Genomic DNA, 243,793 nt, shown 5'->3' with positions numbered 1-243,793 from the left:
CAGGGCGCAAGGCAGGAAACAAACCCCGGGCTGGGCACCAGCCACCGCAGAGAGAAATACAACAAATTAAAAATAAATAAATATGTTGTAACATCCCAGCCAGGTTGAAGGCCTTTTGGAGTGACTGGTGGGTCAGATTGAGGGAGGGCGGAGTTAAGGGTGGAGGACTGACAGTGGGGGGTATGATTGACGGGGAAATGGGGGGTACCTGGGACAGGAGGAGGGTTCAAAGTCTCATTGGAGAAGGGGCTAGAAGGTTCTGTTGTGGGGTTACATAGTCAGCATTTTTCTTTTACTGTTTTTGCTTTTCTTTAATGGCGTCTCTCAGGACCACAAATGTAAGAGAAATATAAGAGATTGTAAATAGTTCAAAGTCAAAGATGTTCACTTTTTTCCCTGTTACAACCCTGTGGCTTTTTTTTTTCCTTCTTTACTGTTCAAGTAAACAATTTTAAGAGCTTTACTTCGTCCGTCTGTTTTTTTTCTTCTTCTTTTTGAACCTGACGTGGATGTCGCTACAATATGAATGAATAAATGAAATACTAAAAATGAGTAATGGTGTCCTGAAGATGCAAAGTGGCAAAGAGAGCATGGCCCCCCTACATGGTTAAGTTCGGTCCTGTTGGCCTTGACACTCTGCTAGCAACAATGAGTGTGTGTGTAGTTCCCAATGGCTCAGCTCAGGCGTGTTTAGCCCCCATTCCCCAATGCTCTCCTCCTGGAGGGGTGTAACGATTACCTTAGGCTCAAAGAGGGCAATGCTACATTAACAATAAATTTGTCAGCTTTTATTAACACATGGGACCTGGCTGTTCTGTCACTTCTCTCCTCAAAGCTTAGTATTAAGCAAAGACAAAAACAAAAGGAAACAGTAGTGGAACAACACAACAGAAAATTTTACATACATACTGGATATTTAAACTAACCATTTATACACTTTTACTCACTACAACAGCAAAATCAAAATAAAGTCCCCTTTAACTGTTTCTTAAACAAATACTCATCCCATAACATAGACACTGCCTTAAACACACCAAATTCCCCCTTTTCATTAGAAAGGATGACCAGTCCCGAAAAATCTCATGTATATATACATAAATACACACAAAAACTCTCAATGTGACTTGAAGAAACAAAAGACGCCCCTGTTCAGGAGAAGCTCATATATATCTTTATATATAATGCCCTACCGTGGCTGTCCATTTGTCTGTCCAAGATTTTAAATCACCTCTAGCTTGCAAATCTTTTAAATTATTGACATGAATTTTGTTACACATATACTATGACTTGACATCCAAGGTTATTCCTCCTTTTATTAAGGAATGAGCCTGCCAAATTTCAGCCTTCTACCTACACGGGAAGTTGGAGAATTAGTGATGAGTGAGTGAGTCAGTCAGTGAGTCAGTGAGTCAGTCAGTCAGTGAGGGCTTTGCCTTTTATTAGTATAGATATACACATACATATATACATACATAATTACACGTATATATATATACATACAGTATACAGTATATCCATATATATATACATATATATAGATCCATATATACACATATATACGTCAATGCCACCCAACACACGTTTAATAGGCAGACTGTACAGTGCAACAGGCCCCATAGTCCTGGCCACAACACAGTGTCTTTTCCTTCAGGCCGCCTCCTTGTCTCTCCTCCAGACCTTGTCCTCTCTTCTCTCCCGACTCTAGCCATTTTATGAAGGGAGGCGGCCCCTTTTATGGTTTCCCGGATGTGCTCCAGGTGTGTCCCGGCAATCTTCCACCGACACACCCCAGTGTGGGGGAAGTGCCGGCTGCATCCCTAGAAGCACTCCGGGTGTCCCTGCTCCTCTTCCCCCCAGATCTTCCGGGTGTGGCAGAAGTGCTGAGGTCCAGGCCTCTGTAGGCATTGGGGCACCCCCTGGTGGTGACCACAGGCCCCTACAGGGTTGAGCTTCAAAACTCTGTACCCGTGGCCCCCAACGGTACCAGGGTGGCCGCCCCCACATAGTGTGGGGAAGGCGCAAGCCCTCCTCCGGTCCTCCTAGCAGGGTTGCCACCCCAGCCACCTCCGACTATATATATATATATATATATATATATATATATATATATATATACAGTATATATATATATATATATATATATATATATATATATATATATATATATATATATATATATATATATAATATGTGAATTCAGTCAAAAGGGTTATTGTCCATGAAGAAATGAGAACCATGCAATGACGGCAATTAGATTGGGAAGAATCAAGGAAAGATGGTTGACAGTGCTATCCTGAAAGTACAAAAAAAAGGTCACCGAGCTCACCCTCCGAAATCGTCAATCCAAAGCCTAGGGACAGTCCAAAGAAAGAAAGAAAAAAGGCATGCAGGTGACCGTCTCATTATCCTTATCCCAGTGTTTGGGGCGAGACGTTTCTATTTTTGCTTCCCTCAGTGTCGATAGTGTTCATCTTATCTCCCTTGCAATGCAAAGCAACTATTCCTTCTCCCGATCACTTACTTCTTGTCGATTTTAATTTTGGTGCTCCGTCCCTTCATTGGCTGTCCAACCGGAATAGTGTTTTTGTCAGGCCTTCAAGATTCGTCAATCACTGCCTCGCAAATCCTGACCTTGAACTGAGAAAGGCTCCACCACCTGAATCTGAGTGGAAGCCCCGAGCAATGACAAAAAGCACACAAAGGACAAACAAGACTCAATACGACACACAGGTAAATCTTCTTATGCTACAGGGGGAAGGAGTTTCATAAATTTTAGTTGTCCCTTCCATTCCAGCCTATGCCAGCCTGTTACTGGCCTTTCATCTCAGCCCACCTGTATCCCCCCAGGCTAGCTAACCAATCAGTTTCTGAAATGTTATCCTTACTAATTTTAAGCAGCAGTAAGTACAATTGGTATCTAAAATGTTTTTCTTAAGTGCATGTTTTTATGATCATTTTATTACACCATTCTCATAACACCATAAAGATGTACAGGTTACATTAACTGGTGACTCTAAATATGTCCCAAGTGATGGCGGGCATTAGTGTGCTCTGTAATGGATGGTTGCTCCATCCAGGGTTGGTTTCTGTCTGGCACAAAGTCCTCCTAGGGTAAGCTTTGGCTGTCTGTGACCCTGAATTGGATTAAGAAGAGGTGGATTGACGAATAAGAACAAGAGGGTACAACGTTCATAATAACATAACGTTCAGATTTGCTTATTCTAAATCAGAAAGGGTTCAAATCAGGAAGCAGGCCTGGATAGCGCGCTAGTCCATCACATGACCCACTTCCCTATACAGAGGGCCAGTTTAGAGACACCACTTAACCTAACTTGCACCTCTTTGAGGACGAGGAAGAAAAGAACAGAATGTTGGGAGGAAAATCCCACCAGACAGGAGAATGTGGAGACTCCACACAGACAACAAGCATGCTCCAGACTTAAACCCTGGAGACTGGACCTATGAGGCACTCTAAAAAAAGTCTACCCTTCAATGTTATTTATTGTAAGAATGAAAGTTTTACCACATGTTAAGTTTTTAAAAAAGTAAAACTATTTTTATGTACCAATGGAAAAAACGGGATGTTTAAATCTCACAGCAGGTGATGCCTTTAGTACATTCTTCCTCTTCCAATAAAGATGGCAATAACTGCATCAAAAATGTTATGAGATCGTGTACACCCATCCTGAATGTACAGCAGCACCTGTAATAACACATTCCACACGTTACAGTAACTGTTTACTCAAAATTGTGTCCTGAAAAGCTCTCTTCTTTCCGAAAGTCTGGCCATTCTGATGCTGGGAAGAGCAGGCTGCCCTCCAGATGGGATTCCAGTGGTTTTGATGGAATTTGACTGCAGGAAGAATCGGAGGTTTCTCTGCCATTCTGTAAGGTAAGCACCTTGTTACAGTTTCCATTCGCACTGCTGTTAGGCCTCTAATGTCTGCCTGAGCCTGCATTATTAAAGGTAAACTTAAAAAAAAAAACAAAATAAAATGCACAATTACATTGCTCCAGAAGTACAGCTTTTCTAGTGTGTATTTATTGAAAGGTGTAGAGGGTGTTTGTATGTGCCCGTGTTTTTCCTCAGGCTGTTATATGGAGTCACAAACATGATGAATGTGGGGTTGAGACCTCCAAACGCAGCCACAAAGCATGCCAGGGCCTTTACTGGCCGGTTCAGAAGAGGCTCATCTAATCCATTTCACTCCCGACTATTAATAGTAAGCTATGGCCTGACCTGGCCCAGCTGGTTTTTAAAGTTCAAAATGCTCTTTATGTTCCAAAATAAACCAAAATACAGTAGCTTACTGTACCTGATAAGAGAGCAAAAACATTAAACCTATGGCTTGTGTAGATAATCCGAGCTTCAAGTGTCCAAGTACCAGAAGGCTACCATGCCACATGTGCTTGATGGGCAGCAGATGTCAAAGCTGTCATTCTTCTTCCTATCACCTCATCGGCTTCTGCAATTTGCATTGCACTCAGCAGATGGTGCTGCTCTTCCTTTTTTTCTGCCATGTCACCTTCTCAAAAGAGATGGGTCTAATTGCAGCCTACAATACCTATGATGTAGGTCAGTTAAGGCCCACGTCGTCAGTCACAAAACACCCTTTGAGTCAGATAACCCTCCCACAACCCTAATCTTAACCATACTGTAACAGGACCCTAATCTTAACCATAGTGTAATGCAACAGGCGTTTCATGACTGACATTGAGGACATTTCATGATCTTGGAGCGTTACATGACTGACCTCATTGGTACTGCGGTCTGTAGTTACACTCCCTTGTCTCTCTCAGTTTCTCTATACATTTTGCCATAGAAAAACCCAGATGAATTTGTAGACATGCACGTAAGCCATATTTTTTTGCTTCTTCAGTGTGTTTCACACCATGAGCTTTCAATTAAGACCAAGATCATTGTTATAACCCCAGTGGTTATGATAGACAGACACAACCCTTAGCTATATATATATATATATATATATATATATATATATGCAGCAGGAGATCCACAAAGGAAGAAAATGAATCACGTATTATAAAGTAGTTTTTTATTCCTGAGCTTTCAACCCCTGCCAGTCTAATGCTTAGACTTAACAAGAATCAAAGGCAATATACAGCAAAAAATTACGTGTTTGATATATGCAAACTTAAGAAGAACATATTCATAATAAATAAAACTTTACAACCAATACCCCCCCTTCCTGATCACACTGACTTAGCCACCTCCCTGCCCCCCCATGTAATTTTTTGCTATATATTGCCTTTGATTCTTGTAAGTCTAAGCATTATCCTCTGATGAAGACCCCTGGCAGAGGTTGAAAGCTCAGGAATAAAAACTACTTTATGATACGCGATTCATTTTCTTCCTTTGTGGATCTCCAGCTGCAAATATGCAAATCGTATCACAGACCTTCTCTTCCATATATATATATATATATATATATATATAGTCACAATAACGAGACATACTCTGATAAAGGTTTGGGGCAGCCACCTGTATATTCTGGTATCCCGGCTGCAAAGTCGTTTTTACCAAAATAAACAGCACTGATGTGCATACAAATGAGTCCAAAACAAGACTGAAGACTTAGGGAAAAGGGACAGGCTTTTAAAGGGGAAGACAGGAAGTGAGGTCATAAGGATCAGGCCCATGTTCTTTAGCCATTGGTTGGAGCCCGGACGTGACATCACAGGGGCCAGAGCCGGTAAGGTCTCCTTCCATTGGCTCGGTCCCGGAAGTGACGTCAAGAGAGCCAGATGGAATCTCCCATGAATGGTCAACAGGAAAGGGAGAAAAAGAGTCAGTGCACTCTGCCACATCCCGGCATGCCTCAGAACTGCCGTCACTCAAGCCCTTTAGCTGCCTCCCATGTGCACGTTTGTGACTATATATATATATATATATATATATATATATATATATGAAACAAAAGAATAACAAAAGGTGCTCAAAACAGCATAAATGATTTGCCTGAAAGTCAATTCATACCAGACAATCCCAATACACATTTTGATATTTGAAATCCAGAACACAGAGCAAATAATCAAAACAACCAGAAATAAAACAAGAACAGTAATACTCACATAGTCCTGGTACTGAGGTCTCCTCCCAGGTAGAATATACAGCCAGGTGGAGAGAATCAGAAGCAGTGGCATCAGAGTGGCCCCAAATGTTGGGAAAGCACCCACAAAACACAACGGACATGAGATATGATTAAGCTTTTTCTCACTTTTACTGAAAATATAAACAAATATAAAATAGAACACACATTTAACAAAAACACAATCTAAACCTAAGCCAGGGAATAAATCTGGGTCTAAATAAAACACAGGCACAGCAGTTCGTGTTCTTGCCTCATAACTCCTGGGATCTGGATTCAGTTCCTGGTCCCGGTATCCTATTCTTCCCTTGTGTTTTTGTGAGTTTTTCTTGCACATCTCATTGATATGAATGTTAAGCCAATTTGTGACTCGCAATTGGACCAAATTGAGTCAGCATGTGAGTGGACCCTCTGCAATGGACTGGTGTTCCTGTCTTGTGGCTTCAGGAAATGGATGAGTGCTTCTCCTGCCTTTTATCTGACTAGCTGCTTCTTTCCATTCCTTCCAGGTCCTCAGACAAAGGCCGACTCACACTTTTATCAGAGCTCCCTACTTGGTTCCTTCTTGTCCTTGACATCACCGCTGCTATAAGCACTGCTAACCACCACAGTCTCCAGGACTTACCTTTCACTCTTCAGTGTCACTTCTCTGGAACTTAATGGAAGGGAAAAGCAATTATGTAAGCATACAGCATGTGAGACTGAATTGACTAAACTAAAATTATCTACCGATTATTATTGTAAGAACTGACACCTTCATGTAGATAGATAGATAGATAGATAGATAGATAGATAGATAGATAGATAGATAGATAGATAGATAGATAGATAGATAATTTTATGGTATTTGAAGACATTTTGGTCCCACGTGTAGAAATGACAACACTTATTCTACATGGTCCCTCCATTTCAGGGCACCGTAATGTTTGGGACACAGCAATGTCATATTCAGTTCTTTGTCGCATATCCCTTGCATGCGATGACTGCTTGAACTCTGATTCATAGACATCACCAGGTTCTGAGGATCTTCTATGGTGATGCTCTGCCAAGCCTCTAATGCAGCCATCTTCAGCTCTTGTTTTAGGGGCTTACATTTTCTCTTCAGCATATGGAACTTCTGAGTTTTAGTATTTAGTTCTGAATATTGTTAATAATGTTAGGAAAATTAACAGGGTTTACATCCCAGGTGCTTCCTGCATTGAGTTTTCATGTTTTCCCCATGCTAGTGTGGGTCTTCCCACAGTCCAAACACATGCAGGTTAGGTGGACCAGTGATGCTCAGTTGAACTCTGATACTTTTGTGTGCGTATTCACTCTGTGATTGCAGGAATGGATTCCTTCTTTGCTGAACCCCTGCCCTAGCTGAGTGGGTGAAGAAATGGATGGATGGATATACGGAGTACAGGCTGAGATGGGATAAGCACACCACTGTCAGATGACCCATCAGCCCCAGAGTACTCTGTCCCTTAACCAATTACACATGAGCTTTAGGGTGAGTGGGCGGAGCAATGAAAGGCCTCGAGTGTGCTGGTTATTGCTGAATGAGGCTTTCATCAAGCTGGGGATGGGAATGTGAAAAGTATGGAAGCCTGTTTCCATCAGAAGGTAATACATTTGAAAAATAATTTTTTTTGCCTTCATTCTATATGGGGTAAGTGGCAGCTCTGAGGCTTGGGAGCTGCACTGGCAATGAGAAGGTTGCTGGTTCGAATCCCATAAATGCCAAAAGTGATTCTACTTTGTTGGGTCCTTGACCAAGGCCCTTAACCTGCAATTGCTCCGTCCTGGGTATGACATTAATCTGCATCCATCCCTGCATGTAGGACCTCCAACCTGAGGATCCGTTCCACAAAATATGAAGAGCGATGTAAGATGGCGCAGGTCTAGCTGTTCTTTTCCCCTTTCCCCCTGTACACCAGTTTCTGTAACTTTGACCGAAGGTTAGTATTAAAGCAGACCTTCTCAACCTGCCTTTCCTTTCCTCAAGTCCTCCCACGCGCCACTTCACTCAGCTGACTTTTGATGTTGCATTTAATTTTCCAGGATCTCCTGCTGCCCAGTCAGCTCTGATTTGGCTTGCCAGGCCTTTCTGGAGGGGTCAGTCAGTGATGTCAGCGTCTGAGGATTCACTTACTGTACTGTGCTCCACCGCACCCCATCAGCTCTGTTTATGTTCCTCCCTTGCTAAAGGTTCCTTTTGATGTTGCCTTCATTTTCCTGGTGCCTATTCTGCCAGGTCTCCCAATCCAACCCCCCCTTTTTCTTGTCCATTTTCTCTGTAAGGGTCAGTGATGTCATGGTCTCAGCATTGTGACATCTTGGGCTGGTCTCTATCCACCACCAAACAAGGGGGATTCATTTCACAACTTACATGAAGGTTTTGCAAACCCTGGGCTTCATAGTTTCCATGGAAATGCAGGCTGAGGAGACCTGAGTAGGATGTAATTGTGCGGAGAATCTCGGGCTGTTACCGGGGAACACTAGGAGAAGGGCCGTTACTATGGAAACCGAGATGCTGTTCAAAGCCGGCAGATTTTACTAGAGGCGCGCGGCGGGAGACGAGCACAAAAGAAGATGAAGGTTCAAAGTCGAAAGGGAAGTGTGCGCTCACCGTCCTGAAAACAGGAACGTGAAAAAAAAGAAATATGAGTAAATGATTTTTAAAAAGCGCCCCGCCAAGCCCGCAGCGGAGGGAGGGGAGTGGATGGGTGGGTGACAGGGTAGAAAATTATGTAATTAGAGAAGTCCAGGAAGAAAACAGGAAAGAAGCGCCGTCCATCCACCCCATCAGGTGGCCGCTCGCCCACAATTTGAGTATAAATTCTCCCTGAATTCCAAACCACCCGTGTTCGCTCGACTTTCTTTGAGTCACTTAGCATTGAAGCCATTTACTGCAGTTGCTGGCATCGGTAAATAACAATGCAGTCCTTAGCGGAACCTTAAATCTAACGGGCGAAAGAAATAAAAGACCACATTAAGCTTTAGCCCTGCCTGCATATTTATAATTTTTGGAGGTGGGAGTCTAGATGGCGTTTTGCAGAAGTCACCTCTCCTGTCTAACCGTCCTGGGGACAGCCTGCCTGGCGCTCCTGCTTGTCTGGATGGCACCTGGGACAGAAGCGGCAGTTTACCACCATGCAGGTAAGCCGGTAGATCTCCCCGATGTAGAGACTGTAGGTATATTTGAAGAAACACCTCAGTGGGGTTTAAAGGACCTTTACAAGTCTATCTGTGCGCTCAGGAGGGCAGCGTGGCGGCACAGTGAGCTTTGGTGTCTTACAGTTAGGGGCGGGGCATAGTGGAAAGAATGGGGGCGCCTGTCTGCGCCCATCTAAAGGAAAAAAAAAAAAAACATTAAAAATAACGTTTGTACCTTATTTATTGCATTCAAATGTCTACGTCGGGTGACTTTATAGTAGAGCCACTACACCCAGCTCAACAGTCCGCTGTTTCAGTCATGGTGGGGCACCGGCGCTATGAGTTTCCTTCCACATCTTAAATATAAACGTTAAATTAAATGGTAACGGCGGTGTGCCTGCCGGTAACTCTTTCGGGTCTGTTTCTTCTGCCTTGCGACAAACGCTTTTAGAACAGGCTTGTGGCCCCGGCGATGCAGGTTTTATAAATGAGCAAGTGACAGCTTTTCAAGGCTATGGAAGTCACGCACCCGAATAACATCTTGTATCGAGTGCTTATGCAAAAAGCGGCTTTTAGAGGCGCCCTCTTGTGTACAGATGTAACGGTGCAGCTGAGAAGCAAAATTTATGAACTCCGATACCTGTACACCCAGAATATAAATATAATTTAATGTATACCGTATTTTGTGTTCATACGAATCACTTACTAACGCTTTTACTTTCAAATCACATTTTTTGTCCGCCGCCTCCTGACTCATCGGTACAAGAAACACCCCTCACGTGATGTACCGTTTGACTCATTTTGATGTCTAGTTACTCAAGATTGTTAGCCTTTTTTGGGGGTTCTCTCATTTTTGACCCTCATTTTTAGGCAATTTTGGATCATATTTTGTGTAAGGAATTACACTCTTATGATAAACAAATACGAGTCTTCAGCAAAAATGATCAGAAGGACTTGAGGTACTGCAGGGCAAATCAGCCAAACCCAGGGCTAATGCAATGGGTCAAAGTTACTCCTTTTCACTAAACTTCAAAAAAAAAGTGGGGATTGGTACTATAGACATGTGGAGTGTTATTTTATGCTATTTTGAAGTTGGTATAGGCTCATATTTGTGATATTTGATTCTTTATCGACGGCCACAGCTCTCAAGAGCCGCTCCCAGAAAGCCACAAATAACAGATTTCATAGATAAACGTGGGGTATCGTTTTAGACTATTTCAAGGTCAGTGGTTACAAATATGAGGTTATTTTCGATCCTCTACTATGGATTGTGCGCTCAACGGGTGAAAATGACAAATGTCTATTTTAATAGAGATTATTTAGTCTTTAAAAATGTAAATGGCACATATTTCAATATTTAAAATATTTGCCACAGCTCTTCTTGTTTATTATGTACTTTTTTTCCCATGATTGAATTCCCCAAATTAAGACAGCATACGTTAATTCGGACTTTTTATTAAAGGCAAGGGGCTGCAAATATAAAAGGAAAAAAAGTGATTATTATATTTAATAAAACCCTTTGCCTAATAGTGTAGCTAATATTTCGTATTTCTGAAAATCCAAGAAGGCCCAGCGCAGCCCTCACCACAGGCTCCCCCAAACACCCAGAGTAAGTCCCCTTATTCGGTCAGTGCTCCACTTACACAGGTGCAGAAACATTGGCACCATTGGTGGCTTTTCCCTCTGAATGCTCAGCTTATCCATCCACGTGCCAGACGTATGTGTGTGTAAATTTAACTGGCGAGTCTAAGTAACTGCGATGGGTTGGCGCTCTGCCCGGGGTTTGTTTCCTGCCTTGCGCCCTATGTTGGCTGGGATTGGCTCCGGCAGACCCCCGTGACCCTGTAATTAGGATATAGCGGGTTGGATAATGGATGGAGTCTAAGTAAGCCATTCGAGGGTCTCGTACCCTCCCCTGGGTTGGTTCCCGTTTTTCAGCAAATGCTGCTAGAAGGAGTGAATAAGCAGGTCAGGAAATGAATGAATTTCTCTTTGGATCTCACCGGGTAAAGAAGTTCAGTTATTACCGATTTCACTTCAGCCACAGAGCGCTGGAGCCTCCGAAGAGGAAAGTAAAAACGGGATTTTCTTTTAAGCATTCACTTAGTCATCAAGTTGCGCAACAACGCCCTCTGATGGGAGTGTCCTGTTACTGTTTATGACAAATGCGCTTCTTCTTTTCTTTTCTTTGTTAATCTCTTTAATGAAAACGGTCGCTCTGCTTAATTGACTTAACTATTAGAAGCAGAACAGCTACTTTTAGATACCTGCATTTTTTTTTTCTTCCAATTGAGAAATACATTTGAAACCTCTTGGATTTGACAGACAAATGTGTATAAAATTGAATCTAGATTTCTGGTAAACTGACTGAGATCATAGGGCACACACCCTGATGAACTCCAGAGCCGTTTTAATCTGCCATTGTCATTTCTTCTACTCAGTGCTGGGCGTTTTCCTGGAGCTCAACTGCCACACTGGGAGAGGCTCAGCTGAAGCTGCTGATAAGATTTGGCTTCTCTTCTTTATACTCATTAGGGTAACTTTAAGAAAAAGAGAGAATAACTCCAGTCTTGAAAATTGTTTTCAGGGAAATGCAAGCACAAGGAGAAGCTGTTCAAGCCAGGAGAGTCCTTCACAAGAGGCTGTGATAAATGCTACTGCCACAAGATGGGATTCACCTGCGTCACGTAAGCAAACCACTAAAGGCACCCACGGTCACCACACAGCAGGCTCAGCTGGACTGGGCATTGGGAGGGGGCAGCACAGAAACGGATCAGCCCTGAAACAGAGCTTTGTTTTCTTAATGTCGTAGAGCAGGGCTGTCAAACTCAGATCATGGCGGGGCTGCAGGGGCTTTTTTCATTCCAGCCAGTTTCTTAAAGTAACACTTCACCCAAAATGATATTTTTGTATATGTTACTTACCCCACATAGTTTGTAGTAAATGTATAATAATCTCATGTTTTCATACAAAATGAGGAGAAAATTTTCCTGAAATAATAGAACCCCTTAGTGACCAATGCTGCACAACAGCAAACATTGTGAAACAAAGTCCATGCAAATAAGAATTAAGGAAAAAAAAAATAAAAAAAATCTCACGTGACTGGCTTTGCCAACCGCATGCTAAAATTGTGCAAAATGCATGCTTTTTTTTTTTTTTGCTAACATATGGTTAAGCAATTTCTTCCAGAATAATCTGTGAACATAATAATTGGTAAACTGAAGTCTCACAGGAGTCACTTTATGGTTTGAAGACAGGGCTCTTGACCAATGAATGAGGGGGAGAGGCGGGCCTTCCAATTCAAAACTTCATTCCCATGAGGCTTTTCTTTACTGTTTATGATGTTTACCCTGAAGTAGCTATTCAACAATTTTTTTTTTCAAGAAGCCATGCATGCGTTTTACACATTTTTAGGAAATGGCTGGCTAACTGACATGTGGATTACGCAACACAAGTAACTTGAGATTTTCATTTTCTTTTCTGTTCTCATATTGTTTGCCATCGTACAACATGGGTCGCTATTGGCTTGTATTCTATCATAAACATTCTTCTTTCCATTCTGCATGGAAATATGAGATTACATTTTTTTTCTCGGCCACTACTATAAGGTACATGTGTTAAGTTACATATAAAAAAATATAATTTTGGGGTGGAGTATTACCTTATCTAGTAACCAACTACTGCTACCACAATGACAGCTAACTTGCTCTTATTTGTGTCCATTAGATAATATTTGTTTTAATTAAATTATTTAAAAAGAAAATCACATAGGTCTAAGACAGGGGTCGCCAACCCTGGTCTTGGAGGGTCCCAGTGGCTGCAGGTTTTCATTCCAACCCTTTTCTTAATTAGCAACGTGTTTTTGAATTGTTTCTTTTTCCTTAATTAGAAGCCAAACAATAATGAGATAGAAAATGAGCCAAGACAACTGGTGTCCATCATACAATATCTGAAAATAAAGAAAGATGAAGGTCTCAGGAATGCTGATCTGCTCAGGTCCCTAAAACATTGCAACAGAGCCCTTAGAAAAGAGAAGATCAACAATTTCGGAAATGTCTGCTAATGTACCATGAGAGCAGCAACAAGCCATAGAATTAAAGAACGGGTTTAATTAACGACAAGACTCAGCACCTCATTAAGCTTCTGATTGGAGTGAAATTGGTTGGAGTTTGAGGGCCTGACTTAGTTGGTCTTCTGTTGGCTCGCTCAATTCACATTTCATTTCTGTTTAAAGAAGAAATGAAGCAATTCAGAGGAGCGATGAAGAAATTCATGGGAGCAAATTTTAAACACACAATTTAATTAATATGAATTCAAAATAAATTAATTAGCAGCATAAACAGGGCATTCATTAAAAAAAAGGGTTAGAATGAAAACCTGCCGCCAAGGTGGTCCTCCAGGACCGGAGTTGGCGATCCCTGGTCTAGGATACATTGACCTGTGGTAGAATGAGAGCACCACAAGCCATTGAATTAACAAACGAGACTCATTAGCAGAGAGAACGGCCTTCTAATTAAAAAAATGAATTAGAGCAATAATGGTGCAGGGTGGCAAGGTGGCGCAGTGGTAGCACCCAGGTCCTCCTCTCTGCGTGTCCACGTAGATTATTTGGATTGGTGACACTAAACTGGTCCTAATGTGCGTGTGTGTTTATCTTGTAATGGCCTTTGAACCCTGAGTTTGCTGGGATAGGGTCCAGCTGCCCCGCGACCCTGCCCTGGATTAGCAGGTTAGGAAACCGGATGGCTGGAATAATGGTGGTCCTGCAGGAAGCGATTGCGAGTCCCCTGAGTTAGCTGGTTATCTGTGGGCTCACTTAGCATCTTGTTATACTTGCTTCATTGCTGATTAATCAAAAAGAAACAATTAAGGGTTGTGAATCTTAAAAAGCAGCAGTAATCCAGCAGTAGGCTGGAATGAAAACCTTCTGCCACAGCTGCCCTTCAGGATCCGAGTTTGTCACATCTGTCTTAGATGGATAAATAACAAATGTAAGTGGGTTCAGCTTTCTTTTGATACCGTGAGGGTTGCACATTGGTTAACGCTGCCACCTCACAGGTCAGGTGCCCTGTGTTTATATCCCAGCTGGGCACTGTCAGTGTACAGTCTGCATGTTCTCTCTGTGTGTTTGTACCTCACACCCTAAATGGATTGAGGGTATGTGGCCTGCCTTGGTGTGGTACTTTGACTCTTGGTTTCTGCCCTATTAGTGGTGGTGGTGCTGCCAGGGCCCCATGACACTGAGCTTTAAAAATGATGTGTAGTTATAAATATTTATGCAATATAACTGAGGGGAATATAACTCAGGGGTCTCCAGCTCCAGTCCTGGAGAGCTACTGTTGCTGCAGGTTTTCATTCTAACCCTTTTCTTAATTAGTGACCAGATTTGGTGCTAATTAATTCTTTAACTTAATTTTAATTGATGCACAGCTTAAGACTAAGGCCCCTTAATTATTATTTTTCCCTCAATTAGCAACCAAACAATATTAAGACGCAAAATGTGCCAACGCATAAGCAACAACCTGTGTCCATCACACAATAACTGAAAATAAAGAAAAGGTGAAAGCCTCCTCAGTAATATTAATCTGCTCAGGTCCACAAAACATTTTGACAGCGCTCTTAAAAAAGAAAATCAACAGTTTTGGAAATGTCTGCCATGGCAGAATGAGCGCCGAGTTTAATTAGCAACCAGAATTGGCTTCAGATTAAGAAACAGAATGAAGTGAAGATGGTTGGAGTTTGAGGCCCTAATTTAGTTTCTCATCTGTTGGCTCACATCACATCACATTCATGTTTAGGTACCTTTTAAGGAAAAAAGAATCAATTCAGCAGTCAGCGTCTCAAGAAAAGTCAATTAAAATAAAAGTTAATAGTTAATTAGCAGCAAAAACTGGTCAATAATTAATAAAAGAGAATGAAGACTTGCAGCCACAGTAACTCTCCAGGACTGGAGTTGGAGACCCCTGCCCTAGATAAAGAGAGCTGTTGCTTGATTCCTCGCTTGCTGGTAAGATGACTCAGATGAACATGATGTATACTGGAAAGACTTGGAGACCCAAATAGCCTTGGAAGGGCTGAAGAAACATGTCTGATCAGTAGAGGGTCAGCCATCACCCACAGAGGAGCCACTGAAAGGCATAATGGGGGCGGCAAATGAAGGCAGGGGTGACCAAAAGGTGGTCAGTGGCCATCACAGCGGCAACCTAATAGGTGGACACTAGTGCTTCACTATCCAAATAAATGCAGTTTCACTTCCTGCTAAAACCATTCCATTGACATAAGAAGAAAGGCGGTTAGTGCCAGTCACCCAACTGTCATTTAGTGCTCTATTAAAGACCGCTAGTGGAAAGAAAAAGAAAGAAAATAAAAAAAAAAAAAAAAATCAGACTCATTTTCTGTCACGTGAAGAGATGTTGTGGAGCCATCAGATGTGTTCTGGTAGCACAATCCACACTTTGCAATTGTTGTCGTAATTGACAATCCTAAAGACGCATCAGGGACAGAAAAGCAACTGGTAGCTCCACAGCACCCAGAGCATGCTTATCCTCAGCCTCATTTACACAAATGAAGAAACGGGACAAGGACAGATGCTGGCTAATGGCGGGAGGGGTGAAAGGGCTTCCATAAATAATAATAAAATAATAAAACATTTTATTTGTATACAGTGATCCCTTGCTATATCGTGCTTCGACTTTCACGGCTTCACTCCATCGCGGATTTTAAATGTAAGCATTATCTAAATATATATCGCGGATTTTTCGCTGGTTCACGGATTTCTGCGGACAATGGGTCTTTTAATTTATGGTACATGCTTCCTCAGTTGGTTTGCCCAGTTGATTTCAAACAAGGGACGCTACTGGCGGATGGCTAAGAAGCTACTCAATCAGAGCACGTATTACGTATTAAATAAAACTCCACAATGATATACGATATGCTTCCCATACTTAAAAGCTCTAACAGCACCTATTGGTTTTTGATTGTTTGCTTTTCTCTGTCTCTCTCACTCTCTCGGACATTCTTTGCTCCTGACGGAGGGGGTGTTTACACAGAGGCTGTTGGCCTAGAGGATACGGACGCTCCTCTAAAAAATGCTGAAATACTACCTTCACATTGCTCCCTTCCTTGCTGCCGCTTTATCGCGGTGCTTCGCATACTTAAAAGCCCAACAGCACGTATAGATTTTTGATTGTTTGCTTTCCTCTCTCTCTGACATTCTCTGCTCCTGACACGCATTCTTTGAAGAGGAAGATATGTTTTCATTCCTTTAATTGTGAAAAGGAACTGTCATCTCCGTCTTGTCATGGAGCACAGTTTAAACGTTTGACTAAAGGGTGTTATTTCATGTCTAGAGGGCTCTAATAATGTTAAAAAACGTATTTAGAAGGTCATAAACAGGTTTTCTATGCTCTAACTGTGAAAATATTAGATTTATAAAGAATCCTACTTCGCGGAAATTCATTTATCGCGGTAGAGTCTGGTACGGATTAACTGCGATAAACAAGGGTTTACTGTAGTGTCTTTCCCAAAGAAAGGACAAAAGGGCATATACAACATTGGATAGAAATAATATCTGCATAAAACACTAAATAAAGAAAAATACAACATATACAAAGAGTTAAAGTAAAAAAGGAGTAAATACACCAGAATAAGATACAAAAATACAAACACTACCAGAAAAACCCAAACAAATAACGTAATTTGAGGTACAAATGCAAATCAGCCTGAGCATCTGGACAGGGAGGGTAAACTGAAGAAATGTCAGAATGCCAGGGTAAGTTAAATGCCATCCCGAACAAATGAGTTTTAAGTCAGCTGATCTAATTAATTCTGGGATGTCTCTATATAGCTGAAGGTCTAGTCACCTACAGAGCGCAGGTTAGTTTGGGGCACAACAAATAGGCAGAGAGGAGCATCACAAGTCACAAACATCTTGTCTAAAATACACGCAGGGTGACTGTCATCAAGTGCCTTCATTACTAGCTCATATGTTTAGGGAATGGCCAACAATTAAGCCATCTTGGGTCAAACATTTTTGCCTTTCTCTCCAAAAAATCCTTGGTTTAGTCACACCTAGCCCAACAATATTAGGCCTAATAATGAATGAGATACAAGTCTACTATACTCTGAAAAATCCTGTTGGAAAACCACACTAGCAGCATGGACAATTATTTCGCTCACTTGGCCAGGCCACCCTATCTAATTCAATGAGAAAGCGGTGCTCTAGAATATTCAAAACTTGAAAAAAATCAAATATGAAGATCTGCTTAGAACTTCTTCAGACCTTGGCAAGGGCTCATTAATGCAATCCCAAAGTACATGTGCCAAGACTGGACTCCCCTTTTTAGTTTAAGGCGCTGTCACATCCCACAACATCTAGTTATTGGATACATCAGACCTGCCAACCACAGCTGACGATCTCATCGGCAGAACATCTCAACTTACATGACTGAAAATCACTGGGCGTGTCACATTTACTAAACACTTGGTAGCTTTCCACACACAGTCGTGCTCGCTCATTTTTATGACAGCCAATAACGTGCTGATGCTGTACAAAGTTTTAACAGATATGGCGAATCTCGGCCCTTTCTTTTTCATTTTTCCATTCTATCGTGGTACATAAAACACAGACAGACGAGTTTCTCTCTTGTTTGTGAGCTCACAAACACGTGGTCCTTATACCTCGTCTCTGTGTTCTATGCATTGTACTTCCATTCTTTGACTGTCAGGTCTTACGCTCTAAGAGTCTTCCCCTATGACTAAAGATAAAAATAGGATTTTATCATAGCAAGTTACCGGACATGTCACATTATGCGACTGCCTACATGGGAGCACAGCACTGACAGCGATAATCACTGGAAAAGTGTTGTACATAATTGTAATATTACAAACAGTATGACTCCACAATGAGACAGCCTGAGACTTATTATTAAAAATGTAGTTTCTACATTGTAAAAGTGAATTCTACACACTTGAATGTATACTGTTTACACATAAATATGGCATTAGTGGCATTGTCAATGTATTTACCGTATATACTTTTGTTTAAGTTCTCCCGCGTTTAAGTCTTGGTTTGATTTTACTGTATAATTTCCGTATTTTATAATGTTGGTTGAATGCAGAAAACTCACGCTATTGGTCCAAGAGATTATGATATGCTAACGTTAGCCCACCTGAGAGAGTAACCACGGAGCACACTGCCCTTTATTTTCTATATATTGTGCCTACGTGACCACACGGCGATACCCAAACTATTCTGAAGCGATGTTTGCACTGTTGTGATTTTTTTGTATCTCACACCCTCATACACCTTTATCATAAGAGCATCACTTATCTGCGATGGAGCATTCGATCAGAAGAAAATATGATGCTGGTTTTAAATTAAAAGTCATTGAAGTGGCCAAAGTAACTGGTAACTGTGCTGCTGCAACAAAATTTGATGTGTCTGAGAAACTGCTGCGTGATTGGAGGAGACAAGAAGATGTAAAAAAAAAAAAAAAATTAAGTGTTGCATTTTTGAATGGGTGTATAATTCGGGTCTGATTTTATGATCGATTTTTTGGGGTTTAAGACCCGACTTATACATGAGTACATACAGAAATGTAATTTGTTTGTGTGGAGCTGACACCTATTCTGGCAGCACTGGGCACAAGGCTGGAAACAACCTGGTTATGGTCAGATCACCGCAGGGCAACACACAAACACGCACCCTCCCTTCCTCACTTACTCACGGGCTAATTTAAAGCAGCCATTTATTATCTTTGTGGAAAAGTGGACAATCACTAGAGTGGATTCATAAAGTTTTCCAAAATCTTCACTTTCTGCACAATTCATTGTGTTACAGATTTCATTTTAAATGGATAAATGTGACATTTTTGCCCATCAGTCTACACTACAGACAAAGTGAAAAACACTTGGAAATGTCTGTAATCTGCCATCTGCAGGTCTCTCCACAGATGTTCTATGGGGGTTTAAGTCTGGACTTAAGCTGGGCTACTCCAGGATAGTCACAGACTTGTTCCAAAGCCACTCCACACATCAGGTCATTGCCATGCTGAAAGGTGAACCGTTGCCCCAGTCTGAGGCTGTGGGCACCTTGGTGCAGGTTTTCTTCAAGGACCACTCTATTTGGCTGCATTCATCCTTCCCTCAATTCTGACAGGTCTTCTTGTCCCTGCCACTCTACCATAAAGGTCTGATCGATGGAGTGCTGCTGAGATTGTTGTCCTTCCCACAGGTTTTCCCCAACTCCGTGGCAGACTTCTGAAGCTCTCTTGGCGTGACCAATGGGCCTGACCAAGATCTTTCTGTCCTGGTTAATCAGTTTGGTTGGATGGTCAACTCTAGAAAAAAAATCTCAGTGGTTCTAAACTTCTTCCATTTCCCAATTATTGAGGTCCTGGGAACACACAAAGCTTTAGAAATGATTTTATCGACTTGATCTGTGCCTCACCATAGTTGTATCACAGGTCTTCAGAGAGTTCCTCGGACTCCATTGCTTTTTTTTTTTGGGTCCTGACATGCAGTGTGCATTGAAATCCTTATATATGCCGGCATGTGTGTTTCTAAATGGTGTCCAGTCAGTTGTATTTGCCAAGATTTTGGACACATCTCAAGGAGAATTAGAGAAAACAAGAAGCACCAGACCACAATCTGTAGTACCACAGCAAAGGGGTCTTTGATTTTTTAATACATTTTCTGACATGTTTTCATTTTGTCGTTATGGGTTACTGAGTGTAGATTGATGAACAAAAATGACATACTGTATATATCCATTCAAAGTTAAATCTACAGAAGTGAAGAGTCTGAATACATTGTGATGCCACTGTGAACGTCACCCAGATGAGCAATGTCTCTTAGGAGTAGATGATACCCTCTCCTCTGGGTTTAAACCAACTTCATCGTTTGCTAAGCTGCTTATCCAGTTCAGGACCATGAAAGCCATTGCCTGTCCCTACACCTCAGGGTGAGCCAAGCAGGAATCAGTGGATGGGGCATCAATCCAAGGCAGGGAATGTCTGCTCATACTGGGCTACAGAAGAGGCAGTTTGACTGCAGAAATGATAAATAAATGGGACAGACTTGGCAGTACTCCACCTGCTGAAGCTGATTTTCATGCCATTTGTATAAACCAGGGGTGCACAGCTCCGATCCTGGATGGCCCCTGTGGCTACAGTTTATTAATTCTAACCATTTTCTTAATCAGTGACCAGTTTTTGTTGCCATTAACTTCCTTTAATTAATTTGCTATTGAAGACTAAAACCCTTTAAATCAGGGCTGAGCACCGTCAGTCTTGAGGGGCTGCAATGGCTTCAGGTTTTTACTCCGACCCAATGGCTTCTTGACAAATTATCCATTACTGATGAAGCACTTATTGCTCAGGTGACATTTTTGTGCTGCATTTTAGTCGTCTCGCTTGTTAAGATTTTGAACATTTAATTGCTTATTTTAGTCTTAAACAGCTGCATTCCTTGTTTTAATTTCTCCTTATTAGCAATAAGATGCAAATTACAAAGGAGCCAGCAGTTCACTATATAGCTCATATCCATTTCCACCCACGTGTATTACAATTTATCTTTGTATAGCCCAAAAATCACACAAAAAGTGCCACAATGGGTTTATTCATCATTCACTATTTTATTTAATAAAATCCTCAGGAGGAAACTAAAGAGTAAATGAAGAATGGAAAATTACTTGTCAGCTTAAATCATTTGGATGATACAGGTATCATTAGAGAGGAAAATAAAATCTATGATTTAAGAATGAATTGACATGGTATAGGTGCCCTGCGGTGGGCTGGCACCCTGCCGCCTGGGGTTTGTTCCTGCCTTACGCCCTGCATTGGCTGGGATTGGCTCCAGCAGAACCCGTGAACCTGTGTTAGGATATAGTGGGTTGGATAATGAATGGATGGATGGTAGAGTTAAAACACGAACAAGCCATGAAATTCAATCAGATCTATGGGGATTGGCTTCTAACTGAGCAACTGGGTTGGAAGAAAAACCTGCAGCCACTGCGGCCCCCCCAGGATCAGAGCTGGCCGCCTCTTCAGTTACGTACCCTTTAAGCTATCCTGTCCTATAAAACAACATGTCTGTAGTGTTTGAGATTATGAAAAAGAAGGTAAGAAAGTCAAGTCTTGGCACCGCATCCCATATCACCTTTGTTTTTTCTACCTGCAGACCCACAAAGCCAACATCTTGGCCAGAATCTTGCAAGCCCATCTTTTCCCGGTGTGAATATCGCATCGTGTCCCGGGACGACCCAGACAGACAATGCCGTGCCTATAGCTGGATTGGATGAAGTACGGTTGCCCACTTGCAAGTGTGGCTTTTTCTTGCGCCATCAGTTTGGTGATGCCCTTTCGGCCACAGAGACCAACACAATTCTCAAGCAAACGGGGTGGTGATTTTAAAATGGGGGCCGAGATGGGCACACTGTAAAACAAATGCCAAATTATGCAAGGTGCATACATTTTATTTATTCTTCTATAAATACGGATTTGAAGATCTTTGATGACAATGGATTATAATCTATGCAACCAATGTCAATAGTACAAATGTTACTTTTTTTCATATTATTGAAGGAAAACGTGGAAGACAGAAGAACAAACTATAGAAACTTAAAAACCAGCCTGGTCCTCATGACAGGATGGCCGCGACAACGTATTTGTCCCACAAGAACTTGTTTCTTGTCATTAGAACTGTCGTTAACTGCAAATCAACCAACAGCATCTGAAGACACCATCTTGCTTTGAGGCGCTGATCTCCAGTCACATTTCCACGATGGAAGTCACCAAAGCAGCACACAAGCCAACACTGCAGAGGAGACGGGCCATTCTGCCTTTAGAGGAAAGCAGGCTACACATTGGATCTGCACAGAAATAAAATGTTATGATGAACAAAACATATTCATCTTCCCTGCAGCGGGTTTCTGGCTTTCATTATTTATACAAAGCCACCTAAGGTGGTACATCTAGCCTGAATAAAAGAAAGCTATGACATATTTACTAATGGCTAAAAACGCAGAAGAACATAAAAAGCATGTTCTTCCTGAACTACTTAATGGTTGTGTTGAGGCAAAAATGCTTTCCGTTATGGAAGAAGAATTACATTTTGAGTAGCTAGCATGCAGTTTAATGTAGAAAAGCATAAAGTGCTACATGCAGGCAACAAGAACGTCAGTTATAAATGCAAGATGGGAGACAGTGACCTCTGAAAAAGATTTAGAGCTCTTTGTTGATAAAATGTTTTCATTGTCTAAGCAAGATTTCAACGTTGCTTTATTTAGTCCTACTTACACAAGAAAACATGAAATTGACCTTCTCAGTTGCATACAATAACAAGACAGAAAGAAAACAAACAGAGACAAGACAGGTAAGGCAGTTTCATAACGCATATTTACACAAAAATGGTTACAGGATACATACTCTATGAAACTTTAAAATCAATTTCTACGATATTGCTTATTAAAAATTTTTATGGCACTAATAATAAGTTCAATTTATAGAGCACCTTTCACAAACTCAAGGTTGCTTTACATACAGAGGAAAAAAAAATTACACAGAAGACAAAAGTTTGTTGAAGAGAAAAATTTTGAGTTAAGATTTAAAGGTGGAGAAAGAGGAGCAACCTCGAAGACGAGAGTTCCAGAGTTGAACACTGAAGGACCTGCCTCCTCCCAGGGTGGAGAGTCTGGTGTGTGGAACAGTAGGGAGATTACTGCTTGAGGACCTGAGTGAGGTAGAGGGGCAAGGTTATGTAGGGCTTTGAAGGTGAGAAACAGAATGTTGAATTTACAGTAATCCTTGATGGAACTGGTAGCCAGTGAAGTTGTGACAGAACAGGAGAGATGTGAACAGAACGCTTTGTGTGGCTGTGGATTTCTGAATGTACTGTAGCTTCTGTATAGACTTTGCAGGGAGGCTGAAGAAGAGGGAATTACAGTAATCGATGAGACATTAGGAAACAATGAACCAAAGTTCACTAGGAAGGCACCCTCCTAGTTCACTAGGAACTTCTGGGGCGATTTGTGTGGATTTTCAAAGCGACTCTCCTTCCTGATTTACTGAAGTTCTACATGGAATGGACGTCTGGTGTCAGTTTCTTTAGTGTTGTCATCTGACACACACACTTGCCAGATCATCTCCATCAGTCCCAATAACTTTAGCTGCCTGCTTAGTAATCTGCTGGAGCTTTCTTAAATTCTGGTTTGTTAGACCACTAAACCAGGCAAGGAAACTGAAAGTGATAAAAGACTGGATCAGACTGTGACAAAAGGATAACATGAGGTCCTTGCCTATTTTAAATACTTGGAGTTTACAGAGGAGAAAGAAACGCTGATTGCATTTAGAGAATATTGTGCAGAAACTACCAAAAAAGGTGAATAAAATGTTAGGTTATATCACAAAGACTGATGAATAAACATCGGGGGACATTAGGGGCTCACCTCTGGTCACCACGCTTCATGAAAGACACAGCAGCACTTGAAGCTGTGCATTAATGTCATAAGGATGAACTGTTGGCTTCTCGGGTACGTCCCACTGGGCAGAGATCCCTGGAGAACACCCACATCACGCTTGAGGGTCTTGACTGGCTTGGGAATGTCTGAGAATTCCTCAGGAAAAACTACAACCAAGTGCCTCCCCACAGCTTAAGGCCATGTTGGACTGTGACAGACTCGGAGAATGAAATCTGTTTAGTCTCAAGCAGAGGAGACTGCGTGGGGACCTAAGCATGGGTCTTAAAGCTTAATGATTGTTTTATTGTGCAAGGTCCACTGGTGACCCTGTTTTCCCCTCTGATATACTTTATTGTGTAGACCTTAATAAAAATGTCTAAACTTCCACCATTTTAATCAGGCACTTTAGCACTATCTCCCAACCACTTTCCCTTCTACATCTGTAATCTCAGGCAATTACACAGAATAAAGGAACAGGCGGGAGTTAAGTTATACATTTAATTGTGTATTACTGATAAAAATGGCCAAAAATATTAAGGAAGCAGAATGCTATGTGAATATTATTGACCAACCGCACCCTTACAGCCTATGTAGCAGTGCATCTTGAGGCTCTCGGCTCATCTTCAGCTTGCTTTGCTACAACATGGCTCTCAATACGACTGCTGAGACACTGTTGTCTTCATCATGGTCTTCTCTTTATTACTAGATGGCGAGAGGGAGACAGAGGTAAAGTCAAGGTAATCATCTTTATACCATTCTTACCACAAAACACAAACCAATGGCGCAACCTAGTATAGACTAGCCTCCGATTCTAAACCAATCATAAACAGCCATACTTTCGACCAATAGAATTCATTTTCCAGTCCCTTCCTGACCAGTTACCAGTGAAAGCGCTCAGGTAAAACTCATCCCCCTGTTGCTTTGTTTTAGTCAGTTTACGGACGTCTTTCGGTGGATGGCTCACAGGCTCCAAGTCGAAACATGGTCACCCTTGCCAAGTTGGTCTGAGGCTTCAAACGGGTCACCATAAATTTCACACCCTGGGGTTTAGGTAAACATCAAAGCACTGCTGTTTTTCATCAATGAAGTATAACAGGCCTCCTGAAGCACTATCTAATATTACATTTGCTTTCTCTAGCTTACAAATAATGACATACAAAATATTTATCAACTTATATGTAGTCCACCATAGTGATGAAATACAGCTTTCAAATTAGTGGTGACTCACATACTCGAGGATATTAGTGGAAATTAAGAGGAACTGAATTTAGGGCTGAAGCCAGGAAGCACTTAATTATGCAACGAATTGTGGGAATCTGAAACAAACTACCGAGACATGGAGTTGAAGCAGTAACCTGACAAACTTTAAGAGGAATTCTGAGGAGATACTGGGACAGATTAGCTATGTGCTAACCAAACGGGCTCCATGGACTGAGTTCTTATACTTTTTGTTATAAAAGTTAACAAGCAAGCTTAACCAAAGTCCACCCTTTTACATTTACAGAAGGCACCATGTGTGCTGAATAAAATGTCCCACTACTGTCACAGTCCTTTAGCATGAAAACTGTCAGAGAGTGAAACAGAACCACATTACAAAATCGGTGGGAAAGGTAGTTAAACAGAGCAGTAAATGTTAGAAAATATAAATGAGCATAATCAAATATGGGCAACACAGTGAAATAAAGATATAACAGAGAACAGTACCTCTTTAACAGGCCACCAGATGTCACATCCTAGGAATACACAAACCCATTTTCTTTCTTCCCTTCCCCTCCATCACAGTCTTCATCCTTCTTCTCAGCCTCGTCCCTTTCTTCTTCATGACTGCACCTGTTTAATCAATCAGTCGCTGTTTTTGAAGTAGCTCAGCCTGTTTGTCCTTTCACACCAGAGCTAACCCTTAAATCTCCATGCAAGTCTGATCTCGGTATCACTTCAACAGCCATGTTTCACTCTTGCATATGAATTGCTTCACAAACATGGCATGAGCAGTTGGTTTAGTGACAGATACAGATAAGCAAACTGCGGAAATAAAAGTGAAATGGATGACATAATAAAATTATTTGCATCAATTCCAAATATACAGACTGAATGATCTCCAAAGTTGGTGCAGAGACAGATGCCTGAGGATTCAGTCCGTGTTCTGCAAATATTTATCAACACAATTGAAATTGTAAAGTGCAGGACAGCAAGTTGATAACTAACAATCTCTCACACAACTATCGGCGACAAAACATTTGTTGGGTTTTCACAAGTCGAGACTCTGTTTATTCCAGTTCCTCTTTCTCACCAAGCAGAAACGAAGCTTTGAAAGAATTAGGTTTTTAATTACAGTCATGTGAAAAAGTAAGTGCACTTCATGGGATTTTTTTTTTTTTTTTTTTTAACATGTGTAAACATATTTGGATTCAACCTTCAGTTAAACAGTATCTCTCGATAAAGCTGATATAACAAACATCTTGCCATATTTACATTTTTGTATACCACAGTATAATTCAAATAAACCAAAATGCAAATTTAGCTCCAGAACCCATGCAATGTGTAGAGGTGGCACCAACAATTGGGCGTTTTTGCCACCACGGGAACTTTGGATCCTGAGCCACTCGCTTGTGTTGTGTCCCCACTGTACAACAGCAACTGTAACCCTTGCATGTCACATTTTTGCATAAAGAAGAGTAATATAGTGCAAAGTGAGGGGTGGGAGTTCACGGGGAACCCTTCACCAAGGCTGTCTTAACATATGCTTACTGGCTAGGGGCCCATGATGTTTCTGACGCCTATGTACGTTTCTGCTTTGCTATCAAAACAGGAGGCCCAAGCACACTACTTTGCCCGAGGGCCTATGATGCTGTTGAGAAAGCCCTGTCCTCCACCTAATTGCTTGAGGGGAAATTACTGGTTCGGTGCAGCGCATGGGGCAGTGCACCACAGAGGAGGCTATGAAGAGTAATGCGGTGTGAAGTGTAGTGTGACCAGCAGCCCCCAATCACCTTATTGCTTTGTAGAGGTGATTGCTTCAGTGTGGTGCACAGTGCAGTGCACCAGGGAGGGAGGTGACTATGAAGAGTAATGCAGTGTAAACTGTGGCACTCCATCTTCACTGATAACTCTCCAAAGTCCAAACTACTGACAGATTTATAAGATGGCACCCAAGACTTCTGGTCAACCAATCAGTAGAATTCATTTCTCAAGCCCCATGCATGATAGTTCATGGTTGAACAAAAAGTATGTATCCTGGAGTAGGAGCTAAAGGTACTACCTACCAGGATCTACAAATGGCTAGAGTTCCTGCTATGTGAATGCTACAAACGTTTTGGAGCTTTCAAAAAATCTCTAGTTCCACAAGAAATATCCTGTGGTGGGAATGTACCTTTTATCTAGTTGGTACGTTTCCACCTTCCCCATCACAGATATACAATATTCCAAGTTTTCAAAGCCAAAGCACAGCGTGGCATGGATCTGGAACCAAATGGTTTCATCAGGGGTGGTCCCTCTTCTACTTTTGAGTCCCCATGTTTTTTAAAGACCATGGGCAGGTGTGGAGATACTCAAAAGCCCCTGTTTGAGGGATGTGCAGTTGGAGTTCTCTCCTGTGGACATAAGGGAGTTGCCTCAATGCGGCTACAAGTCACGAGGAGGAAAACTCTCAACTGTTGTTTGTGTGAATGCACCAAGCAGTTGTTCCGAGTATTCCGCCTTTTTAGAGAAGGTGAGTGAGGTGCTTGGCTTTAATGGTCACACTGGGAATGGAGGAGATATCTAGAGGGGTGTGATCAGGAGCAACGGCCTGCTAGATCCAAACCATGGTGAGTTGTTGTTGGATAGGTCAATGGTATGTCCACAACAAACATCATGATCGAATGCAAGGAGGCTCACACATGTTCTTGGTACTGGAGCACCTTGGGCCAAAGGTCAATGATAGATTTTGTAGTTGTGTCATCTGACCTGAGACCATATGTCTTGGATGCTCAGGTGAAGGGAGAGGCAGAGCTGTCAAACTGATCACCACTTGGTCATTGAATTGGATTGGGAGTGAGGGACGTAGGCTCGACAGACTAGGGAAGCCTAAACAAGCAGTTATGGCTTCTTGGGAAAATCTGGCTCTGGCTCCCATTTTTGATGAGTTCAACTCCGAAAGAACCTCTTCCATATGCAGAGAGAGGTAGGGGACATTGAGTCCAAAAGGACCCTGTTCCAAAACCTCAGGTGTGGAAATGGTTTCTAAAAGCAATGGGTACATCTCATGGCAGCAACACTAGGTAGACAATCATGGACAGCAGAGGCGGAGGAAGCTTTCCGACTAGAAGAAGGTGGCAGCCAAGGAAATTCTTTCTTTGGAATCTCCTTACTTACATGTGACATACCATCAGGCTAAGATGACTGCTGCAAAAGACTGTGGAGGCAAAAGCTCAAGCATGGGAGGAGTTTTGGGAGGCCACAGAGAAAGACTACTGAATGACTTCAAGGTTGTTCTGGCAAACTGCTGGACAGCTCAGGAGGAGAGTGTGATCCTGCCCAGCATGGATGAAATGCCTATTCAATGTTGCATGGAAGGTGTGTAAAGCACCCTTGGAATGGCAGACTGGTGTGACAATAAGAATGTAATAAAAATGCCCAACCCCTCAGCAGCACACCAAGGACACAGTTGACAGTTTATAGGCATTGGTTGGCTTGGGAATATCTGGGAATTCCTCACAAAGAACTATAATCTGCAACTGGGGAAGGGAGGTCTGATCTGCTGGGCCTGGTGCCACCACGAATGTCACCAAGTGGCTGGGAAGATGAGATAATAAGAGACGAGGTAAATTTAAATTTCGCATTTGGAAAAAAGCAATTCTACCCCTACATGTATTACAACCTAAAATTAGAATCGGGAGCAAATAATTAAAACATCATTAGAGAGGATCTTGTCTGAACTGGTCTTATTTTAATCTCGGACATACAGTTGGAGGTTTGTAGTATTTACCATGTCAAGAAGAAATTAACTTTCGGAAAAAGGTTACAAATGCCTATGAGTCTAGGAAAGAATTTAAAAAGATCCCCATACAATTGGAAATCAGCCATGGTTGATGAAATACTTATGCAACCTATATAATTGTTTTTTTCCTTTCAAGATTTTGTTACATTAAAATGCAGTGTAGTAGTTGTTCAATAAAATCATAGAACAGCTCAAAGTCTGAATACTTTTGTAAGGCTATTTAACTGTTCATCTCAACACTGGTGTTACTGACATGATGAAAGGATGATCCAGAAGGCACTGCTTCTTTCTAAAAACATATCCCATCTTACAACTCTGTAAAAGGAGCTTGATGTGGCCACTGCTTTCAAAGAGATGAAAGTAGCCTTGAGCATGTTATAAACCAACTAAAACACTCACGCTACTGGTTAATATTTGCAGGTTTCAAAATTTCACAGTGGTAAACTGAAATATCTTCTATCTACAAACAATAATAACCATTCATTTAATGATTTTACAAGTGTAAAGAATTTACAAAATAAACTATGAATAAATATATTTCAGAAATATGCTTAACTCTGTAACTGAGAACAATGTTCAACAAAATACCAGTCAAAAATCCCACAAACAATATAGCCTAGTCTGATTGTGCAAGTGAAATGCACACAACTTTAAAATATTCAGGACACAGGAAATTAGCACCTTTGTTTATAATTTGATTATCAACATGTGTTTTATTATCAAAAATTATTACATCTCTTTTCTTTTTTTTCTTTTCTTTTTTCATTTTTTTTTTTGAAAAGTCCTAATTGTTACAATTAAGTGGGGAGCACAATGTCTGGCTTAAAGATATGGTATCCCCCTCTTAACATGTAGCTGCCATGGTTATGGAACTGTCAATAAAGGTTTCAATTAGAGAATAACTGTTTAGAATCTAGACCAAAGTTAACATTAACATAGATAAAGTGCCAGTGTGGGGTATGTATATTTCTGGAAATTCTCTAAAAGAATGAAAATTGCATAGGCTGCAAAGTCATATGTGAAACTCTCAAATCTAAAGAAAACCTTACAACTAACTTTAAAAAGTTGTATGAACTTTCTGAACACAGGTTATGACTTATTCATCTTTTAAACGGTTAACACATGGACAAGCCAAAAAAGGGGGAGCACAATCTTTATAACCAATCTCAAACCTCTTCTTTTCTACCAGATCTTTTATAAGATTGTAGAGGGACAGAAGGCAACCATGTTTTGCTTTACAAACAGCATAAAATCCTTCAAATTTTGTTTTTTGCAGAGTAGGATTACTCTGAACATTTAGACCAAACTCCTATTTTGCCCACCTCCTCTACCATACAAACAGGTCAAAGTTCGTAACAGTCAATAAAAAAAAATAATAATAAAAAAAAAATAAAAAACCTTTTTTTTTTTTAAACTCCAATTTTTAAACATCAAGATAGAGGGACTCACAGCATGAAAGTGTGTAAAATATAAAATTTTCACCGCAGCACCGTGGATTATTATGTCTGTACGAGTCAGGTACATTATAGCTAGCCTAGAATGGTTATAAATGTACTTAAAATTAGATAAATAAAAAGTCTAAATCCAGAATATTACAGTATACGTGTGAATGAGAGAGAAAGGGGGGAAAAAAAACTGTCAATCATATGGAATGCTCTATATGAGTTATTTTCACCCCATTGCATCCTCATGTAAATTTATACCTGATGCTACAAATATAATTTTTTATACAATTTTGTTACTTTATATATAAAAAATGTCTTTACTGCACAACAGACTATTGTTTTGGTTATAAACCAAATAAGGATGCCTAAACAAAAATGCTTGAGTTTTTTCTTTGCTTTTTATATGTACCTAACAACAGGTACATGTATTCTTTTTGCTTTCTATTTTTTTCCCCAATTACTTTGTACAATAACTGTACAATTCAGTTAAAATTGAAAGCAGGGGGAGGTGGTATAATTCTAGGAGCCTTACAAGCCCATTCCTGCCCTCCTTCCCCCCTTCCAAAAATCAAGGCCAAAGTTATTTATTATACCTGTTTAAAGGAATAATAATGCTGAGTCTGTACAAGTCCTCGTGTAAAATCCCTCCAAAAGGACTGATTGAGGCCTCAAGTTACATTTATTACGCACCACACATGGAAGGTCCAAAAATTCTAGTAAGTTCCTGACTGTGTCCGTACACCAGATCCATGTATTTGTGGGTGCTGATACTGGTTTATGGCAGTTCCTCGCTGTTGATAGTGCTGAGAGTTTGCTGCTGCCAACAGTTTGGTTCCAGACTGAAGTACTGTTTGTCCAGGGCTGGCAGGACTTAAAGTTCGTAATCCAGATTGCATTAATCTGGAGTTTACAGACAATGAGGTTGAATTAACAGAAGCAGCATTAGATGTTGAGGCAGCCATTAAGGAATCTGTCATTCCAGTCTTACAGTTGCTTTGGGTTGCAGAACAAGCCACACTCGTCATAGTCTGGCTACCCAGCACATTGGACTTTGCAAGGCTGCCACTGTGCAAAAGTATGTTGCTCCCAGAATGCAACAAACTATTATTATAGTGCCCAGAGCTCCCAGCTATAGGCACTACAGGGGAGTCCAATGAGGAAGAAGAACAAGAGGAAGAAGAATGAACTGGACTTGAATAAGTTGTATGCTGAAGTGAATGTTCTGTTTGGTTCTGAGATGTCCCAAGACTAAGTATATGAGAAGTTGACCGATACCCATGTCCTGGAGATGGTGCAGATTGACAATACGTACTGCTGTGTCCACGAAATGGTGACATACTTTGCTGAAGCAAGTTGTGAGTGTCCACTTGTTGCCCTTCTGAAAATAAAGTCTGAAGCTATATAGAGGGAAAAAAATAAATAAATTCAGCAATATTTCAAAGTCAATTTAAAATTTTGAATAGCACATAAAATGTGTATTTTACTTTTACCACTTCATGGAGTATAAATTAATTAAATCAAAAACTGATCATTTTTATTACTAACTACAGACCAAGAAAGTGCTATCTTAGCAGAAAATATTTTACCTGCTGGTTATAGCGAGAAGGACTGTGCACAGGAGAACCCCGGGAACGTAATACAGCCTGAATTTCTACATTCTCTCCATCTGTGGAGTCTACAAACAAACAGTTATATAAAAAAAAGAAAAAGAAAAGATGTTTCATTATCTTTAGCATCCAAATCCATCCTAAATTGTCCATGTGTGAATGTAGTAGTATAGGATTGTGCATGAGTACGGCTGTTTTGAGTAAAGGCTCTGGTCTGCTAAGACCCTGACTTGTATTAAATGAGCTTAGTGAATGTGTGTTATATTATGTAATACTAAATACAATAATTTGCCCTGATATTGGTAAAACAAAGCAGAGATTCAAATCTTAAATTATCAAGTCATTTTGACTACTTAGCACAGATGTACCATGGATAACATTACTAAAATTGTATTAGTCTAAGCAAGAGTCATACATGTACCAAAATGAATCCTACCTATGACTTCTGAATTAACCAATTAAAAACAATCTCTTGAAAATATACATTAAATAATTGCACTTTTAATTTTTATATAGAACTGTAGTAATTTCCATTGTCAACTATTAGGCCAAAAACACTGAAGAACACATAAGTATTATTATTATTATTATTTTTTAACAGTCTGATTATAAGGAGAAAGTGAAATGAATTTAATGAAGGGCTCTGCCAATATGTATCTGCAGGGGGAAAAAAAAGTTATTTCCAGACCAAAAACAAAAGAAAGTAAGAGACACAATGTTTTTAAGTAGGTATGCTATACAGTCAAAACAGCGTGTCTTTCGTTCTTTCCTTTTCAGAACTGAAATAACCATTAAGCTCTTTTTTTCCCCCCCTACAGTTGAGATGAAATTAAAACCTTCATCCAATACATTTATGTTATGATGTAATTATATCCAATGGAGTTCACACATTAAAATTATATGAGGAGGAGTGGAGCGTAAACCATTCAAGCTTTAGTCAGGATGTCAAATTATTTTCTCAAAATTCTGACTTGCCTGTGTTCTCCCCAATATAAATTATTGATATTAAAATGTTAAGTATTAACTACATTCATTGGTGTTTAAATATGCCAACTTCTATTAACAAAAATATAACTGTAAAATTACTAATTTTAATATGAAAGATTTAGGCAGAATAAATCAAATCTTATTGATCTTCACCTTTTTCCCTGCTCTCTCCAGAACTGGATTCAACTCTTTTCAAAACTCTTTCCACCTTCATTCCACCACGAAGTACTCGTTCCAAAACGCCATGACCCTCTCGCAATCTCTCCACAGACGTTGGCACCATCCTGTGAATGTGAAAAATAAACATTACAAAAATGTTAACACTGGAAAATAACGCTTTATTATTAGATATTAGTTTACTTGATTTCTTACAAAGCCACAATTAGACATTATTTGGATGTGCTGTCACTGTTCTCTGTTCAATCTGTCCACTTTAGATTATGAGTGGAATTAAGGACAGTATTTTGGGTTTAGGGAAAATGCTAGCTGAATTACCCAGTGTTTCTGTGCGAGAAGATGAAAAAATAAATTACAGACTGTGTATTTTCAGATTGTATTACCCTTAAACCTGACCAAAGGTTATATGTAAAAAAATCTGACTTATAGCAAGACTCACATACGTGCCAAATTTGGAGTCTGTTACTTTAAAAACTGATCAGTCAAAAAACAACAGAGATTGAGGTTTATAGATACTGAAAACAGATATGCAAGCGATTTTCACTTGAAAGCCTTTAATTTCACATCATTCTAGTTTTTTTTCTCTCCTTTTGTGTGGTTTAGTGGTACATGTGCTCTGTGATATGGCACTGTACTTGGTAACTTTATGAGATGCTAAGGGGCATCTTCCTCACTAACTGAATAGCTCAACAATATAAACCAAAATATGTGCTTGTATGTTTTCTCACCAGCGACTACTGATGGCATCCTGAGGTTTGCTGTGGGAACTGGCTAAAGTGACAGCAGATTGCTTGCTGCAGTCTGGCGGACTGACTTCTTCAATCTGAGGAATGGAAGAATGGATAGGAGAGGAAAAGCCACTTTCAGGATGGACAGGGACATGAAGTGTTGACCGGTTACAACGTGGAGAGTCTGCAGTCCCACTGCAAGTTCTTGTTGGTGTTCCCATAGATTTTACTGTTTCACAGGGAAAGCTTTCTTTTGCCTCTTGCTTCCGCTTTCTGTATTCCAGCAAAGAAACCTATAAAAAGTACAGTTAAGAAAAGATTTATTATCAAGTCTGAACAACTAACACACAATGTCAAATTAAAATCAAGTGTTGTGCAAGCTCTATTCTGAGAATTAGGTGATGGCAGTTTTTCTTTTTAATCAACTCTATAACAACAAATCATTTAATTTCTTGTTTAGTTAGCCAACTTAATTTCTACTCAAATTTTTTCACTCAAAGGATACTGATACTGCAAGGAATGGCTGATTCAAAGTAGAAGTTTAAAGTAGTAAATATTTGGAATGAAAATCTGCATCAACTGAGCTAGTACAGGAAAACCGTTACCGCAACAAAGCTAATAATCAACAGTTGCGTGATAATAGTTACAGTAAATACTGACATCTAACACTAAAACAAATTTCAAAATTATTTAAAAACTGCACACCAAGATGTAAAAAGTAGCCAAAAAGTATTTACTTTTTATTTTTAATAATACAAAAATTGAATTTAATATTAGTGAATAAGAGAAACAAACCAAAAAAACCCCCACAAAACTGAAAATCTTCAAAATTAAATGATTGATTCAGCAGTTCCTAAAATACACGTAGCCTGATAATATCTTGTCCACTATCAGCTTTTGCACAAAAAGCAACATTTACTTTGACTCATTTTAGTGTTGTTTGGAGTACGCATGGTGTGTGAAACCATTAAAAAACAAAGCAATGCTTCTCAGAGAAAATGTTCTGTGCAAACACTGTAGCACAAAACCACTACTGTGATATAATCTACCGCTAACAAGCAATAAATAGCACAAAAAAAAAAAAACATTTAAAATCTCTTATTCATACGGGGGGAAAAAATGAATTTCATCAGTTAATCAGCCAAAAAACAAACACTTGCCTTCTTTTTCTGAGGTGGGTTTTGATGTGGAGGGGTTCCACTTTCAGAGAAGCTGTACTGCCGGTCTCCTAATGGTGACATTGCACCTTGCGCAGATTCATTCATCAGTCCTTGACTTTGCCTACCAAAAAAAGCGTCCACAGGAGAAAATTCTCCTTCTGACTGAGATGCTCTCCTGTCACAGGAAACAGTAGAACCCCGGCCTGTTCCCTCATTGCGGTTCCCAGAAGCCAGCAGATTAGCATTCAATGGGGAGCAAGCGTAGATCAGATTAAACTCTGTCCTGAATGCCTGATCTTTTGCTTGAATTTCTACATTCTTCCCATTTACAGAGTCACCAGTACAAAGTGACCCTCCAGTAATAAAGGATGACTGTACAGGTGGAAATTCATCTGTAGCCGTAAGTCCAGAATGGATAGGGCTCTCCGTGCTGGAGGGTAAAGAAAGATCTTGATAACAAGTTCGAGACTGGTCAAAATCTGAACGAAGGCAAGGCTGCAAAATATGAAAGAGAAAGGTGAAAACATTTTGAACAACAAGAACACTTTCAAGTCTGAATCAAGACAGCTGTAGTCAGCTGGGTGATTTTCAATTTAATGTAAAGTAAGCACACTCAACATTGAAGTACAAAGAAGTTTTTAGTCAAAGTTCAGTAGGAAAAACTAAGACTAATCATTTGTAAATTAACTTTAATGTGGATTTCTTTTACATTTGACAAAGCTATGCAATCAGAAACTATCTTGGTTACATTAATTAAATTTAACTATGAGAAAAGTTTTGTGTATTTCCTCGGGTTCAGTAGTTGTTGTTTTTAACTGATATCCATCCAACTTTAAATTTTCACAACCCACTTTGCCCAAAACAGCATCATACATCATTTTGTGTAGGAGTGAAAAAGAAAAAAAAAAAAAACAACAACCACCCTGGATGTGACCTAGAGCAGAGACCATGCAAATACAGTTATCAGTCTAATCTAAATGGCATTTTGATGAGTGATGTAAACTATATTACCTGGTTTGTTTATGCCCACAGGGAATAAAGGCAAAAATTAATGTTTTGCATCCTAGAGACGTAGAAGCGGAATACTGTACATTCATCCATATTACCGTTTTCAATATAATTCTATATCATATTCCTATTTCTTAGTAAAACCTTTCTTCTGTGATCTTAAAAACTACAATACACTCATATTTTATGCCAGTCGCTTCCTGGTCATAACTGCAGGATGTCAGTGGCTATACCAACATCAAACAGGCAGGAAAGGGCCCTGTCAACTGCAGGGCTAGCATATGGATCCTCTACGTGAAATTAGAATTGGCTACCAATTTAGCAGCATGCCTTTGAACAACAGGAGGAAACCGAAGACCTAAAATTACAGAGCTCACATGGAACTGGCCTTAGGACTAAGCATCTTTTAATCTAAATCGCTTAAATTGTTGTGTCCACTTTGTGTTTAAATATTTAATTGTTTCTGTAAAAAGAAAAACATACAAAAAAACTGGTGTGTGAGTCTCAAAGCTCTAGGAATATGGGTTCGAATTCGGGTTCAGTCAATGTGTACACATTTTCCCACTGCTTGCATTTCTTTCTTTCTCTTATTGTGACAGAAATATACATAGTTTAACTTCCTTTGACTTTACAAAGAGAAACATATCAAACAGAACCGTAACCACATTTCACTATTCAATGCAATTAAACATCCAATCCAACTACCATAATGGGAATTAAAAAAAATAAATTATTTGGCTGGGAATGGTTCTGGCTGCTGCCACAACTCTGAACTGGTTTAGGCAGATATGGAAATATTATGTGTATGTTAAACTAATCATTCTCATTTTAACCTGTTTGCCAGAAATTCAAAATTCAACATCAATACAATACTAATTGGCAAAAGGTTTTTTAAAATTTAAATAAAACCAAGATGTGGAACAAAGGACTAATTCATTACTTATGCACAAGTATTTGACTTACAAAACTAGAATAATGAGGCTTTAAAAGTTGTATAATAAGTAAGAGTATGTCTGAACTTGACCTACAAGTTTAGTTTTCTTACTGAAATGACCAAATACAACTTTTGACTTCAGAATCAATATACAATAATTTCATACACTAACATATACTCATTCACTCAACAAATATATACATAAACACAATCACATTATATAATATACATATAGACAAATATGCAGAATATATTCATACATACACAGATTTACAATGTATATACACATCTAGATACTGCTAGTAAAGTATACCTTTCACATTTTTGAACTCTTTCTAATTATCTTAAGAGGTGAAAAAAATATTTAAAAATACAATATTTTTAGGAACAATTAAACAAGATGAAAAAACAAAAGTCTACAGAACAAAGACAAGTTAGGCACCTCTTAAGTAAACAGTTAAATGTTTTGCTTAACTGAATGAAAAAATGATATAGTGTTAACATAACAATATTGAGATTATGCAGCTATTTGACACATTTGTATTTACGTTGTACCCATACATCTTCTGGTATGGGGTTGGGTGGAAGGAGGATATAAAACTGCACCCATTTCATCCCTTATAAACATCATATCCAGATGATCATCTACCTGCTGAATCATTTAAGGAGATAACCACCTGAATATAAAGTTCTTGAGAGCAGATACAATTAACAATGTGTATAATTTATCACACCCCATGCAAGTGACCATTTTGTCACTTACAAATGCCACAAAAACCCAACGCTGCATCCCATCCAATCATTTACAAATAAATTATCAATCATTCATAACCTGATAAAATAATCATGTATAACAAATTGTGTTGTTTGCAACACAGCCAAAAACAATGATTAGCAAATCCCTGTAGTGCAATGAAGTACAAATGTGGCTGGAGTCCGATATATGCACTACCACCTTTTATGCATTTAAAGCACACTTTCAGGCCTATGTCTTAACTCTTTCCCATTCTGTGACTCAATACATGGTCTAAGAGTCAATCTGCAGCATGAAGAGATTTTTTACCATGCACCCTTTTAATGTTGCGTCATATTTTTAAAACATTTTTTTAAACTTTACAGACTGTTTTTACAAATGGATCATAACATACAGTTAACAAAATATTTTATAGCGTCAAGAGATTTCCTTGGATAATAAACCGCACACTAGCAGATTCATTTTAAAATAAGAATATAGCACCTATCCACTGTTAAAGCTAAAAGTCCTATGTAGGCACTTTACTCCATTCAGAACAGTGACAAGTGTACGAAACAAAAAGCCAGCATCTACAAATGTATAAATCGCTCTAATATTTGCATTGTTGGTTGGCAGAAGTCAGGAATGTGGCATATTGTAGGTGACAGAAGAAACAAGCTTGTTTTCTGACATTACGCAGAAAGTTGAACAATCACAATAAACACATTTAAATTAGTTAACATTACAGTATAAACAACCATGAGGGAGAGCAGTGGGGGCAACTTGCAGAAGACAGTAACAAAGTGAAGGTATGTGGTGGACGAATTCATTTCTTATATGTTTTGAAAATAATTTGAAGAGCCCTTCTTTAAATTGAAGTGGAACTTAAATATTGGAAAGAACTGCTCTAAAATAGCAGAAAAAGGTTGGTATGGCTTGCTGTGAAATTACTACATACCTCTACTGCTCTCCACTCATTTAGCATTTGATTTTAGTTTTACCGGCACACAACAAATTGAACACTCCACTTCCCACAACCAATTTTTGAGCTAAATACAAAATATTTGTCTTGAATTTCCCACCCTTCGCTTTTATTTTTTATTCTACTGTTATTAGGGTATGTGAAATAATCATGCACAGATTACTTATTGTCTATAGAATAACAGTAAAGAAACAACATGCAATTTTAAATGATAACCTCGAACCCCAGAATGCCCACCCCATCCTATCCTCATGTTTTATTCAGCTATTCTAAGTGAGACACTGTGATAACTACCTCTGGTGACAGGGACTCGGGCCTATGCGCAGGGGAACTCTCAGGGGAAGATATGTTCTAGAGAAGGGAAAAGCATCTTGTTATTTTTCTACTTGTAGTAAGGTAGCAAAAAACAAAATAAGGAAAAAAAAAATAAGGAAAACAAGCAGAGAGGACTGCCACAGCTTTAAAAGTAGAAAGTAAAATGATTTGGTTAGAAACCATTGAGAATAAGGAGAACATGCATCCTGGTGACCAAAACTTCATTAATATAATAATAATAAAACAACAGTATAAAACTGTTTTGGTTAAAACATTCAAGCATTTATTATAGTGCTTGAAACAACCACCTTAAACCTGAAGAGATTTCTTTAATCTGATAATTAACTCAATTGTGTAACATTAAAATAGTTGAATACTTTAAGAAGCAAGAAACATGGAACCTTCAGATGCACATTGAAGTATAAAAATAATTACACACCACTTTGAAATTTGCAAAATATATTATCTGCAGCTGCTTGAAGGACTTTTTTCTCAGGATCTTAATTGAAAATGAAAATCAAGTTTGCAAACCAAATCATAGAAAGCTGTGGCATAAATGTTAGGCAAAATATAAACAAAATAATGCAAAACTAAAAACAGCTTATATTTTTTCAGTTTATGAAGCAGCAGCATAAGACAGTATTAAGATATAAACCCTCATTAGAATCTGCTGTGGGAAAAATATAAACAAAAACATTACGGTAAAATGATGTATCAAAATTGTATCTTACATCACTCAGATTTCACACAGAAACATTGTTTGTACTATATTTGTTTATAAATACAAACGGTTACCAGTTTGATACTAATAGTAACGTTTTCTGAACATTTCATTCAACATGTATTGTTAATGCTGAAAGTCATTATTTAATATGCTGCACACACCTACATACAAGTATGTACACTCCATAAAGTGACTAACAGCACAAAAGATTTTAATTTATAAATAATAAAAAAAACAAAAAACCTGCACACAAATACTGTGTTTTCTTGTACAACATGGAAAATTAAATAGATTTACAGAGCAAAAACTCTTTGGGGCAGACCCTTCCATAACACGGACACAACCCCCAACATGACCCAAACACAGAGCCCACCAATTTTAACAAAAATTGCCTCATTTTACTCCCATCAAATCACCAACTCAAATCACACACACACATCACGTTAAGACTACACAAGACAAAGAATGGGGGGATTTCAGCACACTGTTAACAAGGAATCGCATGATCATAAACTACTACTTCTATTATTTTACCATGTGCATGTACCAAATCTATTCACTGTTTAGTAACCTAAAAAAAATCCATGCTAAAAAATATTAATTCAACTATTACAATAATGTTTTCCAGATAATTTTGCAAACCTCAAGATTATTCAGGAAATTTTCATTTACACAAAAACTTCAAATATGCTTCTGCAACAATATATTTCTCAAATGACATTTGCTGTTGTGAGATTTATGCTCACAGTATACTGAGCACAGATTCACTTGATAACACTACTTACTGAAACACAATATTTAATGGACAAGTCCAATTAAATCAAATTTCAAATATCACAAACTCCTGATGCTTTACTGTTCTACACTTCCCACTTATTTTTTATCTCAATTTGTTCCTCTTTTGTGGCTAGTTCTAAGAAATCATATTTAGCAACAGAAAATTAGTCAATTATTTTAGAAGCCTTGTAAAACATTATTTGTTGTGTTGCTTACAAGGTACTGCACATAACTGATACGGCTTTGATACTGCTTAGCCTGTGTCCAAAACCAGAATTAACCACTGATTAAGCACTGATCATACCTCCACGAAATAATCCAAACTGGAGACATTGTCTCATTCTCTACCACACTAACTAGATACTTTAGTCACCATTTAGTTGTTAGTAATACTAACAAACATAACTTTGGCTTCAATAACAAACAATGCAAAATTAGTGCTTGCCAAATGAGCATGCTGCTTTAACAGTTCAGTTAAATACATGTCTCAGCAATTACAATCACAAATGCATTAACGGAAGTGTGTATTATTATGGTGTTCAGCCTCATGATTAAAAGCATTACTGAGTGATGAACTACATGAACATCTGGCCAATGTATATGTAGATGTTCCAACTCACAAAGTAAATTTTATTTTGGAACAAAAATATGAAGCAGCTCATTTTCTCACTATTGTAGAATAATCACAAGTACAGACAACCAGTTAGAAAATATTGGAAAGGACAAGAGCAGCCATGTCCATTATAAATTCAGATTAATACAAAGCCTCCATTCTTTTATTGGAGCTACATATGATGCTACTGCACTAAATGGCAACTGATTTTGCTACAATTTTTAACTCACTCAATCAGATCTGCAACAGAACTTAAAGTGATTGATTGCTCACAAACTCATATCATAGCCCACTCAAATGCAGATATGATCCATGCAATCCTGCACCAAAATTCAAGTGCTGCAGAATCAAAACAACAAACCTTAAAGAATTATTTAAGTTCACATGTATATCTTGTGTCATGCTAACCGAAATTGACCATCTGCTCATTTTAAAATCATTGCACATGCCTGATTAATTAATAGATGTATATACATACACATACATACATACATATATATATATATATACATACACATACATACATACATATATATATATATACATACACATACATACATATATATATACATACACATACATACATATATATATACATACACATACATACATATATATATATATACACATACATATATATATATATATATACATACACATACATATATATATATATATACATACACATACATATATATATATATATACATACACATACATATATATATATATATATATATACATACATATATAATATATATATATACATACACATACATATACACATATATATATATATATACATACATATATACATATATATATACACATACATACATATATATACATACACATACATACATATATATATACATACACATACATACATATATATATATATATATATATATATATATACACATACACACACACACATATATATATACAAACCGGATTCCAAAAAGTTGGGACACTAAACAAATTGTGAATAAAAACTGAATGCAATGATGTGGAGATGGCAAATGTCAATATTTTATTTGTAATAGAACGTAGACAACAGATCAAATGTTTAATCCGAGTAAATGTATCATTTTAAAGGAAAAATATGTTGATTCAAAATTTCACGGTGTCAACAAATCCCAAAAAAGTTGGGACAAGTAGCAATAAGAGGCTGGAAAAAGTAAATTTGAGCATAACGAAGAGCTGGAAGACCAATTAACACTAATTAGGTAAATTGGCAAAATGATTGGGTATAAAAAGAGCTTCTCAGAGTGGCAGTGTCTCTCAGAAGCCAAGATGGGTAGAGGATCACCAATTCCCACAATGTTGCGCAGAAAGATAGTGGAGCAATATCAGAAAGGTGTTACCCAGCAAAAATTGCAAAGACTTTGCATCTATCATCATCAACTGTGCATAACATCATCCAAAGATTCAGAGAATCTGGAACAATCTCTGTGCGTAAGGTCAAGGCCGTAAAACCATACTGGATGCCCGTGATCTTCAGGCCCTTAAACGACACTGCACCACAACCAGGAATGCTACTGTAAAGGAAATCACAGAATGGGCTCAGGAATACTTCCAGAAAACATTGTCAGGGAACACAATCCACCATGCCATCCGCCGTTGCCAGCTGTGCAATATGTGTATATATATATATATATATATATATATATATATATATATATATATACTAGCAAAATACCCGCGCTTCGCAGCGGCGAAGTACTGCCTTAAAATGTTTATTAAGAAGAAAATTAAACCTTTTTAAACTGAGGGAAAATATACCAATAATTATTTAAGGATCTCTTTGTATACCACATTGTGAGTTCGGCCCTCCGGTTGTAATATGACCAAACTGTGCGCTGAGCTTACTCTTGAGCATGCAACGTACAGTTGGCCATGTGAACAGTAATCTTGTTTCAAATCTCACAGCTTGGATTGCTGCTGTCATAATCGTTCATGTTTCATGGTTTGTTTCAATTACAGCAGTATTTGTAGGACTTGTGTTGAAGAGACATTCGGCATCTGTCAAGCGTTGTAAGTATACAACCGGTTTCATCGATAACTTTACATCCAGCTTTTGAGAGTTTAAACATTCATAAACATCAAAGTGTCCATTACTGAAATCGTCACCTGTCAATCTAAGATGTTTAAGAGGCATTGCCGGTCGTCAAAAGGTGTAAAATATTTGGCCATTTCGGTACACTTGAAAGCGACAACCGAACAATTCACCGGCAGCCATCAACTCGCATGCAGATGCATAGGTGAAAGGCTTAAGCATTTCACTCTTCTAGTGCTCCTGTGTAGAATAATTATCTCCTGTACCGTCATCAGTCCACACCTGGAACCTGTCACAGTCATTCAATACATAAGACACAATGTTCCTCCGGATATCAAAAGTGAGTCTGATATGGCCATGCAATATCTAACAAAGAGAATGGAAAAGGTAGGTGCCATCTCCAGGCATGGAAACCACTCGGTAAGTGACAGTTCTTTGATCGATGGCGATCACCTCGATAGACATGTTAATGAAGGTACAGTTGGAATGATCAAGGAAATGGGTACCTGAACAATGTAAAGTAAGTCTAAAATACCTACATAATAACTATAATCGTAATAAATGTGCAATAAAACAGCGGAGAAGCCGTGGATTAAATAAAAAGGCTGTAGTTATCAGCAGGGAGATGTGAATCCCGTGGCAAAGCAAGGAAGGGAATGTAGAGACTGGCGCGACGGACGACCTTATATAGGCAGGCAGCCAACAACGGGGACCCAACGCCGCCTCACACGGTGACCGAGCTGCAGGCTATGGACGTATATATGTATGTAAGTAGGATTCAGTTAGCGTTGAGAACCCGCGTACCAAATATCTTGAGGATGGGCCCATAAGTAACAAAGACCGTTGAAAAGTTCAATATGGTGGCCGACAGTGGCATCATACCACCGAAATAAGTACCAAATTTCAGCCTTTCACCTACACGGGAAGTTGGAGAATTAGTGACGTTGGAAAAGTTCAATATGGCGGCTGACAGTGGTGTAATACCACCGAAATAAGTACGTACATTGGTTTCGGTTAGCGCAGGGAAGCCGCCTACCAAATTTCGTGAAGATGGGGCCATGAATAAGAAAGTTCAACATGGCGGACGTTGTTGACCGATATGACCGCTACGTGCAGAATTTCAAAATGAAACCTGCTTAACTTTTGTAAGTAAGCTGTAAGGAATAAGCCTGCCAAATTTCAGCTTTCTACCTACACGGGAAGTTGGAGAATTAGTGAGGAGTCACATATATACATACATACACATATACATATACATATATATATACACACACACATATACAGTGGGGTAAAATAAGTATTTGATCCCCTGCTGAATTTGTAAGTTTGCTCACTTACAAAGAAATGAACAGTCTCTAATGTTTATTGCAATTTCATTTTAATGGAGAGACACAGAATGTCAAGCAAAAATCCAGAAAAAAAACACATTACATAAAAGTTATACACTGATTTGCATATCACTGCGAGAAATAGGTATTTGAAGCCCTACAACCCAGTCAGAATTCTGGCTCCCACAGATTGGCTTAAGTTACCGTGTTAAGTTTGCTAATGAACATCCGGGCTTATACATGCACCTTCTTGAGCAGGGGGACTTTGTAGGCGCAGCAAGATTTCAACCCATTATGTCATAATGTGTTACCAACGGTGTTCTTGGTGATTGCGGTCCCAACTGCGTTCAGATCATTAACAAAGCTCTTCCCAATGTAGTTTTGGGCTGATCCCTTACCTTTCTCATGATCATCCTTACCCCTTGAGGCAAGATCTTGCATTGAGCTCCAGGCCGAGGGAGACTGATGGTCATTTTATATTTCTTCCATTTCCAAATAATTTCACCAACAGTTGTCACTTTCTCACTAAGCTTCTTGCTGATGGTCTTGTAGCCCATTCCAGCCGTGTGCAGGTCTACAATCTTGTCCCTGACGTCCTCTTTGGTCTTGCCCATGGTGGTGGAGAGGTTGGAATGGAAGAAATTGATTCTGGACAGGTATACTTTATACACATAATGATTTGAGATCAGGAGTATCTGTAATTGATTGACTGACTGACTGGCTGATTGTAATCTGTGGGCCACATGGGCAGATAGCCAATCTGTTGAGAGCCAAAAGTCTGGCTAGGTTGTACGGCAGGGGTGTCGAACTCCGTGCCCGGTGGGCCACAAGGTTTTCATTCTATCCCTTTTCCTAACCGGTGACCAGTTTTCACTGCTAATTAACTTCTTTTCCCTTCATTTTAATAGCCCTGTCTTTAAGGATTCAGTGCTTTGAATTGATTCTTTTCTTCATTAAATGACATCCAAACAGAAATGAGATGTGAAACAAGCCAACAGATTACAAGCTAAATTGGGTCTTCAAACTGCAACCAATTTCACTCCAACCAGTTTCTTAATGAGAAGCTTCTTCTTCCTGGTAATTAAACCCTGTTATTTAATTCCATGGCCTGTTGCTGCTCTCATTTTGCCAAAGCAGCCATTTCCAGAATTGTTGACTTTGTTTTTTTCTATGAACACTGTCAAAATGTTTTGGCGACCTGAGAGATCAACTTTACTGAGACCATCGCCTTTCTTTATTTTCAGCTATTGTGTGATGGGCAAAGGTGAGCTGGTCATGTGGTGGCTTGTTTTGTGTCTCATTATTGTTGCTAATAAAGGAAAAAGAAACAACTAAGGGTCCTGAGTCAAGTTAATTAAAATTAAGGCAAAAGATAAATCAGCAGCATAAACTGGTCACTAATTAAGAAGAAGGTTAGAACAAAAACCTGTAGCCACTGCGGCCCTCCAGGACTGGAGTTTGACAACTGTGTTTGTAGGGGATCAAATACTATTTTCTCTCAATGACATTCAAATCAATTTATAACTTTTATGTAATGTGTTTTTTCAGAATTTTTGGTAGATATTCTTCCCTCTCCATTAAAATGAAACTACCATAAAAATTTAGAGACTGTCCATTTCTTTGTAAGTGAGCAGAGCAAACTTACATATTCAGCAGGGTATCAAATACTTATTTCCCCCACACACAGCATAAGCATGTGTTCAAAAGAAGGTTGAAGACACAATTAAGGCTCTACATAAGCCTTCATCAGATATACAGATACCCAAGTCTCTAAACTTTGGAAAAGGGGGGACAAACAGTATGGGAATAATGTGAATTTTTCCTTTTGCAGAACCAAGCTTGCAGAGCTCTTCACAAACTCTATTATCCATGCACACATACAGGCAAACCTCATTTCTTTAATACACACCATGGGTTTAATCAACAGTGTAAGAAACCATTGACCACTGTTTTAATTTTTGATGCTGTGTTAAGCTTAGTTGGAATAATTTGCAAGTATAGGCTTAAACAATCAACTTTAGATATGAGCACTAACCACAATACAACTAAATTAAGTGATATCTAAGGAACAAAAATAGTAATATTAAGAACCTGAAGATAGGTGTGATCTGTACACTAAATTACATTAGCAGAAATTATTATGGCAATTAAAGATCAACCAAATATTTTTAATGCGCACATATGAGTTGCCTTTTATAATATCTACAAATTGCGGGGAGGGAGGGCGTGTTTTGGTGCCAGTCAATGGAGCTTAAATGAAGCTTACTGCTGGAAATAACATTTTGTGTACTAAACCCAATTTGTTACCGTCCTTATTGGAATTTTAGAAATGTTACTAAGAAAACGTTATAGAAATCCTTAGAACAAGTTCAACACATAAAAAAACCCACACAGCAGATTGAGGGGGCTAATGATTTTCTAGTAGTATATATCTGTAAAATAATTTTATCATGGAAAAAGTTAACTTGCAATGAATGTTAAACATTTAGTGTAGAACAGCAAACTCAGTGGGAAAAGTATAATGCTAAAATAAAATACACAAAATGAGAAAAAAGTATTGAGAAGTATTCTTTAAGGATTAATGAAGGAAAATGAACAGGAAAATGTTCTTTAGGCCATTTTTTTCTAATTATGTTTTTATGTTTCTTTCAGTTGTTTTAAATCCTGCCACTGTTGCATGCACCATATTCTTAAAAGATAGGGATTCCTTCTATAAAATGTAAATTCTCTGAATTATTTAGCAGGAAACACTGTATCGTAACTATAGGCCTGTCTAACAGGAATTAGGGGTTTACGCATGCTGCCTCTTCAATCCCAAAATCCCAAATACCATTCCCTTCTTTTAAAGAACTTATTTCATGGGTATTAGTTTAACATTTTAAGGTCAGATTTCTAACTAGTAATTCTTTTAGTCTTTATGACAAACAATAAAAATAATCTATTTCTACCTACTGTCACTAGCATAGTATCATACAGTATATATAATATTCAATGCTCAGAAAACAAAACCATTAATTTCTCCATTACCAAGTTAAATATTTTTGTTTTCTGAGCACAGCAAACCAGATGACAATTCTGCTGCTAAACAGACACACAATTTTACAGTAACGATTATGAAATACATTCTATTTATAAATAGTAAGGACCACAATTCTCAAATCTCACAGTTTTGAATTAAACACTAGCTTGCCTTTAATATATTTATAAATTTGTTACTGCATACATTGATATAATTAACATAGTTTAACTAAATAGAATAAATGAAATAAAATCAATCATATGTATTTTTTTCTTCCTTATTAGTGACTGTCTTTACTAAAAGTAACTCCTTCAAGTGAAGAGTATGATACTGAAATTATAAAGATGAACTGCATTAGCCCACTAAAGGGTGAATTTAAAAAAAATAATTAAATATTTTATCTTGAGGGGTACCTCTAACTGTACATTTTCCATTTTCACAGAAAGATACTGTACATATTTTTGCATGAAGTTACCGGAGAAGTGTGTGATGTTTTGTAATAAATAAAACACAAAAATACAATGTGAACACACAAAGTATTGCCGTGCAACTAGACTCAATATACATTTACCTCAAACTGTAAAGGGGTGTTGCACCGGCTAGTGGTAAGTGAATTGAGGGGAGAATATATGAGGTTATATCCATTACGTTTCTCCTCCTCTCCTAGAACGAGGGTACATGAAGCTGCCAACAGAGGGCTTACAGTATCAGTAGAGATGGGTGGTGGGGTGATAGGAGAAAGTGGCCGTAACAACTCTGAAGTGCTCTGTTCTGAAAAATACTTAAATTTTCTTTTCTTCAATGGTGCTGATGACTCTGAAAAAGACAAAAGCAGCTCAGATGAATAAAAACGGCATTGGATTCAGTTGAAGGTTGCACTCAGCTGAAGGCTGCTGGGAGCTTGACTAGCAACACTGGCCGAATGGCTAGAACTAAACTTAAAGGGGCCCCTATTAATCAAAGGGCATAATAACAGATACACCCACACGCATTTTAAATGAAGAAACTTATATTCATCATTTACCTTATCTGCGCAAATAGTAAAGTATGAATTCACAAAGACTACAAATATATATATATATATATATATATATATATATATATATTAGGCCCGGCCGGGCTGGAGCCCGGCCGGGACGCCCAGGAGGACGTGAGGAGGGCTTGTGCCTCCTCCAGACCGCGAGGGGGCGCCCGCCCTGGTTCTGTTGGGGGCCACGGGTTGAGGGCATGGAAGCCCTTCCCTGTAGGCCCGTGGTCACCGCCAGGCGGCGCCTAATGCCGGTTTATCCCGGCGGTTGCCGGTCGGGCAGGAGCCCGCCGGGGCTTGAGGACCGGAGGAGGGCGAGTGCCTCCTCCAGACAGAGTGGGGCGTCCGTCCTGGTTAGGCAGGGGCCTCGGTACAGGGCTTTGAAGCCCAGCCCTGTAGGGACCCGTGGCCATCACCAGGCGGCGCCCCGGTGCCTAATTATCCCGGGAGCCCGGGCACTTCCGCCACACCAGGAAGTGCCGGGGGGAAGACTTTGTGTGGCACCCGGAGAGCTGCCAGGAAGACGGCCGATACTTCCGCCACGCTTGGCGTGGCTAGAGACGGAAACACCTGGGGCTCATCCGGGCATTATTTAGGGCCGCCTCCAGTCATTGGTGGAAGTCGGGAGGAAGTAGACGGAACTGGAGAGAGAGGACGGGAGGCGGCCAGGAAGGCACAAGAGACTGTGGGCCCTGGACTTTGGGGAATCGGTGCAAGAAGGCCCTGGGGTGCAGTGAGCGAACTTGTAAATAGTGTAAATAAAAGTGTGTTGGGTGCAAACATGCTGTCCGTCTGTCTGTGTCCGGGCCAGGTTTCACAGTGGCGTAGTCGGCAGGATACTCCGCCTGGTTCAAGGCGGGGACCTGTGTTGTTAAAACAAAATATTTCTGTGAACGCCCGCGCAGCAGCGACCCACACACTGGCCGCTGGAGCGCCCGCACACCGCTGGAGCGTTCGCCCAGAAACCGCCGGACAGCGGAATGGCTTTCCCCGAGTGCGGAGGAGAACCCGACATCGCCGGAGCGCAGCGGGCTCCAGTCGCGCTGTCGAGACAGACAGCCAGGCCGGCGTGGCAGCACAGAAGGCCACACCGGCGGGGCCTCGCATGACGGGATCCGGAGGTAAGTGCCCTGCCCTGCAATCATCGGCCCTTCGGGTCGGTCTTACCTCTATTCTTACAGGGAGGGACGAACCGATCCGCGTCCGCGGCAGGAGCACGCGCCACGGGCTGTCGGCAGCGCGCGACGGCGGCAGCAAAGAAGGCTGCGGAAACGGAGCCGCTGCGGCTCGAGGAATCGCCGCAGCCACAACGCGCGAAGAGGCACGCCTCCGCTCTCGAGCAGGGAAGGCAAGATGGCGCGGGCCGGATGTCCCGCCCGCTGACAGGCACGGGATTGGCCGGTGTGTCTTGCGTGCCCGCCGATGATTGGATAGAGGCGGGCCCAAGGAATGCCAGTCTCGTGCCAAACCGAGACCCGATTGGGCCAGAGGGAGTGGCCCAGAGGAGGCAGGCGTCGCGTGGAGCTGATGGACAGGTAAGCCCACCGACGTCTGTCTCTCTCTCTCCACCAGCGGCTCGGCGTGTGTCGGAGGAGTCCCTTCGGCCCGCCAAGCCGTCCTTAGAGGAGCTGCTATTGTTCGCCGCTCAGTGTGAGCAGCTGATGGAGATGGCGGTCGCGTCGAGAAAGACACCGAGTGAGACGGAGGATCGGGCGCGGCGCTGGAACCGAGGCAGGCAGAACACGGCGGGAGTGGTGAGTGTTGCCGCTCCGTAGAGCAAGGGGGTTCGCGAACATGGCCGTGACCGATTCGGGACGACCGGCCCGAGTAGGCAACCTCCCAACAGCGGATGCGGCGGTGCAGACAGCTAGCGAGGCGAGGAGCTCGAACACGCAAGGGCTGGTAGGATCGGGCTGCTGAGTGCCCTGGGTCCTAGCGCCCTGCGCTTCAAGCCTGCAGCTGTCTCCTGTCGCTCTGCCTGGACGCAGACGGGGCTGGATTTGAGCTTTTGCTGTGCTCAGACCCAGACCGTCAGCGCGTCCAAGAAAAGAAGGAGGAACCAAAGGGTGAATGCCGGTTCCTCCGATAGGAGAGGACGCGGCGCTGGGTGCGCGCGTCCGGAGAAGGGCCGTCCTCTGGATGGACAGAGGAGATCCCCTGGGCGGCTGGGCGAGCTGCCTGCGAGAGCGGTGCCGAGGCCGACGAGCGGACGGGCATGGAACCTGCGGCGGAGGACTTCAGCAGGCAAGTTGGGGGCTGTCGGAGGGGGGCAGGAGCACGGTCGATACGGAGACCGACGGGCGCTGGGTGAGTGTCCTGGCTGTGCTTCTGGCCCTCTGTTCCTTTATTTTACAGGCCCAAGCCCGGCGAGCGCTGAGGCCGACGCCAACGGGACCTGCCCGCTTGAACGGAAGGCCCGCTGGAGTGCTCCACGCCGGGAGGTTTACAGTGACTTCGCTGGGGAACAGCGGGGCGAGCGCGCAGACCACAGGGGACGCTTTGCCGGGCGAGGGTGCGAAGACAGATGTCCCAGGGTGCCGTGTTGGACCCTGGGGACATAGTAGGACTCTCGCTGGGGACGTGCTGCCCTTCGGTTGTGCCGCTCGACCCACGTGTCCTCGCTAGCGGTGGGGCACTGTGGCCCCGGCCGGGCTGGAGCCCGCCGGGGCGCCAGGAGGACGTGAGGAGGGCTTGTGCCTCCTCCAGACCGCGAGGGGCGCCCGCCCTGGTTCTGTTGGGGCCACGGGTTGAGGGCATGGAAGCCCTTCCCTGTAGGGGCCCGTGGTCACCGCCAGGCGGCGCCCCGATGCCGGTTTATCCCGTGCGGTTGCCGGTCGGGCAGGAGCCCGCCGGGGCGCTTGAGGACCGGAGGAGGGCGAGTGCCTCCTCCAGACAGAGTGGGGCGTCCGTCCTGGTTAGGCAGGGGCCTCGGGTACAGGGCTTTGAAGCCCAGCCCTGTAGGGACCCGTGGCCATCACCAGGCGGCGCCCCGGTGCCTAATTATCCCGGGAGCCCGGCACTTCCGCCACAAGCTGCCAGGAAGACGGCCGATACTTCCGCCACGCTTGGGCTAGAGACGGAAACACCTGGGGCTCATCCGGGGCATTATTTAAGGGGCCGCCTCCCTCCAGTCATTGGTGGAAGTCGGGAGGAAGTAGACGGAACTGGAGAGGGAGGACGGGAGGCGGCCAGGAAGGCACAAGAGACTGTGGGCCCTGGACTTTGGGGGAATCGGTGCAAGAAGGCACTGGGGGTGCACGTGAGCGAACTTGTAAATAGTGTAAATAAAAGTGTGTTGGGTGCAAACATGCTGTCCGTCTGTCTGTGTCCGGGCCAGGTTTCACAATATATATATATCATTTTAAATGAAGAAACTTATATTCATCATTTACCTTATCTGCGCAAATAGTAAAGTATGAATTCACAAAGACTACAAATATATATATATATATATATATATATTTTTTATTATTTTCAATTTACTATCTAGCAACAAACTATCTAACCTAAATGCTAAGTGTTAGTCTAAAACTGGAGCAAGGTTAAAAGAAAAACATAGCTCACCACTGTTACAAGGGCTTGGATTTGAAGTGTTGCCTCCACTGCTGCTTTGGTGCTGAGATTCAAGCAGTGCTCTTTCTCCTTTAACTGCAAGAATATCTTCCTCCATTGCTTGTTTAATCCAGCGCTTTGAAACAAAAGGACAAATTCACAAAATAAATGTTTTCTAACCTGTGTACTATGTATTTGGAAATTAATGAAACCCAGCTACCAAAACATAAATTAACTAGTTCAGAACTTACATACATTATACATTACAGTAAATCAATGCAATAATACGAAAGCAACAGAGGAATACATATTCAAATTCAAACACAAATAGTCTTTTCTCCTATGGCTATAATTCAATAAAATGTATGCCTTACTTCTAAAACTACAACATTCCAATGAGATGCCACATGTCCATAAACAACATGCACATCTGCTAATCTAAATGACAAGGTGACATTTTTAGCAGAATGTTTTTAACTTCTATTAAAAGAGAGTAAAGGCAAGCTATGCCTTATCCAATTAAAGTTCCTTCCTAGTAGTTACAAAATTGACTCTATGTGTTAACTGATTGAAATTACACCATCAGAGCATATCATTTGGTATCATCTCAAGATATATTTATGGCGAGTTGAAAATATTATCACCATACAAACAAACATCTTCAGATATTAATTACACAGTTTTATCACCTTTTTAAATGAGCCATAGGAGCCATCAAAACTGACAATGCGCCTGCGCCTTTCAGGAGTAAAAGGAGATCCAAAGCGAATGTAGTGTTTTGGAGTGGTGCAGATAAGTGGAGAATGGCTGAGACCAGGCAGCATGTTCAAGGTAGTGGCCAGCACTGTTGGGTCTGTGGTGATTCTCAGTGGTCGATCAATAGGGCATTCTGGTTTATCAACTATTTTATCATTTAACCACTCTGTAACAAGATACTGAACATGGACAGAAAGGCAAATAATATAATTAATGGGCATTTTAAACATTAAAAAAAAAAAAAAAACACATCAACTTTTGCATAACATGCCTTTTTAGTCTTGGGGTATTTGAGATTAACTCGATTGCTAATGTTTCCATGGGCTGGCCCAGCAGCTCCTTCTGCATCAGCTGGCTGTCCAATGGATAATCCCACCTCAGTGTTGCCAGACTCTAATCCACATGGCCCTTGGGTCCCTTCTTCTGCCACACCCTGCGCATAATCAGATGCTTGCTGGGCAAAGGCTTGTTTCTGCCGCCGAGCTCTTTGAGAGCAACTGGATCGATGCCGAGATATTCGGCTCTTTGGCCGTGGCTTGGATGATTTTGTTGCAGTGGGCTTTGCAGGAGTCTTTTCAACAATGGGCAGTTCCTAATATAGAAAATACAAATATATAAAAACTCTGTAATGTCAAGCATTGTGTGCAATGAAGAGGAAAAAATCAAACAAAAACCAAAACGACCTTATGACTCTTACTAACCATGCTCTGCGTGGAACGGCGAGTGCTTACACCAGACCCTGTGCTCTGAGTAGCTTGCTCACTTCCTATTAAATGGTTAGGATCCTCACTCTCTAGGTTCTCTAGTTTAGGATCCTCTGCAAACTGTGTAGCTGGACTAGTTGCTGTTCCCGATATACTGTAGCTCTTGTCCTGGCTCTGAAAATTTCTCCTCTTCCTTTTTGCCAGATTCTCAAACATATGCATAATGGCTTCAGCCTTTCGATCTTCTCGTGACTATACAATGAAAACAAGTTGTTTTAAGTTGTTTGACTTTAATTCTAGAAATCAAATGCTAAACATACTAATTTATTGAAGTGTTTGCACATACTTAGAAACCTACAGGGTTTGTACAGCTGAGGCAACACTGAAAAAACAGGATATTTTGTCACTGATTTAAAAATGTGTGACAGTAACAATCTAACCTATACTGCTATTCCTTCCATACACTAAAAATAAGCTTCAATTAATTTTCTGAAAATGCACAGTAAAAGATATCTGATGATGATTTCAGGGGAAAAAGGCCATCAACCACCAGTTTAATATTAAATCTCTAATATATATGTATGTTCCCAATGCATTTAGGAATTTCCAATTATATCATTATGATAACACTGATAATATGTACCCATGTAGGGAAAGTCTGAAATTTCAATATTAGATAGCAGCTATACTACTGAAACAATTTCACGGTGATTTAAAAAAACAATGATTTATGGCATGACCCACATTTTAAATATTGACAAATTCTATCATTTTCAAGTAAAATATATTTCAGCTTGGAAATTCATACTCTCAAAGAGTATTTTTAATAATTAAATATATATTTCAAATTATCTCCAATTGTACAGTTCAATAGTTTAATAATTTGTACAAGAATAACAATATTGAACATGCTACAAACCAGCGACACAGATGCTGGCAATGTCCTACCTAGATCAAATTAGTCTTCACCCTGACAGTGGTATCCATGTTTGACCTTGACAGATAACATACATGTAATTTCAAAGGTTTAGAAGGGAATTATTTTCACATGATGTGCAATACTAAGCCTTCCATGTCTGTATTAATAATAGCCAAAGTGTCCCAAATGACTATACCCATAATGCCAAGAACCTTACTTTGCATAATGGAACTCTAAGTAGTTTGGTATAATATATTTTATTGCCATAACAACATCAGTTGTGTGATACAGTACTTTATTAAAATAATACTCTGCCCAAAAAATTATATGTTTATGTTGTTTTACCCATGTAATTTTTATTGGTTACGAGAAAAATTTTTAATCTCATGTTGTCAAAGAGAAAAGACAAAGCGAGGATTCAGCATGAATGGGACCAAATGGTGACCAACTCTTCTCAATGGCAAATGATGTGAAAAATATCCATGGAAAAAAAAATGAACATTGTATTTCTTAATCAATGAATGAGGAGGATGTTCAATTCAAATGCACAGCATTGTAAGAATGTGCCTTTCTTTTATATGGCGAAAAAAATGTAATATATTTTGCAAGTTCTAAAAACATGAACGGAAGAATAACGGACATGGGGGATTATGTAACTAGTTACCCAAGAATGATTTTGCTTTTTCATTGGATGCTTTTCCATGAAACTGAAATACCATGAGATTATTTTTTTACTCGGCCAACACTACAAACTACACTTGGTAAATAACAGATAAAAAAATCATTTTTGGGTAGAAATTTCCTTTAAGGATGGATGGCACTGTGGTGCAGAAGTTAGTGCAGATACTTCACTTATCCTGCATCCTGTCTTATATATTCATTTAGATGCACTTTTGTAAGCTACTGTTGTTGTTCTTATATGAACATTAAGTTTTACATCTAACACGCTGTACATATGTATATTATTACATCATGAAATTACATACATCTTTCACACCAACAGCTTGCACCAAAGACACAATGCAAGATGGTCGAAGATTTACATTTTTCTTGTCTGTATGTTGTGGCACACTATAAGATTTGTTAGGCCAGATGACATTTTTTCAATTTCTAGTCATACACCTTTGGTAATCATGCACAATGTGGCCTTTATATTCTAGTACCTAGTTGACAGAAATGGAAACCTATGCGGGGTCTTGTGCCACTGCTGATGCCCTTGTTCTTCAAAGTTAGGAATACAGGGTGTTCAGAGATGCCCACTTGCACACCACTGCTGATTGAATATCGATGACCTTTCTGTTGGTCTGAACAAGTCTGGCCATTTTTCTGTGACATCTCATTATCAAGGTGCTTTCACTCAGAAATTTTCAGCTGACTGGGAGATTTGTTTTGGGTATCACTCTATAAATTGTAGAGACTACGCAGGAGTCTCCAACTTCAGTACTGGAGGGCTACTGTGGCTATAGGTTTTCATTCTAACTCTTTTCTTGATTAGTGACCAGTTTGACCTGCTAATTAACTTCTTTTGCCTTAAATTTTAATTGGCATACTATTTAAGACTCAGACCCCTTAATTAGTAGACAAACAGTAATGAGATACAAAACAAGCCAACACATGACCAGCTAACCTATGTCCATCATGCAATAGCTGAAAATGAAGAAAGGTGAAGGTCTCAGTAATGTTGATCTGCTGAGGTCTGCAAAACATTTGATGACACTTTTAGAAAAAAGTAATGTTAATAACCAGTTTAATTAACAAGAATTGGCTTCTTTTTAAGAAACTGGTTGGAATGAAATTAGTTGGAGTTTGAGATCCCGAATTAGTTGGTCATCTTTTGGCTCACTTCACATCTCATCTTGTTTAGGTGCCATTTATGGAAAAAAATAAGCAATTCGGAGGACTGAAACCTAAAAAAAAAAAGTCAATTAAAACAAAGAGAAAATAATTAACAGCAAAAACTGGTCACTAATAAGGAAGAGGGTGAGAATGAAAACCTGCAGCCACAGCAGCCCTCCAGAACTGGAGTTGGTTATCCTTGGACTACACTATGTGAAAAATCCAGAAGGGTAGCAGTTTCAGATGCTGGAATTGGTACTTGTTTCAGTAACAATCGTACCACATTTAGTTACTTAGATCACGAGTTTTGTTTAATTCAAAAATTAGTCAATCATCTGTCAATCTGATTATGTATGCAAGTTGGAATTTGAACTAAAAATGTTAATGGAAAAATTGGCTAAATGGTATATTTGCAAAGTGGACTACAGTATTCAATGATCATTACAAACTTAAAAGTTACATTATCATATTTTGTTTACCTCCAAAGAAAACGCAATAAACATCACTAAAACAGTCAAGTTTTTCATATTTTTGTCTTTGTTTAAAGGCTTGTCATTTACATACTATGAATTTAACTAAGCTTGGTTGTGCTGACTAAAACATTTATTACAATTATATAAACAGCACAAATAGTAAAAAAATTCACACTTCCTTTATCCACTCTAATTTCTTAAGCAGCAAAAGATAGCATTGCAAAAAAGCACCTGTTTATTCTGTGCAAGGGATCCAGTGTCATTACTTTCAGCACCTTCATTTCCTTCAAGCTTTAATTCATAATTTGAAACCTCCTGGGGGTGGATAAAAAAAAAAAAAAAAGATAATCAAGTCAAACAAGTGTGAACAAATAATGAATATTTCAAATACAAAATCAAGGAGTATATCAATAAATAGTACTTATATACATATAAATATACACACACACATATATATGTATATACACATATACTATGGCATATACTGTATATGTGTAATAATATTATTACCACTCATTTGATAAGTTGCCACCTGTTTAGTCATTATTCTTTTATTAGAGTGGATTATAATTCACGGCAAAAAATGTTTACCTGCATTTAATAATGAAAAGGAAAAAACATAAGGCAAAGTAAAACAAACTACAGATTATACCTCAGAATCGCTGATTGCAGATCCCTGGAAATCCTTAGAATCATTCAGCCTTTCTGTCTGCAAGTTTGGATTTTCATCTGATATGTTGCCCTGGTTCACCAACTCTTGTTCCTTCCGCTTGGCTTTTCGACGCCTAGTCTCTGCCCCAATTTGAGGAGGAGCAGAAGGGGGTGGCAACAGGTCAAAGGGACTCTGGTTATGCTTCTGCACTGGACAGTTCTGGTTCCCTTTATGGCAGGCACAATCAACTTTGTAATTGCTTAAATAAAAATACAGATAGATAAATAAATACTAAACATGACAGATCTTCTGACTGTACACATACTTGATTCATTAACCACACAAATTAAGGTTACTTTAAAAATTACTGAAGTTTCACAACTTAATGCTATCAAAGTAGAATACTACAGTCACATTTCCAGAACTGTGCAAGTTAGAACTTCTTCTACTTAAATGTTACCATAAATTAAAAGAAATAATTACCAAATATGAATTTTTTTAAATCTGTAATTTATTTTACATTTGGAATGACTTACCAATTGCTATATTCATAATCAAAACCAATGGTCACTTCAGAATCTTTAGTAATGTGAGCTATGGCATAGATACACAAATGGATCATTCCATCTGCAATCATGTGCCGCACCTAAAAATATAAAAAGCAAAATTTTCACAGGACCATGTTTAAAATTAATATATAGCAATGACTTAAACAAAAAAGTGCAAGCTGAAATTTATAGTGTGGTAGATGTTTTCATGCTAAAAAGAAGCACAATTTACCTGTTCTCAAAATGTATTTACATCTATGTGGCAGACATTTCTTTATAATGAGAACGTCCAATGCCATATACACAGAAAAAAAAAAGTGACTGGAATTTTCAGTTTCTAAAGCATCGAAAAGCCTCATCACCATCATGCTAGAGTATAGTAGATTGTACTAATGCAATTTCTTAAGAGGCTATACGGTACTGGGAAATATGCCTGACACCACTATGTCACTTCGACAACTGTCTATGATAAGGAAGTAAACAATGATAAGTGCCTAAAATGATGGAATGAACCATCACCAGCAATACCTGAAACAGCAAATATCTGTCAGCTTTTTCTTTTTTGAGAGGGGAGGATGGGGAGGTAGAGGGCCAACTGTAAAAATGTCTAAAGCAAGAAAGTTACTGAATACACTCTAAACAGTAAGATTATTAATTGGAAACAAATCTTAGGATATGGGAGAAGTGCAATATTGGCATAAGAGACATATTTGTGGAAGTGTAGCCCATGAATAAATGTGGACTTTAAAGTACAATGAAAGTAAAATTTAACTTCGGAACCAACCTCTGCATTTGGTGTACAGGACCGCCTGATGAATCTAGCATCATTTCCAAATGTTCTTGCATCCACACACATATCCACTTCATTGAATTTTGAATAAAACAACACAAATGGATAGGGTCTGTCGAACAATCAAATACAACATCACTAACACACAATAATAATACTTACACCTTTTGTTACCCAAGAAAGCATGGTTACTATAAAACGTAGCTCAATATTTTAATGTGTATCTTCTTCAAGCTAAGAAAACAGTTACTTTACAATTCACTGTATTTTAGAATAGTAGTCTCCAAGTTCAAATCTGGGGGACCTTTGTAACTATAGGTTTCAGGGTCACCTAGGTATGCATTTATCTGCATCAACTAAAATAGAAAGACAGAATCAAAGCAATATATTCCTAGAAAAACCCATAATGATACAATCACATTTTAACTGCTTCTAGCAGTATAATCTTGCGATAATCCAGATCTGAAGAGCAACACATTATACATATCTGTGGATTATGAAAGTAAACACATTTTATATAGACAAATGTACAATTGCTTACATGTAGATTTTGAAACAGTTGGAGCACTGGTTATCAAGGATCAATGAAAGTAATTAAACCAGTGATCTAACTGTTTACACTTTAATGCCTTAGCCACTAGGCCAAATTTTCTGCTGACAAGAAGCTAAGCCCATCAATGAACCAATACAAATTATCAATAAGTACACCAACAGTTTAAGTAGGGTATATTTTTAATTAACTCTAATTCTTTATGTTACTAGGCACTGCTTTGCAAAATATTAATATCTTACTTTTTAAAAAAGTGCCCATTGACTTCAAACTGCTGCCTCAACATCACCTTTCCTCTATACTCAATAATCAGGGTGTCAACTACCAAATCCCTTGCTGCTCTGAGAATTTTCCTGTGTTTCTGCACCCTTGTCACCCTTCCAAGTTGGAGCTGCAAAGTAAAAAGCAAACAGAATTTTAATTTAAATCAATTTTCTATATTATTTATTCAAATACCCTATTAATCATCAAAAATTCATTCTTCTAACCTGCATCTGTGAGCCAATGACAGTGTTGTTACAAGCAAGCTCAGTTTTATTGATGGTATCCATAAATGCTGCCTTTCCCACAGAATCTTTGTTGGCAATACGATGCAGCTGTAGCAAATTCTGGATATCAGCACTATACTGGTTAGAAAAAGCTTCTTCATATTGATCTGTCCAGAATCTTATTCGGTTTTCCCAGCCTTCTTCTGTATTCTCATCCAAAATACTTGCCTCAGTTGTTGAATTCTAAGAGATTAAATTTTGATATTTTAAATAGAGAGCTAATATTTTAAAAGCAAAGTCACTTACACGAACTCTCAACACCAAAACCCATAGAACTGAGATTTTTAGATACTGTATGGAATTTAGAAATCGACCAACATGTTAGCATTTAAAGGTTGTAGCTATAATGGGAAAGCACTAACAATGTTTAACTATAATAAGAATGCACTTTTGTCAACCTTTAGATGTTTAAAAAAGTGCTACATAAATTAGTCTTAACTAAAAGTAGAAAGTATACGTTCTTAAGGTAGCTGCTAGCATATGGTAAAATATACAAATTACACCTTTTCATCTCACTCTAATAAGACCTTTAAATATAAATGAACTGAGATGATGAAATCAAATAATATGTACATTTAAAATCAAGAATTAACTTCAAAGTGCAGCTCAGTGGGTATGATTATTACTGTTGCTGAATATTGGATCCTGGCTTCGGGATTTGGAACTTGGAGTATGCCTGTTGGGCATTTTTACTAATTTTAATATTTTCCTCTAGGTAAACCAGTTAATTTTACATCCCAAATCCTTGCATGTTAGGTTACCATGCATTTGATGTGTGCAAGTATGCCCACATTCCACAGGGAAGACCCCTGGTTCTTAGCAACCTTATAATGAAGTAAGCAGGTTGAGAAGAAATAAGAAAGACTGGGATATGCTTTTTCTTTATCTGTACTGCTTTAAATTATACAACTATTTTCTTACAATAACCAAACATCCTATACATAAACAGTACAACACAAACAATGCTGTATACCAAAATCAAGGTCCTCAGACAGTATGCTCTACCCTGTAGAACTAATTTTCTACCTTTTATCCTATATAGCAAAAAAACTTAAAGATTATCAAATAAGTTCCAAAATTTTTAAATGAAATCCTTTTACCTACCTTCATTCTCAAAGACTTCCTAGAACCTTCACGGAAAGCCTGTAAAGAGAAGAACGGTTATTTCACTGAAATACTTCTATATAATTATCCTTCTTTCCACTGATTTGTGATGCAAAAATACAATTCTGTAGTAGAAAGCTCCAAATTAATTACTTCATAGATTGCAGCAAATTATATGGTTAACAGGTCTTTTAAGCATTAGGAATAGCTTAACATGTATTGTTAAAGCTTAAGTACATGTTCAAGTTAACAACTATAACTAATTCTTTTAAGCCTAATACATCATCCACTAACCATGACTAAGATAAGATACTGTATCATAACAACAATGCTTCCTTAAGGGCAAGTATATTTAAAGATTGGGAGTACAACAAATACAGTAACTAATACAACTGTGCAGAAATCACCTTGATTTTTTTGGTCTTAGGGGCACCTCTAGCCTTTTCCGTGCTCTTTTTTCTTTTTTTGGGCTTGTTTCTTTTGATGCGATTAACAGTGAGGGTAATGCTGGTTGGAGTATGCTGAGTGGCTGTATAGGACACTGTTGCCGGAGAGACTTCTTCATCCCCACTTTCTGTTGCACTGCTCTCTCCCCCTACAATCAGACAAATAATTTTTAAATTATCTAATGAAATATACTTTATATGTAGCGCACTGCCTTAACTGATAATTAAAGTGTATTGCTTATTATTATTAAGTTTATGTCAACAACCCAAAGAAAAATAAAGTTTACCAAATTAATTTTCACATTGTAAACATTCTTTAAACACATTCTCAAACAAACACATGTAAGAATGTATCCGGATTGCCAACATAGTGTCATCTTTTAGAGAGTAATAACGGATAAAAAATAAAATAATGATAACAGCTTATTATTCTTTAATTAATTTCTCAAAAAGCAGGTAAAATAAAACATTCAAGAGGACTAATTGATTAAAAATATTTAAAACTAATGAAAAAAATATAATAAAGTTCAGACAGCAATAAAATAAAGTGCATTTCCAGCAGGTGGTGCAGTTGCTACATCAATAATGCCTAAAAAGACAATCCCTAAACCTAAATATTTAAATTCTTGTTTTTTTTACCTGACACATTTTCTTGTTTTCTACATTGGACTGAAACACCTTTCCGTCTATCCAGGCCTCTGGGAGAGTAAAAAATACAAAGCATTAAGCCTTGACTGCAGTTGCATGTTTATGTACACAACTGAACATGTGTAACCAAATAAAAATAAATAAGCATAATAATACAGCATACTAAGTATGCTTTCTTTAAGATTGGTGTTTTCATCTAAATTGTGTAAAAGAAGCCCAAGTTAACATTTTTAAGTCCTTAAAATGTTATATTTATTTAAAATGAAAAGGAAGTTTTATATGAATTTAGTGTCAAGAAGAAAAGCATGATCTCAAAGCTAGAATAGTTTAACATAAAAAATGTAAGTAACTCGTACCGACAGTTTTCACATTTAATGACAAAGCCATCCTGCGTCAGGCTGCAGTGACACCAACTAGAGGCATTCTCTTCTGAGGAGCTTTCACTATCTGCAGAGTTGTCCTTGTAGCGGGAGCGCAATCCGTTCAGTTCAACCCTTGGGATAATGGTCTGTGTGGGAGGGGATGCAGGTGGTGTGGGAGGCGGGGGAGCACCATAATTGTGATCCTCAAAACAGAGAAATAATAATTACAAGGCTGCAATGAGCTTTTTATTACTTTTTAATTTAACTGATAAGGAATAATTCTGGTTACATTTGTCCCTGTTCTTTACTGGGCTTCAAATAGAATTTAGTGCATTAAAATAAAAAAATCATTTTCCTCCTTGTTTTAATGTTACTGCTTTTAAAAATCCTATTCTATACAATCAAATGCTTCATGAATTATATTCATTAAAGATTATTATTGAAAGAAGATCTGTTTTACCTTTTTAAAGTAATCTAAGGATGAATTTAAAAATATATTTACTTACTGCATAAGGGAGTCCTCGATAACCATGATTCTGAGCATTTCCACAATTGTGACTGGAATAGTTATTCTTCTCACTGACAGCAGGGCTTGCTTCTACTGACTCCGGGCTGCAAATAAAACCATGAATCTAATCATAAATTAGTGTACTAAAAACTTTAAGGCTAAATATTACAGGAAATTAAAAACAATGCAAATGCCAGTCATTTTTATTTGAGGCTGTTTGCAATCCTAATACATTAGTTCAAACTATTGCATAACATGTAGCACTAAAATATTCCACTAGATGGCAAAAATGGTCAACCTGAAAAGTTGATCAGTAATACTGTATATTGTTTTTTGGAACCCTCCAAGTTTGTAGCATAATAAACAAGACAATTAAAAAATTAGTTGCAATTAATTACTTTAATGTTAAATTTGATGAGGTCTGTAGACAACCTAATTAAATGCTTTAAGCTGCCAAGTATATGTAGAATCCTAAGACTATTAAAATATTCAAATCAGTACCATTACATTTTCAAAATAAAAATATTTGATTTTTAAAAAACACACATTAACAGAGTAAATAAACTTTTTAAAAAACTTGCAATGAGTAAATTAAATATGACTAAAGTATACAAACACTAAATTTTATTTAGAAACGATCTTATCCATCCAGAAAGCAAATAGCAGTCTTAATTTGAATCACTAGAGAAAGGGGGGGGAAAAAATAAAAAAAAACAAAAAAAAAAAACAGTTGTCCAAAAGGGATGAAAGGGTTCAGCACTGAAAGTTATTGAGGACAACATTAGTAAATACTGTTCAGATTCTAATGAAAGTTTGTACTATTGCGCAAAGTGAATTCAATTTTTTCTAATTTAAAATAAAATGTTCTTTCCCACATTATGCAACAATAAGTGGGTCTGGATACTCCCAAACAAGTAAGGTAAAAGAACAGCAGAGTAAATTATCACAGTAAACTGTTCATTAATTAATAATGTTCCATTTGGTAATTCCCAAACTGCGCTATAAACAGTTTTAGGAACTATTCCATCACTGACATCGTCTCACAAATAAGGAAAGATTTTGTTTTAATAAGGCCTCAGCAGGACACATTCACAAAGCTTGACTAAGTAATAGCTTTTTTTTAGCAATAAGATCTGGACCTAGGTACAGTTAAGTCTATAAGTATAATATTGATGCAATCTTTGTAATTTTCTTTCTTAATACCACTACAATGGATTTGAAATTAAGCAATCAAGATGTAATGTAAGCACAGACCTTCAGCTTTAATTTATGGGGTTTAACAAAGGTATTGTATTAAGCTTTCAGAAATTACAGCCATTTTTCACAGAGTGCCTCCATGTTCAGATGCTCAAAAGTAACTGGACATATGACTGAAAAGCAGTTTCATGGCCACGTGTTGCCCTTGTTATTCCATGACAAATCGAGTGCATAAAAGGTCTGGATTTGATTCAAAGCACTGAATTTGTATTTGGTAGCTTTTTACTGGAACTCAATATGAGCTCCAAAGAGGTGTTGATGCAAGTGAGGCCATTATTACGCTAACAAGAACAAAATAAACCTATTGGAGAGATGGCTAAAGCTTTAGGAGTTCCCAAATCAACAATTTGGTACATTAACCAGTAAGCTCAGCAACCAACTAAAGTGGATGATTGCAAAATTCTTTCTATGGTGAAGAAAACCCCCTTTCACAACATCTAGCCAGTTCAGGAACTCTCTTGAGGAGGTACGCATATCACTGTCTATGTCTACAATCAAGAGATACCTTCTTGAATCTAAATACAAAGGGTTTACCTCTATATGCAAACCACTGGTAACACTGAAGAACAGAAGGACAGATTAGACTTTGCCAGAAAACATATTAAAAGCTTGCCCAGTTCTGGAATAAGGTTTTCTGGACAGATTAAACCAAGATCACCTTCTACTAGAATGATGTGAAGAGAAAAGTATGGAGAAAGAAAGGGACAGCTCATGATTCGAAGCAAAAATGCTAGAAGCAGTGTTATGGCATAGGCATCTGGCTGCCAATGAAACTACATCACTGGTGTTAATTGATAATGTGACTACTGACAGAGTAGCAGGATGAATACTGAAGTGTATATGGTTATACTCTTTGCTCAGATTCAGCCAAATGCTGCAAAACTGACTGGAAGGTGCTTTATATGGATAATGACCCAAAACTTAGTGTTAAAGCAACCAAAGACTTTCTCAAGGTAAAGAAATAATGGCCAAGTCAGTCACCTGATCTCAACCCAATAGAATATGCTTTTCAATTACTGAAGACAAAACTGAAGGCAGAAAGACCAACAAACAAGCAACAACTGAAGGCGGCAGCAGTAAACACCTGGAAGAGCATCTCAAGGAAGTAAACTCGGCATAAGGTGTTGTCCATGGTTTCCAGACTTCAGGCAGTTATTGACTGCAAAGGATTTTCATACAAATATTAAAACAATACATACTGATTTCCTTACCAGATCAGTGGAAACCTGGCCTACCAATGGCCACCAACAGGGTGCTGGAGGAAATTGGAATACTGTTGGCTGAAGGAGAAGAAGAGGGAGATGAGGAAGGTTAGGGGAGTGGAAGTGAGTGTAGGAACTTTGAAGGCTGGCAGTATGACTGGTAAAGGGGCAGAGTTAGTTGATACGATGGAGTACAAGATGATGTGGGTACAAGAGACCACATGGAAGTGGAATATGTCAGGTGAATCAGAAGTGGGTTCAAATTGTTCTACCATGGTTTGGATGGGAGGAGAAATGGACCAGGGGTTATCCTAAAATAACAGTATGTCAAGATTGCTTTGGAGGTGAAAAGAGGGTCAGACAGAGTGATGATTATGAAGCTGGAAATTGAAGATATGATGATGAATGTTATTAGTGCATATGCCCCACAAGCTGGGTATGCAAAATGATTAGAAATAATATTTCTGGATTGAGTTGGATGAAGTGGTGGAGAGTGTACCCAAGTGAGAAAGAGTGGTGATTGGAGTGGATTTCAATGGACATGTTGATGAAGGGAACAGAGGGGATGAGGAGGTGATGGGTAGATATGGTGTCAAGGAGAGAAATGCAGAAGGTCATATGGTCGTGGATTTTGCAAAAAAAAAAAAAAAAAAAGATGGACATGGCTGTGGTGAATAAATATTTTAAGAAGAGGGAGGAACACAGGGTGGTATACAAGAGTGGAGGAAGATGCACATAGGCAGATTATATCCTATGAAGGAGGGTTAGTCTGAAGGAGTTTGGAAACTGCAAAATGGAGGGAGAGGAAAGTGTAGGATGACACTGGAGAGCAAGAAGAGGAGAACAGTGAGGGCAAAACAAAGGATCAAATAGTGGAAATTGAAAAAGAAGACTGAAAGGTGAAGATCAGGGATGAGGTAAGACAGACACTAAGTGGCAATTAAGAGTTAAGTTACCAGATAGCTGGGCAACTACAGCAGAAGTGGTAAGGAAGACAGCTAGAAGGGTGCTTGGTGGGACATGTGGCTAAAGATAAGGTGTATGATGAGTTGTATGAGAGGCTGGACACTAAAGAGAGAAAAGGACCTGTATCAATTGGCTAGATAGAGGGACTGAACTGGGAAAGATGGGCAGCAGGTTTGGGTGATAAAGAATAATGGTGGAAACATACTCAGAAGTAAGTAAGTAAGATGGAAAGAGTACTTTGATAGGCTGATCAATGAAGAGAATAAGAGAGAGAGAGAGAGAGAGAGAAGACAGGATAATGTGGAGATAGTGAACCAGGAAGTGCAATGGATTAGCAAAGAGGAAGTAAGGACAGCTATGAAGAGAATACAGAATGACAAGGCTGTTGGTCCAGATGACACACATGTGGAAGCATGGAGGTGTTTAGGAGAGATGGCAGCGGAGTTTTTAAAAAGATTGTTTAATGCAATCTTTGAAAGTGAGAAGATTCCTGAGGAGTGGAGAAGAAGTGTACTGGTACAGATTTTTAAGAATAAGGGTGATGTGCGGAATTGTTGTAACTACAGAGGGATAAAATTGATCAGCAATTGTGTGAAGTAACGGAAAATAGTAATGGAAGCTAAGTCAGGAGTGGCAGAGAAGTATGTAAGAGTGGTAAAGGATATGTACATAGAAAGTGAGACAGTGGGGAGGTCTGTGATAGGATTGACAGATACATTTAAGGTTGAGGTGGGACTACATCAGGGATTGGCTCTGAGCCCTTTCTTTGTTGCAATGGTGATGGACAGGCTGATAGAGGAGATTAGACAGGAGTGCCTGTGGAATATGATGTTTTAATGACTTTGTGATCTGTAGCGAGAGCAGAGAGAAGGTTGAGAATACCCTAGAAAGGTTGAAATGTACTTTAGAGGAAAGGAATAAGGGGTCAGTAGGACCAAGACAGAATACATGTGTGTGAATGAGGGAGAGGTCAGAGGAATGGTGAGGATGAATGCGTTTACATACTTGGGATCAACAGTACAGAGTAATGACAATTGTGGAAGAGAGCTGAAGAAGAGAGTGCAAGCAGAATGGAGTGGTTGGAGAAGAGTGTCAGGAGTGATTTGTGACAGACGGGTATCAGCAAGAATGAAATGGAAGGTCTAAAAGGTAGCAGTGAGAACAGCTAAGTTATATGGGTTGGAGATGGTGGCACTGAAAAAAAGGCAGAAGACAGAGTTACAGATGTTAAGACTTGCATTGGTTATGACAAGGATGGACATGATTAGGAACAAGTACATTAGAGGGTCACTCAGGTTGCATGGTTTGGAGACAAAGCTAGAGAGGCGAGATTTTGTTTGTTTGGACATTTGCAGAGGAGAGATGCTGTGTATATTGGGAAAAGATGCTAGGGATGGAGCGAACAAGCAAGATGAAAAGAGTGAAAGGCCTAAGAGGAGGTTTACAGATGTAATGAGAGAGGATATGCAAATGGTGGGTGTGATTGAGTAAGAGGCAGAGGACAGGGAGATGTGGAAAAAGATGATACGCTGTGGTAACCCTTAACAGAAGCAGCCGAAAGAAGATTAACACATACTATATATTTACTTTGTACAATTACTTTTTAGCCTCTGAAAATGGAGGTACTCTGTGAAAAATGGCTGTAATTTCTGAAAGCTTAATGCAATACCTTTGTTAAACCTTATAAATTAAATCTAAACTTCCATCATATCTTGCTTGCTTATTTTCAAATTTATTGTGGTAGTATACAAAGAGAAAGTTACAAAAATTGCATCAATGTCCAATGCCCAAATACTTATGGACCTAAACTGTAAAATGTGGGTCCCTAAATGTGCACGATGTATATTTGCTTTTCATAATCTCATTATTAATATATCTGAAGCCCAAATATAAGTTAAATGCCATACCAGCTCTATGCTAGTTTCATGAAGAATGAATGCTTTATGTATAGCCTATTTGTATTTTAAATTAATTAAGTTAAAATTGCATCCAGAATTAAACAGTATTTGTTAATGGATATACTTGAATACACCGGAAAGATAAGTTATGCGGAGATGTTCATTGTAGCAATGTTGATACAAGATAATCAGGACCATCAACTCCAGTTTTACAACTAAGATCAAACTACAAAAAATAAATCTAGATATGAATTTGAATAGTTCTTATGTAAATACATGAACTATTGTGAGATATTTAAAGTAAATGGAAATGCAACTCTACTCTTAGGAAATATTATACTCATTAAAATTAATCTTTTTTAAATATCCTTAATTATATTTATTACAAAAGAAAGTAATGGGAAAAGGTCAGTAATATTAAGCACTATGTCATCTCAACAGAGAAAAGTTTAAAACTTTTTTTTTTGTCATGACTCAATGTTGCCATTTTTTACTGTCTTTGAGATGATTGAAGCAAAATTCTTTAACGACTGCCACAGCATCCCCTTGGAGAACTGCAGCTAATCATTAAAATGGGTTAGGGCAATTTACCCTAGTTTAATCGCCTCAGATCATCAAAGTTGGGGAATGGCTCAAGGAAGATCGAAAGAGCCATGTTGTTTGATTAATTAAACCACCGGTACCCCTTACTGGCAAGAGGAGAATTATGGCAAATAAAACTTGAAAAATGGTAATGCCATCCAATTTCATGCTCTAAAGCATAATATACAAAGAGTTTATGTTACGAGAATTAAAGCTTCTTGACAAGAGTAAATAAGCCAAATCCATATTGAGTTCAAACCCAAATGTCCACAATGCAGCAAACAAATAGCACCATTTGACTCTGTTAAAAGCTTTTTCTACATCCAAAGATAACAGGACATCTGGGAGACCTACTGCTGCAAAGATATGCACCCATTCAAAAATAAGATTGGAAGGTTTTGGACTACTTATAGCAAACCCAGTTCTCTTACATCATACTGCTTCATTCTGTCTGCAAGGTTTTTGGCCAGGATCTTCACATCACACATCAATATGAAAACTGGCCCATAGCTAGCACATTTTAAAAAGTTATTACATTTTTCTTTATTAAAAGAGAATTTAATTGAGTACTGCTTTCAGTAAGACATTCTCTTCTCTGTCTTTCATAAATATACTAAGTATTATCATTAAAAGAGAGTTTAACTTTTAATGTAAAATTCTCATGGTTAATTAACCACAACTACGATTTTTTCTTCTTTTTAACATGAACCAAAACATCTGATCATTGTAGCACAGTGGAATTAATCTAACACATGAAGACAGGTGCTATTGCCTTTCTATTTAATGCAAACAAATTCTAATAAAGTATATAACTACAGTAGTATTTATGCATTCCAGTACTTTAGTATAATATAATATAGATCCAGGTGTAAGAACATGTAGATATACTGCAACAATTTCGGAGTGAGAGGTGGTGAAATGGATTACCACTTCAGACAACGGTGGGAGGAGGTGGTTTTTAAAACCACTGTTAATTCAGCGGCCAAAATTATTGTCTCCCTCCTAAATTTCCCTACAACACTGCTGCTACCACTCCAATCCCCTAAACCATGTTCCATACAGTTACAGTGGTGTGAAAAACTATTTGCCCCCTTCCTGATTTCTTATTCTTTTGCATGTTTGTCACACAAAATGTTTCTGATCATCAAACACATTTAACCATTAGTCAAGTATAACACAACTAAACACAAAATGCAGTTTTTAAATGATGGTTTTTATTATTTAGGGAGAAAAAAAAATCCAAACCTACATGGCCCTGTGTGAAAAAGTAATTTCCCCCTGAACCTAATAACTGGTTGGGCCACCCTTAGGAGCATGAACTGCAATCAAGCGTTTGTGATAACTTGCAATGAGTCTTTTACAGCGCTCTGGAGGAATTTTGGCCCACTCATCTTTGCAGAATTGTTGTAATTCAGCTTTATTTGAGGGTTTTCTAGCATGAACCGCCTTTTTAAGGTCATGCCATAGCATCTCAATTGGATTCAGGTCAGGACTTTGACTAGGCCACTCCAAAGTCTTCATTTTGTTTTTCTTCAGCCATTCAGAGGTGGATTTGCTGGTGTGTTTTGGGTCATTGTCCTGTTGCAGCACCCAAGATCGCTTCAGCTTGAGTTGACGAACAGATGGCCGGACATTCTCCTTCAGGATTTTTTGGTAGACAGTAGAATTCATGGTTCCATCTATCACAGCAAGCCTTTCAGGTCCTGAAGCACAAAACAACCCCAGACCATCACACTACCACCACCATATTTTACTGTTGGTATGATGTTCTTTTTCTGAAATGCTGTGTTCCTTTTACGCCAGATACAATGGGACATTTGCCTTCCAAAAAGTTTAACTTTTGTCTCATCAGTCCACAAGGTATTTTTCCAAAAGTCTTGGCAATCCTTGTGATGTTTCTTAGCAAAACTGAGACGAGCCCTAATGTTCTTTTTGCTTAACAGTGGTTTGCGTCTTGGAAATCTGCCATGCAGGCGGTTTTGCCCAGTCTCTTTCTTATGGTGGAGTCATGAACACTGACCTTAATTGAGGCAAGTGAGGCCTGCAGTTCTTTAGACTTTGTCCTGGGGTCTTTTGTGACCTCTCGGATGAGTCGTCTTTGCGCTCTTGGGGTAATTTTGGTCAGCCGGCCACTCCTGGGAAGGTTCACCATGTTTTTGCCATTTGTGGATAATGGCTCTCACTGTGGTTCGCTGGAGTCCCAAAACTTTAGAAATGGCTTTATAACCTTTACCAGACTGATAGATCTCAATTACTTCTGTTCTCATTTGTTCCTGAATTTCTTTGGATCTTGGCATGATGTCTAGCTTTTGAGGTGCTTTTGGTCTACTTCTCTGTGTCAGGCAGCTCCTATTTAAGTGATTTCTTGATTGAAACAGGTGTGGCACTAATCAGGCCTAGGGGTGGCTACGGAAGTTGAACTCAGGTGTGATACACCACAGTTAGGTTATTTTTTAACAAGGGGGCAATTACTTTTTCACACAGGGCCATGTAGGTTTGGATTTTTTTCTCCCTAAATAATAAAAACCATCATTTAAAAACTGCATTTTGTGTTTACTTGTGTTATATTTGACTAATGGTTAAATGTGTTTGATGATCAGAAACATTTTGTGTGACAAACATGCAAAAGAATAAGAAATCAGGAAGGGGGCAAATAGTTTTTCACACCACTGTATATGTGCTCTCATCTGCCTTTTTCACTGCCTGCATATTTATATCACCAGCTCCACCTCCACTCATGTGATGTCAGAGACAAAATCGCCTGCTTCATTTTCAGCAACTCCATGAACTGGCTGAAGTCAGGATCCTTAAGGAGACTTGTCTGGTGCCACACACACACACACACACACCAGCCCATGGATTTCAGCGGAGAAGTGCCTCCTGTTTGGTAGCATGTTTCAATTAAACTGCTTGCTCACAGCAGAAATGTGAAATGTGAGAGATCTTTATTGTCTTAACAACCTCACTCGTCTTATTTTCTAAGTAAAAAGACATCAAGACACACTAACCATGGAGATAATAGAATTGTAGCTTTTGAATTATAGATTTTCATTACTGGAACAGTAACAACGTTGAACAAAATATAGAAAATATATAGCAGCAAATATATAACCAGTAAAGAAAATGAAAAGACCCCTATAAGAATTACGACGTCAGTGTGGCCAAGAAGCTTGTGAGCCCTAGCTATGTGCTTCTTACAACTGGTCTAAGGTGAGTGGACAGACACATAAACCATCTACTGGCGAAACGCCTGGAGGCTGGTATTTATCAGCATGTGTGCATGCTGGATGTGCCAGGTAGCCATAACTCAGTCTCCCCACAAATTGTGTGGAATCACACTGCCTGCTCCAAACAATATTTAAAGCATGGGTAGGAGTCAGGTACCCAAGCACCTTTGGGAGAAGTTCAATGAATCTGTCTTGTTTCACCAGTGGCCATATGTCGTGAACACTCAGGTAAACAGAGGTACTCAGGCTGTCAAATGTTCACCATCTACAGATGACCAATATCAGATATACATGTTTCTTCTAGGCAGACCTGAAATGCCCACATTGGTAAGTGAGGGGGTAAGGCAGTCTGGATGGATGCTATTAGAATCCCCTGTAGTCGACCCAACTACAACGAGATGTGGCCTGTGGCATAGAGCTAACATGGCAGCAATTTTAAGACCCATTAACTGACTCCAGTACTACTGCAAACTGTCATAAAGAAATAGGCTTCTTTGTGCTGTAGAATTTCTAGGTTTGACTAAAAGGCAAATGAAGGCGAAAAAGGCAAAATATTAAGTGCAAGATTAGGGGTTGTGTGAACTGCAAAAAATTGTGCACTTGACCATTTAAAGAAAGGTGAAAGCATAACATACAGTACAAAAACATCGATAGTAGTACTGCATATTTAAATAATAAACTGAAAGTAGATGCAGCTTTCTATTCACAGGTGGTAAAACAATTATACAGTACTGCAAAAATCAGTACTAAAAATAACCCAAGCAACAATCAAAATCAACAGTATAAATTTACTAATCAAAAGGCTGAAAGACTAGAATGACCAAATCATACTCACTCTGATCCTGCAGCCATGTCTGAGTATGACGTATCTGGTGTAGTGACTCCCAGAGGGATTACTATACTCATGACTTCCAGCACCACAGGAAAGGGGGAAGGGGGGGAGGGGAGGGGGAAGGGGTAGGGATCAAGGGGTCCAAATCGCAGCAACTGTCCACTCCAGGGGTGGAGAGCCGCAGTGCTGCGACCAGCACCTTATGGACATGAGGAAACCTGCCAAGAAAATACAATTAATAAAAATCAAAATACTTCAGATATAACATAATTCAAATCATATTTTGCACATTGTTTATCATACATATACACTTGCCATGTCTACTCAATCACCTAAGTCCTATGATAAAAATGTGTGTATATCTTTCAATTGCTTAACTTAAGACTTGGCTGAACTTTTTACCAAGATAATCAGAGAAGCTACTAACTGCCCTTAAGCTGCAAAACTAAAAAGTATCAAGATGACTTGGAATAAGAAAATCATTGAAACAGCAAACTACAATCAACATATGACTGCATTAGCTGGATTTATCTAATACCAAAGACACTTTTTTGAAATAAATAGCATGAAAAGATGACTATTACTGTCTTTCACTACTATGAATGAAGAAGTGATAGAGATGCAATCATTTTCAAGACAGGTGTAACTGGTATATTATATCTTAGTACCTATATTTGGAAGTAGTAAATGACATAAAGCTTATAACGTTGAAAGTGAAATTTAAAAAGTGTAGCATCATGTCTTTTTAAATCATGTTTGCTTACTACAACCCCAAATCAAAAAAAGTTGGGATGGTATGGAAAACGCAAAAAACACATGCAGTGATTCTTACATTTACTTTGGCTTATATTTAATGGCAAACAGTATGAACCTAAAATATTTCACGCTTTATCTGTCGAGATACGTTTTATTTGTTAATATCATCCATTCCTACATTTCAGGCCTGCAAAACATTCCAAAAAAGCTGGGAGGGGGATAAATCACGGTCAGCAATTCAAGGAATCTTAAGGAATTTCAGTGTATAAAGGGCAAGGATGCCTGCTTAAGCTGAATATTCATGATCTCAGATCCCTCAGATTGCACTGCATCAAGGACCGTCACTCATCAACAGCTGAAAAATCCACATGGGTAAGGGATTACTTTAGTAAACCTTTGTCAAGCACTACAATACGAAGTTACAGACACAAATGCCACTTAAAATCATGCCTTTCGTTAACCATGCTGTAGAAGAAGAAGGCATGGGTACTGGACTGGTCTGCCTGCAGTCCTGACCTGTCCCCAGTAGGGAATGAGTAGAGAATTTTGAAACAAAAAATGTGTCAACCATGACCAGGAGACTGGGACAAAAATAAAACCTGAAACACTTCATCACTTGGTATCCTCAGTGCCAAAACATCTTGTAAGAGTTGTGAGAAGGAATGGTGACATTACAAAGTGGTAAATACTTCACAGTCCCAACTTTTCTTGGAATGTGTTGCAGGTCTGGAATGCAGGAATGGGTGTATATTAACAAATGAAATGACAAAATCTAAAATACCTTGGGTTCATACTGCCTGCAAAGAAATAAAAGTCAAAATAAATTTAAGAATCACTGCTTTTTCTTTTTTTATTTGCATTGTCCATATCATCCCAACGTTTTCTGATTTGGGGTTGCATATGTCAGATAATTTTGTGGTTTTGCAATCAGAGCCCTACTCCAGTTCCAGTGATTATGCTCACTTTCCCTTAAAACACCTAAATCAATAAATAAATAGATTAAAAGTGTCATTGTCAGGATGGACCATTGGCAGCTTAGCTGCCATTCTGTTTAGTTCATTCCACTAGCGGCTACTATAGCAGTACAAACCATCTGACTGGAAATTGTTTATTAAAATGTTCAAATCTGCAAAAAACTATATATCATCTTTCAAGCAAGCAGAGAGAATCAATTTGCCACAATAAAAACGTTTTTGTAAAATAGCTGATTTCTTCTTAACTACAAGAAATATTGAAGAATTCAGAAGACATCTTTCAAATATCATCAAATACAATACAAACTGAAATAGAAATAATCAAATAAGATTAATTAAGAACAAGCACACTCATCAAAATGTAATCTAAGCTAGTGTCTCAAATAAATTACTTCTAATTTTATGAAAAACTACAGATTCATAAAAAGAAAATTACAAAATTGAATGCATACTTATGCCTTGCATTATTCCATTTATATAGTATATGTATACAAAACATACAGAAAGTGTATATACATTGATAAATTATTCTGCTATATGTGGCAATAGTTTTAATTCTAACTTAACATTTATAAAATTCAACACTTGAAGGATTAGGACTTTAAATGCTTTATAGTGATATAATTTGGATTCTTCAGGCAACAAATCAATATTTGCCAAATATCAGAGAAACTGCAATATGATATGATACAAGATGAAATATGGTAGCCTGTGATCGACATGTGATACAGGACAATATTATTTTCTTCCATGTCTAGACTTGCAACTAACAGAAAAGCATTCTGTAAAGCATTAGGTGTAATTTCATTTAATATTTTTTATCCTACAATCTGGATCCATAACAGAGAAAGGGAGGAATGGGAGACAAGGCAGGCCACCGTTTACTGATACACTTTTTTTTCTATTCACAAAACTGATGGGGCATCCTCCTACCACAACAAATAAATGTAAATTTGCGCAGTTCTCTAATAAGGGTGGAGTGGTGGCTCTGAGGCCAGGGATCTGCGCTAGCAATCGGAAGATTGCCAGATCAAATCCCGCAAATGCCAGAAATTACTCTACTCCATTGGGTCCTTCAAGCAAGGCCCTTAATCTGCCCATGCTCCCAACTTCTAACAAGAAGAATAAAAAGCAACAGCTCTAGCATAAAATGTTATTACTGTGAGCTGGGCAAGAATATAACTAGATCTACAACCTAAAACACTGTGCTCTTTAGAATTTCTACACTACAGATTTACAGTTTATGTAAGAAGAAACTGAATTTCATTCATGTGTGACTGCAAAGCTCACTTACTGCTTTTCCTTGCACAAGACTGTAAAGCAAATATGCTGCTTATGTAGGACTGTTGTCAATCTTTATTTTCTAATCAATAAAATATTCATGGTGATGACGTACAGGTCTTTTTTCCCCCCCATCCTTGTTTTCAATCTGGTTCAATTTTTGAACCCGGAGTCGACTGTGATATATCGATGCCTTTTAAATGAATGGATTGACCCACATCAATGGACTGTTACAGCTCCATAAACGGACAAAGTAGTAATGTATTTTATTATGTGTTACAAATAATGAATTATACAAACTTACTCCATAGCCAAAGAATATAGAGCAAGAGAAGTGGATGATATACAGGTTTTATATCTGCATGAAATAGATCAGAAAATGCAATTTCTAACTGTTTTCTCGTATGTGTGAGCACTACAAATAAAAATAATCATACAAAGCAGACATTAATAAATCTTTCCATATTTTTTTTAGTTTTTTGTTGCTCATGGTGGCACTTGATTGACCTTGGAATGGATAAATTGTCACATATCTTTAATTGACCGGTTTTTGGATGCCTTCTATGCAAAACAAAATTCTCCCCATTTGCCTAAGGAAAAATCATTTTCAAAACACAGCCAACATAGAACACTTGGAATTTTGATGTAATTTCATATTGTACAAATCTATACTTGTGTATATGCTGAATAAAGTTGCTCTCTCAACATTGTTTATGATGGTATTTATGTCATTTTATTTCTAGATTTTATATAGTGCAATGATCCATTTATATTGTAAGTGGACAAGCTCTTAATAAAAATAAAACAAGTTGTTCTGACAGAAAATAAATGCAGTGTCATAAATCTTTCTCAAGTTCAAAAAAGCAACATTTTTACATCTGCAAAGCAATTATTGCAATTAAAATTGGACTTCAGCAATAAATTTGGCATTAAATTTACAAAAACATAATGATACCAGCTTTTTTTTTTTAATACAGTATTGGTAATACTGAGAAATGTGGGTACTCCATTAACGTATGACTGCAAGTAGACAAATGTCTCTGGAAGGCACAATAATACATGTAAAAACCCATACACAGGTCAAGTTATTGGCACTTTTATCCCATTATGGAATGAATTCAGAAGCAGATTTATGCATGCATTGTGAGGAAAATGACACCGGTGTTCAAATTATATATATTCGTTTAACTTGTATAATCATGCATAAGAGGAAATAAAATATAACAAGATTAACCACTTTTAATAGTGTCCTACACTGCCCCAATAAATAAATGGAGGCTTTGCATTCATTCCCTGATCGTAACAAGCACTTCTACAGATGTCCTTCAGTCCAAGCATTTATTCATTTTCTAAACAGTGCATATAGTTTAGAATCACGTTGGGGTGCAACTAGGGACCAGTTGACTCATGTGTGGCAAGAAAAAGTCTACCATTTTGATGTTTGTCACACTACACATGGTGCTCATGTTGAGTGCATGCAACCTTAATTTGAACTTTCCTCTATACAGTGATGTGAGAAATGTGTTTCTGTCTTATACAGTTGGTTTGAAATACATTTTTGAAATCTGCTCTTTCATTTTGAATAGCCGTGTATATGTAATTTGTTTATTCAAATTACGTTTTACCTTTGTGCTGGTAAAAATGAGTTTTAACCAAAGTAATTGTATTTTAAGGTTAGTTTCTTATATTGTTTCTATTTTGTTACTGACCTTGACATTTGACTTTTTTTAGTCATGTGTTAGTATTGTAGTAAGTTTAAAATGAGTACGTTTTAAATAACATACAAATATAATTATAACCATTTTTAATGTTAACTGGTCCCTAGTTACTGAATTCAGAGCTTCCACAATTCGATCTTGAAGATCAGTGAGCATAGATGGAACAAAACACTCTTTTTTAAATATGTCCCCAAGTTTGACGACTATGCAAGGATTTTCATACCTCCAAATTGTAACATTGTGGCGATTAACCTTATCAGAGAGATTCAAAGTTGATTCATTCAAAAAAATTAGTTGTTTGGAGAAACTGTCCTCTTCCATATCCTCCAGAACTGCAGTGCAATATTCAAACCTTTTTTCATGGTAGGCAGGATGTAATGCCTACACTAATTGCAACTTATAAGGCTTCATATGCAGATGCTGTCTAAGAACACGCCATACCGTTGTTTGAGGAATTCCAAGTTCAATGCTAGTCCATGATGTGGATTTCCTAGGGCTGTGTTTGAACACATCTCGGATATGTTCGACAGTTTCATCTGACGTGCGTGGACGACCAGTGCTTTTACGTTTGCATATGCAACCTATGAATTTTTATGCCACTCGTAAATTAGATTATGACAAGCCGATGTTTGTTGAACCGTCAGAGGAATTCATGTTGCACTTGAACAATGGACTCACACTTTGCAAACTGCAGCACGCAAAGTGATTTCTCTTGTGGTTTTGTCACCATTTTACTATAAACGAGTAACAGTGCTCAGTGGCATTCACTGGTAGTTTTAGGTGTGCTTTTAAACTTTGAACTTTCCTCTATCCAGAGATGTGCAGAATATGTTTGTCTTATACAGTTTGTTTGAAATACATTTTTGAAATCTGCTCTTTCATTTTGAATAGCCCGGTATATATTTTTCAGTCTTTTATTGTTCAGTGTTGTTTGTCCAGGTGTCTGCTCTGCTTGTTTTTAATTGACATTATTAAGATACAATGGAGGGAGCAAACTCCATAGAAAAAGGGTACAATAATGGGAAATCAACAAAAGACAGTTAAGCATTTAAAGATACATCAAAAATAGATTTTTAAATGTCTTATAAATGTAAAAATCATTCTACTGTGATTTTCTGATGCAGAATAAGAGGACAAAAGAAAAAAAAAAATTCCTTATTTACTATCAATTTTTATCCCTGATTATGAATCGGGTTGGAGTAAAAATATACCACCACAATGGATTCCCTAGGACTGAGTTTGGGAACCACTTCTTTATATAATAATGTTAGGTTAAGATTAGGGATGCACGATAATATCAGATTTATATCTGTATCAGCAGATAATGGGTTAAAATAATTTTATCGGCATCGGACCGATGACTAAATTGGACCGATAATTCGAACTGATATTGATGTCGCATTCACTGTGCTCTGGATGTGCCAGACCTTTAGGTGACGCTGGGTTACTGTGCGAAAATGTCTGCAGTGTGGAAGTTGTTCAAAGTGAGTGAGAGGGACATAAAATATGCCATTTGCAACACTTGTTCGACTAATGTTTTGCGCGGAGGGGCCAAAGTGCGAAATTTCAATACCACCAACTTAATTATACACTTGAAGACACTCCATCCTGACAAATATACAGAATTCTTCAGCGCAAAAGAGGAGGATCCTGTGCCACTGAACACAAAATCAAAAACTGCAGTAGCTCAAAGTGTTGATCAGATACTTGAAAAATCAAAGAAATCTGATAAAGATAACCCTAAAGCTCAAACAACTACTGCAAAGGTGATGGAATTTATTGCCCTGGACGATCAGCCACTTTCCGTTGTAGAAGATACGGGATTTCGAAGACTTCTTGAGCATCTTGAGCCCCGTTACCAGATACCCAGTCGGCGTTATTTTTCTCACATAGCGCTTCCAGAGTTACATAAGATTGTGGAAAGTCATGTGCATAAACTCCTTGTTGAAGATGTCACAGCCATAAGCTTTACCACTGATATATGGACATCTGATATGAGTGCTATTAGTATGCTTAGTTTAACTGCTCAGTGGATCGACCGCAAGTTTGAATTGCAGAAAGCAATCTTGCACACCCAAGAATGCTCTGGATCACACACGGGTGCTGCACTCTCTGTTGCGTTTAAAAGAATGTTTGAAACATGGAAAATATCCAAAGAGAATGTTCATGTAGTATTACGAGACAATGCACGCAACGTTGCAAAGGCTATGGAGGAATGCGGGATCCCAAGTTTGCCATGTATGGCTCATACTTTACAGCTTGCCGTGAACGATGGCGTACTATCCCAGTGCAGCATCTCGGATACAATAGCAATCGGCAGAAAAATAGTTGGTCACTTTAAGCATTCACAATTAGCCAACTCACGTCTCAAAACTGCACAAACTGAACTTGGTATGCAGCCGAAAATGCTTCAACAAGACGTTTCGACTATATGGAACAGCACATTCTATATGCTGCAAAGCTTGCTGGAGCAGAAAAGAGCCCTTTAAGCTTATGCCTCCGATTTTGAGTTACCTGCAACTCAAACGCCTAATCAGTGGGGTTTGATCGAGAACATAATCACACTCCTTGCTCCATTTGAACAACTGACTAAAGAAATTTGCCAGTCTGAAGCCTTGGCTTCTAACATTATTCCCTCAGTTAATGCTTTAAAATGACTGTTGACTAAAAGCACTCATACTGACTTTGGAGTCAAAACCAGTAAAAGCGCTCTCTTGGAGGCTGTAAACAATCGTTTTATTGAGATTTACACAGAATCCATGTATTGTGTTGCCACTGTCGTAGACCCGAGATACAAAGACCGCTATTTCGATGCAGATGTAAAATCACTGGCACTCGAAATGTTGCAAGCCCAGATGGAATTTCCATCGAACAAAATGCAAAAGAGTGAATCACAGATAGATGGTCCATGACAGAAAAGGGCCAAGAAAAATGACGAGGTGGCATGCACACTTTTCGAAATGTACAACGAAATTCTTGAAGAGAACACATTGATGCCTCAGGAAAACAACCTGATGACAACAGAGGGAAGTTTAAAAAAAAAAAAAAAAAAAAAAAAAAGCTCTGTGGAGATCTTTACAACATTGTTTTAAGTAAATAACTAGGGCTGTCGGATCGAATATCACTATTATAACATAATTCGAATGTATAAATAATAAATGTTGGAAGGCAAGAAAGAAAAACAGCAATCGAATGGAAAAAGAGCGGTTGTTGGTTTTACCTCGCACTAACTTTGGCATCATGTTACTTAAGATGTGCTGGACACTATTGTGGGATTTTACAGATCAGTTTTTGCATGTAACTTTTTAGGATCAGCCTATATGTGTTTCTAAATTGTTAACCCAAATTGGTATTAGTCATTAGTTAAACGGTCGGCATCTTCTGTGTTAAACACACCCATTTTAAAGATCACTAGTTTTCATTAAGCGACTGAGCCAACGCCTATACCTCTTAGCTTCATATTTTTGTTCGGTGCGGGTTAACTAAATACAGTAGTTTCATAAATAAACACAAACTCGTTTTACATTTTTTTGTTGCTTTGAAAAATGCTGTCTGCTAATAATTGATTATAATACACAAAATACTTAAAACACCTCAACAAAGTAACATTTAATATACTTGTTTCGTTTGTAAAACACTTAAAGGGTCACAATGCTTCAGTTTATTTACTGTAAAAGATAGACACATGGATATAAGGTCATCTGGCCTCTAGGAAAAAAAGAAAAAAATGACTGCATTTACTTTGAGCAATCACTGGCAATTTTGTTTGTTTTTCTTTTGAACACTGTCATTAGAAAGTGCCAGTGCAGTGTGTGTCATATTTCTCTTTGCGTTGCTTTTTGTGGGAGAGCCAATCACATTCATGGAAGCCACTGTTTTCTTTCTTTTTTTTTTTTAAATTTTTTATTAATTTTATTACAATCCATACACAGCAATCAAGTTTTTACAAAAAGAAAAATTGGGTTAAGAACAGATCGATCCCCACCCCTGAGAGAGAGAGCAAGCCAAGCAGCGTTACATTTTAAGGCTTGTAAACATACCTAAATTAATAAATTCTCTGTGCTTTATGAACTTATTTTAAAATATTACTGATTAGATCCTGCCATGTTTTGAAAAAAGTCTGTACGGATTCTCTAACTGAGTCTTTGATTTTTTCCAATTTCAAATAATATAACACATCGGTTTCCCACTGACTTAAAAGAGAGTTTGGGTTCTTCCAGTTTATCAGAATGAGTCTGCATGCCACTTTTTTCACCCAAGTCTCTTAAACAATAATAATCAACTTGTAAGCAGATCATGATCTACAGTGAAAAGTAAAAATATTTAATGTTTCCAAAAACAGCAAATACAATACAGACATGCATTCAATTCAAATGCCATATACTTATTTTTATTGTAAGGATTCTAATCTTAATCTGACAGCCCTGGTAAAAGCCAAAATGCAGATCTATCTTTTAGATATGAAAGATGACGCAGAATATAATACTGTATATGTAGGCATGCTGCTTGGCAGGTGCAGGGATTTCATTCTGAAGCACCAATCCCGAGGAATGAAAATCCACTGAAATACTGGAACAACAACTGGAGTAAGTTTCCTACCTTTGCCAAAGTAGCTACCAATGCCAAAGTAGCATGCAAGTTCCTTTCAGCCCCATGTACTAGCATGGACAGCAAGAGATTATTCAATTTGGCTTCTAATGTGATCAACGAAAAGAGAAACAGAATTTCCTGCGACAAGGCAGAAATGCTCTTGTTCATTAAGAAAAACCTCCCCCCCATCATACTTAAAAAATAGAAAAGAATAATAAGCCTCCAGAAAAAAAGTTATTTAATTATTTACTGTTGTATACTTTTCTGTTTTTTTAAATTATAGATTGGTTAGATTTATTCCATTAAAAAGAAAGAAAAATAAAGTTATGTGGTATTTAATACTGCAAACTGTAAAACAAAGCATCAGATAGCCAGCCAAATGTGGTTGAGCAGAACCCATTTTAATGATTGTAAGTATTCTGCAAAAGTTGTCATTCTTAAGTGGTATTGCTTATTTCATTGTTATTGTACATTTTTTCAGTTTTCAATTTTTCGATTATTGTTGAATTTGTTGTATTTATTCCATCAAAAAGAAAGAGAAAAGTGTTATTTAAAGCAACAACCTGCAAAACTGTTTCTCATATAATCAACAGGTAGCCAGCCAAATGTGGCAGATATCATTTGTTTTTAATGATTGAATGTGGTGTGCAAAATTTTTATACAAATAAATGTTCACTTTGTAATTCTTGTCCAGACAGATGAAGTCTCATTTTTCTCTGTATCTTATAAATATGTATATCGGCATCGGCAGATAAGTACATAGACATTATAGGATATCGGCATCGGCCTAAAATTCCCATATCGGCGCATCTCTAGTTAAGATGTAATTTATACTCTGTATACACTTCCACATCTATAAAGAAAATTTTCTCATCAAAACTTTGTCTCACTAACTTAGCACATTTTATTTTGATCTGACAAATAAAAAGACTGAGGGAAAGATGAGGGGCTATGGCCAATTGTCCAGCTCAAGTAGTTGGTAGTGCTGACTTTTTTTCAACTGTTATCAAATGCTAAACGAGCACTATATCTATGTCTTCCTTACTTGTTGACCGGTTCAGGTAATTCTACTCTATCAGCCAGAAGGAATCTACATTTTTTATCCATGAATCATCATTATGTAAACACAAACTAAAAAAGTACATATAAAAGGCAAATGCTACACAGCAACTAATGAATATTAAGACAGTTAAAAAATGTATGAATTATATGGAATGAATTATAGTTATACGGTCATTGTCTATGGAGGAATATTTCGGACAAAATGAAATAAATAAATAAATGCGTAAATAAATAAAAGTACTGTGAAATGTGAGAATAAATAAATAAATGTGTCATGAAATGAGAGCCTTAATAAATAAATATGTCATGAAATGAGAGCATAAATAAATAAATCACGAAATATGTTTTTCGTTGCTTATTTATTTATTTCATTTTGTCTGTAACATTCCTGTAAACCGTCATGAAATACGACTTGAAATAAAACTGTCACTTTCACTCGTCAAAGTTGAGAGGGTGGGCTCTAACACGCCCTCTAGTTACTGATTGGTGAATCGATAGCACAAGAATTAATTAGAAAAATGCTTACTACTGCCGATGAAATGGATTCTGCTGAAGATATTACTTATTTCAGAGAGAAAATCGAAGATTTATGGGAAGAAATTACAATGTTGGCGGCCCTTTTAGACTCCGATATAGATGAAACTGTTTTTGAAATTATCGAAGAACAGGTGGAACGGACTCTACTACACTCCAGTTCAGGTGATGCAGTACCCTGCTCTGGACGTCCATCCTTTGACATTCCAGCTGAGTCAATAGAACACCTTCTGCTATGCGGTTTAAAAGTACGATAGATTGCAGATCTATATGGTGTATCGGAGAAGACGATCACAAGGCGAATGAGCCAGTTTGATATACGGTAAGCTGCAACGGCTGTACTGTATTAGGTTAGGTAATTTGACATGGAATGCCCAAAGCAGCTCCAACTAATATTTTGAACTGAACAACTTTGCCACTGATCAGAGCTGTACAGTTGTTTGAAAAAGTAGCTGCGAATATGCAACTGACTTCATACTCGTAAAACAAGGGTCAAATACTCGGTTCTAAAAGGGCTGCCAACATTGTAATTTATTCCGATAAATCTTCAATTCTCTCTCTGAAATATGTAATATCTTCGGCAGAATCCATTTCATCGGCAGTAGTAAGCATTTTTCTAATTAATTCTTGTGCTATCGATTCACCAATCAGTAACTAGAGGGCATGTTAGAGCCCACCCTCTCAACTTTGACGAGTGAAAGTGACAGTTTTATTTCAAGCCGTATTTCATGACGGTTTGCAGGAATTTTACGGACAAAATGAAATAAATAAATAAGCAACGAAAAACATTTCGTGACACATTTATTTATTTATGCTCTCATTTCATGACACATTTATTTATTTATGCTCACATTTCACAGTACTTTTATTTATTTACTCATTTATTTATTTATTTCATTTTGTCTGAAATATTCCTCCATAATTGTCATCATGTGTACAGTGAAGTTCTTACTTGCGTGTGCTAATCAGCATACAAAATACCACCACTCTCGTTAAGTATTTGAATTAAAAAAGAGACAGCAGTAAAACTCCTATGTAATGAAATATAAATACTTAGATTTTATTGCGCTAAAAAAACTCTTTTAATAAATCATTTCGACTTTTATCATGTATAAGCTCTACAAAAATGTACAAAATCTTTCTTTGAGAGCAAATCCAGGCAGTTCCCGGGTTACGTACAAGATAGGGACTGTAGGTTTGTACTTAAGTTTAATTTGTATGTAAGTCGGAACAGGTACATTATTTTAATAAATGCTATTGTTGACCGACTGTAACCAAGAGCTCTGCCAATGAATGATGGAGTTTCACCTCTCTATGACCTTATTATTATTTTTACTTTATGTTCAATGGTGATGGTTATTCTCTTCTTTACTTTATCACCAGCACTTGCCTCAGATTTGTGTTTCAGAGACATTCTTGAAGGGTGAAGACAAAAGGTTAAGACGAGCTCTTCTGCACAGAACTGTACACGCTATCAGAGCAGGAAGGCACCCTTCGTCAACATGTCTGATGTACTGACAAGAGACAACTTCCTGCTATGTGTGTAACAGTACAAGCAGGCTTGGTATTGAGAATGAATGGGGGTGGCAAGGGGCGGTTCATCACCCACCCACCACACAGTCACCTCCACTACAGATGCTGCCTGCAGCGTCCGCCCACCGAGAACGTAAGGCGGGTAGTGAATCGCCCACCACCGCTCCCATTCAACATGCAGCTACCCGATGTACACTACAATGCTATCCCCGCCACCCCATTCACCATCACTGGCCTCCGTTCAGCCACAACCGGGTCACCACTTGCAACATTATCAGCTGCCCACCGAGAACGAACGGGGAAGCCGTGTGTGGTGGGTGAGCAGTGAAACGCCCCTCTCCGCTCCATCCAGCCTGCGTCCAGTCAGGAGCAGTTGCTGCGGCGGCATAGTGGGCAGGCAGCGAACTGCCTCATCAAGCCTCCGTCCTGCACACAAGCGATAGCTGTGACCCCGATGACTATGGACCACGGGTCACCGCTTGCCGCCAGGAGCCGCTCGAGGGACACTGCACTGCGCAAACAGCGAAATGGTCCTCCTCCAGCATCCGTCCAGCCACTGCTTGCAGCATCCCCAGGCCAAAGATGACGGAGCAGCAGTTACTGAGGCACATGCATCGCAGCTGTGGCCCCGTTCGAAAGTTGTAGGTCGAATGTCCGTAACCTGGGGACTACCTGTATAGGAAAATACCTATGACAGATAAAGCTTTACTGCAAGGTCTACTATATGTTTCAAACTGCGTGTTTGTGCACTGAATAATGTTTACAAAGCATAAACATATTTCCTTATTAATTTAAAACACCACTCTGTGCTGACACTGTTTTATCAGTAATGTGAAAAGAAGCAATGCATATAAAAATGTCATAGACCAGAATTTAAATAATAATGAATTGTAACACTATTGACTTAAAATCTCTTGAAAATGACCATACAGTAGTTTCATAGTATAAATCTTCTCAATTATTTTAAACATTTTACATATAACTAATTTTAAGCAACAAGATAGAATTAAATATCCCAAAAGTACTTAATACTGCCAGAGTGTGATGCCGTTTTCCATGTTAATACAATTTTTTCAGGAAAGTCAGTTCTGCTGCTGTTTAAGGGAATCAAACACAATAATTATTTTAAAAATAAATAAAATCATTCCCCAAAAGAAACAGCAGTTCTTTGTGATTACTCTCTATTAACTTCTTTTCTAAAGTGCAGGTAAAATCAGTGGCAACATTTTAAAAAACAAAGCAATCAAGTCTGAACAGAGCAGCAAATGCAGTGAAGATGTAATACATTGAGGAGAAAAAAAACACACTGCTGGACACATTTGTTTTAGATTTTTTAATCCATCTGTAGTTATTTTTTTGAAGTTTTCGGATAGAAATAATTTCCACCAAGCCTCCAAAACAAATGCATAACATTATACTGTAATTAAACTATATAGCTTAAAAATTGCACCAAAAAATCCAAAATTACATAAAAAATAGTGTTAAGAGTTTTACCTAAAATTTAAAAAGGGCACAAAATGCAGGCTTAGCAACCTAGCTGTTATGACTGGTACAGTCACATGGTTGACACACGAGAGGCACATGTTTGCTCTACTGTAACCTCATTTTCAGGAAGTAAATTGGTATGAATGGGATAAATATATTAACTTAGTGAAGACTTTTTTGTTTTAAATCAGTGTTGTCCATCCATTATCCAACCCGTTATATCCTAACTACAGGGACACGGGGATCTGCTGGTTGTGAACAGCATAAAAGTTAACACTATGCCTAGATCACTTTTCATAAATTTTGTAATTTCTTATTAAACAGTAGGGCCTACTTTGAACAGAAAACATGTAATCTGGCATAAAGTACAAACACCATAAAGACTGTGACCAAGCTTGGAACTAAACTCAAACATACACACAACAAATGCTACTGCTACTACAAAAACATTTTGGGAGAGTAGAGTTACATAAAGAACTTGTTTTAGAGTGAGATAATTAAAGAAAATCTCTTTTAAACAAAGAGCACATTTTAGAGCATATTTTTCTTCTCCCATTACTTAAAATACACACACAAAAAAGTGCACAAAAAAGGTTACATCTTTGTGTACAGCAATTTACAGCTCAGACACGGTGGGTCACTTCCCTTAGAAGAAACAGATAGATAGATAGATACTTTATTAATCCCAAAGGGAAATTCACATAAGGCCTGAGCACAATCTTAAATTATCTGTTAATTATTACAGTGCTATAGGTTTCCTCTCCTCTACTGTAATACGCATATGACTTCAATAAATACAAAAGTCAGGAAACACACTTGCCCAGTATGAAATAAGTACAAGAAAACAAAAATTTCTCTAAATACTTGGGAGTGAAATATGTAGAGTTGGAAAACATAACTATTTACAATAAATTAATTAGAAATAAATAAATTAGAAAATGTAATTTATTTGAAAGTGAACCATTTCGGAATATACCAAACTCATTTAATGCAGTGCTAACAAAATTACACAAATTCTACACTATTTGATTTTAATCCTGGTTATGTTTATAATATTACTTATCATGCAGAGGTACCCTATACGGTAATGCTCATTTAAACTCACCGAACATGGGGCATATTATAGTTGCATCTGTCCAGTCTGTGGAAAATATTTTTGATTAATCGATCATTTGATGTTTAGAATATCCCTTGATTAAAAAGGTTTTAGGTTTGCAATTAGTTTACTTTTCGAAAAAGATAAAGCAAAAAATACTTTACAGCCACTCTCCAATATCTTGAGCATTGCTCCATCAGAATAGAGTTACATTCAGACCCATTTTCTTGGTTAATTCAGAATTTGTTTTGCTGTCAGAAGCGGAGAGTTTACAGAATAATTTCAGAATTGAGAACATAACTAGTACGTATCAAACCAGATGAATATATTGATTACTAAAGATAGGCAATGTCCACTAGCATATGCAGTACTTGGAAGTTGTATTTTTGGCACAAATGGAACTGTTTTTCCCCCTACATCCTTACTTATTACTGAGATGAAATTTTTGCTTTCACCCTTCCACACCATAATAATAATACATTAAATAATAATACATTTATATAGCGCATTTCCCATGCTCAAGGCACTTACAGAATATAAGAAAAAACGTCAGGGTATACAGTATATAGCATTGTACAAACCAATTAAATAAATAAAAAAGATTAAGGCAGTAAATTCAGAGAAAGTCTAACAGACAACATAATTGATGGTTTAGCACACACACACACACACACAGGTTACATGAGCATCTTGACAGAGAGGTAAACTGGGAGAAGGGTAATAAAGTCAAGTACAGCTAAAAGCCTTCCTGAACAGATGAGTTTTGAGTTGTTTTTTAAAAGAATTCATGGAGTCAGCTGACCGGATTAATTTCGGTTGGTCATTCCAGAGTCTGGGCGCTATACAGCTGAAGGCCCTGTCACCCATGGAGTGTAGATTAGTGTGGGGTACAACAACATTGCCAGAATCAGAGGTCCTTAGTGGGTGGGCAGGCACATAGTGATGGAGAAGGTCACTGATATAGTTTGGCGTGAGGTTATTTAAGGATTTGTAGGTTATTAGTAGGATTTTATATTTGATTCTATAAGACACAGGGAGCCAGTGAAGACGGAGCAGGATGGGTGTGATGTGCTCGCCGCTGCTGGTTCGAGTAAGGACTCTTGCAGCTGAGTTTTGAATAAGCTGGAGCTGTGATATAAGATTAGAAGGGGCAACTGCAAGCAGCGAGTTACAATAATCAATGCAGGATATGATAAAAGCAAGGACAAGTTTCTCAGCATTGGAAAAGGAGAGAAAGGAATAAACATGGGATATGTTACAGAGGTGAAAGTAAGAAAGTTTCTTAATGTGATTTATGAGGGTGGAATAAGAGAGGGAGGAATCAAAAATGACACCAAGATTCTTTGCAGTAGAGCAAGTCTGATGAGATCACCTCCAAGATGGACTGGGAAAGAGCTCATTTTATTAAGTTGCATTTTAGCCCCAATTTGCAGGAATTCGGTAACCTATCATCTATGGGGAAGGAGTAAATGCTTTACATTCGTCAAAAAGTTCGATCTCTGGATCTCAACGTTTTAGAGTCTCCTGATACTAAAATCATCGATATATTGGTGATGGGTGTGTGTCTGTCTGTGTGTCACAGTTTCTTGAGGATGGTCTAGAGCTAAAATGGCTGGATGGAAAAATACCAAACTCGAAAGTTAAACCTGCTATGAGATGAAGATATGCTGATTAGTTTTTGAACCAAATCGTGCAAGAGAAAGAGGCACTCTACAGGAAACCTCAAATACCATAATTCTATAATTAATTATGAATTCTTCTCATCAACTGCTGTCATAATTACCTATTTTATTATCAGGAAGATCAGCACCAGAGCAGTAAATAATTACTGAAATGTTATAGAACACTACAGGTAACTTGGTTCCTAGGGTGCAAAGCCTACTGAGGCTCACATCCAAATTTTTTTTAAGTTTTAAATTGTAAATGTAAGTACATCACAAAAAAGTATCTCAACACTTTTATAGTTCCCAAAGCCACAATTTTCAAATTTACCAATAGGTTTTAAAAGCTTAAATACTGTAACTGGAAAGGACTTGCTTCTTCCTTTTGGACTATTCAACTGTTCTTTCACACTTGATGAATAAATTTTTCCCTTTGACCAAAGGCACTATGGTTATAGTGGTTAAAGTAATGGCCTTTAAACCACTGGTTGGTTTAGTTTCTGCCTTGATGTGCGACTTTGAGCAAGCCACCTGATGTACTAAATTTGCTAAACATATAGTTAATAACAACCTTAAACTTAGGGCATAACTGTTGAAATGTGTTGAGTAATAAGTACTGTAATTGTTTGTAATGACACTCCAATTAACCAGCTGCTGATTAAGATTGGGCCAATGTTCACACCAAATAATTCGATTGGTAATCAGTAAATTAGCAGATCTCAAAACCTTTCTAAGCTTTATGGCAATTTAGTTGTAGTGCTAATTTACACTAGGTGTTAAGAGTAGTTATGGATTCATATTAAAGCAGCCTTTATGAGAGGATGAAGGCAAGGATATTGCCTCTTACTTTAAAGAAAGTGGAGTAATAAACCAAGAAAAGGTATTCTGAGGAGTTATCTTATACATAGGGAGGAACAGCAGGGTATAAGAAAAAAAGGGGTGTGCATGCTTGATAGAAATTAAAACAAAGCCGAGTAAAAATGGGACACCTATATCTGAGTGAAGACAATGAGCAAGCTTGTGCTTAGAGCAAAAGCTCACAATTTTAATCTAAAAAAAAAAAAAAAGATGAATTTGTCCTTCTGCTTATTAACAATAGTGTTTGTAGCTTAAGAGCCAAACTGTGCATTTTACTTGTAAATTTGATAAGCATATTAGCATTGTTTCTTCTTGATAATTATGAGCATTTGATTACACTTGTGGTTTATGATGAGATTTTTTTCTTTTATTGCTTGTGCATTACGTAAAAATATTTCTGCATGTTTAAATAGTTTAGAATTTATTTTAGTATGCTTTGCGGTTACTGAAGAATAAACGAACAGAATTTAATTTTATTAAAAAAAATGAACAGGTAACACTTGTGATCTGCAGTTTAATTATAGAAAAAACTTGTTAATATAGAACATAATATTTCTACAAGGCTAGTTATAAAGTAAAGCAATGTTTTAAAAAAATTGTATAAAGAAAACAAATCAGAATCGTTACCGGAATCAACAAATTGTTGTAACATAAAAGCAGTGATTGGTATTAGCCATAAAAAGAAGATCAGAGGATCCTTAAATGTTTGTGTTAGTAATTCAAGCAGATTGTGTTCGTCATCTTATTGTGACTTGGTAGAAAAATCACATTTTATGAAATTCAAGTAACTCCAAAGGGTTTACACATACCACCCCACCACAACTGTAGAATAGTAATAATAATAACAAAAACCTCTGAAATTAGGCTAAATGGAAACTAGATTTTCAGCATTAATTTCTCTTATGTTAATCTTTTCTGTTAGTGCAGTACAGCCTCCAGTCAAAAGTGTTGTATCTCTAACTTTCTTTGCCTTTTTTGTGTGCAAATTATGTTACCAATTTTTCCTTGTACTTTAGAATGTAATACATGGCAATGTAGACACTTAATACCAAATACACACACGCAGTCCAATGGCCAGGAACTTGACTTTTACCATTAAATGAAGAACTGCATTAAGACAGACATACTTTTCAGCACACAATATATTTTAGGAAGGTTACATGCATGAGTTTATTGCATCTTAAACATTCTTCTTTTGTTACAAAAGAGTGCAAGTAATCATCATCTTTAATATTCAGACCTTGTGGAGTTAACTTTTGGCACTCTGTCTGGATGAGAACAGATATGTAGAAAAAGGACAGTTGAAGATATGTGCAAACTTGTTCTGTATAAACAGTATTTCTTTAAAAGACAGCTGCATTAGTTAATACCTGAGAAGGGCAGAGAAGAGTAGTATTGACAATATACTTGAACTATTCCTGTTTTACTGGTATAATAGATAATTGATACTGGGTAAAATTGTAACTTTATTTCTTACTTCTCAATAAAGTGCACTTCTGATTTACAGTGTACTGTGTATTACTTCATGTGTGTTAACTGGCCAAATCTGCTCTTTGCAAAGTGCAAATCTAAATAAGCTTAACAACTAAATATTTTTTTTTCAAATGTCATTATGAGTCCAATAATATTACAAAATATTTCATTTCAATATAACACTTTTGCCCTACTCACTTAATCCATACCAGCCTAATTCAGAGACTATTTAAACAAGCCTTTCAATTACAACCTCAGTTAATTCCTAAACATAACAACATTTTAGGTAAGGGTTATATTAAAAAAAAAAAGAGCCTGATTATGTCAATGCACTGTAAAATAATCCTAAGACAAAATTCACTAATTAAAATATCCAATATATATTTCAGCAATTCAGAGAAAAGAGTGAATTAGACACAGTAAACTAAAGGACAGGGGACAGGGTCAGTGCCATGCCCTACCCAGACAACACGTTATCTGAAAAAAGGATTTCCTGAATGAGGTCATCACTGAAACCTACACTTTACTCTCAACCTGCCCTACACCTCCCCCAGACAGCATTCCATTCAAACAGCCTTGAACATGATCGAATAGCTTTGTTGTAATGCAGTATTAAATTTCAGACAATAATTTAATCTCTCAGGCACAATACCAGGAACATAAAGATTGTAATATAAATTGACTTTAGCTTGCCTTGTTGACCGGAAGCTATATATATATATATATATATATATATATATATATATATATATATATATATATATATATATATATATATATATATATATATATATATATATATATATATATATATATATATATATATATATATATATATATATATATATATATATATATATATATATATATATATATATATATACTGCTCAAAAGAATTAAAAGGAACACTTTTTAATCAGAGTATAGCATAAAGTCAATGACACTTATGGGATATTAATCTGGTCAGTTAAGTAGCAGAGGGGGTTGTTAATCAGTTTCAGCTGCTGTGGTGTTAATGAAATTAACAACAGATGCACTAGAGGGGCAACAATGAGATGACCCCCAAAACAGGAATGGTTTAACAGGTGGAGGCCACTGACATTTTTCCCTCCTCATCTTTTCTGACTGTTTCTTCACTAGTTTTGCATTTGGCTACAGTCAGTGTCACTACTGGTAGCATGAGGCGATACCTGGACCCTACAGAGGTTGCACAGGTAGTCCAACTTCTCCAGGATGGCACATCAATACGCGTCATTGTCAGAAGGTTTGCTGTGTCTCCCTGCACAGTCTCAAGGGCATGGAGGAGATTCTAGGAGACAAGCAGTTACTCTAGGAGAACTGGAGAGGGCCATAGAAGGTCCATAACCCATCAGCAGGACCAGTATCTGCTCCTTTGGGCAAGGAGGAACAGGATGAGCACTACCAGAGCCCTACAAAATGACCTCCAGCAGGCCACTGGTGTGAATGTCTCTGACCAAACAACCAGAAAGACTTCATGAGGGTGACCCAAGGGCCCCATGTCCTCTAATGGGCTCTGAGCTCACTGCCCAGCAGCATGCAGCTCGATTGGCATTCGCCATAGAATACCAGAATTGGCAGATGCACCACTGGTGCCCTGTGCTTTTTACAGATGAGAGCAGGTTCACCCTGAGCACGTGACAGAAGTGAAAGGGTCTGGAGAAGCCATGGAGAACATTATGCTGCCTGGTGGGTTAATGATTGTCTGGGGAGGCATATCCATGGAGGGTCACACAGACCGCTAGAGGCTTGACAAAGGTACCTTGGCTGCCATTAGGTATCAGGATAAAATCCTTGGACCCATTGTCAGACCCTATGCTGGTACAGTGGCTCCTGGTGCACGACAATTCCTGGCCTCATGTGGTGAGAGTATGCAGGCAGTTCCTGGAGGATGAAGGAATTGATACCATTGACTGGCCACCACACTTTCCTGACCTAAATCCAATAGAACACCTCTGGGACATTATGTTTTGGTCCATCCAATGCCACCAGGTTGCACCTCAGACTGTCCAGGAGCTCAATGATGCCCTGGTCCAGATCTGGGAGGAGGAGATTCCCCCACAACACCATCTGTCATCTCATTAGAAGCATGCACCGATGTTGTCAGGCATGTATACAAGAACACAGGGGCCATACAAAGTGCTGCGTACAATTTTGAGTTGCTGCAATTAAATTTTGGCAAAATGGACTAGCCTGCCACATAATTTTTTCACTCTGATTTTTGGGGCGTCTTTGAATTCAGGGCTCTGTAGGTTGATCATTTTCATTTCCATCAAACCATGTGGCATCCTTTCGTTCCTAACACATTACCCAGTCTATATCAGTATAGATATCCAGGAGGATTTCTTTTTCCCATTGAGATCTGATGTGTTTTCTAAGTGTTCCTTTAATTTTTTGAGCAGTTTATATATATATATATATATATATATATACATTTTTTATTTATTTTGCCTCAAATGTAAACACCAATTATCATTACTGAGACCTAAACTATAGCACTGTACTCTTCATGGTTTCTAAAAGATATATAATCACACTGTTGAACTTATAAACATAAAATCTACAATATCCCCCAAAAAGAGGGAGATGGGTGACTGCTACAAGAATGACTGTTTTTATAAATTAGCTATTAAAAAAATTAGTAAATTCCCAATACTCTGAAAGAATAACCTAATTGCATGTGAGGATAAAATAGAGACATGAAATTCACTTTTCCAGGTTTGCCTAAACAAGGGATGCTCTGATGCATTTTTTTTTTCTTTTTTAGCACCAATACTGATCACCAATTTCATATTACTGACCTGGCTGATACAGATTTTTGTAATCCATTTAAAAACCTTTTGACACTAAGTTTCTTATAACCAGTCACATGGAAGCCTTATGTTCTACATTGAAGTATTAACTTTGCTATATATTTTATGACTAAACTATAGACCACAACAGGTGTTACTTGTTCATTTTTTACTGACAAATTTAAAATATGTGGGCCTATTGTTCACTGACCATAAAAATACTAAAACAAAACTACTAGTGATGCGCCGATTTCCACTGCAGAAGACTTATCAGTAAATTCACTGGTCACAAAAAATATTTTTTTTCAGCATCTGCTTTTCTAAGCCTTGTGGTAACTTAGTTGTAATGCTGCTTTGCACAAGGTATTACAGTAACTGAACTAGCACACATCTCTTTTTTGCTGGGAATGTACTACAAACAGAGAGCAAGCAGTAAAGCAGACTTTACTGTGCAATTAGACAAACAACAAGAAAACACTGTAATGAAGAGAGAAAGAGATGACGAGTTAGAAATTGCTATGAGAATATACATTTTGTTTATTAGACTAAAAAAAAAACTTGCTGGTAAGCTAACAAGCCTATTATTTACAAGGAAGCAATTTCAAATTCTTTTGGCTGTTTCACTTTTCAAAAACTGAAAATGTGAGCTACTATACTAAACACTAGCTTGCTCACCATCCAAACTCAAAGTGTCAGTTTTAATTAAAGGATAAAATACAAAAGTTCTGAATTCATCAAAGCAGCTTTTCTTGACATTTGTCTAATAACACAGGATGACTTCCACGATTTCTTCTGCACAGTTTATTTCTCCACTTTCTTTAAATGTACAGAATGCTATTTCTGCATTTTTCTCTCTCTCTAATAAAATCTGCTTTACTCCGCAACAAAATAAAAAAAAAAGATGCACGACAACTAAATTACCACAAAGCTTGCACACTGTTCTTGTGATTGTCCAATTTATCTGACTGAGTCCTTTGTAGTGAAAATTGTTAGATTGTTAGAGTTAGATTGGCTGCCAATTGATCAAATCATGACTAGCCAGACCCTGTTGCAGACCTGTTCAAACAGTAAAACAGAACATGCCTTTTAATCTCAAACATACTGAATTTAACCCAAAATGCCACAGTTCCCTAAGAGTGCATTTTTGTTGAAATCTGTAAACTACAATTTTGTTTTCCATTCCTCTGTTACCCATGTGCCTTAAATCTTGGCTTTAGCGTCCATCAATTATTTTATAATTCCATATGTGTACATTGCTATTATCTGGAGTCTTTAAGAGCCAAAAGACTCAAAAACATTAAAACACAAAATATACTGTATTTACTGTATGTACATGCATATACAAAAACATGCACACACACAAACATATTTAAGGCTGTGGGTGAGTGTAAACACATACCTATGGTACGTTTGTGATTTGCTATTCATCTCATTTAATCTTCTGTCTTTTTTAGGAATGGCTTTAGTAACGGAATGACTTGGTCAGAGGAGACTTGGTTAATATCAATAATATTCTACATCAACTACTGGGAACTTCCCAGGCACTTCAAGGTTACCAGAGAGACAAACCTGCCAGCAGGGTCCTGGGTCTCTTTATGCTCGTCTGTCATTTGTCAGATTCCCACACTAATGTTAAATAGCTCCAATTGATCAGGAGCAGTAGTTTAATTGTGTGTTGTTGATTGTGCAGCTGTTCATCATGTGTTTCAGAAATGAGCCATGCACAGAGAGTTTCCTTACAGTCTTTTGTACCAATTAACTTTCTCTACTAGTCACTATGTAAAGTCTGTTAGCAGCGGTACACAATGACTGGCAAATCAAAAGCATTGGTTTACATCTTCACTCCCTCTTTAACACCATCCAGTACAACACCTGCAACAGGGCTTCTACACCCAGTTCTCAATCTTATGATCACTTTTGTACTTGCATATGAACAAAATACTTGAATTTCTCCATTTTAGGTTATTACACTCTTTTCATGCAGAGAGAAAGCAACAGAACAATGACCACAAATCTGCCAATTCTCGTTTCAGCAATGTAACACTCTGCTACAAATGACTTGGGTGCAAACCAAAGATGGGTAATATGAAGCCATGAATACTCTATTCAGTCAGGGCAGGTTTATACAGGCAATGATGTCCAGAAATTAGCTGCACCTTGTTAAATTGCTCATTAAAGTCATAGACAGGAGACATACTTGGCAAAGTTCGATACCTTCTTGAAACTGATGCAACTTTAATCCATGTACATGCAAGAATAAAGAACAGAGAGTTCAAGTAGTGTAATTCCTTAGTAACTGGAACAGGCCCTCGTCTTCCTTTTTGAAAATTACAACTATGATCCCTTATTGACCATCCTCTTTAATAAAACCCCTGTGTGCGTCCAGGTGTCCGTGTGTGTGTCTTCTGGTGAAGCGCATGCGCGGGGCCACGGCACGTGTTCAGTCTCTTCCTGTGCATTCCGTGTGTGCAGAGAGAGACAGACACAGACACAGACACACACACACAGGCGCGCACGAGACAGACACACACACGCACGCAAGACAGACACACACACGCAGGCGCACGCAAGACAGACACAAACGCAGGCAAGACACACACACAGACACAGAGGTGCGCGCTTAAGAGAGAGACACACACAGGTTCACGCGTGCATTGTTGCAATGTTACTTTTCTTGGTTGTTTATTAAATTATGGATTTTTCATATGTTAATTTTTTTCCACCGTGCTTAAAACTCATTAAAAAAAAAAGTGTTTTTAGCGAGCAGGTCGTAAGGCTATAGCGCAAACTCTTGCAGTGTTAGTTTTCTCTGTTGTTCAAGGTTTTCTTAGTGTTATTCGATGTTTTTACATTTAGTTTACTATTACGTTGTGCATTTAATGGTATTAACAACTATATTTGTGCTTAAAAAAATATATATTTACATACAGTTCATACGGTCTGGAATGGATTAATTGTATTTACATACAATCCTATGGGGGAAATTACTTCGGTAATAGGTTCCACTGTATTACTGTCAGACAAAATTACAGGCATTTTACGGAAATACAAACCAGTATTACTGAGAGGGAAAATTAAAGGCACACAATACAGTGAAGCATATTACAGCCACATACAAGGTCCCTTGCCATTTAATATAGACTGCTCCTACTAAGGTTTATGCACTACTGTTCTAGCGCCCGTTATTGTAACGGGCTTAATGTCTAGTATCAAGATAAAAGCTATGCTTTCCATTCAACATTGGAAAGACGCCATAAGCAAAGCAACCTTACAATATATAATTGCCAAGAAGCCTTTCAAGCTATATAGTTAACTCAGAGACAGAAACACAGCAAATTCCACAGAAAGTTAGCTGTACTACCTCACAATTGTTTAAATATTCTTAGGATATGCTTTTAAAATATATTTTACCTATTTTTATTGTAATTAACAAGGAAACAAAAGTGTTAGCAAATGCGGTGTGTGTGTAGGGTTGCTGCTAACAATTACTTTATCAACTATTTTATTGATTAATCTAACAATTCAAAATACAAATTTTAACATTAATAAAACAACAGTAGCTGGTGCCCTACTGCCATCTGATTTTGCTGCTCCTGATAATTAGCATAGCATAATTCAACATTTGAAACAAACACACTGTCAGTTTTAGGACAGGTAGACTATATGCTTCTTAATTACATGCATATATTCAAATTCAGCTATAACAAGTTAAAGCCTATGTGATCCGAGTATCTTATTTTCTTAAGCAGCACTTCATTTTGTGATTTTGTGGATAGGCAAGTCTCAACCACTGTATCGGTCTTCATTCTACCATAATACGTTGTGTTAGAAGGACAAGTAAAGGCAGTTTCCAGATATGTTTAACCACAGTAAAAGTAAAATACAAAAATTTGCACTGGTTGACAAAAACACCCAAGTGAAGATGTTGACACCTGGAGGTCAGTACAAAGCCTTTCTTCAAGTACAAAAGATAGAGAGAACTTTGTGTCCCCAGGGAGAATTTTGGCTTTTTTCAACAGGCAGACAAGTAAGTAAATAAATATACACTCGCACTTTGGTCTCATAAAGCCAGTGCCTCAGCCATATTTAAGTTAACGTATGTCACGCCCCCAAACAAACAAACAAAAAAAAAAAACAAACTGAGCGTGTGTTTAGGAGATCTTGTCAGATAAATAAACAAATAATGAATGCAGTATCATAATATGGGGTCTTACTATATTGTAATTGATGCGGCTTTAATTTAAGATGGGAAAAAGATAAGGCCTAAAGAAACCTTCTCTTTACTCCAGACAACAGTGTCTACCAATTTATCACACATTTTTTACTTCATTGTTTTGATCCCTCATTTCAGTCCGTATGTTCTGAATGATAGGATTTAACACACAGCATGGATATGATTTACTTTTAAATGTAAGACTATTTTAAGAGTATTTTTTTGTCATTTATACTTAAAATTTTTTATTAAATTCACATTTAGGCAGTCTAACATTACACCGTAGACAACTATATTGGCAGAGATGAAAGTATCATCAGGATTAAAGTTCTCTACAATGCTGGACATCAATTCCAGATCAAAAAAATATTAAATTGTAAACAGTGCACTTTACATTTACATTCAGAGATGTTACTTCAACACACACAGATACTATGTGTGTGTGTATATATATATATATATATATATATTCAAAAATGTATTTCAAACAAACAGAAGATAGAAACACATTCTGCACATCACTGGATAGAGGAAAGTTCAAAGTTGGGTCTTATGATCCTTGATGTTGCATGCACTCCACATGAGCACCATGTGTAGCACGACAAAATCACCTTAGTTTGCTTCTCCTCAGAATAAAACGTATCGCCTTCTTCTCCAAGTCTTCCTGTTAACTCAACATTCAACTTTTTCTCACTTTGTGACACTCCCCATATCCATCTGAGAATTCTCATCTGTACTTTCCAACTTTGCTTAATGTTCTGCTTTCATAACTTTGATATAGCATATACTGAAGGGAAAATAAGTAATGAACGCATCAACGTTTTTCTCAGGAAATAGATTTCTGATGGGGCTATTGACATGAAATTTTCACCAGATGTTGGTAAGAGCCCAAGTAATCCACACATACAAAGAAATCAGAACAAATAAGTCAATAAATTAAGGTATGTGTAATAAAGTGGAATGACACAGGTAATAAGTATTGAACACATGAAGAAAAGGAGGTGCAAAAAGGCATGGAAAGCCAGGAAATCAGCTGAAGTCTGTCAGTATTTAGAAAGCAGTTCTGCCCCATATCTGTGCAAATTAATATCTGCTGGTTCAGTCCTAATTTATGACCTATAAAAAGGTTTCTCATTACCAAGGTGTCACACAAGAAGCATTTCATGATGGGTAAAAGCAAAGAGCTCTCTCAAGACCTTCGTAACCTTACTGTTGCAAAAACATGCTTATGGCATTGGTTACAGATGTATTTCTAAACCTCTGAATGTTCCAGTGAGCACTGTTGGGGCCATAATGCAAAAGAGGAAAGATCATCATTTCACCATAAAACGGCCATAACCAGGTGCTCCTTGCAAAATTTCTGACAGAGGAGTCCAAAGAATACTCAGAAGAGTTGTCCAAAAGCCAAAGACCATTCACAGAGAGCTTCAGGAACAGCTGGAATTAGCAGGTACAGTTGTTTCAAAGAAAACAATATGTAATGCACTCAACCACCATAGCCTCCTTGCATGCTCACCATGCAAGACTCCACTGCTGAAGAAAAAACATGTTGAAGCTCGTTTAAAGTTTGCTGCACAACGTTTGGACAAGCTAATGAAATACTGGGAGAATATAGTCTGGTCAGATGAGATCAAAATTGAACTCTTTGGATGTCACTGCACATCACCCCAAAAACACCATACCAACAGTATTTGGAGGAGGTAACATCATGGTGTGGGGCTGCTTTTCAGCATATGGTACTGGCAGACTCCATATAATTGAAGGAAGGATTAATGGAGAAGTGTACCAGGACATTCTTTATAAGAATCTGCTGCCATCTACCAGGATGCTGAAGGTGAGACAAGGGTGGACATTTCAGCAAGACAATGATCCCAAATGCACAGCCAAGGAAACCCTCAAATGGAAAAAACTGAAGATTAGAGATTATAGAAGACAACCACGGAACCTTCAAGATTTGAAGAAAGTTTTTGTGAAAAAATGGGCCAAAATCACACATGAGCAATGTATGTGACTAATTTCTCCATACTCATGACATCTTGAAGCTGTCATTACCAACAAAGGATTTTCTACCAAGTACTAAATAAATTTCAGTAAGCGTGCGTGTTCAATACGTATTCCTTGTCATTACACTTTATTACACAGAACTTAATTTATGGACTTATTTGTTTTGATTTCTTTGTATGTGTGGATTACTTTGGTGGTTACCAACATCTGGTGGAAATTTCTTGTCAATAGCCCCATTAGGAATATATTTACCGAGAAAAACATTAACATGCTCAATACTTATTTTCCCTATTGTATAAACTTTCCCTTAAATGTCAAAGAGGATCCCTTAGAAGTCATAATAGGAACAAGCTCCTTGAATTTCTGTTCACCACCATTCACCCTGGCAATCACTGCTGTGCTTGCACCTCTATCTGTACTGAACATGTCACTTAAGCAAAGTTTCCCAGATTTCTCTAAAAGAACTCCATTGTTGATACTACTCTTCACATCAGTATATCTTTTACTAGCAAAATACTCGCAAGTACTGCCTTAAAATTTTTATTAAGAAGAAAATTAAAACTTTTTAAACTGAGGGAAAATATAACAATAATTATTTGTTAAGGATCTCTTTGTATACCACATTGTCAGTTCGGCCCTCCGGTTGTAATATGACCAAGCTGTGCGCTGAGCTTACTCTTGAGCATGCAAGGTACAGTTGGCCATGTGAAAAGTAATTTTGTCTCAATTCTCACAGCTTGGATTGCTGCTGTCATAATCGGTTTGAGATTCATGATTTGTTTCAATTACGACAGTATTTGTAGGACTTGTGTTGAAGAGACATTCGGCATCTGTCAAGCGTTGTAAGTATACAACCGGTTTCATCGATAACTTCACATCCAGCTTTTGAGAGTTTAAACATTCATAAACATCAAAGAGTCCACTACTCAAATCGTCACCTGTGAATCTAAGATGTTTAAGAGGCATTGGTGGTCGTCAAAAGGTGTAAAATATTTGCCCATTTCGGTACACTTGAAAGCGACAACCGAACAATTCAGCGGCAGCCATCAACTCACATGCAGATCCATAGGCGAAAGGCTTAAGCATTTCACTCTTATAGTGCTCCTGTGTAGTATAATTATCTCCTGTACCGTCATCAGTCCACACCTTGAACCTGTCACAGTCATTCAATACATAAGACACAATGTTCCTCCGGATATCAAGAGTGAGCCTAAAATGGCCGTGCAATATGTAACAAAGAGAATGGAAAAGGTAGGTGCCATCTCCGATGCATGGAAACAACTCGGTAAATGACAGTTCTTTAATCGATGGTGATCACCTCGATAGACATGTTAATGGGGGTACAGTTGGAATGATAAAGGAAATGGGTACCTGAACAATGTAAAGAAAGTCCAAAATACCTACACAATAACTATAAACGTAATAAATGAACAATAAAAGCGTAGAAGCAATGGATTAAATGAAAAGGCTGTAGTTATCAGCAGGGAGACGTGAATTCCGTGGCGTAGCAAGGAAGGGAATGTAAAGACTGGAGCGACGGACGGCCTTATATAGGCAGGCAGCCAACAACGTGGAAGGCGTTGGGATGGGGGACCCAACGCTGCCTCACACGGTGACCGAGCTGCAGTATATGGACGTATATATGTACGTAAGTAGGATTCAGTTAGCGTTGGGAACCCGCATGCCAAATTTCTTGAAGATGGGCCCATAAGTAACAAAAACCGTTGAAAAGTTCAATATGGCGGCCGACAGTGGCATCATACCACCGAAATAAGTAAGTACATTGGTTTCGGTTAGCGCAGGGAAGCCGCCTACCAAATTTCGTGAAGATGGGGCCATAAATAAGAAAGTTCAACATGGCGGACGTTGTCGACCGTTACGCGTAGAATTTCGAAATGAAACCTGCTTAACTTTTTTAAGTAAGCTGTAAGGAATGAGCCGGCCAAATTTCAACCTTCTACCTACATGGGAAGTTGGAGAATTAGTGATGAGTGAGTGAGTGAGAGCTTTGCCTTTTATTAGTATAGATACACTCACTTCCAACAACTGGTGCATTGGATTGAGTTTGTCACAAAATATTTAAAAATACATACTACTCAGCCATGCATCTACATCTTCTGTATGTCCTGCCTCTATACCTACTATATATATTCAAGAGAAAGACTTTAAGGTAAATGCTGGAGAAACTATGGTGATAGTAGCGGGTATATATACTGTATATACCATCTACTATCACCATAGTTTCTCCAGCATTTACCTTCAAGTCTTTCTCTTCCAAACTAGCTTTCCATTTCTTTATCTTCTGCTTCACAGTACAAGAGCTCAAGTGGTAATCCTTCATACAACTCTTTGGTTACCACCTCCATCACTATCACATAAAAAACAGTGGACTCATAACAGATCACTATTTCAGACCCACCTTATTCATCACACATGCACACATAAGCCAACCATGAATACGATTTATGCAAAAAAAAATTTGCAGCTATAGTACAATTGAAATACTAACTGGATACTGTATTTGTTTATGTGTTCTATATTTTACTATGAATTATTAAAATATTCCTGAAATATATAAAGGGACAACATTGTTTACATAACTTATGTTACACAGGACAGTTGTATATCCATATCAATATTTTGTATCTTTGTAAAAAAAACTTTAGCTCATTACATTCTAACTGGTACAACAGGAGGGTTTGATGCACTTTACAATTACATATTTTTTGTACATTTTTAATTACTATAAGTTAAATCACAGAAAACCTCAAAGACAAATCACTGCTTTATGCAGCATGCCTAAAAACCACAAAGAAGAAAAACAACAAGCAATGTTCAAAAAGTTTAAGGTCATATGCAGAGCTGTACTGAATGTACCATGTCTATAATCACTACATACAGAGTTAAGAAAGTTTTTATATTCAAAACCTTAATATGGCTTCTATTAACAGCACTGCCTTTTGAGTGAAAACAGCCTTGTAAAACTATGTAAAAGCATTATGAGTCCGTTGTAATTAAGCTGCTTCAGAACTGTGAATTTACAAGAACATTTATTAACTAACTGGCATGAAACAATCACATCTGAACATCTAATAAATTCAAAAGTGTATTGCTTTCTACTAAAAATTGAATAAATATTCTCATATCTATCCATTCAGCTTAGTGTTACTACAGATTATGCTTTGTAATACCAATGGACAATCAAGTTGCCATCTAACTTGGCCATATCCACAGATCACCTCTGGGAGCAATCCATTCACATTTCTGGTGGGATAGTTTCTTTTGTTCCCAGGAAAAAAGACCATTCTGTCAGATGAGGAAAAAAAAACAATACTTTCCTTTCCAAATGCAAGATACTCTATTTAGCTTCACTACAGTTTGGTTCCACTCTCTTCAATATCCAGAAGAGCAAGATGGCACTGCAAGTGCATTTTAAACTTCTAACAAATTTGGCTGATCTGGATAAATCCCAACAAAAACATCTATAAGCGGAAAGCATTCAAAGTTCATTCACTGCTGCTTGTAAGGCACATGTGAACACTGCAATCCTGTCAAATAACTAAAGCAATGAAAAGCAGCATAGCTCTCAGGTGCGCACTGTTTATTACACTAAGTTTTAGTAAATTGGCTGCTTCTTTTGCAGAAACAGGCAAAGACTGACATTGCCTCAGTTTATCAAAGGATATTTTGAAAATGACATCACAGTACAGAAAAAGTGGAATGTTATCGACTAATTACTAGCAATATTGTTTAGATGTCCACATGACTAGTGAATTCTGGCCATCCACAAACAAGTTATGAAACTTACTCTGCACAAAATCTGCCTAGTCTGTGCGTGTGATTTTCCAAAGAGACCCTTCTGAAATTCAAGACGTGTGTGTTTATTTGTGCATCATTAGTTTGAGAGAGTGCCACCTTTGTAAAACATCAATTAGGCTTAATCGTGCAATAAGTATGGTGGCACTTTGGCCACATTGAAGAACAAAATAAATAAAATGTTTCTAAAGAAATAAAATGGAAAGAAACATGCAACATCAACAACAACGTAGTGTAGTGCAGGAGGCATTAAAAGTACCAATGTACCGCGATTTCCCATTTCATATTAGACAATAGCATCATCCAAATATCATCACCCTCATCATAATAGATGCCCACGCCAACTGCATGATCATCAAGAAATCTCTGTCAGCAGTGAGAATTAAACTGAATTCAACAAATTGTGCAATACCTTAACCGAATAAATGTAAGAACAATTCCACATTATTGGTCACCTTAATAGTAAGGAGATCATGGGTTCACATCCCAGAGCCTCCCTGTGTGGAGTGTGCTTCGAGTACTGAGAAAGGCCCTATATAAATGTAAAGTATTATTAATTATAGAACAAAAAGTAATGTCTGAAGAACCACAGACACAAGAAATGAATTACCAAGTTGTGTAGCGGACAGTCAAAATTTCAGGACCTTGCCTGTTTACATCTTGCCTGAAGAAGGGGCCTGAGTTGCCTCGAAAGCTTGCATATTGTAATCTTTTTAGTTAGCCGATAAAAAGTGTCATTTTACTTGACTTCTCACTATATTCACAATGGCTAACACGGTACAACACCCTAGTACATAAAATAAATACTAAAGCCAGTACAATAGTTGCAAAATAAATACATCATTCGCTCAAATATGTAATTCTACACTTCCAAAAACAAAACACATCTTCACTTAAAACATGCATTTTAATAAAGCAACAAAACATTCCATCACAACATCTATTATATTCTCATAATGTTTACTATTTTACTGAAAGAGGAGACTTTCTGAAAAGTGATGAGGTTTGCGAATGTATAATAAATGCATTTCACAACTGAATACTGTCTAAGCAAGACTAGACTTGATGATCACAGCATATCTAAAGTTAAAAATGTGCATTTAACAAAGGCACATTTCTAACATTTTATGAAGTACAAAAAAGCAAAACAAAAAAAGACAAAAAGTAAACCAAAAATCCTCAGAAAAAGGTGGAAATCCATACTGTTAAAACACAAAATAAAAACAGTAAAATATTCTGTAAATAAAACACATTTGGTTCCATACAATTACTACTAATCCCTCCAATAAAATCAAAATGATATATTTACCTTGGTTTTCTTTTGCTCTGATCTGCTGTTGTCTTTCTAAATGCACTGCTGCTATGACAAATTTGAATGATCCAGCCAAGTGGCATGGAAAAGTGAACTTTTCTTCAGGATGTTCATTTTTTTAAACTGGCATACAATGCATTTGTTTAATCCTTGGAAGACTAAGGCCTGTCACAATGTTCCAGTTTTGTTTGACAGAAAAAAGACACAACAATACAGCCCAAATCCTATGGAAGATTGCAGGGCCGCATCTATTGTTTCAATGGTGAGAAAGGTGACACATTCTTCTACCAGTGCTTGTCCCATTGGTGAAGGTCAGTCCATATGCATAAGTAGTATGTCAGGGTCTGAAGGAGTAGATTTAAAAAAAACACAAAGAAAAAAATTGGTAACATTTGCAAGGGGAACGAACAAAAATTTCGAATGTCAATTAAACAACTAAAGTCTACTGAACATTATTAAATCCAATGCCACAGAAGAAAATGTATAAATATAAATTTAAAAAGTACACTATGATCAGTGCAAACTAGGATATAACAGTAATCTATAAACATTCAATTATCTCTTATATCAATGAAGAATAATGAGAATATAATATAATGCAGTAAAGGGCTTTCACAGATAAAGTGCTTCCAACATTGGCTAAAGCAGTGGCACCAAAAGTGGTAATATCTTCCTTTTCACCACATCATAACTAATTATTTATTTACACAATCCACAGAGTAAAAATAGTATTAAAAGATTGACCTGGGGATTTCTCTTAGACAAAGACAGCTGTATCTTTTTAGGTTGACTGAACAATGATTAAATTGTTAATGTATGTTAAGCATTAAATTATAATTATGATTAACAAATGTAAAATACAATGCTTCAGAGAGTGCACACCACAAGTCCCAAATAAGACACTCTACTCAATACTAGAGAAAAGCTTTTGCTGCCAAGAATTTTCATGCACAAAGAACCAAAGGACGACAAGTGAAACAAAAACTGGTAGTTTATGTGACACAGTGAATTGCACACATTGTAGATCTCTCATCTCATTTTCAAACCTACTTATGAACAAAACAAAAAAAGTATAAGCTTCTACAAAAGTTATTAAAGACAATGCTTAACCAAACAAACAAGTACATTAAATGATTAAACTAAATTTGGTCTTATTGCTTGTGTTTGTGACAATAAATGGGACACAGGCCTGGTTATTATTCTCCAAACTCAGCTCAAAGTACAATATGGGGCTCGCATTACTTCCTACATTTTATCTTGTATGGATACTTTAGTTTACTACAGGCTGTCATCGCTAAGTTTTCTCTACTGTTTCAGTACACTGTCTTAGTAAATTCAATTACACATACACACTGTGAACTGTACATCATTCAGGAGCTGGTAAAACAAATGAGCAAATTCCCTTGATCTGGACCTCACATTCTTCTAATACAAAAACAAGAAATGATACTTCACGTAGCACCTTGCCCACTGCTGGTCTGTCTAAAGTAGGAGAAACCTGCGTAAATTTTCATAATTTTATCCACAGTTGCTAGGATAAATGACCTAATTCTTATTTTCAGCAGTTACAAAATCAATTTTAATATCCGTTTATTCACTCCAAAACCACCATGCTAATCATCAATCTTGTTTTGCAATATAGCAAATGTCAAGCTCTGCACATTGGGGCACCATCAAGAGGTTAAATGCAACAGTTTCCAAGTCAAATAAATATGTAGAAGGATCACAGCTATGTAATTTGATAAACCAAAAAAGGTTCAGGAAGCTGCACCAAAAATAAGTAAAATGTTCTTAAGTAAGGATTCCTTCTTAAAAGAATACTTCACCAGTAATGTATATTGTCTTATATGTTGCTTCCCCCATGTCAATTCTAATAATAGCTGAAAATGTTTTTTTTATCTCTTGTTTTCATGGAAAAAGGTGATATAAAGCTTGTTATAGAACGGACTTCTATGGCAAAAAAAGCTCTGGACAACAGCAAACAAAATTTAAAATATCCACAAAAACAAACAAACACAAAATTACATGTGTTGTATAATCCACAAGTCAAGTTAAACACTCATATGCTCAAAACATTCAAAACACATGCAATGTTTGCTATATTATTGTTAAATACTTCTTGAAAATCAGATCAGTGCAAAAAAACAGGACACATGTTCAAACTGAACTGTGCTATTCCTGAAATTTTTATTCAACAATATTTTAGCAAAAATGTATGTGCTTTACACATTGTGAGCATACAACTGGATGACTTAATATGTGGGCATGAGTAATGCAAGATTTCTTAATATGTGGGCATGAGTAATGCAAGATTTCTGTCATGGACAGTTCTGGGTTTATTTCCTAATATGTGAAGATTTTGCACAAGCTTTTTTAGGAGTTTACTCGGGGCATTTGTTTTTCACACACCATTCAAAAGACATGGTTACCAAATTTTTATTAACTAAAAATTGGCCCGGTTTCTGCAAATTTGACTGTGATTGTGCAATTGTACCTCGGGATTGATAACACGGACATTTGGAAGAAAGAATCCAGAAGGCATGCTGCTCAAGATAAAAGGTCCCCATCAGTGTCCAAGGCACACAGTCAGTAATATTACTCCACTGTCCAGAGCATGTGACCCATTAGTTACCAAAAGGCAACCACCAATGTCCATAATGCAGACTTTCCAGAGCAAACACCACTTGACTTACATAAGCACCACAAGGAACCTGAAAATAAGCAAGAGATTCTTGCTTCAGCAGACCTTCAGGTCTCCACATGTAGAGCTTAAGTCAAATTTGATTGACTGTTATCCTGCCCCTCGATCTGCCCAAATGTCTCTAGTCTGCAGTAATCCTTCCCGAGCTCCACTCTGCTGCAAGAGTGTGAAAAATGTTGAGCAAATCAAGCGACTAAAAATGTGCTATCCAAATGACTGTCCGGCTGAAGTCCTAAATCATGACTTTTAGGTTAAGGCCAGGAGAAATAAATGTTTTGCTTTGTTTAAAAAAAATACTTTGTTGTAATGACTTGAGTTTTACAGATAAAGTAGGCATTTTTATTAATGGTATTGTCTCTAATGTAATTTGACTTGTAAATAATTTTTGATGGCTATTTTGCAGATTATCTTATGAAATGTCTGAGGTCCTAGTTCAAATGTTAAAAGGGCTGAGCAAGAGACAATTGTTGCTCATGAGGCGCAATTGTAGTTAGCAGTCATATCAGCCACCAACCATCAATACAAAGCAGTAGATAAGACTGCTATTGAATTCAGAAGCACAAGTTCAATCCCATCTACAGACACAGTCAGAGTCAGGACATGTGGCTCTGGTTTATGCTTCCAGAGAAAATTCAGGAGCACAGACACTCATATTAGTCCAACTAACCGAAATATATTATTAAAGGATTTTGAGATTATTTCGGGTGCAAGGGCAAAAGTTTACATTGGCCCCATCTTGACAGATCTTCTGCCACAATTATAAAGCATGATGTGCCCCATTCAATTTATTCCCTGCTCAAACTTATTTCAAACCTAATTAATTTTGTTTGCGTTACTCCTCATGCTTTCTATAGAGTACCCTCACTATAACATTCAATCTAGCCCAGATTATATTACTGTTTCTCAATTGTGGATTTAAAAACTCTGATTCATGCCTGGACACAGCCTCCTTCAAAAAAAGACAAAAAAACAGTATGCAGTAAATCTGTGATTGTGTACTGGACAAATGGTAGTTTCTGAACAGCTTGCATGAAACCATACACCATTACAAAGTTTAAGTTGTGTCGCTATCCAAACATGAAACTAAGATGTACTTTAAATGTCTGCAACAATTCAATACAAAAGTAAAAAAAAAAAAAAAGCTGATAGCCTTTACTGAACGTATATATATTGTCACACATTTGCACATGGGAGGCGGCTAAAAGGCTCGAAAGATGGTAATTCCTGGTCAGATCAGTGGGTAGCAAAGTGCACTGATCTTTTACATTTTTTCCCAGCAGACCAAATGCGGGAAATTCCACCTGGGCCTTTGAATGTCACTTCCAGATCCACACCTGAAGATGTCACTTACTCCCTCCATTTATAAAACCCACCATGTCTGTACCAAACCTCTGTTCTGTTTTGGACTCTTGTCTGTAAAGACCATTTTATTGTAGCCTTTTTGATTTTGCAGCCATTTTTTTTTTAAGTATACGCGAGGCTGCCCCAAACCTCTTTGTGTGTCAAGACTCAATTATTTATCACAAACTATTATACATACATACACATGCTGTGGTTACTCTATTACTACATACGTAGCCACAACCCTGTAACAGGTAAAGCCGTTTTGAAAAATACTATGAGATGTGAGAAGTATGAAGGTTGTGTACAAATATTTCAGTATTCCCTTGTTGTCCAAAAGACATTCACAATATTTAAATCATGTTCTTTGAGGGTCTACACAATAATGAACAAATCGTGTGACTGCTTGATCAGTACAGGAGAATCAAGAGGAAATCTGGCTATGAAATCATACAATGGCCAAGACAATATACAAATGAAAAAAATACTTAAAAAGCATATCGTATTAAATTTAAGTGGACCCTTGAACACCCAATGTAGGCAATTAGTATTACCTTTGAAATTCAGCTATACAAAAGCTCAAACAAATGAGTTAAATAAGAAATAGCCTTCTCCGCATGCAATTGTAAGTTGGTAACAGCAGCAGCGTTGGAATATTTTGTTTCTTTATAATATTGGCTTCTTGTGTCTTCAAATAAAAATTGAAGGCAAGAAAGAACAATGCTGTATCAGTTTAATGTACTCCACAAAGCAATAATAGTAATATACACCATAGATTCTGCGTTCTGCAAAGTTTTAAATGCTGGAACACTAATCTCACAAATTTCTACACATCCCTAGTTTATCATAAAACTATTTTTTTAATCAGCATTTTCTCTGTTTAACAAAATGATTTTATCTTTGTTAGTTTTGCATTTTGAATACAATTACTATTACTGCACAGAACACTGAGGGGAAAATATATTTTTCTTATAAGCTATTTGAGTAAGATGGTATTTTTTCCAAACAAACCCACAGCCCAGAATAGAGCAATAAATGACATTCAGAGCAGGAGTGATTTTATGTATCATAATAGAAAATAAAATGATTTTCTGAAAAATATGTTGCAACTTGCAGTACCAACACTTCTAGATAAACCAAAAAATAAACTTGCTTACCATTTTGTTGGCAATTTTTTTTTTTTTTTTATATAAACCAAAGTGAACAGAAGGAAGAGTAAGCACAAAGGCATTGTTTCATGTTAACTGGTTTCTGGTAATGCACAAGATGTATCTACTAATGTAACAAAAGATCACAGTCTCCATCACTCCTTTATTCAGGAAATCTTACAAACAGAGAAGAGATAAACACATCCACTAACAATATCTCTTTCACTGCTTCAGCCATGACAAGAAGGAAAGCATCATTCCCAAAAAAATAAGGAGAAACCTACTATTTCGATAATTATGTTCTCTGTACTGTGACAAACCCATGAATATGACCAACATTCTCCAGCATATTGCGCTTGCTTATGTAAGACTTAAAGATGCAACTATAAAGCAGAAATGTTCACTCTAACCTCTAAAAAGGGAGCGACCACATTATAAATATACCAGAATAGAATGCCTTTTATCATCATTTCACAGATGTACAACACATTTTTTTAGTGTGTCCCCTAAACAGCACATATAACATGATAAAAACAGAAAGCATCAACAGATTCAACATGTACTCATGCATTTTAAACACCACAATTGCATTAATAGCTTAAATATTGCACTACCGTGGCTGTCCATTAGTCATTCCAGGATTTTAAATCAACTCAAGCTTGCAAATCGTTCGAATTATTGACCTGAAATTTGGTACACTTATACTATGTAATGTCTACTATCCGCTTTCATGGTGATGATTGACATCCAAGGTTATTCCTCTTTTTATTTTATTGTAGAATCAACTCTCAGCAGCGGCCAGTGGAACGGCTGTGCGGCGCATGTGTATGGACGCCATTCTCATCTCTACCACCTTCACCATCACTTACACTACCTCTTCATACCTTAAATTATTCTTGAGGCAGATTGAAGACTTAAGTGCTAGCTTAAGTGAAAAGTTAAAGAAAATGTGCTAAGTAATTGCAACACAAACACTGACTTAATAAGTTTTAACGCAAAAAGAAGTCGATGAAAGAAGTGAAGAAGCAGGCCGCTAGAGTGGCGAAAAGAAGAGCTGCTCAGGAAGCATCAAGTGCATCAACCTCTGAGCAAACACATGCTAAAACGTACAGAGAAAGAGTATGAAAACTTTAAATGCTCAAGTCAAGTGTATTCACTGCACGTTATCGTGCAGTGTGCCGTTACTGGTAAACCAATAAAACAATAAAACCAAAAAAACATTGAAAGTGAGAAAATGTAAATAGTGGAGTAGTTTCATTTTACAGTGATTGAAATGAATCTCCCAGATATTGCATATTTGTTCCATTGATGCCCACTGTAAAAGTGAAAGACATAAGATCAAAAGCAATTAGAAGCAGTAAACAGTTAATTAACAAAATGTAGTTCTCTGATGGTGCTTAGGTAGAAGCTTTTCCGTAGTCTGGAAGCGTGCGCCTTAATAGAACTATAACACCTTCCAGAAGTTAGCAGAGTGAAAAGGTGGTGGCATGGGTCACTAATGATTTTTTTTTTGGTCTCTCATAAACTTTTAAGTTCTATATACATCTTCCAGTAAAGGTAACTGCATGTTGGTAAATTTTTGTGCTGATTGGATGACTCTCTGATCACCTTGCTTATTTGCCAGCATACCATACCAGGAGTGCCACATTTAAGCATGCTTTCCCCAGAGCAGTGATCGGAGGACACAAACAGCTGCTTGGACAGGTTAACCTTCCTTGGCATCCAAGCAGAGCCAGTTTTGTGCCTTCTTCACTAGAGAAGCAATGTTAACAGACCATGTGAGGTCCTGGGAGATGTGTGTCAAGGAATTTAAAAGCTAGGCACTCTCTCCATTACGTCTCCTTTGAAGAATTGAGGAGCAAGTTCCTAGCCCTGCTTCCTGAAGCTGATAATCAGCTCTTTTGTTTTGGAGGTGTTGAGTGGCAAGTTTTTAATGAAGCACCAGTCAGACAGCTTGCTAACCACATCCCTATAGGCAAACTTACCATGGCTATGTATCAGTCCTACCATAGTGGTGTCATCTGGAAACTTGATTATTCTATTTGTGCTATGTATTGGTGTACATTTGTGGGCATATAAGGAATAAAGAAGGTGACTCCAAACGCAGCACAGTGGTGCTCCAATGCCAAGTGTCAAAAAAGCAATCTGTATTAACGTCATCTTTTGCTGACCTGTTGGCTCTGTAGGCAAATCGGTGCTGGTTAAAGGTGGGTGAAAGTGAAGATTTGATGTGCCTCGGGACTAGCTTCTCAAAGCATTTCATTATACTGTGGTTGAGAGCAGGTCTCTAGTCATTACAGCTGTGTATTACAGACTTCATTGGAACAGGCACAATGATGGCAGACTTAAAGTATATAACAAAGGAGGAGAAAAAGCACTGAAGTTCACAAAACTCAATGAAACAGCCATCAGTAATGCATAGTCATCAAGCCTCATCAGAATAACTGACAATTCCCTTGTTTACGCTTGTGTCTACAGAAAGTGTTAATCCCGAAAACAGTTTTTCCACAATTGGCTTATTGCAAACATGCTTAACGCAAGACATCTTCAGTACAACGAATTCATTACTGAACAAGTTTAACACTAGAATTACCAGAGCCAACAAAAAAACTTGTAATTCCTTCCCACCTTAAATCCCTTCGCACCTTTCCGTCAGCGTCTTTTGTCTTCTAAATGTGTTGATAAGCAGCAAGCAGCCTGCTATACCATCCCCCTACCGCCCTCAGAACAGGCAAGAAGTTCTCCCTGTTACTGCCTTGATTGATTATCTGGGAGTGAGCTACCCAGAATTGTAAGGGGAAATAATTTGATGTGTGTTTTGTGTTTAGATAGATAGATAGAGTTTACAACAATCTATGTAAACACATCATTAAAACAAACATTTTTCATGTTTAAGTAATAAATAACAAAATGTAGACATGAAATGTATAATGTATGAAAGCTGATGACGAAATATCAAACAATTTCACAAAAGGTGCAAGTATGATACGACATCTTCTGTTGTGCTGTGTTAGAACTGCCAACTTATGATCTGGAGGTCATGAGTTCGAAACCAGCTCCCAGGCAAATTTACCATTTAGACTGGTGAACTGCTCTTATTGTTAATATTATACAATAAGAACATAAATTTGATTTGTGTCTGTAGCAGCCGCTGTAAATGTATAGTACTTGTAAAAAATAGCATTTTTTTTTTCACTTTTACTCTCTCAGTCACGATCACGATACACCATACCAACCCCCTCCACCCCAGATCTGACGCAGTTACTTTTTATCTAAAACTGGGAATAACTGTAGATGTGAGGGGTGTTTTGAGACAATGGAACTGGAAATTCTCTGATCTGGAGAGATAAAAGCTGACACACAAATGCTGGTGAATCTGCCTTCTTTGTATCTCACCATCACTTGATTTTTTTTTTTATTATTCAGTTTTATTGAGTGTCCCTGCTCAAGCTGAATTAATATGTGCCTTATGGTCCATGATGTCAAAGCTGCGCTAAAAAAACAGACATGGGTATATATGGAATATCTCATTTTATGACATGTATAGCACATTTCGGAAAACATTGTGGCACCGATGCAACATTACTCATATTATTTGTATTCATTCACATAATATCTTGCACTTGCAATCAGTGATCGCGTTGTTTTTTTTTTCTATCTTGCCAGTGTCCACTTTTGGGTGTATGGGGTTGTTTCTTTTGTACTCTAGGACATGCAGAGGAAAGAAAAGTACAGAGAGGTCAGTTCCGCACTATAGGCAATCATCAGATTCAAATGTTAACAGTTCACATACAACCAAGGGCCGTCCTTTCTACATTTAGAACAACCCTATGCACCGAAAAGTGGACACTGGCAAGACTGGAAAAAAAAAAAACACAATGCGTTCACTGATTACAAGAGCAAAATGTTATGCAAATGAATACGAATAATATGAATAATGTTGCATCAGTGCCACAATGTTTTCCGAAATGTACTATACATGTCATAAAATTAGTTATTCCAAATATCATATATACCTATGTCTCTGTTTTTTGTCAGTGTGGCTTTGACATCATGGACCATAAGGCGCATACTAATTCAGCGTGAGCAGGTACACTCAATAAAACTGAATAAAAAAAAAACAAATCAAGTGATGGTGAGATACGAAGGCGGCAGATTCATCAGCATTTGTGTGTCAGCTTTTATCCCTCCAGATCAGAGAATTTTCAGTTCCATTGTCTCAAAACACCACTCACATCTACAGTTATTCCCAGTTTTAGATAAAAAGTAACCACATCAGATCTGGGGCAAGGGGGTTAGGGTGAGGGAGGTTTTGCAGTATCATAAATTTACACTGGCTGTTACAGACACAAATCAAATGTATGTTTTAATTGTATAATATTAACAATAAGAATAGCTCACTAGTCTAAATGGTAAATTTGCCCAGAAGCTGGTCTCGAACTCACGACCTCCAGATTATAAGTCAACAGTTCTAACCACAGCACCACGGAAGCTGTCGTATCATACTTGCACCTTTTGTGAAAGTGTTTATTTGATACAAGGCCATCAGCCTTCAAATATTATACAGTTCATGTCTACATTTTGTTATTTATTACTAAAACATGAAAAACATTTCTGTTTTAACAAAATGTTTACATAGATTGTTGTAGACACAAAACATACATCAAATTATTTCCTCTTACAATTCTGGGTAGCTCACTCTCAGATAATCAGTCAAGGCAAGACCTAGGAGAAGTTCTTACCCGTTTCGAGGTGGGGAGGGGGCAGGGGGATGGGGGTTGGTTGGGTGGCATAGCAGGCTGCTTGCTGCTTATCGACACATTTAAAGACAAAAGAACAAAAGACGCTGACGGGGAGGTGCGAAGGGATTTAAGGTGGGGTGGAATTACAAGTTTTTTTCGTTGGCTCTGGTAAGTGTTTAGTGTTAAGCCACTAAACTTTGAAGTAATTGTAAATGTTTATTAATAGTGGTTTAAGCTGTGGAAATATGGCTAAAATTATGTTTGCTGCTTTAAAGACTTATAGGATGATAAAAAAAATGAGCAGTACAGCATTGTTATATTTATGTGCCTCCATCCCAATGAAAGCACTACCTTTTTGTGCAGTGTGCCTCTTTCTAGAGGTAGGGCATTAACGAAGTTTAACTCTACATAAAACTCATATCTTCCACAGTAACATGAAAAATGACATTTGCAAAGGCACTGAAAGAAGTGTGCTCTGACATGTGAGTTCACTATAGAAGCATTTTTTGTACGTTTTTCTATTCTTACAGCTATGCATGATGAAAACGAATAATTTGAAATGCAGGCCTTTCCACACTTTCAAATTTACTAAACCTCAGACAGAAGGCAAGGATTTTTACTTGATTTAAAAAAAGAATAATTTTACCAACACAACTCAAAAAAAAGGCAGAGTAGAGTGGTGGATCTGAGGCTAGAGATCTACACCAGCAATCGAAGGTTGCCAGTTCGAATCCTGTAAATGCCATAAGTGATTCCACTCCACTGGGCCCTTGAGCAAGGCCCTTAACCTGCAATTGTTCCGTTTTGAGTATGATGTTAACCTGCACCTAGCCCTACAAGTAGGTCATCCAACTTGCAGGAAAAACTCAGAGGTTGGTGGCAGGATTGGCATTTCAACCACTGTAAAAAAAAACCTCACACTTATCGATTCCATTTGAAGTAGTGCAGTGCTGTGGTGTCACCCATTGCATGGCTGCGCTCGGGTTCTAATTTGGGATCCTGAGGTGGTGCATTGTGTGGTGGGTGCAGCAACGTGCCGTTACCAAACTGTCTCTCCTTAAGTTAAAATGATGAAATCAAGCTTATAGTGAAGCCACAAAATATTTTTTAAAAAGAAGACAAATCAAAAAATAAATAAATATGGTACAAGTGTTATTTTATTTTATTTAATACCTTTGTTTAGCCTGATCCTGATAAACTATATGTGGTTGGCCACAGAACACTTGTATACCTTTCAGGTTCCAGACCACAAGGCTTTTATGCATGAACATTAGTGCCCTAGGAACACAGGTATGCATGAAGATAACAATCCCAGTAAAGTCCTAGATATATATATCTCCATGGAATTTACCTGGTTGTATATGATTGGGGTATATATACTTTATACTCATTCTTTGTTCACATCAAGACATTCCTCTCTTCTGTTTGTGCAGTGCAAAACACATACATCCCCTGTTTACCTACAGATGTTTTGCTTGTATTGTATTTCAGGGTGAGCTCACCCCTTCAACTTAAGACAATATCAAACCTATTTGACTTTGCCGGAGTGAGGTGCAGACTAGCCAGACTGAGCTGCTTGGGATGTCAAACCACATGACTGGAGTCGGCATAACACCCCACAGATGAAGTTTCCTGAGCTGCCTCGAAAGCTTGCACATTGTAATCTTTTTAGTTAGCCAATAAAATATTGTCATTTTACTCGACTTCTCGCTACATCCATAATGGCAAACACTGTACAACACCCTAATACTCCTTCCTGTTAAGCATGTTAGTCTTGGATCTTCTTCATAAACAACTTAAACACTTCATACTTCTGCAGCTTTTTAAAAATATGTATTGTAGTTATCATTTGTTGTTGAATGTCATAGTGCATACATTTTGGTAAGAAACAAGTACTACATAATTTAAATGGTAATCCATATTTATAATAACACCTTAGGAATTATGAATGTCTAGCTGATACACTGGGAAAAAAACCTCTATAAATATAGTAAATGTATGTTTTAACAGCAAAGAAAGCTGTAGTGCAATTAATGATCTAAATTTATTAAAACCTTACATTTAAGCAGTGTTTAATTGCCAATATCAATTTATTGATTTGTAACATTATACATTAGGCCAGATAAAGTTTAACTGTTAATTTCTGCAATTAATGAAGCCTGTTTTGATGCATCCATGGCCAACCATGAGGCAAATGCCTCGAGCAATGCTTTGGTCCGGGTACATTTTGATGGGTTCCCACTCCCCCCCACATTACTAAACAATACAATACTATAATGATCAGGCTGGAAATGCAAAGTGTGGTGTGGCTGGACACTGTACTGAGCACTGTGCTTTCAGAAGGCACAGGGCATTATACAAATGAAACATCTGATTGAGAGGAAGAAGAAAAAATGGCAAAAGGAATGCAAGAGACGGGTTCGAGTATGGAAGGTGCTTGTGCACTTTTGCTTGGTATTGGTGACGCAGCACAGGAGTCACACGGAGCAGCTGTGGCACGGGCAAGGATGAGGAGCAGCACAGTATGTACAAACAGCACAGAGTGAACAACTGAAGAGTGGGGAGCAACAGTGAAACAGCAGCGTGCTTCTGGGCTGGAACACTGAAGCGAAAGACAATACAGAGGGGTTAGACGAGTCTGAGTACAATCAAAGCTAAGGTGATTACAAAGCTGCTTTTATGTTGGCTTCTCCAGGTAGTCCTATCCTTCTCAGACAGGTTTCGACCACCTGTGAAGCGCGTCTCTCTCAGGGAAAGACCCAGGCGCATTACACTGTTTTTTCCATGGTGCACCAGTTAAAAAACATGTGTAGAGTATAAGATCAAGCAATTATGTAATACTCATGACAGGTCTATAACAAAGCATGATTATTCACACAGATGTAACTATCACAGTAAAATGCAACAATCAACAGCACAGCTCCTTTCTCATATTCTAACTTGTTAGAATAAGACCACCAGAAAACTTCAATTTTTAAAAAAGTATGAGAATTGCAGGAAAGAATTTGCTTTGAGGGCAAGGGAAGATCATGTTATTGCCTAAAGGCAGTGTCAGTTGTCTCTCTTGAAACAACTCATAGCAAGTTTCACATGGAAAGCATATGAGATTAAAGTACTGCAGCTGCTAAAATCTTATCACTTCTCTGTGGCTGGAGCTCTCACTTTAAGTGAATTGCAGTGCTTAACTAATTACAAGATTGCTTCAATTTTCCCACTGATTCCAAGACACATATTACAACACACATGCAGGCTAAGATAAGGAACAATTTCGCAGCCAATCAATGTAAAAGAACTCTTGAATAAGAATAGGAGCTCTACACAAAAGTAAATAAACACATATCATAGACAACTTGGATGCAGTGTACCCTCTTTGACAAATCAGTGATTCAATACATTAATTACATTCACTTCAAGATTCGATGCAACAATCCATTAAAACTGGGACCATATACCCCAAACTCTCTTTAGATAAATATTGTCAGACTCATTAAATCCAATTCAGGGTTACATTATGTTTCTGAAGAAAACAGAAATCATTCAAAACAAATTTCCTCATGTATCTGGGATCACTGCAGAGCAGGACATTTCTTACAATGAGCATGCTATTTTTGAGTAGAGTATTAAATCTTTAACAAAAATTACAACCTAAAATGATACTATTTTAATTAAATGATCCATTTATACTTTGATAATAACAAACATGGAAAGTCAATTAAATAATTAAAATGGGTAAATTTTATAGGGTGTCACCCATTGCATGGCTACACTCGGGTCCTAATCTGGGATCCCGAGTTGGTTTATTGTGTGGTGGGTGCAGCAATGCACGTTCTCCTAACCTAACCAAAGTAATATTTCAACTGGCCTATGGCCCAGGACTGTATAAGGTAGGATAACACTGAAGGTGAGGAATCACACATTGTAGGACTCATGATCCTTACACATCATAATTTAAAATACAAACTTTTTCTTCAGTTGCTGTGGTTTTATTAAAGGGCAGTGTGTGCAAAGCAATGTGTATAAACATGTCCATGAATCTGAAATTTTACTAAACACTCCGAAATCCCTAGTAGGAGATGGCAATCTTAAGAAGCCTCTAAATCCACGTCAATGTAGCCACGGAAAAGAAAACTACATCCCCAACATTATGAAGTCATGGAAATAGGTAACAATTTTGTGTAAGGTTTCCCAAGAATACTTAAAGTCATGTTACTAAACATATTTGGCCAAAAGAAAAAAGACATCTCATTGGAAGACAGGGGCAGTTTCTGTGAGGGTAAAATAGTGAAGAAGCCAAATGCCATAGTTCGAGATAATGCTAACTCTCTATGAGGCAAAACACCTCTAAAATGCAATTCTTTGTGGAAAAGAAACTGGATTTTCAGTATATATCACTTTATTATAACAATATAAATATTATAAAATCAATTTATTAGATATACATATATTATGTGTGTGCTGAAAAGTGGGTGCTAGATGACGTTTTAAAATGAACCATTGCTCCATCATTACTGTCTCTGTTTAAGCCAAGCTAAAATCCACACTGTTCTGCATTCTAATGGAAATGTGCCAACTTACAGCTCCTTAGATTCAAATGAATCTCTTTACAAAACATTTCAGGTCCAAAGATTCTTGCGGCTGATATTTTTTAAACTACAGTATGTGCATCTTTTTCCTTACTAAATGTTAATTTACAATATAAGCAAAGTTCACAAAATAAATAGAACAGCATGCTTACATATATTTCCGACATATTTTACTATTAATAATTTCCAAGTAAGGCAAAATGGTTTAATTTGTAGAAAAAACAGCAAATAAAATGTACATTTTGCTAACAATAAAACAAATAATTAAGAATTATTAGTACAAAGAATCTACAAATTGAACACTATCAAAAACAAGTATGAAATCATTAGAGTATCTTACATTTCCTCTATACCATAAAGCAAACTACAGCAGGAAATAAGACTACGAAGCCATTTTCAGGCTTGACTGTTTGTTTAGTTAAGCCAGTCATCTATGCAATTCTCCTGAACAAGAGGCTAGATTATGCAGACTGCAAGCAGCTAATGCCATAAACAGCCACAGAAACTGCATACCAAATATTTTTCCTCTTTCTTTGCCCAAAGCAAACTAGAAGGAGATTAAAATGAAAGTCTTTAAATATTTAAAAGTATTCTTAAACTAACAAAAATAGTTGCAACATATATTACTACTTTTAAAGCTCCAGACACAGCAGGTAACAACCCTAAATTACAACCAAAAACTCAACTGGTAAAACTGTGCACATTTCCTCACTATCGCCCAGTCTGAAAGCACACTATATAGATTTAGAACACTATCCAAAAATAATAAGTGACTATGTAAACTGAAATGAATTAATTTAATTTGAAATAGAGCTCCTAAAAGCAAATTCTGAAATCTACAAACTTACTAAATAAGTCAATGGAGAATGCATATTTCCTGCAGTTAAAAAGCAAATTAAATGTATATGCAACTTCCTACATCCTATCAATAAAGTAATACTTCACGAAAAATATTACAAATCAACACAAATTCTGTGGTATTCACACAAATCTTTCCAACAGAACAGATGTAAAGGTCTTACCTATGCAGACGTAATACTACAAATAAACATTTACACCCTCATCAGCAACACTCAGATACAGGGAAAAAAACCGGACGTTCCCTGTATATCACACTATGGGCGCCACTTTGAAATATAGGAACATGGTGTCAACAAGCACGAAACACAGTAAGAATAAATTACTTGTAAGAAATGCACAGAACTGGTTACTCCAACCTTTAAGAAACCAAAAAACTCAAAATTTGAAAACACACCTTTACTGCTAAGATTAGGATTATGAAATTTTAAGAAAATGACAATTTGCCTATGAAAAAAGTAACATTGGTCATTTAAGTCTCAGCCAATAGAAATATTTTTTATAACTATGCATATTATTCATTTATTTTCCAAACCCACTTATTTTAATACATTATTCATGGAGAAGGGTTTATGGCACTGACTTATCATAATAGCCAGTTCTAAAGTGAGTACCAGTCTATTACACGGCACATCAAGACAGCCAATTAATCTAAAATGAACATTTTTAAGAAATAGGAGGAAACTCATACCGACATCAGGAGAACACATAGACTCCATATAGTATTTGAACCCAGCACTAAGCAGAGCTAGAAGGTAGCAATACTAATAAAGTATCACCTTGTTGTTCTAATTCTAAGTCCCCCATGCTTATTACAACCTAATGCAATTATAGTACTGCTCTTAATACAACTAGATTTAAAACAGCCTCTGCGTATTACAAGAACAGCAAGCAATATCCCATTTGCTCAAAAGCACAACAATAATCAACGAATATTAATCAAAATCTTAACTACAGACTACTACTTTGAAAAAGAAAACACTACTTTGAAAAGAAAACTATTGAAAATCATTTGATCAATACTTTGGAATCTAACATTAATAAAATAATGCAGGCTGAAGACCTAGTTATATAAAGGGAAAATCCTCAGATGAAAGCATACATTATGCAGAGTAATAAAATTATTTCATAAAACTGCAAATACTATAAATACCTGGCAGACTAACAACGGATTATGTAGGCAATAGCCCTTTTCAATAATAAAATAACATACTCATAATATTTTGTTGTCAAATTACATTTCAGTAGCAAGGTAATTTACCATATTATGTGAAGTATGCTAGAACCTTTGGATTAAAAGGCAGATCTGCTGCTTAAAACATCATCCATCTTAAAGAGATGTAATTCTAAGACTCAAATATTCACTGTTCAGATAGCTATTTCATCACTGTAGTAGTAACACCATGCATTACATACATCTCCAAAAATAAATTTCTGCCACGACATTTAAACATGAGGACAAATACAAGAAATGAGGACTGACATTGTATTTAGCTGCACTTCTCCAGAGCTCCTACAGTGTACAATATATCTGCTTAAAATCTTTTTCAGATTTCCTGGATATTTACCACTGATCATTCAAATCTGAACCAAATTGTTATCATTATGTAAAATCTAATACTGATACAGATTTTGCAGTAACTGAAACAAACTACTGCTGCATGCATGATTCTGATATATTCATAAACAAGCTGTGCATATTCCAAAAGCTTATATATGTAAACTGTGAAAAATCTAGATCTACAATGCAGATTACCCATAAGCTGTTTCTCTTTTTGTGCTTGTCTTTTAAACAGTCAAGCCTGAACTCCTTGTATGGTTTTTTCTATTTTTTTGTTAACTTTCACAAACAGCCCTCTTCCAAGACAGTCATATCCAAAGGGATGGGGGAGGGGGTGTACATTCCATACAAGCAGAGATTTGGCTGAAATGGTATTCCTTACCAAATGTACAACACTAGAAATGAGATGCATTACATTCTAAATGCAACTCTTTCAAAATGTAAGAGATAAGAGGCAATAATGGAGACCGAGACTCATCATAGGTCTGCAGCTTGCTCAGATTAGTAGGTCAGTCTCCAATTTCAAGCACCATATTCTGATAATGCCTATAAAAAGAGGCATTGTGTTTACTAAAGACGTTCAGTGTAACAAAGCTCTCAATTCTGTTGCAATATACCTTACTGCCAGATAATGTAATATTACAGACATCAAAGAAACTTATGTCCAGCATTTATTTTATTCAAGTTATAAAAAGCAGAGGTGCAAAAGTACTGGATTGTAAACTGCCTTGGAAGGGATAATTTAAAGAAAGAAACAAGCTGCAGGAATAAAGGTGTACATGAATTACTCAAATTACACACACTGGACAAGAAAAAACTATTTGAAATGCAATTTAATTAGCAGCCTAAATTACTGCATTATTCTGTTTAAAACAAATTAGCACAAGCAAGAAGGGGTTCCACTAATAAGAACACCAGCAGGACTGAGGATCAAACATATAGAATTTACAATCTAACATTACAAAAATGGTTATGTAATGGCATAAATGGGGGTCTTTAAGATACCAAAACTTATATTCAGTGAAGCTGTGGAAATGCACCTTGCCAAAAGATACATAAACATCAACCCCACAAAAAAAGTGCTACAGGGATGAGGCGAAATGTATCGGTCGTTTTAGAGGAGTTATTCTCCCGTATGAACATGTTTTTTTGTGAACCGCTCATGTCTTCGTTTTTTTTTTTTTAATTGTTTGATTTTTTTTTTTACTAGATGCTTAAGGTTAATAGGAAAGGAAAAAGGACCCGCCTGCCCCTCTCCAATGCAGGCTAATTAGCATATGACCGTTACCTTGATTACGAATGGCTGGTCTGTCTTGGTTTACTTGTTAATTTTGGGGCAAAATACAGCCTCAGTAATGATAAATGTAAAAGCTCTGCCCAAAGACGCAAATGCAATAATGGCTCAGCGGAAGTGTGGAGAGGCATACAATGCATACAATTTACATGGCCGCCCATACCATCCCCATCCCCCACCCCAATCAGAGCCGCAGATGAGAAATAAAATAAACTTCCTCTTCATCTCTTCGACTGCCCAGCCCCCACCATCATCAGTTACTTCTTGTAATAAAATGCTGTACACGTTTACAATAAGAGGTTTTCAAATGGGTGGGTCTGGGGGCTGGGGTGGTTCGAAACTCCTTTCCTATCCTTTATTGAGAGTAAACGTCGCCGCACTCGACTCCTATGCATTTGTTTACATCCTGCGGTTAAGGAGCAGAGAAAGCAAAAGGCGAATCAAGCGATTTCCAACAAATGATCACATTGAATTGCAATATTCTGGGAGGGCTTTTGACAGATTGAGGAGAATTACTGGGGGGAAAAAACAGATCTGTATTTAAAGGCAGTATACATGGCTGACGTTACATAAACGATCGTTCAAACAACCTACTGAGCAAACATGTATATTATAATCATAAAATGGTCTAGACCTAAAACACTCACAAATGAGAAACATTAATGCTACAATAACCAATAATGCAACTAACGCACACGGAATCTGTTTGGCACATGTAATTTGAGGAATTCCTACAGCAGGTAAGAAACTGATTCCACGTTGTAAGAGGCGGCCAGGTTTTGTGAAACGTGCCCTATAAAATTTAGAATTGTGGAGACACGTCTAGATCCAGTTGGCTCTGCAGTGCTGCCACAGGCCTGACCTCCACCTCCACCTCCACACAGCACCCCCCATCTCACTTGTTGTTGAAATAAAAATGGAGGCTAAAAAAGGAAACAGGAGCTCCGACAAATGCCACCCAGTCTCCCTGGTGTTACCTTTTGTGCTATTCCTCTTTTTGTGTGTGTGTGTGTTACATGCAAGCTTTTAATGTGCACGAACACAACGATTCCATCACAGCTCAAAACTAAACCCCCTCCCCGTTTTTTTTTTTTTTTTTAAGTTTCTTCGTCGGCTTCTGCGAATTCTTTACTTTTGTATAATTGCTCTTTTCCCCATTATGTCCCCAGACTGTAGAACTGATAATCTTTTTGATGCAAAGCTCTTAACAACACATATTGGGTGAGGCACGGTTTGGTATTAATTAAGTGTACAGAGAAAGGGGGAAACCGTGGGGGCCACATAAAGTCCAAATGATCGTAAAATTAAAAGTTATACCAGTTATTATTGAATATGCTATAGTGCAAGCTACGATGACATAAGAGTTGGGGTTTTTGGACCCATTAGAACAGAACAGCATGTGCATGACACTTTATGACATACTAGAATCCCACTTTTTTTAAGGTAAAACGGATTTTAATTTTTAACTGATAAAAACTAGTTTTACATAGTTCATAATACACTGGAGAGGGAATTAAACAAATATGAGGCTGCTTACAGTGCCATTCCTTCTTATCAAACTCATAACTTACAGATAATTCCAAAAAGCTAACAAAATATCCGACACTTCCAATATAGATACATTTTGGCGATTTTTGACGGGGATGGTTGTTGTTATTATCGCTCCCCTCCCCCTCTCCCAGTGAATCTATATCTTTAAAACATAAGTAATACAATTCATATTTTGTAGCAACTCACCTGTTCTGCACTCTTGTCCCAATTACCCGTTTAATTCCATTTTTTCAGACTGTACTCTTCCTTGCCCAAATGCAAACAAAACCTTCAAAGTTGGTCGCAGAGTGTAGGCCTTTCTCAGCCGCCACGGTGTTTCCTGAACACAATAAGGGGAAGAGCGAACCCTTCGCGTCCCGTGCAGTTGGACTCCCCCTTTTATGAAATTTCCCTCAAAGCGGGAGGCATGAAAAAGTTTTCTTTACAGTCCTACTGTGGAAAAAGCATCCAGACGCCACTTTAGCTTGAGCCAGCGATGTTTATGTCCATTTATAATGGTGTTAATATGATTTATAACCGATGTTTATAGGGGAAGACGTACTGGTCTATGTGGAGTTACAGACTCTGATTCTCTGTGAAGCTCCTCCAAGATTCGCAATGCAGCCCATCCCCCCCTCCTAACCGGCACAGACCGCGGGACCCAGCAATCCTGACACACAACCAATGCGCGGGTTCTCCCGGGCGTGCTAGCACGGGCAGTCAGAGAGGCGGGTTCGGGACCCGACACATCCGCCCCTTGGCGGATTAGGATTGGCATAATTTACACGTCTATCAAACACCGAAGGCGGCTTGTCCTTTGGCGGTGAAGGTGTGCAGGTGTGAAAATAAATAGAAAGTCAAAGGCATGGCATGGCACTGGCTCGGGGGTGGGAAGAGGGGGACGAAAAGAAGCTCGATCAACATCAAAGTTATCACCGTGGATCGCCGGGTTGGCGCAACAGTCAAAACCAGGTTTAATACTGCCCAGTCGAGGCCGTCATTGAGCATTTGCGATGTGTCAACCGAAAATGGGATTATTGCTTAGACGTTACAAGTATACAATACACGATGAAGGCGAATCCAACACGCTCTCCCATTTGGTTGCTAATTGTGATATAACTCCCGCCCACGACGGGTTTTCCACATCATCGAAGCAGGAGCCATTTCCCAGTCCCCAATTATAATTTGCCTCGCCCCCTCCTGTCATTGTGATTGGAGAAAAAGATTGTCGATCATGGTAAGTGTGTCAACGTGATTGGTAAAGCGTAACAGTTAGGCCTTAAGGGTTGTCTCACGGTGGAGTGATAATTAACTCGGTTTAGCAAGAATCGTTCATTTAACAAAAAGAATGGCGAGGATGAACGACGGTTTGCTTTGGCTTTAACAATATGGAAAAGGAATGGCGTGGGGGTTCATATAATTAAAATTTTGAGTTGAAATGCTACGGGTGCGTGAAACGATTAAACTGGATTTTGTTTTTATCTTGGGGATTGTGTGATTCCAGTATTTTTTTATTTTATCGTTTCTACTTTATAGCTGGGGGGGAAAAAATGGCGTCGCGAAAAATCTTTAAACTGCGGAGTTAAGAAATGGGTTAGTGAAAAGGAAAGGCGGTGATTTGAAAACTCTAAATCGTGATTGGCTGAGGAGCCCCCTTCTAGCGTAAGCAGCTGGAGCTTAGCAATTGGATGACCTGTGGCACGTCAGTTGTTGGGTTGCACAAGCTGTGGGGGCAGATTGAGATTCGAGTTGTAACCTTTATTTATATTTATCCTGTCTGTTGTGTGGTTGGTGGTGATGTAGTGTGCAAAAACTGAACGGTAGACTTCCGAATTCACAGCATAATCTGCATTCTCATTTCAAATGTTGCATTTAGACAAGATATGATTTTACCATTTAATATGCGCGTGTATGTAGATCGGTTAGAAAGTTTTGAGGGGGGTTGTATTGTTTTAGACGCGGAAATGTTCCGATCTGGATACAGACAAAGGAGATACTAAAGGTAACATGCATTTTTTTTTTTTTTTTTTTTTGCGAAACAGCAGTTTATTTTTTTTTATTTGTTAACGTCATAACAAAAGATAATGGGCAAGAGTGCGAGTAAGTTAAAAAAAAAAAATGATTGAATAGACCTTGATTTGTTTATTATGCGATTTTTATAAATTGGTGGACGCGTTTTTGTTACAATAGAATCCTTCTTTGTCTTGTAACTGTTTAGCGCGCCGGATTTTATGCGATTTTGCACTTTTCTACATATGGTGATCGTGGACATATTTTAGTTAAATACCTGACTCCTTTTTATGCCACATCAGATCCCCAGATTTAACAATTTTATTTATTTATTTTAATTGCGACTTGCAGTTGTTTATAAAGTATTTTCGATTGTTTCGGTTCAGTTGAAAACGTCCTGAGCGATGTTTGTTAAAGGTATACTTGTTGGTTTGAAAACGTCATTTTATTATACACTGCTCACAAAAATTAAAGGAACATTTTTTTTATTGGGCCTGGCATGAAATCAATTAAACCTGTCTGATAATTTTCTGGTTGGTTAAGCAGCTGAGGTCATTGTTAATCACTTTCAGCTGTATTGGTGTTCATGGACTTAACGACAGGTGCACTAAAGTGGCAACAATTAGAAAACCCTCAAAACAGGACTGGTTTTACATGTGGAGGTCATTTCAAGTTTCTCCCTCTTGATCTTTTTTGACTGGTTTTCCACTCGTGCTAGTTTTGGCTTGAGTAATCATCTCTACTGGCAGTATGAGGCGATTCCTTAACCCTACAGAAGTTGCACAGGTTGTCCAACTTCTCCAGGATGGCACATCCACACGTGCTGCAGCAAGAAGGTTTAATGTGTCTCCCAGCACAATCTCCAGAACATGGAGGAGATTTCAGGAGACTGGCTGTTATTCTCGGAGAGCTGGACAGGGCCGTAGAAGGTCCTCAACCCATCAGCAGGACCGATACCTGCTCCTTTGTGCAAGGCGGAACAGGCTGAGCACTGCTCGTGCCCTACAGAATGACCTCCAGAGGGCCACTGGTGTGAATGTCTCTACCCAAACAATCAGGAACAGACTTCATGAAGATGGCCTGAGGGCCCGGCGTCCTGTAGTGGGCCCTGTGCTCACTGCCCAGCACCGTGGAGCTCGACTGGCATTTGCTCAAGAACACCAGAATTGGCAAGTCCGCCACTGGCGCCCTGTACTTTTTACAGACGAGAGCAGGTTCACCCTGAGCAGCTGTGATAGACGTAAAAGAGTCTGGAGAAGACAAGGAGAACGATATGCTGCCTGCAATGTCATTCAATATGACAGGTTTGGTGGTGGGTCAGTGATGGTCTGGGGAGGCATATCCATGGAGGGACGCACAGACATCTACTGCGTAGAAAATGGTGCTCTGACTGCCATAAGGTATCGAGATGAAATCCTTGAACCCATTGTCAGACCCTACGCTGGTGCAGTAGGTCCTGGTTTCCTCCTAATGCACGAAATGCCCGGCCTCATGTGGCAAGAGTATGCAGGCAGTACCTGGAGGATGAAGGAATTGAAACAATTGAATGGCCTTCACGATCCCCTGACTTAAACCCAATAGAACATCTGTGGGACATTATGTTTTGGTCCATTAGGCGCCGCCAGGTTGCTCCTCAGACTGTACAACAGCTCAGGGATGCCCTCATACAGATCTGGGAGGAAATGCCACAAGACACCATCCGTCGTCTCATTAGGAGCAAGCTCGTGGGGGCCACACAAGATACTGAAAAGCATTTTGAGTAGCAGAAATTAAGTTTTTGAAAAAATGGACTAGCCTGCCACATCTTCATTTCACTCTGATTTTAGGGTGTCTACACAATTGAGCCCTCTGTAGGCAGAAAACTTTTATTTCCATTAAAAGACTTAGCATCCTTTTGTTCCTAAGACATTGCCCTGTCGTTATTTGTATAGATATCCAACTTCATATTGAGATCTGATGTATCTAATGTGTTTCTTTAAAGTGTTCCTTTAATTTTTGTGAGCAGTGTACATTGGATAGCTAAGAACTACTTCAAAAATATACTTTTCGAGTTTTATATGTAATCGTCGACAAACTTGTTTCTACGTTGCTAGTAATTTCATTCGTTTATGTTTACTTTAGTACTGCATGCAGAAATGCGTTCTAAATACGCCCGAATGACTATAAAAGTCATTTAGTCTAATGCTTATTTGTGTGTTTGTATGTATAGAGAACGATTATGTTTATTGGGTTACTTTAAATCTAATTTTTACATTTCTCAATTAATTGAGACAAAGTGCTTAACAGACTCAAAATTATAATTGCAGTATGCTGTCATATATGAACGCGTACATTTGTATAGGTACAGTCCGATAGGACAGTATCATCTGATACTCGAGATGACACAGCAAGATTTGTGGGATATAATAAGCTGTTATCAAGTTTTTTGTATTTTTTTTTTTACGTGGTGTAAACGATTAATCGATCGGATAGGTCTTAAATGTCTCGAATAAACGAAGTTTTGTTTAAAGGAAATCTTCAATGGAAGGAAGTAAAACGGTAACGCTGGCTACTTCGCTCACAGCTTGCGGCTACACGAGACTGAATATGGGCACGCCCCATCTCCTCCATTGGCGGATCTACGTGTTTTGTTCAGTTGTCAGGGGCTCGATCCCTGCGGGGCAAGTTTGAGGGATCCAGCGTGGCAGGAAAACATGCAGCAAATCACGTATGGCTGCGCATTTAGCTCACATACCGAGCAGTCTTCCACCCATAACGCTACAAGATTTGACTTGCACAAAGCTGAACCGAGAAGAGGAAATACGCCGTTTTTGGTTGCAGTATCTAGGAGGCGTGAAAGCTCATTTTGTCGAACAGCTAAGTGGATTGTGTTTTGGACGTGTGAATAAGCAGTTTAGACGCAGAGGATCGCGGTTGAAGTATGAGCTCACGAGTTCTCACGCCCTCCGCAAACAACTGTGCCCTCCCATCTTCTCTCCGTCTGCGTGGCAGACCTCGCCCTGCAGCCAGCAGCACTGCATTTTAAAAGAGAGAGGCGATGCCCGTTTGAACGACAGACACCCAAACTGCTACATGTGGATTAGTTTTGGGTTTTTTTTTCTCGTTTGTATATATTTCTTTGGTTATAGAACAAAACATTGTATGAACCTTTTAAAAATGGGAACGGAACAATAACTTTTGGTCATGTCATTGTTTCAAGGATACCAAGTAGATTTTTGGGTGAACTGCATCATCTTTCTCTATCTCTTTGCAGAAAGTGTAAAATACCAGTATCCAATAATCACTCCATAAGTATTCACTAAAGGCGCCTTATTATACGGCACTACAGATTTTAAGAAATGTAATATTAAAAGTATATCTCACGAAAACAAAAAAAAATCCTGATCCAGTGTAAACCAAGTGCCTGCTGCTTGGCCACCGAAAATGAGTGGGAAGTGGTTATGGTTTTGGACATAAACCCCTTGGTTGTGGGTTCAAAATTTCCCCGATATTAACACGGTGTGTCCGTCAGCAAGTCACTTAACCTTCTTGTGCTCCACCTGGAAAAATAAATGAAATGTATGCAATTCCATCCCAGATGTAAGTTACCACACATCATCTAATTGAATAAATGGCCCAAGAGGAAAGAGAGGCACACGGGGAGGCAATGTACCTTTTGTGCTATCCTACATTAAGTTCTCAAAGCAAGCAAACACGTCCCACCACCTCCGTAAACGTTCACTTATCATGCTCCTAAATAAATGATGTGTAGAAATCTGCTAAAAACTGGGCAAGTTAAGTACAAGCCTGGTTGCCCCGAGTCAAACATAAGAAGTAAAGTGTACTGGATAGGCACCCTGATCAGTGGGGGATCGCGTTCGTATTAGTTTATCGAAGATTTATGTGCAATCATTGCATTACTGACCAAACTGGCAATGTCCATACATTTAAAGTAGAGTATTATTGAGAATGGTGTCTGCGTACGAGCAGCTGGGCTGAAACGTGCACGTGACGTCGTAAACCCACCCCACCCTGCCGTCAGAATTCCTGAAAGACCCCTCGAAGTAACATTGGCAATGGATGTTTGCTTTTTTACACCACCGCAGATACAGCGAAGCGACCTTTAGGGGCAGAGATTGCGCCTCGGAGCGGAAAGGTGTTGATGGCAATGAAGCGGGGTCACCTTGGAATTTGTATATGCGTAACCATTAGAACGTGCGTCCACGTTTAATCCGTGATTTCTTAAATGTGCTATATACTTTTAATATATTTCAAGGCGAAATATGCATTTATATATAAAAGGCAAGCGTTGGAAGTTTGTGTTATATATATGTATATAGCAGAAGCAAGAATTGCGGAGGTGGGGGATTGCAATTCGAAAAGAATAAAACAGTGAACTCTTTTGCCCATTAAAGCTGCACGAAGCTCGGTGTGTGGTTTTAGTACAAATACACGAATTTCGTCCGTTTTCGTACCTCGGTTAACAATTTTTCTCATAAATGACCAAATATTCCTTCCAACAGTTAAATGTCTTGGGTGACTGCGCAAGGACTACCTGCTCACCCGGTTTGCGCCGGAATATTCCAGAAGCAGAAGCGCGCTCTGAAGAGGATGACCTTTGTTCCACAGACATGGTGGAACGCATGAGTAATCTCTGCCCTGAATGGACCTTTTCCGCGTTTCCTTGGCAACAGCACCAGAGCGAGGCTGCAGTCACAATAAACTTATTGTGCTGCTGCGCGGAGAGACTGCAACACGCAAGTAGGTACATGGCAGTCTGCTGAGAGATTTGGAAAGAAGTCAAAGTGATGATATATAAATATAAAACGATGCCGGAGCTGCACAGTGGCAGATGGAATGTACATGTGCGCCTTTTCCGGCTTGTGGTTTGCAGTGAAAGGGCAAATTGATATTCTTAATGTTTTTAACTACGTGTTTTCCACATCGACCCCAGTTAATGTACATTTTGTATAGCAACACCTAAACGGAGCACTCAAAGCAATTTCAAGTATCAAAATTAAAAGTGATTTAGGAAAACTTGAATAGAAGTACCGGAACTGCCCACAGATATGGAATACTTCACTCGAGAACGTTCCTCTTCCTAATTTCTCAATTTACTTTAAAATATATAGGGAGGTATACTGATCGTCATATTTATTATAGATATATTTTGAATAACTGTGTTAACCGTTTCCCAAATATGGTTCGCGGTGTTCGTCAGCCCGCCATTGGCTGTTGTCACAATAGGTGGTCATGCAGCAGTGGCTGAAGCGGAGGGAGCAGCCTTGAGGATCTCCGTGCGGTAAAGACTGCGTGCATGAGGCTTTGTTAACTTATCTTTGATTCCTATTTATGAGGTGCGGTGACCAGTAGCAGAAATTCCCGAGATCCACAGCTTATTTTTCAAGGTCAGCTTTGAAGGCAGACATGTAATATAAAATGTTGAACCTGTCAAGTTCAAAGTAGGCAGACAAAAACCCGGCCTCGTCCAATGAGCACCTCATATGCAAACGGAAGGGAGTTTAGGGGGCTTCCCATGTAATCTAGTGCAGCCCCTTCTGAGCACTGAAGCCCCTGCACGACAACCGTTAGCGTGAACTTCTCAGGCTGCGCAAGCGCTGAGATATTCGTGAAGCACATCGAACGGGAGGGGTCGATCACGTCCGTTAATGGAAGGGCTGATGATCTGCAAAGGTGTTACGGTTTTACTGATCTTAAAGATTCTGCACATATGTGGGAGTGAATGCTTCATTGGTGTTTTTAGTATGTTTTCACATCACGGAGTCAAATTTGAATTTTCTGTACCGTTTAATATCATCAGAATGAAATACTGCCGTTCTTTTTGTTAGGTCTGATCCCAACATTGTTATTAATGCTGGATTTTTGATTAGGTTGTAATTGGATTTAACACACATCATTTATTCAGAAGCATAGTGGACCTTAAAACCTTGAGGTCACTGGTGTTTAGTTCCTGCATTAGACTGGCAGTGTGACCTTCAGCAAGTCCCATAATCTCGAGCTTACCCTGTGGGTTGTGTTTGGCTCCCAATACCACAGTGCAGTGACACTGGAGAAGGTCTGAACCAATGGGCTGGACCAAACACGTGATGACAGTGGGTTATGAGTGGACACGACCCATGTTTACCTATGCCCCATTCCACAGGCTATAGCGTGTATACACGGTGACACTGTACTGAAACAATTGGCGCTGTCCTTTAGATGAGATGTAAAGCCGAGGTTCTGACTCTCTTGTAAAAGATCCCTGGGCATCTTTTGGACAGAGGAGGGTTTACCCCACTGTCCTGGCTAAATTTCCCAACATAGCATGGTCATTTTGGATCATTGTTCTTTCTGAATCAAATTGGTTAATTATCTCTCAACATCAGTCTATTTACATGCACACACATAACCAGGATAAATTAATCCCCTGGGGTTTGCATTTGGCAAAACATCCAATGCCATTAAATTGCATTAAAACCCTGGTTATTTGGCCATGTAAACCCTTGACCAGGTTACAGTTAAGGATTTTGTAGTCTGTGAATGTCTTTGCTTTCAGCAGCCACTGGTGGAAATCCACAATGTTTTATTTCCTGAGACAAATGCTTGGGCTGTCCTGCTTTACCTTCTTCTTGTTAAAATAACCTGTCTCTATATTTAAGAAATCTCTACATTTGCTCAACAGCACAATCTCGAAGAAGCATTAGGGTAACACAATAAATGGAACGTGTTTTAAGTAGTCTGATTACTTTTTAAAGTAATGAGTTACCTAACGCAATACTTATTTTATTGAAGTAAAAATACACATATTATTATTGCTGTCACAGGGTTCAGTCACACAGGCGGGAAGAAAATAGCGTGTAGCATAATGTCGGTTTAGCTTTAACGCAGCTATTTGCTTTAGATATGCTGAAACCGTGTGATCAGGTGACACAGTGGCCAGCCTCCATACACCGAATCATCGGGGCTCAGGTTCAGGATGTTATTTACTTCACAGCACATGAAGGAGTTAACTTACTTACAAAACACAAGAAAATGATCACAGGCTTCATGCTCATTTTCAGATTCACGGCAGCGTTGTTGAGGTAACTCTTTTTTACACACTCTTTAATGAAGTCGGAGCGTCTAGAAGGATAGTTGCCCGTGTCAGTGGAGGTTTTTAAGAAACAAGGTTTCTGCCTTAACCAGGTTACTCGCCTTATCCTGGTTATGTGTGTGCATGTAAACACACTGTGTGGCAAATGTGTGGTGAGTGTACCGAGTGCGGACCGAGGTCCAAATGGAGCCCTAGGCACCCCCCTCCTTGGTTTCCAAAGTGTGCATTCCTTGAATTGTCCATAACATAGTGTGCATTGAGTATTATTAGACTACGAGGACACCCTCGGTGCCCAGAGCATGTGCCCCTTAAGTTACCAGAATAAAGCTCCTCACTTTCCATTGCATTGATTATAATTCAGAAGTGCTGGTACGCCTAGATGGCTGCCTGCATCGCCTATTAGACTGACCAGCTCTGAGTGGAGGCTGCTGGCCCAAAGTCCAAATTGATGCTACACATTGATGGTGGTTAAAATGGCTCCCCTACTTGGGCTTTCAAGGGTTGCGGCTTTTTGGGCTACTTTTTAAAAAAAACAACACAGTATTTTGGGCTACTGTTTGACCCCCCTCTGTTTACCATGTTTTTCATCCATCTGGTACCCCTTGCCCTGCTATTCGCACTTGTATTATGTACTTTACCATTCTAAAATCTCCCCCAGCCCCCTGTTGTGTAATGGTATATACCCATTCTACCACCCTGTGATATCTCCAAGGGACAACTCAGACTAACCTTCTCCCCAAACCCCAATGCTTTCCAGCCTGGGGTATTTTGGGGGCAAATTCGCTATTTTGAAGCAGTCATTGGGCTACACATTTTTTAGGGACCTGCCGTTAATGCATTAGTGTGGGCGGAGCCTGAGATCAGGGGGTAATTGTCCAGCAGCCCCCCCCCCACTGTCTGTGCGAATGTCCCTTTAAAACCATCTTTAGAAAAGCTTTACATAAATTACAACAATTATTATTATATTTCAATGGAAATTAGCTATATAAATGTGCCACCTTAATTTCCAATATGATCAAATTCCACTGGAACTTATACATATTTTGGGACCAATGCCAAAGCAGAAAGTCTCTGGTGTAGTACTTATTTAAAGCTCTTTGAGAATCCAGTACAGTGCCATATAAATGTAAGTGTAGGCGGCACTGTGTCAGTGCCCCCAGCTCCATTCCTCCAGTGGGGACCGTGTGAGTGAAGGGCACCGTCAAAGCCAAACCCCTCAATGAGCTCCGGCTCGGCAAGGAGTATGAATTATTGACTAAATGAATAACTCGACATTTCAGAGCAGGCGCAGTAAGGGACCTGATCCTGAATGAAGGGCTGGCCCGTCGCCTGGCACATTTAAGGAAGTGGGCCGAATACCCGGATAAGACTGCGATCGCCTCAAAAATGGCGACCGAGCCCCTGAGCTAGAGTACCATACCTGGCTTGGCTAGAGCTGCGAAGCCTCGGTGGTGACCACTGTGTCATCTATAAGAAGAAAGAGGACAAGGGCTGGACTCATTGAAGGGCACAAATTCCAAATGGATGTGTCCGGCGTCAAGCTCTACGTTGTATATCCGATTGCCCCCTCCCGCTGATTTGTTTTTCACACGGCAGGCTGAGGAGGAGGAGGAGGAGAAGGTTGCGGTCGTCTCTGTTGGTGCAGTCGGGGGCGCCCGCGCCAGCTTACAGTAGCAGAGAAACCCGCGAGCAGGCGCGTTTGAAGTCTGCTGACAAAGCCATTAGCACCCCCGCCTAGCAGGAAGCAGCAGCCCGGTGGGGAGGTGGCCGAGATCGATACCACCATTATCCAAATTCACGTGCCTTCCTCGATGAAGCCCGGAAACCAAACGTCCTATGACTTTTGTAAGTCGGGGAAATGTTACGGATAGGAAGTCAGCCGATAGGAAATGACAGTAAAAAACTGAAACGAAAAACCTTTACCATCTGCACTCTCTTCTAATACTGGCTAATGATTTATTATTAAGGATGGCTTATAAACGTACATATTTATACCAGCTAATAATCTACAAAAACTAACATAATGGAAAAGCGCACGGGGTTCTACAAACACGTTTAAAATGGTTACCTTTTAACCCAGACAGCGTCTGCACGAAACGGCTCCGCGGGGAGTTTAAAAATGGGGTTGAGTTACCAACGAAGTGGCGTCACCTAGCGGCCGTGCACTTTACTGCGCTCTGATTGAAGTTCGCTTAGATGAGGTGTCGCACAATCGACGTTTATCTTCCGAGAAGTGCGAAACTCTGTTGTCTGCGGTTTCCTATTTCAGGAACTGTCTTTGATGCGCCTTGTGAAACGACATGGAACCGCAACTTCCGGACGCGAATGAATGCCCACCATTTGAACTTTTTGACTTTTGGCACGCCGGAATAATGACGTAAGCGTGAGATGCTTACAAGGTGAGGTCATTTGGCTGTGACGTTTCGCTATTGTGACCTATTAGTTCATCACAACTTGTGAGGGTTTTAAAAAAAAGTGTGCATCGGACACATTTAGGCGTCGCGATTTATAAATTACAGCAGCAGAGTTCTGTTGCTTCCTTCTGTCTACAATTGGCACACGATCAGGTAGGCAGGTAGGTAGAACTTTTATATGGCTTTTTCCACAGGAGCGCAATGAATAAGCAAGAATGGCTAAATAGAAAGAAGACTTCTGACTTTGCAGTTACATTCTCATAGCAATTCTTTCTGCACCAAGAAACAAAGGTCTCCACCTGACACCAATCCTCTGTCTCATCCTTTTGTCAATACATCCATTAATGCAGAATCTCCTTAAAAGTGTCTGTAAGAGACATGACTAGGTGTTATATTTACAGACAGAGGTGTACAGAGTGAAGAGAAATGGAGACAGGACTGTTTGTCCATCCAGTTGCTCTGTTTCAGTTATCATAAACATTAGTATTGCTTTTACCAATCCCATATCAAATGGCCTAAAACAGGGACATAGCAGCTGCAAACCAACCAACAAAGAGTAAACTGTTGGATGGAAAGAAAGCAAGTTTCCATATTAATAAAAGGACATGTGTCTGTATGTCCATCCAATTGTTATGTCTCTATTATATGCCGTTTGGTATGGGGTTTATAAAAGCACTACTAATGTTTGTGATGTGCCACCTGTCAGAATAACAAATGCAATTCATTTTATTACAAATGTTTGTAATGCACCATCTGTTGGAATGACATGCATTTTGTTACTACATGAACTACAAAATACATTCTAATAGATGGTGCACTGCCTGAAACCATTCATGCTGGATATGGTGAAGTCTACATTGATTACTTAGGTTTCAACCAGTGTTAGACGGGTAGTACAGCTAGGTATTATTTTATTATAACAAACAACAAACCCTGATATACACTAGAATATGTTACTTTTGTTTGCAGCAGGAAAGTAAAAATCAGAAGACATTGCTACACAGGTACAAGGAAATGTGCAAAGACACAACACCTGAAAACCTGTGTTGTAATAAGTACACACACTCAAGATTAGTACGAGAAAGAATGATTACCTTTAACAGCACACAATAATAATTCAGAATTCAGCAGCATCCCTATTAGGAACAGAATTCAGAATGCTTATAGTTCTGGGAATAAGAGTTTTTAAATCTGTTACTCTTTACCCACAGGAAGTTAAAACTACTGCATGGTGGCAACAGCTGAAATTTAGGAAAAAGAAGATGACTGCTGTCTGATAGAAAAAGTCAAGCATCTAACCTGGCAGTCACAGGGATGCATTATGCTGGCATATTGCCACTGACACACATCAGCATAATTTGTTGGTTGAAAGTCCTCAGTGTTTGTGTGTCAGAGAGGATGTGCTGCATTGTTCATAATTGCACTCAGTTTTGTTTTAATTCCCTCTTTTGCTGCGACCTCCAGGGGTTCCAGAGTGAGTCCCATAACAGCCCGCCTTTTTAATTAGCCTGTTGATTTGGTGGGCCTCTCTTGAAGTGATGTTACTGATCCAGCACATCATAGTGCAGAAAAACACACTGACCATCACAGAGTTACAGAGGATGTGAAGGATGACACTTCCCACGTTAAAGGAACACAGTCTCCTAAAAAGAAAGCGTCTGCTCTGCTCCATCTTATATAGTTCCTCTTTATTAGAAGATCAGTTCCAGCCTGTCACTGAAGCAGATCCCCAAGTACCTGTAGGAATGGACCACCAAATATCCAGTCCCTGAACAGTGACTGGGTGTAGAAAGTCTTTGGTGCGGCAAAAGCTAATAACCAGTTCCTTTGTCTTGCCGGTTGAAATGATGCCTTAGACCACTAGGCCAGGGGCTCTCAAACTCCCTTCTGGCAGCCCCATGTGGCTGCAAGTTTTTGCACCAATAAACTTCAGTTTTGAATTGGACTCCTAGCCTATTACTTATTATCATTACTTGGTTGACACATTTATCCAAGGCAACTTTGTGACACTGGAGATGCAATTGGTTACATTTCAACGTTTTTCCAATTGCAGCAGAGGCAGGTGAAGTGACTTGCTCGTGGTCACAGTGTCAAGGGCAGGATTTGAACCCTCGACCTTAACCACACTGCAATCCTAAGTAGTATTCTGACATTTTCAGCCTAAATTCTTGAACAATCCCTGGACCGGGTACCTGTCCATCACAGGGTGAATTCACAAACACCATCAATCCACTTATCCCTTGAAGGGAACCAGAACATCCAGCGCAAACCCAAGAGGACACCAGCAGAACATGTCAACTGCATGCGGGGAGAGCCTCTGTCTGCTACCACTGCACCACCCACAAATGAACAAGTTGGTATTTCCCAGTTTCTATATTTTGGGGTCAGCATAGAAATTATGAAATTAAGTTTAGTAAATGGTCGTTAGAATGTACCAAACATTATGTTACTGTTTACATCTGTTTTTTAGCTTGGTTTTTAAAATTTACTTAACCATCATGATTTTAATTCTGCTTTATTATTTAGTCCATGATTTACTAAGAAGCAGGTTAGTGGGTCTTATCAAATCAACACCACCTTTCAGTATTCAGTGCCATCTGCTCTGCTCATCGTTGTCATTATTTTGGATCAATTAAGGGAGCAAACTACATGGAAAAAGACAAATTATCAGGAAAAGAACAAAAGAGAATTATGTATTTAAAGGTATAGCAAAAATACAAATATTTGTAAAAGTCTTGTAACTAAAAACCACACTGTTGTACTTAAGGTATATGAATGCAGAATAAGAAAAGACCACCAACTACTCATTATAAGATCAGCTAGAGGCGAAATGACCGACTGTGAAACAAAAACCTCCCGCCACATGCGGGTCCTGAGGACTGAGTTTGAGAACCATTAAACTTAACGTGTAGTAAATTAAAAAAAAAACAAGTGCTCAGTACTTTCACGGTCTTGAATTCACAGTTAGTTCATCAGATTTTGAATTAAAGAAAAAAAATCAAACAGCAGACCACCGTTCTTAGGAACAAAAAAAAAAAAATCACATTTGAGACAAAATATGGGCCTGCTAAGTAACCAATAAACATATTTCAAGACTGTTCAATATTTTAAGTCAACACATGAAATAAAAATAAGTTTATGGCATAAAAAATCTCACACTGTTCAATTCCATCTGAACTAATGTGGTGCCAAGGTGTCTCCCATTGCATGGCTGCCCTTGGGACCCAATCTAGGATCCTGAGGTGAGGTGTTAACACCCTGTATCAGCTCATGCTCCTAACCACCACCACGTGTGACAGTAAATGAAGAAATGCAATATATATATATATATATATATATATATATATATATATATATATATATATATATATATATATATATATATATATATATATATATATATATATACATATACGTGTGTGTGTGTGTGTATCATTTACTTGGAGAATCAGCTGTGTAACCAAATAGACCTTGTGTCCAACACACTTCCACTAAATTCCAATCCTAACAAGGACATTAAGTGACTCTCGGGTCAAGTATGCATCTGATAAAATAACACTAAACAACACACAAATTAATTTAAAGTTTCAACAGGAAACTTACTAAATGAAAGAAAATCGCAAGGCATCAGCCTAACTTGACTTTGCACATTTGTCCTCCCATATCTCCAGAAGATGTTGTCCACGTGAAGTTAGTTGTGAGTGGGCTATGGCAGTCTGGTGTACTGTCCACATTTGATTCCTGTTTGGTATTCTCTAGACCCCCCACAGCCCTGGACTTGATTACACAGACTTGGGAAGGCATTTGTTGACTAACACAAACAGGAGGATTCTCATGAACTGAATGTCTGTTTGTGAGAAAATGTAGCGAGTGAGCATACACAGGAGTCTCCATACCCTACAGATGACTGCATCAAAGGCACATCATGTCAAAGATTTCCTTACACATCATATTTCTCAATTACTGAACACGAGAAAGCAACTTTTTAAATAATAAAGTAAAAAAGAAAACAAGGGCACAATTTTTTTTCCAAGTATTTAATACTACTTTGCAAATATTTAAGCCAAATGTTGTAAATCTATATACAATATGCCTTAATCTGTTGTTTATTGTAAATGAAGAATTTAATTCATGGCAGTCATGTTTAAATATTCTTGATTTTACGGTCAGTGTTCTTGATTTTTTCAGTATTCTACACCAGCATAATTCACTTTTTAATGACCTGTAAAAGTATTTACAGCTGCCTCAATAATTCTACCTCAAACGCTGATGACCTTTCCAGAGAATGACATTGCAGGTTTAATCTGAAACACTAACCATTTAGATGAAAAAAAAGTCAACTTACACATTATTAAGCATACATTTCTTTATAACAGTACACTGTGCCACATTATTGGCACAGAAATATTTTTTGATGTGTTTCATATTTCACTTGGCTATAATTGATACCTGTATCTACAAGAATACATCAATATGCTATTACATGCTTTCACTGCAATAGCTATAAAGAATACCAGTATCATTTATAGCTAGTGAACTTTCCACAAAAGAACACTTTAATCTGCCCCTATGTTTTAATTGTTTTTTCATGGCACATGGAACAATTTAAACTATGGATCTGCATTAATAGATTTATGAGACAGTATATCAGTTTTAGAGAAATGCCAGTAGACAACATCTAAAATCTGCCAAAAAGCAAAGATCAAATGTGCCATATTTAATATTATAATCGGCCTTATCTTTATTTCCTTGGGTTTAATTCATACTGTACAAATATCTGTCATTCAGTAATATCCCATAATGCTATATGACATTAAGTTAATATCTATTACATAAGACTTTTCTTTGTATTTGTTGCATGTACAGTAGGATCTTTGAACAAGTTTACAAAAATATGAATATACAGTAATTTTTAGATGTTCCTTAAAACAAAGTAGTTGCACAAAAAAAACTTGATTCCAAGGGGAAAAAAACACTGCAAAATGCAAATATGTCCATTGTTTATGTGCTATGACTTAAAACTTTATAAAACCTGGGACTGTGCTGAACTGGCTCCTTCATACGGTTGATAAAAATGACTTATTTTCACAAATCAAAAAAAAAAGCATAATTATTTAATAGTAACATCAAGTAAAATACTAACTAAATTGTACTAATATTCATTATGAGGGGTCTTTTTCACAGAGCTAAACAAAACTACTATGAAGGGCAACTTTACAAATTGAAATTTGAGATGAACGCATTTTATCCATTACCATTTTGCAAACAGAGAATACATGCTGGAAATACGTTTACTAGTCTATTTTGAGCAATTACTAATGCGGTCATATTTAATATGTACCATTAAACATGAATGGAAACAAGTTGTTTGAAATGAAATATTCAAAACAAAAACATGAAGAGTTATCTCTTATGTGTTGCATAACACACATACACACTTGACATTTAACAAATGCAAAATTATTGGGTTTATAGTCCTTCAATTGGATAAAACTAACCATTCAGGAATACCTCTATTATGTAAAATGTCCCCTTTTATTTTTGTTAATATCCTTCTGATTGACTAGTACTATAGGACTTTTGATGACATGAGGGAAATTGGAAAGGAATGAAAACACAAATCATAATATAGTATTCCTTTATCATATATATCTTTATGTTCTTTTGCTATGCTATATAAGGCTTAGACGTTTTGAGGAACAATAATTACTAATCACTGCATAATTGAGTATTCTGGATAGGGGGGTGAGGTTGGAACTAGTTTCTGCTAGTGTTTAATTTCTTCTTAAAATCTAAAGTATGCTTTTATCCACAAATTCTTAACTTTCTTCGCTGCAGATTCTCATTAAAACATTCTGTCTGAAACCAGCCTGCTCAGGAACTTCATAGCATCCTCAAAAATAACTGAGAAAAATGGCTGTATGTTCATTTGTCCCACATGCCAGGGAACTCCAGCTGCAGCTCAATACGGATCTTGTTCCACTCTGCCTGAAGTGGCATATTCTCTACACAGACCAGCTCTTTCTTTAAAGCAATTTCAGACTTCCTGTGACATTGTTTACCATTTCTTCCTCACCCATAACTGCCAAAACGGTGTGGGACCCCGCTTCAACCTATTGCAAATAAAAATATACAAAAAAGATTAAAAATAAAAAATAATAACACCACAAGTTCTTTAAGCAAAATCAAAAACAGTAAAATGCATATTACCTTTACAAGTGAATATCATCACAACTTGAATACACAGCATGTATTTAATTACCTGTGCCTGTGATCAATTATACATTGTCCATGTACTTGGAGATATCAGGCACTGGCAGCTGGGTATTCTATAATCTTTCACTTGTTTGTTTTAATTACTCCAGGAAAACATTGCAGACTGGGCCATCCAGCTAGACGGACTGACCATCTTCCGAGACGCCTCTTTGTCCAGTAAGACCTGTGGTTTGGGGGACTGTGTGTTTATGTGAACAGAGAGTGGTGTACGAACACTGCTGCAGTTGCGCGACACTGTTCCCCACTGATTGAGGGTTTTATCGGTAAGGTGCCAGCCTTTCTACCTGCCAAGGGAGTACAGCTGCATGCTGGTGGTTGCCGTCTACCTCCCGCCAAGCACAAATGCTAACCAGGCACTAGCAGAACTCTACGAGATCATCAGCAAATTGCAAACAACGCACACCAAGGCATTTTTCATTATTGCTGGAGACTTCAATCATGCCAACTTGAAGTTAGTTCTCCCAAATTTCTTCCAGAATGTGAACTTTGCTACTAGAGAGGGGTAAGCTGTCTGGACAATGTTTACATGAGCACTCCTGACACCTACAAGGCCATACCCTGCCCCCCACCTCGGCTATACAGACCATATCGGCAAGTTTCCTGCATACAAGTCCCTGCTGAAGGGCACTAAAACAGCCCGCAATAACATCAGAGTGTGGCAGGTTGGTGCTGTTTCAGCTCTCCAAGACTGCTTCGAATTGACCGACTGGGACATTTTCAGGGAGGCTGCTATGGACTGTGACACAATCAATCTGGAGGAGTAGACAGACTCTGTGACTGGCTACATCTCCAAATGCATAGAGGATGTTACGGTTACCAATGATGTTACCACAAGAGCCAACCAAAAGCCCTGGATGACGAGAGAAGTGCACAAGCTGCTCAAGATCAGAAATGCAGCCTTCAGATCTGGAGACAACGCCGCCCTCAGGGTGGTCAGAGCCAACCTGTCTTGTGCTATAAGGAGAGCTAAGTGGGCGTACACGCAGAAGATTAACAAACAATTCAGCAGCACCAGAGACACACATCGTATGTGGCAGGGCGTTCAGACAATTACAAACTACAAACCCAACCCACACAGCAGTGATGATGATACCTCCCTACCAGATGAGCTGAACAACTTCTTCGCATGGTTTAAGGCGCAGAACAAAGAGCCTGCGAGAAAAGCAACACCTCCCTCCACTGACCAGGTACTCTGTCTCTCCATAACTGACTTGAAGAGCACTCTATCCATAGTCAATACATGCAAGGCTGCAGGACCTGACAATATACCTGGTCATGTGCTCAAAGAATGTGACAGTCATCAGTCCCAGCATGCTTCAAGTCAAACACCATCATGCCAGTGCCGAAGAAGTTATCAGTGACATGCTTGAATGACTACCGACCAGTTGCACTCATGCCAATCATCATGAAGTGCTTCGAAAGGTTAGTCATGTCACACATAAAGACTAATCTCCACCATCCTCTGCAATTGGATCCTGGACTTCTTGACAGAGGCCCCAGTCAGTTCAGATGGGCTGCAACACTTCCAGCATCATCACACTGAGCACTGGAGCGCCGTAGGGCTGTATGCTTAGTCCACTGCTCTTCACCCTGCTGACTCACGACTGCACAGCCATGCACAACACCAACCACATCACTCAGCATCAACGGTTTAGATGTGGAGACTGTTAGGAGTGCCAAGTTCCTCGGTGTGCACATAACTCAGGAACTTACGTGGACGCATAACACCTCATCACTAATCAAGAAAGCCCAGCAGAGACTACACTTCCTGAGGGGGCTGAAGCGAGCACGTCTTCCCCTTCCATCCTCACCATGTTCTACAGAGGCACCATTGAGAGTGTTCTGACTAGCTGCATCATGGTCTGGTATGGCAACTGCAACGTATCCGACCGCAAGCGCCTGCAAAGGATAGTGAAGACAGCAGAGAACATTATTAGGGTGCCTCTCCCTTCACTACAGGCCATATTTTACAAACACAGTGTTCATAAGGCCTGCAGCATTGTGCAGGACCCCTTACACCCCTCACATGGACTTTTCACACTTTTGCCATCCAAGAGAAGATACTGCAGCATCACAGCCAGATCTGCCAGGCTGCAGGAGAGTTTTTACCCCCAAGCTGTCAGACTCCTTAACACTATGGTGCCCCCTGGGATCTTCCACACAGCCTCAACCACCTCTAAAAACAAAACTTTTATACATGCAAGCCACTTTCCTGCAAAGACGAGTGTGCATGTAGAGAAGAACTGAAAATCTCCTACTGACCTTTAAGTATGTTGACATTCTTGATATCCTTCTGCTGTGAAACATTCTGACCTGTCATTGTTTACACACGTCTTAACCAACTATTATCATACACTGATAATTTCTGTATTATCTATGGCTGTTATTTATTTATTTTATTACATATCTATTGACTATATTTATGTTTCTAGATTGCAAATACCATACATTGCATCAATGTTCATATTGCTAACTACACATCAATATTGCTGCTACTACTTTGTCTTGTCTTTGCACAATGTCTTGTTTGTGTTTTAATTTTAATTCTACTTTTAATTTATTATTTGCACTTCATGTTGTTATACTGAGGACCCTGAGCTTCGCAATTTCGTCTATCTGCATACTTGTATATGGTTGAGATGGCGGTAAAGTTCGCTTTGACTTTTGACTTAATTTAGACACTTAAAAAGCAGAGATCATTAGTTTAAAATTATAAAAAAACATACCACAGAACATGCTTGATTCAAAAATAAACTGGACTCATTTTGGCATGACAAGATTGTACAGCATAAAAAAAAACTTCTAAATTAAAGTAATAATTTTTTAAAGGAACAGTCGTAACACTAAAGTACAAGGGGACATTTTGATCACAGTATTCAATACACTTAAGGAAATTTTGCCAAAAACCAACGGTTGTGTTAAAATTAAATGGTTTGTACAATTTTTTGTATGAATATTTATCTGAAAGTATGTGTCAAGTCTACTTTAACATTGTATTTAAAAATTATAATTATACATTTTCTTCCAAAAGACATACAAGCTTCCGTGGTGAAAAACACTGACTCCCCAACTCACCTCAGTACGTCCTGCATCTTGCACCAGATAGGTAGGCAGGTTAAGGCTCATTGCCAAGGCCTGAAGTTCTAGGAGATGGGCTGTGTTTGTGCCTTGCAGCACTACCTTCTTAGCTCTGTAAGCAGAAAAAGTAAAAAACTGAGACGATTGAACACTGAAGCACTTAAAGACACTTAAAAAACACAGACCAATAATTACCTTGACATTACAAGAAAAAATACCACAGAACTTACTTGGTTTAAAAATAAACTGGACTCATTTTGGTATGACAATATTGTGTAACATAAAATACTCAAAATATACCAGCACAGCAAAGAATTTTTTTTAAGAAAGAGTCACACTAAGTACAAGTATTAACTGTTATTAATACACAATGTCCCATAATCAGGAATTTGGCTGTGATAGTACTATTTATTACATGCTTCATTTCTAAAGCCAAAAGGACAGCTACAGAATATCAACACTTAAAACAAACCTGACAGAATACTCATGGTGTCAACCTACCCAGCCTGATCCCATTTCCATGCCATCTCCCGCCAACTATTTTTCTCCTGTAAGGCTTGGTACAGTCCTACAGCGGCATGTCCAACCTGTGCTGCAACCTGAACAAACAAAGCAATTTAAAAATTGTTGAAGGCTAGCAATCACCTGTGTCATTACAGTGGCGTGGAATTATACATTTTTACTTTTAAAGGCAAATGATAACTATGGATATTCTGATTTATAACACGTATCAACTGCAAATAATCTCACCCAATACAATGTGCTTAAATACAGGAGAAACACGGTTTAAGTCAATTTTTGTGGAGATAAAATTCTAGACTGTAATCTACTGAATTTATTTAATACAAAAACAGACACTCACTTTTCCAACACCCATTGATAGCTCCATGTTGACAACAAATACCATTTTGAACCAGAGATCTTCATCACTTTCCTCCTGTAAAATGAAGCAACAGAGTATGTTTAATCAATAATCACGGCATGTCACGGATCTCTATATGAGTAACAAAACTTTAGAAGTATACGTCTCTTAAGGCTTGCATAGGGTCCTCCAAGTAGGCAATCCTGAAACTTAAATCTACTGTATAATGCTGTACAAAAGATCTTAATTTTATTACCTTGCCTGCACTGTGTCAGCCCCAAGACAGCACCAACATTCACAAAATATTTTAAAACCAAAAATACATAAATGACTAAGTTTGTTTTATTGTATTGTTTTCATTACTAATATTCAAAGCTGATTAGTGATGTATTTAAAGTAATTCATAAATGTAAAGAAATCACAGCAAAACATTACAATATCAAGATTAAAGTGTGACACCACTGGTGCATTTCTTATATGTCTGAACTGTTGTGTGTTACTTTAATGGAAAGATGGGGTTACACCAAGTCTGCAATTTAAAAGTCACTCAGGTATTAAGATGTGGTCCCATACCTGGGGATTGAACCAAAAGATACAATGAGTCAAAGAGCTTTTCCCTTCGATCAAATCCAAATATAAAAAATAATCCATTCAGGTTATTTACTCATTAAGATCTAATTGGAATTTGAAGGATAACAGCACTCTCCTTAGCAGTAAATAATTATTTATGTTCATATATTTTCAGAAATTTCAACCAGTAAGCTCAGTTCAGACCTCAACTGACATATGACTTACACAGCACTTTTCTGTGCAAGCCTCATCATGCAGAGTAATAAAAGTTAAGTTTAAGAGAGACACAAAAAGTGAGTATCACGATTTTATGTTTAAAATGCAAACCATCTTGTCAGTGTAATATGCAAATGTGGCCATCCTCTCAAATTGGGTGTCAGATAGAACGCAGCAGCACCATTTATAATCACTTTACAAAACAGACATAATTAAGGCAAGCAATCTATTAGAACTTATATGAATTGCTAAAAGAAAAACACTACCTCATTCTCCAATCTGTTAAAGTAATACATGGCTGCCTCCTCAGCTGATACATTCCTTGTACGCAAAAGAGCCTAAAATATAAACAGAACAAGAAAGTCTTCAAAAAGTTTTTTGCTGTTACATTTGCCAGATTTGTATATTTATGACAATTCAATGGTGCAGTTTAACTGGAGGATAGATTTAAAACAATGATATTAGTCACCTGTGAAATTTGCAAGTTTTTTTTTTAGTAAATAACCTGACGTTCTGCACCCAGATCCAATATTAGTTCACTTAAGTGCCATGCACATGTTTCTGTACTGAAATCACACATTATGCCAAGTGTTACTTTGATGTCTTAATCAAACATGACAAATTCCATTGAGCAATTACATGTTGCTAAATTACTGAAGTAAAATACTCCTACACATTTCTTGACTCCTTTCTAAATTGTGCATTATTTTGTGATGACCAATATCCATCATCATACTTGGTTTATTCACACAAAGGCTGTTTATTGTAAACACAACATAATGCACCGCATCACAGAGGAATAACACATTTAAAAATCCTGCAACTGAACAAGCATCATAACTTCACTTTGAAAAGCCACTGTGGTTCTTGGTGGATGTAAGGAACAGACCTTGAAATATTAAATTACAGCAGTCTTTCATCAGTAATATTAAAAATATTCAAAAGCAAAATGATAATTGTAGGCCATTAACAAAAAAAATATGAGAATTTTTATACTGAGTTTTAAGCAATTCCAAAAGTTGTGCACAACAGCTACAGGGGATGTTTTGGTGGAGGTCAGTGCTGCTGAAGGAAGTTTGATGTGTTAGTTCAAATATTTTTTCCAGCCTTGATCCTCTGACTGCTTAAGTAATACATTAAGTTTAGACAACAGGGTGTACACTTGTTTGTGTATTAGTAGTTTAAGCAAATTGTGTTTGCTTAGCTTGAAACCAGACCATTTGTTCATGAACCTAATGCAGAAATCCAGGCAATTCCAAAGGGACCATAAGCTTTTTCTTCTGGAGTCCAATTTTCCTCGTATGACAAGCCATTTGAAATAATCCAATATCATTTCAACACAAGTTCACATAAGAAGATGCAAACGGAAGGTAAAGGCTTAGTGGTCAAAAAAGGCATAACATTTAATAGTTTATCTAGATTTAGGACAACAAATCTGGTTGCTAGTCCATCATAGCACATTGCCATATCAGAAAATTCCAAACTGTAACATCATCATTATTATGAAGATCCTAGAAATTCTATTAGGATTGGACGGACAACTGGTAGGCGACAACCTTCTGCAACCAGTAAAACATGTAAAATAACCACCATCTTCTTAAAATCTGCTATGTGGATTTATCCACTTTAGCCAGTTACCTTACTCTAATTTCTCTGGTCCTCAAAAGGTGAGACCAATCCTTCTCAGGTCATGTACCACCACTTCCATCCATACCCTTTCTTCCTGACCAGCCACCTGCTTAACAGCACTTCTCTTAACCTATCAGTTTTCCATTTTTCACTGTAAAGACCCACAATACTTCAGTCAATTGTTCCTTACACCAGCATTTATTGCCTCCGCACAAGTCCCTTTTCTCAGCTTTTCAGTTATCTTCCTCAGTGACATTCACCTGGTCATTCATATTTCAGTTAGTTCTCAGTTTTCTTTGTATTCCATCTTCATTGAACTCATTTCATATCCCATACACCTCTTCATAACTTTTCTCTTCAACACCACAGCAGCCTGTTTAGAAGAGACAGAGTGGAGTATATCTCCCGTTGCATCATCCAGATGGATGGTACAGATTAGTGGTAGCTGAAGTGGCTCTCCACTCACTATAAAAATCTCTATATAAATGCAAAGAATTATTATTATTTCTTCCAAGTGCATTTCACCTCTGTTAACATTCCCTAGTCTGCAATACAAACAACATTTAAGATACCATGGTGGTGTCAATGTCCAAGATTACGCCTGCTATATCAGCAATCATTGCACTTTCATAACAAAGACTAACACTGCATGACAGCACAAAATAAGCATGACATTACTAGTCCTCCAGCAGACTAGGTCAACAGTTTGCCGACACTGTCCACAGGCAATAAAGTGTAAACCCATCAGTTCATTTAATATCTCTATACAACCGAGTTGGGCAATTTGGTTGCATACTGAATCAGAAAAGGCAACAGCTGCAGTCACTGAATATTCTGTTGCACAGTTAATATTTGATCTAGTAATTAGGATTCAAAGTGAAAGCTATATCTTTTTGATTTTTCAAAATCATATCATAAACAATTTACAAAATTCCATTATGCAATTGACATGGACATATTTCTCCAAAATGGTTTCCAACTAGTTCAGAACACATGCACATTTCATAGACAGCCACCATCATTCAAATATTACCTTGTGTAGTATATCATAAATGTCTGGACTTAAAAATTTTTAAAAATATATATATATTTTTTTTAATCTGCCAAAATACGAAAATATCAACGGAAGATTTAAGCTTCCTTTACACAGAACCCTATTCAAAAGTAACACAGAGAGATTAATAATGAAAAAAAGCTTCTACTGAAATAAAAATTTACTGTGAAAGTTATAAAGCCGAGTTACAGGATTCCTTTACCTGCTTAGCAGCTTCTTCTGGAATGTCTAATTCTCTGAGCTGCTGGAAGAACACTGGATTCACTTCCTCTGGGCCTGATTCAGGGGCTGATTCTTCTGACTGCTCCATGATCTAAATATCCAAAACTAAGAGAACAAAGCAGTATTGCTTAAAGTTTCACTTCCATTCGAAGCTAAGTTATTAACAAAAAATATGAAATTAATATGTTCAAAGTAATTAACCCACAAACAATATATGAACCTTCAATTGACAAGTATTATTTCAGAATATCAAGTCAACCTTAACAAATAACTAAAAATGTATGCACTTCCTTTATATTCATTAAATAGCATGCTAACAATACTATTATATATATATATATATATATGAGAATGAGTTGTGTAAGCCCGTGCTGTAAAAAGCCAGGGGTCCTGGAAACTATTGAAATCGTCAGAAAAACACTGAAACGTAGAGATGTCAGGTAATTGAAAGGAACTACTCTCTGGGCATCTCTCTCCTAGGAGGATTTGTTTTGCTGACGTGCTCACCTCTCTTGTGCATTAGCAGCAGAAGGAAAAGTAAAAGGGATACCATTTGGCTAAGTGACTTTGCCTTTCTTCTGAGGTTTAGTTTTGCTGACGTGCTGACCTCGCTTGTGTTATTAGTGGCTAAGCGAATTTTCTGTTTCCCCTTACCCCTACTCCACCTCTCACTTCCAGGCCGGACAGACACACACTCTTCCACGCATAGATGTTTATGTTTGTTTGTTTCTTGCTGTACAACAGCAGCCCAAGAATAGACATGCCGGATAATTCTTCAAGGTGGCCAATGCCAAAACAAAAAGGGATTCAGTGTTCAAGTGAAAAATTCTTCTCTCCGTCCTTTAATGGCCCGTTCATGTTATATCCACTTAGTGTTTTGTTTTGCTCCTTCTCCGGTTCTTTTTCGAACTCCTCATTTTAACTGAAGGTTGGCGTCTATCACCAAAATGCTTGTTTCATTCTTTCCAAAAATAGATACGCTAGGGAAGTGAGAGTTCTCATTTAGGAAAATACAAACAGTGAAACAGAAGACAAATCAGTCTAATGCAAATTGTATTTTTTTGCAAAAGAATAACGCTCACTATTATATTAAATTACAGCAGATAGAATGGATGACACAGTGGTATACAAGGTCGGCATTAATCCTCACCGCTTCAGAGTTCTAGGATCAAATTTTGACCCATTTCAAGTTTGCATATTTTCTCTATATCTAAGTGGGGTCTCTTCTGGATACCTGTAACTTTCCTATATCTGAAATATATGCAAGTTAAGTTGATTGGCGACTCTAAATTTGCCCATTGTGAGTGACTCTGGATGTGTGCCATTACTATTGAAAAAGGCTCTGGACACACAAGTTTGTAATGTAATAGGAGAATGTTAGGAAAAACGATGAATGATAGTTCCAGTGTGAACACATTAACATCTTGTTCACCCAACACACACATAGACCTTTGGTGGATTATGGAAAATCAGAGACTATGTTATAACGACATTTCCAACACCAAATGCCCACATTAATAACAGTTTTAATTCCATGCTCCAATCTTCTGTTTTACACAAGTCTAATTTGGTTGTCTTGAGCTCTCATTACTAAAATTCAATGACAGTAATTTACCTTCATTATTTTGTACTTTCAATTCTGCTGACAGCACCACCCACTGCCCCACAGGCATACACTCACTTTTATCCACTTTTCAAACCTGAACTAATTCTTATTTTAAACAGGACAACATCATTTTGAAACGGTTTACAAAATCATAATATTCAGTTTATTTCACATCATCCAGTTTATAGTAAACAAGACCAAATATTGCTTTATAATAGCAGAACAGTCCTAATCTGGGATCCTGAGTTGGTTTGTCATGTGGGTGCTGTATCAGCGCAGGCTGCTAACCTCATCCTCATCATTACTGCTGTCATAAATGTTAAGCACAAGAAAGGTAGTGAGGTAGCGGCAGCAGAATAAGTGTTACATCTGTTGTATCAAGTCCAACTCTTTACTTATTAGGCTACATTAACCAAAAAAAAAAAAAGATCTACTAAATTATCTGAATTAGCAGCTCTTAAAAAGTAATGAAATATCTATAAAACCTAACATGAAAAAACAAAATGTCCAAATATGAAGCAATTGTGGGAAATTTAGACTATGCATAAAAGACAACTAGTATCTATATATCTGTGCAATGTCTGTTCACCACTGCGGCCATGCTTTGAAAGTGCTGGCTCACTCTGCCTTAGCCATTCATCCTTAAACCTCAACAGCCACATAGTGATACAACAGTAATGTCTCCCATTTTCCTGCGTGTTATGAATATGAAGTCTATTGTTCTTGTTTACTAAGCACATCAAATGAAGCACCACGCAATTCCACTGATTTTCTGTATGGAACATTGAGCTTATTTCAAATACTTTTTTTTAAAAAAAAAAAAACACTAAACAGCAAACATAACAACTTTCTATCCATTACCTCACTTTTGAAAAAAAAAATCTCATCAATTTTTGCCTTTATTTTTGGTGTGGATGGAAAAGCATATTCTAATGTGCAATGCATTACTCTTTTTTTAATTCCATGGTGAAAGAGTTGGTTGAAAAGAGAGGTGCATTCATAATAATTTGGATCTTAACACCCAAAAAACTCAAACAATGATTACAGATTTCAGGAATCAGCCAGCCGTTTACCAATCACTTGCTATAAACAGCTGGGAGAGCAGAGTCATTCAAGTTTCTGTTCAGTCACAAAACATCAAGTGAGACAAAAACATCACATGTGTTATCAGGAAAGCCCATCAGAGAATGTTCTTTTTGCAGCAGCGGAGGAAATTCAATCTGCAATATTGGTTCAGTACAGCAAAGCCCTTATCGAGACCATTCTAACCTCAGTGTAACTGGCTAGTTTAGAGCTGCCTCTGCTCAGGCTATGGCCAACTTGCAGTGCATCATTGGAGCGAAAAGATCAAAGGCATAAGTCTTGTATGAGTCCAGGCTAAGGAATCGTGCTGCAAAGATCATTGCTGATCCAACACACCCAGGGCACCGCCTAATCCAAAGACTTCCCTCTGACAAACGCCTTTGTGCGGTGAATACTGAAACAGTACGTCACCAAAACAGTTTGCTTTCCGTGTAGTTATTCTGACAAACCAGGTCTCAGTTTCTACTCACTATCTGTGTATACCCGCACACTGGACAACGTGAACTTTTTTGCATATTTAATTGTATTCACCTCTTAATATTTTTGTTGGCCTTATATTTGCATCAATACTACCAAGACGAATTTGCAATGCACAACAGTACCAGGGCAATAAAGTGAATTCTGATTCTAATAAGAAGTAAAAATGAAAGCATATATGAAATACAATGTCCAAAGCATATGCATATATTATATATACGTGTTGTATTCTGATTGAACTTCTTTGCAACCTACAGCGGCCCAACGCGATGAAACCAACCGAAATTCCGGTTAAAACGCCGCAGTGCTGAAGAATCACTGGTGCGCCGTGTCTGCCTGCAAATCTGACGCGAATACCCGAAGAGCAAATGCCAACGGCAATTTCAGACGAGAATCGTTGTTGGTCGCGAAGGTAATGTAAGCATTGTTGCAGTCTAATGCGATTTAACTCTATCGAGTGCCCGGGAACTCACGCCGCCCAATGCAGCAGATGTGAGGGTGTGCCAGATGTACCGCTACTTTGACTAGTATTTTAACACATTCACCTTAATTGGGCTAGGAAAATACACATGCAGCTCAACAAAGAAGTCATTTTTTATTCCAAATCTATTCACGTAAAAAGGACACGATGAAATGTAACCGTTTACAATGCCCAGTACCGTACTCTGAATAAGCAAGAGCCAAGTTTACCGGTGAATTTGACAAGCTTACGTGCGCTCTGCCGGGAAAAATTCACATGCATTCAAAACGTAATTCATCTTTTAAATTACTGCTCTGGTGTAATATCAGAAATCAATGTACGGTGATTTTATAGCCTGTCGAATAACCCGCTAACTTCAACCTTTCGAAAACGCATATAGTACAGGGCAGGACAGGACCACTCCCACTAACCTCGTATTTTTGTTGTTTTTCCCGTTTTTGAAGATTCAAACACAGAAACGGGCAGTGAATTAAAAATCACCCTCTCCGGCCAAAGTTACCAAATCCTATAGCGTGGTGATTTTTCCTTAACAGTTTCGTATTTAAACGGAATCTCTTTCTTCAGTCCTTCCTGGTTCTTCCTCTTCAGCACTTCACCCGGCGGATATCATCATCGATGTCTCGCTGAGCGCTAACTCGCGTGGTTATTCCAGATCTGCCGCTTGAGATGCTTCCGGTTCGGTGAAAAACAACGTCCGGGCAAAGAAAAATCTGTCGGCGAATAGGTTCCGCATGTTTGTCGAGAACGTGCATTGATTTCGCGAAGGAGCTGAGGGCCGTCTTCAAGTTAAGAGTTGTTTTATGGATTTTCTTAACAAAGGCAATTCTTGGACCATTAGGATGTGTTCTGCAGTAGAAATAGTGTGATAAATAAGCTATTACATTTAAAGCAGATCTAAAGTGCCAGAATTTTAAATTATTATTATTGTTATTGTTATTATTATTATTATTATTTATTTAGCAGATGCTAATGTACAAGGCAACGTACAAAACAAGTTATAATGCATGCAGAAATGATTAGGTGCAAGCAGTAAAAGCAACAAAGAATGAGAAGAAAACTGAGCAAGAGGAATTAGTACTACTGTAACAAGGTTTTCTCTTTCAGGATGGATGGAATCCTTTTTGGGAACTAAAAGAACTGGATGGAGGCAGATTTCTGTTCCAAATACAAGCTGTATTCTCTGCAGCTGCTAGCACAAGGTCAGGCAAAAACAAATCAATAACAATCTTACTTCCTCTCATATATCCTCCCAGATATTGAATGCTTAACTTTATAAACACTACTTTCTAACACATTACAACTTAACAGAGAAATTAACATTACAGTTGTAAATGTAGGTATATTCCTATTCTCATTCTAATATAATGAACATTTACTTCTCTAATTTAATGCTTAAGTGACAACTTGGGATTAATAAAGTATCTATCTATCTATCTATCTATCTATCTATCTATCTATCTATCTATCTATCTATCTATCTATCTATCTATCTATCAACATAAATTTACACTACAATTGCTATATAATTGTACCTGTAGCTAGACTAGGGCAAAAATCAGTATCATAAAAACTAAAATCAGAAAAGGAGTGTTTTCAAAGGATGGCTAAACATGAGCAAATTAGATGCAGTTTCGAAGAGCGAAAGGGAGGTTGTTCCACAACTTTGGTGGAAGAATGGAGAAGCATTGTCCAGTCTTGGCATGCCTGGCAACAGGTCAACAGAATGGCAGAGGGATAATGGAGAAGGATATATGGAGAGGCCACAGAATGGAGATGGTGAGGAGCAGAAACATTCAGAGAGAAATAGAGGAGAAGTGGACAGGAACAGAGAAACCAGTTGAGGAGATAACATGTGGAGGAGCTGGAAATTTTGGATAATGGTTAAAGAAAGCCCCGCCAGGAGGGAGTTGTAATAGTTCAGCAGAACCATTGCTTGAACAAGGAGTAGCACGGCAGAATTAGTGGGGAAGATTTGAAACCTCTGAATACTATGAAGAATGAAACAACATGATTGGGACATTGAAGAAATATATTCAAAGAATGAAAATGAGGAGTCCAGAGTCACACTGAGATTCCTGACCATAACTAATGGTGAAAGGTTAATATCTTCAAGAGCAATTCTTAAAGACAAATCTGGGGAAGGTGAGTCAGAAGGCAAGTAGAGATTCTCAGACTTTGTAAGGTCAAGTTTAAAGTGGTGGTGATCGTTCATCCAGAATGGCAAAGAGACAACTGGTGATTTGGGCTGAAACCTGTAGGTTGTAGAAATGACAGGAAGATCTGTGCATCATCAACACAGAAATGTTAGGAGAAGGCATGAGAAGAAATAACATTGCCTAAGGAGTGAATGTAGAGAGAAAAAAGAAGCTAATAATAATAATTAATAATAATGCTTTACATGTATATAGTGCTTTTCTCACTACACAAGGTTCCAAAACTGATTCTTGAGGCACACCTGTGGAGAGTTTCATGAAACTTCTTGAAATCAGTTTATTTATAATCAATCCTGTTGTGCAATTTATGTAGAAGAATGACAGAAAACTTCTCAGACCTGTTTAATTTAATTCAGAGAGATGGTTGCTAGAGCCTATCCAAGCAGCACTGAGCGCAAGGCAGGAAACAGACCAGGGCAAAGTACTATTCCATCATTGGGGCAACTAATGCAAAAATAAATGTATAAATAAATAAAACAGGAGAACTGGACTGGATTTTTTTTTTACTTTCTCCATATTTCATATATGTCAGTTAACAAAATAGCGTGTACTGGAGTTTTCTCTGTTTTTTCTTCCACAGGTTTCATAAAATGGGCCCATAACAGAACACGTGCTATGAAAACAGGGGACTGGAGTACACCAGGTAAGCGAGATTGTGTTTTCTATCAAATGAAATCAAGTTATGTATTTAATAAATTCTTGTTTATCATGGTGCCAGAGAGGGGAATGTGTTGCATGCTGGTGAGATGTTCACTGTTGTCTGTACTTGTATCAATCCCACTACATTATCCCTGCTGTCAAACATGGTGGTGGGAATGTCCTTGTATGGGGCTGTTTTTATTACTCTGTGCCTTGGTTGTTTGACATCATTAAGGAAATTACAATTTCTTAGAAATATGCACATATGCAGCCACTTGGAATACGTTACCAAGTAGTGTAGTAGACATTAGTACTTTGGGAACCTTCAAAACTCAAGCTGATGTTATTTAGGAGAAAACTGTGTGAGGAACAGCCCGCACACAGACAGGTAGACATGTTATTATAGCACCACACACGTTTATTTACACTAATATTTACAACAGTGACACACACAACCCAATACCACAGCACCAATCACCCCAAAGTCCATGCCCTTACACAATGCCTCTTCTCTCTTCTGGTCCACCTCCACTCCCCTCCTCTGAGCTCTGTCCTCTTCCACCCGACTCCAGCCATTGAATGGAGGGAGGCGGCCCCTTTTATAATCACCCGGATGTGCTCCTGGTGCCTCCCGGCAGTCTTCCACCGGCACTCCCCAGTGTGGCGGAAGTACCGGCTCTGCATCCGGAAGCATTCCAAGTGTCCCTGATCCTCTTCCCCCCAGCACTTTCGTGTTTTGCGGAAGTGCTGAGGTCCAGGGCTCCGTAGGCATCGGGGTGCCCCCTGGCGGTGACCACGGGCCCCTACAGGGTCCCCAAAGCCACCAGGGTGGTCACCCCCTCGTGGTCTAGAGGAGGCGCAAGCCCTCCTGGGCATCCCGGCTGGGTACCAACCCCAGCCATGTGCCACAACTGATAAAAAGGATTGATGAGCTTTGTAGGCCTTAATGACCTGTTCTCATCAAAATTGTTCTAATGTTCTAATCCTTGAGAAGAATGCCAATGAATCAGTTTGAAAACTCAGACTAGGTACAAAGTGGATGTGTCACCAAAACAACGATCCTAAATGTTAAAAGTAAGTCAACAAAAGAAAGGCTTAGGAGGAGGAGGAGGTTCTTTGTCCTAGAATGGCCAAGCCAAAGCTCTGACTTGAATCCTTCTGAAATGCTGAGACAGGACCCGTAGTAAATACCAAGTATCAGAGCAAATATGCGATACTAGTGTAAAATTAATATAATCTGATCTCAGACTCTCTCTCTGCTGGTTTAATGGCCAGTTTTTAGAGATACTAATATAAATCTAGTATAGAGTACTGTTTTTAAGCCTCATACAGCTGATGGTGATGGGCAATAACTGGAAAGATGCCAGAGACTGACAATTGGTTATATGAGAGGACTGCGTGAATTTATTTGCTGCTAATGGAGATGCCATAACTTATTCCCTGAGAAGGGTTTGTTTCGCTTTGCACACAACAGTTGTGTGATTTGTTTAGTCTCACAGTTTAATAATGTGAGGGTATGTCAATAATCATCTGCACTTTTGTGATAATTTTGTTTGAATGAAAGTTGTACCGCTTTCCCCACACATGTGTGGAAACATGGCTTGTTTGTGTAAATTGTGTCCTTGATTTGTCAGTTTCTGTTGTTATTATTTTTAAAGCAAACGTGGCTTCTCTGTCCTTCATTTCCACCAAAGAAGATCAGCGTGCAGTGATTTGCTTTTAATGGGCTTGAAGGTATACCAACCAGCAGATGAAATCCTTGTCAGTTCATCAGAATCACGGTATGGACTTCTTCAGTGTTGTCTGTCCATATTTGAACGCTCCATCATGTTAAAAACACTGTCTCCACATTGTGCAGAAAGACTTCTGTGAGTTTTCGGCCCCAGGTAAATCTTCAGCCCATAAAAAGCGTTCACTGCTCACTGATCTTCTTTGGTGTGAGAAGTCTATAGTAAGTAAGAGTGGACATGGCCACACAGTAAGGCTCTTAATTTACAGTTAGAAGTCTGGTCCCAAAAGGACAACAACAACAACATTTATTTATATAGCACATTTTTATACACACAGTATGTGCTTTACATAATAAAGAATAGAAAAATAAAAGACACAATAAGAAAACAAAATAAATCAACATTAATTAACATCGAATAAGAGTAAGGTCCAATGGCCAGGGGGGACAGAAAAAACAAAAAACTCCAGACGGCTGGAGAAAAAATAAAATCTGTAGGGATTCCAGACCATGAGACCGCCCAGTCCCCTCTGGGCATTCTACCTAACATAAATGAAACGTCCTCTTTGGATTTAGGGTTTTTATGGATGGGCTTGATAATGATGGTCACGTAGACTTCTGCCTTTTAATCCATCCATCATTGTTGGAGCATCATGAAGCTTTGAGTAGGTGGTGGTGGCGCAGGCCACCACCACAAAGAAACCAGAAAAAGAAACAGAAGAGAGAGTAGGGGTCAGTACAGATTTTAGAACCACCATGAATAGATATTATGATGAATTGAACATACAGAGTATCAGGATTAAGTTAAAGTGAAGTTATAAAAAGGCCATGTTAAAGTAATGTGTTTTCAGCAGTGTTTTAAAGTGCTCTACTGTATCAGCCTGGAGAATTCCTATTGGCAGGCTATTCCAGATTTTAGGTGCATAACAGCAGAAGGCCGCCTCACCACTTCTTTTAAGTTTAGCTTTTGGAATTCTAAGGAGACACTCATTTGAGGATCTGAGGTTACGATTTGGAATATAAGGTGTCAGACATTCCGATATATAAGATGGAGCGAGATTATTTAAGGCTTTATAAACCATAAGCAGAATTTTAAAGTCAATCCTGAATGACACAGGTAACCAGTGTAGTGACATCAAAACTGGAGAAATGTGTTCGGATTTTCTTTTCCTAGTTAGGATTCTAGCAGCTACATTTTGCACTCGTTGCAAACGATTTATGTCTTTTTTGGGTAGTCCTGAGAGGAGTGCGTTACAGTAATCTAGTCGACTGAAAACAAACGCGTGAATTAATTTCTCAGCATCTTTCAGTGATATAAGAGGTCTAACTTTTGTTATGTTTCTTATGTTTCTTAGGTGAAAAAATGCTGTCCTAATGATCTGATGAATATGCGATTTAAAATTCAGATTACAGTCAACGGTTACCCCTAAATTTTTTACCTCCGTCTTGACTTTCAATCCTAATGCATCAAGTTTATTTCTAATAGCCTCATTGTATCCATTACTGCCAATCACTAAAATTTAAATTTTCTCTTTATTTAGTTTGAGAAAATTACTATTCATCCACTCAGAAATACCAGTAAGACATTGTGTTAGTGAATCGAGAGAGTCGGAGTCATCAGGTGCTATTGATAAGTACAGCAGTGTGTCATCAGCATAGCTGTGGTAGCTCACCTTGTAAAATGAGATAATCTGACCTAACGGAAGCATGTAAATCAAAAAGAGTAGCGGACTCAGGATAGAGCCTTGTGGAACACCATATCGGATATCATGTGTCTTCGAGTTGTAATTCCCACAACTAACAAAGAATTTTCTCCCTGCCAGGTAGGATTCAAACCAATTTAAGACACTGCCAGAGAGGCCCACCCATTGACTAAGGCGATTTCTAAGAATATTATGATCAATGGTGTCAAATGCAGCACTCAGATCGAGGAGGATGAGAACAGATAAATGGCCACTGTCTGCATTCACTCGCAAATCATTTACTACTTTAACGAGTGCAGTTTCTGTGCTGTGATTTGTTCTGAAACCCGACTGAAATTTATCAAGAATATCATGTTTATTGAGATGGTCATTTAACTGCATAATGGCTGCTTTCTCCAGAACTTTACTTAAGAAAGGCAGGTTAGAGATGGGTCTAAAATGTTCAAGAGCCGAGGGGTCAAGATTATGTTTCTTAAGAAGGGGTTTAACTACAGCAGTCTTAAGACAGTCTGGGAAGACCCCCGTATCTAAGTCAGCCACCATCATCCCTGTTCCCAAGAAATCAGCCCCCTGCAGTCTCAATGACTATCGCCCAATCCCACTTACATCTCTTGTCATGAAGTGCTTCGAGAGGTTGGTTTCACACTATATCAAAGCCTGTCTCCCTCCCAATTTTGAAACACACCAGTTTCCATACAGACCAAACCGGTCCACTGAGGACGCCATAGCCACAGCTCTCCACACTGTGCTGAGCCACTTGGAACACCCGAGGAGCTGTGTGAAAATGCCTTTTATTGACAAAAGCACACCATTTAATACTGTTATTCCGGATATTCTAGTTAGTAAACTAGACTAGATTACTGTAACACACTCCTCTCAGGACCACCCAAAAAAGACATCAATCATTTGCAACAAGTGTAGAATGAAGCTGCCAGAATCTTCACTAGGAAAAGAAAATCTGAGCACATCTCTCCAGTTTTGATGTCACTACATTGGTTACCTGTGTGATTTAGAATTGACTTTAAAATCCTGCTTATGGCTCACAAAGCCTTAAATAATTTCACTCCGTCTTACATCTTGGAATGCCTTTCACCTTTCACACTCCAAATCGTAACCTTAGATCTTCAGATGAGTGTCTGCTTATAATTCTAAGAGCTAAACTTGAAAGAGGTGGTGAGGCGGCCTTCTGCTGTTATGCACCTCAAATCTGGTGAAGCACTTTAAAAAACTGCTAAAAACTCATTACTTTAACATGGCTTTCTGATAACTTAATTTTACTGTAACCCTGATATTCTGTATATCATTTTTATTATATCTCCTCAATCTATACTAACCCCTACTTTCTCTGCTGTTCTTTTTTCGTTTTTTGTGGTGGCGACCTGCGGCATCACCGCCTGATCAAAGCACCGTGCTGTCCCTACATTGATGGATGGAGAGCCAGATGTCCACATGACCGTCATCGTCTAATGTTTCCATGTAAAGCCTGAAAACCATGAGGACTGTTTGAGGTCTGTAATGTCAGGTAGAATGCCTAGTGTGGGTTGGGTGGTCTCGGAGCCCTTGCAGATTTTGTTTTTTTTTTTTTCTCCAGCATTCTGGAGTTTTTGTTTTTTTGTATTTTTTTCTGTTCTCCTGGCTATTGGACCTTACTTTATTCTTTATTACTTAGTATTGCCTAATCTTATTTTTATATTTTTTTCTTTTTTCTTTCTTCATCTTGTAAAGCATTTTGAGCTACATCATTTGTATGAAAATGTGCTATAGAAATAAATGCTGTTGTTGTTGTAACCTAGGATTCCTCCCACTCTTTTGCACCAGGATTAACGATTTTCTCATCAATCACCCTCAGACAGTGAAACTCGGCCCCCACTATTCCTCAACTCGCTCACTCAGCTCTGGCTCCCCACAAGGCTGCGTACTAAGTCCATTACATTTGCCCATTACACCCATGATTGCAGTCCAGCCCACCATAATAACATCATCATCAAATCTGCTGATGACACTACAGGGATTGGACTCATCTCAGAGGGGAACGAGTCTTCCTACAGAGAGGAGATCTGAAATTGTCAGCATGGAGCTCAACAAATAACCTGACATTGAACACCATTAATAAATAAGGGAAATCATCTTTGACCTCAGGAAAAACAGCGCAGACCTTGATCCCCATTACATCAATGGTGATTGTGTGGAGAGGATCCAAACCTTCAAATTCTTGGGTACCTTCGTCTCTACTGACCAGTCTTGGTCTGAAAATACCAAAGCCGTCATTAAAAAGGAACAGCGGCGACTTCACTCCCTGAGACTGCTTAGGAAGAAGCTGACAGGAGGGGGCTTCAGCATGTCATCAATGCAACTCAGAAGCTCTGCCATCTCTGCAAGACTTGTATACTTCCCGCAGCCTCGAAAGGGCAAAAAACATTTTGAAGGACCCTTCACATCCTGGTTTGACCTGTTGCCCTCTGACAGGCGATACAGGTCAATCAAATCAAGGACAAACAGACTAAGGGACAGTTTCTTTTCTGGAGCCATAACTACACTGAATCACAGCATGCACTGACCTTCTTTCTCTGTGCCTCTGTCCGTCTCTTCCTTCTCTCCCCCCACATCCCCTGCTCACCTTTTCTGGGATGTGCAATAATCCTCTGTGAAATAATCACAGTCCAGTGCAATATTTGCTTTATCTGTCCAATGTGCAATACCTACTGTATGTTATTATTTTCTTTGTGTAATATTTCATATCATTGGTAATTCATCGTGCAATAATCACAGCCTAGTGCATTATTGTTCTACCAGTAATGGTGCACTGCATGAAAACGTGCAGTAAATACGCTTGACTTGAACATTCATAGTTTTCATCCTCTTTCTCTGTAAGTTTAGTGTTTGTTTGCTCAGAGGTTGATGTGCTTGCTGCTTCCTGATCAGATCCTCTTTTCTCCACTCTAGCAGCCTGCTTCTTCTTTTCTTACGACAGCATCTTTTCACATTAAAACTGATTAAGTCAGTGTTTGTGTTGCAATTACTTAGTACGTTTTCTTTTTTCACTTAAGACGGCACTTAAGTCTTCAATCTGGCTCAAGAATGATTTAAGGTATGAAGAGGTAGGGGAAGTGACGTTGAAGGTGGTAGGGAATGGGATGAGAACGGCGCCTTTAAGCATGCGCTGCATGGTTGCCCTGCTGATCACTGCCAAGAGTTGATTCTACAATAAAATTAAAAAAGAGGAATAACCTTGGAGGTCAATCATCACCCCGAAAGCGGATAGTAGACGTCACGTAGTATATGTGTACCAAATTTCAGGTCAATTGGTCAAACGGTTTGCGAGCTACAGGTGATTTAAAATCCTGACCAGACAAACGGACAGCCATAGTGTATTTACGCGTGTAACATGCGCACTTTTTTTTCCCGAAAATTAGCATTAGAAAATCAGGTGCACGTCATACACGAGGAGATGTAATTCTGTAATGTTTACTTCTTCTGCTTGGGCTCGCTCACGCTCTCTCTCAGTTGCTCGCACACTCGCGCTCTCTCTTTAAACGCTTCCTATACAATCACAATGCGCGTCGTACATGGGGCAAAACGATTTTCCCGATTTTCTTTGTAAAAATTAGGGTGCGCGTTTTACACGAGGGCGCGTGGTACACGAGTAAATACGGTATATATAAAGATATTTGTCCTATGTGCAATATCTTACATTATTACTATTCTTTGTGTAATATTCATCCATGCGTCCATTATCCAACCCGCTATATCCTAACTCCAGGGTCATGGGAGTCTGCTGGAGCCAATTCCAACCAGCAGAGGGCACAAGGCAGGAAACAAACCCCGGGCAGGGCGCACACACACACACACACTCACCAAGCACACACTAGGGACAATTTAGGATCGCCAATGCACCTAACCTGCATGTCTTTGGACTGTGGGAGGAAACCGGAGTCTCCTAACTGCAAGGCGGCAGCGCTACCCACTGCGCCACTGTGCCGCCCTGTAATATTCATATCATTGGTAATTCAATTGTTGTACCTGCATGATCAGTAATAGTCTTGTTTTGTAATTCCACATTTGTTCCTCAGGAATTAGCACCTATTCTTTATATTCTTTTTATTTAGCAGCTTTTATATGTAATACTTTGCTGTTACTTGTATAATTATTCGATTTTTTTTTTTGTTGCATTGGAAAGGAGTAGCTGCTCTGTAATTTCATTATACATGGTATAATACCAATAAAGGCTTCTGAATTTGATATTCTTTATTTAGGATATTTATTCCATAAATTCATTAAGAGTTAAGGTTCATATAATATCCCTGTAATACAGTATGTAAGATAATGATTACGTCAAAGTGTTCACAAATTTGCAAGTATGACCGATGCGTGCAATTGATGTGAATACTTCCTTGAATAAATGATCATAGGAGTGCCAGATTCCCATGTGCAGGCCATCTTAATCAAGAATTTCCAACCCTAGACAATGGGACATGTCCTACTCTGATAGGCTAAACCTGTTTATTCTTGAGCAGAAAAGTTTATGTAGGGCAGTGGTTCTCAACCTGTGGGGCGGGCCCCCCTAGGGGGGCGCAAAGATGTGAAAAAAAGAAAACAAGAATCAAAAATATGAAAAAAACATCTGTTGAAACCAAAACAAATTAACTTAAACTAGATAGATAGATAGATAGATAGATTTGTTAAGAAGGCAGGCTCCATTGTAGGATTAAAGTTGGACAGTTTAACATCTGTGGCAGAGCGACGGGCACTAAGCAAACTCCTGTCAATCAAAAATATGAAAAAAAAATCTGTTGAAACCAAAACAAATTAACTTAAACTACATTCTGATACTAGAACAATAAATATAGAGTTAGATAAATGTCAATAAAAGTTAAGTAGGTATAAAAAAATATGCATCTACATTTCAAAAAAATGTTAGGGGGGGGCGCGATTAAAACTGTTATGAAAACTCGGGTCGCAAATACTTAAAGGTTGAGAAACACTGGTGTAGGGACCTAATGCAGGCCTTCAGAATACTGTAAATGGTACCGATAAAGTGGTTCCAGAAGAATTCTTTCAGTTAAAAGAGTGAATGATATACCTGAAGATACCAGTGAGACATAAATTAAGGAGTAGCCCTTTTTCACGAAAAGTTTGTGGGAGTCTGGAACAAACGTCTGAGTCATGATGTTGGCCAGAAACCTTACCAACTTTTAATAAGGATCAGGATGAGATATTGGGCTATTTCAGTTATTAGCTATTGTAGCAGGGTGAATGAGTGACACAGTAAAAGCCAAATGCTTGGGTTGCCAACCGGGCAAAATTCTGTTTAATTAGATCAAAAAAGGTAAGAAAATTAGCGAAAAATATGAGCTTCAGTGCACCGTTTGGAAGGTACAGTCTTTCTCTTTGAAAGGACTTGGCAACAGGCTCTGGATTAGATCTGAACAAAATCGAGGTGAGCGTCAAAATGAGACACCACCTTCAAAATTAGATGCTTCTCTACCGGGCAGACTTCTGCTCCCACATACATTTAGAATGAGTACGTCATTGCTCACTTTCTGGTGCTGCCCAATCTGTTTGATGAATATGTGAACACTTTACAACGTGTTAGGCTTTCAATACGCCTGCGCGCACGAATCGGGCAGACATGCAGATCAGGTAATGACAGTGCGCTCAAGAGGCAGCTTCTCGAGGCTGAGGGGGAAAAAAAAAGAGATTAGACTATTAGTGGCAGCGCCTTCTCTCGTCCTGGGGTGGCACTACTTACTTTGGGTGAACATGGAAGGTGACCCTCTGGTGCGTATGTGCGACACTATCTCAATTAGTTTGGTGGACTAAAGGTCTTCTCTCATTTGTCAATTTTCCAAAAGCAGTTCAGTATAAAGTGAAATAACAAATGGACAACATCAGAAGAGCACTGCTTGTCTCAACATTTCAGACAGGACTCTTTGATCCCAAGTGGTTGTCTGAAGTGAGAGGCAAAAGACAAAGTGAAAGCTAGGATGGTGTTACCAATGGGATCATAAGCAATATTGCAGAAACCTGAAGTCAGTAAAGAGCCACCATTTCAGCATGTCAGTCATGTCAAATCCATTATATAAGGTGAACGGAAACAGCAGGCATTCTTTTGACAGTAAACCAAGGAATTCTTCACCGGCTAGACACACCAGGAATGGCTGAACGTATCTGGGAACTGAGCTCACGTCAAAGTAGCACGCCTGAAGCACGTGCTTATCATGTATTATTACCAGAGTAGTTCAAAATGGTTTGATTTTTCAAGCAGCTGTTCTTTAGTTCTGTAAATATCAAATCATAGAAAATGCAAGAACCGTAGAATTATTAGAGAAACTACTTTTAAAATACTTTTTACCAACCTTAAAAACTGCAATCCTTTGACAAATACAACCAAGATAACATTTCCAAAAGAGAGATACAAATTATAGGCAACACTTAAGTCTCTTTAAGGCCATAATGCTATTGTCAACACTTTACGACAACTTAATTTTTCTTTGATTACAGGTCTGGTAAACTGTTGAAAGAGATGTGATTGATGTAAGCTAATTCAATGACAGTGGCATTATGTTCAAATGGCCACCCACTAAGACTCACGATTTACAGGAGAGTAAAAGGATGAGTGGTTAGTCCCGTTTCTAATGATTGAATTCATTCACTTTCTGAACCTGCTTAAATCAAATCCAGGGTTACAGGGACTGAAGGCAGCATCGGGCTCAAGGCAGGAACAATCCTGCACACAGCCGCACAAGATCAGTTTATAGGTTTATAGGGTATGGTCACCAGGGGACGCTGTAGCCCCCCAAACACCCAACACAAAGGCTCTGACACAAGTTCGTCGCAAACAGAAGGTTTTACCCACGGAAACTCTTACTTCAGCAAGCGTTTCCCACACCACACCAACATTACAGTTTAAACCACAGCAACACTTTGTCTGTTTCTCTGTCATCGTCTTCTCTCTCTCTATCTGCCTCATCCGCACCTCCAGCAAGTTTCATCCTCCTCCTCCCGACTCTGGCTCCTGGAGTTGAGGCAGGAGGCTTCTTTAATGTGAAACACGGGAGTACTCCCGGTGTCCCATAATCATTGCCTGGGAGTACTTAGGTTGGAGCTGGACAAAACAGGGCTCACAACTTCTTTCTGTACCTCGAAGCTGTACCCACGGGACCCAATAGAGCTAAGCCAAAGAACTCCAGTTCACATGATGCCTTGAGGCAATATGGGACACTGCCACAACCCAGGGGGGCTACCATATAGTGATGTGGGGGAGACGATGCCCTGCACACCTTGCCTCCCACTGTCCTTTGAGGCTGAGGGCATCTCGACCAGGTAAGGTTCCTAAGAAGTGTACCTCACAAGGGTCCAGTATTTTACCATCGCCAACTGATCTAACCTGCATGACTTTACAATGTGTGTGGAAAGCCATAATAACCAGAGGAAAACCCCACAAAAACACGAGGAGGACACGTAAAACACCATACAGTATTTCACACTCACTCAGTAACCTGCACTCCATGCAATGAATGGTTGAATTAGAAGATAACCATTCAAATTAACAAAAAATAAATAAAATAATGCACATTAACACACAGCAAAGCTACAAGCAATGATTTTTATTTTACCTGCATTCCTGAAAAATGGATGGTTTAAAGACATATTGTCTGTTAGCATCATTGAGTTGATCGTGCCATTGAATGCCATTGAGAAAAATGAGACTGTAGCTGCGTTTTTCCAAAGTTACCAAAGTTCAGCAGCTCTAACTCAAATGGTATTCAACAAACTCCTGATGCACAGAAATGATTCCACAGACAAAATATCTTCGTTTTTAAAAGTTTAGTTAAGTTCCATAGTAAAACAGTTCACACAAAAAAGAAAATGAAAATAGCAAAAAGGGAAAAAATTGATGTTAAGAAAAGTTCAATTCAGTTTAATCTTGTTACATCTCAAATCGTTACTATTTACTTATCATTTCTGAACCATTTCAAAACGGTCAGAAAACTGTATGCTTATCCCATCTCGGAATAGAAAATGGGTCTTTCAAGTCCCTCTTTACTGGGACCTGTTCTAAACACAACTGAGCTTATTATCACACTTCTTCTCAGTTACAGTAAGAAGGTTCTGTCTCTTACTAACTTATAGGGGGAGAAGACTATACCATAAGTTATGACTATGAAAGAAATTTATATTCTATTCAAATTAAGCAAACAATAATATGAGTCTAACTCAAAACTTTAACTTTCTAAGATTGGCTCTTACAGAGACAATGATTCATTTTTTCTGTACTGGCTGGTTACTATTAGCTAAATTGCAAACATCATAGGAAATAAATGCAGTTGCCAACAGTTGGCTCCTTGGTACACCGGAAGTCCACCACCAGCTCTTTTGTCTTGCCAGGACCATGAGACGAAGTCCTCCACAATCTTCCTGTAGTCAGACTTGTCTCCATTATTAGTCAGTCAGTCATCATCCAACCCACTATATCCTAACTACAGGGTCATGGGGGTCTGCTGGAGCCAATCCCAGCCAGTACAGGGCGCAAGGCAGGAACAAACCCTGAGCAGGGTGCCAACCCACCGCACGGCACACACACACACACACACACACACACTAGGGACAATTTAGAATCGCCAATGCACCTAACGTGTATGTCTTTGGACTGTGGGAGGAAGCCCACGCAGGCACGGGGAGAATATGCAAACTCCACGCAGGGAGGACCCGGGAAGTGAACCCGGGTCTCCTAACTGCGAGGCAGCAGCACTACCCACTGTGCCACCCAAATCAATTTATATTAATAAAAAATACAAATTGCACATCATAATGTTCATCCATCCATTATCTAGCCTGCTATATCCTGACTACAGGGTCACGGGGGTCTGCTGGAGCCAATCCCAACCAACACAGGGTGCAAGGCAGGAAACACACCCCGAGCAGGGCACCAGCACACCGCAGTGCGCGCACACACACACCCCATACACCAAGCACACACTAGGGACAATTTAGGATCACCAATCCTGTGGGACTGTGGGAGGAAACCCACGCAGACACGGGGAGAACATGCAAACTCCACACAGGGAGGACCCTCTCCATTATTAATGCAGTATATTTCTAAGTAAAAAGGAGTCTAGATAAAAACACATGGGCAAACCTGTCTTTAAGAAATACAGTATGGCTAAACACATCCCATCATGAGACAAAAAGATGCACCGTTAGACAACAGCTGGCAATAAAATTATCTAAATCAGTTGAGAAGAAAACGCTGTACCTTTGGTGTTAGATGAGATCCCACTTTTTGCCAGAATGAAACTTAGTGGGCACTGGTGATGGTGTCCTCCCATTAGTCCCAGCACACTTTTACTACCTGATAGAAACTGAAGTCCCCGTGTTGGCACTGGTTTTTGGTTTGCCCCGTTCCATTGCAACCCCACCCCACTTCCCGAAATGGGGGAATATATTTTAGATAGGAGCAACAGCAATGTATGTGAAAAAGTTCATGAAAATCTGTTTTGGACATTTTTATTTGCTTGGAGAACAAACACACAGATTATGATTTTATTTCTATAGGTAAAGGTTCTGGTCCCCAGCAACCCTGCAGTGGAGAGCCTGGATTCAGAAAATGGATGAATTGCTGGAAGATGGCTGTTGTTCTAGTACTTACCATGGCTCCATTTCAGGCTCCAATTGTTCAGCCTACAGTATTCACCTCCTGGCTTTTTGTATCTCGCACACTTGTGCTGGATGTCAGGTTTGCCTTTTTGTGTTTCCCACTCCCATCTGCTTCTAGTCAAAGATTTTCTCTGAGAAGTCATTGTTAGCTCCTGTTACAGGCTTCTTTGGGAAAAAAACACTCTGATCACGCTCACATTTCTGAAACACCGCACAAAACAATGCCGGTGTAATCCCTAAGGTGCCGTCTGACTACGCATTGAAAAACAGTCTGAAATTTCAGACATGCAGATTAGATGAATTCTTACTGTGGAAGGTACAGAGAAATGAATTCATGCAGTTGTACTGACCCTTGTAATACTTTGCTCTCTAGCTCCTCTGGTCATTAGCTGGCTAATTCATAGTGAAATGGGAAGTCCTAAAAGTAGATAAAGAGAAACCAGTTAAACAAATGAGACAAAAATATTATACTTGGTCATTTATTTATTAAGGAAAATGATCGAATACTTCATATTTGTGAGTGGCAAAAGTATGTGAACCTTTACTTTCAGTATCTGGTGTGACCCTCCTTTGCAGCAATAACTGCAACTAAACGTTTCCGGTAACTTTTGATCATCCTGCACACCAGCTTGGAGGAATTTTAGCCCATTCCTCCATACAGAACAGCTTCAACCCTGTGATGTTGGTGGGTTTCCTCACATGAACTGCTCGCTTCAGGTCCTTCCACAACATTTCGATTGGATTAAGGTCAGGACTTTGACTTGGCCATTCCAAAACATTCACTTTATTCTTTTTTAACCATTCTTTGGTAGAACGACTTGTGTGTTTAGGGTCGCTGTCTTGCTGCATGACCCACCTTCTCTTGAGATTCAGTTCATGGACAGATGTCCTGACATTTCCTTTAGAATTCTCTGATATAATTCAGAATTCAATGTTCCATCAGTGAAAGCAAGCCATCCTGGCCCAGATGCAGCAAAACAGGCCCAAACCATGATACTACCACCACCATGTTTCACAGATGGGTTAAGGTTCTTATGTTGGAATGCAGTGTTTTCCTTTCTCCAAACATTACGCTTTTCATTTAAACCAAAAAGTTCTATTTTGGTCTCATCCGTCCACAAAACATTCTTCCAATAGCCTTCTGGTTTGTCCACGTGATCTTTAGCAAACTGTAGACGAACAGCAATGTTTTTTTTGGAGAGCAGTAGCTTTCTCCTTGCAAGCCTGCCATGCACACCATTGTTGTTCAGTGTTCTCCTGATGGTGGACTCATAAACATTAGCCAATGTGAGAGAGGCCTTCAGGTGCTTAGAAGTTACCCTGGGGTCCTTTGTGACCTCGCCAACTATTACACGCCTTGCTCTTGGAGTGATCTTTGTTGGTCGACCACTCCTGGGAAGGGTAACAATGGTCTTGAATTTCTTCCATTTGTACACAACCTGTCTGACTGTGGATTGGTGGAGTCCAAACTCTTTAGAGATGGTTTTGTAGGCTCTTCCAGCCTGATGAGCATCAACAACTCTTTTTGTGAGGTCCTCAGAAATCTCCTTTGTTTGTGCCATGATACACTTCCACAAACATGTGCTGTGAAGAGCAGACTTTGATAGAACCTGTTCTTTAAATAACACAGGGTGCCCACTCACAGCTGATTGTCATCCCATTGATTGAAAACACCTGACTCTAATTTCACCTTCAAACTAACTGCTAATCCTAGAGGTTCACATACTTTTGCCACTCACAAATATGGAATATTCGATAATTTTCCTCAATAAATAAATGGCCAAGTATAATATTTTTGTCTCATTTGTTTAACTGGTTTCTCTTTATCTGCATCTGGGCCAGGATGGCTTGTCTTCACTGATGGAACATTGAATTGTGAATTATATCAGAGAATTCTAAAGGAAAATGTCAGGACATCTGTCCATGAACTGAATCTCAAGAGAAGGTGGGTCATACAGCAAGACAACGACCCTAAACACACAAGTCGTTCTACCAAAGAAACGGTTAAAGAAGAATAAAGTGAATGTTTTGGAATGGCCAAGTCAAAGTCCTGACCTTAATCCAATTGAAATGTTGTGGAAGGACCTGAAGCGAGCAGTTAATGTGAGAAAACCCACCAACATCCCAGAGTTGAAGCTGTTCTGTACGGAGAAATGGGCTAAAATTCCTCCAAGCCGGCGTGCAGGATGATCAAAAGTTACCAGAAACGTTTAGTTGCAGTTATTGCTGCAAAGGGGGGTCACACCAGATACTGAAAGCAAAGGTTCACATACTGTACTTTGCCACTCACAAATATGTAACATTTGATCATTTTCCTTAATAAATAAATGACCAAGTATAATATTTTTGTCTCATTTGTTTAACTGGTTTCTCTATATCTACTTTTAGGACTTGAGTGAAAATCTGATGATGTTTTAGGTCATATTTATGCAGAAATACAGAAAATTCTAAAGGGTTCACAAACTTTCAAGCACAACTGTATGACTTTACAACTCTTTCTGGGTTATCACTTAAGTTTTGTGGTGATTTTATAATCATCCTCCTAAATGGTGGCTCCCTTTTACTTTTCTTATATTTCTGTAGACGGTCTGTGACCACACGGCCATCTTATAATAGCCAGAATCAATAAAAGTAGGTAGGGAGCAGAACTTCAAAGAAACATGAAATGATCTACCAGCATATGTGAGGAGGGACCCTCTAGTCTCACCGTCTCAGCTTTCATGGCCCCTCCAGGGTCCAGCAGTCCACAATCACAAGACTCTTCTTCACCCAAGCGTTTCACTTGTGAAGTGAAACCCACACCATCTAGTTCAGGTCAATTCAATGTATTCTTATCAAACACAATTCCACTTATGCAGTCCAGGGCTATAAAATATTTACAGATATAACATGAAATGCAACGTCTAACCATCTGTTTTCCAAACCTGCTATTAAAACTAGTACATGACTCTTTTCTTCACTTGATTTGTAATCTCCTGTCTGTGAAGGAACTTTCAGCCACATGATATTACAAAATGGCAGTGAAATTTGAATGCCGTTTAATGCAGGCAAAAATAAAGTGCATAAAGAGTCGCACTTTGGCGCTACAAAACAAAGAACTGGCAACCGCCTTGCTATTCACCTCCTTAGGGCCCCTAAATCAATGGGTCTGGCTTCTGGAAGGGCTCCGAACCCTTGGCTGCTTAGATCCAAAATGTGACGTCTGGTTTTATACTGTCCCGACTGGAAGGGGTGGGGCTTCTCTGGCTCCGTTGCCCTCATTGGGCATCTTCTCAGTACTGTGGAAGTAGAAAGGGACAATACCATTGATGACTGCGCACCCTCTCATCTCAGAATGGTATTGCATAACTTATTATTACAGCTAAGACTTACTATTACAAAAATATACTCATGTGAAAAAGAAAGTGCACCCCATGAATTGTTTTTCTTCTTCAACATATATGGACATATCAAGATTTTATCTTCATTTACAAGTATCTATAGACAAAGGTGACATAATATAGCAAACATCAGGCCACATTTCATCCATCCATCCATTTTCTAACCCGCTGAATCCGAATAGGGTCACGGGGGTCTGCTGGAGCCAATCCCAGCCAACACAGGGCACAAGGCAGGAACCAATCCTGGGCAGGGTGCCAACCCACCGCAGGACACACACAAACACACCCACACACCAAGCACACACTAGGGCCAATTTAGAATCGCCAATCCACCTAACCTGCATGTCTTTGGATTGTGGGAGGAAACCGAGCTCCCGGAGGAAACCCACGCAGACACGGGGAGAACATGCAAACTCCACGCAGGGAGGACCCGGGAAGTGAACCTGGGTCTCCTAACTGCGAGGCAGCAGCGCTACCACTGCGCCACCGTGCCGCCCCAGGCCACATTTACGTTTTATAATCCACAAATGAAAAAATTAAATATTTGAAATGAACTATGCATGCAAAACACCCCTCAAACATCACACATCGCATTTGGAGGTGTGCAGAAAATATTCTCCCTGCCAATGTCACAAAGGAAATGCCTACTTCAGGGGTCGACACCTGCTATTAGAGCCAAGTGTGGACTTTTTTTTTCCCACAGATTGAAATTGCATATCTGTTCATTTTATTTTGGAGAAACAGTTGCATTGTCTATTGTAGGAGTAAAGTTGGACAGTTTGACATTCGTGGTGGAGTGACGGGCGCTGAGCAGGCTCCTGTCAATCATGAAGAATCCACTGCATCCACTGAACAGTATCATCTCCAGACAGAGGAGCAGCTTCAGTGACAGACTGCTGTCACCGTCCTGCTTCACTGACAGACTGAGGAGATCGTTCCTCCCTCACACTATGCAACTCTTCAATTCCACCCGGGGGAGTAAATGCTAACATTACTCAAAGTTGTTGTCTGCTTTTACATGCATTTTTTATTACTCTTTAATTTAATATTGTTTTTTGTATCAGTATGCTGTTGCTGGATTATGTGAATTTCCCCTTGGGATTAATAAAGTATCTATCTATCTATCTATCTATCTATCTATCTATCTATCTATCTATCTATCTATCTATCTATCTATCTATCTACCTTTGTCTATAAATAATGTTCAAATAAAGATTAAATCTTGATATGCTCACATTTATTTAAAAAGGAAAAACATTTCATGGGGTGTACTTACTTTTTCACATGAGTGTATTTTATAAACAGAATTATGATAAGAGACTCTTTGACAAAGTGACTAGAAACTTTTAAACCAGCTCAGCCAGCCTCCAAACACATTTGAATGTTACACCGTGTATACATTCCTCTCTCCCTCATTTAATGTAGGACTGCATTTTCACTTATCTATTTGGCTGCCATCTTTATCCAAAGCGATTTACAAACTTTTGAGGTACAATTGGTGGTATTTCTTTTTTTCCTCGTTTTTTTCCAGTTGGAGCACAGGTGAGTGAAGTGACTTGCTCAGGGTCACACAGTGTCAGTGGCAGGATTTGAACCCACACCCTCAGAGTTTGAGGTCCAAAGCTTTAACCACTGCACCACACCATCTAAGGTAGCGGTTCTCAAACTTTCGTATTTTGCACCCCTCCTTTTCTACCTGAAATAATCCTGCGCCCCCTGCATAATATAAGATAGATGAGAATAACCCCTGATACAACTAACAAAGGTATGATACTCGTACGGCGGTGTCGCGGTATCCTATCATTTTTACTTCCATAAGATTTGCATGTGTTCGGCTAACTTCGATGAAAGTGCTTTAATAACTTTTAAAATGCCTTGTGTGGTTTTTGGTAGTAATTCTAATCCCAAAAACAAAGAATAAATTATGTATTATTATTTAATTATTTTTTTATGTAAAGAAACGATTAAATATGTTTTAATTTTTTAAAATCTCGTAAACGAGGACACCAATGAAGTCAGTCTGCGCGAGACAAACGTATTTTTGTCCGACAAATATTATACCGCTGTTAGTTGTATCATGAAAATAACCCAATACGCAGTAAATTATTGAACTCAGTTTGGAAATATTGGCTACGCTGCCAATGTGGGGCCGCATTATCACCTGATCTACTGTTACCTGAATGTTCGCGACAGATTCCGATACGTCTCGAACTTTCTGGATTGAAAATACTATATGCTTGCAAATTTAAATATGAAATAAAATTGTAAAAAAATTATTTTGATGTCTTGTTTTATACAATGCCCCCCTTGTACAGCTTCAGCGCCCCCCCCAGGGGGCATGCCCCACAGTCTGAGAACCACTGGTCTAAGGTGAGTTGAAATCTAAGTGATCAAAGTAGTTAATGTTTGCAGTGAACCATGTAATGCATATGCCTCTGTTATACACGATTTGGTAAGGGATTTGTAAAAGTAGTGTTAACCTTTGTGATGCACCATCTGTTGGAATGACAAGTACAATGCATTTTATTTCATCGAATGCAATGTTTGTGATGCGGCATCATTTGGAATGACAGAGACATAGCAACCAGACGGACACACAGACACAGATGGAACTATAAATGCACAGCTATATTTTTAAATTATTGATTCAATTGTTTGTGCTTCCCACATTTGAAAGACATGAGTGGTGAGCTAATTGGGTGTCAAGTGCTAGACTGGTGCACCATCAGGGGTCAGTTCTTAATCCATGCTAGCGGGGTAAACCTTGCTGGATTCAGCTGGTTTTTAAAAGGGTGGAGTGAGGTCAGCGATGGCTTTTCAGTCTCTTAACTTGGCCCGGTTTTGCTGCATTCTTGTCCACTCGGGTATCCATGCAGATTTCTGGCAAGGTGAGGTGACTTTTCCTGACTCTAGGACACACGCTCACAGCGCATGACAGAGGAGGTGTTATTATGGTCTGGTCGTGCTCAGTCATCGGCTCAGTACTGGTGGGTTATCAGTTTCTCAGTAGCCATCTGTCAGACATCCTTTTTATGTATGAACTGAGGACCCCTGCGGATTTTGTTTTTCACCAATCTTTATTTCTGATTTAACTTTTATGTGCTCTTAAGTTGTTCCTTTTTTCATTTTCTGTGTCAGTGTGTGCCATATTTTGGTGCGTTTGTTTGCCTCATTGATTTAAAGTTGTTGTATGTGGTGGTCTGTTCAGCAATGTGAGTTTTGCAATCCTGTGAACAGAGCTACATTAAAAATAAAACAATTGAACTTTTGTTATTATTGGCATGACTATTCTTTTTTTTTTATTTCTCAGCTTTATTTAAGGCAACTTACAAAAATAAATCAGTATTGTGGGCACCCAAGGGAATGACAACTCGTGACAAGAGATAAATGTTGGGACACCGACCCAGTTGTCTCTATTTACTGTACTTTCAGTTCTGTACATAAAAACAAACACATGATGGTGTGACATCAACAAAGTCAGATCAGGAAGGAGCTCTGTCTCGTCAACTGCTCGATCAACGCGTGACGCCTCCTTCCAGGTGGTCGCCATTTTATAGTCCAGGGACCACAAGGGGTGGAGTTTTGATAACACCATGATGATACCAAGATAGGTGGATTAGCAGATAATTTGGATTCCGTTATACCATTACAGAAGGACTTGGATAGCATGCAGGTTTGGGCAGATTCAATTTAATGTCAGTAAATGTAAAGTATTACACATAGGAAGTAAAAATGTTAGGTTTGAATACACAATGGGCGGTCAGAAAATCGAGAGTACACCTTATGAGAAGGATTTAGGAGTCATAGTGGACTCCAAGCTATCAACTTCCAGACAGTGTTCAGAAGCCATTAAGAAGGCTAACAGAATGTTAGGTTATATAGCACGATCTGTGGAGTACAAGTCCAAGGAGGTTATGCTCAACCTTTATAATGCACTGGTGAGGCCTCATCTGGAGTACTGTGTGCAGTTTTAGTCTTCAGGCTACAAAAAGGACATAGCAGCGCTAGAAAAGGTCCAGAGAAGAGCGACTAGGCTGATTCCAGGTCTACAGGGGTTGAATTATGAGGAAAGATTAAAAGAGCTGAGCCTTTACAGTTTAAATAAAAGAAGATTAAGAGGTGACATGATTGAAGTTTTTAAAATTATGAAGGGAATTAGTACAGTGGATCGAGACTTGTATTTTAAAATGAGCTCATCAAGAACACGGGGACACAGTTGGAAACTTGTTAAGGGTAAATTTCACACAAACATTAGGAAGTTTTTCTTTACATAAAGAACGATAGACACTTGGAATAAGCTACCAAGTAATGTGGTAGACAGTAAGACGTTAGGGACTTTCAAAACTCGACTTGATGTTATTTTGGAAGAAATAAGTGGATAGGACTGGCGAGCTTTGTTGGGCTGAATGGCCTGTTCTCGTGTAGAGTGTTCTAATGTTCTAATGCTGTTAAGGAAGAGGAAGACAGCACAGTTGGTAGCAGCGTCTCCTCCCGGTCCGTGGTGGAGTTACATGACTGGTTGGAACCGCGTGGCTGAACCACTGACTCACATGCGTGATGGTACAGATCAACTACATTCGAGTGATCAAAAGTCAAAAGTTAGTGAGCGACAGAGAATACAATTTCAAGTGGACTGCAAGATGTATAATATGAGCAGTCCTTAGCTAAGATGAAAATGGACACTCACAAAAAACTGAAGCTGCTTGTTGGTTAGACTGGTCAGCACAGCTGCACACATCCAGAAGGGACACCAAGCGTAAGCAATCACAAGGTGCTCTGCAAAGGTTCACGAAGCCATTCAGAAGATCAGCCTCCAGTCAAATGAGAGACATCATCAGTTTTTAAATTGATACCAACCCATCCAACGATTAAAAATATCTACAATCCACACGTTTACTGATCCAGCCATAAGAATAAGTTTGGACATTTTTTTTTTCAAACTCTCATCATTCTATCTCTTCTGGTGTGCAATTGATCACAACTGTAAGCTGCTGGGGGAGACTCTTTTTTTGTAAATTAGAAATAATGCTTCACTTAAGAATACGTTAGGGCAAATGAATGTGTGTTAAGAGTGTAACAAAATCGTTTTAATCTTGAAAATGCCACATGTATCCTGTAACTGAGTTTGTTTGGACATGGGCTACCAGAGCCTATCACGGCAGCAGAGGGTGTTTAGCAAGACACAGCTCAGGATGAGATGCCAGGCCATGGCAAAGCACACCCACGTACTGGGGGCTAAATATGCAATTCTAAGAACATCCTGTTAGAAGAATGCTATATGTTAAATGGTGTGTCCTGACACATAGGGAGGTCACACACAGCAATGTCTGGAAGGTACCAGTCCTCCACAATTGATCATCATCATCAACATCACCACCACCTTCTTCTTCTTTCGGCTGCTCCCGTTCGGGGTTGTCACAGCGGATCATCTTGTTCCATATCTTCCTGTCCTCTTGCTCAGTTACACCCACTACCTTCATGTCATCTCTCACCTCATCTATAAACCTTCTCTTAGGCCTTCTTGTGGGTTTATTATAAAAAAAGGAGCTTTTAACTTTGAAATGTTAAAACGTTTCATTTTAATATTTTAAACTACTTTATACTAAAGCAACCATCCTCATCTGTTGACTACGAGACACAAGGAGCAGCTTGTTTTAGTTTCACGTGATGGCACTGAAGAAGCTGTAAGCCATGTCGGGCACCAAAGGTCAGGACTAGGCCCACACCATGGCTGAATCTGTTTAAAGTGAACTGATAAACGTGATTCCTCCTTGATTCAGCAACAACTAACCCTAACCCTAACTTATGTGTATAAATATAGTACTTTCAGAAAATATTCCAAACTCTTCACATTCTGTACACTTACTTGTGTTGGAGATTTTGTTAAAAATGGAGAAATGTACCATTTTTGCCCATCAATCTACACTTCAGAACCCATAACAAAGTGAAAACATGTTTTCAGACTCTGAGTGCATGATGAAAAAGATTCTCTGGTCTGATGAGACAAAAATTGAAGTCTCAGACCACTACTCATTTCTTGCCTAATACCATCACTATGGTGAAGCATGGTGGAGGCAGCATCCTGCTATGAGGGTACATCTCAGCAGCAGGGACAGGGAGTATGGCCAGAATTAAGGGAAGTGTAAATGCAGCCAAATACTGAGAGGTCTTTGTAGGAAACATTCTCCAGAATGCACGTTACCCTTCAGCACGACCATGACCCAAAGCGCACAGCTAAGGCAACGCTGGAGTGTCTTCAGGAGAAGACTATGATTGTCCTTGAGTGGCCCAGCCAAAGCACCAGACTTAAACCCCATAGAACATCTGTGGAGAGACCTGAAGATTGCAGTTTATGGACGCTTCCTATCCAATCTAATGGAGCTTGAGGAGATCTGCAAGGAAAACTGGGATAAACTGCTTAAATCCGGATGTGTAAGACCTGTAGAGACTTAACCACAAAGAATCAAAGCTTTCATTGCTGCCAAAATAGGCTTCTATAAAGTACTGAAGTTTTTCATTTTTAAAAAATTACAACTTATTCTGAAAATATCATTTAATTTTGTCCTTATGGGTTATTGAGAGCAGATTGCTGGTAAAAATGGCAAATTTATCTATTTAAAATTAAATTAACAATGCAATCAAGTGTAAAGAATTTAAATACTTTTTGAATGCTCTGTAAAAAAGCAGCTTAGCTGAAACTGTTAGCATACTGACATCCATCCATTTTCCAACCCGCTGAATCTGAACACAGGGTCAATGTCTGCTGGAGCCAATCCCAGCCAACACAGGGCACAAGGCACGAACCAGTCCCGGGCAGGGTGCCAACCCACCGCAGGACACACAAAACACAACCACACACCAAGGCCAATTTAGAATGGCCAATGCACGTAACCTGCATGTCTTTGGACTGTGGGAGGAAACTCACGCAAACACAGAGAGAACATGCAAACTCCACGCAGGGAGGACCCGGGAAGCGAACCCAGGTCTCCTAACTGCAAGGCAGCAGCGCCACCATGCCGCCTGCATACTGATAGAAGAAAGTTAACAAACAAGTTAACATTAATAATCACAATGGAATTAACCATTAACCAGGGCGCTGGTGCCCTGCCCGGGGTTTGTTTCCTGCTTTGCACCCTGTACTGGCTGGGATTGGCTCCAGCAGACCCCCGTGACCCTGTAGTTAGGATATAGCAGGTTGGATAATGGATGGATGGATGGATGGAATACTTCCAAGAAAAAAATCATAGGCTTTGTCCGCTTTGAGTGGTTTCCAACAATACTTCTTTGGAGGTGAAAGTAAAAAAGTGAAATAAAAAGTGACACCAAACTAACAGGATGTGTCACGTCAATGCGTCACTTCCAAATCTGGTGAAAATGGCGAATCGCTTATTCTCGGAAGCCAAATGAGCATCAGTTGAGGAAGTGGAATGATGGGAAGACTCAGAAGAGAGAAAATGTCAGGTGACGTGATGGTCTCAAGAGGTGAGAAAAAGTGGAAGCCACAAGTCCTAGAAGTTAGGATGACAGCCTGCACGTGTAGAGCCAGTAGGTCCGGAGGACTTTGTTTTCTTTTGTCTTCACTTTGATTCTTTGTATTTTTGGTTAACACATCAACATTCCATGTTGCTAAATCTTTGGTTTTCTTGGCATGTTTGTGTTTTGAAGTCAGTGGAGATCAATGGTGGTGCTGCTGCCTTGCAGTAAGGAGATCATGGGTTTGCGTCCTGAGTTCTCCATGCATGGAGTTTGCAAAACATTTTGAGTAGTGAGAAAAGCATATATAACTGTAAAGAATTATTATTATTATTATTATTATTATTATTATTATTATTATTATTATGACTGTTTCATTTATGTTAGGTAGAATGCCCAGAGGGGACTGGGCGGTCTCATGGTCTGGAATCCCTACAGATTTTATTTTTTCTCCAGCCGTCTGGAGTTTTTGTTTTTCTGTCCCCCCTGGCCATTGAACCTTACTCTTATTCGATGTTAATGTTGATTTATTTTGTTTTATAATTATGTCTTTCATTTTTCTATTCTTTAATATGTAAAGCACTTTGAGCTACTGTTTGTATGAAAATGTGCTATATAAATAAATGTTGTTGTTGTTGTTGTTGTTGTTATTATTCTGTGGTGGGTTGGCACCCTGCCCAGGATTGGTTCCTGCCTTGTGCCCTGTGTTGGCTGGGATTGGCTCCAGCAGACCCCCGTGACCCTGTATCTGGATTCAGCGGGTTAGAAAATGGATGGATTATTATTATTATTATTATTAAACACACTTTGTTCCATATTTCTACATCTGGGACCACTGACAAGTTCAGTTATTTGCTCCATTTCACTGGTGGGAGCTGGAGGACACTCTTATGTTTTAAAGTTCAAACCTTTAACCATTCTGCCATGATCCTCGCAAATACATCATCCACTTACCTGCTGGTTTCATTACATTGTAGCCTACCCTGCGGACATTGGGCACAGGTTAGGAACCAACCATGCATGGAAAGATGGTGCTTCGCAGAGCATTCTCCACACAATATGAACCTATACTCAGTCACATGGGGTCAATTTAGGATGCCAGTTATCCTAAAATTCAAACATTTGTGAGGGAAACAGAGTACAGGAGATATGAAAGGCGGACATGTCAATTCCATACAGACCTTACCCAAGCTGGTATATACATCCATGTCTTTGGAGCTCTGAGACATCTTCAGAAACCACACCCACTCCAACAGGCCTTCAGTAATGTTAACTTCATACCACCAGCTTGAAAAAACAAAACTATGGCACCTTAAATTACACACCTTTATTTATTCTTCTACACTCTCAGTTTCTTTTCAGACAATTTTCCCATCATTCTTGTAGTCTAAACTACAGAACCAACTGACGACCTGACATACATCTTGCTGGAATGCTTCTTGCCCTTGTAGTGTCGGCCTTGTGTCTGGTTCTTTATGATTACAAAAAGATTGTAATTGGAGGGTTCCGGATTGGGACTGTGAGGAGAGTGGAGGAGAACTTCGCATCCCATTCTCAGTTTCTTCCAAGGTCGAACGAGCGAGGTGGGGCCGGGCTTTGTCGTGATCTTCTTTCATGGGTGTTTATCCACACCTGCATTTCTCAACCTTTACGTATTTGCGACCCGAGTTTTCATAACAGTTTTAATCGCGCCCCCCTAACGTTTTTTGAAAGGAGCCCACTAATACCTATTTGTTCTTTTTTAATTAATGATATATCATAGATGCATATTTTATTATACCTACTTAACTTCTACCGACATTTACTTAACTCTATATTTATTTTTCTAGTATCAGAATGTAGTTTAAGTTAATTCTCTTTGGTTTCATATTTTCGATTCTTGTTTTCTTTTTTCACATCTTCGCAGCCCCCTTTATGTTACTTCCCGCCCCACAGTTTGAGAACCACTGATCCACACAGTGCAGGATGTAGCTTCTTTGGTGTTTGGACATAATATGCACCCCTCTGTATCACAAAAGACGACACACATTTTTACTTTCTCGTATACATTGTATAGAGAAAGTGCAGGCATCGTGAAAAAATTGGATGTCGAGATTTTGATGAATCTAGACATTTTAGAACTTCCTGAGTCTGAAAATGTCATTTTTTAAATTATGTCTATCTCTATGTGTGTAAACTCGAAAACGCTTTGCCCTCGGTCAATGAGATTTTGTACGCCTGCTTTATATCAAAAATAAAGAATTTCTATCACGTTTTGGGCCACTTCCGGGTACTTTAACTGAATATTCTTGCTAATTTTCAAGTAAACTATGGTTATATTTACAAATTTTATATAGATATTTATAATGATAAACAGCAAACAGATATGAAATTTGAGAAAAATTACTCAACCTGAAGTAGTATTTTATTCAAACAACCATCCAAGTTTTTTGTATCATGGAAATACAAATGTGCACACAATATTTAAAACTGTATTCAATATAACATATATTCTTTCAATAACTATTCTTAATTTTATTTTAATTTATACATTATCAGTTTAGCAATAACATATAAACATTGAACCTGCCATGTAAATATAAAGATGTAATGGGAACAATAAGCTGCTATGTCCCCGCCGTGTTCCTGGTAATACATTTCATTTTATAATATATATATATTTTTATTTCCGCCATCATTATCATAATTAGCTAAATGCAGTTTTACCTATAACAATTTATTTCAACAAATATTATATAATACTAACACGTTTTCTATGTTTTTAGGTGACTATGACTCTTTTTACTTTGCACGTAATCTAAGTAATGCATATGTAATCATGAAAAAATGCCACCACCGTTTTTCGACCACAAGTGCGAAAATATCATTTTAATATAAAGTTTGATTATAAATAGAGATAAATGATCATGTATCGATATCATCAATTAGTTATGATGAGAAACAAAGACAAGTGATATTTGAGAAATATTGTGCAACTGGTAGTGGTTCTGATGACTTTTTCCTCCATGTCAGTATACAAGAAAGTCGAGGGCAGTGCACTCCCGACTTTTTCTTTTGGAATTTAGATGTTGCCATTCCTTGCTCTGACGTTTTGTCCCAGGTTCAACATGTTACAAATCAATTTTCACCCCTTGTCATAATACTGAGCAGAAACTCTCATCTTTCATTTTGATATTGCTCAAGCAGTTGTGAAGAGATGTTTTGCTGTTTAATCTTCAGAAAATGTTGGGCACAGTGGGCACACGTTTTCTAATGTCCCAAACTTTCAGTCATCTCTGAAACTGCATCGTGTCCCATTCCTAACTGTGCTGATGTATCTGTCATCTTTAATGAGCGCATGAACCCATTCCTTGGTGTGCTCAATGAGGCCTGCTCAGTGGCAACCATTACAAGGTGTCACGCATGCACATGTGTGGATCATCCTCAGGGCTCCTCTAAGGTTTGTGGTACCACCCCAGGTCGAGAGGGGGCACTGTTGCTAACCATGTCTTTTCCTATTCCTCCAACAGCTCTGAGATGACTCACCTGACTCTGCCCCCTCCAGTTTACCAGTTATACATCACGAGGCTGGCAGAAGGAGGCGTCACTCTGCAAGCAGAGCTCGACAGAGCTTCAGTGACAACACCTTAATTAATACGAGCCCCAATGCGGCTATTTTATTTGTTTCATTTTTATTATCTTTGCACCTGTGGGTGCCTGTAGTTTTGTTAAAACAACCTATGAGTAAGCGGAGATGACTGATTTGGCTCACCAATTGCCTTGCCTGGGGCTTCACTCAGACTAATCTCAGATGTCAGTGTCACCATCTTTAAAGTGCTTCACCCACCTTCTCAAAATACTGGCAGTGCGTTCACATGCACAATCAGGTTAAGCTGAATAACCCAAAGGAGCCAGTATCCCAATTTCTCACCTATCCACATTTTCATGCTTTTATGATTATCCATGGAGAGATCGGCCTCTGATGATCAGGAGGCTTAAAACCTGATTTCTCTATTCGGCATTTAGAAATCAGATTTCTGTAAATAATGGGATTATTGAAACACATGTAAACACACAAAGTGTACATCAGCAGTGGGAATTTCCTCTTTTAATTTGAAATTCAATCACAGCACACTGGCAGAAAGATACACCATCGTCAGCCATTTTGTCCAATGTCTGTGTGGTTGTGTGATTTAAGTTAATGACATCATTAGCAACTCAAAGCCATGAACAGAGATGGCAATACCTGTCAGACAACATTCATTCTGGTATTGTTAAATGTACATGCATAATATTAGTTTGCTTATTCATTTCGGTGCAACCTTTACAAAGGGTCCTTTTACACTAAAGATGACTAAAAAGTGAACCAAGTCAGTTTAATGCACAACATTAAGGAACACTCTGGCTGTCGTGTCACTGCAAAGTAGCCGGCTAATGTCAGCTTAGCAGGACCTCAAATTAATCCTTGAAGAAAATGGACTGAGCTGTACACCTGTGTTAAATGCAACTTTAGGCATTACGACCATCCATCCATCCAGCTATATCCTAACTGCAGGATCACGGGGGTCTGCTGGAGCCAATCCCACCCAACACAGGGCGCAAAGCAGGAAACAAACCAGGTGCCAGTCTATCGCAGGGCACACACAAGGGACAATTGAGGATCGCCAATGCACCTCACCTGCATGTCTTTGGACTGTGGGAGGAAACTCACGCAGACACGGGGAGAACATGCAAACTCCACGCAGGGAGGAACCAGGAAACAAACCTGGGTCTCCTAACTGCGAGGAAGCAGTGCTACCCACTGTGCCACCGTGCTGCCCATTATGAGCCATTATAAGTTAAATATTCTTTAATGCTTTAGTAAATCTAATGCACTTGCAAACTGCTGATTTCTCTGTGGACCCTTTGAGCTTCCTTGGTGCCATCCAGAGTCTCTTTTTAAACAGGGCCAGCTCCATGTCACTTATATTTATATTTTCCTTCATCTGATATCTAAAAATCTAAATTCCTCTGATACCAAATTTCCCCTCTTCGGACAAATAAAGTATCTATCTATCTATCTATCTATCTATCTATCTATCTATCTATCTATCTATCTATCTATCTATCTATCTATCTATCTATCTATCTATCTATCTATCTATCATATAGTATAATCTATCTATCTATCTATCTATCTATCTATCTATCTATCTATCTATCTATCTATCATATAGTGCCTTTCATATCTATCTATCTATCTATCTATCTATCTATCTATCTATCTATCTATCTATCTATCTGTCCTTTACTAGCCACAACAGTAACTTCTCTTGGACTACATCACTATTACACAAGCAAGGTGTCTGCACAAGTTGCCCTCTGGCAGCCATGGCACACCTCAGTAATGCAGGTACGGGCATGCAATGAAGTCCAAAGAATTTGTTTACCAAGGCATGTGTCTCAAAGCCAGCTCTACAAGTGGAGATACAGAGTAAGGAGAGAAGGGCTCTGACTGCGCTAAACTGAACAGGACCGATACCTCTGTCTGTCAGGTCTGCCACTCTGCCTACCTCGTCACTAGAAGACCGGGTTCTGTTTCTTTCTGTTTATTTTTTCATCCCACCCTTTTTTTAAACTTAAACGTTTGCCCTCAGTCACTTCTCAGCAGAAACCCCCTCTTTAGTCAGCACTGCTGAAGTTCCCACTTTGGGATCAATTGGTTATTCGCATGCAGGGTACCTGATGCCCCCTAGTGGCCCTCGCCATCATTACACACTAATCAGCAGCCCTACTTTAAATTGAATGCACAATTCCTGCAGCCCACATACTGTACTCCCTGAGCTGCTTATTGCCAAGTAGGGGCTGCCATGTCAATCTCTTATTAGCTTTATTTCACCTCTCATATAAATAATACACCCTTCAGCTGTCATACTGTGCAAACTAAAAGACCTTTTCTGGTTGACTCTAAACTTACCTCTGAGTTTATAAAAGTAAAGAACAGTCCATTCACAATAGGTTTATTTTATTTAATTCCCCTCTGATTGTCAGATTAGCTGATGTCAATTCTGGAGAGTCACAGCCAATCAGAAGCTACTCTGAGCCTGTAATGGACTCTCCTCCTAAGTTACTCCAGTGCAGGGGTCGCCAACTCCAGTCCTGGAGGACCACCGTGGCTGCAGGTTTTCATTCTGACCCTTTTCTTTAATGAATGCCCTGTTTGTACTGCTAATTAACTTCTTGTAATGGATTTTCTTCCTAAGGAACACTACTGTATTTAAAAGAATTAATTTTGTCTTTCCTCAAGATATTACAACACATTTATATTGTTTTTAAGATAACAGAACCATAATTCTTTTACTTGGCTTTAGCCAGATCACTTATTCCCTAAAATGTTGTTCACTACATTCTGAATGATGGTTACCAATAATTCTTCATTATACACACCACTGGCTACTCATTACAATTTCATTTATTGCCCTAAAGGCCCCGTCACTTTGCACAACGTTTCATTCCATTTTAGCAGGCCAGAGGCAATTGCAGCGGACTCCCATGACCAGCAGTCGAGCAGATTGACATCCCCAGTTACTCAGTCCGACCAGTCCATAACAGCATTGATTTTGTATTAAATTGTTGGGTCGAGAGCTGACGACCAATGAGCACTTACTAGTAAATACACGGCTTACAATGATAGTCCATTCACAATAGATTTATTTAGTTTTTTATTTTCAGTTTTACAGGGTATGTAAGAAAACATTTTGTACAGATGTAAGATCTTTTCTATTCAAATACACGACTTTGATCTAAGCTATGAAACAAATAGAGTAAAAGTAATGTTTTAGATTTAATAGCACCGGTTTATATTTAGTATAACAAAGTGAAAGTGCCTTTCAGAGGTGATGTGTTAGAGCAGGGGTGTCCAACTCTGAGTCTGGAGGGCCGCAGTGGCCGCAGGTTTTCATTCTAACCACTTGGTTAATTAGTGACCAGCTTTTGCTGCTAATTAACTTCTTTTTAGTTTATTTTAGTTTTAATTGGCTTGCTTTTTAAGACTCAGACCCCTTAATTGTTTCTTTTTTCTGTAATTAGCAGTGAAATAATAACGAGATACAAAACGAGCCAACACATGTCCTGCAGACCTGTGTCCATCATACAATATCTGAAAATAAAGAAAGATGAAGTTCTTGATCTGCTCAGGTCCCCAAAACATTTTAACGGGTTTGTTAGACAAATGAAAATTTTAAGTTTTGGAAACGTCTGCTGTGGCAGAATGAGAGCAACAGTAAGCCATAGAATTAAATAACTGGCTTATTTAACAGCAAGCGTTGGCTTCTCATTAAGAAAGTGATTGGAGTGAAATTGTCTGTAGTTTAAGGGATCGACTTAACTGGTGATCTGTTCTTTCACTTCCGTGACGTTTAAGAGTAGAAAAGAAGCAATTCAGAGGAAGCAGTCTTTAAAATAAGGCAGTTGAAATGAAGAATCAGTCAGTCAGTCATCATCCATCCCATCCTAACTACAGGGTCATGGGGGCCTGCTGGTGCCAATCCCAGCCAGCACAGGGCCCAAGGCAGGAACATGCCCCAGGCCGGGTGCCAGCCCACCGCAGGACACACACTAGGGACAATTTAGGATCGCCAATCCACCTAACCTGCATGTCTTTGGACTGTTGTCTCCCCATGTCTACATGGGTTTCCTCCCACCATCCAAAGACAAACAGGTTAGGTGCATTGGTGATCCTAAATTGTCCCTGTCGTGTGCTTGGTGTGTGCGCACCCTGCGGTGGGTTTGCACCCTGCCCGGGGTTTGTTTCCTGCCTTGCGCCCCGTGTTGGCTGGGATTGGCTCCAGCAGACCCTCATGACCCTGTAGTTAGGATGTAGCTGGTTGGATAATGGATGGATGGATGGATAAATTTGTCATTTTTGCCCATCAATCTATAGTTAATAACCCATAATGACAAAGTGAAAACATGTTATCAGAAAGGTTGGACAGTTTATTACAATTAAAAAACCTGAACTCTCTCGTTTCTGTAAGTATTCAGATGTCTTCATCTGTTTGCCACACGGATACCAGGAGAACATCCAAACCTATCATGACAGACATGGGGCCTAAAGCCAGAAGAGTGCAGCAGTGCTGCCCTGATCAATCTGTACTGGGGAGAATGGTACCAGTTTAACTGGGATACCTGGAGGATGGAAGGACTGGGAGAGGAACGATACCTCCTGCGGGACATGAGAGGGCAGCCGTCCTGGTTTACATCGGGGCCACGGGATCGAAGTTTAGAAGCTCAACCTTGATGGGGCCCATGGCCACCACCAGGGGGCGCCCAGATTGTTATGGAGCCATGGACTGCAGCACTTTTGCCACATCAGGAAGGACATCAGAGAGCACGTGGAGCACATCCGGGTGAACTATAAAAGGGGCCGCCTCACTCCATTCAGGGAGCCGGAGTCGGGAGGTAGAGGACAGCGCTTGTGGGAGAGGAGTGGAGGCGGCAGAGAAGATTAGAAAAGGAAAAGAGCATTGTTGGGGATTTGTGCATTGTGTGGTGCTGTAAAAACCATCCATCCATCCAACCCGCTATATCCTAACTACAGGGTCAAGTGGGTCTGCTGGAGCCATCCATCCATCCATCCATTTTCTAACCCGCTGAATCCGAATACAGGGTCACGGGGGTCTGCTGGAGCCAATCCCAGCTAAAATAGGGCACAAGGCAGGAAACAAACCTTGGGCAGGGTGCCAGCCCACCATAGGGCACACACACACACCATGCACAATTTAGGATCACCAATGCACCTAACCTGCATGTCTTTGGACTGTGGGAGGAAACCCACGCAGACACGGGGAGAACGTGCAAACTCCACGCAGGGAGGACCCGGGAAGCAAACCCAGGTCTCCTAACTGCGAGGCAGCAGCGGTACCCACTGCACCACTTGCTGTGAAAACCAAAGAAGAAAATGAAACGCGTGTGTTTTTGGGACTTCTGTGTGTCTTGTGTCTGCCTGTAGTCGGGCTGTTCACCACACTACATTGTAATTTACAGCTAGCTGTTCAACTGGCTACAACTTAGGTTAAACATAAACAGTTAAGAAGATGAAATTCTTAAGTACAAAAAACGGACTTGACTCCGGCGTGGTTCTGCATATGCATCTGATCATTGTCAGCTCTGTTCTTTCTGGCTTTCTCTCCATCCCATTTACTCCTCACATAGCTTTCATAAACGTTTCCCTTCATTAGAAATCAGAACAAGGGGCATTTCCTAAAAATTTCCACCATGTACCCTCATACCCTATAATTGTGGAAGAAATCATTGTGAATTTTAAAGAAGGTAAATGTTACTCTTGCTGATTTTAAAGATGGTAGGCACAGCGCTGAATCGAGCCCTCTGGTACAACAGAAAGTTCGATATCAACACCAGATTAAGAAACTGAGTAAAGTGTAAGCCTGGAGCTAAAGGACCAGGACTGGACACTCCTGCGTTACAGAATCACTACACAGGTTATTCCAGGGCCATTTGGTGTTTGCTTCATTCATTCCATCTAAGCTCTAAATCTCAGGATACAAATTTGAATTAAAAAAAAATAAAATTGAAGGGCTGACAATAGAAAATGCAAGCTCAGGGTGACTTTACCCTCTGATTGTCTGATTAGCTGACGTCAGTTCTGGAGAGTCACCGCCAATCAGAAGCTCCTCTGAATCTGTAATGGACTCTCCTCCTAAGGTACTCCAGTGCAGGGGTCGCCAACTCCAGTCCTGGAGGACCACCGTGGCTGCAGGTTTTCATTCTGACCCTTTTCTTTAATGAATGCTCTGTTTGTACTGCTAATTAACTTCTTGTAAATTAATTTTAATTGGCTTCTCTTTTAAAATTTGTTCCCCATGAATGTCTTCATCGTTCCTCTCAAATGAAATGTGAAGTGAGGGAGCCAACAGAAGATCAACTAAGTCAGGGCCTCAAACTTCAACCAGTTTCACTCCGACTTGTTGCTTAATTAGGAGTCGATTCTTCTCATTAATTCAACCCGTTCTTAAATTCATTGGCTTGTTGCTGCTCTCATTGTGCAATAGCAGACATTTTCAAAACTGTTGATTTTCTCTTTTCCTAAGAGCTCTGTTAAAATATTTTGTGGAGCTGAGCAGATTAGCATTCCTGAGACCTTCACCTTTCTTTATTTCAGATATTGTGTGGTGGACACCAGTTGCTTTGGTGCACTTTGTATCTCATTATTGTTTGTTTGAGGAAAATAAAGTTGTGTGTGGGTCTTACAAGAGCTCATTATTTAGGTGTAGTGCACTGTAGCCATGACAAAGCCAGTGAGTGTTGTATTTCTTTCTTTTTTCCTTACTCATTAGCCTGCGTTTGGATTATTCTTTTGGAGATGTGTACTTTAATAGAAACCTTTTTGTTTTATCTGCCTGCCATTTGCTTGAATGTGTCTGCTCCAGTGGTGTAGCTAGATTTTGTGCCGCGGTACTTCAATTTGCCACCCTCCAACATATCTGAATATGTTAACCTGTTTAAATAGAAGATTTAAATGATGTAAAGAGATAAACTTTGCATTGATTTATTCATATATAGAGAAACAGCAATAATTTTTCACATATTATTTATAAGCATCAACTAGACAAGAATATAGACTAGTCGCACTGATAAGCCGTGTTCTGATTATTAGTTTAATTTAATTACGCTGTGCCAGTGTAGTGTACAAGTGATAGGTGGGGATGTTTTCTGTGCAGAGCAAGAACGCATTCGGATTGATAACGAAACGAAATAATACATTTTAAAATTAGTTGTTTATCGTCCTAGAAGTCGGTGTAATGTTTCTGTTTATTTTTGTTATTGCCTCATAAATCTCAACTGCTGTGTCTGATGTCGTCACAGAAGGACATTCTGAAAATTATTTTTGAAGCATTTGTGGATAAAAATCAGAGAATTGTACTTTTTACTTTCATGAGTGATATTGTACTGAGCCTTCTGGCCAATAATGCCGCCCCCAAAAATGTGCCGCCCAGGGCAGACCACCCCCTCCGCCCGCCGCTAGCTATGCCACTGGTCTGCCCCTTCATTTTTGTTCACATTGTCTGCTTAGCGTGACATGGCATAGCTCTCTGCCCCAGCAGCCCCAGCAGCCCCAGCTTGATGACAGACAGGGACGCTGCTGTTAGGAGGCTGGGATTCAACAAGCAGCCATCTAAGGTGTGATTGGGCTCTGTGAGACTGACAAACAGACAGTCTTCAGAGGTTGTAACCCCAACTAGTATCAAAATGTGTAGAGTCGATAGGACGCTAAGCGGTCATCATGTCATCACATCACACCTAGGAATGCTTTTTTCATTTCCAAAAATAGGAATGTGCTGTACATCTATTTTGAAATGCAAACATGATGGAGTCTTAGAACGCACACGCCTGACTCAAACAGAAGACAGTAAAGCCAGAGCAGTGATCTCAAAAAGAAATCGGTGCCAACTTTTTTTTCAAATAATAAATATAAAAGCAAAAATCTCCATGCCTTAGAAGTCCAATTAGGCATGGTCTTCATTTTCAGACATGACTTAGCATCTCATTGCCAGATTAGTTTCAATTAAAACTTCAGCCACTGTGACCCTGCAGGTCTGTTTGATCAACCACACAATACGTAAAGAAGGAGAAGGCCTCTCTTGTATTTTCAGGCACTTCCTAAATGCGCCCAGTTAAATACTTTGCTCTAAATGTATGAGAGAATTACGCCACACTCATTCCGCGTGAGAGAAATGACGATGCACGTGTCATTCATTCACAGTCAGCATTCTTATCCTGAAGACTAGAGGTCTCTATTGGCAGACTGAAACAAGCTAAATCAAAAGTCCTCTAAATAAAATAAGTGGAATCAGTTTCAAGTTAACACTAAGACAAGCTAGCAAAAGCACAGGGCAACCTAGTAAAGCATGGCAGCCTGCACTCCATGCCCTGCCAAATGACTGCACCCCTGCTGTTGAAATTGCATAACAGACTAATGATAACATTTGCCAAAATCCTCCAAGAGTATCAGGATGTAAGCCATGGGTGTTGCAAGCACTGGGCTGCCGTCGCCCGCCTCGCTGGAACGAATTCCAGCATCTGTAGTAAGAAACCGGCAAACAAGGCAGCCTCCTCCAGGGGCCAGTTGTATTTCTCCAACAGGACGTCATACAGGCACCAGGGGCGCAGCACTGTGACCCTCTTGAGGTCCCCTATTAAACAAAAACACAAATAGATAGATAGATAGATAGATAGATAGATAGATAGATAGATAGATAGATAGATAGATAGATAGATAGATAGATAGATAGATAGATAGATAGATGAACATTCAAAAGACCTTTTGGAGAGTACATGCTGGAAAAGTCGTTCTATAATGATATACCTAAATGTGTGTGCGTCAGTGCATGTATTTAAAATAACCTTTAATTTTGCCAAATTTGCCTATCTATCTATCTATCTATCTATCTATCTATCTATAGGGAGGGTGATCAAAATAATAAATACAAATATAAAACGAGACTTCCTGTCCTATAAAACAGCACAGAACTCTACAAATATCAAATGTGCAGTATGCTGCCACCTGCTGGGAGAAAATGTATTTGCAATTATGACACACACTCATGGCCTCTATCTATCTATCTATCTATCTATCTATCTATGTACAGTAGTATATAGTGCCTTTCATATCTATCTATCTATCTATCTATCTATCTATCTATCTATCTATCTATCTATCTATCTATCTATGTACAGTAGTATATAGTGCCTTTCATATCTATCTATCTATCTATCTATCTATCTATCTATCTATCTATCTATCTATCTATCAACACTGTGTTAAACTGTCCTTATCTAACCCCTTTTTAAATGATTTTATTTAACTTGGCTCCTCTGTCTGTTTGTCAGGGTCAAATCTTGCAACTGATTTTAAACCCACTTTCGGCAAAGAGAATTTTGCTTACGTGTTCTTTATCGATGTCACTACAATAATTTGTCAAAACCAATGCAATTACGTAACCAATTTTGCCATAATCAACGGTTATGCGGTTCTAATTAACACACACACAACAATGATGGAGAGAGAATATGATGCGATATAAGAGCATACAAGTGAGAGACGCATCGGACTGCCCCCACTTGCATTTTCCAGTGAGTGGAGTGTGTAAATACGCGGGCCAACTTTACTTGTTTTTTCTTGCGAAGAAGTAGCCCTGATGATCGCGATGAGGAAGTATTACCATAAGCTTGCAGTTCTGTCATCGATATTTTTTTTCGCAGCGACCGAGCGCTAATCTCATAAGGGTCTGAACATTCAAATAACATAATTTTGACGTGTATGTATATGTGGTGGGCTGGCACCCTGCCCGGGGTTTGTTTCCTGTCTTGCGCCATGTGTTGGCTGGGATTGGCTCCAGCAGACCCCCGTGACCCTGTAGTTAGGATATAGCAGGTTGGATAATGGATGGATAATTCTGCAAAGATGATACATTATATAATATTTTTAAAGAAACTTCCCGTTATGAAAAATTGTTAAAGAAAAATAATTTGCAAAATACTTAAAAAGTAAAAAATAAAATAGATATACATTTTTTTAAATAAAACGATTTTATTTACTTTAGTTATAAATGCACTAAAAAGCGCAAAATTTTCATTAACCACAAATTTCGTCTAAATAAACACGTGGGGCACACATAAATTAATTCATTAAATCATTTAATAGAATAGCTACTTTCATCATAATAATTTATTTTGTGATTGTTAGTGCATTTATAACTAAAGTAAATAAAATCGTTTTACTTAAAAATATATATTTTTTATTTTTACTCAGACCAGAGAATAACTTTCAGGATAAAGAGTGACACAGTGTCCTGCACTGTCCCTTCTGCCCAGAAGTGTGTCACTGTGGACCCTTCTCTCGTCCAGGACATTCACTTGATAGATAAGCAGTCATCCAAGAAGCCTAAAAAACGAATGCTGGTTCAATCCTTAGTTTCCTTAAATGACGTACTAGCTGGCTCCAGTGGTATTCAAGTCGAAGCTGAAGTCGGATCAACAGCTTTGGCACTGCATTTTATTCTTTTTTTTTTTCTGCTCTTTGGTTTTTTTTTTGTATTATGTTACTTGAATTGTTTGATTTTAACTGTGGCTCTAGATTCAGGTACTATTGTCTGGGTTGTGGAACTCTGGGATTTGTTTGCTTTCTGTTTTACCCTTTAAGGCAAAAACAATGTGTTTTACTTTTTGAACTGCCTTGATTCACTTTGTTTTTTTTAAATCATCTTTACTGAAACTTTAAAGAATTAAGGAACTTTGCTTAGTTTTTGTAGGCGAGAGGTTACGTTTTTTCTGCTTACTCTCTTTTGTGGATATTTTGAACTTTAAAAGCATGAGCCCCATTTTAGGCCCATGCAGGCCGGAAAGCCTGGCTCTTTGGGGTCAGGCTGCCTGTGGAACAATCATTGTAGTGGGCCGATGTTACGGTAATGTGTGCACAGCAAGACTGAACATAAGAATATTATTAAGTGTCAATAAAAGCCTTATATACTTCTAATTATTCAACAAGGGGTAGGCACTTTTATATAAAGTTTTAAAAACATGAAACTTTAGCCGACTACAGTATGTGTACAAGCAGCGATATAGAAAATATTCAACTTTATATGGTAACATTTTTGCTTAGTCAAACAGTCTGCCATCTTTATTTCGTATTTTGGATGTCAAAGTATTTAATGACAGAACTTGGAGGGGATGAGATTTCACAGCCCTCTGAATCTGTTTATACATAAACTTAAAAAACAGTCTATAGAAATTCACATAGACTGATTTTTCATTGGGTGGTACGGTGGCGCAGTGGGTAGCGCTGCTGTCTCGCAGTTAGGACTTCCTGCATGGAGTTTGCATGTTCTCCTTGTGTCTGTGTGGGTTTCCTCCCACAGTCCAAAGACATGCAGCTTAGGTACGTTGGCGATCCTCAATTGTCCAGGGGTGTGCTTGATGTGTGTGTGTGCCCTGCGGTGTGCTGGAGCCCTGCCCAGAGTTTGTTTCCTGCCTTGCGCCCTATGTTGGCTGGGATTGGCTCCAGCAGACCCCCGTGACCCTGTAGTTAGGATATAGCGGGTTGAGTAATGGATGGATGGATGATATGACCTTTTATGTATACCACTTTTCTATAGGTGTCATCTCAAGGCCTTTCACATGTACAGATACAAACTAGAACTGATTTTGGATGTTACATCACCAGCAGGGCTAAAGGGCTTACTGAGGGTCAAACAAAGGCATACCTTGAACAAACAACATTGTGGTTTAGAGTCTGGTGACTTAGTCACCGTGTCACATTACGCAAGTTGTGCTGTGTTTTCTATCAAATAAAGTGAAGTTCTCTAGTTTAATAAATTCCTGCTCCTCACTGTGCCAAATAGGGGTGACGAGTTGCACGCTTGTACCACCATTATTACTGCTACTCTCCTTACCTAAAGAGACAGTGTGCCATATAAATATAGAAAAAGGCCGTGTCTGCCTCACTGCTATACGTTTATGGCCTGCTAAATAAAATGGTGATTTTTTTTTGAAACTGCAAACTGCTTATGTCAAGTTTTAATTTTGTTCAAATGAACTATGATAAACTACAAGGGAACTAATTTGTAGGACCCTAAAGGTAATTTAACTTAATAATGTATGGGGTAATTTACATTGAAGGAATCCTCTCTCTTACGGGCGGCACGGTGGCGCAGTGGTAGCGCTGCTGCCTCGCAGTTAGGAGACCCGGGTTCACTTCCCAGGTCCTCCCTGCGTGGAGTTTGCATGTTCTCCCCGTGTCTGCGTGGGTTTCCTCCGGGTGCTCCGGTTTCCTCCCACAATCTAAAGACATGCTGGTTAGGTGGATTGGCGATTCTAAATTGGCCCTAGTGTGTGCTTGGTGTGTTTGTGTGTGTCCTGCGGTGGGTTGGCACCCTGCCCAGGATTGGTTCCTGCCTTGTGCCCTGTGTTGGCTGGGATTGGCTCCAGCAGCCCCCATGACCCTGTATTCGGATTCAGCGGGTTAGAAAATGGATGGATGGAATCCTCTCTTGTGGACTAATACCATATATACTCAAATATAAGTCGTGTTTTGAAACCCAAAAAATCGATCATAAAATCAGACCCCGACTTATACGCCCGTTCAAAAATGCAACACTTAATTTTTTTTTTTTACATCTTCTTGCCTCCTCCAATCTCGCAGCAGTTTCTCAGACACATCGAATTTTGTTCCAGCAGCGCAGTTACCAATTTCTTTCAATGTATTAACGACTTTTAATTTAAATTCAGCTTCACATTTTCTTCTGATCGAGCGCTCCATCGTAGATAAGGGATGCTCTTAGGATAAAGGTGTATGAGGGTGGGAGATACAAAAATCACAAAACTGTGCAAGCGTCGCTTCAGAATAGTTTGGGGATTACCGTGTGGTGACGTAAGCACGATATATAGGGCAGTGTGCTCCGTGGGCGTGGGCGTTAGCAAATCATAACCTCTTGGACCAATAGCCTGAATTTTCCGCATTTGCCTTATATGACCAACATTATAAAATACCAGCAATGGTGCAGTGAATACACTTGACTTGAGCATTCCTAGTTCTCATCCTCTTTCTCTGTACGTTTATCATTCGTTTGCTCAGAGGTTGATGCGCTTGATTGTTCCGGAGCAGCTCTTCTCTTCTCCACCCTAGCAGCCAGCTGCTTCTCTTCTTTCGTTGGCATCTTTTCGCATTAAAACTGATTAAGTCAGTTTTTGTTTTGCAATTACTTAGTACATTTTCTTTAATTTTTCACGTAAGGTGGCACCTAAGTCTTCAATCTGCCTCAAGAATGATTTAAGATATGAAGAGGTAGGGGAAGTGACGGCGAAGATGGAATGAGAACGGCGCCTGCGAGGCCGCCCTGCTGGCCGCTGCTGAGAGTTGATTAATCCATCCATCCATTTTCTAACCCGCTGAATCCGAATACAGGGTCACGGGGGTCTGCTGGAGCCAATCCCAGCCAACACAGGGCACAAGGCAGGAACCAATCCTGGGCAGGGTGCCAACCCACCGCAGGAGAGTTGATTCAACAATAAAAAGAGGAATAACCTTGGAGGTCAATCATCACCATGAAAGCGGATAGTAGACGTCACGTAGTATAGGTGTACCAGATTTCAAGTCAATAGTTCAAATGGTTTGAGAGCTACAGGTGATTTAAAATCCTGAACAGACAAACGGACAGCAATGGTAGCGTATTATATAAGACCAGTAACGGCGCACTGTACGAAAACATGCAGTGAATCCACTTGACTTGAGCATTCCTGGTTTTCATCCTCATTCTCTGTACGTTTAGCATTTGTTTGCTCCGAGTTTAATGCGCCTGCTGCTTCCTGAGCAACTCTTCTCTTCTCCACCCTAGCCGCCTACTTCTCTTACTTCGTCAGCATTTTTTTGCGTTAAAACTCATTAAGTCAGCGTTTGTGTTGCAATTACTTAGTGCGTTTTCCTTAATGTGTCACTTAAGATGGCACTTAAGTCTTCAATCTGCCTCAAAAATGATTTAAGATATGAAGAGGTAGGGGAAGTGACGTTGAAGGTGGTAGGGATGAGAACGGCGCCCGTATGCATGCGCTGCATGGCTGCCCTGCTGGTCACTGCCAAGAGTTGATTCTACAATAAAATAAAATAAAAATAAAAAGAGGAATAACCTTGGAGGTCAATCATCACCTTGAAAAGGAATAGTAGACGTCACGTAGTAAATTTGTACCAAATTTCAAGGTCAAACGGTTTGCGAGCTACAGGTGATTTAAAATCACGGACAGCCGTAGCGTATTATATAAGAAGAAGGCTGGAAATTATACGGTAAAATCAAGTCCCGACTTATCCACGGGAGAACTTAAATGCGAGGACATACCGTAGTTTATGACCCAAATACATTTCTACATTTTTTCAGTATTGTATTAATACTTTAACTTTATTGCATCTGTTTTTGTTATCCAATGATCTTTTGATGTTTTTAGTTAAAAATGATCAAAAAACTTGTATAACTTAACGGTAAAACAGCAGAGACAGTAAGAGATTTTGTGCCCAGCCATCCTTCACCAGGACAGCTAGCCAGTCCAATGTGTGCAATGGCGCATGTCCCTTAACCCTACATGTGATTGTTAGATTAATGGCTCCCTGTCTGAGGGGTTGAGAAGCAATGACATCGGAAGCAGCATCAGAGATCGAGACACAACAGAAAGAGACCGAGAGACCATTTCATTTGGATGTTGGAGACCATAACTTATGCATCACACCAATTACGAATCAAAAAGCTTCCCAGAACAACGTTGCGCCATTGCCATTACTGTCTAAGTCTATATATAGTATATTCAGAATTTGCTGTTTCCTACTATATCTTCTTCTATTGGTATTATTGCATTTTAATAAATACCACATTGCTTTTAAATGTCTATACTTTACATTTATATTTCGAGTGTCTAAAATAATAAAGTAAGTGTTAGGGCACCTGATGCAGAGGAAACCTGCACTTTGTTTATCCCAGTAGCGCTATCAAGGCTGAGAGATCACGTCTCGATAAGAAGAACAAGTAAAGCAGAAGTCAGGCACCATTGGTCGTTACATAACCAAAAAGTCTATGAGCCTTCATGTGTTTTGTTAGTGCTGAAGTGCAGAAGACAGTGAATCCTTATGTGGAGTACTGAGGAGTGACAGGCGTTGTACTGTAGGCATCACTCATACGTACTCGTGTGGATGAAATCCTACTGTATGTGAAATACTATACAGTGCACGAATCACTCATATGTACCTGCGTGAATAGGATCTTGTTGTGTGTGTGTGTGTGTGTGTGTGTGTGTGTGTGTGTTTATACGTGTATGTTTCTCAGAAGGTGCAAAGGCAGACCAATCTAGTAAAAAATGTGTTGAGTCTCACTCTTTCTTCAATAATATACTCCATGATCATGGAACAAAGAGGCCCAATGTCTGCATATCCACAGCAGAATGGTTTGGGGAAGTAGTATGAGTAGAGTCTGACCCTAGAATTGGGCCTGTTGGATTTTTTCACATGTCCTCTGTGGTATAGCTGGTTTGCGGCTTCCAATAAAAAAAGACCGGGTTTTAAATCCGTATAGCCGTGCCGTTCTCCGTGGGCGTGATTGCACGACCGCGGGGAGTTAATGAGGTTGTTAGGGCGAGCCGCACCTGCACGTGTGGGTCTGGTCGTCCTCGATTACCTCATTGGCTTCCTACGGCGTGTAATTAAGGCGATGCGCCCACGGAGACCCATGAGGGTATTTATATATATGGGCCGACACCAAGGGGGAGGGAAATGGAAGGATCGAGGAAAAGTGAAAGCGTGAGGTTAAAGGACGGCAAACAGCAGGCATGAAGTTGTGATCTGGCCACCTGGAAAGTGGAGACCCCACGAAGGAGCGTTAAGCGGATGCGCTTTGGGGGTTAGTTCGCCCCTCTTAATGTTCGGGTGAGTGGGGTGAGCTGGGTAGGTGTCTTCCCGAGGGATTCGAGGGTGCGCGAAGGATGAATGGAGGAGAGCCGACCTCGTTCGTCTGGCAGTGACGTCCGTAAGGAGCCCAAGACGGAGGTTGGCTGAAGGTGCTCTTGGCTGTTGGGGTCTCCGCCGGCTGATGGAGTAATGAATGAGCCGGAGAGTAATGAAAGAGAGAGCATTTTTAACTTCTGCACATTTTTTTTTTTTGACCTCTGATTTTAAAGGATTTATTATTTTTTTTATCCCCACTGGTTTTATGGGATATTTATTGGAACCGATACACTGCACTCTTGTTTTGATAAAAGCACTTTTTGGCTATATCCCCCGTCTTCATGTGAGATTTGTCCGCTCATCTCGGGGACATTACCGACGGTGTTGGGTTTAAGGGCTCCCATAATAAAATAGAATCTCCTGGTGTAAGAATGTCCAGGGTGGACTGCATAACGAGCAGTATGCCTGTCGGGAATTCGCTTTATATAGGGATGGTGGACTCAAGAGTTTCTCCTATAAAAAGTTGTCACTGATTGACGTATTGGCCAGAGTTAAGGAGTTCTGCAAATTTGTTAAACCAGACTTGAGGGCCTAAATATCGGAAGCCTCTCGCTTGGCGTGGCAACTATTTGTTTCCTTTCTATGCCATCGTGCATTTGCGTTGTGCGGAGATGTCAAGTAAATGGGGATGGCTGAAACTTCCTTTTTTGCAAGCCTGTTATTCCCTTGCATGACCACAATTTAAATTTTTCAGTCTCTTTCGGCTTTCTTTCTATAGCCGAACATGCTGGTGGCAGGTGCTCCACCTGCTCACGTCCCGTTACTTGCCCTATTTCTCCCTCCTTTCTTTACCTTGCTCCTCACCTTACAGCCTTCCCTTTTGTTCCTCTGTATAGCTGCTGCTTCTCCTGGGTCACATTTCATGGGACTACTGATGGCCTTCTGATCAAGAGGAAAGTTGCAAGCATCGAATTTCTTTCTGTTCTGAGCACACCTGAATCCTGGTAATTGACCACTGCACATTTGTGAAGGTAAAGATGGGTGTGTTACACTCTACTCTCTCTGCAGGTCCTATAAGGAGTATCAAAATGCTTATGCCTTGTAATGCGGATGTATGAAAATGTTGGAGCTGAGATGCTCTTTGATCGTGTGTGTTTAGTATTAAGCTCATGCAGCCAGTAAACATAAGCCCTGCAATTTTTAAAGTATAAAAAGAAGCGCAAAATGTACTGTGGTAAACTGGCAACAGGTTACCTCCTTTCCCTGTCTTCCATTGCAATGTAACTGGGATAAGCATCTATTAAATATTCTCTAAATAAAGTGTTTTCCTAAGTTTAGAATGCTTTCCAGTATTTCTAAGTTGGAAGACTGGAAAGTTTGATTCAGCAAACTGGGGTGAGGACTGAACAAGCATGTCTGTGCTTAACATGCCATTATTTTAACATCTTGGCCAAACTGCCATCTGCTAAGCCAGCATTTTTTTTTTTTTTTTAAAAGAACGATTAAATGCAACCTACACTTGTTGGTTTTTTATTTTTTCACCCCAGTAAATTGAGGCCTGTGTATCACACAGTATCAATCACTCATTAAAAGTATTCATGTATGAAAAGTTTTTGCATCTCTAAAATAAGTAGTCTGATGTAACCCACCTGAAATTAAACAAGTCTGGGCCCAGCCTGTATTGAGATGGGAGACCATCTAGGAAAAGCTTGGGTTGCTGCTGGAAGAGAAGTTGCTGAGACCAGCAAGGAAAAAGGATGGATGAGATTTTCAGCTAGGAGGCAAATATAATGGAAGGACTAGGGAGGCAACAATGGTTTAATCCTTTATCCCCCAATACGCTAGATGGCAGCATCCCTGGGTTGGGATTTCTACTGACCCCAGCAGGGCATGCTGGATCATATAGTCCTTTTGGACAACTCTTGGGTTTAAAGGGGATCTGCCAGGATTAGTAATCCTTATTTTTCAGGGAATCCCATTTGACCTGGAAGTACAATACTTCCAGCAGGCTATGCACTATATACAGGGTGAGTTAAAATTGTTGGCATTAATTTTTCTTGAGCCACACCTTTCCAGGTCGATAGGGCATGGTGGACCATTGCCTTGGACTCTACACTCCCCTGATTTTGACACAATTTTTTTTTTAAATGGAGTATGGTGAAGAAGCATGTGTATCGCAGGAATGTTCGTAAGAATGACCTGAAAGGACAGACTAAGGACTGTGGTATCCTCTATTCTCGGTGAAATGCGTGTCTGGACTTTTTAAAAAGTACTGTTGTTGGTGGCACAGTGGTAGTGCTGCACGGGTTTGCTTCCCGGGTCCTCCCAGCATGGAGTTTGCATGGGTTTCCTCCTGCAGGTTAGATGTATTGGTGATCCTAAATTTGTCCCTAGTGTGTGCATGGTGTGTGTCCGCTCCCTGCAGTGGGCTGACACCCTGCCCGGGGTTTGTTTCCTGCCTTGCGCCCTGTGCTGGCTGGGATTGGCTCCAGCAGACCACACCCGAGACCCTGTTAGGGTATAGTGGGTTGGTATATATGTATGTGTAATAAAAAATACACACACACACAAGGAAAATGTCTCTTCCTGGGTCCAAAATTTTTGGACGAATATTTTGAATCTAATGAAATGTATTAATATTCAAATAGATAAATACTTTGAAAATAATGAAAAGGAGTGTGAAAGTGTTTTAATTTTGTTCCTTAACATTCCTCCATAATTTTGTAACATTTACACTCGTAACAGGCTGGTTTTTCTTTTTCACATTTTACAGCACGTTTATATATTTAAATGTGAAATAAAAAAAATACATTTAATTTTGTACAAAATAGGTGTTTGAATGGACTCGGGTCTAAACTTCTAATTACATTTTAACTGTTATTAGTAAGACTGCATCTTTATCAACATTTCTTAGATGAAAAATAAAGACCTCTTAACATCTCAAATGAATTCACACTTTTGTTTTTAGCTAACTAGATTACTCTAACAGACACAAATCGACTGCAGTTAGTTCTAAGTCCAATAGTAAAAATCTCAAACAGTAAAAGAAAATCTGAGCACATCAGTCCTAGCGCCATTACATTGGCTACCTGTGTCCTTTAAAATTGACTTATTTTAAAAACTCTAAATTCTGAATAATTCTGTTATATTTTGGAGTGCAGGTCCTCTTATATTCCCAGTCATTTTCTTAGATCTTCAAATGCTGGTTTGTGTATTTCAATAGCCAATCATTAAGTGGTGAGGTGTCCTTTTGCTGTTATGTACCAAACATCAGGAATGGAGATATACTGTGGTACAGAAGCCGAGAGAGGACGTGCGATATTTTTTTTGTTTTCTTGAGATAATGGGATTTTATTGATGTCGATAAAATAAAAGATCTTGTGTTCTCGGAATTGTATCTGTTTAATGTTTAGCTTGTTGAAGCCATGTCCCGTTTGAAATGTATTGATCAGCGCGTCACAATTTTGTTCAATCAAGTGCTGATGCAGGCTGAAATATGTTTATGCCTTAGTTTAGAAAGTAACGTTGGTGTCCGTCATTTAAGAAGACAGTTGGCAAGGCTTCAGCTGAAGGCATTGCAATCTAAGAGAGCCTAATGCCAGGAGCAAAGTAAGTTTCATTGTCTTGAGATTGCGAGAATTCTGTTATCTCAAAACATTTTTGTTTTCTCGATCTCGATAAAATTAATCGGTTATCTTGAGGAGAAAATTTAAAAAAAAAAAACTTTTGCACAAGTTCTAATTTTAATATGTATTGCAATATCATTACTCTACAGATTTGCATTCATTACTAACCTCTACTACACTTGGCTTTCCTTTTCTGTTTTTCCCCGGCTGTGTTTTGTACCACTGCCATCTGATCAAAGTCCCGTGTGGAGACTCCAGTCTTCTAGGCCAGTACATCATAAGAGTAATCTACTTCCGTCACATGTTTGGTTTGTTCAATGTTCAGCAGGAGTTGGGTGGTCTTTTGGCCTTGCAAGCCCTGTGAGGTGGTTATTCAGCATTTTGCCAGCTGGAGTTTATTTTTCTGTGCCCACTGGCCATCTGACAATAGCATTAGACTTGTTATAATCAATAGAAACTTAATGAGTTTAGAGGTTTTTTTTTGTATTTCATTGTACTTTTTAACCTCTGACTTTATTTTCTTGTGAAGCATTTTGAGCTACATATCTTATATGAAAATGTACTATAGAAATGTTATTGAAGGCAATAAGTTGCCCAGCAGCCTTGATTTCCTTTCCTTCTGACCCCCAGAGCCAACTAAAGACACATCAGATAATTCTGCCAGTCCAAGTCAGTCTCCATGAAGACCGCATCGTTTTACAGACCAGCACTGTCATGAGACAATGTGGTGTGGACATTCCTGGGGCCTCTGCTTGATTGAAACAACAAACAGTAAATGGCATAGGCTGTGTCTGATATCTAAAGGGAGCATACTTCACAACATACTTGTATGTATATAACATGTTTAACACTTTAATATATAGAGTATGCAAACATTTTACTAATGCATAGCGTTCGTACATGAGCAGCATTGTGGCTTAGCACTGTTTTCACAGACCCTGTATCCATGGCTTGAGTCCAACACAGTTTGTATGCTCTCTTCATTACTGCCTGGGCTTGTCAACAAAGTGGCTGTGTGTGTGTGGAACCCAACACAGTTTGTATGTCCTCCCCATGTCTGCTTAGTTTTGTCAATTCCAAACTGTCCTTGTTTGGGTGTATGCACGTGAGTGGACTCTAATAATTACATTTATAAAGTGCATTTCACTAATCGGAGCTTATATAGACGGAGGAGACACTCCAACTACCACTAATGTTTAACACCCACCTGTATGATGTGACGGCAGCCATTCTTGCACAAGTACATCTACCACATGTTTATTATGTAGTGATGGGAGAGAGATTAGAGCCAGGGGCTCAGAATGGACCAGGCTGTGCTGGCAGATTTAGCCAGGACATCAGGATAAACCCTACTCTTTTTGAAAGATGCCCAGGGATCTTTTAATCCTAGCATCAGGACCTCAGCTTTACATCTCCCCTGAAGGATGCCACCATTTTTACAGCACAGGCCTCTCCTGGCAGCAACAACCTTTTTTCTGAACAAGCTTGGCTTCAGGTGGACGGCCTGTTCATCTTTTTCTACCGTGTGTGTGGTGCCACTGCGATAGGCCTCAGCCCCCATGACCCAGGACTGGAATGAGCAGATTCACAAATGGATTGATGGCTGTTATTCTTCTCACTATAGAAGTACTGGTGTACTCTGTTAGGCTTAAGAAGTGGACCAGCGCCACAACTTGTTCCTGTACAGTGTGACGGACAGACAGACAGCACACTCTATAATCAATAGATAGCGCACTCTATGATAGAGGCCATGAGTGTGTGTCATAATTGCAAATACATTTTCTCCCAGCAGGTGGCAGCATACTGCACATTTGATATTTGTAGAGTTCTGTGCTGTTTTAGAGGGCAGGAAGTCTCGTTTTATATTTTGTTCACCCTCCCTAGTTTGATTTCTCTTTTATTATATTCATATTTTTTCCTAATGACCTTGGCCCCCAAAGGCTTTATTTTCTCCAAAAGAATACTTCTCTCCTACATTATCAGCTTCTCTTAGCATTATATATTCACACTTTACAAGTCACGTTATATTCAGGAAAATTTTAAAGGTTAAATATATAGTTGTGTATATTTGTGCATTTTTCTGCATATATTAAATGGTATTTTGTGTTAGCCATTATGGATGAAATGAGAAGTTGAGCAAAATGACACCTTTTATTGGCTAACTAAAGATTACAATATGGAAGCTTTCGTGGCAACTCAGGCTATTTCTTCAGGCAACATGCAATACTTACTTAGCCATAGATTGTGAAATGAATGTATGAGCTATCGGAATAAGCTGAACTGAATTAAGGAGCCCACTATGTCTGACATACAGTATCTGACAGTGTGCTATGGGTTAGGTTGGCAGACGGAGGTCTTCTCTTTACATTTTTGTGGGGAAAAAAAAAACACCTATGGTGAAATGAAACAGCATGGAAGACTAGGATTTTGCCTTCATCTTGATTTGCTCCACACACACCCGAATACTGGAGTCCCTCAGGTCCTCTAAGCAGGTTGGGTATTTTGTTTGGAGTTTTGTCAATTCACACAGTAGGATGTTATTTCCGTGTGGTGCCTTTTATCAGTGATTCAGGAAACGGATTCCTCACCACTACTCCCCCTGTAATATGGATTCATAAACAACAATAACACTTATTTCTATAGCACATTTTCATACAAAATGTTGCTCAAAGTGCTTTAGAAGATGTCAGAGTTACAAGAAAAGCAAATAAGGTTAGGTAAGAATATTAATGAAGTAACAAAGAAAACACAAATCCATTCGACAAAGTACTTCATGATTGTGCTTTCTGTGACTAGCACTATATATACTATATGATCTGCCCATGAGCCAGGCTAACGTGACTTAGTGATCAGCAATTTCATAAGGTCTTTGAGATCTGCACCAGTTAATTATAAGAAGGTTCTCTCAGTTCTCACTTCTGGCTCATTCTCTGACCTTAAATTAGCCACTTCTCCTGTTCATGCTTCAGTTTAAGAATCTTTCCACAACTGTATTTCTGGAACTGTCCCACTCTTGTCTGTCTTCAGCAACCATCTTTTACCATATGTTTGGTGAATCCTCATGGTGGCGCTTTCAAACGGAGTATGACCGGGATCTATGTACTTGGAATGCCAACTTGTTCCACAAGAAGGGTACAAGACATGGCCTGGTGGGAGAAGAACCAGGGTTGACCCAAGGCATGTGGGAATGATTATCTCTCTCAGCTGACCTGGGAGCCTCTGGGAATTTCCCAAGATGTGTTGGACTGACCAGGCCTCCTTATCCTCAGCAGCTTCTTCTGTTATATTGCAGGGGTTCATATCCTTGTTTTATGTATTTTTTGTTCACTTTTGGGTCATTGTTTCAAGTTAATTTTGTCATTTCTGTAATTCACTATGTATTTTGTGGAGAATCCCCCAAGGGGCAGGGCCAACTGCCAGTTACCACCAGGAACTGCCATGCACCCAATAATTTGAGGGTCTCCCACATTTCCTAGTGGTTCATTTCGAATGTGCTTGGGAGTGTTTTGTGAGTTCTGCGATTCTTCATCTATTATGATTGTTGGATTATTGACCCCATGCTCTGTGGTTTTTTTTTGTTTTGTTTTTTTTGTGTACAGTTTTGGGCCATTGCTTTGGCTTATCTTATTGCTTCAGGTACTTCATGTTTTGTGCTCTGTGGAGCTTTTATTTCAGAAAGCTTGTTAAAAATAAATCTTAATTCTTTGAGGCCCTTTTGTTCTAGATGGGGGTTTATTGATGGTATTTCCCCTCTAGTGGGCATTTTTGAAACTGTCAGGAGTTTCATGCTTTGTGACTCTGAGTACTGAGTCCAGCATGGCATGTTCTTACCAGAACTCTCATCCAAATGAACTGATTCAAAATAATGATGATGAGTTTACAACTGGAATTACCGTCCTGTTTTGCTAAGCAACTTTGGATGATGTCGACATTAGATAGACGCTATGCAAAATAAAGCTTACATGTTTCCTAATTGACAGTGGTGGAGACAAGTGTAGCAGAGAACTGGTGAAGGTTGATTTTTAAGAAACACTATTCTCTTTTTTTAATGGAATTCTTACCATGCTGGTTGAAGTATTCCTTGGAGTATCTCCCAGAGAGCGCCACTTTCACTGGAATTTTCCCCAGTAATTGTATGATATGAGCGAGATGATCTGAAAGTTTAAGACAAAAATAGCAAAGTGAATAAAATGGCCCTTCGCTGTCTGAACATTTGCATAATATTTAGGCAAATAGTATTGTGAATTTGTATTTTCTCTTTTTTTTTAAAAAAAAAAAAAAAAAAATTCTTAAAATTCGAAAGTCTATAATGGCCTTTGGGGTTGATGAACTTCTTCCCTGCTAATCTTGGTGTAGTCAGTAATGAATTTGGTGAATGGTTTCACCAGGGCATTGAAATGATGGAAAAGTGAAAATTGGGGCAAGTGGACTCCATCAATGCTGACCAACTATTGTTGGATGCTGAAACGAAAAGCATCAGAGGCCGAGTACAAATGGAAATCGGCAGCAAAACATTTTTAGCTCAGTTGAACTAATGGTTCAGGAATCTGATAATGGATTCCTCATGAATGCCTCCCAACAATGATTTGTTTTCTTTTCATTTAATTCAATTATAACCGCAGTCAGTCTACTAACTGAATTAATTCACTTGAGTTATGACATACTACAGATGTATAGAGTTGGGTGTCCTCTGCATAACTATGGAAGTTGATGCCATTTTCAATATCCTAAGCAAATTGGGTTTGATAAGACATAACCTCGTGGGGCCAGACGTGATTCTCGAGCAATTAATACACATACAGACAACTCATTAATAACTTAATAAAGAGATGTGAAATCCGCTACTAACAAGATTACACCCTCGGGGGTTTCTTCCTAAAAACCCATCCTCCAGTCCAGACACTCTAAATGTCCTGGGTTGCAGTTTCCCATTTCTATTCATGAATTGTGAAAATACATAACTTGTGGAAAATATGTAACAGAAGAAACGATACTGGCATAAATTAGGAAGGTAAAATTGCTGTTATCAAGTATCAAATTAGTATTAGTGGGCTACTTTCAAGAAAACATTAGGGGGCACGATTAAAACTGTTATGAAAACTCGGGTCGCAAATACATAGTTTGAGAAACGCTGGTATAGGGTTTGCTTACTTTCTGTAGAATTTCAGATTCTCATAATTACTAAGTTTTTCACACCACTGTATGCTAGCAGTAAGACGGTTTCCTAAGTGGCTTATTTAGCACTCTGTTCTTCAGATATAGCAAGGATTGTTCTAAGACTATTTACCCCCTTCCTGATTTCTTATCTTTTGCATGTTTGTGTCACAATGTTTCTGATCATCAAACACATTTAACCATTAGTCAAATATAACACAAGTAAACACAAAATGCAGTTTTTAAATGATGGTTTTTATTATTTAGGGAGAAAAAAAAATCCAAACCTACGTGCCCCTGTGTGAAAAAGTAATCGCCCCCTGAACCTAATAACTGGTTGGGCCACCCTTAGCAGCAATAACTGCAATCAAGCGTTTGTGATAACTTGCAATGAGTCTTTTACAGCGCTCTGGAGGAATTTTGGCCCACTCATCTTTGCAGAATTGTTGTAATTCAGCTTTATTTGAGGGTTTTCTAGCATGAACCGCCTTTTTAAGGTCATGCCATAGCATCTCAATTGGATTCAGGTCAGGACTTTGACTAGGCCACTCCAAAGACTTCATTTTGTTTTTCTTCAGCCATTCAGAGGTGGATTTGCTGGTGTTTTGGGTCATTGTCCTGTTGCAGCACCCAAGATCGCTTCCGCTTGAGTTGATGAACAGATGGCCGGACATTCTCCTTCAGGATTTTTTGGTAGACAGTAGAATTCATGGTTCCATCTATCACAGCAAGCCTTCCAGGTCCTGAAGCAGCAAAACAACCTCAGACCATCACACTACCACCACCATATTTTACTGTTGGTATGATGATCTTTTTCTGAAATGCTGTGTTCCTTTTATGCCAGATGTAACGGGACATTTGCCTTCCAAAAAGTTCAACTTTTGTCTCATCAGTCCACAAGGTATTTTCCCAAAAGTCTTGGCAATCATTGAGATGTTTCTTAGCAAAACTGAGACGAGCCCTAATGTTCGTTTTTGCTTAACAGTGGTTTGCGTCTTGGAAATCTGCCATGCAGGCCGTTTTGCCCAGTCTCTTTCTTATGGTGGAGTCGTGAACACTGACCTTAATTGAGGCAAGTGAGGCCTGCAGTTCTTTAGACTTTGTCCTGGGGTCTTTTGTGACCTCTCGGATGAGTCGTCTTTGTGCTCTTGGGGTAATTTTGGTCAGCCGGCCACTCCTGGGAAGGTTCACCATGTTTTTGCCATTTGTGGATAATGGCTCTCACTGTGGTTCGCTGGAGTCCCAAAGCTTTAGAAATGGCTTTATAACCTTTACCAGACTGATAGATCTCAATTACTTCTGTTCTCATTTGTTCCTGAATTTCTTTGGATCTTGGCATGATGTCTAGCTTTTGAGGTGCTTTTGGTCTACTTCTCTGTGTCAGGCAGCTCCTATTTAAATGATTTCTTGATTGAAACAGGTGTGGCAGTAATCAGGCCTGGGGGTGGCTACGGAAATTGAACTCGGGTGTGATACACCACAGTTAGGTTAGTTTTTAACAAGGGGGCAATTACTTTTTCACACAGGGCCATGTAGGTTTGTTTTTTTTTTTCTCCCTAAATAATAAAAACCATGATTTAAAAACTGCATTTTGTGTTTACTTGTGTTATATTTGACTAATGGTTAAATGTGTTTGATGTTATGGTGTATAAAATCTGTACATTTTGGTTTCCATTATATTTTGTTCAAGACAAAACAGATGAAATTAACAAATTAAAGCAGGTTTTCTTCCCTTACACCTTACTTTTATAACACTTGTTCATAGCTTCGTGCTAATTTGGTTTTATAGCCCGGGAAAGGATGCTGAGGTGGTACCTCAGGCTATTGATCATTTTATGAATGGACATCTGGAACAACAAAGTTTAGTTTATAGCCTGGGAGTGATACCTCAAAGTACATCAAAGGTTTTGTTGTGTGGGAAAACAGACAGTGAATTAATTCATCAATCATTTGGACAGCCAGCCAATCAGGTGCATGTGTTGTGAAACCAAGGCTTGACATTTCATAATAAATATGCCTTGGTTTGGAAAGAAGAGAAGCAAAGCTCAGAAAGAAGCAAAGGGAGAAGAAAGAGGAATGGACGAAGACGGCCCTGGTCGTCAGAAAGGCATCATGAACACCGACTGCTAAATCAAACTCCTCCCTGGGACATTCATCCTTGTCATCTAACTTTTTCGTAAGCTTTTTCTAAAGACTATATATATTCAGACTTTTCTATCGCTACCTATTTTCTAGTATTTGTTCTTGTGGTATTATTATTATTCTTGTAATAAATACCATGCTGCTTTTAACTTTCAGTGCTTTGTCTTAATGTCTAGAGTGATTGAAGTAATAAGTTAGATTTCTTTGAGCACCTGGTGACAGCCGGATTTTTGCCATTATTTCTGTGCTGCAAGGTTTATATGGCTGAGAGTGAAGAGCGCTATACTCAACAGAAGGGACAGATACGATAAAGAAGGTATTCTTGGCTGATGAATGGCCTATAGTCAAGAGTGCTGAGTCTTTGTATGTTTAAATGTATTCTTGTAGACCAAAAGTAGTAATTAGGTCTGAGATCACTAAAACATCGTATTGTTGTTTGTGCCGAAAATAAGTAAGTCTCTTGAAGTGCTGAATGACAGGCTGTTATTCCTATAGCACTTATGTGGTTTAAAGTGCTAAGTGTGTGTGTGTGTGTGTGTGTGAGACCGTAGACCAACCCGATAACGATCTTGACGAGAACACTTACCCTTGAGGAAACAGGTAAAAGGGCAAGTGGAGGGAAATACCACGATAATACAGATGATCAGAAACATTTTGTGTGACAAACATGCAAAAGAATAAGAAATCGGGAAGGGGGCAAATAGTTTTTCACACCACTGTAGACTATTAGATATATTGCAATTAGGAGATGGCATACAGTTTACTAACCATGCTTATGTGATTAACTTGCATAACGTGCCTCAAGTATGACTGTATGACCATACTTGGAGAAATGAAACAAGATTTATAAATCTGGCGGAGTGGTGGCTCTTAGGCTAGGGATTTGCACTGGCAATCAGAAGGTTGCTGGTTCAAATCCCGTAAAACGGCAAAAGTGACTCTGCTTCATTGGGCCCTTAACCTGCAATTGCTCCGTCCTGGGTATGACGTTAATCTGCATCTAGCCCTGCATGTAAGCCCTCCAGCCAGCAGGGAAAAACCCGGGGGTTGGTGGCAGAATTGGCCCTTCAACCACCATAAACTCTCGGTGCTCCATTCCATCTGAATTAGTGTGGTGCTGAGGTGTCGCATGGCTGCACTTTGGGCCTTAATCTGGGTGCATGAGGTGGGTGTGGCAATGCACTGTATCAGCGTGTGCTCCTAACTTCTCTGTTTTGTCTTAATTTTACTGAAACTTTTAAAATGAAGATATTTTTGTCTGTGGAATTATTTGATCACACATCACACTGGTGCTTGAATCATCCTAGGAAGCAAACTAAAAGCTACAGAACTTTTGTAATTCTGGACGAATGCAGCTACAGAAGTATTTCTGCCTGGTAGATACTTTATTAATCCGAAGGGGAAATTCAGACTTCTATGGTATCTTTCTGTCATTTTGACTATTGCATCACTATATGACATAAGAGCAGGATTTAGGGCCAACCTCATGAATCCGTGCATCATCCTGCCTTGTGCCAACAGTCCAGGCTGCTGGTGGAGGTGTGATGGTGTGTGAAATGTTTTCTTGGCCCATTAATACCAATCGATCCTCACTTGTACACCGCGGCCTATTTAAGTATTGTTGCTAACCATGTGCATCCCTTCATGGCCACAATTTACCTTCTAATGGCTACTTCCAGCATGATGATGCACTGTCGCAAAGCAAAAGTCGTCTCAATCTGGATTCGTGAACATGGCATTGAGTTCAGTGTTTCAGTGGGCTTTCCAGTCAATGGATCTAAATCCATTAGAACACCTTTGGGATCTGGTAGAACCAGTGGCGTAGCTAGGGGCAGGCGGAGGGGGTGGCATTATTGGACAAAAGGCTCAATACAATTTGTGGGTAAGCAGCAGGGTTTGGAAAAATATCACTCGTGAATGAAAAAATTGAAATTTTTTTTATGCTTCAAAAATTATTTTCGGACTTTTCTTCTGTGACGACATCAGCCACAGCAGTTAAAATTTATGAGGTGTGTGGTACAGCCTGGACACAGACAGGCAGACATGATGATTTCACCACACACGTTTGTTTTACACTAAAGTATTTACAGTTAGTGAGCACAAACCCAGTGCTGCAGCACCAATCGCCCCTTTAACTCCTGGCCTTTTCTTCTGACCGCCTCCACTCCTCTCCTCTGAGCTCTGTCTCTCTTCTCTCCCAACTCCAGCCATCGAATGGAGGGAGGTGGCCCTTTATATACATGCCCGGATGAGCTGCAGGTGCTTCCCGACACTTCCCGGTGTGACGGAAGTGCTGACTGTGCACCCAGAAGCACTTCCGGGTGTGGTGGAAGTGCTGAGGTCCAGGGCTCTCCAGGTATCTGGCAGTGACCACAGGCCCCTATTGAGTTGAGCTTCCAAGCTCTCTACCTGTGGTCCCCAAAGCAACCAGGACGGTCACCCCCTCATGGTCTGGAGGAGGCGCAAGCCCTCCTCCGGTCCTCCTGGGCGTCCCGGCTGGGTAGCAGCCCCAGCTACTCGCCACAGAGACAATAACAAAAATAAACAAACATTTACACCAATAATTTCTAGGAAGATAAACAGTTAATTTACAGTTTCGTTATCAGTCCAAATGCAGTCTTGCTCTGCACAGAAAACATCCCCACCTATCACTTGTACACGACACTGGTTCTGGTTTTCACAGTATAATTATATTAAACTAATAATTAGAACATGGCTTATCAGTGCCTCTATACTACATTCCTGTCTAGTTGATGCTTATAAATAAATATATTTATAAATATATATGAATAAATCTATGCAAAATGCATCTTAATTTTTCTCTATACATTTTAATTTTCAATTTAAATAGGTTAACATATTCCGATATGTTGGAGGGCGGCAAATTGAAGCACCACCCTGCCACGAGAGTCACAAACGTGAGCTGAGCCATTGGGTAGAACAGGGGATTCGCAGCATGAGTGTGCAGAAATTGTGTGATGCAATCATGTCAAGATGAACCAGGTTTCCAACATTTTGTGTGAGTTCTTTGAGAGCAAAACTAGAAGGCCCTATCCAGCATTCGAATAATTTTGGAGTATGCACACCCATTGCATGACAAACCACCTCAGGATCCCAAATGAGGTGCCTTTTAATAATTTTCTCAGCGAGTGTATAATATTGTCCCATATTTCTGCCTGTTTCAATACCCTTCAGGTATCCCACACACTTTTTTTGATTTAATAAGAAGGCTCACAAGTGTTGTCTTAACTCCACCCTGGCTCATGACAACCACACGCCGCCTGCACAATGTGGAAAACATTCAGGATTAATAGACCGTGATATCGATTTTCACTAGCCTTATTGAGAGAGCCTTCCAGTCCACATTACAGTATTTTTATTTTTTTTTATTTTACATTTTCTCTCTACTCACCTTCCTCAAGTGAGATGTTTTTACCAACCCGGGGTTCAAACAAGGGATTCCCTGTCACCAGTTCAAATGCCTGAAACAGCAAAAAAACAAGTTATGGAAGATCATGGCTACCTCACTTATTCAGTTTCACAGGAAAGCCGTCCTATCAATATGCTGTCACGTTACTCCTATCCATGCATCCTTAGGGCTATGAGAGGAAAACAGACATGGGGGGATATGCTGCCTCCTCATAGACAATGACTGGGTGCAGGATTTTAACTCTGGGTGCTGGGCTGAAATAAACTTGAATTTTTAATTTTTTTTTTTCTGAAATCATTTTGCAGATCCATTGCCACTGTGACATGTTCTATACGCTACTCAGTCTTGGCTTCTTCTGACTCCGCTGACATCTACACCCTGACAGCGTGCACAAGCCAACTAGTCTGCTTTGTACAACGTTCAAGCTGTCACTTTAGGAGATGACATATTGATGAAGTTAAGAGGCTTGGTGTTGACAGCACTTTGTCATCACTTTGTCCTCTGTGTCTTATAAAAATTACATACGTTTCTTTACCTTGTCCGTCCATCCATTTTCTAACCCGCTGAATCCAAATACAGGGTCACGGGGGTCTGCTGGAGCCAATCCCAGCCAACACAGGGCACAAGGCAGGAACCAATCCTGGGCAGGGTGCCAACCCATCGCAGGACACACACACACCCACACACCAAGCACACACTAGGGCCAATTTAGAATCGCCAATCCACCTAACCTGCATGTCTTTGGATTGTGGGAGGAAACCGGAGTGCCCGGAGGAAACCCACGCAGACACGGGGAGAACATGCAAACTCCACGCAGGGAGGACCTGGGAAGCGAACCCGGGCCTCCTAACTGCGAGGCAGCAGCGCTACCACTGCGCCACCGTGCCGCTCTTTACCTTGTAACACTCATTATTATTCTAACCTAGAACGCTTCTGATAATGAAAGACAAGGGAATATAATTTAATCTCATTAGCTGATTTTAACGACACAAACTAAGAATATGATGTGTCATTTTTCACATCTGTAATGATTTAAGGGTGAGGCCAAAATGAAGACAAAATCTAATATTGAATTTCCTTGAATCTTATTTTGGCTGCTCCCATTAGGGGTTGCCATAGCGGATCATTTTCTTCCATATCTTCCTGTCCTGTCCTCTACATCTGACTTTCACACCCATTACCTGCATGTCCTCTCTCACCACATCCATAAACCTTCGTGTAGGACTTGCTCTTTTCCTCTCAGCTCTATCTTTGACATCCTTCTCCCAATATACCCAGCATCTCTCCTCTGCACATGTCCAAACCAACGCATCCCTCTCTGACTTTGTCTCCCAACCGCCCAACTTGAGCCAACCCTCTAATGTCCTCATTTGGATAAATATAATTAAATTTATGTAGAAAGAGGAAATCTGAGCCTTGCAGACTTGAATTTGATATCACTTTTCTGCTGATATATATAAGTTGCCAAGTTGTTTTGCCTGCCTAAGGTAAAGACATCCCTGATGGAGGATCGCAGGAATCCTCGGGTAGAGGGGGGTCCTTTCATCGGATTGGCTGACCCAGCACTATTCCAGTTGTGGAATGGCCAATTGAGGGAGGCAGCTTGATGGCTGTGGTCTTCAGGGCTCTAAACAAATCCAAATCATATGTGATATCATCCATCCATTATCCAACCCGCTATATCCTAACTACAGGGTCACAGGGGTCCGCTGGAGCCAATCCCAGCCAACACGGGGCACAAGGCAGGAAACAAACCCCGGGCTGGGCGCCAGCCCACTGCAGTTATGTGATTATCTTCTACTTGTAATTTTACTATTATATTGTATTGAGGATTTGTTCTGTTCTGTGTATTGTATTGTATTGACCCCCTTCTTTTTGACACCCACTGCACGCCCAAGCTACCTGGAAAGGGGTCTCTCTTTGAACTGCCTTTCCTGAGATTTCTTCCATTTTTTTTTTTTTTCCCTACAAGGGTTTTTTGGAAGTTTTTTCTTGTCGTCTTAGAGAGTCAAGGCTGGGGGGCTGGCAAGAGGCAGTGCCTGTTAAAGCCCATTGGGGGCACTTCTTGTGTGATTTTGGGCTATACAAAAATTGTAATAAAGAGATTTTACTCTGCTATATTCAGATGTCTTTATTTGTAAATATCGTCACACACACACCATGAGGAGGAGATATTCAAAGGACTTTTGTGATCTCGTTAGTTTGGATGCGCAAAATACTGCGTAATGTGTTCTTATCAACAGGTATTTTTTCCGAAAAAGCAAGCCCAACAAAGGTTTTCATGGAGGAATCCATATTGCTTTTCTGAATGTGTTACTGGAATGCGGTCAAGTTGGGTGTGATCTTTCCCAGCTCTGACATCCGACTTTTGACCTAACTGGAATATCAAAGATCTGTGAGGACTCTTTGGGTTTCACCTCTTCCTCCCCTGAAGAAATCTAACCCTCTGCCTGCCATCATGGAGGCAGCTTGCTAGGTAGGCTCACTCACCTCTGCAACAATGCTCTTATTTCAGTTTATTGATTGTGCAAATAACCTTTTACTAGAGATCATCTGGTTCTCCAACTCTTTTACAACATAAAACAGACTCTTTGTCCGATATGAGAAACATGAATGAATTCACCCAGAAATGTTAAAGTAGTAAACATAAGAGGGAAAGAAAAGTCCTTAGATTGTGAGTCCACTCCAAAGAATATGAAATGTGAAGTTAACGAGGGGCAGAATTTCGATGTGCCATGTCTCATCTTGGATGGGGTGGCCAATCTTAACTTACCACAGGTGCCAACTTAACATACAATGTTTAGAATCCCTGGAAATAACTATTCTGAGGTTGAATTAAAAAATAAAGGAGAGTGGGGAAAGCTGGTACAGTGGTTGGGGGTACTCGGGCCAATAGCTGGGCACAGATAGGCACACTAATTTAAGGACCTGTCACGTTACAAAACTTTTTCAGTGGCAGACTTCTCTCTATATAGTATATACCTGTACAGTTTATAAAATCCAACATCTTTCTGTATGTCTGTCCGCTTTTCACAAGAGAACTACTTACCGGATTTAGATCGGGTTTTTTGTATAATTTGCTTGAACATTCCAGTTGATTTTGCGACTTCTATCATCGCGCTAAATATCAGTTCGGTTGCAGGAGAGATTTATTCGTGTGAATCCGAGACAGACGCTGTGGGCCGAGGTGAGGGGAAGCGTTATGTCAGAAGAGGCCCTACTCACTCACGCGCCAGCCTCCATTCGAAACGCTTTCCAAGTTTTGGAGCGGACCTTCCCTCCGCTTATCTAGCGATACCTTTTTGTTTTATTGACTTTTAAATTTGTCCTGTTTCAATACTACACGGGTGGAGCTGCAGGGGACGGCTAGTCATTTATATCATTTTACAGAGCCTGAGTCAGTTACGCCATGATCCCCTGATTTTGCAGTTATGTAGTATGACGTACCCAGTGACTCATTCCAACCAGTCTGCGAACACCCAGAAAAATCATTCAGGTTTGATTTTGTTTAAAGTCTTAGGGGTGGGATTGTGTGCACGTGAGGGCTGAAAACTAATGAGCGCTCACCTGGACGAGCAATGAATATACAGTAATTCAGTTACGAGGAATAAGGAATTTGAGTCTTTTGAACCTGATAAACAGAAGAGAGACTCGTCTGTCTGATGTCGCGTGTTTTATGTACCACGCTAGAATGTGAAAAAAGAGTCGGGATTGTGGCTGAACTCCCAATATCTGTAAAACCTTTACATGGGACTTTGCAATGTTATTATCTTTCAGAAAAAGTAGCAAGCTCACGATATTTTGAAACTGTGCTAGGCAGGTTGTTATGGAGTCGTCTAATTTGACATTCCCAGCAATTTCTGCTTGCATAACATGACATTCTCAGATGATGGGATCAATTATTACCAGAGGACCTCTGTAGTTTTAGTCCTGTCTTAATCTCTCATGTCCATAACTTTTTATGGACTGCACGTTCATGTGTCAGTAAAGGTTACCGTCTATAAAAAGTCTGTAAAATAAAAAATAAAATAACCTTAGGTTAAACTAGTCCAGTGCGAATCAACATGTCAGTAAAATTCTGTCATTTGAGCAATTCAGATGGGGCTAAAATTACTGAGGTCCTCTGGTAATAAACACCCAGTGCCTGAAGTGGGGTTTATGTCCCCTCAAAGGTCTGAAGGCACCCCAATTTACACATGAAACAAACTTCTGGAATGGCCCCCTTTGCAGGTGCAAATGGATGTAATGTTGTCATTGTTATAAGTAAGGGTTGCTAATGTGGTGCAAAACTGGCTCCACGCATGCATTAAATACGACAAACGGGGTTTTTAACACCCAGGACATGTACAGCCACCCGATCCCCGACACAGACAGGCAGGACACAGGTTAAGCACACAAGACACAGAGCACAACATGTTCCCTTTAGCCATTAGTCCTTCCACCTCCACTCCTCCTCAGGCTTTGTCCTCTTCCTCCCAACTCTGGCCATTCTCTGGCCATGGTGGTAACTAGCTCCTTTTATAAGGCTCCCGAAAGGATTCCATGTGCCCAATGAGCTTGTTCCGGCAGCACTTCTAGGTTTGGCAGAAGTGCTGCCAAATAGGGCCCTGTAAAAGTTCAAGCGCCACCTGGCAGTGGCACACAGGTCCCATCAGGGTTGAGCTTCTATGATCACAGCCCGTGGCACCGCTGCAAGCCAAGGGGGGCTGCACTCTGTCGGTTTGAGGGAAAAACAGTCTTGCAGATACTCTTCCCCAAGGTCCTTCCATACTTAGGGCTGGGTAAGGGCTCTGGCCATCTGCCACAAGGGAAATTCCAGTATTGAGTACCAATCCATACCGGCCCACTTCAAACACAGACATTACACCACCTCCTGGTGTACAAACTAATCCCATCAGAAGAAGGTCCTGCCCAAAACTGAAAAGCCCCTCTGGCCATGAGAAAGGTGGACTTGGAATTGGGGAAACTTGGAGCCAAGGATCAGACTTGTAGCGCCAGACAAGGAGGTTTGGAGCTTTAATTGCATTTAAAAATGTATTAGTCACCCAGCCTGTTACCCAGGGACCCGAGTCATGTATTGGTAGACCTAGTGTAGATGCAGCCTTTTTTTTTTTTTTGTGTTTAACTTTGTTTCTACAGTTCTCCTTATGTGACTCCTTGTGTTAATTTTGTATAATGAAACACGCTATCTCTGTACACTTTGGCTGCGATGGCCAGTATTCTGGGTTAGGGATCTCTCGCAAGGGCTCCCACAGGAGTCAAGTTGTGTACATTGTGTGCTACGGCAGTGGTTCTCAAACTGTGGGTGGGGCGGGGGGGCACAACGATGTGAAAAAAACAAAACAAGAATCAAAAAATATGAAAAATACATCTATTGAAACCAAAACAAATCAACTTAAGCTACGTTCTGATACTAGAAAAATTAAATATAGAGTTAGATAAATGTCGATAAAAGTTAAGTAGGTATAATAAAATATGCATCTATGATATATCATTAATTAAAAAAGAACAAATTGGTATTAGTGGGCTTCTTTCAAAAAAACGTTAGGGAGGCACGATTAAAACTGTTATGAAAACTCAGGTTGCAAATACATAAAGGTTGAGAAATGCTGTGCTACGGGCTTTTTAATCTGATGTGACAAACGGTGATCACTCCTAAGTCTTTTAGCATACCAGGCTCTTCAAAGTGGCGCAACTGTTAATTCCTTTAAGTATCAAATAAGGGGCACGGTTCCAATTTGATCATTGTCATGGGCTGGTCAAAAATAAGAGGTGCGGCTATTTGAAACAGGACATGGATGGTGGATGAGGCCGTGCAAACAGGCTATCAGGAAGTGTGATGTGATGTTCAAGCATTGGTCTTAAAAGCAAAAGGCTGTCATTTCCTCAGATGACAAGTCAGGTGTGACCCTTAGCAAGTTGCTTAACACCTCTGTGTTCTAGTTCCTTCATTTTGTTTAAGCTTCCTCAGAGAAGACCTCTGCTAAATATACCAGTAATATTAAATATTTAACCATGTCTAAAGCTGATGTCACATTACAAAACTTCCAGTTGTTGTCAGACCTGCCAACTGCTGTTGCTGATTTTGTCACCACGTCAATCTGAAAATTGCTCGGCATGTCAAATTTAGTAACTATGTGCCTACCTTCCAGCACAGCTGTGCTCTCCCAATAACATGCTGTCTGATGGTTCTATATTTAAGGGGTAACAAGTACAGTGAGTTCAGGTAAAATTTTTTTTTTTTTTTTTCCCATTCTGTGGTGGTACATAAAACATGAGCCCAGATTGATTGAGCTTCTCTTCTGTTTGTGACATCCCAAACACTTGCGTTCCTTATTCCTCTTCACAGGACTACATGCACTATATTTCTGGATGAACGCTGTCTGACTGTCGGCACTCATGCACACAAGCAGGCCCTTTGAATTAAGATTGGAGCGAATCGCAGACTACTGTATTTGGAATCAGTTGTTGGGTATGTCCCATTACGGGACTGGATTCATGGGAGTGCATTGCCATCTGCCACAGAAAATCACTCTAATATGACATGACCTTAACAGTGTTCAGAACTTAAGGACAAGTTTATTCTTTTGAAGAAAACTCTGATCTCCATGGTATCAACAAACAATTGATATATCAGACAATTGATCCAAACATGGGTGCATAGTGCAGATCTGTAATTTTTCCAGTGCAAGAAATCATCTTAATTGGAGATGGTAACCGCTTCAAAGAGTTCAACCATAATGTGTAAAGTATGACAAGTACTGTCTATGAGGAGGAATTTCCTACCATGCAGGCTGTACTCCAGATATCTGCTGCAGTGTTGTAGCCAGCTCCAATGAGAACCTCCAGGGAACGGTACTGCCGGGTCTGGATCTCATCAGAAAAATGCTTGTACTGATAGAAAGGAAAGCTGTGATTAAACAAAGAAGAAAACAAAACTAACGCCTCCATCAGTCCATTGATTGTTTAATAAAATGCTTCCTTGGTATTTTCATCAGCAGAGGATTAGTGTTTTTTTTTTATGTACACACCTGTTTTTCTGTTCGGTTCATAGAATTTAGACAAGCTACTTTCACTTACGTGACTCAGAATTTATTTCCAATCTCTAGTTCTGACATTTTTTTTTTTTTTAGAATATCAAGTTGAGATCTGAGGGGCCCTAAAGTGCTATTCTCCATCACACTACCTAGTAATTTATTCCATGAGTCCAGATTTCCATGAAATCTGCCCCTAACAAGTTTCCAGCTTTGTCCTTGTGTTCTTGTTGAAATATTTGTTTTAAAGTAACAGCTTGGAACTACTGTACTAAATCCCTTCAGAATTTTAAACACATTGATCATGTTACCTGTAAATCTCTCTTGCCTTAAATTGAAAAGGTTCAGTTCCTACAGTGTCTCCTCATAACTCATACCTCACTGTCCCAGAATCCGCCTAGTCACTCTTTGCTGGACTCTCCCTAGTGCTGCTATGTCTTTTTTTGTAATATGTAGGACAAAACAGAAGACAGCACTCCAAGTGAGACCTCAGTATTGCATTATATAACTTTAGCATAACCACCCTTAACTTGCACTACGGCATATCCTGAACAAACAAAATGTAATCTAACCTAATCTAATCATGTTAATTAGATGTGCATACAACATCTCTGTTAGTCATTTGTACAAAAATAAAAGTAATACAATATTTATAAATTGTTACAAACCCTTCTTTGTTGTGTTTCTCTTCTCTGTATCTTGATGTGCCACTGGGTGCCATCGCTCTAGTGCCAAACTATTCTCCTGTCCATGATAAGTCATCTCATCAAATAGAACAGTTCCTTCATCAGACTGGGTGTCCAGCACAGACTCTACTAAAGTATGCCAAAGACGGGGTGGGCGTCTAGTTGTCTGACTTTGTTTTAAACCAAAACCCCGGGTTTATTTTCTCCAGCAGTTAGTTTTTTTCTTTCCTCCATTGTCAACTGACCATAGTTTAACAATTCATGAACAGACTGATATTGCTGGTTTCTATTTTTGTTAACCAATTTTTACATTTTTTGTCTGTGTGTTTAAGCAAATGTGAATCTTTATGTGCATTTAGTAATCTGTAAAACCTATACTTACAAGTTACCTGAAAACTTGTTACACCGCTTTGCGCCTGTACTCCGTGAAGACCGCCGTAAAAACTGAATTGAACTTAATTTTACTGCACACTTTGTGCTATGCAAGTTAACATCCTATCAGCCTCCTTGGTCATTTCCATACAATGACAGGATGTAGATAGTGATGAGTCCGCTATGACTCCCAGATCCTTCTCATAACTCCCCCATTGTGTATTCAGATTTAACGTTCTTACTTACTATATGTAATACTTTTACATGTACTTCATCTGCCATAAATCTGCCCAAGTCTGTATACCCTATTTAATGATTTAACTGATTCTACATTATTTTTTCTTCCACATATTTCAGTATTTCACTTAACTAGCTTACTCATTATATTGTTGTCCATATTGCTTATTTATATTAAAAAGAACAGCACTGACCCCTGAGGGACACCTCTTTTAAACAACACAATTCTAAAACATTTCTCCTCACCATAACCATGTTCTTAGTTTCCTGTCATTTTTGTGCTCTCAAATGAACATGCTTGAGTTTTGCTTAACCCTCTTGTCATTGTTAATATTTCTTGCCCAATGATTCCTTACTTTCTCTATTACTAGACCTCTCATATCATCATTGAAAGATGCTGAGAATTTAGTTCACGCTTTTGTTTTCAGTCGACTAGATTACTGTAACGCACTCCTCTCAGGACCACCCAAAAAAGACATATAAATTGATTGCAACGAGTGCAGAATGAAGCTGCTAGAATCTTAACTAGGAAAAGAAAATCCGAACACATCTCTCCAGTTTTGATGTCACTACATTGGTTACCTGTGTCATTCAGAATTGACTTTAAAATTCTGCTTATGGTTTATAAAGCCTTAAATAATCTTGCTCCATCTTATATATCAGAATGTCTGACATATTATATTTCAAATCATAACCTTAGATATTCAGATGAGTGTCTGCTTAGAATTCCAAGGGCTAAACTCAAAAGAAATGGTGAGGTGGCCTTTTGTTATGCACCTAAAATCTGGAATAGCCTGCCAATAGGAATTCGCCAGGCTAATACAGTGGAACACTTTAAAAAAACTGCTAAAAACACATTATTTTAACATGGCTTTCTCATAACTTCATTTTAATTTAATCTTGATGCTCTGCATATTTAATCAATTATTACTATTCATGGTGGCTCCAAAATCTGTACGAACCTCTACTCTCTCTTCTGTTCTTTTTCCGGTTTTCTGTGGTGGCGACCTGCGTCACTACCACTTGTTTAAAGCACCATGATGTTCCTACATTGATGGATTAAAGGCCAGAAGTCCACATGACCATCATCATCAATTCCTTCCAAGAGAACCCTAAAAACAATGAGGACGGATCATTTATGCTAGGTAGCATGCCTAGAAGGGGCTGAGTGATCTCATGGCCTTGGAACCCCTGCAGATTTTATTTTTTCTCCAGCCGTCTGGAGTTTTTGTTTTTGTTTTTTTCTGTCCTCCCTGGCCATCTGACCTTACTTTTACTCTGTGTTCATTAGTGTTCTCTGATTTTAATTCTTTGTCTTTTTCTTTCTTCATCTTGCAAAGCACTTTGAGCTACATTATTTGTATGATAATGTGCTATAGAAATAAATGTTGTTACTAAAGTTTAGTCTAGTTTAGATTTGCTCCTGTTTGTTCTTCCTTGATTTTCAACTCTTATTTCAATCAGGAATCCTACTTGTTCCAGATTGGCCTTAATTCAGTCATTAGATTTATTTTAAAAATATACTACAAGGTGCTAATAATATAGGTGTAAACTAGCATGAAGCAAGCACGAGGCCCAGCTGATCATGAACTGTGGAGACACACAATGCAAAGAATTGGGTTTGCGCTAAGGGCATCCATCACACTATAGGGGCCCACTTCACAATGACATATGAATATGCATACTGTCGAAAATGAGGGCTCATTCATGTTATGGGACTTGCTTAAAGTTACTTAGCAATATCTGTGGCTTCAGTCTGCCAGATTCCACTTTGCACTTCGTAGTCTAGTGATAATATTATGAGATCCTGAATTTTTGATGGGTGTGATTTTTTTTTTTTTTTAAATCATTTATTCACCATTTATAATTTCATGTATTAGAAATTTGTCATTTTCTGCATTTTCCTCAACTAACTCTCAAGAGAGTTTGGGGTCAGAGTGCAAGGTCGGCACCCCTGGACCAATTGCTGGTCAAGGGCCTAGGAGTAGCATTCCTTCTGTCACTGCCAGGATTCAAACAAGCAACCTTCAAGTTAGCAGCCCAGATCCTTTATAGTCTTTGAGTTAATAAAGCAGTGACATAATTCAAATGCTAACATACTGTGACAAATGGACACACTCGACTTATCAAGAAAACCCTTTTCCTTTACACTTTTCTTAATGCTGGTACCGTTGTAGTTCAAGTAATACAATCACTACAAACTGTAATATTCAAATTAGACCTCCTTTAGTCCCGATACTGGCAGCCAAACACCAGGCAGCATTGGTTAGTGGTGGTAGGCAAACTCAAACCCCTTCTTTAAACTTCATTTAAACACTTCACATTGCATTAAGCTTTGAACCAACATTAAACATATCTGTTTGAAACTCAACATGAAAGAAATCATAATGAACAGTCTAATTTTAAGTGCAGCGCCGCAGAGCCTCCTGGGACGTCAGTGCCGTCCGTCGCTACAATACACAGGCACATGCATTAAAGTGCTCACCACTGACCACACTGGAGAAAGAAAAACATGCGAGTCTGGAGTGCACGGCAAGGCAAAACTAAACAAAAAGAGGATTGAAAGACATCGTTGAGAAGAAGGACAAAGTTTGAAGAAAAAGTACTAGGTATCAAGGAGCATAAAGCTCAAGTGAAAACGTTACTTGACTGTTTTATATATAAGATGAGACTTTGCAACAACTACAAATACAACTTAATTTTGTATCGCGTTCTTCAGTGAGTGCAGGTGCAGAGCGCTGTGATCGATTCTCATTACATTCTCATCCATTACTTTAATTGCTAAATACAAAACTGGCAGACTTAACACACAAGTTAAAGGTAGAAACTGATTAAAAATAAATGCATTATATGTCCATTAATTAATTGATGAACTATGGCCATTTGACAATGGATGAGATTAAAACTGTAAATGAGAAAGTCAAAAATAAAGTCACAGTCCTGGAAACCTTCTGTGTCTTTGATAGTGGTGTCTGCGCTGGCCATCCAATCCGATAAGAGAATCGGTCCATCCGATGATTCCTGCGCTCCTTTATCCGAGATGACTTTTCCATATGCAGGAGTGCCAGGGACGTGCAGTCGGGTGAGGCTCATCATTAAAAATAAAACAACTAATAATGATAACATAAAATGTGTGCACTTGTCTGTGCTATAAATTTGTTTTCTGTATGATTCCAATAACTGATCATTTTTAAAGTCCAAAATTCGCTGCTTTGGCATATATCCTGTTCAAATACAGGGGAGAAGCGCGAAGTGCGGCAAAGATGAGCCTCACCTCCCCTCGCACTGCGCTCTCCCTCATTCACACTGGGTTGATCTGTGCAAATGGCGCGTGCCTGTGGCTGTCTCTCTGTGTGTCGCCAATATGATGTTTCCAGACACGTTTAGTATAAACCCCGATTTACAGCGTATGGTCACATTTTTAACGTTTTTCTTCCGTTTTCTCTCATAGTGACTGAAAAGGCTACGTGAGACGTTTTATTTTATTTATTTTTTATTAATGAAACACGTATGCGAGTGGAATGATTTGTGTTTTTAAAAGTACCTGTTGTTCTTTATTTCATAAGTTTGTTAATGAACGTGTCTTGTTTTTACTTTATTTTAATATTTTCAAAGTGTGTCAATCGCACTCTGACAGTTATACCTTAGCGCATTAATGAAAGTCTGACTGAATTGGCTACACAATGGTTTTTTTTTTTTTTTTTTTTTTAATTTTTATTAATATATATGCGAGTGGAATGATTTGTGTGTTTTAAATGTACCTGCTGTTCTTTATTTCATGATGTTTATTAACGAACGTGTCTTGTTGTTTTAGTATTTTTAAACTGCGTCTCTCGCGCTCTGACAGTTAAACCCGAGAGAGTGACTGATTAGGCTACACGAAATGTTTCATAGTTCTTTAAAAAATGCTTGGCAGAATTCCGTGGCACTGAGACATTTTAAGTCTCTTATCTATTGAATAAATTCAAAGTGGTCTTTTTTGACCAACACTTCGAACTTTGTGGACGAGTATTCAGAATTACCATCCAGACTCGGCTGTGTTGATTCCTGACTCCCAGTTGAAACTGCACACAATCTATGGATTCCACTGACAACTACTTTTTGTGATTCAGTGTTTTTTGCGCATTTGTTTTGACATAAATATTACAGAACTACAGGATTTATTTATTTATTTATGAAGTTGCAATGGGCTGGCGCCCTGCCCGGGGTTTGTTTCCTGCCTTGCGCCCTGTGTTGGCTGTGATTGGCTCCAGCAGACCCCTGTGACCCTGTAGTTGGGATATAGCAGGTTGGAGAATGACTGACTAGCTGACTGATACATTTATGAAGTGATGTTCCACACTTTATCAGAGGTTGTCTTGAGACTAATATTTAAGAGTGAAATGGATGTGTAAAAGCTCAATCTACTATCTCCTCATTCATAAAAACTTCTAAGACAAAATGGTGTTTGTTGGTTTTTTGAGTCTGTGACTGTATAAGAAAACTGATGTATGTTGTGTGGCCTGACCTGGGTTAGATTTGGGATTCCCGGCCTGAATAAGCTTCCCAGTCTGGCCCTGCACTAAACAAATAAAGAATATTCATTGTAATTTGGCAAAAGAGATTTTTTTTTAAAGATTTTCACTTACCACCCAGCAGGAACTGCCAAAGTCTGCAATTTTCACCTTTATTTGTTCTTCTCTACCGGACATAGAGTGCTTGAAGTGGGGATTGTCACAAGGAAAACTGTCTAGAAAGAATAAAAATGAAATTTTTTGTTTAAATTATGTTCTTTAGAATATGTCCAATTCTTGAGCAATGTCATAAAATTTTATTTCAATGCAACTGAATTAATATATATATATATATATATATATATATATATATATATATATATATATATATATATATATATATAATTATAATTCACTAAGGCAAGACACCCATGGAAAGCACGCCGGAAGGGGTATGGATTCACTAAGCCGCCTACAAGTAAGACACCTATGGCACACGCAGGGAGGAGCCACGCCCACCAACTCCAAGACCATTGGATACGACGACAACTCGCAGGGCCACGCCCACCAACTCGGACAGGACGACACAGAAAGAACAGCGTCATTTATATTCGTCTGTCGTAGAGGCTTCATGTACCTCCGAGCCACCTTGACTGTTCATAGAGGCATGTTTCTCGTGGAGGTGAGTCGCCATATGCAGCGTGTAAAACAGTTTGCGAGGGGTATCCCATGGGATCCTCAAAACAATCCTTTACAACTGAGGTTAAAACACAATGAAGTAAGCAGTCTTTAAAAACCGAGTTTTCAGTTACGACGCACGACCGCGTGCACCATAGCAAACTGTTTTACACGCTACACACAGCTATTCGCATCCGCGACAAACATGCGTCTTCTTCACTCACGGACAATATGTTGCTCTCTCCAGAGTTCCATCTTTTCATTCACTTACTGTTGTATTCTCAAACCAACCCGTTTTAGACATCCGTGTCTTTCCAGAAGTGTTTAGCATTCAATAAATAATTATGCATGACATTGAGTGTATGTCTACCCGGCGCAGAGAGGCGTGGGTAAGCCGTTGAACCCCATTCGGGATGCAAACCGTGGAATTCCCACTAAGTGCGACTCATACGCTCCCACTGGTTGCATCCCAACCCTTTGTACACACCCCACCTCGCTACTACCGTGGTCGGGTGTCTTGGTGGATTATATATAGAAAAGCAGCCAAAACCACGCAGAGCATTGAAAAGTCACAGGTGCATCTGGACTGTGCAAAGACGACAACGACTCAAGTGACGAGTTGGAGGTGGGCACATGAGCGGGCAGTGCATACTGAACGAGAAATCAACAGACTAGCATGACGGACAGAGCTGAATGGACGTCCTTCTCCTCTCCTCCCGTGCCACACTCCGCGACTGAGCGCCGTGCAATCCCATCCCTCCATCTGACAGATGAAGACGCTATGGCAGTCCGCCAGTTTTCAGTCACGGACGATTGTGTGTTGGTTCGTTCCGTGCATTGTTACAATTTTGCTTTTCTTGCTGATTTATTACATTACCGATTTTTCAAATGTTAATTTTCTCCCTGTGCTTAAGAATCATTAAAAAACCGGCCTGATTATGTGGCGTATGGTACGCCGCGGGTTGGCTAGTACACTCTAAAACACTCTAAGGATCAGTGGGGAAAATTAATGAAACACACATAACTAATAAATCCAAAAAGTAAAAATTTATTACAGTGATCCCTTGCTATATCGCGCTTCAACTTTCGCGACTTCACTCCATCGCGGATTTTAAATGTAAGCATATCTAAATATATATCACAGATTTTTCGCTGGTTCACGGATTTCTGCGGACAATGGGTCTTTTAATTTATGGTACATGCTTCATCAGTTTGTTTGCCCAGTTGATTTCATACAAGGGACGCTATTGGTGGATGGCTTAGAAGCTACCCAATCAGATTAATATGTAATATGTATTACATATTAACTAAAACTCCTCAATGATTTAAGATATGCTTCCCGCGCGGTGCTCGATTGTTTGCTTTTCTCTCTCTCTGACATTCTCTGCGCCTGTTGGAGGGGGTGTGAGCAGAGGGGCTGTTTGCACAGAGGCTGTTTGCTTAGAAGATACGGATGTTCCTCTAAAAAATGCTGCCTTATCGCAGTGCTTCGGCATACTTAAAAGCCCAAAAGCACGTATTGATTTTTTGATTGTTTGTCTCTCTCTCTCTCTCTCTCTCTCTCTCTCTCTCTCTCTCTCTCTCTCTCTCTCTCTCTCTCTCTCTCTCTCTCTCTCTCTCTCTCTCTCTCTCTCTCTCTCTCTCTCTATCTGACATTCTCTGCTCCTGATACGCATTCCTTTAAAGAGAAGATATGTTTGCATTCTTTTAATTGTAAGAAAGAACTGTCATCTCTGTCTTGTCATGGAGCACAGTTTAAACGTTTGACTAAAGGGTGTTATTTCATGTCTAGAGGGCTCTAATAATGTTAACAGGGTGGGAGAGTTTATAAGGACAAAAAAATATATAAAAATAACCATACAAGCATATGCTTTCTACTTCGCGGATTTTCATCTATCGCGAAGGGTTCTGGAACGCAACCCCCGCCATCGAGGAGGGATTACTGTAATTCAAAATGTGCTTTGGTGAATTTCAGCAGGTTTCACTCCCTCACTATAGCAAGTTGTTCAACATGGTGGAGTGTCTGTGTTCATTTGACCTTGACTTCAACTAGACTAAGAGCAGAGCGCTACACTACCCATAAGCCATTGCAAAGTGTTGTATTGCATCATTTTCTATTTGTTGCAGTTATTGTGTAATTTTAAAAATGCTTTTACTTCATTTTAGAGGAATATCATTAAACCTACAGATAACGGTGTCAACTCTGAAAATATTTCCAATCTGATAGAAGAGCCTAACACTAATTTTATTTTTCTTTCTGGTCAATTTCAGACATCAGTGTTTTTCCATTTTGAGAGTTAAAATAAATGAACAGTCCAAAATATAAGCATTCAGGGAGTGCCTTTGTGTGAGAAGTGTTTCAGTTTTTAGGAGATTAGCTGACATCATAAAACAGGGCTGTATTCTGTTTGCCTTGTACCTTGTATGCACTCCCTTTGGCGTCCACCTACATTGCTCCATCCTTGAGGACTCAGGCATTGTTCTCTGACATTCAGGAGAATGTTTTCTGGTTTAATATCAGTGTGTATTATCTTACACTTGCTGTGTAGGTAGTCTAATCCCTGAAGAACCTAACGGAGACAGGGAGGAAAAGAAAGCTACATGATTAACAACAGAAAGGGAAACATAAATACAAAAAGATCTTTATCAGTGAAAAATTGTAGAGTATATCATATAGTTATATAAAAACAGTGAAGTAGAACACATCCATCAATCCATCCATCCATTTTAGAACACTCTAGACGAGAACAGGCCATTCAGCCCAACAAAGCTCGCCAGTCTTATCCACTTATTTCCTCCAAGAAAACATCAAGTTGAGTTTTGAAAGTCCCTAACGTCTTACTGTCTACCACACTACTTGGTAGCTTATTCCAAGTGTCTATCGTTCTTTATGTAAAGAAACTTCCAAATGTTTGTGTGAAATTTACCCTTAAGTTTCCAACTGTGTTCTTGATGAACTCATTTTAAAATAACAGTCTCGATCCACTGTACTAATTCCCTTCATGATTTTAAACACTTCAATCACGTCACCTCTTAATCTTCTGAAAACTTTTCTATCACACTATTTCAATCCAGGGTCACAAAGAGGGAGACGGCACTGACTAGAACATTTGTCTATTGCAGAGCACACCCACACTCACACACACCCAATCATAGGGGGCCAAATTGAAGATTCCAGTTAGTTAACTTAAAACAAACATCTTTGGAATATGGGAGGAAAACTGGACCACCAAGAAAAGCAACATAAACACCTAGATAGTCTCTACAGAGTGTCTGGGATTCAGGCCCATACATCAAATATATCGGTTCAACTCTCTAGAACAGCACTTGTTAGCCTACTCCCATTTGAACTCATTTTAACCCCTGTTCTCTCCTTTTCATTCTCCTTGGTACACTGGATTTCATTTCAATCTAACTCGACGACTTTAATAATGTCATTGCGATGCCCCATCCTCTTGAACCTTTGCACAAGTTAAACCCTGGGCATCTTGTAGCTCATAACTGACAAGTGTAAGACACAAGGGGTCGCTGTTGCCCCTTTAAACCCCACAGACAGATGCTCAGACCACAGGGTAAAAGCACTAACTATTTTAATACTTTTTAATTAATAGTGCCCTAAACACCACAGCCACCAATTAACAGGCAAGTAATTACCAAATACAATAATAGATAGATACATTATTAATCCCAAGGGGAAATTCATATAATCCAGCAGCAGCATACTGATACAAAAAACAATATTAAATTAAAGAGTAATAAAAATGCATGTAAAAGCAGACAATAACTTTGAATAATTTTAACGCTTACTCCCCCCGGGTGGAATTGAAGAGTCACATAGTGTGGGGTCTCCTCAGTCTGTCAGTGGAGGAGGACAGTGACAGCAGTCTGTTGCTGAAGCTGCTCCTCTACCTGGAGATGACACTGTTCTGTGGATACTCTTTCTCAATACTCTTTCTCCTCCACACTTCCCAGCAAGCTTTGTCCACCTCCATCTTACTCTGGCTCGCTTGCTGGGTCTCCAGCAGTCCTTTATATAGTTCTTGACCCAGAAGTGCTTCTGTCCTTCCATCCACGTGACTTGCCAGAACTGGGTCAGATGAAGTACTTGACTTTTCTTCAGGCCAGAAGTACTTTTGGGGGCTTCCGTCCTTGTGAATTGGTCATCCTTGTACGACTCCTCCTGTTCTTTCACAGCTCCCCCTGGTGGAACCCATGGTACCCAACAGGGCCGAGCAGCCAAACTCCAAGTCCCAGGATGCCCTGTGGGAATCCGAGGCACCACTACACTCCAGGGGAGCTGCCATCTAGCGTTTTGACGAGGCAGTGTCCACACATAGCTGCCTTCCTCCATCCTTCCATTGCAGGGGTGTCCTGGCTGGGTTGAGCTGCCGGCCATCTCTCGCACCAGAAAATAGGAGTGAGTGAGAAACATGGAGATGCTTTGAGGTGCAAAAACAGCTGTCCTTATTACATGAAATGTCAATATAAAAACGATAAGCAAAAATCAGTGTCATGCATGTATATTCAACACAGTCAAACGGCAATGACACACAAAAGGAATAAAATGAAACAAATGAAAAGTAAGAACTATTTACACCGTGTATATATGCACCATCCAAGAGCTATGCAGTGAAGTGAAAAAGAAAATGTTTTCTTTCTTCAGAAGAATATATCAAAAATCCATCCATCCATCCATTATCCAACCCGCTATATCCTAACTACAGGGTCACGGGGGGTCTGCTGGAGCCAATTAGAGCCAACACAAGGCGCAAGGCCGGAAGCAAACCCTGGGCAGGGCGCCAACCCACCGCAATATATAAAAAATTCAGGAAGTTATTCCACAAAGAAACAAAAATAATCCAAAGGTCAAATAAACCCACATGTCGCCACCTGTTCTCCTCAGCTATCACCTCCACTCCTACTAATAACTCAGTGGACTAATCTGAAACCCTTTACTCCTTCCTCACTGCTACACAAATGATCCACAGATCAGGACAGCCAAACCAAAGACCAGCCCTACTGTCAGAGCAGGCATTGAATTATACGGTTTCTGGGTTTCTGCATCCTGCTCTCGAGGGTCTCCCAATTATCTCTTATGTTGTGACGCTGCAGCATGTCCTGATGTGGCAGACCAACTCTATTAATAATTTGGACTCCAGTGTGCATGTGAGGCTTTCCTTCTGCCCTCTTCTTAGTGGCTTTCTTCACTTCTCCAGCAAACAGTTTATGCTTCTTGCTCCATAGTGACAGACTACGGCTGGGATAATGGTCGTGTTTTATGCAGAGTAAGGTGTACGCACATTATATAGGTGCTTTCATCTTATTACTCTGAGAGCAGGAAAACTTAAAAATGAATTTATACATTTCAAGAACCTATCAATTTTTAAACCGTCCTCAAACCTTTTTCATGTAATTGACAATTACAGTGACCAAAGTATGCCATGTTAACATGGAGCACAAGGCAGGAGCTAACCCTGGAGAGAACACCAACACATCACCTGTACACCTGCACTCGAACAGTCACCTGACATCCACATCCCTGGAAAACTCCACAGAGACACAGGGTGAATGTGTAAACTCCACAAAACCTTTGAGCAAGCTGTATTCACTCTCCTACAGCAGTGAAGCAGCTCTGATAACCACTGAACTGCAGTGCACTCCACAATATCCCTCAATACATTTAAAACTATTTTAAAAGAACTGGTAGGTTATTAATGTGCCTCATCAAATTGAAAAGACATTTTGTCAAGCTGTCAGTAGTGGTTTCAATAAGCATCTCTGAAGTTCCTGCAGCACACTGTAGCAAAACACCTACAGGACTTCGGTTTCATCTGAAATGAGCATTCAGAAAAAAACAGCATGAAAAGGAAAATGCCATCCAAAAAACAAGCTTGTTTCAATTTGCACCTCTGATCACTATAATGTACCTTTAGCATATGTCCATCATTCATACTATTCAAAATCGTTTTTTGTTTGTTAATCAACTCATTGATTTGGAGTCAAAGATGGAAAACAGAAATGTACCAAACATGCAGAATTAATTTTATTGCCAGATATTGTAAAGGCTGTTGCTTGGTTACGCTTCACTCATAAGAGACCGAGACACAGCAGGCTGGTGCTGAGAGCAGAAGAGAGAAAATAAAAAAAAAACAGTAAAACAAAGAAGTCAGCCAATGACTCCACAGAAACATGAATCTCAACTATGTAAAGTGATTTCCGATCACTCTGCATATATGACTTCCACTCCTCCCAGTTTTCTGAGAAAAATTATCTTTTCTAAGCATTTGTTCTGGAGAGATTTTCACAATTCCTGGGCTATGTTTTGTCCTAGTTTTCAAAAGTATCCCTCTATTATCGAGAAAATGTACCGAAGTAGGCTATAAACCAAACTCTCGAACATGATTGTATATACAGGGTGGTCCAGATCGTCTGGATGACTTTGAATTATGCGGAGACGATTCCAGTTTGGTGCGAAGACGATTCTTCATGTTGTCAGCTCGCACACTTCTCAATGGTCTGGGATTTTTCGGGTGATTTTCTATGTAATAAACTTAAGTTCTAGCGTAATCAAAATTGCATAATTAGATCTGGACCACCCTATATTTGTTGTGATTCAAGTGTTCCTAATAAAGCAAAAGTTTGTGAAGCTTTGAAAAAGATCCATAATCCAGGTCAGAGTCTGCCTAGAAATAGGCTTCACGCCATGCAACATGACCCCAAACTCCACAGGGAGGCTTCGGCCTACACATGCTCAAAAAGGAGACTTGCCTTCAAAAATGTACTAAACCAAAATATATCAACAAATTCCTCTCTGGGAAAAGGGAATCTTTGACTAGAGAGCCTAGTCCAACAAGGAATCTTTATCAATGAAAAATTTATTTTATATTCAACCTCAAAAGAACAAAAATGTCTAAAAAGGCAACACACAGCAAACAAGTCCAAAAAGGAAAACCACAGAACAGAAGCAAACTATCCATAATCCAGAAGAACAATACTCACAAATGTCAATGATCAACTGAAAGATCTGCTCTCCAGCCCTGCAATACAAAGGCTGAGGGCCGCTCTTCAGTGGTGACATCAAGGCATCCACAAAACGCAAGGAAACCACAAGCACAATGCATAGATATTAAATGGTAAATAAGCACAGCAACATTAACCCAAATACATAATTAACAATAAATATATGAAACAATAATGCTTTACAAAAAACAGCAAAAATGCAGAAAGGAAAAATAAATATAAAGTGGGGAAATATGTAACAATATAATGCCAGGGACAAAGGGACCACTGAGGTGGTGTGGGATAGTGGAAAGTCCAGATGAATCCACACTTGAAATGGGAGAATATTTGTACATGGCAGTATGGAAAGACCGTGACCAATCAAGTGCAGAAGACCCTACACACACACACACACACACATATATACTGTATACTAGTCATCTCCTGCGGCTCCGCCCATGTAGTAGTAAAACAGGACTGCTGTGAGAAGAGTCCTGCCTGGGTCTGCACTTCTGACGTTACACTTCCCTCTCTTCTTGGCCTGCAGCCTCTGTCTTGGATTAGCATGAATATCTTGCTTCTGCAAGTGAACTATTCTTAGTGCGATGAGAGAAGTCGCAAAATTAACCGGAATGTTCAAGCAAATTATAGAAAAAAAAAAACAATCTAAATCTGTTAAGTAGTTCTCTCGTTCGCCAGGTAAGTGGAGGTAAGATATGCCCCGAGGCTGGCGCATGACTGAGGAGGGCCCCTCATCCTCCCCTCTGCGTCTCTCTCGGATTCACGCAAATAAATCGGTATCGCAAGCAAACTTATCATACTTAGCACGATGAGAGAGGTCACAAAATCGAATGAAATGGTCAAACAAATTCTGGAAAAAAGTTATTGTCTCATGAAAAGCAGAAAGACAGACAGACATACATTGGATTTTATTTATATATACTCACTTCACTCACCAACCCCTTTCCCCCACCCACACCAAGCGATGTGCGCCATTGTGAAGAGGGGGGTTGAACGCACTCCAAGGAGATGCAACCACTCCTCCGAAATCTCTGTTAAACAGTGATACAATGGGAAACGCATTCCTTTTATTTTTACCTCCTCTTTGCTCGATCATCTGCTGGCTTGCTGCTGCTCCCATGCCGCATCCTCAAACACTATTCGATCTCTTTTCACTGTTCCATTATTTCATCAAGTACTATTTTCCAGTTGTTTGCGCTAATGTGATCTTTACTCATTTTTTTGAGACTTTTGAATTTTCCTACTTCCATTATCTCTAACCTGCTCTGCCTGCATATCACAGGACTTGCTTCCAAAGGTTGGAAGTCTGACGTGACTTGCCTGTCTTGCGGGACGTGAAAGTGTCTCTCTGTCTCTCTTCAAAAGATCATGTCTTGTCGCAGGTTTTTTTTTTTTTTATAATACACACACACACATACATAGCCACCTTAATAAAAGGACAAGTGTCTTTGCATCTGTCTGTGTGTCTGTCCTGTTGCTATGTCTCTGCTGTCCAACAGATGGTGCATCACAAATCCTTTTACAAATCCTGCACTAAATGTAACGTAACAAAGACACAATAACTGGCCGGGCAAACTGCACTGCAGACGTTAACACTGAGGTCCACACTGATTATTTAGATTTCAACTCACCTTTAAGGAAAAACCACAGGACAACTTAAGAATCATAACAGTAGGTTTGTTATTTTTCCCTGATGTTTTTGTACCATTTTCCCCACTATTTTACCCTTCTATTTTATCATATATTTCTTAGAATAAATCCTTTTTTTAATGTATTTTGGCCTCTTTAGCCTATGTCGGTTTATGGTCTAATGAAGAGTGTTATAAATGATGAGCTGTCTTGTCAAGTGTTATGAAAATAATAGATAGCTAGCTAAAGTGTAGAAGATATGTAGGCAAATCATTTTTATGTTTATTCTGCAAACATTAAAGATTTTTCGTCAAGTGTATGTTTTTTCGTTTTGTTAATTTACTGTGTTTATATGTCGTTGACTAGAAATAACATAAACGCTTTGTACTTGCTGTACTCCTTCACCAAACAAGGTTGCCATTTGCAGAATGGACTGGACTGTCCATTTCAGGGAGGAACTTTGCAAATGAAGCTTTGCTATTTTACTGTGTTAAGATGCTCCTCGTGTAGCAGAATGGTTAGACACACTTCTTGGAGAAGGTTTTGGTTTTTTTTTCTTGCGGATATCTAAAGTAGTACTGCCCTGAAATTTGTAAGAAGGAGAAAAAGAGAAAGGAATCTCACCTGTTGAATGATTGCCTTGGCCCAGAAGATTGGAAGACCAAGTTGCTGTGAATTCAACATCCAGAAATGCAGATCGCGCCCCCATAGTCCAAACACCAGGCACGTATCGTTGGTCTGGAGTGAAGGTCAAGTAACATCAAGGTGGGTCAGGGCCATTTAAACTTATTTCTAATGCAAAACTCATCTCTCTTTATACCTTACACAGATTCTTTTTGATTCCACGAACATCACATTTAGTTATTATTTTATATCCACTGGCTATCAACAATAAAATTAATGGACAGATATTGTTGGTTTCCATTTATTGTATGGTAATCAGTTACTGCAGTTTAAACAAATCTGTGTCTATGTGTGTACTAATTCTGCATTTAGTAATTTGTAAAAAAAATTAGTAATTAAATTTTACTTGATAATTTGTCACAGTCCTGTGCACCTGTACTCGGTTAAGACCACCTAACAAAAGTAAACTGAACTGAAGTCGCATTATAGACATACTGATAGCTATAGTTCTGTTCCCAAAGTCTGGCTCTTGTCTATACTTGTTCCAATTTGCTAGGATTCTGAATAACACCATGAAATAAATGAATCGTGTCAAAAACATACAGGTCTGCATCTTGGCAAGAGACATCTCCACATGACTCCAGGCACACAAGTGGTCTACTGAGGCAGGACCTGTACTGATTGGCTAGGCAGAGGGACCGAGCTGGGAAAGATGTGGAGCAGGTTAGGGTGATAAAGGATAAAGAAGGAAACGTACTCCCGAGTGAAGTGGGTGTGTTGAGAAGATGGAAAGAGTACTTTGAGAGGCTGATGAATGAAGAGAACGAGAGAGAGAAGAGGTTGGATGATGTGGAGATAGTGAATCAGGTGTACAATTGATTAGCAAGAAGGAAGTAAGGACAGCTATGAAGAGGATGAAAAATGGAAAGGCTGTTGGTCCAGATGACATACCTATGGAAGCATGGAGGTGTTTAGGAGAGATGGCAGTGGAGTTTTTAGCCAGATTGGTTAATGGAATCTTGGAAAGTGAGAGGATGCCTGAGGAGTGGAGAAGAAGTGTACTGGTGCTGATATTTAAGAATAAGGGGGATGTGCAGGACTGTAGTTACTACAAGGGGATAAAATTGATGAGCCACAGCATGAAGTGATGGGAAAGTGTAGTGGAAGCTAGGTTAAGAAGTGAGGTGATTGATTAGTGAGCAGCAGTATGGTTTCATGCCAAGAAAGAGCACCACAGATGCAATGTTTGCTCTAAGGAATTTGATGGAGAAGTTTAGAGAAGGCCAGAAGGAGTTGCATTGCGTCTTTGTGGACCTGGAGAAAGTAAATGACAGTGTGCCTCGAGAGGAGTTGTGGTATTGTATGAGGAAGTGAAGAGTGGCAGATAAGTACGTAAGAATTGTACAGGATATGTACGAGGGAAGTGTGACCGTGGTGAGGTCAACTGTAGGAGTGACGGATGCATTCAATGTGGAGGTGGGATTACATCAAGGATCGGCTCTGAACCCTTATTTGCAATGGTGATGGACAGGTTGACAGACGAGATTAGACAGGAGTCCCAGTAGACTATGATGTTTGCTGAGGACATTGTGATCTGTAGCGATAGTAGGAAGCAGGTTGAGGAGATCCTGGAGAGGTGGAGATATGCTCTAGAGAGGAGAGAAATGAAGGTCAGTAGGAACAAGACAGAATACATGTGTGTAAATGAGAGGACGGTCAGTGGAATGGTGAGGATGCAAGGAGTGGAGTTGGTGTAGGTGGATGAGTTTAAATACTTGGGGTCAACAGTACAGAGTAATGGAGATTGTGGAAGAGAGGTGAAAAAGAGAGTGCAGGCAGGGTGGAATGGGTGGAGAAGAGTGTCAGGAGTGATTTGTAACAGATGGGTATCAACAAGAGTGAAAGGGAAGGTCTACAGGACAGTAGTGAGACCAGCTATGTTATATGGGTTGGAGACGGTGGCACTGACCAGAAAGCAGGAGACAGAGCTGGAGGTGGCAGAGTTAAAGATGCTAAGGTTTGCATTGGGTGTGACGAGGATGGATAGGATTAGAAATAAAGGACATTAGAGGGTCAGCTCAGGTTGGACAGTTGGGAGACAAAGTCAGAGAGGTGAGATTACCTGGGTATATTGGGAGAAGGATGTTAAGGATAGAGCTGCCAGGCAAGAGGAAAAGAGGAAGGCCTAAGAGAAGGTTTATGGATGTGGTGAGAGAGGACATGCAAGTGATGAGTGTAACAGAATAAGATGCAGAGGACAAAGATATGGCAGAAGATGATCCACTGTGGCAACCCCTAACGGGAGCAGCTGAAAGAAGAAGAATTGCACAGACGTCTGTCTAACCAGTTTCTTAATTTGAACATTTATCATACCAGTTCAGATTTACCAGTTAAACGAACATGCAGTGTGGTGTAGTGGTTAAGGCTTTGAACTTCAGACCCCGAGGGTGTGGATTCAAATCCTGTTATTGACACTGTGTGACCAATTGAAAAACCAAGGAGAAATGTAACCAATTGTATCATAAATGTAAGTTACCTTGAATAAATGTAAATATGCACATCCCTTGGTTATGAAAAACCAGAGTACTGGGAAAAAGACCAAAGCATACATGGAAAGGGTGCAAACTCCATACAACAGTGACAAGGATCCAAACACAGACCACTAGGGGGGGGGTGATTATGCTTTAAATGCTTATGCAGATATGTGATTTTCATATAGGTTATACTCATCCTATCCCTAATCCCATTTAAGCAAACATATAAAAGCATTTTAGCCTGAATTTCAAATATTGATGTAAAATGAGCTATGAGACTAAAACAAGGTAGGGCTCAAGATTATCAAGATCTTGCCAGAATATTGTGGCAACTGAGCCAAAGAGAGGAAATAAGTAACATCTGGCACAGTTGAAAAGTTTATTGGACAATTATTGCAAATAATAGTTAAATAAAACGAGAGACCACCTGTACCTCCATGACTGTCTGCAACACTGCTTTAACATTCAGCTCTCCATTTTCCAAAAGCTGCTCATCCAGATCAGGGTTGCTGGGAATCTAGAGCCTATCCCAGCAGCACTGGGCACAAACAATCTCTGGACGGGTTTCCAGTCCATCACAGGGTGAACACACTCTCACACACACACACACACACTAGGGCCAGTTTGGCACTGCCAATCCTATTAAAACTTCATGTCATTGGTCTGTGAGGAGAAATCCAAGCACCCAGAGGAAATCCAAGCAGACACTGGGAGAAATGTAAACTTTAGCTGAAGTGCAGTCTTCTGATTGGGAGGCAGCAGTGCTATCACTGCACCACCATGCCATCTCAACATTTACAATATTAGAACAATATAGACCAGGCCATTCAGCCCAACAAAGCTTGCCAGTCCTATCCACGTAATTCTTCTAAAATAACATCGAGTTTTGAAAGTCCCTAAAGTCTTACTGTCTACAATACTTCTTTGTAGCTTATTCCAAGTGTCTATCGCTCTTTGTGTAAAGAAAAACTTCCTAATGTTTGTGCGAAATTTACCCTTAACAAGTTTCCAACTGTGTCCCTGTATTCTGATTTAACTATTTTTAAAGTCTCAGTCCACTGTATTACCTCCCTTCATAATTTTAAACACTTCAATCATGTCACCTCTTAATCTTCTTTTACTTAAACTGTGAAGGCTCAGCTCTTTTAATCTTTCTTCATAATTCAACCCCTGTAGCCCTGGAGTCAGCCTCATCGATCTTCTCTGGACCTTTTCTAGCGCTGCTATGTCCTTTTTGTAGCCTGGAGACCAAAACTTTAACACAGTACTCCAGATGAGGCCTCACCAGTGCGTTATAAAGCCTGAGCAGAACCTCCTTGAACTTGAACTCCACACATCAGGGCGCTATATAACCTGACATTCTGTTAGCCTTCTTAATGGCTTCTGATCACTATCTGGCAGTTGGTAGCACAGCTGTCGTGTCCACAACAACTCCTAAATCCTCATAAGGTTTACTTTCAATTTTCAGACCTCCCATTGTGTATTCAAATCTAACATTTTCATTTCCTACATTTAATATTTACATTTACTTACATTTGCCGACTATTCAGAAAATGCCATTTAAACTTACGTGCATCTTTTATGTCAGCCACATCTCTTGCACTGTGCTAAAACTTGGAGGCCTTCTGTGCTCTTCATTGCAGGGATTGTGACTTCAATTTTTCATTTGGTTCAGGCTGCTTCTGGGGTAAAACTTTATAAAAAGCAAGTCACATTCAATTCACTGCACTTGAATTACAGTCCGGTTCCAAGCTGGAGCACTTTCTATGTGAAGTTAGCCCTTTTGCCATTTGTTTCTGTGAGTTTGCGCCCACGGGACAAAATGTGCTATCACATTTATTAATTCCAGGGATGGTGCCATAATAGGAGTGTTGAAACACAATGCTCTACTGTTACATCATGAACTTTATCTGGTAATGTCAGTGCTCATTAAAAATTAAATGTAACTGCCATGTTACCACTGTGGAAAAAATCCCTAAGGTGTGCTTTCATCAGAGTAAAAATGACAGCACAGCCAGGATGATGTAGGTAAAGGCACTTGGTGAAAGTGAATTAGGAGAAAAGTGATAGGAGACAGAGCCTACTGGGCACGAGCCAGGAAACTTCCCCGGACAGCCAGAGAAGTGGTCTATTTGGAATTGCCAATTAATCACAATGTCTTCAGGGATGTGGGAAGAGAACACACGTTAACATGGACACAATGTGCAAACTACACACTACTTGCAATGTAGTGGTATCACTAGAAGGTTACGGGGGCACGGGGAGGGGTAATACCCAAATGACTGCCTATAAAATGATTGTGCAGTGTTTCAGACTGTAATCACAAAGGGGGAACCAACCCCACTCGATGAAACAGTTGATGTCTCACACCATTAATAGTGGGAATTACGGTAAATAGCCGAGTGTCTGTGTGTCACATTGTGTAAAGTATGATCAGCTCTCTGTTAAGAATCTCTATTCATCGAGTCACCCAGGGGCCCTGAGTGTCTTAATCTGGCCTTGATTACCACACTGGGTGTCATCGACCCTCATGACACAACTGTGTATCTAACTATACTGTGATAGTTGCAGGAAATCAAGCATAACATCACAAAATGTAAATTAATGTTTCTTGAACGCCAGAGGATACGGATTCCGTTGATTCCAGCAACTTTAAATTCATCCAGCAAGTTCACAATACGTTGACTGTATGGATGGTTCCGGTTAGCTCCATGAGCCTACAAATGAAACAAAAGAAAGAAGATAAACGCCTGCACTGAGGCACAAGACGAAGAGCAATCAGAAGTCGCTGTTCGTTTTAGACTCTGATCCCTCTGAGGACAGACCTGCCGCTATCAAGACAAATAGGTCTAATGTTTGATGGACCAGTGTTCCTTTCTTTTAGGTGCTGACTTTGATGATTTTCTGGAGTTACATTCCATTAAATGGGACAACCACCTTGGGGTTATCACCAAAACGCCCTCTCGGTCTCTCTGATTTGTTTCCTACAACAGGTATACATTTTTTCCGAGTGCACAGTTGAAACAAATAAATACAAAAGTATATTATAATACAAATCATTATAAATATTTACTTTTACATAGCTCAGTTTCATTTATTAAAATAATCACCAGCCATCATCTGTGTCTCTGAATTTGATTACAGAGACTTAAGAATATTATGTTGTATTTTTGAATACACATTAATGCATGAGGTCAGCATGGACGGCACCGCTATGATTGGCCTCATCACTGACAATG

General features: G+C 39.2%; 4 protein-coding genes and 1 long non-coding RNA gene across 10 annotated transcripts in view; 2 read left to right on the top strand and 3 right to left on the bottom strand.

Annotated features, from left to right (window-relative positions):
* Positions 1 to 8,852: 8,852 nt before the first annotated feature.
* LOC120540383 (beta-microseminoprotein-like) lies at positions 8,853 to 22,168 on the top strand. The gene is made up of 3 exons (XM_039771097.1): positions 8,853 to 9,248; positions 11,833 to 11,932; positions 21,426 to 22,168. The coding sequence occupies exons 1-3, from the start codon at positions 9,134 to 9,136 to the stop codon at positions 21,544 to 21,546; spliced, it is 336 nt and encodes a 111-aa protein (XP_039627031.1). The 5' UTR covers positions 8,853 to 9,133; the 3' UTR covers positions 21,547 to 22,168.
* Positions 22,169 to 26,688: 4,520 nt separating this feature from the next.
* setd5 (SET domain containing 5) lies at positions 26,689 to 126,605 on the bottom strand. 4 transcript variants are annotated; one of them, XM_039771092.1, is made up of 25 exons: positions 125,806 to 126,605; positions 105,838 to 106,184; positions 72,668 to 72,882; positions 62,699 to 62,804; positions 62,187 to 62,395; positions 61,822 to 61,880; positions 61,144 to 61,331; positions 60,737 to 60,775; positions 59,573 to 59,815; positions 59,327 to 59,475; positions 58,529 to 58,646; positions 57,733 to 57,842; positions 57,197 to 57,455; positions 56,776 to 56,859; positions 53,314 to 53,568; positions 52,884 to 53,204; positions 52,546 to 52,791; positions 51,869 to 51,992; positions 47,849 to 48,093; positions 38,737 to 38,793; positions 34,786 to 35,280; positions 33,626 to 33,918; positions 32,874 to 33,004; positions 31,713 to 31,801; positions 26,689 to 31,523 (listed from the first exon to the last, which is right to left on the bottom strand). In XM_039771092.1, exons 3-25 carry the CDS (start codon positions 72,736 to 72,738, stop codon positions 30,840 to 30,842), a joined length of 4,575 nt encoding a protein of 1,524 aa, XP_039627026.1. In that variant the 5' UTR covers positions 72,739 to 72,882; positions 105,838 to 106,184; positions 125,806 to 126,605; the 3' UTR covers positions 26,689 to 30,839. The 4 variants fall into 4 exon arrangements, with proteins under 4 accessions (XP_039627026.1, XP_039627028.1, XP_039627029.1 ...); XM_039771094.1 differs by lacking the exon at positions 38,737 to 38,793; XM_039771095.1 differs by lacking the exon at positions 53,314 to 53,568.
* A 14,684-nt stretch (positions 126,606 to 141,289) lies between these two features.
* Positions 141,290 to 155,257, bottom strand: si:dkey-19e4.5 (UBA_like_SF and PTH2 domain-containing protein). Its single transcript, XM_039771096.1, has 7 exons — positions 155,059 to 155,257; positions 150,982 to 151,106; positions 148,363 to 148,434; positions 147,311 to 147,385; positions 146,950 to 147,047; positions 146,446 to 146,560; positions 141,290 to 143,207 (listed from the first exon to the last, which is right to left on the bottom strand). The coding sequence occupies exons 2-7, from the start codon at positions 151,087 to 151,089 to the stop codon at positions 143,121 to 143,123; spliced, it is 555 nt and encodes a 184-aa protein (XP_039627030.1). The 5' UTR covers positions 151,090 to 151,106; positions 155,059 to 155,257; the 3' UTR covers positions 141,290 to 143,120.
* An 18,336-nt stretch (positions 155,258 to 173,593) lies between these two features.
* The window catches only part of si:ch211-220i18.4 (SRSF protein kinase 2), a 92,841-nt gene continuing 22,641 nt past the window's right edge, over positions 173,594 to 243,793 (bottom strand). The window contains exons 5-13 of one of the 3 annotated variants that reach the window (XR_005635799.1): positions 243,184 to 243,271; positions 238,021 to 238,127; positions 231,167 to 231,317; positions 228,205 to 228,305; positions 222,034 to 222,141; positions 215,230 to 215,299; positions 208,583 to 208,675; positions 206,980 to 207,120; positions 193,551 to 193,612 (exon numbers count right to left, since the gene is read on the bottom strand). Coding sequence is in view for 2 of the 3 variants with exons in the window: in XM_039771084.1 (XP_039627018.1) it covers positions 193,428 to 193,612; positions 208,583 to 208,675; positions 215,230 to 215,299; positions 222,034 to 222,141; positions 228,205 to 228,305; positions 231,167 to 231,317; positions 238,021 to 238,127; positions 243,184 to 243,271 (903 nt within the window). In the remaining variant the exon portion in view is untranslated. Of the gene's footprint in view, positions 173,868 to 192,266; positions 193,613 to 206,979; positions 207,121 to 208,582; positions 208,676 to 215,229; positions 215,300 to 222,033; positions 222,142 to 228,204; positions 228,306 to 231,166; positions 231,318 to 238,020; positions 238,128 to 243,183; positions 243,272 to 243,793 lie in introns of those variants that run through there. The other 2 variants (XM_039771085.1, XM_039771084.1) reach the window with 2 other exon arrangements.
* LOC120540377 overlaps positions 200,651 to 243,793 on the top strand; it is a 196,207-nt gene continuing 153,064 nt past the window's right edge. The window contains exons 1-2 of the long non-coding RNA XR_005635800.1: positions 200,651 to 200,877; positions 201,792 to 201,926. This is a non-coding gene — a long non-coding RNA (uncharacterized LOC120540377). The remainder of the gene's footprint in view (positions 200,878 to 201,791; positions 201,927 to 243,793) is intronic.

This window comes from Polypterus senegalus, chromosome 12 (genome assembly GCF_016835505.1).
Source record: "Polypterus senegalus isolate Bchr_013 chromosome 12, ASM1683550v1, whole genome shotgun sequence".
Lineage (NCBI taxonomy): Eukaryota > Metazoa > Chordata > Cladistia > Polypteriformes > Polypteridae > Polypterus > Polypterus senegalus.
This window is presented reverse-complemented; position numbering and strand designations above follow the sequence as displayed.

Bases quoted from the DNA above. Each gene is read 5' to 3' on its own strand.
- LOC120540383 (XM_039771097.1), top strand. From the start codon at position 9,134: ATGGCGTTTTGCAGAAGTCACCTCTCCTGTCTAACCGTCCTGGGGACA. The intron at 9,249-11,832 runs GTAAGCCGGTAG...AATTGTTTTCAG, and splicing joins GGCAGTTTACCACCATGCAG to GGAAATGCAAGCACAAGGAG. The intron at 11,933-21,425 runs GTAAGCAAACCA...TTCTACCTGCAG, and splicing joins ATGGGATTCACCTGCGTCAC to ACCCACAAAGCCAACATCTT.
- si:dkey-19e4.5 (XM_039771096.1), bottom strand. From the start codon at position 151,089: ATGGAGCAGTCAGAAGAATCAGCCCCTGAATCAGGCCCAGAGGAAGTG. The intron at 147,386-148,362 runs GTAGTGTTTTTC...TTCATTTTACAG, and splicing joins TTAACAGATTGGAGAATGAG to GAGGAAAGTGATGAAGATCT. The intron at 146,561-146,949 runs GTAGGTTGACAC...TTCTGCTTACAG, and splicing joins TGGAAATGGGATCAGGCTGG to AGCTAAGAAGGTAGTGCTGC.
- setd5 (XM_039771092.1), bottom strand. From the start codon at position 72,738: ATGAGTATAGTAATCCCTCTGGGAGTCACTACACCAGATACGTCATAC. The intron at 59,816-60,736 runs GTAGGTAAAAGG...TTAATCTCTTAG, and splicing joins GGAAGTCTTTGAGAATGAAG to AATTCAACAACTGAGGCAAG. The intron at 31,524-31,712 runs GTAAAATATTTT...CCCTCTATATAG, and splicing joins CTTCTCGCTATAACCAGCAG to CTTCAGACTTTATTTTCAGA.